This window comes from Ictidomys tridecemlineatus, unplaced genomic scaffold, assembly GCF_052094955.1.
Source record: "Ictidomys tridecemlineatus isolate mIctTri1 unplaced genomic scaffold, mIctTri1.hap1 Scaffold_155, whole genome shotgun sequence".
In the NCBI taxonomy this organism is placed as follows: Eukaryota; Metazoa; Chordata; class Mammalia; order Rodentia; family Sciuridae; genus Ictidomys; species Ictidomys tridecemlineatus.
In genome coordinates this window covers 318502-606859 of record NW_027521361.1, presented here as the reverse complement: position 1 = coordinate 606859, position 288358 = coordinate 318502, and the positions used below count along the sequence as shown (strand labels likewise).

Below are 288358 nucleotides of genomic sequence, written 5' to 3'. Positions count from 1 at the left end.
AGCTTCCCTGTCCCCAGCCTCTCTGTCCATCCCTGGCCCATCTGTGGCATTTTTCATCCCTTGGCATCGTATGGTCCATGCATGTATTCACTTGTTCGTTTTTCTGTCTCCCAGATCAGAAACTACATTCCCCAAGGGCAGGGATTTTGTTTCATTTTCTGCCATATTCTTGCATGTTACACAGTGTCCAGAGCCAGTAGGTGCTCAATAATTGTTGAACAAATGCTGGAAAGACACCAGATGTGCTTTGAGCGCATGCTGGGCCTGACAGGGGCAGAGATGACTTAGTGAAGGTTCCTGTAGTCCTGCTGTGGGATGACAGGGAGGTGAGCAAGCTGGGACAAGGAGGTGAAGGCAGGACTCATTGTAGCTGGCCTTAGGGAAGGCAACCTGAGAAATTCTAGACTGACTTTGAAGGGACATGAGACAGATTTGCTCAAGGGGCAGTGACGGAGGCACCTGGCTGGCTGCAGCAGCTGGTTCCTGCAAGAAACAGGAAAAGGTGAGGACTGAGACTGGAAGACCTTGACCCTGGAGCTCAGCAGGCCCCTGGAGCCAGCCATATCTGGTGATCAACCGGTCCTACCTCCTCCTGGCCTTCCTCTTTCATTCACACCAGTTGCTTCATCTCCTGGACCTTCATTTGCACAACTATAAAATGGAGATCCTATAGTTCCTTGCCTTAGAGTTGCCAAGAGGATTCGGGAAAGAGTCCCTCCAGTTCCTGGCATGTAACAGTGCTCAATCCACGAGAGCCTTGCTGTTCTTACACTGTTTTCTGTGAGCTGTACAGAGCCCTTGGAGGTTCTGGAGCAGGGGAATGGCCTAAAGAAAGGGAGGCCCCTGAGTAGATCTCAGGAGAGCATAGTTGAGCCTCCTGTGCTTCTAACCGCCCAGCTGCAGGTTAGCCCAAGCCAAACACAAAAAGAAGGATCCAGCCTAAAGGTAAAAATCATAAGTATCACCTTGCCCTGCTCACCCCTTCCGACTCTCCTACAGCAGGTCCCAGGCCCACGCCCTGAGGAAGCCATTGCATAATCCATAAACATGCAGGAGTAAGATAACATCACAGAGCAGAGACTATCAGTTCAAACTCCAGGAGCAGCAGCAGATAAAGAGCACAAGCATGCATATAACTGCAGCCATCAAGGGCTCCCAGTGCCAAGAACTCCTGAAGGCTGAGCAGTGGTTTACCCTGAGATTCACCCTGGTAGCCTAAAGCTGAGCTATGGCTAATCAGTCACTCTCAGGAGAAATGAGACTCAGAGCAGAAGGGACACTTATCACTTCCTGTCAGCAGCTATAAAAGTCAGTGGGTCCTATGCCATTCTTTTCTCTCTACCAAATAACCATCATGTTCTACAGAGCAGCTGAGTTCTAGAATGAAAAGGAATCCTCCAACTGCCTTGGACTAGTGATGAACTCATAGCATGAACAAGAAAGAAAACATTGTTTTAAGCTTTAGATATCAGGGCTGTTTGTTACTGCAGCATAACCTGGCCTATCCTAACTGAATATAAATATACTCTTCTGCAACTTGCTTTCTCTTGACATCATTTCTGTAACATGTATCCATAATGATACATGAAAATTGAGTTTATTTATTTCTACTTCTATATAATATTTTATCATATAACTAGGTCACACTTTTTTAAAAATCATTTTTCTGATGAGGTCTATTTAAGTCATTTACAATTTTTTGCTTAGTTTTCTTTTTTTTTAAAGAGAGAGAATTTTTTTAATATTTATTTTTTAGTTTTCGGCGGACACAACATCTTTGTTTGTATATGGTGCTGAGGATCAAACCCAGGCCGCACGCATACCAGGCAAGCGCACTACCGCTTGATCCACATTCCCAGCCCTGTTCTTAGTTTTCTATAGCTCTGTAGCCAAGTTCTTTTGTAAAAGGAAGATAGTAAATGTTGTTGGCTTTAACAAGCTGTACAATCCCTGGCACAACTACTTAAATCTGCTATTGTAGCATAAAAGCCACCATAGACAGTAAATGAACAAATGTGCATGACTGTTCTGATAAAATTTTATTTACAAAGACAAGTGGTGGGCCAGATTTGCCCAGAGGTGATTGTTTGCTGAGCCTCACTTTAGAGGATGAGCCTTTATTTCATGAAAGTATTTACAATAGGTTATTGTACTTAGTAAATATCGATTTTCTGTTTTGTCTTTAAAATTATTTTTATAAACTACCACCCTTCAGTTTATTTGATCTATTTCTCTTACCAGATTAAGCTTCTTCAAATATAATTTGTTTGTTTTGTTTTTGGTGCTGGGGATCGAACCCAAGGCCTTGTGCATGCAAGGCTAGCACTCTACCAACGGAGCTAGCCAGCCCCAAGCTTCTTCAAATATAATTTGCATCACATCATTCTTCTAGCTCAAAACATTGGTGGCTCTTTATAGTCTGTAGAACTATTCCTAACCTTCATTTGGTCTTTAAGACCCTCCATGATCTGGCCACGCACTTTGTATCCTCTGCTTCTCTCCAACATGTAATAGAGCACAGCCATGGCCCATGTCTGCTCTCTTCCTCCAGCCCTCCTGAGGACTTCAAGATTTTATACTGAAGAATGTCCTTAAGTAACATCCTGTGATTCTACACCACCAGGAGACCAGTCAGCATTTCGGGAGTCTCTCCATGGTTGGGGGCTCAGTCAGTATTTCAGGAGTTCCTACAGGGTTGGGGGCTCAGTCAGGGTTCCCGGAGCACATATGTGGGAGAGAGCTCAATCAGCCTCCCATAATTCCACACAGAAGGGGTTTCTGCTAACATTCCAAGTCCACACAGATGAGGAAGCTCTGCAGATGTTCCATCATGATAAGGAAAGCGGTTCTGTGGACGTTCCATGATTTCCTACCCAGGCAGGCGGTCTGCAAACAGAACAAAACTCAAGGCACAAGAAGGGGCTCTGCAAACATCCCATGATTAACTATTCTTCAAAATTCTATATACAAGAAGAAGAAGTTGTTTTACGACCCCCAAATTCTATCCTCAGGAAGTACTCAGGAATGTTTCGTGATTTCATAATGAGGAGGCTTTATTGTATTTCATAGTTCTACAGACAGAGACCGGCTGTGGAGACCTTTTGTCAAAGCAGATTCCACACCGCGATCCTAAGACAGGAGAGAACTCCTCACAATGAACAACTCTGCCAAGAGGAAGGTGTTCATTTGCTCGACTCTTTTAGATCTGGGATCCCATGGTATGAACCTGGGGGACTCTGTGTGCGTTCAGGATGCGAGAGATAGGAGGCCATTCTCTAAATATGCCCCTCACCAGAGGAGGAGGCTAGCCAACAGGCCACGGCTGTACTCACAATCTGAAAGTCTGCAAATATCCTGTGGTTTTATCCGTACGTAGAAGGGGGTTCAGACCCCATTCCAAGATCTTACACAGATGAAGGGGTCCAGCAAGATTCCTTGATTCTCCCAAGGGGAGAAAGAATCTCTGCAATATCCACTTACTCTGTATAAAGGGTTTTGGAAGCAGCCCATGATTTTAAACCCAGGAAGGTGCTTGGGGAATCCTTGGCGTTTCTGTGGCTGTCAGGATCTTGGTCAGTCTGGTCTGATGAACGTTGGTGGCTGGACCGTTTCACCATCAGACTCCATAAGTCAGAGCCTGACTGTGTGAACATTTCAAGGACACATAAAGATATGGGAGACCTGGAGACCAAGACTGACTCAAAAAAAAAAAAAAACCAAAACACTGTAAAATTGAAACTAACCAATGTTTAATTAAAATGTCTACAAAATGTAGTATCAATCAACTGCCTCTGGATTCAGATGATTGTATCTAATTGCACCTATTGACAACGTGAAGAGGCAATTTTCTTAGGCTTAATAGGATGTGGTAGGGACTTAAAAGTAATGCGAGGGGCCCAGGAAGATCCTGAAATGGCCCTAGAGGAGGAAGCTGCAGGCAAGTTTCCATGGGAAGTTCCCATTTTGAAGCCACCCATGGCCCCTTCTCCAACCCAGTCCCTGAGAGCTGACAACCCAAAGCCATGCCCAGTTCATTCACCACCGAGTGACTCTCGGGAGATGGACCGAGCTCCAGATAGCACCCAGCTTCGAGGAAAGGCCATCCCTGTGGCCACAGTGGAAGCCGATTGGCCAAGGACAGTATGCTGTGGCAGGTGTCTGAAGGAATCAGATATTGTCACGGTCTCAGGAAGGAGCAACAGCTGTTTCAGCTTCTCTTTCCCTTTCCCCACAAGTGTCCCACGAGTCCCAGGGGAGGGCTCTGAGCCAGCCAGAGCATTGAAATGGGGCCAGAGCGGGGAGTTATAGCCCAACTAAGCCCCAGGGTCACAAGCGGGAATGAAGGCTGTTGATCAAAGGCAGGGAAAGAGAATCGAGTCCAGGGTCTTAACATCCCAGAGCCCAGCCACCATCCATCAAACCCACATGACAGCGAATACAATTCTGGCCTTAGCTCGAGGTCTGTAGAGAAGAAAGCTTTTCCTCTACCCATCTGAGGCTCCTCACTGGACGCTTTAAACTAGACCAGTCAAGATGAACTAACAAGAAGCAGGAACACAAGCTCATTAACGTGTACGCAGGAGCTCCCAGTGCTGTTGACCTCAGGGGTGAGTGGAACTTGGGCTTCAGTGACAACATGTGCTAAACATAGAACAAAGGGCTTGGGGGCTACTGGGGGGGTGAGGGGAGGCAATTTACAGGAAAGTGACTAAATTTCCTCTATCCATGTAAATTTCCTCTACAAAAGGAAAATGTGGTTCCTATTTTTAAGCTTTTCTGATGGTTCTCAGTGACCTTTAACTCAGAATATCCATATGCCAAAGAAGCACATTTCAAGTGGCATATTCTGGTACCCCCCAGGCCCGAGGATGGGAAGAGGCGATCGCTGTTGCTTCTCAAGTTTTTAAACCATGCTCCCTTTTATGGAATATAAGAGCATCTTACAGATTCCTCTGGCATCATTAATGCAATTTTATTGTCTAGCCAGGGTTATGCTAAATTGCCCAGGAGGGTCTTGAACTTACCTCCTGCCTGGGCCTCCCAAGTAGCTGGGATTATAGGCACACACACCACCAAGCCCACCACATTATACTTTTAAAAATTTTGTCTTCAAAAGCTCTGAGATGATTTAAGGAAGGCAAATCCAGAATATCTTTAAATTAACTGAGACAGAAAGAAATGTGTTTGTTTTTGTTTGTTCGTGGTGCTGGAGCTAAGCAAGTGCTATACCCCTGAGCTGTACCCCACTCCAAGAAAGGAATTTCTTAAACCAGGCACAAAGAACATAAACTATGAGGGGAAGAATAGTACACTTGTCTACATCAGAGTTCAATATTCCAGCCAGGTGAGGTGGCACAAGTCTGTAACAGCTACTCAGGAGGCTGAGGCAGGAGAATCGCAAGTTCAAGGCCAGCCTGGGTAATTTAGGGAGACTCTGTCCCAAAATAAAAAATATAAAAAGAGCTGGGATGTAGTTCGGTGGTAAAGCACTCATAGATTCAATCTCCAGTACCTACCCCTTCCAAAAAGAGAGAGAGAGAGAGAGAGAGAGAGATGAAGAGAAAGCATCAGTCCAATCACAAATAATAAAGGATTTCAAAAGGCATTTTGTTGAGACTAGGAAACCCAAAGGGCTCATCATCGTATAAAAAGTTGCTACCACTCAGAAGTATTCAGAGAAATGTGCTTAAAAACATAATGAGATACCAGCTCACATCTAGAAATTGACAGAAACTCTGCTTCTAGAAATGTGCTCCAAAGACACTCTGGCCAAGTGAGCAGAGAAGAGCCATAGAGGGCTGCCCCCCCCTCCTCACCCCACCCCAACCCCACCCCCCCCCTTCCCCGCACAGGGTTGAGCTCGGCAGTAAAAACTGCAGGCAGCTGAAATCCCATCCCTGGGGAATGGTGAATGAAATATGGGTTGGTCACTTGGTGGCACACCACACAGCAGTTACAATGAATGAATTAGAACTTCCTGTGTGTCGGTAATTGATATTTATAATGTTATGAGAAAAGAGGGGGCTCAAAACGAGACATGAGATGCACAGCGGGGTGACATTGGCTGGCCTGGCACACACCAACAATGGAACCATCAATATTAGAGGAAAAAATGAAAGAAGGCCCAGCCCTAGCCTTGCCTGGCTTGCCTGCCTGCACCTCTTCCACACCTTGTTCACACAGCGATGCTGTGCACAAAGGAAAGCAGGGCCCGGGTTGGGAGGCAGTTCAGGGGTAGAGCTCATGCTTACCATGCCAGGGCTGCCGCAACCCCAGCAGGACACCAGAAACTAAAGTAAAAAGTATCAAAAAATTAGAACCTTCCTGCCCTGCTGGGGGGAAATGTTACAACATCATGGAGCTACTTTGGAAAATAAACTAGTGCTTGTCAAACTGTTAAAATCAGCTACCCTGACTGCCATTCTGCTCCTAGGTGTAGACCCAAGAGAAATGGAAACTCACGTCCACAGAAAAACCATACACGAGAGTTGAGAGTAGCACTGGATATCACAGCCAAAAAGTGGAAGCAAGTCAAATATCTATTGACTTCAGGCACCGTGGCCGAGGCCTGTGATCCCAGCGACTCAGGAGGCTGAGGCAGGAGGATTGAAAGTTCAAAGCCAGCCTCAGCAAAAAGCAAGGTGCTAAGCAACTCAGTGAGACCCTGTCTCTAAATAAAATACAAAATAGGGCTGGGGGTGTGGCTCAGTGGTCGGGGTGCCCCTGAGTTCAATCCCTAGTACCAAAAAACAAAACAAAAACATAAAACCAAATATCCATTGACTGATGAACAGATAAATGTGTTATGTCAGTGTAAAGGAATAATATTCAGCCAAAAAGAAAAAGAAAGAAAGAAAAAAAAAAGAAGAAAAAGAAAGAAAGAAAGAAAAGAAAGAAAGAAAGAAAGAAAGAAAGAAAGAAAGAAAGAAAGAAAGAAAGAAAGAAAGAAAGAAAGAAAGAAAAGAAAGAAAGAAAGAAAGAAAGAAAGAAAGAAAGAACTGACACATGCTACTATGGGAATGATCTTGGAAGCTTTATGCTGGGTGAAAGAAGACACAGATTGTGTGAGTCCATTTAAGGCAATGTACAGAATCTGCAAATCTACAGATAGTAGTCGTCTAGGGATGGGGGATGCAGGGAGGTGGGGGGGGCTGCTAACGGATGTGGGGTTTCTTGGGAGGGGGTGATGCAAATGTTCTAAACTTGATTGTTCTAAACTTGATGGTGGTTGCACAACTCTGTGAATTCACTAAAAAGCATTGAATCCTATGTTTATTTATTTTTTAATTGTATATTTTAAATGGATTCATTGTATGCTATGGGTAATGTTTCTCAATAACATTTATATGTGTGTGTGTGTGTGTGTGTGTGTGTGTGTGTGTGTGTGTGTAGATAGAGAAAGAGAGAGAGAGATTGTGTGTGTTAAATCCAGTTTAAATAAATCAACTTATTTTTTAGTTGTTGATGGATCTTTATTTTATTTGCTTATTTATGTGTGGTGCTATGAACCGAACCCAGTGCCTCACACGTATAAGGCAAGTGCTCTATTGCTGAGCTTCAACTCCTGCCCCATCCCACACTTATTTTATTGAACTGATTCCCATCTCTACAAGTCTCTCATGACACACACACACACACACACACACACACACACACACACAGCTAACCACTATTGTTCATTTCTCTTTTTTTAATTTCTTTTTAGTTGTTGGTGGACACAATATCTTTATTTCATTTTTTTAATGTGGTGCTAAGTTTCGAACCCAATGCTCACATGTGCTAAGTGAGCACTCTACCACTGAGCCACAGCCCCACCCCACTATTGTTCATTTCTTGTGGATTTTTCCAGAGTTTTCATGCATATAAAAGTAAATATAAGAGCTGGGGCTGGGGCTCAGCAGTAGAGCTCTCACCTAGCACGTGTGAGGCCCTGGGCTCCATCCTCAGCACCACATAAAAATAAATAAATAAAATAAAGGTATTGTGTCCAACTACAACTAAAAAATGAATATTTTTTAAAAAAGTAAATATAAATATAGATTCTCCTCTCTCACCCTGGTACACAAGAAGCATCATCTTGCTTTGCCCTTCCTATAATGTGCCAGTGCATTTACACTTTCCTGATTCCTCTTATAGCCATGTAGCATTCAATTTTATGGATAAACTGTAATTTGTTTAACTAGTCTTGGGATAGACATTTGGGTTGTTCCTAACTCTGTTCTGGTGCTGGGGATAGAACTGGTGGCCTAGTGCTCTACAGCAGAGCTATACCCCCAGCCTCTACTCCACCCCCAGCTTCTAACCCACCCCCAGCCTCTAACCCACCCCAAGCCTCTACCCCACCTCTTTTTACCTTAACAATGTTACAAAGCATAGCTGTTCTATGCTTTGTAGCATATCCTGCAGGATAAATGACCAGAAATGGACTTTCTGAATCAACAGGTGCATCTCTGTAGTGGTGATTGACACTGCCAGATGGTGCCACACTGGCCCTACCATGCACGTCCCCAGCAGCAAAGTGTGTGGTGCCTGATTTCACCAGCCTCGCTGAGGGAGGCAGCGTCTCTGTAGTTTAGTTTGCATTTCGTTTTCTGTGAGCATTCTTTCGACATGTTCAGGAGCCATGTGTATTTTTCTGGTCATTCTCTCTGTTGTTTCCCCACTGGATGCACACTTTTCTTTCTATTTCTGAAAAGAAGATGCTCTCTACTAGGAGAACTCAGCCTTTTGTAGTGAGCGGATGGTGCTTCTCCGTCCCTGTACTTGGGTTTCTTGGCCTGCCTAGCTCCTCTTTCCTGTTCCCTGTGTGGCTCAAGCGGTAGTGAGCTCACCTGGCATGCGTGCGGCCTGGGTTCAATCCTCAGCACCACATACAAACAACGATGTTGTGTCCACCGAGAACTAAGAAATAAATATTTTTTAAAAAAAGAATTCCCTTCCTCAGGACTGGCACAGTCCTCTCCTCTGGAGTGTGACTGAGGCTGCTGGGATGGGTGAGTGGACCAGATGCCAGGGTGAAGGTGTGGAGGGACTGCAGGGGCCTCCCATCTGAGCAGGGCTGAGAGCTGGAGCCACCAGGAAGCCACCTGGATACCTGTCGGAAATAATAATAAGTAATAACGACCCACTAAGTTGCTGAGGCTGGCTAAAAACTTGCCTCTTGCCTCAGCCTCCCAAGTAGCTGGGATCACAGGTGTGCACCACCCCACACACTTTAAATGCATGCCCTCAGTCCCCATGGTGATAGGAGATAGGTATCTACTATCTTCCTTTGCAGGATATTGATTGAGCAGATTAGCAATAATGGATCTCTTCCTTCATTTACTCATGCAGCCGTTCCCTCACACGGTGAACAGTGAATGATGACTGAATGCCAGTGGTGCTAAGCGCCAGGTGCATTATATATTGAAACAAAAATAGGCCTGCCTTCATGAAGGTTGCAGTCAAGTGTTAGAGATCCTGACGGATAAGTGGTCATTAATTAGGCAAAGAGAGGGAGGGAAAAGCATTCCCGGTAGAGGGAACATCATATGCGAAGGCCCAGTGAGAGGAGGGGGCGTGGGAGTGGGAGCAACGGGAGCAGACTGATTGATGGATTGCCAGGAGGCAGAGAGCCCAACAGTTCAGACTTGCCAAGTCTCTGACTGTGTTGGTCAGCTTTCTGTCACTGCAACAAATAACTGGGATGACTGGCTTATAAAGGGAAAAGGTTTGTTTTGGTCACAGTTTTGGAGGTTCAGTTCATGATCAGTGGGCTCAGCTGTTAAGGTGGCGCATCATGATGGAGGCCGATGCTGGAGCAGAACCCTCATCTCAGGGCTAGGAAGTGAAAAACAGGAGAAGAGGGCAGAGCTGGGCCCGCAGTCCCCTTCAAGGGCATGCCCAGGGACCAGAGGCCTCCCGCGAGGCTCGAGCTCACAAAGTTTCAGTCACCCACACCTTCACCACGCCAGGGACCAAAACTTTAACACCTAGGCCTTGGGGAGACGTTCCAGTCTGAAGGACAGCGCTGACACTTCCAGCCATCCTGCAAGACAGCTGCTGCAGAGGAGCAAACCCAAACACAGAGGGGTAAATAACCTCCCCAAAGACACACAGCACTACCATCAGTGACGTGACAATGGAGCTGGGGTAGGACCCAGACCTCTCTGGAGTCCTAAGCAGCTCTCGTCCTTAAGTGAAAGTGAGAAACTAATGTGACTCCTTTTTTGAAAATAAATAACAGCAGCTTGTACCCCAAGGCCTGTCCTAAGGAAGGAGGGGCGTGATCCTTGTCCTTGGAAAAATCCATAGAGCTTTTCTAGGCAGATAGCCACCCTGCTGAGTTGTTTGCAGGAGAGATCTGCAGTGCCAGATGTCCCTGACTCAGGTTAGGTGAGGACCCATAGCAACCTCTTAGCAACCACCAAACATCATGAGACAGGGAAATATCTGGGATGCCAGATGACCCCCCAGTAGTTTATGGTGGTTGATAACATGTTGGGAAACCATGTAGTTTAGCACGTACTCCCTTCGTGGCCTAAACCCACCAGTTCAAAGGAATCCCCTTCTTGTACTAACCAATCACCTCACCCAACTTGTTCCCGCCAGTGAATGTGCTAATCAATGTTAAGAGTTGTTTGATTTTCCCGCAGTTTGGAATGATTTGCTGTATGTTGTTGTTATGCATAGAGTATCCCCCCAAAACCTATAAAATCTCACTGAACAAAGGACTGGGACTCACTCCCTAGGAGAATTGGAAGGAGCTGGGAAACCGTGTCTCTTAAGAATCATATTTGCTTGCAAGAAACACCTTGGGGTAACTGTTTGAGAAATGTGAGCATTTTGCCATAAAATACCAAGAGATAATACAGAAAAAAACACAGATGTCAATTAGATGAATGGAAGGAAGAAACAATAAGAAAAATGTCTCTTAGCTGCAGCCCAATAATGCTTCACAGATATCACTGCAGTAAAATATAAATGAACCCATCAGGAGCTATGGACTTGTGGTACAATATCAACACCCAGCTGCCCCGGAATCTTGTTAAAAATTAAGACACCTGCAGGAAAAGGGTCTAGAGCATAATTCGGCCTCGTAGGAGCCCAGGGAGGCAGTACATAATGTGCCCAAGTCATTTTAATGTCCTTACTTTCTCTTTGCTGCTTCCAGATGCTAATGTCCTCAGGTAGCCCTGTCTCCATAGATACCCAATCCCTGATTATGGATTAACATGACCTTTTGTTCAGCTACAAACAGCTGGTCCAGGGCCCAGCTCAATCTTTATACATTATCTGTCTAACTATTTATTAACGTATCATCTAGCTATCCATTCATCCATCCAGTCTGTCCTTCTACCCATCATCTATTTTTCTTTTTCTATTTAGGGTGTCCCCCTACACCTGTCTGTCTGTCTGTCTATCTATCTATCTATCTATCCATTCATCCATCCATCTGGTCTATCCATCTGTCCATGATCCATGTACTGGACTGTCTGTCTACCTATATCTGTCTGCCCAGGATCCAGTCATCTATCGGAATTGCAAGCATCCTGGCACAAATATCTCTCTGTGCAGGGCCTTCCCTACTATTATGCCACTCACTCTGGGGGAAAAGGTTCCTATCTTCTCCCATAACCAACCTAGGAAGAGACAAATGACTGACAAGCACATTGAGGGAGTTTGGCCCCTCCACCCCACGATCCTCTCAGCTTTACATAATGGTTCTTAACTGATGGAGGTGCTTTGGGGTGGGCCATGGAGCCTTTCCTACCTTTCTCCCAAACGAAACCCTATAGATGAGCACTGGGTCTTTCTGCATATGCCTAAGCTCGCACCCTTGTATTGTGAAATCTCAGGGAAGACGCCCAAATCCCTGGGCTCCAGGCTTGACTATGAATATCATTAAAAAATTAAGTCACTTTTATCTTCCTTCATTATTAGTTTTCTCATCTGCAGAATGGGGCTCACAATCACTGCTCTAAGTCACAGGGTTCTATGCTAAACTGCTCTTGGGATGGGCCCTTGCATCCTGGGAGGTGAGACACAGAGCCCTCCCGGGAAAGCCTTCATAGGGAGCCTCAGCCCCCAGCCAGGAAGAAGCCTGGCTTCCTGTGACTGACTCCCCTGTGTCTGTCTCCCAGTCACTCCTACACAGGCATGTCCTTTATCACCTGCACACTGCAGGCCCAGACTCTGCACTCACCCACTTGTTGCCTCCCTGATGCCCAGCACTAGTGCCCAGTTTTGCTCCACGGGCCCCTCTCGCACCCTAAGTGGTACTTGCTGGGGGCTGTTTCTCTGAGTGCCCGTGACTTGCTGGGCTAGGATTCACTGTTGCCCACACAGTGGGTGAGGATCAATGGCAGTAATAATTGTGATACTGTTCATTTTACTCACTAGAAAGATTTCTCTCTTCCTGCTGATCATGCATGGGAGAATAACGGAGCAGCCTGAAGCTGTTTATTGCCGATACTGATTTGGTGATGAACATGCAGCTGTATCCCTGACCTTCCTCTGGCAATGAGGGTACCACACAGAGTGAGCTCAGATGCAAAAGCCAGGCCGCTGGCACTGATAAAAAAGAAAACAAGTTTGGTTTTGGTCTGGATTGTTCCTTAGGATTTAAAAATATTCCCTGTGCTTACTGTGGCCAGCACCAGGATAAAGAATATCTGCTGGTGAGAAACTAATGCATTAAGTAACCACAGGTTAGGAAATCGGTTCCAGTGGTAAAGTTGAATACCAACTTGGTACAGCTGTTACTACATGGTTTTGTTCTTAGATTTTTGAGGATCTTTTCTTTTAAAGATAATCCAGAAATAATGAATATAGAGCTTTGATACACTTTAAGAATATTCTCCTGATTATATGGCAACATTATTTAATGCTAATTACACATGATTTATTTGTAAATTTACTTACTGGAGGATTTGTAGTTGAGGATTATGTTGGTTTTTAGTATAATCAGGATTTACCAGACCACAGTTTGTCTCAGGTTATTAAACACCTGAATGTTCCTGTCTCTCCTCCCTCCTTCCTGCCCTTCTTTCTCCTCCCCTGCTCCTTCCTGGAACTAATTCATTTGGTCATTAATTGAAATTGAGCTCTGTTAAGTACCCACCATGTCCTTGCGTGTCTGCTTTGGATCTAGGGTGTCCCCCCAGAGCTCATGCGCCGAGACCATGATCCCCAATGCAGCAAGGTTCAGAAGTGGGGCTTTTAGAAAAGACCAGGCCTCAGCCCTCACTGAGCATTAACCCACTTGCTGGACGAATCTGTGGAGAGCTGAAAGGACAAGCCGGCGGGCCTGCTGGAGGAAGTGGGGCCTGGGGCGTGGCTTTTACTCTGTCCCGGCCTCTCCTCTCTCTGCCTCACAACTGCCATGAGCCGTCAGCTTTCCTCCACATGTGCTTCCTTCCACCATGGTGTTTCTGCAATGAAGTTGGCCAGCCAGAGTGAGACCTCTGACACCATGAGCCAGACAAACCTTCCCTCCTCTCGTGCCTTGTCAGGTATTTTAGTCACAGTTGTGAAACTGACTGACTCAGTGACCACAGGATATGCTTATGCAGAGCACAAACCCAGCCCTGGGTGTGGGGAGAAAGCCTCTTGAGGAAGGGAATTAGAATCAACCAGAGAAAGTGACAGTGGGAAGGAGATGGTCACACCCTCCTCAGGTCTCCACCTAGTTAGCCTCAGTACAAATCTCAGACCTAAACACTGTGCGCTTCAGGCCATGGTCATCGCTATTCACTTTTGCTCAGCTGTTCCACTTTTGGTCCATGGGAGCCCCTGAGGGATGGCTCCTGTGTCCTTGGCCAGGACCTGGGGGTCTTGGTGATCCTCCTCGCTTTCTGGTGTTTCAAGACGTTGCAGGCTCACCTGGTATATTTTCTGCTACAAACATGGAATCTGTTTTTCTCCAAAGAGCCCTGGTTTTTAGTAGGCAATTGCTGGAGGTCACACTCCGGGCACTAGGGGAGCTCTGTGCTCTGGGGTTTGCCAGTGTCTAAAAACGTGCAGACATTTTCTGCAGATGGAGTTAGGGAATCATTCAAAGGTACAACACATCATGAGTTCACATTAGTATTTCTAGTTAAAATTGGTTTGCTTTCTGTTTATTTTATTAATTTTACATCTTTACTTCTTTTTTCCCTTACTGAAAAAATCCTAGTCTCAGTGACGTGAACAAAGGAATGCTTTGCTTTGTCCCACAGCAGGAACCACAGCACCATCGCCACCCCAGGCCACCAACAAGATGACAGAAAAGAGTTCAGCGTTTCCCACTCTTCGTCTTGTCCTCGGGAACTACTGTGATCTAGGGGGGCTGGCAGAGAGCCTCTGGGATCATCTGTCAGTTGGGTCCACACGTGAATTCATTTGTTGCTTTTCACAGTTAATTTGTAAGTATTTTACAACTTTCAAAATCTTAATTGTATTTTTATGTTTTTCTAAATGATCATCCTGGTTTCAAAGTCATCTCCACAAACCTGGGTGTCTTTGAAGCCTTGTTTTATCCTCCCTCCTATGCACAGAGTCCCTTCCTCTCTCCTGCAAGCAGCTGTTCTTGCTATTGTGATTTGTCGACGTGTTGCTGGAACAAGCCACCAGCGTGAGTTCGTGTTCCCAACCTTAGACACCAGCTTAGTGCCCATGGCCTCCTTCCTCGCCTTCCTGGCTAGACGCCATGTCCAGGAGGCACATCTGTAGCAGTGTTCGTAGTGATTCACGGGGATGTCTGGGGTGGGGTGACAGTGCAGCGGGCTTTACCTTCTGGGGATACGGGCTGTGCCTGAGGTGAGTGCGGGAGGAGGGGGCAGTAAGGAGTGGGAGTGGAGCGTGACCTTCTAGAGCTGATGGGTAGGGAAGAAGGGGGCACAATGTCCCGACCTTGGGAAACCATTTATTTTTTTCCACTTTGCCTCCTGGGTCCCTGTGGACTTGGCGCCCTAGCACCACATCCAGGGGAGTGGCACAGCCAAGGGCACTCTGGGCTTGCTGTCCCCTGGCTGCTTGTCGGCTGCCAGACTCTTCCCTGCCACAGTTCTTGTTCCCAAGAAGATATTTTTGGTTCACGGATGGAAATATTACATTTCAAATAGCATTTGAGTTGACTTCAATATATTCTTGGTGCTTTGATCTACATTTTGATTTTCTTTATTGTCTGGCCAATTTTTATAGGAAATAGGGAAATTTTAACTTTTTCATCAACTTTAAGTGCATCAAAACTTAAAAACCCCAGAACTTCCTTGGAAAACTTTCTCTTTCTTCCTCTGTCCATTCTCCACTTCTGTTGCCCCCCCTTCTCCCTCCTTCTGTCTCTCTTCCCCACTCCCTCTCTTTTTCTTCCTCTCATCACTCAGCAACACACAAGAGCTGAGGAGGTTGTGTTCAGAATGTGATTGTTGGTGATGTGCAGAGTCCAATGAGTCCTGGATCCCCCCCCCTCCTGTCTTTGCTCTGTGGTCTCATGGCAAAGTGGAAAGAGGAGAGTGGCAGCAGGACCAGGGCGCCAACGTTAGGGATCCCCTTTGTCAAGCAAAGTCACTCACTCCAGCCTCCTGGGCAAGAGTCCCCACAGCTCTACTGCATTTTGCTATTGATTCCAAGTGGGAGGCAAACCAGGCATGCTGCAGTGTGCCCAGAGCCTCAAGCAATGCTGATAAAGAACACAGCATCAATTTAAAAAATCATTTCTTTGGATATGTAAGTTCCAGTTTTTTAATCGTCCCTTTTTTTTTTTTTGCCATCTAATCCCTATGGCTGCTTGGTGTGTGGGTAAGAGATTCCACCATGATTTCTGAAACTCCCTAAGTCTCAACCACACTCAGGATGGCAGGCAATGTGCTTGCTTCCTGTGACCGGGGGCAGGACGGGATCTGGGCCCTGAGAGCAGAAGGGAGGGGGCGAAGAGCCAGGGCAGTCGGGCCATGGAAAAACAGATGCTGCAAACAGAACCACCCTTGAAGGTGAAATTGCCGCTTCCCACCACTCCAGGGACACGGCACTGAGAAGTGGACAGCCTGACCCTGTGACTCTTTAGTCCCTACGGAAATCAGCACCAGGATGCAAACAAAAGCTTAAATTAGGATTTGGGGGAGCAGGGAAATTTTTCTCTCTATCTTTTGCTCAGTCCTGATGATCAGAAGGAAGAGGAAACCTAGGTCAGTGTCTTATCTCCGAAGGCCCCACTTTTTTCTCTTGAAAGTTTCTCAGTGATAAACTACTAGGCTTTCTTTTACCATTTCATTTGTGAGAAGCTCTTTCATGTAGCTTTTTACCATTTTCAATGTGTTTTAGAAGATGAATTATATGCATTTTACTGACCATAGTTTAATAAGAACAGCATTTCTCTAAATGACTTTGAGAGACTCCCCTTTTGCATTTCCTTGTTGGTGATCTCTCCTGTTCCATTAGAGAAATTCAGTTGCCTCTGGCAGTTTTAGGATTGTCACACCTACACGCAAAGACAGAATATCTATCTATCATCTCTCTATATACCTATCGTCTACGTATCATCTATCTATAGAACCATCATCCATATATCTACATCTATGGTGTTAAGCTTTTGGCATGCAGAATGAAATTTTAGTCTGAAAACTGACTTGTTTGATCCATAGTGGAGAAAGAGTTTCAAAACTGAGAATATATGAAGAGAGAAAAAGAGGATAACTCAGAATCACAAAGCTCTGTTTGACAGCCAGACTGTTGAGTTACTGTAAGCCAAAGCTATAGAGTGGGGGGAAGCCCAGGTCTGGCCCGTCTCAGCCACTGGCAGAACATGCTCCTGTGGAGGTGATGCCTAACTAGACACTTTAAGTTCTGAGGAACCTCTCCCAGGTACAAAGCAGGATTAACTTTTACACCTACATATTCACCTTGATATTGAAATAGTAAATTATGGCCTGGAAATACAAACTCTCATCCAGATCCTCTGGGGTAACATAATATGCACAGTCCATGCTTCTAAGCTAAAGGAGAGGGGTAGGTCAGAGACTGGCTTCCTCCATCGGGAGGGTGGGGTGACCACCAGTGAGGGGAAGAGTCCCAGGTTGAACTGAAAATGATTTCTAGATATGACAGTGCTTTGTCCCTCAACTTTGTGGCTTCTTTTTGCATCTCTTATATTGACTATCACTTAGTTGCTCAAATAACATGTGCAACTCTTATTCTAGGCTCTGGACCTGGCAATTTCCTTCTAGGGGGTATTTCCCAGTACTCAATGCAGACGTTGTCCACATGCTTTGCTCTTATTTAGAGGTAAACTGCAGTATTGCTGCTGTGCAGAGGGGCCTCCAGTAGGGTGGGTGTCTGGCCATCAGTAAGAGGGAGAATGTAAAATGCAGTGCCTTTCACACGGGTCACAAAGGATCAGTGTCTACCAGCTCCTTCTCTGAGTGAATAGGGCTCTCTCCTGGCATTCCTATTGGCTAGAGTGCAGGAAGCAGGGGGCGAGACACAGCAGCGTTTTACCTAGAAGTGCTCAGCCGTGCAGGGTAGGGCTTTATGGGCAGACTGACTCTTACACAGTCTTGGGATTCGGAGAGCAGCAGAGGCTGCCTTTGACATGCAGGGATCCACTTCAGCTGGGGAACCAGGTGCAAGGAGGCCATAGGAGCATAGTTCTCACAGGGCTTAAAGGGGCCTCATGCAAGTTTGGTCATCAGGGAAGAATGGAAAAGTGGTTATGGTCTTTGTGGGAAGGCTGGGGCTTGACTCCCAGTGTTGCTCCAAGACTCCCCTCCTCTCTGACTGAGTTCAGGAGCAGGCCAGCCATTTAGGCCTCCATGTTCTGTGTTCTGAACTCTTTCTCATGTTATAGGTTTTTGAAATACGTTTTTCTGACGACACTTTGATAAATGCATCCAATAAACGTCCCCATACCAGGACTTTCATCTTTCCCAATCATGTCAGCTGAGGTTGCTGACTCAGTAGACACGCTGTCTGCTCCCTGATCTGTGGCAAGCAGCAGCTTTAGTAAATGTTTATTACTGTACAATAATTCTTATGCCAGTTTTCCCCTTGTGCTCAATCATGAAGTTATTTTCCTATATTTTAGATATTCTCTCCCTTCTTAACTTCTTGCCAAACCCCACTCCTGGTTCTAATTTCTATACTGGTCATGATAGCATGATTTCTGGGACTGCTGGCCCCCAAGCTCAGTGGCTTAGAAGAGTGAAAGACTGGCCGGGTGCAGTGATGCACGCCTGTAATCCCTGTGGCTTGGGAGGCTGAGGTAAAAGTTCAAAGCCAGCCTCATCAATGGTGAGGCACTAAGCAACTCAGTGAGACCTTGTCTCTAAATAAAATACAAAATAGGGCTGGGGATGTGGCTCAGTGGTCAAGTGTCCCTGAGCTCAATCCCTGATTACAAAAAAAAAAAAAGTGAAAGCCTATTTCTTGTTCTTGCATATTCCTGTGCAGACGTCCCATCAGACAGTCTTCCTGGGCAGTTCTCCTCAAAATGGTGACTGGTGGGTCTAGGTGCCTTCACTCCTGTGAGGTCCCAGGAGGCCTCTGGAGACTGAATTGGATCTAGTAATCAAAGAGAGAGTGCTTTATGGTCTGATGAATTTTTTCTTCTCTGTTTCTTCCAGGAGGGTGACATTTGCTCCAATAGTAAATGCTCAATAGTTGTTGGATGATACTTTTTTGAAATGCATGATATCAGGATCATGATATGCATGATACAGGAGCTAATTATCAATTTTAATTAAAAAGGGGAAGAATGAGGCCAAATGGATGGACCTTGGGAGCCATGGGGAGTATGTGTGGGGGAGATGAGAGTGACAAAAAAATTCAAAGGTTTGGGAACATAAATTGGACTCAAAGTCAAAGACAAATGTAACTCACCAATACTTTCCCCAGAAGGGTAGTATTGACTGCAGAGATTTAGGGAAACAAAGGCAGAAGTCAAGGTAGGAAAGAATGGAAGGTCAAATTCTTTATGAATTTCCTGTTAGTGTTAAATTTCTACTAATTCTAAATCTGATAAAAATCCATAGGTTTGCATGTACGGCACAGCCACGGGCAAGCTTAGTGTGCAACATGAATGGAGTGTGATCAACAGGTACTTCACTGACAGCTCTTCTTTGATAGTAGACTCGGTGGTAATGGAATATCTGTTTCATGAAACACTGTTGGGTCATTGTAATGACTGTCACATAACCTGCATGGTAAGGATTCCCAGTTTCCCCACCATGTTGATCGTATTTACAGAGTGGATACAACTTCTGGCCCATCTGCTGGAAAATCACATAAAGAGGCTATTTTCACTCCCTTAGCTACAGGCTCATATTTAACTTCCTGGGAGTTTTCCCCATAGAAGTAGAGAACCTAAATAAGTGTGGTGTGGGGCTCATTCCTTGAGTGACTCATTTCTGTGTGGAAGATGTTTCCCACTGTTAGGATTGTTGTTGTTGTTACACAACTCAATCTGCTTCCACCTTTCCAATACCAGGCAGGACCCAGGCCTGCACATCCGGACTGTCTAGGTGCTAGTGCAGGGCTGGTTTGTGGAGTTCAGTGAATCATCGTGTGCACACACACAAAATATGGAGCTACACTGTTACAGGCCTTCCTGGGTCCCAAACACCTCTCCTCCCTCAGCAGTGGAGGAAACGACAGTGGAATCGGTTCCATGAGACTTGTGCTGCTTATATGTCTGGGGAATTGGCAGCATGGACGTGTTCTGGATATTTTAAACAGGCTTCATGTTGTGGTTTCCAATGCCCATAGAAGGGTTACTCTAATAAAATGTTGGATCACACTGCAACATTTAAAAATGTTTTGGAAAGTAAAAACAAATAAATCTATGTAGCCCAGACTCTATTACACAACTGCTCACCAAACTAAAACTCCCAACTTCTGTGAGAACATGGACTTACTGTTTCTGTAAACAGATGCACATTCTGACAAATTCATTCTTCTCAATAACCCTGGTGCAATTTCTTTATAGCAATCATATAATTCCAAAGTGAAATCCCAGTCAAGGGTTATATCCATAGCTGAATTTCACCCTTTGTAACAGTAAACGCTTCCTCCTCTCACCTGTCCATTCAGATATCCCCCATCTTCACCAGTGAAAAAGAAAATTGCCACCTCTTTACACATATTAATAGTGTAAATGTAACCAGTAAGAAAACATACAGCAAAATCCAACAATGGAACACTTTTCCTTCCAGTTTGCCCTTTGGTATTTCACAGTTGGGAATTCCTCATACATACAGCTACAAACATCACTTTGAAAGTTATTTCTCTTCTTTTAACTTTTAAAAACTGTCTTCCCAACTTAAAAAAAAAGCCTCTATAGAGCCCAGCATGGTCAGCACTTTTCAGCTCTCTGCGTAGAGAAGGGCTCTGGAGGCACACACTGGGATGGTGGGGGACATGGAGGGTACATGAGTGAAGCTGCGTTCTTGTGGAGATGGTGCACTGATGGGCCACGCGACAGCAGCAAAACCAGCCCCTCAGACCTTTGCTGTGGGACAGCTGACCAATGGCTCAGCTGCTGCCCTTGTCCCTCACCCTATGCACCGAAGCCATGTCTTCCATGGACTGCCCCGACATTGGCTGAGCAGATGTGGGCAGGAAGGGCAGGCCCCTTTGGGCAAAGGGTGGGATTCTTCTGGAGGAGGACCTGGGCTTGAGGACTCCTCAGCCCAGCACAGTTGCCCTTGGAGCTGCACTGCAGTCTAAGACCCAGGATCCAGTGTTTCTTTCCCTCTCCCCCACAGACGTGCCCACCTCCTCTGCACCCCCTTCTGCACCCTCCATACAAGCACCCCCAGTCTCATCTTGGTGTCTGATTCTCAGTTTACTGGAACCAAGGCAGGAGGCAATGTGACCAGGAGGACCCCTGGCTCCTTGTGCCCTTCAGGTTCCAGGAGGAAAGAGAAGGTACAGCAAGTCAGAACTTGAAGAGGATTTGATGATGTGGCTGCTTCAGCTGGGTGAGCAGTCTTCAGGAACCAGCAGAGAGGTCGAACCCTCTGGGGCCAGTGGGAGGCCTGAAGGGGATATGGCCCTTGAGGGTGAGAGCCCTGGAAGAAGGCCTGCCCAAGAGGGGGGTGAAGTGACTCAGCCGCTGTCAGGAGCAAGGGGGTGGGAGGAAGGTGCCCCACACGTGATCTCTCCTGTCTTCCTTCCCCTGGCAGCGACGTCCACTGGTCAAACCCAGAAGCTGGCATGCAGGGGAGCCCAGTGGAGCCCTTCAGGGCGTCCATCCTTCCAGAAAAGGATGGAGGATAGATCTGGGCTGGGGATTAAAAAGAGAATATCTGACGTGTCCCCCTTGATTCAGTCACCATTTCAGAGGAAAAGAGGGACACAAGTAAGCTACAAGGTTCGCTCATGTTTTGGTCAGCTTTTTCCCTGCTGTGACTTACAAACCCAATCAGAACAACTTTAGAGGAGGAGAAGTTGATTTGGGGGCTCACAGTTTCAGAGGACTCAGTCCATCGACAGCAGGCTCCATTCCTGGAGGTGAAGCCAAACATCATAGGACAAGAGTGTGGCGGAGAGAGGAAGCTCAGGTGATGACCAGAAAGCCCAGACACAGAGATCTTTACTAGCCAGATACAAATATGTACCCCAAAGCCACGTCTCAATACCCCACCTTCTTCAGCCTCATGCCACCTGCCTCCTGCAGTTATCATTCAGTTAATCCCACCAGGGGATAATTCACTGATTGGGTTAAGGCTCTCACCACCCAATCATTTCTCCTCTGAACCCTCTTGCGTTATCTCACACGTGAGATTTTGGGGGACACCTCACATCCCGACCACAACAGCTTATCTGAAGAGCCAGAGTTTGCCTAAAGACATTGCTTAAATTATTGCATCCAAGTAAATTTACCAGATTAGACTAAAGTTTTGAATCTCCTTTCCCACCCACCTCTGCAATATTCTTGGAGGAGATTAAATCCTTTAAAAATTCAGTCTTTATTCAACAAATATTTTTTGAGGCAATTTTGTATGCTAGACTCTTCCAGTGCTGGACTACAGACTGAGGTGACCAGGAAGGACCGGGTGGTGTAGGAGCCGATGGTCAACAGCTGAATATGCCACGTGGCAGCAGGTCACACAGGGCCAGGGGGCGACAGGCTTTGAGAAATACCTTGAGGCCAGGGGTGGGAGTGGTGGCTGTTCTCATTTCTGAGAAGGTTGTTACAGAATCTCTGCAGGGACACAGTGCTGAAGTCCTCAGGGGTCTTCACTGCACAGGGCTCAGTGAGGCAGGATCAATGCTTAATTTTTAAAATTTTATTGCCAGATTTGGCAAATTCAAAATGGGTCACTTAAGTGATAATTATCTTAAGGCTAAAGCATGCCTAATGGAGCATTTGCTAAAATTTGTGAGTCTTTTACTAATTTGGATAGTGAATAACTGAGACAACCTCTTCTTGAGTGTGAAGGGTCTGCTGGATGTTTTTCCCTGGACAAGTCACAACACCACAAACCAAGACGCTGGGTAACCTCAGAGTGAAGGAAGTACATTGTCTTCTCTGAACTAATCATAAAATTGTAATAAATTGCAATTTCATACCCTGCTTTTTTAGGTCTCAAAAAATGTGATCTTAAACATGTGAAAAAAAAACCACAAAAAAATTAACAACTTTTGAATAGTATAAGGGCTAGAGGGAAATACAATAAAATAATTATAATAATTATCGAGCTGAGGAATGGGCTCAGTGGTGGAGAATTTGCCTGGCATGCATGAGGCCCTCAGTCTATCCCCAGAATTGAAAAATGAATGGATGAATGAACGAACAAATAAATATTATTTGGTGATAGGAGTATGTTTTTCCTCCTCACTCCCTGTTCTGTTTCCTGGGTGTGTGCAGTTAGCATACACTGCTGGGATAATAGCGTGTACTCTGCTACAGATACTAAAGTGTATGTGAGCCCCTTGCGAAATCTAGGCTCCATATAGCACCGGATCTTCCCACTCTCCGTTTTTATTTCCTGGCCCTGTTACTGCATCATCTCTGCAAGGTAGAAATTCCTGGCTCAAATCTAATAGCTGTAAAATTGCCACAGTGGGTAGATGTATTTTTCGGTTGAATGAAGAAAAAATTCCACCTGAAGGCAGGGAAGCGTCCTGCAGCCTCACTGCGGAGCCTGTAATCTCCCTCCTGCCCACGCGGCTGCTCAGCCCTGTCATCTGCGGCCACCTTTGCCTGCCTGCCGCATCGCATCCATGCTCGGCCCCCACAATGCCTACTCCCCTCCTGGCTGATCCTCGGCGACCATTGTTTCCCCCAGGGCTCCAACTCAGGAGTGCACACAGGAGCTCCCTGGGAAACAGAGAAGGGGAGACCCGGGCTTTACCCCCGCAGGCTTGCACAGAGCAGGCCCCTCCACCCCGGTCTTTGAGGGAGAGGTGCCTGGAGCCGGCTGGAGGTTGAGGAAGAGGCTGGTCTTCGGCTTCCTAATGGTGGCTTGGCTGCGGTTGACAGAGCCGCGTGTCTGTGAAAGACAGGGATGAAGGCTGCGGCAATCCTGTGGGATGAGAGGAGGGCCCCCAGGGAGCCAGCTCGCTGCCAGGAACACAGCCACGCGAGCTCACTGGAGACCTGCTTTACCCTTAGATGTGCGTTCTGGTGACAGTGGGGCTTGGTGGATGTCTGTGTGAATGTGGTGAGGTAATTTCTACTATGGGGGTCCCATGGTACTCTTTCTCTTCTTAGGCACACCTAGGGGAAGGGGGGTCTGTGAAGGGTATCTGGAGGGCTGACAGCCCCAGTGCCAGGAACGACCTGAGTCCTGACAGCCAACTCCCCACCCTGCTGCCCCCCCAGAATGTCTCGTTTTTGTCCCCTAGAGTCAGGAATTTTGTTATCCACACCGAAAGGCTTTGGCGTTTGAAAACTGCCAGCCTCCGCTTGTGCTTGGGAGAGTGGAGACCTACCTCCTAAGTGAATATTGATAGTGGTTCCAGTGTCAGTGACAGAGAATCCTTGAGAATCGGAACGGACCATGGCCCTTCTTCCCCCAAGGCAGGGAAGGCATTCGGCAAAACTCTGTCAGGGCCAGGCCCGGAACTCATGCCTGGGGACCACAATGACCCACAGTCTTTAAGCCCAGTAATTCCCAGAAAGCCCCATCTGCCGAGCCCCACAGTGTCCAGAGCCAGCCCTGACTGGAAGACGCTCTCCTCCCGTCCTTACCCAGCAAGCTGTCTTTGCGGAACTCTCGGGCTCTGACATTGGTTCACTTGCTCTTTTACTGCAAGATCAGTTGAGCCTTCCAGAGGAGAGCTGTTGTGGCCCCATCCGCCCAGGTGGCTGCCATCCATTTCACTTTGTCCCGGAAAACCCTGTGCTGGAGTTCCGCAGTGACTGTCCTTCCCCCAGCTCTGTTCTTGGGATGAAACAAAGCTGACCTCCGTCAGCACCAAGGATTGGCCCCGCAGGTTGTAGCCAGTATCCCTTGGTTCTGGAGGTTTTTAGGGGAAAATGGATGTTTTCCAGTTTAAGCCAATAAATGTTAGTTTAATATTAGGAGAGAGAAAGTTGATTTTCTTAGTGGAGGTGAAGCTGAGGAGATGCAAGGCCTGGAGCTCGCACTGGTTTTGTCATCAGGGTGGTGACACGGGTGGAAGAGGGCTGAGGATAAAACCAGAACCCAGGGGAGAGCAAAATGGGAATGCTGAGTGGGGCTTCCAGAGCCAAGGTGACGTCATTTCACATGCTCAGACTTGACCTGGCTGGAGACTTGGAGTCCCCTGTGATCTGAGTCAAACCTTTCTGTTTAAAACCTGCTGGGCTGGGCTCTTAAAGTGTGGACCTTGGGTCAGCAGTATCAGTGTCACTGAACCTTGTTGGAGCAAACTTCTTTGTCTTTATTTTTTGGGTGCTGATTGAACTCTGAGTTGCTGAGGTGGGCCTCAAAATTTTCATCCTCCTACCTCAGCCTCCTGAATCATTGGGATTCAAGGTTTGTACCAGTGCACCCAGCTGCGGCCTAACTTCTGAAGAATCCCACTGCAGCATAGCCAGAACTCAGGAGCAAGACCTAGCTGTCAGTGTCTAACAAGCCTTCCGTTGAACATTTGGTATATTCTGAAGCTTGAAAACACCACATTCTTTCTCTCTCTTACTTCCTTCTTTCCTTTCTTTCTTTTGCACATCAATTTATTTGATTTGCAGAATACTTGCTAGCTATCTGGCCCTTGCATCAGGGTGGATCTTTCCACCGACCCACCCACAACAGCATACTGAGGTTTGTTTGGACAGTGTGGTGCTCGTGACACACCTGATGAAGTCGGTGTGAGGTGCTGTCCTCCTCTTCCTGCTGAAATCAGCCCAGCCCTGCCCCACAGCTCCCAGAAAGGATGCTCGGCCAGGATGAGTGCCAGGACCACCAGCCCAACACTGGGTGGGGGCTTTGTCCTCAGGACTTCCCTTGACCTTGACACAAAGCCCAGTCCTCTCAATGTGGCCACTCAGTCTCAGACTCTCCCAGAACAACTCCCATGGGGAAGGGAGCTCAGGCCCTCGACAACCAGAGTTCGGTCTGTCACTTCACCCCAAGACTTCACACCCCCAGGAAGCAGGGCGAGCTGCAGAAAGTCACCAAGGAAAACTAAGGGTTGTTTTTTGGCTGAGATGTGTGATGCCAAAAAGGAGGCGGCATGAGGAACCATCACACAGAACCGCGCAGACAATGCGACCCGATTGTATTCACTCCAATATTTTTCTTTTCTACACTAAATTTGAATGATTTTGCAGTAAATACAAGCAACTTAGATGAAAGGAAACATCTTTTGTTTTGACATATCAAAAACAATAAGTACAGCATGTGTTCACACATATCAAACTCCTCAAAAGAAAATGCAGAGAGGAGATGCCGAAGGCAGATTGTGTATCCAGGTTTCCTCTCAGAGCATGGGAGTCCAGATATTGTCCCCATGTCCCCAGAACAGTGCCCTCTGGGTGGGAGACAAAGGGTGGCCTTGAAGCCTCTCTCCTCCTCTGCTTAGCTGACGCGGGTCAGCCCACTGAGAGGCCAGATTCCTGCTCCCCTGGGCACACTCCCCTCCCACCTGGCTCTGGGCATCAGTCGGGATGACCGCAGGGGCTCATCGGCCCTTAGGTGACGGCTCTTCTAATGGCTCCAGCTCATGTCTCTCCTTCTGCTTTCAGAACGTATATGGAACATATCCTCCCAAAGCCCAGGCTTCAGGGAGGCTGCCGTGGAGGAAAGTGGGGCCCAAAGAGACAAATGTGGACAAACTCAGGACATTTACACTGTTCGCTCCTTAAAGGTAAACAGAAGGTTTCCTGGGGCTGGGGGTGTAGCTCAGTGGTGGAACGCTTGCCTAGCACAGGGGGGGCACTGGATTTGATTGTCAGCACCACATAAACAGATGAAAATACAGTTCCACCAACAACTGGAAAATATATATATATATATATATATATATATATATATATATATATATATATATAAAGAATTTCTACTTAAAACAGCTACATAATGGTCCCCACGTGGAGGCACTTCTGGAAAGAGAGGACACTGCCTTCCCCTCTGACCACCCCCACCCCTCGCCACAGGGCTGATATGGACCCTGTTGATGGGACCCAAGCCCCTCCCCATGCACACTGCGTTCCCTTCTCTGCTGGGCCCATCAGGGTGTGGGACTCACCTGTACAGACCGGAACCTGAGTGGGCAGCTCCTTCTGACCCAGCTGCCACCACGGGGATCCCCCTGCAGCTGAGGTGCCAGAGCTGGAAAGGGGCCCAAGGAGGCCTTGCTCCTGTACAGCTGTCAGAGCCAGGGATGGGGTTAATCACGCTCCACGGACTGCCCGGGAGGAGCCAGCGTCTGAAGGAAGCTCTCTGTCATGGCTCCTCTGGAAGAACCTTCCGATGCTCTGGGCTCAGACAGCCACGGGCTCCCTCGTCAGCCAGGGCTTTCCAAGTCTCCCATGGATTCTCCCCTGTTATCCCTAAAGAATTATACGGTGTTTCCTTCTCTGTGTACCCTACCTGGAAGTCAATGTCCAAATATTCTGATAAAAATGGATATTTATCATAGGCAATTAAAATCTAGATCCTTAGAAACTTTAATTTTGGCATTCATACTCTTTAAAAAACTTGAATTTAGATTTATCTTAACTGATATATAAAAATGTAAAAATTAGACCTATTTATGAGATACCACGTGATATTCTAATACATTCATATATTATGTAATGTTTGCTCCTCATTTATTATTTCTTCATGGGAAAACATCCAAACTCTTTTCTTCTGGCTTTTTGAAACAGTCCGTCATTGCTGTCTGCTCCAGTTTGCTGTGCACTCCTGTCCCAGAGCTTCTCCCTCCTCTAACTGTGCCTAGCACCCAGGGCCAGCCTTCCCCACCTCCCCTGCCTCCAGTGTCCCCCACCTCCCCTTCCTCCAGTCTCCCCCACTCCCCTGCCTCCAGTGTCCCCCACCTCCCCTGCCTCCAGCCTTCCCCACCTCCTCTGCCTCCAGCCTCCCCCACTCCCCTGCCTCCAGTCTCCCACACTCCCCTGCCTCCAGCCTCCCCCACTCCCCTGCCTCCAGCCTCCCCTACTCCCCTGCCTCCAGTGTCCCCCACCTCCCCTGCCTCCAATCTCCTCCGCTCCCCTGCCTCCAGCCTCCCCTACTCCCCTGCCTCCAGTGTCCCCCACCTCCCCTGCCTCCAATCTCCCCCACTCCCCTGTCTCAATGTATGTAGGGATTTATTATGTAATAGCAGAAGTAAAACAGAGGACAAGAGCGGCAACGTGGTTGGGGAGTGGCAATGTGCTGATAGAAATGCCCTGTGCTCTGAGTAGTACACTTATCAGTGAAAACGAGGCTAAGAGCCCGGCCCAGTGGCACACACCTGTAATATGAGCAGTTCAGGAACCTGAGGCAGGAGGATCACAAGTTCAAAGCCAGACTCAGCAAGTAAGTGAGGCCCTGAGAAACTTAGCCAGGCCCTGTCTCTAAATACAAAAATAAAAAGCACTGGGGATGTGGCTCAGTGGTTAAGCACCACCAGGTTCAATCCCTGGTACAAAACACAAATAAAGAAACAGACTGTGGTGGTACAAATATGTGCTATACACCTTGTGGTAACTACTGCACTAACCCAACCACGGAGAATCAATGAAGCTCTGAAATATGCCTAATCCAAAAGGAGGCAAACAGAGAGAAGAAATGAGACAAAGAACAAATGGGAAAAAAATATTTTAAAAAGTAAAACAATGTGTTTAAATTTAACAATAGAAACCATTTCATTAACTGTAAATGTCCTAATGACCTCACTACAAGGCAGAGATAAGCAAGCCCCAACTACAATCTACTTATTATAAAGCCACATTAAATATAAAAATAAAAATCGACTAAAAGTAAAAAGATGAAAAATATTCAATGGTGGAAATTATGAAATCAAAAGAAAGGTGCAGTGGCCATATTAATATCCGATGGAATAGATTTCAGATCAAAGAATGTGACGAGGGGAAGTGAGCCATGCCTTATTGATAAAGGGGGTCAAGAGGACTTTCCAAGCCTTTCTGCACCAAATAGCGTAATTTCAGGGCTGGGGTTGTGGCTCAGTGGTAGAAGGCTGACCTAGCCTGTGGGAGGCACTGGGTTAATTCTTAGCATCACATACAAATAAATGAATAAACAACTGAAAAAATATTAAAAAACATAATTTCAATATATATGAAACACAAACTAGAACAATTCAAGAATTAAAAGCCTTATCCACAACAAGAGGTTTTAAACATTCATCTTTAAATAAGACAAAGGAGACAGAGTGCTATGGCCTGGACCTGCAGTGGCCCCCAGAAGGCACATGTTAGAGGCAAGGTGGAGGCCTTGGGCCACGAGTCTGGTGGAGGAGGTCAGGTCACTGGAGACTGTGAAGGGACTCTGGGATCCCAGCCCTCTTCTCTCCTTGCTTCCTAACTGCTGTGTGCTCGGCAGCTCCTTCTCCCCATTCTTCCCATGTGATGCTCTCCTGTGCCACAGGCCAAAGCCAGGGGCCAAGGGAGTATGGACAGAAACCTCTGAAACCCTGAGTCATGTTGAATCTTTTTTCCTTACAGGTCTCCGATCAGGAGCAGAAAGCTAACAGACGTAGTCACTAAAGCCGGGAGGTATGGAAGACGTTGACCATGCTAGCACTGAAAATACGCAGCATAGATGTTACCTTCAAGTCATGCAGAATGTTGACCAAGATAGATCTTATTGATCTGTATTGAAGGATTCAATAATCCTTAATCTGTATTGAAGGATTCAAGCCATGGAAATGAGATCCATGACCACAAAGAATGAAATTATAAATTAATAAGGAATAAATTTTGGGGCAATTCATTAGTATTTTAAAGCAAACAACACACTCCTAAATAACAAGTGGTATAAGAAGAAATCAAAAGGTGTACTGGCAAAAGTGAATTAAACTATTGTGTTTTCATAATCTATCAAAGTTTGGGGGCTACTGTGGAAAAGGTGCTTAGAAAACGTTGGTGATAACCATCTATGTTAACTAGACTTTAATTCAGTTACTTTAGCAACTGGGATAAAAGTAGAAAAGGAAATACAGACTGGAAATCAACAAGACAATCCATGAAATCAAGAGCTCATTCTTTGGGAAGAGGTGTGAGATTGATAAATCTCTAGTTAGACTGAATAGAAAAAAAAGGATGGAGAAAATGCAGATTGCCAAAGTCAGGAATGAAACAGTCATGTGGACGATCTGTGGTCATTAGAAAGGAGAGCCAGGGCACATGATGGACAGCTGTATGGATGAATCCATTAAACATCGCTTCAAAAGAACAGGCCATCTGAACAGCTCTAGATCTGTTCAGGTAATCACACCTGCTGTTTAGGAAACCTTCTCACAGTGGAAATCCCACTGGATGGCTTCAAACTTTTGCAAACATTTAAGGAAGATGTAAGATCCACTTCCCAGGTTCCGGAATTAGATAAAGACACTGTTGAAATAAGAAGACTCCTGCTCAGCATCCCTCATACACAGAGCAAGGCCTGGTCCCTGAGCTTTGGCAGAGAAAGCCCACAGTGTACAGCAGGCCAGTGAGTCGTGAGCAAGTGCATCTCAGACCAGGAAGGCAAAGCTAATTCAGCATTCAAAAACCAACTGATGCGACTGGACGACTGATGGAAAGGAGGATTACAGTGAACTGGAAAAGAAAGGAATGTCTTTTGAGGCTCACAAATGGAGAAATCTGTGCAAAAGGAGAGTGTACAGCCTGTGCTCGCACCTGCCTGAAGCTCTGGAAGCTAGACACAAGCTTGCAATGACAGAGAGCAGAGGGAGGTCACCTCGGCAGCTGGGGTGGGCCAGGGGAAGGGGAGCAGGGCTGGGGAGGGCAGCGGTGTTCCTGTGTGGCTTGTGGACACAGAGTCACGGGAGCAGCGGTACAGCAACATTTGCGGAGCTGCACAAAACAATTATGTCACTTATATCTCAACAAAACTGTTTAAATATTTTTGAATGTATACATTAAATGATCATTGTAAGGAGCTTAAGATTGTTTTTTCTTATATTGGCACCACCAGGCGCTCCTAAATCCAAGAGCCCCTTTCCAATATTCTCTGTCTTCTTCTCCATCTCCTTTTATGACACCACCACCTACCTGCCTGGTCACTTAGGAAGTGCCAAGTCTTTCTCCACAGCTTCCTCACCCTTATCTACTGCTGTTGATTCATGAATGTCCTGGGTGGATTACATCTACCCAGTTTCCGCTCTCCCTGACTTGACTGAGTGCCTCGCCATTCCTTCTGGAGACCTTCCCTGTGCTCTTATTCTTCACATTGCAAAAAGAGTCACGTCTCTGCAAAGCCGAGCTTCTCGAACATCTCCAAGGCTTCTGAAACACCTGCAAGGTGAAATGCAAGCTCCGCGGTGTGACTTGTAAAGCCGTTCCCAACACGGCCCCAGCCCAGCTCGCTGGTTTCATCTCCTTTTGTTCCTTAGGCATTACTGACCCACACCAGGTCTGTAGATCATTTCAGCCTGAAGTTACCCACCACCGTCATTGTGTCTCACCCACAGCAAACTGCAAAGGCTCAAGGAAAGGTCTTCCTCGGTGGAGGGATGTTCTGGCCATTGTCTGTGTAGGGCACATAGGCAGTACCCACCCTGGTTCATTCAGAAGACTGGCCCTGGGAAAAGACCACCTCTGTGCATTGGGCAGGGTCATAGCAGAACTGGTAATATTAATAAAACCCGTTGATTCAAAAGACATGCACAAATAATATCTAGAATCCAGGAAAATATGGATAAACACAAGAGTTGCATGAATAAAATATCTATAAAAGGGCTTATTATGTTATTCTAATATGGACACCCACATATTTTTTTCATAAGAAAGAAAAAAAAGAGTCTTAGTTATTGTGAATTCTTTTGCCTCAGATAAAAATAAGAAGCTACATAAATATTTAACCAGGATTCCTAATGATATGGCTAATGTTCTTCAGCATGAGCCTCTTGGCAGTATATTTTGTGTACTTACTTGCAACTTTGATTCTTGTCCCCATTAGTATTTCCGTTCTTTCAGAGTAACTGGAAGAGAACAGAGTCCTCTTTATGGACCTGCTGCCGACTCGAGCTGTATCTTACAAGGGCTTCGTCTGAGCACAGGGGCAGGGTGGCGTAATGGTCTGCCCCTCTGGGGAAGGCAGAGAAGCCCCCCTTGCCCTCTCCTTCCAGCACTTTGATCTCCATGTTTGGGTAAAATCACACCAGTTCAACTTGGATCCAGGACAGTGACCGTTTCACAGTAGGACTCCTAGCCAGGCTTAAAATCCGTGTATTTGTCCAACAAACGTGTATTGTGCAGCTGAACTGTGGGCAGCACTGAGGTCCAGCACTCAGCCATGCCAGGGCGTAAGGGGGAAAAGGTGAAGGACAGGGAGGAGACAGAGACAGGAGGGCCGTGGCCTTGGCTGCTTGTGGGAAGTGGCAGGTGGCGGGCTCCCAGGTGGGTGATGGCACAGCCAAGGCTTGGCCTGGAGGCAAGGGCGGAACTGCCCATATTAAACTGGAGATCAGAAGACCAGAATTAGCATCCCTTCAGTTCACATGTCACCCCAAACATGCAATGACCAAGAAGTGTCAAACACACAACTCCTCCTCTGATGTCTGGAGGTCTTAACACACCATATGGCACCATCTTGCAAAACCCCAACTCGGGTGGCTGCCCATTTGGTTGAATTGCTGCAGAAATCCCCACTTCCTCTTCCCCTCCCAGGTCCCCTGTCTCCCACAGCCCGAGCCTGTCTTCTGCAGTTCCGTGCAACTTGACTCAACACCACTAGAGGGCAGGCTTCTGTTAACCATCCAGACCTGGGGTGTTACCACTCACTAACACCAGCAAGGTCACCGCAGGTGACTCCAGGGCAGTGTGAACCCACATCCCTACCCCTCCTCCATGCCGTTTAATCCTCTTGAACCACCCCTTATCTTGGAAAAAGACCTTCCATTTCCTGTGGGCTACTAGCACCCACACTCTTCTTCCTCTAGAGACCTAAGTAGTCCAACCACCACATTTAATTTAACCTCTTAAGGTTATTTCCTTTAACCTTTTTTTTTTAAAGAGAGGGAGAGATAGAGAGAATTTTAATATTTATTTTTTAGTATTTGGTGGACACAACATCTTTGTCTGTATGTGGTGCTGAGGATCGAACTCGGGCCGCACGCATGCCAGGCGAGCGCGCTACCACTTGAGCCACATCCCCAGCCCTATTTCCTTTAACCTTAAAAGAAGATTTCTCTCCAAATTCTTCATTACCTTTTCTCTTTCCACATATTTCATTGGTGCATTCCAGTTATACATAATGATGGGATTTGATGTTACATAGTCACCCATGCACACAATATGACAGTACAATCTGGCCAATATCTCTCCCCTGCGCCTCCGACTTCTACCCCTGGTTCCTTTCCTCTATTGATCTCCTTTGAAAATCTTCATTATTTAAAACACTCCATTTTTATGATCATGACCCTCATTCATTCCCTTTAAGGTGTCTGCATTCCAAAATCTTTCTGTTTGAAGGTTTTTTCCACTGCCTGATGATACTCTAGTCACCATCATAAAATATTTTGTGAGTTATGAAATATCTGACATATAAAAATGTATAAAAGTAACACCTTCCACTGCTTTCCACTGTCCATCTATCCTTAGAAGACTTTTCCAATACAAAACACAAATTCTGTTATGCAAATTTAAATGTATCTGGGATTATAAGAGAAGGGCAATGCCCTTATGAAATGGGAACAAGCTGAAGAGAAACCCCCAGGGGGCAGAAGAGGCACCAGGAACTCTGTATCTGGCTGTGATGTAGTCGATCATATCAGACCAAATCTCTGACCAAGAATATTCACAAACTCTCAAGAAAGGATAAAAGAAACTGCCAGCCATTGAAGATGTTGGAGATGAGTTGCGGCAGCAAGGTCTCAGGGTCAATGCTAGAGAGGAGGTTGCTGAGGCAGGGCTGACTTCTAGGGGGTCTGGCTTACACCTCTGGCGAGGGGCCCTGAAGTCAGGGTGCTAGAGACACCCTAGACTCCATCACACCAGGAGGCGAAGACCCAGCAGGAAGAACAAATCATCCCCCCAGAGGTAGAAATCAAGCTCGAGACTCTAAGTGCATTATTGGATCAAGTAGACCTGCTATTAATGCCTGCTGGAAGGAAGTCCTCTCAGACCATCTGGAATTTTCCATCAAAGTCTGGCATGCAGGGATACTAACTAGGACATGAGGGAGAGGGGGAAAGAGAGAGAGGGAGAGAGAGAGAGACAGACAGACAGAAGGGCAGGCCGTGGAGACAGCCCCCACAGTGGTCCATTTGTGAAGTGGTCCAGAATGTGAAGTTGCTGGTTACTGTATTGAACAAAAAAGATGCAAAGTACAGAATTTCACCAGCATTCTGATCTGAAAAACAAAACCAGATTTAGAATTTATCTCTAAAATTACTGAAATTGATTATTTGTCTTAAATATTAAGATATTTAGTTTTATCATATGCCAGAATCAGAATTCCAGAATTTCTTTCTAAAACAGAGACCGTGTGCTATCACTCCCTAATTTTAACCTTTCAGAGACTGTCCAAGTCCCAACTCCTCTTCAGAGCATCTCGAGTCTTTCTCCCCTCTCCCCTCCAGTATCCAAGAAGTCTCTAGGGGAGGCCGGGGGGCTCGGGTGGAAACTCAAGGGCAGTTGTGGAGACTGCCTCCCCTTTACTCCCTACTCGGCCTCAGACACTCTCCTGTGCTGTCTTGGCTGGGAGATGCTCTCTGCCCCTGAGAATCTTCTCCCTGAGGTGAACTCACACATGGTTCACAATGCAGCTAAAGGTGTCCCCTGAGCCTCCCTTCCTGCTTCCCTTCCTGAGATGTGTCTGTCACTCAGCGCCCACACGGCTCCCAGGGGCTCAGGGGCTGCACTCCCAAAGGGAAAGGCCCAGAGGCAGTGTGAGATCCCAGTTGGAGGGGGATGGCCTGCTACAGTCCCTCAAATGCTACAACTGGTTGGTGTGTTATTTTAACTCTTCTGGAAAGAAGGCCACTGCTGGTCATCTGTGGACAAGTCCCTCCCCCCATTACCTTGTTGAGGTAGAGTTGACAGTTAACGAGTCCCATGGCTTCAGGTGGACAGTTGCCGACAGGACGATGCACGTGCACACTGGGCACTGCCCACCCCACTCCTGGCAGGCTGTGGCTCCTGGTAAACGGCTCTCATCCTCTCACCGCTTTGCAGAGGACTCACTTGTTCTACCAAATCCCGGCTTGAGCCCCTTCGCTTAAAGTGCCTTCTCTCCCCACTAGACTGTGGCCACTTCTGGCCTAGCAAGGTCCGGTTCAAGCCAGTCAACCAATCAATCATCAATCAGTTCCTATGCAAACGCACAGCACTCCAGTTTCACCCCCTCAGTGCAGCTGGCTCAGGTGAAGATGACCCTCCTTGATCTCATCGACATCTAAGGCCACCACTGCAGGAGTTCGTGTGTGTCATCTTATATTTTTAGTGCAAAAATTGTCAAACAACTTTTATTCACGGCTAGTTGATGGTTAGCAGGAATAGGAGGACTTCACAGAAGAACAGGTCGAGAGCCAACTTTATGTGAGAAAACACAGTGACATACCACTGTACCCGAATGATTCATGGGTCACTTATCATCAGTACTAACATGAGAGTGACTGACGTCTTCAGGTACAATTCAGAAGCCCATAAGTGTTGGTTATCATAGAACTGCAGGCATAAACACTCCTAAGGTGCACATCCCCTTCTCCTCATTTTAGGTTGATCAAGTGCTATTTATGGCTTGAAAGTAAAAAGAACAAAAAAAAAAAGCAGCAATCAGAATCTTAACTCCAGGCTGGTGTCACATGACTGGAGTCCTCCTGCCTAGTGTCACATGACTGGAGTCCTCCTGCCCACAGGTGAGCATGCTTGCAAGGAGCGTCAAGGTACTAGACCACCTTTCACTGTCACCAGACTCCTGTATTGAATGCCCACAGGGCCTCAGGAAGCCCCACAACTGTGAGAACTTACACTCAGGTACGTTGACTTTAAAAATCCTGTACGGTCCACTTACCAGGTCATGCACTAACTTCTCTTCAGTCCTGCGTAAAAACGGAACTGCATGGAATTACTTATTTCCATGGTTAATCCAGATAATATTTGCACAGTTTTGAAAAATCCAAGGCCCATCACAGAAGCCACAGATGTGAATCACTATTCTAAGTTCATGTGGGTTAATCTTGTTTTCCTAATTAGATGGAAAATAGCTCAAGGAGAGCTACTCTACCACCTGTTTTATTTCTTAGTTATTTTACATGTAGGATTAGTGCAGTTCCCTCAAAAGGGCAGGTACTGGCATGTTCTGCTCGTGATGTCACCTCAGTTATGTGGACAGTTCTTGAGTCTTGCATATGTGTTACACACACCTGCAGGCCGATTCCAAGAAGGATCAAGGTTGAATTGCAGCTTGTGACTCATTCCTTAGGTGACCTGCCTGAGCCACTTGAACTTCAGGGCCTTGGTTTATTAATCTGTAAAATGGTCCAAGTGCTGTCAGAGCTAGCTAGTGTCTGGGGTGTAGAAGGCTGCTGTGGTCCTTGGAACCACACGCAGCTTAACCTTGGTGCCTTCAAGGTGAGTGGGAAGGAAGGAGGGGGTGAGGAAAGAGGATCTGGAAGAGATGCCTCTGCCTGGGGTGTCTGCTGACACCATCCTGAAGCCCAGCCAGGGGCTCAGGATCTTTTCTTTCTTCTAAAAGGCCTTTTCTTCTCTGCCAAGGAAACCGTTCTCTGTTGGAATCAAGCCGTGTCTGGTTTGCTGATTTCTGATAGAGCCACGTCTGGCAGGCCAAGTCTTCGTTTGGGTACCACACCCTACAGGGGGCTCCATCCTCAAGGCATGCTTCTAGAACAGCGTGGTTTTAATCCAAGAGGAAAAGCTTGATGGCGGCCTCTTGGCCTTGTGGGCAGCCTCTGGAGCTCTGGGTGTTCATGTGTGCAAGCAAACACGGAAATTTTAAAGAGACAATCTGCAACTTTCACCAGATACCATCATCCTAAAAAGTGTAAAGAACTCAGTATGGAATGGGAACATTTCAGAAAACGTGCCGGGACTGGTGTGGGGGACATTCCATGTGGGGCAAAAAATGTCCCCAATGATCCATCATCAATGTTCCTACCTGTGAATGCTGGAGCAGCCCTAGGAAAAAGTTAGACTCAGGTGGGACCTTTTCCAGCCGACATGGGTAACAAGGCCTCTGCACAGATTCCAGCTGAGAACCTTGTGAACCAAGCGGGGCCTGAGGGCCGACGCAGCTTCCTCAAGGAAGCCCAGGGTTCTGTTCCCTGAAAACAGATCGTCTGTTAAGACACATCTGCCCCGACTCCAGCGGGCCCTGCTCCCCGCTCCTGTGGGGGCCAGCTGATTCTTCCAGTTGTGCCTCTGACCCCGGGGAGTGTTCCTGGGAGCCTTGGCCAGGTGGAGGGGACCCAGAAGGGCTCGATCCCCGGTGGACCCAGAGTGATGCTGAAGTGAGAGCAAGTGGCCCAGCCTGGAGGTAGGAAGGCTGAGATGCCACGGGGTCAGCGCCAGCTGTTGACCACGAGATCCACACACGAAATCTTGGGTGGACGATGACAGTTGTAGATTCCTCTGATGAGGCTAGGAGCAGCCCCTGGGAGCTGGACCAGAAAATTGTTTTGTAATCAAACAGAAAAAGGCCGGGCCACCTTGAAAGGCCCAGGCTGAGATTTGAACTGTGATCTGAGTGAGCCCGAGTGGCGGCTCCGGAGACAGACTTCCTGGGTTTCAATCCTGGCTCCTGTTGAGACGTGGGAAAGATGTTTCTCTGCACACTGTTCTCCAACAGGTTGTGATAATTCCATGAGTTTATTTTGTAGAGCACTTAGCACAGCACATAGTAAGTGCTCAACACACACACACACACACACTCTGTTTACTACTGCCACAATTACAACAGACACATCTTTTTCTTTAGTTAGTAGCTGTATTTCTAAAGGAATCACTAATGCAAATATAAAAGTGTCACATGCCAAGGCAGCCACTAAGGGGCCCATGCAGATACTGCTGAAGGCTGAGCGCCCTGAGCACTCTCGGGAAGGAGTGTCCTTGTCAGCCTTCATGAGATGATGCCAGCCAATCTCATTTCCCTTCTCCTCTGGGAGGGTTAGAGCTCGGTCCCTGTGTAGATGGGCAACAAGGCACAGGCCCTGATCAGTGCAGGCGGAAAGCTAGCTCTGCTTGACCCCTCGTAACCTAACAGGATACTTTTCTGCATTATCTGCATCCACCTTGTTTGGCTTTTTGAGGTCACCTACAATTCCGTGATCAAACTTATTTGGGGTCATAGAACCCTAGGGCACACTTTTCCTGGAGCCTCCTCGTCATGCTCCACCTCTCTGCTGTGGGGGACCCTGGGCACAGCCCCCTCAGAGCTGCCTCTCATCACTGTGCACACAAGCCTCTCCTCGTGGGTCCGGATCAGCTGCTAGGGAATGACTATCACTGATTTCAGTCCTCTCAGCTCTCCTTTCTAATGTGCAAAGCCTTCTGGGAACTCAACAGTGGGCAGACAGCCACCACTGAGGCCTGGGGACAGTGGACTAAGGAAGCTTGGCCCCTGAGCACCAGCAAGGGCACAGCAGGCCTCAGGGCCTCCTTCCTCTTCCCCTGCTCATGCTCTGCCACGTCAGGACCCGAGGCTGCGCTCTACTGTGGAAGGACCCCCAGTGTGTAGTGGGGAAGACAGTGGGCCTCTCCCTCCACACGTGCCTCAGGACGGAAAGGAGGGAGTGGGAGGGAAATGCCTGGAGTGCTTGCCAGGAGATGAAGGCTCCATATCTTCTCATCCTGGGCCCACTGAGTGAGAACGGTGGGAGACGCCAGCACTCCAGATGCTTCACTTTGCATTTTTAATGTTGTCCAGGAAGCAGCAAGAGAGCAAGAAGGGACGTTTGTTTCATTTGTTTCTTACCCACTCAAGTCAGTGAGGAGAACCTCTCTCTGCCCACGTCTCGCTGGGGCCGTGTTCAGTGTCATGACCGCTGGGCAGGGCAGGCAGTCTCTCAGAGTGCTCACAAGTCAGCTCCCTCCCATCTCTGCCTCCCCAGCCCCTGGAAACCACACCCCTCTGAGTTTCCTGTTAGGTTCATCCCATGAGCGGATCATCTAAGGTTGGTCCTTCTGCATCTGGCTCTGTTGACAGCATGACCTTCTCCAGGTTCATCGTGTGGGTGTAAATGGGAGCGTTTTCTTTCTCTTTTCCTTTAAAGGCTGAATCACACTCCATCACTTGCAGGCACCCCATTCTACTTGCCCTCATCGGCTGGTGGCACTTGCTTTGTTCGTTGTCTTGGTTGCTGTGAATGGTGTGGCAATGAACATGGGCAGGCAGGAAACTCCTCAAGACCCTGATTTTAAAAGTGGTAAGAGTGGACTTTATGTTGACTTTCTCATCCCAATAATGATCATGAATGGAGAGAGGGAGGGGAAGAGACTTTGGGAGGTGATGTATAAGCATGGATTGTTGTTTTGGGTTTATGGATGTGTATTCATCTCCAAATTCATCAAGCTGTATATTTTCAATTATGTATGACTTTTTGTATAACCTCAACTAACAAAAGAAAAAAGAAAACTAACACACTTGAATGAGCAGATGTGGAACAGAAAGCCAAACACAGCCCTGACTTTTATTGGTGAATATTACAGGTGTCCATAAAAATTCTGGCTTTGATTTTTCTGGGCATTACAATAGAATTGGGTTTCCCAGCTCTGTTTCCAATCAGTCAAGCCGATGTTGATTCTTTTTTTTTTAATTACTCAGTTGATGAATCTATTCATATATTTATTTGTTCATCCAATAGTTGGATGATGAGTTAGGCATTTTAAAGTTAGTATTTTAAGGACAAGCGATGCATCCGATGTTGGTTCTTTTGGCCAGTAACAGCCGAGTGGAAGTGACGTGTCACTCACTCCCAATGCAAACTCTAGCTGTCAGTGCTTAGATTTCCATGTTCCTCTGTTCGATTGTGTGACACACACAGGTGGAAATGCAGCCTTCGGTGAGCATGGCCCTCACTGGACACGTAACAGGAGTAATAAAGCAACGCACAATCTGTCAAGCTACAGAGATTTGTAGGTTAGCCTTTCACAATAGGCCTAGCCTGCCCTGACCAAGTGAAGCCATTATGATGTAGAGAAAGCATATTATGCCAGACATTGAGAGATTTGTGTCACAGACTAATCATGATAGTAATCAAGAGAAAATAATTTCCCATTTGAAAAGCCCCCTCCTCAGGCTAGAGTGATCCATGTTGAAATATATTAGAATCGGAGACATAAGTACAAACTCCTGCTTAGCTTACTGTAGAATGACTGTTACATGTAGAAACATTTATCTGCATAGGTATGAAAATGCCCACAAGTATCTCCTTGCTCTGTAAACCGAAGAGCCTAAGAACCACTGTCTCCCCACCCAGCAGCAGTAAGTACCCCTGGTGCCCAGCTCTCAAGGCCCAACACCTCTGCAATAACAGAAACCAGGATCCTGGGAGAAATGGCTGAGTTTAGGTTGGGGCAGAAAGTATCCAAGAGAATACTGAAGCATCTTGCAGTTCCAGAAAGTAAGGAAATGGACAAAAAAAAAAAAAAAAAAAAACCAAAACAGTAGCAATAACTCCACAAGGCTTGGGGGTAGGTCACAGGGACACAGGAACCAATCAACTGAAAGACATCTCAACAGATGGCCAACTGTGAACAAGCAATGCATAAAGTAATATGTGAATATAACTCAAAATTTAAAATAAGTATGCATGAGCCCATGCTTAAATAAATACACAAATAAATAAGTATGGAAAAAGAGACAAATCTACCTTGCAGAAGAATTCTAAATGATTCCCACGGATACTTCACCCTCAAGGAAAAGGGGTGGAATTCCCACACCGAAGGTGCCAACAGCACATACTGACTTCCTTCTGAAGAGTGTAAATATGAAAAAGCGGAGAAAACCAGTAACTTTACAATGGAGAAAATGGATAGGCACTATCTCAAGTCAGGTGGTCAAGGTCAGCATCATCCATGGTGAACTGATGATAGAAGCACCCTTGGTGTGACAGTAAAAGAAGGGCACTTTACCTCTGTGCCTCCTCCAAACACATTGCTTTGGTCAAATCATGAGGAAAATGTCAGACAAATCCCAAGAGAGGGACATTCTACAAAATACATAATCAGTATACCTCTCGACCCTCCCAACGGCATCAACAATCAAGGAAAGTGTGAGAAGCTGTCACAGCCAAGAGGACTCCTAGGAGATATGACCACTAAATGGCATGTGTCCCCCTGGATGGGAGTCTAGAACAGAAAAAGGACAGGGGGCATCTAAGGAAATCTAAATGAAGTGTGAACTTAAGCAGAACCCCCAGTTCTAGTGGGGGTTCCTTACCAATGTGAGATATGAATAGGTACCTGCTGAGGAGTGTATTAGAACCCCCCAATGCTACCTGTTCAGTATTTTTGCAAATCTAAAGGTGTTCTAAAATAAAAAGTTCATATTAAAAATACTGCCTACAATGCCAGAAAAGCATGAACTACGTAGGCAGGCAGGTACTCACATCTCCCAGGTATTCAGGCTCTCTGAAAACACTGCATTGACAACCAAAAACCTCACTGATAGGAAGTAGAGACTTAAATAGACTGAGTTTTGCCATGTTTGTGGTTTGTAAAACTCAATGGCTTAGATGACAATTCTCAAACTGTTCTATGGATTCATTACAAACTCAATTGATATTCCAGCAGAAGTCTTGCAGAAATGGGCAAGCTCTTTTTAAATTCATATGGAAATTCAAATGACCTAGAATATTTAACATATCTTCAAAATAGAACAGTTGTAAAACCAAGACTACCTTATTTTTAGATTTATTATAAAGCTATTGTACTCTAGAATTATTTTAAAGACAGAGAAATAGAAAAAAAATCACTAAAAATGAGTTAAAAATAGAGACACTCCTATATGGTGAATTGATTTTTGACAAAGGTGAAAAGAAATTTTTACATGTATTGTATTCTCAACAATCAGCCTAAAACAAGTGGATAAACAAATGCAAAAATCAAATTGCGTGCCTCACATCATATATAACAGTAATTAAAAGAGTGTCATGTTCCTGAATAAAACCTAAATCTATAAAACAATAGAAGTAACAGCAAAGAGAGAAAGAGGAGGAGAAGAGATGCCAAAGCAATCAAGCTGGGGACCACTTTCAGAGCAGCAGCCAGAGGATCTTGTAAATGCCATGCTTGTGCATGCTCCAGAGACCACTGAAGGATTGCTAAAAGCAAATGTGTTTGTCCTTGCGTGTCAAGTGCAATTAAAGTCAGAGAAAATTTATTTGCTGAGTTGTACAAGCAGAAAGCACACAGCAAGGACCATCTGGCCTTCAAGGGACCCAGGGCTGCACTGGGCAATCTCTTGCTCTATATCTCAGGGAATATCCTTGCTCCTCCTCAACCACTGAGCAAATGGCAAATCAAAACCTGTCAGCCACAGGTGTTGACAGCGTAGGGAAGCTGGCATGTGGAAACCGAGAGAGCTGCAGCTTGTCTTCATTCATTTTACGTCCTACCGCTCCATGTAGGTGTCATGCTCAATATTTCATAGAGTGTGCAGGTGTGAGACAGACCCAACTGCTCACCAATCAGTTCTGCCACTAACCTGTTCCTTGACCTTGGTAATCTAGTTAATGCTTTGGTGACTGTTGCTGAATGTGGGAGTGATAATGACTTCTGCCTAGAATTTTTTTTTAAAGAGAGAGTGAGAGAGGAGAGAGAGAGATAGAGAGAATTTTTAATATTTATTTTTTAGTTCTCGGCGGACACAACATCTTTGTTGGTATGTGGTGCTGAGGATCGAACCCGGGCCGCACGCACGCCAGGTGAGCGCACTACCGTTTGAGCCACATCCCCAGCCCTCTGCCTAGAATTTGAATCATTGTTGTAACTAATAAAACAAGATTTACAGCAACCAGTATAGCAATGTTTGCTTAAAAGACCCTCAATAATTGGAACATTTTTTTGGTATTATCCAAGACATTTCTGAAATCCAGAGGATCATTAGGGACTATTTCAAAAATTTATATTGCAATAAATTGGAAAATCTACATGATATTGACAAATATCTAGACACATATTACCTTCTAAATTTGAACCAAACAAATATAGAAAATCTAAACAGACAAATATCAAACAATGAGACTGAAGCAGTAATAAAAAGGCTTCCAACAAAGAAAAGCTCAGGACCAGATGGATTCTCAGCAGAGTTGTAACAGACCTTTAAAGAAGACCTAATGCCAATCCTCCCCAAATTATTTCATGAACTAGAAAGGGAGGGAACACTCACAAACTCATAATATGGATCTCTATCACCTTGATACAAAACCATATAAAGACACACCAAGGAATGAACACTACAGACAGATATCTCAGATGAACATAGTTATGAAAAAAACTTAATAAAATATTAGCAAACCATATTTTAGAACACATTAAGAAGATTGTATGCCATAATCAAGTTGGATTCACACTCAGGATGTGAGATTGGTTCGATATACATAAATCAATGAATGTAAATCATCACAAAATCAAATGAAGGACAAAACTCACATGATCATCTCAATTGATGCAGAAAAAGTGTTTGACAAAATTTATCACCCGTTTATGTTAAAAACATTGAAGGAACTATGAATTGAGGAAATTAATTTAACATCAGAAAGGCTACCTGTGACAAAGCCAAAGCAGCATCATTTTGAATTGGGAAAAAACAAACAAACAAACAAACAAACATTCCCCCTAAAATCAAGAAAAAGACAAGTATGTCCATTCTCACTGCTTCTATTCAATATAGTTCTTGAAACTTCAACCAGAGCAATAAGGCAAGAGAATGAAATTAAAGGGATCCATGCAGGAAAAGAAGAAGTCCAACTACCTCTGTTTGTGGAGACGTTATTCTATACCAGAGGACCCAAATACTCCACCAGAAGACTTTGAAAGCTGATAGACAAATCCCAAGCAAAGTAACAGGATACAGGATAAACATACAAAAATCAATAGCTTTCTTATAATCGGGTAATGAATCTGCTGAGAAAGAAATCAATAAAACTGCTGCATTCATGATAGCTTCAAGTAAGGTCTGAATAGATTTAATTAAAAAGGTGAAAGACCTCTAAAATGAAAATTATAAAACACTGAAGAAAGAAATTGAAGAATAACTTTGAAGATAAAAAGATGTACCATGTTCATGGATAATTAGAACAAATATTGTCAAAATGGCCATAAAACCCACGTGATCTACAGTTTCAATGCAAACCCCATCAAAATACCAAAGACATTTTCCACATAACTAGGAAAAAAGTTATGAAATTTATGTGGAAGAATAAAAGACTGAGAATAGCCAAAGCAATCCTGATCAGCAAGAGTGAGACTGGAGACATCACACTATCTGATTTCAAGTTAACTGCAGAGCTATAGTAATAAAAACAGCATGTTATTGGCATCAAAATAGATATGAAGACCAACAGAATAGACAAGAAGACACAGAGACAAATTCACATAAATACAGTCATATGATTCTTCACAAAGTTTTCAAGGGCACACAATGGAGAAAAGGTAGCCTTTTAGACAAATGATGTGTGGGAAACTGGATTTGCATATATAGAAAACTGGAACTAGATCCCTGTCTTTCATTCTGCACAAAAATCAACTCAAAGTGGATCAAAGATCTAGGAATTATACCAGAAACACTGAAAATGCTTTGGTGTAGGCCTCATCTTCCTTAATAAGACTCCAAAAGTTTAAAAAATAAAACCAAGTATCAATAAGTGGGATGGCATTAAATTAAAAGGCTTCTACACAGAAAGGGAAACAATAAAAAGTGCAAGATGAGAAAGCCTATAGAATTAAAGAAAATGTTTGCCTGCTACTCTTCCAACAGGGGATTAAAAACCAGATTACATAAAGAATTCAAAAGTATAACACCAAAAAATTATCAACCCACTCACTACAGGCAAAAAATCTAAAGAGATATTTCTAAAAAAAAAGAAATACAAAATTCTAACAAATATATGAAGAATGTTCAACATTTTTAGCAATTAGAAAGATGCTAATAAAAATTACACTAAGAGTTCATCTCATCCCATAGGATGACAAAGCATCAATACAAGAAACAATAATTGCTGACAAGGATGACGAGAGAGAACTGTACACGCATATTTTGTTTGTGGGACTGAAAATTAGTATAATCATTTTGGAAATAAGTATGGATATTCCTCAAAAAACTAGGAATAGAACCCCATATGACCCAATTATCCCATTCATTGTATTTATCCAAAAGAACTAAAAAGCAGCATAGTATCGTGATACATGCATATCAATGTTTATAGCAGCACAATTCAAATAGCCAAGTTGTGGAACCAGCCTAGGTGCCCATTGAATAGATAAATGAATAAAGAAAATGTGGCACATTTACCCAACAGAGTTCTACTCAATAATAAAAAAGAATGAAACCATATCCTTTGCTGTTAAGTGGATGGGATCAGAGAATATCATGGTAAGTGAAATAAGACAGACTCAGAAAATCGAGAGTTGACTGCTCTTTCTTATGCAGAAGTTAGAAACAGAAAAGTAATTTTAAAAAAATGGGATCTTGTGAAAATAGAAGGGAAATCAGTAGTGCAGAAGTGGGGGACCAAATGTGTGAGGAGAGAAGGGAGATGGGTAGACCCAGGGAATTAAGTTGACCAAAATATACTCTGTGCATGTATGGATTGCCGTAATGAATTCCTATTTTATACATAATTCCAACTTCATATAAAACTATATGCACCAATTCAAAACATAAGCAGAAGGAAGAGTAGAGGAAGAGAACCTGGGAAGGAAGAGGGGAGGAAAAGAGGAAGTACTGAGGATTGAAATGGGACACACTGCATTTATGAATAATTCAGAATAACCCAGCTATTATGCATAATTATATTACACTGATAAACATTCAAAAATGAGTGGCCCTAGGTCCATTTGTCTGTTGATGTGTATCTAGGCTGAATTCATATTTTGGCTATTGTGAATTGTGCTGCAATAAATATGTGCACACAGGTTTGCATTTGGTACGTTGATTTCATTTTGTTTTGATATATACCTAGAAGAGTGAGATCTGGATCATCTGGTAGACTGGAACCTTCGACTGTTCTCCGTAATTACCACACTAATTTATGTTGCCACCAACAGTGACTGAAACTTGCCTTGTCTTCACATCCTGGCCAGCATTTGTTAATATTTTTCTTTTGGTGATAGCCATTCTAACTGGGATAGGATGATATATCAGTGTAGTTTTGATTTGCATTTCCCTGACGGGTATATTCCATATATTTCTTGGTCATTTATATTTCTCATTTTGAGAATTACATATTTAGGTCATTTGCCCAGTTTTAGTTGGATTGATTTGTTGTTGTTGTTGTTGTTGTTGTTAGGTTTTTTGAGTTTCTCATATATTCTGGATATTAACTCTCTGTCAGTGATTGAAACTTGACTCCTATTTCTCACCGTGTAATAAAATAAATCCAAAAGGTGTAAAAAAAATTATTGTAAGACCTGAAATCCTGAAACAAGTAGAAAACAACATGGGGGAACCCTTCAAGAGATGGAGGCAGGCAGTGATTTTCTGGATAGGACCCCAAATCATGGGGAACAAAAGCAAAAATTGACAAATGGGATCACATCAAACCCAAACCGTTCTGCACAGTAAAAGCAACAACAGAGTGACCATCGCAGCTGCAGAGTGGGACAAAGTACTGGCCAACCATGCTTCTGTCATCGACTTTTGAAAATTTGGTTGTGATGTACCTTGGGATGGATTTCTTTTAGTGCACCTGATTTAGGATCCTTCAGGCTTCCTGGATCTGGCTGCCCATTTCCCCCCAAGATCTAATAAGCCTTCTGCCACTCTGGTTTGAACAAGCTTTGGGGTCCTCTCTCTCATCCCTCTCAGACTCCCACAATGTGTGGATTGCTGTGCTTGGTGGTGTACCTTAGACCCCCTCGACTTTCTTCACTCCTTTGCAATTTTTGGTTGCTGTTATGCTTCTCTGATTATAATAATTTCCAGTGGCCTATCTTCCAGCTTACTGATTCTTAACTCTGTTTTCTCTAGTCTCTTTCAAACCCTTTTATTGATTTTGCAATTCAGTGATTGTATTTCTTTGATGCTAAGATTTCTATTTTTAAGATTTTCTGATGGTGAATTCTCACTTTGTTACATTTCTATCCTGGGGCCATTTCCACTTTTACAATGGCTAGCTGTCAGTAACTCACATCTATATTTCATTGTGGTCAATTTTAGAGTTTTATCTTGTTCCTTCATTTAAATTGTTTCCCCATCTCTTCATTTTCTTTGATCCTAGAGTATCTATCTATATACTAAGGAAAAAGTCGTATCCCCCTCTTCATGCATTTCACCCATTCAGGAGAAAACCTTAATTATTCTGGATGGAGCTTCTGAAACTTTCATGCTAGTCCAGACCACCATCTTGGTTCTCAGTGGCTCCCAAGAGCCTAGAGTATGCCAGGACCAGTCAGCACTTCCAGACAGGAGGCAGGAGCCAATTCCTTGGAGAGCCTGGATAAATCAGAGCACTGGATGCATGATCTCACTCTTTCCCATGGCAGCCAGAAAGTGGTAGCAGAAGATTTTGACTTCTGGCCTTCAGCTGAGCCTGCAGAGGACTGGGTGTGTTGGTTCAAACAGTGTGTCCAAATTCCCATCAGTGTCAGTGTGGGTGGCTTCACACTTGCCAGGGACAGATGCCTCTCAGTTACTTTCTACCTTTCTTACAAAGGGGATCCATCTGGGTATTGCTGCTTAATTACTGCATGCATGGGGGGCAGGCAGGTCTGCGGCTTCCTGTTCTGCCCTCTTGATGACATCTTTCCTAGATTTTTGTAAAGTTAAAAAAAGTACAAAATCTGATTATTTAAGCAACCGTGTATCTGGTTTTGTTACCTGATTTATTCATTTCCCCATCTCTTCCAATCACTGCCTGCCCCACAGCTCCCCAGTCTGTTCACATTCAGCTTTGAGGTCACGATGCATTTCTCCCTTTTCTTACATTCCTTCATTAGGTCACATCAAACTGTGGTCACTGAGAGATGACTGTTTTAAATATTTCAAGTTGTCATCTAACTATCAGTGATTCTAAGGATCATATTGAAGAGACCTTATCCTCTGAATCAAAAACTAGAGTACATAATAATCATTGGCATGGGAGGGGAAAACTCAGAACTGTATGCACAGTTAACATCTGCTGGACATTCTAGAAGACAGCTTCACATCCATATCAAAGCTCTCTATCAAAACATGTGGTTGCTTCACTTAGCATTATCTTCTCCCATTCCATCCATTTACCTGCAAATGCCATGATTTTATTCTCTTTTGTTGCTGAGTAATATTCCATTGTGTGTATATGCCACATTTTTTTATCCTTTCATCCACTGAAGGGCATCTAGGTTGACGCCACAGTTTAGCTATTGTGAATTGTGCTGTATAAACATTGATGTGGCTGTGTCCCTGTAGTATGCTGTTTTTAAGACTTTGGGGTATAAACCAAGGAGAGGGATAGCTGGGTCAAATGGTAGTTTCTTTCCCAGATTTCCAAGGAATCTCCATACTGCTTTCCATACTGGCTGCACCAATTTGAAGTTCCACCAGCAGTGTATGAGTGTGCCTTTTCACCCACATCCTCACCAATATTTATTGGAGAAGATAATGCTAAGTGAAGTCAGCCAATCCCCCCAAAAACAAATGCCGAATATTTTCTCTGATATAATGAGGCTGACTCATAGTGGGGTAGGGAGGGGGAGCATGGGAGGAATAGATGAATTATAGATAGGGCAGAGGGGTGGGAGGGAAAGGGAGGGGGCAGGTGATTAGCAAGGATGGTGGAATGTGATGGACATCATTATCCAAAGTACATGTATGAAGACTTGAATTGGTGTCAACATACTTTATATACAACCAGAGATATGAAAAATTGTTCTGTATACATGTAATAAGAATTGTAATGCATCCCACTGTCATTTACTTAAAAAAAAACAAAAAAACAAATAAGTGGTGAGGATGCCCACAGAAACCCAGGGTGGAAGAGCACATACCCTTGCATGTTCATTGCACCTGAGACTGTGTGAGGGGCTCTCTTTCATTTCTCATCTGGTCCCACAACTGGAGAATGGCCACGCAGGCTCCACGCTGCGGGGACCCCACCTTGACCAGCGTAGTTAGGATGAGTCAGAGCCAGAGCGCAGGAGGGGAGAGGGGACAGTCTACAAAGAAACCTGGACCTTACTCCATGTTGGGTTTCTGTTTGAAACGGGATTATCTTTGAGCTGGACAGTGGGAAGATGCTTGTTAAAGAGACAGGTCCTGTGTCAGGCTACATCACAGTCGCAGGAGTGTGAGCTAGCCCCTGTGGTGTGGACAGGAGGGGATGGGTCAAGATGTGTCCTGCTGAAAGCTTCAGGACATCATAGCTGAGTGGACAGAGGCGCCAGGCCTGAAAGACTTGCTGGAGTGGGTGAGCAGGAATGAGAGAGGGCTTGTGGATGAGTCAGCTGGAGGCCGTGGGCTCGGACCTGAGGTCCAGCCAAGTTAGTGGACGAGCGTCCAAGCCATAGGCTTTGCTAGCTCAGGGTTGGAGCCTCCTGTGGACCCCTGGCAAGACTTAGAGGCCTGATCCCCCACCGCACTTGGGCCTGGAGCATGTTACCCCTTCTGCTGGACCCTGTTCTGGTCCCAGACGCAGCACACCCTGGGCCGCGGTCTGCGCCTAAGGTGCCTGGCATCTGCTCTGCCTGGCCCTAGCTGGTGCCTGGCATCCTCAATACCTCGTTCCCTCTTCCCTGGAAATTGCACTTGAGCAGTCTCTCAGCCTTACAGCTGGTACCTTGGCTTGGACAGCTACATGGCACAGATGTCATGAAAGGTTTGGAGCAACTCAGAGGCTGCCACACACGGTGGCTCATAAGGAGAAGCCACCTGGAAGGGTGCGTGTGGAGCAGCCAGGGGCACCTTGACTCTCAGGGAAATAGGAGGACTTTCCTTTTCTCTCCCTTCCTCCCTCCCTTTCTTATTCCCATGGTCCTGGGGTTGGAGCCTCACACATGCCAGGCAAGCCTTCTGCCCCTGAGCCACATGCCCTCCTTTGAAGTTTTATTTTATTTTGAGACAGGGTCTTGCTAAGTTCCAGAGGCTGACCTTGAACTTGTGATCCTCCTGCCTAAGCCTCATGAGTTATTGGGATTACAATGTATCACTGTGCCCAGCCTCTATTTTTATTTTGACCTCACCAATGTCAAGTGCCAGGCAAAGCTGAACAGGTCAGGGAGACTTTCCACAAGGCTGGGACACGAGAGGAGACAGGCCAGAGCAGGGTCTGAGCTCAGCTCTGCAGAAGCTATAGCAGGAGTTCCTACAGAGCGGGGAGGGCCGGGGATGGCAGAGACCCTTGCTTGCTGAGTGGCTTCACCAGAGGACAGGCACACTTCAGAATCCTCAGCAGGAGGTAGCTTCCCATGGAGCAGGGGCCCCAGAGCCAGGCAGCCTCCCACACAGGCAGGGTCGGAGGCTGAGCTGTCTTCCTTGAAGATCACAGGCAAAGAGCCGGCTCCAGCCCTGGAAGGGAAGTTTCTGGGTTATTCAATTGGCAAGAGGCTTTTGAAGGGGTTTACAACTGAACAGGGCAGAGAAAGAACCCACAGTCACAACCTCCCTAGGGAAGGTGCTCCTGGAGGGGAGGGAGGCTGGAGACACTGTTAGCCCTCGGTCAGGCCGTGGGAACCCCATGGTCAACCTCTCCTGTAGGAGTGACGCTGACACGGGGCAGGAGAACCAAGGGGACAGGACCAAGAAGACACAGCATGGTTGGCTTTGGATCCCAGGACAAGCTCTGGAGCAAACATCTTCGCTCCTGGTGCCCAGATTCCATTTTGGTAAAATGTGAAAATAGTGATGAATTGGGCTGCTTGTTTTACTCTGGAAAGTATATTCTAACTGACTCTGCATGTGGGTATAAACTATACTTTATCATTTTAACTTCTACCCCCATTGAGCTGAGAGTGGTCCCACATGGGGAGGTTTGGCTGGGGATGGTACGTAGCAGTTTGTCAGAATCCAGGTTTCTCTGAGGCCTGTGGTCTGATCCTCAGAGAAGTCAAGGGTGCCTGGCTCCATCTGAGTCCCATCCGGCCGTGAGTGACCTGACCCAGCGGAGCTCTGAGGGCACTGGGGGGAAGCTCTTACAGGGGACACAGAGGCCACCACCTCATCTGCATCCACATGTGTGAGAGGGCTGGGGAAGATGGGGGACAAGGGGCATGAGGCTGGCTAAGAGCAGCTCTTGGCCTGGGGACACAGCTCAGAGGAAGAGTATGTGACGTGCATGTGCAAGGCCCGGATTTAATCCCCATTAAGGCTAACAAGTTAATTAATTAGTAAGACGCGCCTCTTGCCTGCTGGAGGTGTGAGGCCGACCCACTTCCCAGGCGTCACCAGCCACATTCCTGGGAATGAGGAGATCCAGGAGGAGGCGGTGTTCCAGGAAAGGTGTCTCCCTTGGCAACTGTGCCCCATGGTACCTCGGTCACCTCTGGTGCAGTTCTGTGAACCTGACCACCATGCGTGAGGCACCTGCCACTCTTCTTTGGGGTTTGAGAGTCGTGGTGAACACTTAGGACAGGTTGTCACATCTGTGGACAGTCACCTCACAGAGAGAATTTGTCAGAATTCTGTCATGTGAGTCCAAAAGGCTCACGTGGGCAGAGCATTCAAGTGTGAAGCCTTCCAGACACACAGGCTTGAAAACTAAAGTAAGTGAGTCCCTCTTCCTGAAGACACCCCCCACACACACACACCGTCTGTCCTCACCTCTGATTCCCTCTGGGTCTCCTGAGTCCCTCTGGACCAGCTCTGCTCTTCCTGTGAGGACAAGGACCCCTGCAGAGACCAGAGGCCAGCCATAGTGCTCCTGCTGTTGTGCGAAGGGTGTCTGATGAGGTGCTCCAGGTGTCTATGAGGTGCTCCAGGTGTCTGATGAGGTGCTTCAGGTGTCTGATGAGGTGCTCCAAGTGTCTGATGAGATGCTCCAGGTGTCTGATGAGGTGCTCCAGGTGTCTGATGAGGTGCTCCAAGTGTCTATGAGGTGCTCCAGGTGTCTGATGAGGTGCTCCAGATGTCTGATGAGGTGCTCCAGGTGTCTGATTATGGGCTCCAGGTGTCTGATGAGATGCTCCAGGTGTCTGATGAGGTGCTCTAGGTGTCTGATGAGGGGCTCCAGGTGTCTGATGAGGTGCTCCAGGTGTCTGATGAAGTTCTCCAGGTGTCTGATGAGGTGCTCCAGGTGTCTGATGAGGGGCTCCAGGTGTCTGATGAGGGGCTCCAGATGTAGTGTCTGATGAGGTGCTCCAGGTGTCTGATGAGGTGCTCCAGGTGTCTGATGAGGGGCTCCAGGTGTCTGATGAGGGGCTCCAGGTGTAGTGTCTGATGAGGTGCTCCAGATGTCTGATGAGGTGCTCCAGGTGTCTGATGAGGAGCTCCAAGTGTCTGATGAGGAGCTCCAGGTGTCTGATGAGGAGCTCCAAGTGTCTGATGAGGGGCTCCAGGTGTCTGATGAGGTGCACCAGATGTCTGATGAGGTTCTCCAGGTATCTGATGAGGTGCTCCAGGTGTCTGATGAGGTGCTCCAGGTGTCTGATGAGGTGCTCCAGGTGTCCGATGAGGGGCTCCAGGTGTCTGATTAGGTGCTCCAGATGTAGTGTCTGATGAGGTGCTCCAGGTTTCTGATGAGGTGCTCCAGGTGTCTGATGAGGAGCTCCAAGTGTCTGATGAGGTGCTCCAGGTGTCTGATGAGGGGCTCCAGGTGTCTGATGAGGGGCTCCAGGTATCTGATGAGGTGCTCCATTCAAAGTCTGACCCACTGCAGACCTTAAAGTGCTCTCTGGGGCGACCCAACCCTATTGTCAAGCCAGACACACGCCCCGCTGGGTGGCTGGTCCACTTACAGGGCTACCGGCTACCCACAGAGCTGGGTGTGTCTGGGTATTTCTGGAAGAGATCAGTGTCTGAACCTGCAGACTAAAGGGCCACCGTCACCCTCGGTGCGGGCATTCTGCAGTTCACTGAGGAGCCAACAGAGAGAAGGTGGAGAGAGGGAGGAGGCCTCAGACCTTCCTGAGCCGGTTCCTCCTGGATGAGGGCCTTTGGACTCTGAGGCCAGCACAGCAATGCCCTCCATGCCTCCTCCCCGGAGAGGGCCCCCTTGTATTCCTGCTCTCAGGCCTCAGACTTAGACGGAATCACTCACCGGCTGTCCTGGGACTTCTCAGCCCCAACCGCAGGTGATCATTCCCTGAGAAGTCTCTTACATACATCCACGTGTCCCTACTTCTCTGTTTCCCCAGAGCCCTGGCTGATACCCCCACCTGCCCCCCAGCTTTACGCACAAGGACTCAAACCCCTTCCCTCTCTTCCTAGACAAGGAAAGGAGCGGAGCGCTGGTTCCCAATTAGAGGAATCAGTTAAAATGAAAGTATCTCTGAGGAGGACAAAACATTCTTTATTCATGATTCACATTAAATATGCATTAAGTGCCTATCATAAATTACATTAATATATATTAATCTCATTTAGAACTTGCATAGGGTTGGGAAATAGACACGGGAAGACTGGAGAAGACATTCAATTCCTATTACTGCCAAAGCAAAGAGAGATATAATGCATCCTCGACTAATGTCAGGAGGCCAAAGACCTGGAACACTGTACATGATATGAAAAAGCCCCGGGCGGAAGTCCTCGTTCTCACACACACATAGCAGGGCCAATTTAGTCCATCCATGTGCATAAACTACCTGTTACATGCCACCCTCATATAAATGCAGCAGTATCTGAGTTGCTGAAGGAAAAGAAAAACAGACATTCTAAAATGTTCAGGAAGAAATGAAGCACCCTACAGACATCAGGCAGCCTCAGCTCTGGCTCGGCCTGAGGAGGGGGAGCAGGAAGGTGTGGCCCATTGTGCATTGGGACCAATGCCCAGTGGAAGGTGCCCTTTCCTCTGGGAGGTCCTCCAACGTCAGAGCCTGCAGGAAGGCAGTGTGTGGCTTGACTCCTGCTGCTGAAGGCCTTCTCTTGTTTTTGGCACCGGGGATTGAAGCCGGGGGCTTTACCACCAAGCCACACAAACACAGAAGCAAAACGAAGACAGGAAGCAGGAGACCTCTGCTCCCACACGGGGTCCCACTTCCAGACCCGTCTCTCTGTCCAGCTCCCATCTCCTCTTCTGACCGAGCCGGTTCTCCAGTTCCTCTCAATTGACAGTTGACCTATATCCTTTTCCGAGGCATCTTCCCGGATCTTGTCAGCAGAATGGCCCACTCTCTGAATTCCCAGGAGGCATGTTGAAGATGCGCTTCTATGACATTCCATGGATCACAGAGGACTTGCCTGAACTCCCAAGACCTTCACAGGCTGCCGACTCAAGGCACAGGTGAGACACACAGTAGGAGCTGACCCTTCCATGTTTGGCCTCATCCCCTGCCCCTGGAGCCTCTTCCTGACCACTGTCCTGCTCCTGGAAGCTGTGCTCAGGGAGTGGCTTCGTCCTCTGGGGAGGAGCAGGGTGACGGCGCTGAACATGGCCTGTGCCTTTGGAGGCCTTGGTGTCAGGGCAGAAGTCTGCAATGCCAGCAGGTCCCTTCAGTCTGACACACTCACCAGACACCCCCTGAAGGAGCCTGGGGAAATACATAGAGAAGCACCCGGCCAGGGACCCGATGGCCCGTGGTTAACTGTGCCGTCACTTCTCACAGGTAACTGCCTTCAGGGAAGGAAGGAGGGAGGGAGCATTGTGACAGCAAATGATGAGTCCGAGCGGCAGAGCAGGCGGCTAAAAGTGGTTCATCCACTCGGCCTCCCACAGGCCCAAAGGAGTCCAGGGCTGAGGTCAGGGGTCAGCAGAAACCACTGACCAGTGGGGCCCAATCCCTGAGTAGCTCATAGGTGACCAATGGCGGGGTCAGGTGGGGCCTGTGTTCAGGTCCAGGGAGGGAACAGGGTCAATGTGAGCATCAAAGGGGAGCCCCCAGGGATAGGAGCCCCACTATTGGATCTGCCAGATATGGCTGCTGCAGGCTGAGCCTCCTGTCTGCGGCTCCTTGTGCAGGAGCTTTGCTGGCGCTCAATATTCTTCTTCTCCTTTTAAAACGAAGCTCCTAGGTTTCAATTATGCAAGATGCCTGTGTTCAGGAGATCAAAGCACACCCTGGTGACAATACTTGACAACACTGCGTTGTGTTCCTGAAATTTGCCACAAAGATAGACCTTAAATGAAATCTCTCTCTCTCTCTCTCTCTCTCTCTCTCTCTCTCTCTCTCTCTCTCTCTCTCTCACACACACACACACACACACACACACACACACACACACACAGTGTAACTCTGCAGAGGTGATGCCTGTGTGATGGAACTCTACTGCTGTCACCCTTCCAGGCCCCACCTGACCCCACTGAGCAGCCTCCCTGGGTAACCGCTGCTACTTTGCCAATTCCCCAGGGAAGTTTCCAGAAAGCAATGTCATGGTACAGTTTCCAGGGGACACGGATATCAAGTGTACACCAGACATAGGTGAGTTTTGTGTGTCAGTCAGCTCTCAAGAACCTGATGGAAACTCAGGCTAGCTTTCCAATGCCGCCAGAAAAGGTATCCATGGAAAAACCCACAACTGATCTTTGTCTCATTGACTCACATACATTATTTGTTTGTTTGTTTTTGTTTTTTTAATGGGTAAAGTACTAAAGCAGGGACAAAGTATTTTCTTCTGAGGTTAGGACTAGAGATCTGCCTGGCCCTCACCCGCCCACACTTTGCCTTTACTCCTGAGCCCCAGAGGCACCAGGGGGCAGGGTGGACAGAGCCATGGGTCACTGTGGAATGGTGGGTAAGGGGGACACCCAGCGACCACAGTCATCACTGATGCTCTCACAGCCTCCTCCAAGCTGGCAGGTGGCTTCCTACCATAGGGAAAGAGGACAATGATGGAATCCAGCACACTCGTCCTTTGTCACAGAAGGAGGAGTGTGGTGTGGGGTAAACCAGCTTTGAAGAGTCAGAGGAGCGGGCACAGGATTTTATCAAGTCCACATGCACAAAGGCACATGACCATCTTCTCAGGTGTCCCTCTAGCTAAGGCAAAACAACCACGGATAGTGCAGCGCGGCCTGTTTGACAAATCTATGATTCATTAGCCACTGGCTCGGGGACCCATTCTTCCCCTCACCTGTGACGGTCAGAAAGGACAGTAAGATTCATTATCAGAAGTGCTCCTGGGCTGTCGCCATGTGACTGCACGCCTCAGCAGTGGCTCCTTCTCCACCTGAGGACCCTCCAGCCCTGGGGCTGCTCACGGGGCCTTGTGTGGTGTCACCCTTGCATTTTTCTGGCTTACAAACTCCAGCTGATCTGCCGTGAAACCGTCATGGGGAAAGAAATGAGGCTTCCCGGTGCGAGCCAGGGTGGCAGAGCATCACTCCACTCTGTGACTGCGGGGGAAATGCGCCATGCCCGCGGATCCAGGCCCCACTGAGCAGCCTCCCTGGGTAACCGCCGCTACTTTAGTCAATTCTCCAGGGAAGTTTCCAGAAAGCAATGTCATGGTACAGTTTCCAATTTCGACTAAACCTCTCAGAGATTGAATATTGCTATTCTTAATGTGAGGAAAGATCTGATTTATAAAATTTTCTTAAGCTTGGAGCACTTTAGTTTCTCTGCAAAAAAAGTAAAATTAGTCTGTTATCTCATTCTGTCCTCAGAATAACTGGGTACCGTGTCAAGTGCAGACTGTCTCCACTCGGTGGGGGGAAAGCCAGCAGACGGTGAAGTTTGCCTGGCCAGAGGGCTCAGGACCACACCTGACCCCTGACTCCCAAACCCAGTGTTTTTTCCATTCACCATCATCAACAATCTGCTTGGCTCAAGATCATTTCAATCCAAGATGGCAGAAGGGGCCACCAGACCACAGGATTAATTCCTCCCCACCTTCTCCTACCACTCTTGGTGGGAGGCTGCTCACAGACAGAGCTGCCACCAGCCCTGTCCCCTCCACGTACCAAGTGAGTTCCCACTCCTATCCCTTGCTTATGCTGTTGTCACCACTGGGGACATTATCTCTTTCCTGTACCCTTGAAAGTCCCACCCACATTTCAAAGCCAATTCCAGCCTCAGCTCCTCTGAAGATCTCCCTGGGCTTCCAGGGCCTCTAGGGCTGGAGGGATGGGCACTCTTGAGAGCTCCTGAGGCTGCCTGACACCAGCTCCGCTCTCGGGTTACTTCCTGTCTTTGCAAGGATCTGGTGTCTGTGCCCATGTTGTAAAAGTCCTGGTCTCTTAAAACGCTGTGATTCCATACGGGCAGGACCCACAACATCTTCCATAACCCACAGATAGGAACCATGGGAAATAAAATAAGTGCTTACCTGTGGGGCCCAACAGTGAGTCCCCTAGCAGCCTGCACTGGGGCAGGTGAACTGAGCCTCGAGGGAAGCCTGGGCTGGAAGGTGCACCCCCGAGCTGGGGTCCTTTCAGCCTGCACAAGGAGGACGTGACCCCTTCATGACCCCTTGCTGGTGAGAAGCCAGCAGCCAGAGGCTACCACTCCTCACACACTCAACCTTCCCAGATGCTGCCGGGGACACTTCATAGGATGATTTTGATGGTTCCAATAACACCATGAAGCAGATAATTACAAATACATCTTGACAAAAACAAAATGGAGCACAGAGAGCCCAGAAAATGGATGAACTCTGAGAACTGGCCATGTCCAGTGATGGAAGACGTGAAGGTTAGAATCCAGGATTGGACTGGAAATGAGAAGCACACCCCTCACACACACACGACAGAATACATCCTAAAGGACCAGCTCCTCACACGGACCTCCTCGTCACATGGACCTCCTCGAGCGTTCAGCAACTGCAAGAATGCTGGGAAACAGCCTGTACCTGTGCACTGGGCCCTGTCCTGCTGCAGGGGACAGAGGCTGTGGGGGCCTAGTGCTGAGTCTTGCCTCTCTGTTGGGTCTGACTCCTTTCAATATTTGGCCTGGTGGGAAACATGACTTTCTGGAAGTGGGTCAACAGAACCAGATGCCCACCTTAAAATGCATCTGGACTCATCCAATGTCATAAGTCACTATGTAAAATGCTTATCTACAAGATGAGGCAGCTGAGACTCAGAGAGGTAAAGCCATTTACCCAACATCACTCAGTAGCCATCCAGGCCCTGCAGTGGACTCCTCCTACCCCGGCAGACATGGATCATAAATGCATTGGGACCAGCCTCTCAACCCCATGACCAGGTGCAGGACACCTGGTGTTACCAAGAGCACCCATACCTGAGTCACAAGGCTCCATGACAGAGACTCATGGAAAGGTGTGCTGGGTGCCTCCTGAGACCTGGCTCTCCAAAGCTACAGCGGAGAAAGGTGGTCACGGCCAGCACTTGTCTTGAAGCCCTCCCTCACTCCATGGTGACCCATCCTTGCCAAGTGACCTCAAGCCAGGCTTTCTGTGTGGAGATTTCTTTAACCATTGCTCAAGCTACAATGTGAGTTGAACGATTCCTGGGACACTTCCCCTCCTGGCCATTCTTCCTGTGGCTAAGCAGAAGTCAGATCCTGGGTTTTATTTACTGGAGGGAGGGGACAATGATAGGTGGGATTTGTTTGAGTCAACTTTTCGTCACTGTAACCAAAAGTCCTGACAAGAAAAATGTAGAAGAGGAAAAGTTTGTTTGGGTCACAGTTTCAGAGTCCAGGCCAAGGTCATCCTGCTCCACGGCTCTGGGCCCAAGGTGGGTACAGCATCATGGGAAGGGCTGGTGGAGGAAGGCAGCTCAGCACGTGTGGCCAGGAAGCACAGAGAGCGCTAAAGGTATCCCCCAGGGACCCACCTCCTCCAGTCACACCCCACCTGCCTACAGATATCACTCAGTGAGTCCCTTCAAGTGGATTAATCTACCTGATAGGTTACACCTCTCATAATCTAATCATCTCACCTCTGAACACTCTTGCATTGTCTTCCACATGAGTTTTGGGGGGACACCTCATATCCAAACTGTAGCTGAAGTCTTGGTGGATTTTTGCTATGTACCTGCAGGCCTTTGTGGAATGGTGGGTGCAGCAGAGTCGGACCACCAGGCCAGTTCTCCTCTCAGTCCCCACACTCCACTCCCACTACTGCTCTGGAACATTGGTGCATACTGTGCCTAGCATTGGTATTTTGGAAGAGCCTTCACAATAGATCCAATGAGTACTTAGAAATGCATGAGTTTTTGAGATAGATCTTTGCTGTGGAAAATAATAGGCCCTTTCCAAGAAACCTGGGGACAGGCCCTATTTACACATGGTGATTGCTGGGAGCACCTCTTGTACATGGAGAAGGAGGGAATATTTCCTCATTACTCTGCTCTGCATGTGTGAGCTTGGCCCAGCTTTGTCGTGCCTGACCCTGGACAGGCAAGTGCCTTTTCAAACGACCGAGGAAGGGAAGCTGTGAAGGGGCCTGTGGGGCACCGTACTCGAGCTCAGTCAGCGCCTTGTGACCACCCACCTCAGCACCTTCTAGAGTCCCATCTGCTACCTCTGTCACTCCCCTCCAGTGAGAGCTAGGGCAGAGGACTCGCTGAGGACAGAGCCACTATGGTAGAACACTCACAGATCACAGCTCTGTGTCCCCCAGGACAGACAGTTCTTGAAGTGAGAGGGCAGACATGGGATCCCTCCCCAGGGGACACAGTGCCTGTCATGCTGTCATACCACTAAGTGTGTGTTGAGTGAGTCCACAGACGAGGGGCTGGGACTGTGACGTGGAAGTTCTGTAGGCAGAAGAGAACCCGAGGCCTGGGTTCCACTGTATCTGTCCCCTAGGCCACAAATTATTAAAATTTTATTTTTTAATGATTTAGTGGATATTCTTTTTAAACTACAAGAGAAACACATGCCACTTGTTGCAGCAAGATGAATCCACAGGTCACCCCAGGAATCGCAAAGGAAGAGAACTGCTTCTCCAGCCCCTCTGCTACTCAATGCCTGCCTGGGAATCAGCGCTAAAGCTCCAGAATACAGCCTTCTGTGTGGTTTTTATGCTCAAAAAGGGGCACACAGCCACACAAACCGAGGCACATCGGACACTCACACACACACTCAAAATACAGACTTTCAACTCACGTTCAACCAATGCCACCAACACAGTCCTCATAGCTGCGTGCCGTCCTGGTCCTGTAGGTGGACACACTAAGACGCGCTTGTTTTTCACGTATTCACAGTTGATGTGCCAGCTTCTCTGTCTTATTACCACCACACACAACGCTTCAGTAACATCCTTATCCACATAGTCTTACCCTTGATGGTGCGACTTCTGCAGGATGACTCCCCCAGGGTGCTCTTCTGTGCCCATATGCACGTGTCTTTCTCTTTAGTGGGTTCTGTCAAGTCATTTTCCAGATCCACTGAGCGATCGGTATCAGCAATGGAAGCAGAATGTCTCCTCCGCCCCTGACTGCACTAGATATTATCAACTCTTCAAGTTCACTGTTGAGATTCTCTAGGTTTCATTGTGTCTTTTAGAAATAACCCTTTTTGTTATGTGCAGAAAAAGGTCTCTGTCGCTGTGCGGGTGAAATCGGTCTTCCGAGGAGACAAGCCGTGGACACTCGGGGTTGAGCACCAGCTCTTCCTGCGTGGCAGCTTGGGGTCAGAACAGCAGAGTCCTCGCTCGCCCCCCCGCCCCCCGCTGAGCTGGACCAGGCCTTGCCTGGAGGGGGAAGGCAGGCCCGGCCCCCTACACTGACTGACCCCTTCTGTACTACTTCCTGGGTGGACTGACTCAGAGGCCCGTCGGTGTGTGTCACTGTGACAAAGGACCAGAGATGAGGAGGCTTAAACAACAGACACGGGTCTCTCACGGTCCTGGGAGCCTGCAGCCCAGGTGTCTGCTGGACTCAAGTGTCTTCTGCTCTTTCTTTGAACAGTGTTCTGTAATTTTCCTTGTAAAGGTCTTTCACCTCCTTGGTTAGAGTTATTCCTAACTATTTTCTTTTCCTTTGAGGTTATTATGAATAGGATTGATTTATTTCTGATGCATTAACTCTTGATGTATAGAAAACCTACTGCCTTTTGTGTGTTGATTTTATATTCTGCCATTTTGCTAAATTAATCAGATATAGAAGTCTCACAAAACCCAATTCAAATTGTACTACAAAGCCAGGATATCAAAACAGCATCCAACATAAACCAGTTGTACAGAATAGAAGACACAGAGACAAACCCACCCAGATACAATGATCTGATTCATGACCAAAGGGCCCAAAACATACATCAGAGAAGACAGCCTCTTTAGAAAACTTCGGGGAAGCCTTGAGTAGATAGTCAAACTAAATCCATATCTCTTGCCCTGTACAAAAGTCAACTCCAAATGGATCAAAGTCCTGGGTATAAAACCAGAAGCTTTGCAACTGCTAGAAGAAACCATAGGGTCAACACTCCAACATACAGGCACAAAGACTTTCTGAATAGTTCATCTATAGCTAAGGAAATAATTTCAAGGATTGATACATGGGATGACATCAGACTGAAAAGCCTCTGCACAGCAAAAAAAAAAAAAAAAAATAGAGTGTGAAGAGAGAACCTCCAGAATGGGAGAAAATCTTTTCTAGTTTTCTTGCAGCAGAGGATTAGTACCCAGAATATATAAAGAACTAAAATATCAACATCAAAGAAGCAAGTACCCATTCAATAAATGGGCAAATGAACTAAACAGACACTTCTTAAAAGAAGAAATACAAATGGCCCACAATTATATAAAATAATGTTCAACACCTTTAGCTATTAGGAGAATGCATATCAAAACCATTCTGAGATTCCTTCTCACTCACAATGACAATCACCAAGAGATCAATTAACAATAAACACTAGTAAGTAGGTGGGGGGGGGAAATCAACATTTTACACTGTTGGTAGAAATGTACATTTCTACAGCTGCCATAGAAATCAGTATAGAGGTCCTTCAAAATACTAAAAACATAACTACCATATTATCCAGCTATTCCACTTCTCTGTACTTAACCAAAATAATTAAAGACAGCATGCTTTACAGATGCATGTAAACCCTTGTTTATTACAGCACAATTCACAATAGCCAAGTTATCAAATCAGAGGAATGGATTTAAAAAAATGTGGCGTACATATACACATACATTCAGCTATGAAGAAGAACAAAATTAAGTTACTTGCAGGGAAATGGATGAAACTGAAGAACACCATGCTGAGTGAAATAATAAGCCAGGCTTGGAACCAAGTGTCATATGTTTTGTCTCATATGTGGAAACTAGAGGGTGATAAAGAAAACAAGGGGGTCTTATGAAAGTAGGAAGAACATTGGGTAGAGTAAGAGGATCAGAGATTCAGAGATCCCTCTGTCTCGGGGTTTTTTTAAAAACATGTCTCAACTTTAAATACGGTTAGGAGCTAAGGGAGACGGGCACCTTTAAGGGCACACTCCCACACTCACAAGGGAGAAAGCACTGCCCCTTTTATAAGACTGTTAACACTTTTAAGGTTGTTCTTTCTTTTTGTGTCAGCTAAAAAACTTACGGGAACCAACCACGGTCACCAAGTCGCTCCAAACTCTTCTTTTAGGCGACCCAGAGTGAACTCGGCTCCTTATAATACTGAACTGAGTGTGCCCAGAAGCATGTGTGTGAACCCAGGGTGTTAAACTGACCATGCACGGGTGTGCGCCCGCCCCACCTGAGCGTTCCTCTAGGGCTATGCACGAGTTCCCCAAAACAATCCCTGAGCTTCCTTTGTTTGGAGAGGGGCTGGGTTTGAAAATAACCCACCATTCCCCTTACCTGCTGCAGGTAATAACCTTTCTCTGCCCTTTAGCTCTTGGTTGTGCTTTTTTGGCTGTGTGAGTATAATGGGGCTCAGGATAGCCCCAGTTTGTGTCCCTATCCCCACCCCCTAGGAAGAGTAACAAGGAAAGAGGAGTCAATTCAAATATTCACTCTAGAGCACTTAACTGGGTATAGCCCTTTAAAAATTCCAGCATCCAGTTACAGTGTCATCACCCTGGAGATTCCATCTCAGCTCAGGAATTCAGGAGGGGATAGGAACATTCAGACCACAGCCCTCAGGGTGTCTCAGTAAGTGCTCAGTGTACACTAAGCTGCTTAAGAACAAGTAACATAAATTTCAGCAGTGAGCACCTTGGCAATATAATGTAATATCGTGCACGTGACAATGCCCACGTGGCACGGTAACCCCATGGCAGGATGATGCTGATCACATCATCTCTCTCCCATGAGTACCTAGTAAATAAATACCCAATTAAAAATTCAAGGAGTAGACAAGAAAGGGGGTGGGACCACATGTACAACGGAAAACCGGTACGTGATGCCCACATACAAGGGGAGTAAACCAAAAAAAAAGTGTATAATGGGCTCAGGATAGCCTCGACTTGTGTCCCCATCCCCACCCGCTAGGAGGAGTGACAAGGAAAGAGGAGTCAATACCAATATTTGCCCTAGAGAATTTAACTGGGTACACCCCTTTAAAAGTTCCAGAGGAAAATTAACAGAAGAAGACATGGACTCCCCAGACACGCCACTTGACAGAACTCTATTTTTTTCATCGTGGTAAAAGCCACTTGACATTAAGTTGACCATCATGATGCTCGAAGCATACGGCTGAGAGTGTTGAGTGTATTCAGTGCCATGCACCAAATCCCTGTCTTTTCTGTCTTGCAAATCTGAAACTCTGTGCCCAAGAAGTCTGGTTTCCAGCCACGCTGGCCCTTCTTTGTCTCCTTTCTGCTTTCCATTTATATGACTCTGATAGATTCTTCACGGGAGTAGACCATGCAGTACTCGTTCTGTGTGGCTGGCTCGGTCCTCTTAGCGTAATCCCCTCACAAGGAATCTAAGTTGCAACCAGTGACAAGATTTCTTTCTTTTTGAAGTCTGCACAATATTCCATTATAAGTGTATTCCAAATTTTCTTTATTCATTCTTCTGACCACAAGCATTTTGGTGGCTTCTACCTGGATTATATAAAAATTCTATTTTCAGCTTTTTGAGGAACGTCTATATCGTTTTCTTTAGTGGTGGCTTCATGCTACACTCCCACCAACAAGGCACAGGTGTTCCAATTTCTCAGTACCCTCACCAATGCTAACTACTTTCCTTTGTTTTGCTAGTGTCCATTCTAATGTGTGTGCAGTGGTGTTGTGGGTTTGTTTCACATCCTTCTTGTGAATGGGGATGTTGAACATTTTTTTCATATGCTTATTGACCATTGTGTATATTTCTTTGGAAAAACATATGTTCGAGTTCTTGGCCTATTTTTTATTCAGGTTATTTGCAGTTTGGGGGTTGTTGAGTTGTAAAAGCCCGCTCATATGCCTTGGATATTAGCCCTTATGGATTTATAATTTGCACATGCGTCTCCCCCATGCCTGTTCACTCTCGTGGTGATGTGCAGATTTTCATAGATGACACGGTCCCTCTCGTCTGTGTGATTTCCCTGCCAGTGCATTCAGTGTCACGTCCAGGAAACCTTTGCCAAGCCCAATGTTACCCTATCATTTTCTTCTAGGGCATTTATTGTTTTAGGACTTATGCTTAGGACTTTAGTCTACTTTGAGTTAATTTTTATGTGTGGCATATACAAAGCTACATTGTTGTGTGTTTAAATACCCATTTTCCCAATGCCATTTGTTGAAGAGACTGTCCTATTCCCAGGGGTGGCCTTTGCATCCTTGCTGATGGCTATCTGGCTGGACATGCAGGGGTTTATTTCTGGGCTTTTCCATTAGTCGATGCATCTGTCTTTAAACTACACCATCTTGTTTACCTCTGCTTTGCAGTAAGTTTTGAAGTAATGAATTGTGAAGCCTTCGATTTTGTTCTACTTTTTCAAGATTTTCATGGCTATTTGAGGTCCCTTGAAATTCCATGTGAATTTTTTTCTAGAACGAGAAAAAATATTGGGAAATTAATAGGGACTATATTAAATCCATAGATTGTTTTGAGTGTTATGGGTTTTGTAATAGTATTTAGTCTTCAAATCTATAAGCATGAAACATCTTACTATTTATTTGTATCTTTTAAATTTTCTTTTAACAAGGTTTTGTAGCTTTTATTGTTCAAGTCTTGGTTAAGTTTATTCCTAAATTCTGTTTGATATCACATTAAATGGGATTGTTCTCTTACAAAGTTACTTTTTATATTGGTCATTGTTATATTATTAAAAGGCAAGTGATTTTTGTATCATGAAACTTTGCTAAAATCATCATTTAGTTTTAAGTTTGTGTGTGTGTGTGTGCGTGTGTGTGTGCATGCATGTGTGTACTAGTGCTCTTTAGGGATACATGCGTGTCCACAGAGGCAAGGTACACAGCTGGCTAAATTAAAGGCTTGATTCATAGGAATGTGGCTCCAAGAAGCCAATGAACTGCATCTTGAGGACTCCCTGCCTGGGGACTGTGAAGGAAGCAGAAGGTCTACATTGGCACTAGTTTTCCATTAGTCAAGAAATCTCCCCTGGTGTTAGACTCCTCTCCACTTTTGAAACGTGTGTGCTGCACAGAAATCGCCAGGGAAGCCAGAGTAGGGGAGGAATGCACAGAATGGCAGGTTATAAAAGAGGTCTGAGCCAAGGCAATGTGGCAGCAGGACAGGTAAGGAAAAAATATCTGAGCGCCGCGGGAAAGCAGTGTGATTTTCTCATCTTCTCTGGCTTTGAATAAATTCATAGAAACTAGGTTTTTAAAGGAGTAATTATCAGAATCTGAATTCTTCCTTAGTTTTTCCTCTCTGATCAAATCAAGGATTAGTAAGTGTAATATTTTTTAAATTAAAAATTTGTGGTCTGAATCTGTGCTTAGATGTTTTCTCTCTTCCTTATTTTCTTTTATTTATGTATCCTTGTAGAGAAATAATATTTATTAAATAAAAGCATTATTATTTTTGAAGACCTTAGGTGATTACTTCCTTTATACTTTTCTAAATTGCCAGTCTGTTTTATAGTCACCATGTGTCATTTTTATAAATGTGATAAAGTTGTCATTCAAATAACTGGCTCCATAGTCTCTGATGTCACTATAAATTAGAATTTGCTAAATTCTTGTCCAACAAGTACATTCACCCAGATCAAGAGAAACTCATTTCATATCTACAATAGGCAGCGTTGCAAGCAGTTTACAAAAAATCTAGCAGCGTGCCCAGAATCAAGGCCATGTTTGCATTCAGTCTCCTGGAAACATTGAAAATTGGAAATTCCTATAAAATGAATCAAGTGAATGTCATTCACTTACAGATGAGCAAACTTACGTGTTGGGGTGGTTCTCTACCTCCTTGCTGTTGCATGGCTCATTAGTGACATAACTAGAGCAACGATTAACTCATCCCATTTCTGGATTAATCTCAGCAGAAGGCAGAATTTTACCTAAAACATGGGTGAAGTACTTCAAGCACTCCCCACCACGTAGGACAAAGAAAACCGTGATGCAATGACAGAAGGATGGATTCCCGAGCAAGGATGACACCTTGCTGCTGAGTACACAGGTGATGATACCAGGGGGAGGAAGAAAAGCAATGCTGTGCCATGGGAGACCCCAGACCCACTCTGAGCACAGCAGGAGCATGTGGACAGGAATCAATAAGGAACCCAGCACTGCAAACAGTCCTCGGAGATGTCCTCGGAGCATGCCATCCCACAGCAGTGACCCCTTCTTCCCAAGGGTGCGAGACGCATTCTCCAGGATGGATCTCATGCCAGGCCACTAAATAAGTCTGAGCAGCTTTGAAAACATTGAAATCATCTCAGGTGTCTTCCCCAGCCACAGCAGGAGGAGGCTGAAACCAGCCACCTGAGGAAATGGGAAATGCACACCTTGGAGGGAGCTAAACCACATGTTCTTAGACAGCCAGGAGATCAGGAGGAGGGAGCTAAACCCCATGTTCTCAGACAGCCAGGAGATCAGGAGGAGGGAGCTAAACCCCATGTTCTTAGACAGCCAGGAGGTCAGGAGGAGGGAGCTAAACCCCATGTTCTTAGACAGCCAGGAGATCAGGAGGAGGGAGCTAAACCCCATGTTCTTAGACAGCCAGGAGATCAGGAGGAGGACCAGGAACACCCAAGACGGATGACATGAAAATACAAAATACAGAAACGTGCAGATATGGCACAAGCAGTGCTGAGAGGCAGGTTTTAGCAGAGGGCCTTTGTTTTAGAAAGAAGACAGACCACAGGTAAGCAACCCAAGCTCAAGGTACAACCCAAGAAGAAACTGAGCCCAAAGTCAGCCTTTGTGACTTTAGGATGACCGTCAGCCCGTGGGTGCCCCCGGGTTTCCCGGCTTCTTGGCCTTGCTCCCTCCTCCTGAGGGACGGCCTCTTCTCTGCACTACACAACCCTACCACTGACCAATGCTCTGACCTCTCTCTCATCTCATGTTTCTGTCTCGTTCAGGACTCTGTTGGTATCCTTGTCACCCACAGAAGTATGGTGCTCCCTCCTAGGAGGGAGTGGGTTGCACAGGGTCAGAGGTGACAGGTGCTGGTCACCTGACACATGGGCCTGCTCTGCTCGACAGTCTCCACCTCTCACCTCCTGCCTTTGCTGTTGTGAAAACAAAGTCAGAATGAGCAACCGTGTTCAGCTTCCAATTTAATAAAATATTTAGTATATGGTTTGTTTTTATTTTTAATTTCTGTCTTTTAAAGGGTATGTTTAATAAATGGTGATTTACAAACATACTCTAAAAGAGGATAATTGATTTTATCATGTTTATTTAAAAAGCAGCACATTCGAATGCAAATTAAAATGCCTTACAGCTACAGACCTCACAAAGGAAGAACAGTTCCAAGAATTAAAATATTAATTTCTTATTTTATGAGCATTGTCTGAGGCTGCTCCCAACCCTCGCTGGCCACCAAGACAGAGAAGGCTTTCTCCCCTAAGAGCCTCCTTCAAAGTCACGGAAAGCCTTCCCCTCAGAACGTGTCAAGGAGGCAGGCCCTTCCCCTCGTCGCCCAGGCTGGCCTTTTTGCTTGGTCCAGTCCACTGGTTCTCATTTCAGCAGAAACAGACAAAATGCTTTCTTACATCAAAATGCTTCACAGTCAGGCTTGGGGGGGACAGGGAGGGTAGTGCCAGCCACTGTCCGTAGCGGGGCCGGCTGCACCCCAGGCCTCCCAGGCAATAAGAAACAGGGGCTGCTCCCCTCCCAGCACTCACATTCTAGTGCGGAAACAGACGCAAAAGCGTGTTACAGTGTCAGGAGAGAGTGTTGCTAAGACAGAGGGGGAAAGGCGACGGAGAGTGCAGGAAATGGTGGGCATGAGCGGGGAGCTCTGGTTTTTGGTGTTTCGAGAAAGGCTCACCTTGGATGAAGTGGACAGATCAAGGTTGGAGGAGTGCTGAGAACACAGATTCACACCAGGGGAGTGCCCCACGGAGAATGGTGGGTCTTACCATAGCATTCACTTTACAAAATAGATCCGAGGCTCCCCAAGTGTCCAGGGCAGGAAGGGGCAGAAAGGGGCTTCCTGGCAGCAGAGCTCCTGTGGCTGCTCCACCTCCTGCGATTCACCACAGTTAACAATGCTCTCATCAGCAACTCCGTAAGACAACAGCCAGCTCCTATTTGGTGTAGGACAAAAAACATTTGAAAAAAAAGATGGTAGAACTCCTGCATCTTAACCTTGGGATCAGATATGTTTTTGGACATTTTAGAATTTCATTGGATTTCTTGAGGTTCAGAAAATGAGACTCCAAAATATGCTGCTTTAGACTTCAGACTGAGAGCCCTGGGGAGCAGCAAATGGCTGCAAAAGAACTCTGAAGTTCTTTTTTTGACCTAAAAATTGGATCCACCAAAAAGGAACACAATTTCCTTTAAATTTTCTTACTGAAACATCCTTAACCAAGGAATATTAAGCTCAAATCACAAAAAAAAGAGAGAGAGAGAGAGGCTGAAAATCAAACACCTTACCCAGAGCCCACAAGAACTCTCCCAGGTCATTGTTCCCTGGGCACACATCCATTTCCCTAAAACCCACTCGCTACCCTCTGAAATCACCTGCAGCAACCTCCAGTTTCATCCTATGAAGAATGTTGGCAGAGTCCTGGGATGGAGGGAACTGATTTGAGGATCCCCATAAACCAGGTCTAGCTACTCTTCCCAAAAAGCAAATGGAAAAATGTGATGATGCAAAGCAGGAAAGGAGTTTTATCCAGTACCGCCAGGCTCGGGGACAAGGAGATGCACATGTCAGCCCACCTTCACTTCTGCTTAAATAGGGCAGGAACAAAAGCAAGGGCTAGAAGTACACAGGGCTCCACCTGTGGTCTGCTTGACCATTACCAGCAGCTACAAAGTTGCTTTGCTGGGGAAGGGTGGCTATTAATCTGGTCCCAGGAGGTACATCCACCAGACCTATTGCTCCTGGAATCCAAGGAGACCAGTGGAAGGCTAGTCAGAAGGCAAGACGGGTTAGGCTTCAGTTCTAGGGCAGTGCCTGGGGACTTCTAGGCATGGTTTCAGAGGTCTGCAACAGGCTGATGTCAAAGTTGACAGCTGACAGTCTATTGGTGAGAAGGTCGCCGCAAACCTCAGAAATGCCTTTGTTACTCCTATCTGTGTGCATCCACCTGGAGGGAGATGAGAGAGTTAGGTGAACTTAGGGCTAGTCAAACTTGTACCTCCAGATTTAAACTGATGCTCCCTAAATGATCAAGGACTCTATGTGCAGAGTGGAGCAGAAATTTTTCCCAAAGTCTAAGGTGGCAAAGGAGACAGGTAAGAAATGAAGGCAGAGATGCCAAGCTTTTCATCCTGCTTTCAGCCACCTGTCAATCTCTGCAGCATGCTCAGAGCCAGAGGTTTTTAGCAAAAGCAGCCTCTAAGTCCCAATTGCAAGAGAACATTTAAGCTTCAACAATCTGGCTCCTCTTTGCGCTTCCTATTTGTGTGGCTCCTGTGCATATACATGTCAATAAATTTATACGCCTTTTGTGCTGTTAATCTGTCTATTGTGGGTTCTTTCTAGCAGTCCCAGAAGCAAACCTTCAGAGGGAAAGTTTGAACTTCCCTGCAGATTGCTCCAAGGTTTCAACAGGCAAGTCAAGGACTCATCTATAGTCTCTTGCAGAAGCAACTAAGAAGTGAAAAACAAAATTAAAAAACCTACGAGATTTGTGTGCACCCCCACAAATCATCCATCACAGAAGGGTTCAAGTCTCAGAGCACCTAACACTCTCACAGGAAGCTGCTGGTCTGGGGAGCTCCCTGGGAAAGAGCTTCCCATTGTCCCCCATCCCAGTCTCACATCTCCTGGTGCACATTTCCTCCTGCAGTGCACAGGAAGACCTCTTAAGGAGTGGAGAAAATGCCCAGGTAAAGGTAGTTGTCACCTTAAAATGTAGGCATAAAAGTTGAAAATATTAATTTGAAGATAACATATTATCAATCTTCAAAAAATTCTTAGTTTGGGCTGGGGATGTGGCTCAAGCAGTAGCACGCTCACCTGCTATGTGCGGGGCGCTGGGTTCGATCTTTAGCACCACATACAAATAAAAATAAAGATCTTGTGTCCACCGAAAACTAAAAAATAGATATTAAAAAAATTCTCTCTCTCTCCTCTCTCTTTAAAAAAATTCTTAATTTTAAATAATTTCAAATGTATATATTTTGAAACTCATCTCCAATGTTTCATGTTATGTTTCTACTATATGTGCTGGTCAGCTGTGGGAGTCAGCTTTTGTGTTGATGTGACCACAGACGTGATAAGGACAATTTAGAGGAATGAAAGTTTATTTGGGCTCATGGGTTGGAGGTCCAGTCGATGGTCAGTCAACTCCATAGCACTGGGTCCAAGAGCGGCAGAACACCGTGATGGAAGGCATGGTGGAGGATAGCTGCTCGGGACATGAAGGGGTGGAGGACCCTCGCATCATGGACAAATGTAAACCACAAGGGCGCACCCCACACCCTGCCTCCCTACAGTCACCACAGGGTTAATCCACATCCATGGATTAATCCACTAATTAGGTCACACCTCTCGTAATCTAATCATTCCCCTCTGAAAATTCTTACGTGGTCTCACACATGAGCTTTTAGGGGACATTTCGTATCCAGAATATAACATCAGCTTTGTGTCATGGTGACAAAAAACCTGAGAAAATCAGCTCAGGGGAGGGAAGACTCAGTCTGACTCCCGGGTCAGAGGCCTCCGTCAGGGCTGACCGGCTCCCTCGCTGTGGGCCTGTGGTGAGGGTCATGGCAGAGGGGTGGGGCCGAGCAGAGCTTCTCACCACCTACCTCAGGGCTCTGGAAGCAGAGGGTGAGGGAGAGGGGAGACAGAGGGAGAAACGGGCTTCCAGGACACGCCCCCAGTGGCCTGCTTCCTCCAACTGGCCCGGCCTCCTTCAGTTCCCACCCCTCCCAGTGGCTCCCCAAGGGGAACAAGAGCCCCTGGCCTTTGCGGAGGCCAGCCATGACCCTGCAGCTTCCATGCTGACCCACGTGGTGGGGAGCTGGTGTACCGGTGGGAAAATCGGTCCCTCTTAGTTCATTAATGAATCACAAGAGATTATCCATCAGCGCCCGGGTAGGGCATCACTCCAGCCCTGCCCCAAGATGTACGGTGTCACCTGTGAGTTCATTCATCACCCCTGGAACAGGCAAGAGAGATGAGAGAACCGGAACCAGCTCCCCCTGCTACGAAGCCTCAGACTCCGTGTGGGTTCCAGCAGCCTCGCTTGAGGGCTCCCGAAGCTAACCAGGGGATTGCACTGTGCCTCGGGGTGCACCCTCCCAAAGCCTCCAGAGCAATGCTAGGGCCATGGCCACAGGGACAGGGAACGCTTGGCAGCAAGAGAAGACTCTTCTCTGTATCTATTTTAATAAGAAAATCCCGCATAAAATTTAATTTAAAATTTCTAGGACTAATTAAGAAAAAGTTTAGGAAAATTTGCAACAGCTGGCGACTTGCATTTTCTCTGACAATCCTCTCTTAGGCTGCTGTCTATGGTGACTATGTGCGATTTTAAGTTGTGCTAAATTTAGTCAGTTGAATCGTTACAATTTATGTCCCTGAAAATAAACCACAATAATTATGTCAACAAAAATGCCATTTTTCCTCTATTGCACTGTCCTGTGAGACATGATAATTTCCAGTTAGAACGAGGCTTTGTGGGTGCTGTTACACTCCCACTGTTCAACACCAAAGGCATCTGCCAAGTTCCATCTGGGGCCCTGAGTAGGTGGACTTTCTGGTTCAGAGAGCACTGTGGTTGACTCAGGCTTCAGAAGAGATTTCGTCTCCAGGGTTTGAATCTCCTGTGCTGTACATAAGAGCCAACATCCTAGACCTTCTCAGACATCAGAGTCACTGTCTTAAACACAAGCCCTCATGCTACTGGATGAGTGTCCCCAAAGGATGATAGGTCAAAGGCTTGGTCCCAGGGTATTCTGTGGCTGGATGGTGGAGCACCGTGCACGTGGAGCTTACAGGGAGCTCCTTGGTCTCTAAGGGTGTGGCCTCGGAGAGGAGTGTGGGACCCTGGTCTCTTCCTTCCCCTCTGCTTCCTGGCTGGCAAAGTGAGCTGTCACCCCCCAGCGCGCGCGTGCGCGCGCGCGCGCGCACACACACACACACACACACACACACACACACACACTCCCACCATGATGTGTGGCCTCGCCAAAGGATCAAAGCCTAGGACCACCTGATCTTGGATTGGAACCAAAATAAACCTTTTCTCCTTGTTATTTAATTACACCATTTATTTTGTTATAGTAACAGGAAACTGACTAGCACACAGCAGTAGCTCTAAAAGGTGAAGATCATGCTGAATAAATGAATGAAAGCAAGGCACACAGCCTGGAACTTGGTGGTGCCAGCTCATATGCTTTGTGTAAATGCCTGCCTCCCCTTCATTGCCATATGAAGTGCTTTTCTATTACGAAGGCAATTCCATTTTAGAGGAAGAAAGCTCTGGCTAGACAGCCAGCTCAGCCAAGCTTTTGTGCTCCCCTTCCTTTCTGGGTGTCCATTATTCCCAGCCTGGAGCTGCCCCACCTTCGAGGATCAAGGGAGGAATCAGCTGAATCTGGAGGCTGTGCCAATCTCTTAGCAGCCACACCCTCGGGAGCACCCTAGAAACAAGCCAGACCCAGGAGTAGATGTGGGCTCCTGGGGGAGGTGACCTGGGTGAGTAAGGGCTGGAAGAGGAAGCTGGCCACGCCTGAGAAGAGGCCTCTGAGAGGTAATCGGCTCCTCTTAATGTGCAGGTGTGTATGGGGGGCAGGGAGAGACAGAGAGAGAGAGAGAGGTATAAAGGAGTGTACTTTCCACTCTACCTGAAAATAGAGCTTTGGATAGGAGAACTTCAGTAACAGAAGCCATAGAACTTTCCACCCGGCAGCTGAACGCTCTGCAGGGAGCCTCCCTACCTACCGCAGGGCAGGTGGCTCCCAGTCAGCGCATCAGGCCCTGCTGACCCGGAGGTGCTCGCTTACTGAGTGGACCTCCACTCGCCCTTGACCAGCCGCACCTCTCCACCTGGGCACCTGAGTGAAGTCCTTTGTCCAATGAGCTGAAAGTCACATCGGGGTTTTCCAGGGTCCTCTTCTTCACTTGGCTTAAATCTTTCCTCTTAAGAAAAGAGCCCGGAAAGAAATGAAAAATGCCCAGTGTCCCTGCCTTGAACAAGCCTGCCCTCGAAGGAAACACTGTGGGTTAGGCAAACTGGGCCAAGGAATTAAGAAAATCGATTCTTTTCTAAGTTTTGCAGGAATATTATTAGTCATAAGACCGCTTCTTGGGAGTGCTGGGGTTAGTGTCTTTGCTCAGAGGATTTGGGTTGAAGTTGACCGGTCCACTTGCAGGAGCAGCTTTGGGGATGGATGGGCAGCCCCTTTCCTTGCTCTTGGGTTTGATCAACTAAGGTGACTCACCTGCCATCAGGGAGCTCTCCCTGGAGGATGACAGATCACAAATCAGAAAACACAGGCAGCTGGTTTGGGGAGTGGGCTTCCTCCACCAGGCCCTTCTGACATGATGTCCTGCCCCACCTCAGGCCCAGAGCAGTACAATCAGCCCACCTTGGGATGAACCTGCACCATGAGTTCCACACAAACTTTTCCTCCTCTAAGTTGTTCTTGTCTCGTATTTTGGTCACAGCAATGAAAAGCTGACTAATGCACTTCCCTAGTTTTCAATTTCTATAATGGTTTCCTCTCTTCTCCAGGCCTGGTCCTGCAACATTCCAGAGAACCCAGGCTGGTGATGACAGGTGAGGCCGGGCTGGGGACAGCGGCTCCCTGAAGTTCACGTGTGCATAGCCCTGCAGAGTGTCTGGCGCACCCCAAGTAGAAGAACCCCTTCCCCACATGTGTGCTGCAGCTGGTGCCCAGGGATCCCCAGCTTTTCCCTGAGGATGGCAAATGTCCTGGGGTTTGGTGGCTTTGTCCTGGTGCAATGGCAAGCTGTCAGGTCACTCAAGGTAGTTTCCCCTAGTGTAGAGTTTTGGTCAGGAAAGCACGTTTGTGAGAAAGTGCCTTGCTGGTCTGTGTGCATCTCCAGAGATGTCACTAGCTCCTGGTTGATGTGGGATCTTTCTCAGGGCCCAGTGGCCACCGCATCAGCCACGGCAGGCTCCCCTCCTTGCCGCGGCTCCTGCTCCCTCCATCAGAGCAGCTGCGGTGTCCTGGGTCTTCTCAGAAATGGTTGTTTCTGAGTCTCCCACGTCACCTGGACCCCTGTGAGCAGGACTGTGCCCTCACTTACATTTCTGTCCCTAACTTCCAGCAGAGCATCTGGTAAATCTTTGGTCCCCATCTAGTCTCATGGGTACCAAAGAAATAGTTTTCTATTTCAAACAGATTGACTTGAATAATGGCTATTAAAAGAATATTTTTAAAGCACTCAAAAGTATATGCAAAAATTGCACTAGAAATAAATTATATAAAGTACTAATAAATAAGCTAAAAATACCAAATGCCCTGATGATGTGCAATTTACCCACTTGTAAGAAGATCTCATGTGTTTTTGAATTAGTCTTCCTTTGATATCTCATAAAGGTAGCAATTTTAGGTGTGAAATTCCGGATTATTAGAAAGCTCACAGACAGACACTAAGTCACTTTAAAATTTCCCAAACAGGCTCTGGAATACGTGAAACCTACAGGAAATGACGATATCAGGAAAAGCATGATGCCCAGCAGCCTGGGCAGGGCAGGCGTGATGCTCACCTGAGGCAGGTGCGATGCTCTCTCCCAAGGCAGCCTGTTTGGGGAGGGTAAGCTCAGGGAGGAGGGTCACCAAGAAATAGCCCCATAGGTGATACGTGTGTGCCACCTGAACAATGCAGTGTCCCCTCCTGTGACAGAGAGGGGACAGGGACAGGGGCAGGAGTGGTGCTCACCTGAGGCAGGTGTGGTGCTCTCTCCTGAGGCAGGTGTGATGCTCTCTTTTGATGCAGGTGTGGTGCTCACCTCATTAACTGCACTTGCTGTTGTCTGAATAAGATGCACAGGAAGAGACTCTGCAGACTTCAGACCAAGGGTTTGCTAAATATTCATGACGTCCTAGAGACCCATCACTCAACAGGCATTAAGTGTCTCATGTGGATAAAACATTGGGGGGGTGAGATGTCCCTGGTGCTGGGCATGGGTCACCATGGTTAGCGTGTAATGACCATACATAACTTCAGTCAGAGCATAACTAAACGCCAGCTTCTGTCTGCTGTAATGAAAGGCCTTGGAGAGGTGGAAGAGGGAGTGGAGAAGGGAGAGCTTCATGGAGAGGTGGCGCTGGAGTGGAGTCCTGAGCCGAGCAGCCCTGGAAGAGGAAGAGAGAGGGGTGCCTGGGAGCCCCGGGGAAGCAGCCGGGTGAAGCCGAGGGTGGGCCGTGAATCAGACTGACCAGGGTGCTGGGCTGGAGGACCTGAGAGTCAAGAAGGCTCCATCCTGCAGATCCAGGAAGCAAGGCCCCACTGCAGGGTTTAGGGGAGAAGGTGCTAAGGGAAGAGCTGCCGGAGAGGTCTAAGGTGGAAGCAGAAGACGTGGATGCCAGAACGTCAGTCCCGGTTACACCTGTGTCTGGACGGGTCTCTGTGGCTCAAGGCTCAACCTCACTGGTTCAGGCAGTTTCCTCCATTCTTCTGTGGATATCACCTCTAAGGGGTCCACTCAGACCACCTGTTCAGAAGGGAAGAGTTGCCAGTCCTTCCAGGAGTGCTGGGAATCCTGCACACTGCTGGTCATAACAGTAGCACTTCCCACTGACTAAGCCTGTTTGGGGAGGGTAAGCTCAGGGAGGAGGGTCACCAGGAAATATCTCGGCAGATGATAAGTTTATGCTACCTGAACAACACTGTGTCCCTTCCTGTGATAGTCTCCTTGGAAACGTGGTTCTTATTCCAACCCATTGTTCTGTAAAGACACCTTCCCAGGGGCCTGGGACATCCCCAGGTTTCTGAGCACATTTCTAAATGTCAATGCCCAGAGAGACAGCACCCACTGACCTGGCACCGAACATCACCTAGGGACCTCATGACCCTCCTAGCAGATGAGAGGATTCTACTGCCTTTAGTGTCTCATGTGGATAAAACACTGGGGCTGGGGGGGGGGTGAGATGTCCCTGGTGCTGGGCATGGGTCACCATGGTTAGCGTATAATGACAATACATAACTTCAGTCAGAGCATAACTAAACGCCAGCTTCTGTCTGCTGTAATGAAAGGCCTTGGCCCTCCTAGCAGATGAGAGGATTCTACTGCCTTTAGGACCAGAGCAGGGTTAGCGGCACCAATGGCTGCAGGTCTCATCCCCAGGGGAGGCAGGAGAGTTGGTCTCACAGGGGCTCCTAGAGTCTCAGAGGACAGGGCTTTTACAGGTCCCCTGGGGATTCAGGGACATCTTTTTCCCCAGGTGTGTGGACGATTTTGGTGACAGCTGGCTTCTCCTGGAGGAAGGTCTTGGCCCTGTCCCTGCCTCTGGCCCCTCTGAAGACAAGGCCCCAACAAGGCCTCCTCCCAGGGGCGAAGGCACGGAGTGTGAGGTGCAGGACTTCCCCCCACCGTGGTGTAGCCGTGACACCAGAGAGGAGAAGGCAGGTCCAGGACCCTCCCAGGTGGGCAGCGGGAGCTGCTGGGCTTGTGCGGAGGCCATCGCCAGCTCATCTCCAGGGTCCTGTGATGCACTGCGGGTGCTGAGCCGACACAGCTGTGGTGGTTCTGGGTTCTCGCCTGCCGGCTTTCCTCCAGATCGGGGTGCTCCTCAGTGGTCACAGACAGGACAGCAGAACTGCAAGGAGGAGGCCACCATGCAACACACCTGGCCCCCCCTCGGCTGCAGGTGGAGGCCTGACTCGGCCTCCCTCCCCGGCTGGCAGCTCTGGACACAGGCGGCTCGGGAAACCCACACTGGCCCTACAATGGGCAGATTTGTGTTCCCCAGGCAAATACCAGGTGCTAATCAGTAGATTTTTGTAAAGTACAAAAAACTTGAGAGAAATGTGCGCAAACACTGTGGACATCGCCTAAGACACAGCACCATGGGGACACAGCTCATGGCCACGCTGACCACTGAGCCCGTGCCTCACCTGGTCCAGGGCCCCTCTCCTCCAATCTCTTGAGAAACCCCTGAAAGAGAGTCAGGGAAGTGATTGGTCAACGTCGAGATTTAGAGGACTCCCTGTCAAACCAAGGAGCACAGATGAATTTTTTTCTTCCCTTTTTTCAATTGATTCTTTTTAGTTACACATAATGTTGGGATTCACTCTGACATAATTATAAAAGCATGGAACACGATTTACTCTACTTCAGTCCCCAGTACTTCCCCTTCCCCTCTCCTCCTCCTCCCCCTGTTCTCTTAACACATCTGAATTTTAGTGAAACTGAGTCAACCAATCGGTTTACTTTCTTGCCGTAACCGGAGCAGCTGCTGAGCACGGGGTACCCACCTGCCATCATCAGGTACCGAGGTCCAGCTCTGCTGAAACTCAGCACCTGTCCTCAGAGACTGACAGTGACCTTGAGACTGTGGGCACAGGGTCTTCCCCCTGCACAGGTGCTCCCTAGGGTTGAGCTGATACTGAAAGCTGGGACCCAGGACCAGGATTCATTGCTGGGATGGGAAGGAGGAAAGATGTGTATATGGTTGAGTCTTGCATCTCTGAATCAGGGGGCAGGTGGCTGGTGCTGTTCTAGGCTGTAAGGAAATTGCCTTCCTTCCCCGTCTCATGTAACTGGCAGTAGAAGAGTTGGGGCCCAGTGGGGCTTGGAGGAACTTTTAAGTCATGATGTGAAGGCAAGATCCTCTGTCTGCACTTCTGCCTGGCCCTGAAGAAGGCCTCCATAGCTGCCTGCCCCACCAGAGTCCACTGTCAAGGCCCCAGGTAACCCCAGAATCCTGGTGTGCTCCTCTGGTTAGCAAAAAAAAAGTGAGATTGAGTCCAGTTTCTACGCAGCATCCCTAGCAAATAGTTAATTGTTCCAGAAATGGAGGCTTAGACCTCCTCATAACAGAGCTTTCAGGCCTGGGAGGAACCGTCCGTGGAAACTGCGCACATGTCTGACTGGTCTCCGTGCCACTGCAACTCACAAAGGGAACAAAAGCTGAGGCTCGGGGACTCCAGCTCAGCTCTCAACCATCAGTGTGGTCACAGAACCTGCCACCTCACCATTGGGAAGATAAAAACGCCCTCCTACAGGTCACCCAAGAACAAGAAAACTCCAGCAATGAAGAGAAGAATGGCAACACTCATCAGGCACCTAATATGTGCTGGTGGCCAAATCCAGGCTGTCGATGTAATCTTCAGAACAACAATTTTATAATAGGAAACACAAGGCTCAGGGAGGTTCATTAGCCACGCTGGGCTCTACAACTACTCAAGGCTTCAAGTCTCATCCTGTCTTTTCTAAAATCCTTAAGTTCCCCACAGCACCACAGAATCAACACGTTGAGTGGAGCTTCCGGGGTGGGAGAGGTGGGTAGTGTCCAGTTGCTTTGGAGAAGCCATTTCCGTTATTCATCCTTGCTGGGCTGGGCCAGAGCTCAGCCTCTGGGACGGAAGCAGGCCCCAGCCTTCCTGGAACTGGAAAAGTCACCCTAAAAATAAGATAGAGTCAGTCCTAAGACTTGACTCTTAGAAATGTAGCAGAAACAGAAGGGCACGCCATCTCACACGCACCCCTCGGACGCCTCACTTGATTCCAAGACTGGAATAATTTTTTTAGATTATTTCATTTATATGTAATGTAGACCTGAGCCTTTGCTGACAAAATACAGTTCCAGTGTGGAGTGGATTGAAAAGTGGCTGCAGTCATTCACTTCCTGCACCCGTATCCTGTGCACTATGATTCCGTATTATTTCATCTGAATGTGCATTGATTTTTTTCCCCTTCCCTGAGTCCCAGATGGCCTTGTGACTTAGTTTGCCTAGGACAGGGGAGGACAGTGAACTGGTGCTGAGCCTCCTGTCGGGGAGCCTCCGATACTTGTGCTCTCTTTCTTGGTCCCTCAATGGCCCTTAACTCTTCCCTACAAGTGCCATCTCCTAGCAAGCAAAGTTGGCCAGAGCCATGCAGCGAAGGCCAGGTGAGACCAGAAGAGCTGCCCTGCTAAGCTTAACCCGCACTCAGCCTACTGGAAAGGAAGCTAAAGAGACAGCTGGGTTTGAGGTAGGTTTGGAGGTGGACTTCCAGGCAGCAAGAGCTGACTGAGACACAATTCAAGCTAATTGCTGAGTCATCTTCTGTCCCCCCAACAACCCCCACCAGAGCCGAGCGTACTGCTTTGGGATATTTAGACAAGGGTAAGAGAAGGTGAGGAGCAAGACTGAGTCCTCCCCGAAGTAGCATAAAATCTAGTTAATGATTCAAAAAAGGCACACACCCGATAAATAATGAATCAAGAGGACGGTAGATAATTATGTGATAAACTGCATGTCCTGGAGAGCCCAGAGAAGGCAGAGGTAAGTAAATAGAATAAATCAGCTTATTTTTTTTTACCTAGAAGTTTTTCAATTTCTGCTAACATCGATCATGCCAGCAGCTTGTTTTTCCTTTGGGGAAAACCTGGTCAGTAATTACATGATGAGTAATGACTGGCTCCATGGTATCCAGCAGCCTGTGATATCCACCCAGCTTCATTTGCCTAGATCTGGCAAGAACAGATATGCTCTAAGTACCTAGTTAATCAATATTAATGTCGGGGAATTTTAATCCCTTATTTATTTCACACCATCTGCATAAGACCTTCTCAGGTAAAACTAATAAAAGCTTCATAGGATTTGCAGTTCGAGAAAATCCACACACAGAAATGCTCTGAAAACAGAATAGAGACTAACCACAGGAGGAACATAAACTCCCTTTTGTAGAAAAATCTCAAAAGAATTTCCATAAAAAGTGATGAAGGCAGCCAGAGCTCAGGATGCCATCGGGCTCAGGGTGCATCCCTGAGAGTAATGCCTGCTCTGAGAGAGGCCCCCTCCCCCCCCCAAGCAGTGTGTTGCAAAGACGCGCTGCTGCCCCACCCCCAGCAGATGCACCATTCCAGGGGCCGTGAATAGAAAGATCATCCAAGTCAACAAACCAGTAACTGTTAGACCACCTGCCCGTCTCAGGGGGATTTTACTCCAGAATAAACTCACAAAGAAAGCAGGAGGCCCAGGCCCAGAGGTTGTGTGTGTTCTGGGCTCTGATGTGGCCACCGTCCCCGGCAGCCCTGGGACAATACCCCCTGCTTCTACGAGTTTCTGGAAGTGCAGCGTATTCAGAGGGAGGATCTCAGATGCACAACCAGCTGGAACATTATTTTAACAACTGTTTTGGTTAAAATGCACCTCTTAACCATCACTGACACCTATTTATTCTATGGCAAAGATAGTTTTCTAAATAATGGGGGAAAGATATATTATTAATAAGTAGCCTTAAAAATGGCTAGCCATTGTCAAAGAAAAATAAATATCTCATTTCACAAATAAAAATTAAGTATTAAATGATCAAATATCAAACTGTAAAGAAATGTAACCATACAGTACAAACACAGATGATCTGTTCATAAGCTTGGTCATATAACTGAGCGGCCTGTCTTTACTCCCAAAGAAGAGCGGCTTTTCTGAAATGCGTCGGATTAGTGGCTGATTTGCTCACTGTGGAAATCTCTGTTGGGTGAGTTTTTTCGTATGGCAAGCAGCGAATGAACACTAGGAGAAAAGAGGTTATATTTCATGTCAAAATAGAGTTACAAGTGATTGATAGATATCTCCCAATAATCCATTATCTTAGATATCAGCCGACTCTTTTGGGTTTTATTTCAAGAAATAAAAGCCCAACATGAATATTCTTTTCAGAAAGGATACAGTCTGCAAAATTGAACTTAAAATGTCTACAATTCCCCACTAGGAGCTTTTTAAAAGAACACTCCCAAGTATTGTTGCTGACAAGTTGTGGTTTAGAGATCCTCTAATTTGGATTGCCCTTTCTTTCTGTCATCTGACAACAGATAGCAACAAGAAAAAAGTTAAGTTTCCCAAGACAATGTCGCTGCTCACAGATCACTCCTTACTGATGTGATTCCTGGCTTGGTTTTGGTGCTGCTGGTGATCACGGTTCTGCTCCTAGAGATGTGTCTAGAGGTATTTCTGTCATAAAAGTCAGAACACCAATAATGGTGTATTTATCCTCCCATTTATGGCGCTCATTGCTGCTGAAAAAATAAATACTCTAGAGAGGGGTGTGTGCCATTCTACTGATATTCAGAACACCTTTAAGAGTGTTTGTTTAAAAATACAGACATCTGCTATCTCCTTGCTGCCCAATGGCATAAACTCTAAGTTGATGGCAGCTTTCTGGGGTTATTTACACATCTGTGCAACACCTGGCAAGAGGAGGTCAAAGTTTGGGATAGACAGAAAAGGGGGAAAGAACTAAACAGATTTTGTGGGTGTTTCAAAACTGGAACCAGCTAATGGGATCTAATCTAGAAGGAGGAGTCATTTCCCCAGTGGGTGTAGCCCCTTAGAGACCTACTCTGGGGGGTTTGGATCACAGAATGGTATACTGTAGCAAGAGATGGTTAGGAAGATGGAGATGGATGTGGTTGCTTTTACACGAAATTCCAGAAAGATCAGATAAGGTCAAGTCAGCTACCACAGTAGTGGTAGTGAGGGGAACAGGTGGGAGGGATTTGGAGGGCGTGAAAGAACCTTTCCTAGCTCTCCTCTTTCTGCCAGTGTGGACAGATATCAGGATAAGATGGAGCCACCGGGCTAAGCAATTCCACTTTAGGGTTAAGAAGAAGTTTTCTACTGTTCTAGACAGTTCAGTGAAGTCTGAGGCTGCTCTAAACCGTATCTCTTTTGCAAATAGTGTGCAGGTGTGGAGGTGCTTTTCTGGAGTCAGAAACCTGTCCTCTGTAAGGACTCTGGGCGGGGGGGCGGGGGGAGTCTGCAGTTCCCCCCCTTTTCATGCAGGGCACGTTTGAAATGGAAGGAATGTAGTATTTTTTCTTCAGAAGCAAAAGGGGCAAAATCAGTATTGAAGTCTTTGCACCAAAGGCTGATGTTGTGGGGTACCTAGCGGGTTACTCCAAGGCCCCAAGGTATCTTTTTTGTCAATGAACCCAGTAAATGTCGTTTAATAAACAAACTGAACATAGGGCCCTGAGGTGACAGCCCCTCATTAAATCCTTGGCATACAACTGTCTGAGCCGTGTTTACCCAGAGAGTGAATCAGCACAGCGACCTAACACCTGTTTTTCTAATCTCTGAACTCAGGTTGGAGCAAGGACTCTTTCACTCCCCCACCCTACCCAAGGGCCCCACTTCGCAGCCTCTTGGCGAACCCACCCACCAGCCCCCCACACATGTGCGCCTTGCCAGCCTGGGACGTGAACCATGAACAGGGACTTCAGGTGCCTCCCACGTGCTCTGTGAGTTTGCGGTTGCCTCCAGCATGGGAAATTTTAAATAAGTTTCTTGATACTAAGAGGCTAATCCTACTAACCTCTTTTCCAATAGAAGAGGAAAGCAAAGAGATGGGCACAGCGAGCCACCCACACCAAGGGATTCTACAGAATCTAGGCCATCGCCTCCTTTGTATTAAAACTTAGCCCTGTGGTCCAGAGGCGGTCTACACTGCCCCTGATCCTGATCTATACAGACATCTCCCCCAACCAAGAAGGGCAAACAAACAAAAGGCATGACATTGTTTCCCGAGAGCCCCTTCCACCTTTGGGGCTCCCTGAAATGCTGCCTTCATGGAACCTGCTAGCAGCTGTGGCCCAGACACCTGGACATGCATAAGCCCAGGGCTCTGGTGGGGTGAACTCTGCAGCTCGCTGTGGCGGATTCGGAATCATGCCCGTGCCTGAGAAGTCTCGCACACTGCATGCCTCAGAAAGAAAAAGAGGGCCACCTGACCTTTTCAACGGCAGGCCAACTCCAGACTAGAGATGCTGTACCTTGTATTATAAAAGAACAGGTCAGTGCCAAGAGGAATCCCAAAACAAACTGCCAAACTGGATTTTAGCGCTGTGGCACAGACCTGGGTGCATTGCAGTTCCGATCCTGCTCCAGTATAGACCTCCGTCCTGTCTTCGTGTAATTCCTCTCTGTTCCCAGCTATCTGAACATTTTAATCAAAATAAGAGTGATTTCAGACGCTTTTCTTTTTAAAACTGCCAGAAAGACACAGTTACATCTTCTCACATCACGTGTGCACAAATGCACAAAAAACGCAGACATGGATTTTACTCAATGATCAAGGTCAGAATGAGGGATATATTTATAATCAAGATGAAAAATCCAAAGGCGTCCACTTAAACATCTCGGTATGTTATATCCAAATGTTCACTCTTTACCACGGAAAAAGGAAATTTTATCTAGAAAACGTTAAGGTCTTAAGAAATAAATACTCCCATTTTTCTTCCATGTATACAAGGTGGGTTTTTGGGTTTGCTTTGGTTTGGTTTGTTTTTGTGGTACTGGGGATGGGACTCAACAAGTTAATGTTAATCTCATCCTTGACCCATTTTATTACCATATTTAGATGTTGACAACTCTGTGAAGTTGTGATATTGAAGCAGAAAGAAGGGATAAGCCCACCAGAAAAGAAAGGAGAAGCAGAAACAAAATAAAGGGGAGGGGTCATTCTTAATGCCTTAAAATTACAGGAAATATTACTTCTTTCATCAGGAAGTTTTGAAAAGTATATTTTCTGCCAAATAAAGAAATAAACCACACAACACACACACACACACACACACACACACACACACACACAGAAAATAAAGCAACTTGAAAGATAAGAGTGGTGAATACAAGAAGGGATTCTGCAGTTTCTCTAAATATTCTGGGTAATATTTATCCATCCAGATTTTCAAACCATATTCTAAAACATAACCTTTAATTGGTTACTGACAAAAGAGTGCTTTAAAACAGTTATTAGAAGTTGCAGTAGCTGCAAAGGAAAGTCTGAATCTGTTTATTCTGAAGAGGGAGTCAGGTGGGATGCCTTCTGTTCCCAGAGAGGGCCATTTGCACACTTTTTTCCCCTTCCAGAAATCAACTAAGAATGCTGTGTGCACATAAGTCAGAAATGGTGGACACAGGAACAAAACAGAGATATCAAACCTGGTGATGAACATGGACTAACAACTTCAGGTTGAAAGATACTTTGATTCCTAAATTGTTTCTGGATTTCAGAGGAAACTACCATCTTGGTAAAACTGCCTATGGGGGGACCCTGCTAACAGCCAAGAGGGACGGGGTAATGTCATTGGCCTGGGAAAGGCTGAGATCGCTGAGAGCGGGCTGGATTCAGAGGGCAGGTGCCTATGTAACTTCAGGTCTCTAACACGAACTCTTCACAACCTTTGAGACCCTTTGGACTAGGTTTCTAGAGAGTTTCCACCTCTGAGTCCCCTTCTAGGGACCCAGGTGGCAGTGCACCCCCAAATTATGTCACAAACACCTAGCCCTGCACTCTTGAGGCAGAGTGAGTAAGGGATTCTGGTGAGGTGAATCCTTTTAATCCATAAACAGATTCTTTACTTCCAGACCTGGCTGATCCTCAGGGTTACCTAGGACAGAGGTGGGAAAGGAAGGCAGATTTTAAATATGGGCTGTCTGGGCCTATCTGATTTAGGAATCAGAAATTCCTATTGAACTCCCAAATTGGCATTCTGTAAGATGAGAGGCAAGGTGAATCTGATCACCAGGCAGCCACGAAAGTGGGTGGGAGCCGGAGTAAGGGTACACTGATCCAGAGGCATGGGTGCATCTCCTGAAGCTCAGTAAGAGGGAAGGGATCTGCAGCAGTTTAGCCAGACTACCACACTGCAGGACCGAGGTCTTTGAATCTCCTGGCCAAGAGCCAAAAGTAGCTGCTGCCTGCAATTGCTCTTGTGGTGTTGCCCCAGCACCCTGGGCCAGAGATCAAGTGCCTTAAGTCTAGGTAGCACATCCCTAGGTCCATCTTTATCTCTCGGCCAAGGATACCCGTTATCTGTCCTTGAAATGCTGGGTGCTTAGCGTGGTGTATTTGAAACTTGAGCATGCACAGAAATCTCCAATAGTATTGGTTAAAATACAGATTTCTGGGTCCCATTACAGAGTTCAAGATCAGTAGAACTAGAGTGGGACCCAGTGATCAACTTTTCAGGAGCTGCTGCTGCACACTTAGAGAATCATTGCTTTAGTCTGCTTTTTCTCAGTCTTATTTTATTATTTATTTGTTCTTTTTAGATATACATACCAGTCGAGTGTATTTTGACACATTATATATGCATAGAGTATAACTTATTCTAATTAGGATCCCATTCTTGTACATGATCTCAGTCTTTCTTTGATAAGGAGGGAAAAGATATTGTAGTATCTAGGGCATATGACATGGGATGATATGCCTGACAGGATGAGGCCCAGGAGAGAAAATATCCTCTAGAAAAGTGATGGGATCTCTGAAGGTGGCTCCTTCCTGTTTTCTAAGGAAAGAGCATGGCCTCAAGATCAGGGAGGGGAGGCCGTGACTCCAGCCAGACCACACTTCTATGGGGATTTTGACCTCAGAAAAACGGAGAAGTGCTTGCCACCATTAGAATGTTCCAGGGTTTGGGGTTTTCAGCTCTTGCATGGAAGAAGTCCAGAGAATTCAGGACAAAACTAGGCACTGGTTCTTCTGTGGGTCCCAATTTGTTTTCCTAATTTTAAAAGAACATGTATGGATAAAGGGTCCAAGGTATGTGTGGTATTGGTGCAGGGGAAGAGTCCATAGAGAAAGAGGCCCTGACATTGGGCCGGGGAGGTCTAGGCCTGCTCCCTCCTCTTCAGATAACATCTCAACATTTGTTGGCAATTAGGAATTTCTGACATGTTTTTATGTGCTCCTTCCTCCATAAGAAGACATTTTAAATTATATTTTATAACTATTGGTATAAAGATGGATGCAATTCAGGCTGGATTTATTATTATATACTTATTATTATGTTTATTTTTATTCTGATTATAAAAGAAATTAAAGTTAAAACATTCCCATAACCCATAAAATTACATGGGATCAGGAAATGTGGCTAATGTGCAAAACGGGTAAGTCAGCGTTGCTCCTGAAAGGGTGAGGAAGCTGGTCATGCCTCTTTCCAGCTGTGACTTTTTTAAGCCTCTCTAGGAAATCTAGAGAGGGGTTTGGAATGAGGATATTTATCTCTGAGTCAAGTTCCATATCTGGTATGAAACTGGTTGGCTCCTTAGTACATCTACTAAAAAGTTTGTCCACCCAAAAAACTGGGTAGAAAAATCCAGACAATTAGGTTACCAGCATCATCTTATCTTAACAGCCGGCCTGTGTAACTCATTTTCTTTACCTGAAAATCCAAATTATTCCATGAAATCCAATTGATGAAAACCAAGCAAATGCATATTTAGACTATTCTTCTCTGCTGCTATACAATAACTTAAGTTCCTAATATCTTTCTAGAATTTCTTTAAAGCAAACACTATGATTAATATTTTATACCCTCTTCTGCACCTATTTTTTTTTATTTTATACTTCTCATGACAGTATGCAGGGATCTTCTTTATCCTTTCTTTCCTAAACATCCATGTAGCATTCTGTTTTAAGGATATAGTGGTACAATTTACAACTGAAGGCATCAGGTTTGTTTTCTGCTATTGTTATCACAAGCAATGATGCAATGAATAACACTGTATACATGCCATTCACCTGTGTACAAATGAATGTACCCACAGAAGAGTTCTCAAAAGTGGAGTTGCTGGGTCAAAGTTTACATGGATTTGTACTTCTGATATACATTGCTAAATTGTCCTTCATGAGAATTGTGCCAATTGACATTATCACCAACAATGTGGAAGGACGACTGTTTGCTCTAGTACTGAAGCATCTTATCACACCCCACCCCCTACATTGATGGGTAAAAGTCATCATTTTAATTTGTTTTTCTTTTATTAGGGAGATTCAGCCTAAAAGCCATTTGAATTTCTCACTTGTGAACTGTCAATGCCAAAACATTTGAAGGTGGAGCTTTCTCTGGCTCTTAATTGGTTAAAGCCCCTTGAATAGGAAGAAGAGGTAGAACCAGGTTTTTAAAAAGAGATGAGGGTTTCTTGAAGCCCTGGGAGCAGAGCTCACTAATCAACCTGACAAGTGGAGATAATCAGTTCAGAAGTCATCTACCAACACTTTTTTCATATAAAATATTTAGCACTCTCTAATGCAAAACACAGAATAAAAATATGCAAATATAGTTCCAGCATGTCTTCATCCTACAGACTTCCTGACTAATTATAATAAATTATATTATGCATACATATTTTAAAATTGTGGTTAATTTCTGGATTCTGATTGCTTTGAAATTCAGTCACCCCAAATTGACATTTGATCAACCTTTTTTCTGTATTTTACCTACAAACACACAGGGATTTTACCACAACAAAAGCTCAAGTAGTGACATATGCTGGCCACTTTTCATGATTTGAACAAATAACTTGGAGAAAACAAGGGGATAGATTCAGCTTAGCATCAGTTTCACAAGAGAGAAAGCCATAATGTTTTGGTTAAGGATCTAAATAAAAATGATGCATAGGAGAAAACTGAGGAAAGCAAGTGTACTGCAAATGTGCAGCCTATGTTTATTTAGATCTGCTCTGATATTTATTTTCACTCTCGAAACCCAATAACCTGTTTTCAATGATAAATGTCATACCATAAGCCATCATGTATTCTCTCTGAATAATCAAAAGTCACAAAATGAAACCTTGATGACAATGTGATTTACTCCAAATCACTTATAATTTTATATTAACTCTTCTTAATTTTTAAATATCTAATTTATTTAAGAGCCTGGCTGCATTGAAATTATAACACATTTCGATATCAGATAGCATCCCCTCTCTTTCTCTTTCTCCTGATTCCCGCCCTCCTCCCATCAGAAAGACATGATAATGAGAAACGATTCCAGAGGAGGAGCTGGTTTAGAAACAAATGGATTCCACGGCAACTTCTGACTCCACATGACTCCTAATAACCAGCATTTCAGTTGAAAATTGTTTGTCTGATATTCTGTCCAACGCTGGTACTTTATGTGGGGTTTTCCCTAGTTTCCATCTCCAAAATGAAGTCTTAACCTCCAGTTTCATGAATAAGCAGCAGCAGCAGAGATATGTCACCACCTGTAAGCATGATGTAGCTAGTGATTTGTCAAGTATTTCTGGTTCCAATTTTCAGACTAGCTGATTGAGATGAACACTGAATGAGAAATGTCCAGAGCTGGTACCACACACTACAGCGTGACTCCTTCTCCACGCTGCACCAAGGGCGACGTGCAGGACAGGGTCAGACGCCACACAGTTCGCCACGCGCAGCGGCGAACTCCTCCCAAGCACGGGCGCGGGGCAGTGGCGCCGGTGGGACAGCCCGAGTCCAGCTCGGCCAGGATACAAAAGGGTCCGGGTCCCGCGCCCGGGCCGCAGCGGCTAGCCACCTGGCAGAGACCGCGCCCCGCACCGCTGTCCCGCGGCCCCGCACGCCCGCCGCCGCCCGCCCCGCCCCTGGGGTGTGTCCGCGGGAGGGTGCGGGGTCCTTGGAGCCCCTGTGAGGGCCGCGGCTCGCGTCCAGCTAGGCGCCCCCAACCCTCCTGGCCCGCGGTGCGGGGCGCGCCAGAGCGGAGGTGGCGCAGAGGGGAGGCGAGTCTCCGCCAGCCCCGCCACAGCCGCGCGCTGCCCACCAAGGGAGGGCCTCGCTCCCGCTGCCACCGCCGCCCCTCGGTACTTGAGGCCCCACCGCCGCCGCCGCCGCCGCCTCAGGCACTGGCTGCGCGACACACCGCCGCAAGCAGCACTCTCGGATCCGGCTGCAGCCGCCTCCTCTGCCGGCCTGGGGTGCGCTCCCAGCTGCAGAGCCTCCTGTTGGCTCCCGGCGACAGCCAGCTCCGGCTGCCCCAGCAGCCCAGGCCTTGCAGCTCCTCAACCCCACCTGCCAGCGGCCGCCACCGCCGCCATTGGGGCAGTGACTGTCTCTGGCAGCCGGGACCCGCCCCCTCCGCCACGCCGCCGAAGCTCCGCCCCTAGGCCCCGCCCCGCCCTTTCTTCGCCCGCCCAGGCCCCGCCCGCCCTCGAGGCCCCGCCTCCGCCGTCGGACTGGCCTCACCCGCCCGACAGGCCACACCCCTGGCATCGGCCCTTCCTAACTCGCCGGCGAGCGCCCCGCCCCCGTGGCCCTGCTAGCTTCGCTCGCCAGGGCAGGTCCCTTTGGGCTGCACAGGCCCCGCCCCTGAGGCCTTTCCCGGCTTCCCTGGTGGCCCGTGCCGTCGCATGCTGGGCGGGGACGCCTTTTGGGGCGGGCTTCGGTGCTCCGCCTTTCCACCGCAACCTGAACTTTCCTAGTCGCCGCCTACCTCGGCTGCGAGCCTTCCTTTGTCCTGCGGGCCACGTCCCTCCATTGCTGCGCGCCTCCGAGGCCACTGAGCTCGCAGCCCCACACGGGCCTGGTCGCCTTTCCGTCCACTGAATTGCGGAGATGCTTTCCCAGCCCAGAACTCCACGAGGGATGGGCGGGGGAACGCTGCCTGTCCGCAGCCGCCCGCCGGTTCCGGACGCTCCGCTGCAGCGCCGCCCACCACCTCGCTGCATGCAGGTTGAGCTCGCTGTTGGCTCACCCTGCGCCCTCCAGAGGTCTAGATTCCGGGTTTCTGTTGGGAAAAGAGGTGTGTGTCAACCAACGGAGCAGGAAACGTGGTGCATTTATTATTTTTATTGTTTTTGCTAAAATAAAAAGTTCTCCTATTTTCCAGTATGTTTCCCAAAATACCAAGCCAGTCTCCCTGGTTTTAGGAATTTCAAAATATAACAAGCATTCATAAGTAGAATGTGCTTACTCTCCCATATTGCTTATTCATGGCATGCGGCTTGATTTTTAGCTTTAACTTATGTACCCTTAATTTGGTGGTTCTTTTTCCAGAACACAACCAAAATGACAGTCAAGTTTAATTTTTCCATAATTAGATGAAAGTTGATTTTATGAAACTATAAATTATGATTTAAACAGCTTATTGTTTTAATAGTTTTACTGGCACATTATTGTTGTACATAATGGGGGATTTGTTGTAACATATTCCTACATGAACACAATGTATCAATTTGGCCAGGAGCATTAACCAGTATTTGTCCTTTTTATCGCTTGTTCCCTCCCCCCCTTCCCTCCCCTCAACAGATATCTTCTCTCGATTTATAGATTTACATGAGATTCCCCCCACACACACACCTTTATTTTCCTTTTTCCTCTCTAGCTTTCACATATCTGAAAAAACATACCACCTTTGAACTTATGAGTTTGGCTAATTTCACTTAACCTAAGTTCTCAAGTTCTATTCATTTTCTTATACATGCCATGATTTCATTTTTCTTCCTGGCTGAATAAAACTCCTTTGTGTATACATACCACATTTTCTTTATCCATTCATTCACTGATGGACGCTTTGGCTGGTTCCATAGTTTGGCAATTGTAAATTTAGCAGTTATAAAATGGGTATGCATCTGTAGCTGTAGTATGACTAATTTTTAAGGATACATACTATGCAGTGGTTTAGCTGGGTCATATGGTGGTTCCATGCCAAATCTTTTGAGGAACCTCCATACTAATTTTCCATACTAGTTGTACTAATTTACAATCCCATCAACAGTATAAAAGTGTTCCTTTTTCTCCACATCTTGTCCACCATTTATTATTGTTTTTACTCTTAATGGCTGATGTTCTAACTGGAGTAAAGGGAAATTTCAGTGTAGTTTTGCTTGCTTAAGCAGTTTTTAAAAATATATTATTTGTTCTAATTAGTTATACATGATAGCAGGATGCATTTTGGCACCTCATACGTAAATGGAGCAGTTTTAATCATGACTTAGTTTGCCATGCAACACTGATTGACTCCAGTTTCACAGTTGTCACTTTATATGTTTACTGAAATTTTTAAATGAGAAACATATATATCACATTTCATTTCCATTAAGCCACTTGCTAGTGTGATAATTAAAATAGTTTCTACCTGAAGGGGAAATTCCAGAAACTTGGTTTGGTGGGCCATTCTAATAACTATCCCCCAGAATGGAATACAGTTTATAGTAACATCAGCTACATCTAAGCTGTTAATAATCTTCAGCCCATCTAGAATTTTAATTTTTTACTTTAAATAAGTTTTATTTCAGGGTTGGGATAGTGGCTGAGTGGTAGAGCACTCACTTCCCATGTGTAAAGCCCTGGGTTCAATCCTCAGCACCACATAAAAATAAATAAATAAATAAAGGTATCCTGTCCATCTACAGCTAAAAAATGTATATATCAAAAAATAGGGGCTGGGATTGCGGCTCAGTGGTAGAGTGCTGCCTAGCACAGGCGGGACCTGGGTTCAATCCTCAGCATCACATAAAAATAAAGGCATTGTGTTGTGTCCATCTACACCTAAAAAGTAATTTAAAAAAAAATAAAGTTTATTTCACATACAAATAGTTTATTTCATTTTTTATTGCTTTTTGCTTTCCTCAATAGAAAAGCTTTAATAATAACAATTTTATAATACTTCTTTTTGTTAATTACCTGCATGCTAAAAATAGATGAGCAGAGTTCTTACTCCTGCTACTATTCACATTGTTTAATCAGTTTCTTAGCCATTATTTTCTCCAATAGTAGGTACTGGCATTTTCTGAAAAATGCCTTTTTTTTTCATATGGCTTTTCTTATTTTTCTTTATAAGATTTGCTGAAATTATCTTCACAACTGCATAAATTTGAAGTTACTGACACCTTCAATTACTGCTTCTCTATATAATCTTAAATCAAAAATTTTTGCTGTTTGTAGGAAGGTATCTACTACGTTCAAAGCAATCTTTGCTTAATATATTCTCCATTCTGGTTTCTTTATACTAAAAAGAAAAAAAATGTTCAGATTAAATCTTTCCCTAGAAATTGTCTTTTTAAAATCCACTTAGAGCTACACACGTCAACATATATTTTTAAAAGAGGCAGCTCAACATATATTTTAAATTTGTTTGCTTTGATGATCTTAAGCAAATTTGTAGACTGTACAGATTGACATCTCAATTTTAGCACATTTGTGTACAAAATATAGTTTGTTGTTGTTGCGGTACTAGGGATGGAAGCTTTGGCCTCCTGTGTGCTAGCATTCATCCTACCACTAAGCCACATCCCCAGCCCCAAATACAGATTTTTCCAATTAGAAGCAGCAGTTCCATCAAAAGATTCTCCCCACAAGTTCAAGTATACCAAAGTACAATTATACATTTCAAAATTAGTTTTTTTTAATAAAGTTTATGCCCTTTTCATAGAGTACATTGATTTTCTTTTTTTTTTTTGGCAGAGATAAATTTCAATTTATTTGTAGGCTCAGTTTTCAGTCATTATAAGACTTTAAAGCTGCTGAAGGTGAATAATCTGACTTTAGAGTGCCAATGATTTTGAATGAAATGCATGAAAATGTAGAGGCTTTGTGTCAGTCCTCCAGTTTAACTAGTAGGTCCATAGGTTTACTCACAACAGAGTGCTTTCAGGAGCCTTCCCAGCAGGCTTTCCGACTGGGCCACAGGGTACAAAAGCATTCAGCATACTTGCTTCCCGTTCCGCTGTAGGCAAAACCATCTCTATTTCACATGTTCCAGACAAACCTCACAAGATTTTCCACATGTACCAGTGGGTCTCAGAAGTAGCAGCCCAGTGGGGCTCATGTGTGTGGAGAGTGGCAGCAGCAATCCACAGCACGCTAGACGCTAGGCTGACACACAAAGTCACACAGCGTGTGACTGTGACACACAGCGTCAGTGGCCTTCCAAGCTTCTCTGATTAGGACCAAGCCCAGGACTGCTTGGAGGTGCAAATGTACCACCTCCCATATCAAGCCATATGTACTTACTTATTTTCAGATAGCACCCTGCGCAGTATTCTAGTTACTTTGAATCTGGAAAGGTTCAGGAAAAAAGTTCTCACTGGCCATCTTTTATATTTCCCCACAAATTTAAATTCTGTCTTCTCACACACTATTAAACATGCCAGATGCTGGAACTAAGACAAGAAAGGTCTATCAAACTCATCCCAGATGATTTTAATGCTGATATTAATAAGAGTCTTATCTACACAAACACATGCATTCTGTTAGTTATGTTGATGGGTCTTGAGGGAGACCTAGACCATGCAAAAGATTTGATTGGCATGATAAGTGTATTGATAGGGATAGCCAATTGTGTTGCTCTATTAAGTACTCTTTTTAAATAACCCTTATTTAAATTTCACATTAAAAAAAAATTAGGTGCCAGCTTTATTCAGTGCTGTTCTTGAAAGCATGTCTTAAAATAGTCTTTACCTATAAAATGTGAAAGAAAAAAGCCTCTCCTTCAAAAAATTAAAAGTACCTCCAAATATGATTCATTTTGCAGAATTACCAGATAAGCAAGATGAAGAGTTGCTAACGATGATTATCAAATAGCTGATTAAAACACTTTACCTGTGTACCTTAGACACCTAAGCTAGTGCAAAAACTCAGTCAAACCTCAAAATTACATCTATAGTACACATGATAACATGAATTCACATTCTTGTCCATTCCTTGTATACAGCAAGGAATTTTAAAAAGGAAATTAGAATCCTCTAATGTATGTCTATTCACTGGATTCTCAGAACTGATTTTCCCACCTCTTCTACTACAGGTTTCTGTGTAGCTTAAATGACCTCTTAATGCCAGCCGTCTCCCTCAGCCTACATCAGATGCCTCATACTGATAAATGTCACTCATGAGTATTCTCTGAACTATATTTGAAGTATCTGAGACTAGCAGAAACAGACTTAGTAACAAGTTGCTTTCCTGACTCCCGTGTCATGTGGTCATATAAAATAATAACAATAATTGCATATAATTATACTACTTTGAACCTAATGGTAAATGTCATTTGTTAAGGTGACATTTATAATTTATTATGTCCACTATGCATTCTCTGATGAGATTTCTGTGAATCAGATAAATTACTCACTTGTTGTGCACAATTTATTATTAACTTGACAAGTTCCCAAGAAAATAAAAAGGATTATTTCTTGTCCTCAGTCTCTGCTCTTCTAAAACCATACCTCCTTCTTTCCTTTTCCCAAGTCTCCATAACTTGCTCAACAGGCATGCCTTAGCACTGTTGACCTCGGGAAGGTCGATCAGATTCATTTGGAAATTATTAAAATGTTCTAGAAAACGCAAAAATAAACTGGAAGGCAGAGTCTGTGGGGTGAGACATTTTCCTAAGATCACAGAGGCTCCTGGGAGACCATGTTTTCCATCCCACAAGGTGGCAGGGTACTGTCACATTTCCCTGTGGCGATGGATCAGATGGGGCCTAGGACCCAGAATCACCAAGAGTCGCATGCAGGGTCCTCAGTTTCTCTGAATGTTTCCTTTCACCTTGTCTGAGTTAGGCTGGACGTTACATGTCCCCCTGGTGTAACGTGTTCATTTTTTACTCGTCAATTTCTTCTAGGTTCCCATATTTCTTAGCACTGTCAGTTGGCCTAATTCATAATCCTTCCTTTGGGGAGTTAAAATGTCTTTTTCTTTTTATTTAATTTTTACTAAGCCCTTTCTGAAAAGAAAGAAGGAAAGAAAGAAAGAAAGAAAGAAAGAAAGAAAGAAAGAAAGAAAGAAAGAAAGAAAGAAAGAAAGAAAGAAAAAAGCAATCCTTTTGTGTAAGAGAACACATGAAGTGATAGTAATAAAAAAGGAGCTATGTTGTACGTCCTTCAGGAAGGAGTATGTCTTTGAATTTACTTTAAGGTGGAGTCATATTTGAATGTTAGGAGCGTCATGGTTTGAGAACAGTGTAGGGTCACCACAGATAACTGCACAGGCTGGATATTGCACAACTTCAGGTGACATTATTCAAATGACTGTGATGCACTTCTCAGGGACTAGAGGGCATCAAGTTGGGAACATAGTTAGAGGTTATGTTTAGTATGGGTAACAAAGCCCCCAAACAATGATTTGATCATTAGGGGGTGTTTTTGGGCAACAAGAAGTTAGGGAGGCCTAGTTTATATGGTGTACTAAGCCATCAGAAACCACCCTGATGTCTCTCTTCTGCCATTCTATGTAGCTCAGCATAGTGGAGCAGAAATAGGCAAGCGGAGAGCCAGATGAAGCCAAATTGTCCATCCTGAAGTGCATCCTGGGGAAGGAGTGCCAGACAGCCAGGCAGGGCTCTGATAGTGAGATAGGCGGTAGGCTAGGTAGCAAGGTTCCTTTTGGACTTTCAGATACTGGGGGAAAATTCTACCTGAGAAAATCAATGATCTCAAAGAGTAAATGAATATTACTTCTTTTTGGCCTATGCAAGAATGTTTGCATTTAATTTGAGATTCGTCAAGTAATTCTGCTTTGCTCATTGAAAAATTCTAAACTTTAGGGATTGGGGTTGCAGCTCAGTGGTAGAGCACTTGCCTAGCACATGTGAAGCACTTGGTTTTATCCTCTGCACCTCATTAAAATATGTGTGTGTGTGTGTGTGTGTGTGTGTGTGTGTGTGTGTGTCTGTGTGTGTGTGTATACACACACATATATATGCATATACATATATACACAAATAAAATAAAGTGAAAAAAATCTAAACTTTAAGGATGAAATTTTGTGCTAAAATGAACCTATTTCTGTCACAATGATTTTGTTTCTCAAGCTAGAGCCTAGATTTCCACATGTGGGCTCCATTTCTCACATTGGTCTAGGTTAATTTTACCCCAATAGATTTTCTCACTCCTCTAAGCCAAGGAGAAAAAATATTCTCAAGAAAAAGGAGAAATCACATAACAATAAATCAATAAATAAATCTTAATGATAAGAGCAAAATCTAGTAGAAAAACAGATGGTAACTAGATGACTGATGAATTTTTTTAAATGTATTTTAATGAAAATGTGTGTGTGTGAATCTAAACTAAATTTTAGTGTCACATGAAAATTAGGATAGCTCACTGATTGAAAATGGAAACCATTTGTCTTAAATGAATACTGACAGTTGTCGGAAGTGACAGCTGAGTTGGAAGCACCACCTCCTACTTAAGTTGGGGCACATTTAGGAATATATGCCCTTATCAGACTGGGGATAGCAAGAGCCATAACAATCCCTCTAGGGGAAGTAGTATTTATTGCATATTTCAATTTCCCCTACTAATAATAGAAGGGATTAAATAAATGAAATCCAGAACTACTGCTATTTATGTAAATATACTTTAAGGAATCGGTAAAACAAGTCAGTCGTTATTCAGATATTACAAATAAGAAAATAAAAATGACTCAACATACTTACAGACCAGTGTCACAGCTGCAGTGGTGGAAGATAAGACAATGCTCTAGGAACCAGTAACAGAAATTTGATGTTCTGTGTGTGGACCTCATTTTATTTAATACTAACTATTAAATTAAATAGTAATTGTTTCTTTCATCATCACTGTGGGTGATCATCATTTAGCGTAGAGGATACAGATTTATAATTGCTTGAGTCCAGACCTGGTGAACATAAAATGATGCATTTCTCAGAGGGGGAATCCTTCCTCATGAGAGCTTTTAAACCTCCAACCTGAAGATTCTGTACACTTGACTAAGGAAGGCCAAGACATTCCACTGACGATGGAACCCTCTGGAATAAATAAGAACCAGGCCCACAGAGTCGGCAGCAGAAGAGCTGCGGGGCCCCTGCAGCAGCCCCGCTCTGGTTTGCACTCTACTGAGGCAGGAGGCTTTTGTGTCTCAAGCTGGAGCCTAGATTTCCACTTGTGGGCTCCATTTCTCATATTGGTCTAGGTGAATTTTACCCCAATATATTTTCTCACTCCTCTAAGCCAAGGAGAAAAAAATATTCTCAAAAAAAAAGAAGAAATCAATGAGAGTACAATGGAGGAAATATTACCTGCAGAATTGGCTGCCTGTCCCTGAGAAATTGAAGATGTGTTGAAGCCTGCGAGCTCTTACACTGATAAAACGATACTGTAAATTTCAATTCACTTAAAGATAAAAATACACTGAGTATAATTTTTGAATAGGAGAAATTACAAATTTTCAAAGTATAAAAATGATCTTTTCTATTTATATTATTCTCTAATGCATTTTTCTGAAAATGATGAACATAATATTACCTACTTTTGACTCACTGAATAGAAAAAGATCATTAAAATGTTGGTACAGAATCTCTTCATATACAGCAGTTTACTAAAGAAGGCTATGGTAAAGTGGAGCTTTTGAAAGAGGACTCATTTTTTGTACCAGCTTTTGGTGGAGGATTAGATTTTTGTACTGTGTAGCTGCACTGAATCCCTTAACCTGAAGCCTAGTGGCTGAAAACAACTCTTACCTATACTTCTCACAATGCTGTGTCCAACTGGTTGCTCTGATGCCTATTGGGCTCCCTCATGCAGCTGTCCTGGGTGGGGGGAGGTCACTGCATGAGTAGTTTAGCAGCTGAGAGACCCTAAAATTTGGTACTGGGTCTTCTTCTTTTTCTGGGGGTCCAGAGTTCCTCAAGAGCTGGGGGCAGTGAGGAAGGAGGTTGTGAAAAGCTCTGAAAGCTGGTGAGGTCTAGATTCTGAAACTGCCCTACATAGCTTCCTGTCACATCTTATAAAAGCCAAGGCAATTGACCAGGACAGCTCAGCATCAGAGGTGGGGGCAAATCCCACTGCTATTGGCATAAGGTTCACAAAATTACAGCTATGTTTTTTAAAGACCACAAATGGAAACCTTTGAAAACTTGATATTTCATATTAATTCTCCACCAGAGAAAAACCAAAAGCACACATATACCAGTTCTCTGTCCATTTTAAAGAAAGCTGATCTTCTGTGTTACCTTAGAATCAGGATGGTCTGATTCAAACAGCTTCCATTTTTATGGATTTAATTCTACATATTGTTTAACATAAATAAACAGGAAAACCACAAGATAAAAACAATTGTCCATCTGTACCTTTTTCAGTGTTAGATTCTGTATTTATTAAAAATTGCATTTTTATTCAATATAACATGATTTTTACAGAAGTTAAGGCTGAGAAACTTGATATATAGTAGTTCAACTTTTGGAAAATATTTTGTTTGACCTCAAATGGAACATTACTCATATGAAAGAATACATAACAAGATGATAGTACTTTTCAAGTTTTATAAAAAGCTTTTTATTTTAATCAATTTGTCATTCTGTCTCTGATTACATTCTTTTAATCTAAGGAGGTTAAAAGCAAATAGTTTTTAATCTTCTGCAATCATGGGTAGAAGGAGCTTCCCTCAAAGAAGAAAGCAGATATTATTTTTGCTTAATTTATGTGCTTTAAAAATATGTTGAAGCATATGAGCATTTTGCAAAGATAATTTAATAATTACTGTAACTTAATAATTGGCATCAGTTAAATCTTCTCAAGATACATTTCTTATTTGATAGAATTTTTGAAGTGAACTGATTTTATAATCCCTGTTGTTAGTTTAATTGGGCTAACTTTAAAGTGAAATCAATGAAGAACATTTTATTACTTTTATTTTTATGTGCATTCATTATTTGCTTCTGGAAGAATTTAGAAATTCCAATTACATAAGTGCCTAGCACTTCAGTCTGCAATTTGTGATGGATGAGAAAAAAACAGGACTTTTGGATATGTACACAAGTTACATAAAAAAAAACCTGGCACAGTTCCTGAAGTTCAGGAGAATCAAGGTGCTGCCATTGGATGCCACACGGGAACCTGTAGAGAGAAATAGCATAATCAAAGTATGCTCAGATGGGAGCAGGGACCGTCATGGTAAAGTTCATGGTAGGGGGTTATATCAGGAACTCATTTATCACACACGAAAGAAAATGAAATAAAGTTCCAGTTGAAGCAAGGTTATAGAACTAAACCCAACTTGGGGGTGACTGTCTGGGAAAATCTTTGTTCAACTGTATTTTGCCCTGCTGTTGCTGGCCTTTGAAGATGGAGAGGACCATAAGTAGGGATTGGAGAATGGCTGCAAGGAGCCAAGAGTGACTGCTGCCCAAATACCCAGGAGGACACGGGAACCTTAGTCTGCAACTGAAGGAACTATATTTCGCCAGTCCCAAGAATGGGCCTGGAAGAGGACCTGATGTTCCTGAGGGAAACAGGCCAGTGGGACCTCAGTTGTTCCTGCTGTAACTCCTTGAGCTGGGAACCCAGTTGAGTCCAGCTAGACGTCTGGTGCACAGAAACTGGGAGGTAAGGAGTGAGTCCTTTTTTAGTTTCTAAGTTTGTGATAATAGGTATGGTACCGGCCATGCTACCATAACAAAACCTCAAATATGTGCAAAGTGTTTTGGAATCTGGTGGTAAACTAAGCCTGCTGGAATTTTGAGGAGAATAATAATAATTTTAAAAGCCTTGATTGCTTTAAAGACTGCTATAACTATGGACCCTAAAAGGACTGCAAGGGAGTGCTCAGAAAAAAGAAAGCCTCATGTTATTGGAACAGCACGAAGGGAGACCCTTGTTCCACCATGCCCAGAAGCTTAGGAAAATGGTTCCCTGCAGTCCTTTAGGAGGTAGGATCTGTCACTGGTGACTTTACAAGTTGGGTTGAGGAGATGTCTAAGCAAAGTATTGAAGTGAAAACTGTTTTCTTCTTTATATTTATAGTAAAATTTTGGGGTGGGGAGAGAGAGGGAGAAATTGAGGAAAGAGCTGTCAATGTGGGAAATCCTCATCCTCTACAGATGTCAAAAGGTGCGAAAAATAAGAGATAGCTGCTCTGGAGGTTAGCACAAAGAGCTGAAGGGGTGGAGCAGTACAGGCCTTTACTGCAATCTCAGGAAGATGGAAAGGTCCCAGCACTCAACACCAGGGGTTCAAGTTATGCCTGTAGGTCTCCTCAGTCCTTTCAGAGAGCCACCAGGGAGCTTCTTGGAATGATACTTCAGCCACCCCAGAAGAAGCTGCAAATGGAAAACGAATGACCTCAGCAAGATGTGAGCACATGTTCTGTCTCATGAAGCATCCACAGGGGCCCACAAGGGACTGGGCTGTCTCATCAGCAGGAGAGCGGCCCATGGGAACGGACAGGGACAGACCTCAGGACAGGAAAGATGCTCAGAACTATCCAGATCTCTGGCAGGAGGGGGCTGGGCAAGCCACGCAGCTACTAACACAAGCTCCCTTCCATGCAGAAGCAAGAAGACACAGTGAAGCTCCCAGAGGGCAGAGATAATCCAGGTGGGATCTTCCTGGGCCCGGGGACTTAACGTAGAGGAATTCCCCCATTGGATTCAATTTTCCCCACATTTAATGAAGAATGCCAGTAACTGTCAGTTTTCAATCCCCATGTAACAAATTAGCACAAAGGTAGTGACTTAAAACAGCACAATTTTTTTGGAACCTATTGAGAGCCACAGCCAAAGTCAGAATGATGCCTAGCATATTGCCAGAGGGAATGGTTGAAAGGTGCTGTCAGCGAACCATTGAGATGATGATTTGAGTTAAGCTGTATATAATAGTTGTGGTGCTGGATTGATTGAGTTGTATATGAACCCTATGGGGGGGGGGGCGGAATAGGCTGGCTCCGGAAATCTGCCTCAGGCACCCAACACTTTGTAGTCATGTTGCAAGGCCCTTCTTTTGGAATTCTTTTCAGAGTTTATTGGAAATTTTTGAATGGTGACACGTCTTGTTCTCTAAAGATTAATTAATTAATTTTCAGCAGTAACTAAATTTCCAAAAAGCAAAGTATGGTATATAAATTTGGGCTCAAAATTAGACAAAGGTTATGAAAGGACTAGAAATCAAGTAGACATAATTTCCCATATGGCTTTTAACTGACTGTAAAGAACACTCAAGAAGAACATTTAGAATAGTTGAAATCAGTTGTAACTTCCCATATTAACTTTGCTTTTATAATTAGTTTGACATTATCTTAAAATCTAAGTACTTTCATATCATATCAAACATTTTAGCAGATAACACTAACAATCAGTTACTCTTAGTTTCTTTACCTACATTCATTGTATTCATATAACAATAATAATAATAATAATAATAATAATAATAATAATAATAATAATAATAATGTGTTAGGCACGATTCTGCTGCAAAGGTGTTTCTATCAAAATTTGTGTGAAATTACAAAAGGAAAGTAAGCTTTTACCTTGTAGGTTGAGTTCTGTTGCCTACTATAATAAGTAATTGCCTTTTATAATAAGGTGATTCTGTGCAGAGTTCTGTATTTGCTGTGATTCTAAATTTTTATTTACATTGTCAGAGAAGCTGACAGGTAAGAGGTAAGTTTCATGAGTTACACTTAGACCTAAAGACCTTGAACTTTACTGAAATTGTTTAGTAGCAATGAATCACAGCCCTTCATCACCTGAGTCCTTTTCATATAACCAGGACATGACTACAGCAGCAGCTGACTGTGTAGATTTTCATATAGGCTACAACTAAGAGCAATTATTAATCTCCTTACTATGAACAGCAACTCTAGAGTTAAAATGTTGACTTTCAAGAGAATGTACATGAGGCCAGAGACCTACCAGGTGACCCGATGATAGTGTACCACTCCAAACCAAATATTTCACAGTAGGAAAACTGTGGCTGATACCTAGAGTAGAGTTGGAAGGCATCAAATCCAGCATGGTTTTTTCTTCTATTGATAAACTTACAGATTTCTTCTGTAAGAAAAATTCTGAAGAAAGGAATTACCTTATTTTCATAGTCAATGTGTAACTGAGTATGTTTTTCTGCCTCTTCTGTTAGTTTTGGAATGCCCTTCAACCCTGACTTCTGTTTATCCTTCTCTTTACAATGAATGCTATCAGAGCAGTCAGTTACTTTTATGTTCATGGTGCATGGCACAGAGAAGGTCATGAAGAAATCTTTTTGTTGGAACAAAGAAAAGAAATAAATTATCTTACTGGATTTTGCAAGCTTAAAATTAATTTTGTAGTCAAACTTTCTGTATTAAGATTTTATTTATTGTTATAATGTTGGTGAATAAAAAAAAGCATTTCCTCCCACTGAACATTAATTCCCTTAACTATAATACTGGGGTATAATTTGACCAATCTAAAAACACTGTTGTAAAGATTAAATGAGATAATACAAATAAAGTTGATAATATAATAAGTAGGTATTATATAGTGTTCTGACTGTAAATAGCTTTATACCATTTAACTTTTATTATTTCAAAGGGATGTTATCAATCTATTAAAGAATCTAATGGAATCCCCTCATCATCCCCTCATCATTCCATAGCTTTAGCAAGCTCTTCAAACTATCTAAGCACAATTCACAATAGCTAAATTGTGGAGCCGACCCAGATGACCTTCAGTAGTTGAATGTGTAGGGAAATTTTGGTATATATGCACAATGGAATATGACTCAGCAATAAAAGGGAATAAAATCATGGCAAATAAACGGAGTTGGAGAATATAATGTTAAGTGAAGTAAGCCAATCCCTAAAAACCAAAGGCCAAGTATTTTCTTTGATATAGGATACTGACTCATAGTGGTGATGGGTGGGGAGCATGGGAGGAATGGAGAAACTTTAGATAGGAAAGGGGAAGAAGAGGACGGAAGTGGGTATGGGGGTAGGAAAGACTCTGGAATGAGTTAGACATCATTACCCTAAGTTCATTTGTGAAGACACGAATGGTGTGAAAATAATTTGTGTACAATCAGAGACTTGAAAAATTGTGCTCTATATGTGTAATATAAAATGAATTGCATTCTGCCATCATATATAACAAATTAGAAAAAAATAAATTAAAAGAAAAGCTACCTGTGTGCTCCATATCAAAAGTCACTCACTGACACTAGTCACATTTCCCCCCACTTACATATCATGATCCATTAGTGAAATGAAGTCTACTTATTTCATAGGGACTGATTTTATTTGGCGGGGGGAATGACTTGCCAAGGATTGAATTCAGAGGCACTTGAACACTGAGCCACATCCTCAGCCCATTTTTGTATTTTATTTAGAGACAGGGTCTCGCTGAGTTGCTTAGCACCTTGCTATTGCTGAGGCTGTGTTTGAACTCAAGATTCTCCTGTCTCAGCCTCTGGAGCTGCTGGGATTACAGGTCTGTGCCAAGGTGCCTGTACAATAATACATTTCAGAAGACAAAATATCAACTTTGAACGTTTTGACAGATCTAATGTCTTATAAGGAACTGACAAGATTCTTAGAACACATCCTATTTTCAATAGAGTATAATTGTTAAGATTTTTTTAAAAAAAAATCCTTATAATTGTATTTTTAAAAAATCCATGGGTAACTGGATGTGGTGGCATATGCCTGTAATCCCAGCTAATGGGGAGGATGAAGCAGGAGAATTGCAAGTTTGATGCCAACCTGGGCAAATTAGCAAGACCCTGTCTCTAAAAAACCGGCCAGGGATATAGCTCAGTGGTACAGAGCTTGCCTAGAATGTGCATGGCCCTACCTGGGTTTCAGCTCTAGAAATGAAAAAAGAGTCAAAATTCTATTTATCTGATTAAATAATGTATAGTAAAGTAATATACACTACAGGCCTGTCAGCATAGTTGTGAAATTAGAAATTTACTATTGATCAAAGTGTTCTCTCTAGGAGTAAAACTGAAATATCCAATTGCATTTCTTTTGTCCTTTAGTCTGTAGCTCATTTGCTGAGCTAGAATTAACGTTTTTGTTATATGTGCCATAAGTAAAGAAATTAATAGTGAGTTAATCTAATTTCTTAATGTGCTAGAGCACCTTAACAAAAAACATGATTCCTAATCTATGAATCATGTTCTTATATAACTATTTTCTAGTTTACATCTTGTACTAAAAGTTCAGCAGGGTCTATTAGCCACTTTAATGAAACCAGAGAGGGGAGAACATTTTCCATTAAGGGCGTTGGTCATAGAGAAACTATCTGATTACATGTAAACTTGTGGATATCAGATTAACACCATCTCTTTGTTTTCCATTACTCTGTTCCAATCTCTGACTCAAGGTGTTGTTGTTTTTATTGTTGTTGTAAAAAAAATTAAAAAGTAAATCTTACTTCAATCACTTGAGTCTTTCATGACATGGTACTATCATTCCTTAGAAAACAATGTTTATACATGTGTACACCTGGTTAAAATTTTTATTCTAGGATAAAAGTAATCATGGTTATTATAACTTCAGAGAAATAAGTAGGAAAAAAACACTAAGCAATTCTAAGACAACAGACAAAATGGACACAAACTGATTAAAAAAAAAGTAAAGATTTTGGAGGAGATCGAGCAAGGTGAAGCCATTCAATAGCTTCTGAAGACAGTCATATGACAGTCTTCTGTAGGGTATATATATATCCTTATAAATAAGGGTCCAGAATTTAATAACAGCATACCTGTGTAATGTAAGGTAACACATACTTTCTTTCTTTCCTTTTTTTTTCCTTTGGTACTGGGGATTAAAACCACAGGCGCTTTATCTACCACTGAGCTCATCGTTAGCCCCTTTAATTTTTTTGAGACAGCATCTCACTACATTTCTTAGGGTCTCACTAAGTTGTTGAGGATGATCTAGAACTTGTGATCCTCCTGCCTCAATCTTCTGAAGTTTCTGGAATTTCAGGCATGTGCCACAGTACCCAGCCAACATACTTTATACTTAAGGGATTTACCTAGAACAAGAATTGGATTTACATTTATAGAAAGCTTCTTCACTTGTATAGTGCTGCAGTCCGGCTGCAGCAATAAAGATGAGTCATTTAAACAAGGCTATTAGAAAATTACAGAACAGAAATAATTTCTTTATCATTGCCTTCCAATATTTTTAACTGGAAAGCAGAGTCCCAAAAACTTACAAAGGGAAGAACGTTTATAATGTGAACTCAGATTTTCCAACATGGGGCCATGTATGAATTCACTTTTTCATCTAAATAAACACAAGGCTAATATGTCCATTTTAAAAAAAATTTAAGGATAACAACATGTTTTACAATGAACAAGTAACAAAGGACATTATTAATGGTAATTGAACTAACAGATGGGATGTACATGATTTCCTTGTAAGACCTAAAAACTCAGCTAACTTCACAAGCACCTTACATTGATCACCTTTTGGAAGTACCAGCATGTACACCCACAGAAAAGTCATAAAGATGGTTGCTTGCTTTGGATGTCTTATATCTGAATCCTCTAAGTTAAAGCTACATAAACCTAGCAGGGGTCTCTCTCAAACTCCAGTAATAATGTAAAACACCCAAAAAACAAAAAACAAAAAAACCCCAGAATTTGTGGCAGTGGTGGAGAAAGATATGACTTTCTTCAGAGACACATGAAGAACAAGGAAGGCGAGGCTTAGAGCAACTGCAGATGGGGGAAGCCTAGCAGGCTGCATTGTGGCTTATTTCCTGAGACGCTTCCATGAACTCCCTATTTTTTTCATTTCTCATAATGATAATGATGCTAACTTAAAATATCTCATGATTTACACTAAAGAACAAGGTTATTTTAGAAGGTGATGAGAATTTGTTAAAACCTGAATCAGGAAACAGGTTTTATTGCAAATGGTGAAAATTCAACTACCTTAAATAAAAATAAAGAACTTAGATCAATGTTTATATATAAATAACAATTTTCTTTTCATAGACCAATGCAATTTAATAGTCTTTCTAACAGGGTATAAGAGAGTAATGCACAAAATAATAACAGTACTGAACAGGTTCAGTACTAGGAAGAGGGACAGAGTAAAACACCCTAAAAAGAAATTTGGAGTAGTCCTGGGCAGAGAAGGGAAAAATAAAATAGAAATAGGCTCTTTTTGATTTTGTCTTGTGTCAAAAGAAAAAATAATGAAATCTCTCAGGTTTTTATTTCACTCCACAATTTCAGTTCCAGTTAAAATGATACAGAAGTACTTTGTTATAGGGTTGAAAGCTTTTCATTTGACTATAAATGAGAATTATAAACATGAGAATTATAAACATCAAATCCAGAATACCAAATATCTCAGGCATACTGTATGTATAGGGTTTCAACTATATTGGGTAATGTTGTCTCTCTTAAATTGGGTTCTGGACCCACAGAAGTTTATACTATTTTTGATAATTTTTCATATTCTGATATTTTATAGAATATTTTTCAATAGAAGCAATATAAAATTTTATATTTCCTCACATGATATTATTATAACTGTAATATAGTCCTCTTTATCTAATTATCCTAGAGATTTTTGGCAAACATTTTGTAGAAGGAAATAATTATATCTATAAAACTATAAACATCCATTACTAGTTAGAAAAATCAGAAGAATAAATGTCTACCAACTCTTCTAAATCCAATAGCTGTCTAACTGAATTGATTTTATTAGGGGCTCTTAATCCACCAGAGTACTATGTTTGGAAAACCAATAAATAGTTTTGAAGTGAAAAGAAATAATTATATTCTATTTACAAGCATAACACATGGTTGCCCTAACAACCTCATAAGGATAATAAATCTTAAGGTTTGAACTTCAGCATGATAATATTGAATTCATATGCTTATAGTCACACTGAACTTGAGTTAAGAAAAAGAAACAGAGCACATAACCTTTTATATCAAAAAGCAGGTGTCTGCGCCTACTAGAAGAGAAAGTAGGCCCCAAACTCCATTAGTCAGCGTAGGAACCAATTCCTCAACAAGACTCCTAAACTGCAAGAAGTAAAATCAAGAATCAATAAATGGGATAGAATCAAACTGAAAATCTTCTCCACAGCAAAGGAAACAATCAAGAACATGAAGAGAGAGCCTGTAGAATCAGAGAAAATCTTTGCCACATGCCTCAGATAGAGCATTAATCTCCAGGATATATAAAGAACTCAAAAAACTTGCAACAACAACAACAACAGCAACAAAAACCCCACAGACAACCCAATCAATAAATGGGCAAGGGCACTGCATAGGCACTTCACAGAAGAAGAAATACTATTGGCCAACAAATATATGGAAAATGTTCAACACCTCTAGCAGTTAGAGAAATGTAAATTAAAACTGCACTGAGAGTTCATCTCACTCCAGGCAGAATGGCAGTTATCAAGAATACATGTAACCATAAGTGTTGGTGAGGATGTGGGTAAAAAAGCACACTCATACATTTTTGGTGGGACTACAAATTGGTGCAACCACTCTGAAAAGCAGTATGAAGATTCCTCAGAAAACTTGGAATGAAATCACTATTTGACCCAGTTATCCCACTCCTTGGTTTATATCCAAAGGATTTAAAATCAGCATACTAAAGTGACACAGCCACATCAATGTTTATAGCAGCTCAATTCACAATAGCTAATCTATGGAACCAACCTAGGTGCCCTTCAACACATGAATGGATAAAGAAAATGTAGTATATATACACAATGAAATAATATTTAGCCATAAAGAAGAATGAAATCATGGCATTTGCAGTTAAATGAATGGAACTGGAGACTATCATGCTAAGTGAAATAAGCCAATCCCCCCAAAAGCAAAGGCTGATTGTTCTCTCTGGTATAAGGATGCTAATTCATGTTAGGAGCAGGGCAGGGAAGAATGGAAGTTCACTGGATTAGACAAAGCAGAATGAAGGGAATAGGGGGAATTGGGAATAGGAAAGACAGTAGAATGAATCCAACATAACTTTCCTATGTTCATATGAGAATACACGACTAGTATAATTCCATATCATGTACAACCACAAGAATTGGAAGTTATACTCCATGCTTGTATAGTACATCAAAATACATTCTACTGTCATGTATAACTAAAAAGACCAAAAAATTAAAAAAAAATAATCTGAAGTTTATATTCACATCCATGACAAAGGGAAACAGAAGACATTTTCCAGTTTCAGCCTGCATTTCTCTGGAGTGCACTGTTTATGAAAATTTTAAAAAAATGAGCACAAAAAAGAATAAAGAGCAGGTATCAGATTTTTAAAAAAGGACAGTGATTTTAGGTACATCAATAAAGTGTTCAGGAGCTTCTAAAAACAACCTGAGATAATATTATATTTCATGGACTCCTAGCAAAGTATCTATTCCAAAGATATCCTCATTTTTCAGATAAGATCAATGAAGCACAGATACAATGATTTCCCCCAAATGACCCTGCTCATTAGTAGTAGAGGGAAGACTGAAACAAATATTTCCACTTTAGGCTAAGAGTAGCTAAAAGCCAGACCCTGTTCTTGCAAAGAATGCTTTAAAAATTCTTCCACAATTTTGTGGAAAATGATCAATTACATTGGGACATTTTGTTGAAAAATAAGAGAGCAGATACCTTTTGGTTTGGCGGGTACTGGGAATTGAACTCAGGGGCACTCAATCACTGAGCCACATCCCCAGCCATATTTTGTATTTTATTTAGAGTCAGGGTCTCACTGAGTTTCTTAGCACTTCACTTTTGCTGAGGTTGGCTTTGAAATCACAATCTTTCTGCCTCAGCCTCTTGAGCCACTGGGATTACAGGAGTGCACCACCACACTCAATGAGGGCAGATACTTCTTATAGGTGGAGGTAGAAATTATCTTGTCCTTGGAATTAGTTTAAGAGAAATGTACAGCATTGCTGATAAATTAAGTTTTAAAAGTGTCCCTATATTTTGATGTATAAGTTAAGATTTTGAAAACATAGTAGGTACACTAGAAATTTGTGTATTCTCTTTCTATCCATAAGCAGTTATTGGCTTAAGAGGAAAAGGGAACAGTTCTGGTTCTAAAACTTAACCATAACACTGAGGCCACTGGTTCTAAAATTTAGCCATAACACTGAGGCCACTGCTTATGTGTAAGCCACTTATATTGGAGAAAACCAGTCACATTGTTGCCTGAATACACTGTCTGAGCAAGGTTTCTCCAGCCAAGAAACATGCTTCTCTTTGCATTTAGGAGGAGAGAGAGAGAGAGAGAGAGAGAGAGAGAGAGAGAGAGAGAGAGAGAGAGAGGGAGGGGGAGGGGAGGGAGAAAAAGGGAGGGAGGGAGGGAGGGCGAGGAAATAAGGGAAGGGAGGAGGTAACTAGAAAAAAATGGCTGAGCTGAAGACAGATTTTGTACACATTAATAATAAATACTTTACTGGTTAAAAATAGTGGTAGTAAAAAAGGACACGTAGAAGTGTAAATCTACCAAAGTTAGATCACATTAGTGAGGCTGAAAAAATGATTTAAAGAGGTATAAAATGGAAAAATATTTAAAATTAGTTTGTCTTTCAAACTAAAAAAGGAACTTGTACATAAAAAGTACACATACTCATTTAACCACTAAACCTCAATAGAAAACATGACCAACAGATTAGTCCACTTGGAAGACAGGACCTCAGACAATGAAGACAAAATATATAATCTCAAAAAGAATGTATATCACACAGTGAAGATGGTAAGAAGCCATGAGCAGAACATTCAAGAAATATGGGATAACATAAAAAGACCAAATTTAAGAGTTATTGTGATAAAGGCATAGAGAGTTCCAAACCAAAGGGATGAACAATCTATTCAATGAAATAATAGCAGAAAATTTTCCAAACACGAAGAATGAATTGCAAAACCAAATAGTATAAGAGACTTATAGGACACCAGATGTACAAAATCACAACAGATCCACACCAAGGCACATTATAATGAAAATGTCTAGCATACAGAATAAGGAGAGAATTTTAAAAGCCACAAGAGAAAAAAATCAGATTACATATAGAGGGAAATAGTTTGGATTAGAAGGGCAAGGAGGCACTAGCAGGAAGATGTATTGGTCAAGGGTTTGTTATGGTGTTAGGTATGCAGTAAACAGGATGTGGACCTCCTTGGGAATGGAGAAGATGGAAAACAGAATGGATGAAGGACTAAGACTAGTGTAAAAATGGCTCTAAAGCTTCTACTCCACGAAATACAAAGACTCATGGTGTCATTAACAGAAACTGGTTAGTCAAGAAAGGGGATCATTTGGTAGGTGGGCAGAGTAACCAGCACAATCATGGGCATTGGTGGAAATCGATGGGCAATGGTGCACCTATAGGGAACTGGTCTTACAAGTACACCAAGATCAGATCCCAAAATGACAGAATTGGAATCCTGATGTGAGGAACACAGAGGGAGTCATTAAGAAAATATCAGATACTTCAGAATATCAAAAACTGGGGTGTGGACAGAGAAATTGGACACACCAACACAGAACAGTACCATGAAGGAAAATGGAAGTAGAGTCTGAAGAAAAAGAATTTTAAAAGGAAGGTGGTTTGGTACAAATGTCACAGAAATGTCAAGAATGACAAATATGATGGGCTTTATCTAGAGGTCACCATTGATCTTTGTAAGAGAAGTTGCAACAGAATGACAGGGACTCAAGTGCAAGAGTCTAAATCTGAAGAGGAGGAGTAAGAAGCAAAGGTGGTGGAGCCATCTAGTTTATTTTTGACTTAATGGAAGGAAAAGAATTGAATGGTAGCAGTTGTAAGAAATACTTACAGGGGGGTTATGCGGTGCTAAGCACTGTTTTAAGCATAGGCTATGTAGGTCATTTGCTCTGTTCAGGAACCCTATGAAGCAGATATCAACTCATTTTATAGATGGGAAAACCAAGGCACAGGGAAATGAAACAACTTGTTCTAGGTCATGCATTTAGTAAATAAGAGCCACAGAGCGCCCTCTTTAAGCAAAGAAGTAAAAGTCAACCAAATTAACACAAATTTTATACTTGATAAGGCTTAGGAATGTCTGAAGGTAGAAGGAAAAAAAAAGAGAAAGAGAGATTTCAAATTCCTATGAAGTGAAGATTACTGGGGCCAGATACAGGAATGGGCTCAAGATGACAGGGAGCAGGTGTTCTTCAAGGAATGGAGTGCTCTAAGATTAAAGGGGTATGGGAGCTCATGCTGGCATGTGCTATATGGCACCCATCATTGTTCTCCTTGTGTCTCAGGGCAGGGAGCAGTCACTTGCCTGTAAGGCTTCATGGAGGTTGCCATTGTAGTCTATGATTTCAGTGGCTCCTTGATCTCCTTTTTGCCCAGGTGGACCCTATAACAAAAATGAATTGAGGAAACACCATGGGAGTTAGGCTGGTGTATAACAGGAGTATAGAAAACACAGAAGCAAGGCTGGGGTTGTGGCTCAGTGGTAGAATGCTTGCCTAGCACATATGAGGGCCTGGGTTCGATCCTCAGCACCACATAAATATAAATAAAATAAAGGTATTTCATCCAACTAAAACTAAAAAATAAATATTAAAAATAAAAACACAGAAGCAATATCTTGTGACTCTCTCTGACCATTGCTTCCTTGCCAGGACCCAAGTACAAACCACTTCTAACTTCTTGTCTGTGGTAGGTAAAAGATTTTTGAAAGACCTATGATTTAAACTCTGAAATCATTTTCTGAACATTATAAAATACAGGCTAATCTGATGTGATTTACAAAATTTTATTAGCTTTATTCACATTTATTTAAAAAACTCCTATCTGCTTTCCACTCATCTATACCTGATAGATTATACCTTCTCATTCCTTAAGAAGATAGAATAATGTTCTATAGGAAATGCTTGGCTTTCCTAGTGGGAATAGAATCCCATCAAAACGAAGCCAAATAAGGAACAAAAAGAGATTTCTACTTGACTCATTATATCTGCTACATAATTTCCATTAGTCATGTCCTAATTCCCTGCCTGTTTTAAAAAATACTCTAAACAAATGGGCTATTGCTCTCTTTATGATCAGGTTAATTGAAACATGGGAAATTCTATTAGCTGTATAGCTGTGGGCTTGCTATTACTCCTTTGGCAGAGGGAAAGTGTTTTCCACCTTCTCAATAAAGCTTATTGCAACATGCTAGAATGCCCACACTCACTGCTTGTGCTAGAATGTCCACACTCATTGCTCCTGGAAACAAAAGTCAAAAATAAAGATAAGGGGGCATGGAAGGCAGCAGGAATATTTAGAGTGGCCCTTCTCCAATGCTATTATTGGGCATTATTAGTCCAGATGGCACTCATAAGGTCACATACACACATACTACATCAAGTCTGAGTTTGTAGGGGACAAAAAAGTTGATATGAGAGGGTTCACTTACCCTTGGTCCCAGAGCTCCAGAGTCTCCTTTGTCACCACGGTCACCCCTTCCCAATTAAAAAAGAAAAAAGTTAATTAGTAGTAGGACCAATGGTCTAGAAATTTCTCAAGTCTAAGGATGTATTTATACCATAGTGCATCCCTTTAAATATAAACTTCTGATGTGGAAAACAATAATAATCACCACCAATGCACCAGTGCAAATGCTTTTTTTTTTTTTTTTTTTTAAGATGCACCTTGCAGGGCTGGGGTTGTAGCTCAGTGGCAAACTAATCTTCAGCACCACATAAAAATAAATAAATAAAGATATTGTGTGCATCTACAATTTAAAATATTTTAAAAATGAAAACATGCACCTTACAGGTAATCACAACTTCCCTTTCAGATAATTATTGTCTTGGAACAGTAGTATAGTTTATATAGTAACTCTGCTAGATGGAATCTACATAAACAAAGCAAGTGGTTTCTAAAGCACCCAAAGTCATACTAACTGAGTTATATTCTTTTTAGTTAGAGGGATTTGGGGCAAAGGGGGAAAAAGTCAAACAGTTATGTTGCCTGTTTTCAGAGAAGAAACATATAGATAATTGGGACAGAGAGGAACAGAGAGCTCATTATAGGGAGAATTATCAAGGTAGGGTCACAGACTACACCTCCTTTTGATGGTGGAGATCTAAGGCAAAGTTCATCTGTAGGTATAGGCATTTTAACCCTTGGTGCTGAAGTGGACAGCAGCCAGTGGGAACAGGTTGGCAGGGATGAAGGTCAGGGGCAGGGCAGTGCTTTCTCCCCGTCCCCCTTCAATCCAATATAAAAATCTCTGAAATTTTATTTATGATGTCAGAACTCCACTTGGGAAGACACTATGAATAGTCTAAGCCCTCAAAATTAGTCCAAACTGTAACTTTGGGAAAAACATTTCAAACTGTATGGATTTGAAGGTTCTTGAAAACAGCTTAAATTTAGAGACCTTTTCCTACATGGAATTCAAAACATTTTTGTCTTTCTACCTATCTCTATGAAATGGGTAAGAAAGGTAAGAAAGGAAAAGGATTATAAATTTACCCATCCACATAATGCTAATAACATCATTCATAATAATGTAATTTGCGTGAATGGAGAATTAATAATCTTTAATCCCTGCTTTCTTCATTTTGTACCCATTTTTCCATGTTATCAGCCAGTGGTACTTTAATTAACTGTTAATGATTCTGCCAACAGCACATATATTCTTGCAGACAAGATAAAGAACATGACAAAGAAAAGCAATTTAATTGGTGGGCAAATTTTAATGCAATGAAGGAAGTCACCTTATTTAAAGGCAAATTATAACTTGAATATTTATCATAAATATAGGCAGGAAGTGAAAAGTAAGATTATACGATTAAGTACTTTTCCCCCCAAAGAAGTGCTAAAAATAAAAGAAAATATAACTTATCAAAGAAAGACCTACAGCACAAGAACATACAAAAACAAAAAGATAAAATAATTTTTTGATATTATCATAGGGACAAAATTATTGCAATCTCTGTGTGTGAAATATTTTAATCTAAAACATGATTCTCCATGGAAAAGGCAAAAAGGACAGATCATGAGGCCTCAAGTTACATTAAAATGTTACCCAGTTACTGACCTTGGACCCCTTTGGGCCTCTAGTTCCTGATTCACCTTGTTTCCCCTATGACAGGAAAAGATGAAGATGAAAAGAGAAAATGACAGAGGAGATAAGAACAGGAAAAGGAAATTAGCAGTGACTCAGAATAATGAGGAAACAGGGAAACACTTTATTTTAACAGCCTCAATATGTATATGGCTGGTGAATACAATACTAAGCACACATATTATCACCGTATCATTAGTTCGCTCCCTGGTTTTTCCATCAGCCTTCATTCCATTATTACTCTGAAAACAGCCCTCCCCCATCAGTGGATGGGAAGAGTACTGTAAGTAATTCTCATTAGTCTCAACAATGCTCGTTTGCATAAATTTCCTTTTCATCAGAGAGTAAATCGTTTCCCATAGCTCTCAGATAGGTTATTAAAATAAAGTGTGGCCACATTAGTTTGCAGGAAGTTTAGATGAATCAAGATTGAACAGGTAAACAAATCCTTAGCTCTAATATTTTCAAGGTTTTACACTCCATCAAGTTACCATGGAAATGAGCACAGCACTTACCAACAGAGATTTTTCTCAGTAGGTTTTAATACACATCAAGGGATAACAGGTTAATATGACAGTATTCTCTCTTTACACTTGAATGTGTCATTAAATTTGTTCACTGAACTGAACAGAGTAAACAGGAAAAGTTGAATTATAAAATCCCTTTTGAAAACAAGCAATCAGTATACATTTCAATAAGTTATTTCTAATTTTAGCTGTTTTAATACCTGTTGAGGAATTTTCTACAAAATGTTCTACAGGCAAGTGGCAGGCATTCCTAAATCAAAGAGTATTCTCTTTCAATGTAAGCATAACTGACCTTTGGTCCAGGGGCTCCAGGATCCCCTCGCTCACCTCTTCCAGGAGGCCCTGCCTCCCCACGTTCACCCTGTAACAAATTAGAAGACAGGTAAATGACACGCCCAGATGGGTCAGTGTGGATACTAAATAAATTGAATAAAATAAAAATGAGCAGAGAGTCACCATTTACTTAACTATGTACTCAGCACTGTTCTCATCTCCTAACTGAATTATCTCATTTAATAATAAAAAACAATCTGTGCTGGTTAATTTAAGTGTCTGGATTAAGGAATACCTAGAGATCTGGTAAAGCATTATTTCTGGGTGAGTCTGAGAAGGTTTCCAGAGGAGATTGGCATATAAGTCAGTGGACATAGGGGGAAAGATCTACCTTCCATGTGGATGGCCATCATCAACTTGGCTGGGGGCTAGGCAAAACAAAAAGGCAAAATCTCCCGCTACCAATCCTAGACCAAGGACATCCTTCTTTTCTTGCCCTTGGACATCAGAACTCCAGAGTTCAGCCTTCAGACTCCAGGGTATGTACCAGTATTCTCTGTGTTCTCAGGCCTGGAGCCTTAAAGAATCAAACAGTCAGCTGCCCTGGTTCTGGACTTGGACTGGGTCACAAGAATTGGCCTTTCTGGACTCCCTCCTGCCTGCTGATGGCCTATTGTGGGACTTCTTATCCTCCTTATTACAGTAGTCCATTCCCCTAATAAATTCCTATCCCTCCATCTATCTTGGTTCTGTCTCTCAGGAGAACTCCAAACTAACATACAATTATGCAGCATTTCCATTACATAATCAAATGGCTAGGCAAATGCCTGTCAGATGACTATGTTGTTAAATAGAAAGCCCTTTAAAGGGAATTGATAAAAGCTATCATCTATCTCAAGACAGGAATTGACATTAATTCTCATTCTGCAGTCACTTTTTAAGTATTATTGTCAAGAAGCATGACATAGTGGTTATTTCTCAGGCTTTGTAACATGCAAGATTTTAATTCTCTGTCATTTGCCAACTTGGTGTTCTGGGACAAGGTTGTTAAATTCTTCAGGCCTCAGTTACCATGATCTCAAAATTTCAGAATGGTGTAAGACAGAAGAATTTTAGCTTTTTCAAATATTAGTAGCTCTGTGAAGTCTAAAGATGCTTATTGTCCTCTAGGAGCCAGTGACCTAATTAGACAAGATCCACAAGAACAAACCCATTAATAATTAAGGAGTAATACAAGGCTCTATGTGACAGAAGAGGAAACATCACTGAACCTTAGTTGACTGGCTCTCTGGAGGTAAGACTCAAATCACATCCTAAAGGGTCAATAGGGCTTACTCTATAACCACTGATGAGGTCAGGAACTGCACAAAATACTTTACATGCATTAACCTGTTTAATTCTCAAGACAAACAAGACAGATAGATATTCACATTCTACAAAGAAACAAAAAATGAGAGCTGTTGCCCAAAGTAATAAAGCTGTTAAAGAAGAAGAGCTGAAATTTAAAACTGATTACGCTCAATCTTCAATTTTTGCATAATTGTATACCAATTTTTGTATATTCTCTAATCATTTTCATAAGATAAATTACTAGTTGGGGAAATCCTGGGTTAAAAATATGAATGTTTTTAAGTCTTGCCAAAGATGGTGCCATTTTATGTTTGCTAGAGACTGTTTTGTTTCCTACAAGATGGGTAGAATTTCAATAATCAGACTTGGAATTCAGAGAGTGGATGGTGTGTTATGGAAGAGTTGCCTTCCTCACTGAAGAAACTGATTCATTTTGGAAAGGATAAGAAAGAAGGATTGGATTCAGGATGAGTAACACAGGGCTTCAAATTCAGAAATCCTTTTCTGCATCATGCCCACTTTGGGAAGCCTTTGTGGTTTTGCAGGTGATGTGGGGCAGGAATGCAAGACTCAGTAGGTGTCTGAGCAGCAACAGAGGAGGGTGTGAAGATGGGAGGCTGAGAAAAAGGCCGGGGGCTTGCCTGGACACAGAAGATACCAAAGATGGTCCAGAAGCCAAGGGACTTCCTTCTGTTTTTCTCTTTTTGATCCCTCTGTAATAGAGTGAGACTGAAGGACTTCTCTTAGCATATGGAATTTTTATTTTTTTAAATGACAGTATTTGATATTTCTCAATATTTTACTTTAAAAATTACAGAATAACCCTTTAAAAATTAACTATAAGATTATCTTATGGAAAAATAAAAACCTAAAAAAAATCAATGCATTTGCAGTTTCCTATGGTAGCGAAGCCTACATATCTTTACATGGAATCACTTTTTTTTTCTTTTTTTTCTTTTTTAAATCATAATGCCCCTAACTAGTTTCCCATCATTGCCTGAAATACTATTTGTTTGTTTATTTCTTTTTCTCCTTCTGCCCCCTTCCTCACCCACAGTGGATGCAAGCTTTAGGAGGGGAGAGAATGTTTTTGTTGCATTGACTCCTCTTTCTCAATACCAAAAAAACAAACAAACAAAAAATTCTGGAAAAACTTCACTGACTTAATAAATACACGATCTTACTCAGAGTATTCTAAAATAGTCACTATGATTTCTCTTTGCTGGTGTTTGGAGTAAAAAATGCGATCTTATTTTATTTTTTAAGTCTGAATCCAGACTGGCTGTAAGAGTAGAAAAGAGTACTGTTGGATTGAGATTTTAACATAATCATGACTCTTACCCTTGATATTGAGCTCAAGACAGGTATTTCAGTTGTCAATTAACTTCAAAATATTTCTAATGAAAGAAATTTCCTATCCACAGCTCTGCTTGTGAACCCAAACAAGGACAGCACATTCTTTTACTTGGGGTTCAGAGTAGTATCTGTCATGAAGTATATGGTCTATAGAATCATGCTAGGTTCTTAATGTCTGGATCTTTTTTTTAAAATTTGAAACTGTAGAGTAATTTATGATCAGTTAAGTAAAGAAGAGATACTTAGAGATCGACTCCACTCTCTACTGCCTGGGTTTCTTTAATTTTCTCATGTATATAAACAAAGTGCACCAGCACTTACAGATGCAGTCCATTCTGGTTTTCTCCTACAGTGACCAGCCCTCCTCTGTGTGTGTCCTGCTCATCTTCAAGGCTGCTTCCTTTCCTCCCCTAACACACACCAGTTCTTAGATCAAAAGGGAATGCTTATTATTCTCTTGCTTTCTCTCTTTTTCTTCAGAAAGGCTTTTCTTGTGTGAATCTGTTCAGGCTAAAACAGGCATTCCTCATACTTCACTAATAAGCCTTACAGCTCATTATGTGGCAAAAAAAAAATTTCTTAAGAAAATAACAATTTTGCATAATTCCACTGAGTTTCAGACCCCCTTTGGCCACATATAGTTTCCATGTATGAGGATTAGAGTTATTTTTACTTGACCAGCGGAAATGAGGACTAGTCCTGTCAGAACAGACCATGAACATATTTCTTTAACTCTTGGAAATCATCCCTGTCTTACTTCTGGGGAACACAATATTCATTGAGGCAAAGACTATATAAAAGTGGTATAAAAATAAAAGAATGTAGTTTGATGTCATTTCCCACCTCCCTTTTGATTCATGGGTCTGTCATGAGTCCAGTTCTATCATCAGAGCTGAACTTTTTTTCATGTCTTACTGGGTAGATAAAGAGAATCCTGGGTCTGATTGTCTCTGCAGCACCATATAAACCTTTTGATTTTTAGAGTCCTGTCTATGGATGCCATGTCAAGGAGCATGAGATGGTTTTCATTACAGAATATTTCTGCAGTTATCATTCAGGGTGGAGCCTTTTGGAAAAAAAGCACTTAGAAATCTATATGACATCTGTACTTGCCTCTGAAATCTAGGGAGTGATGGGAATAGTAATAATGTTTGATTTACAAGTGTATCCTAAAGTGGGTGATAAGCAGCAGGAGTTAATGAGTTATCTCCCTCCTCTTCACAGTTCCTCTACTGTTCCATAAGGCCAGAAGGTTAATAGCATCATAACAATTTAGGAGGGATCTGGAGGACAAGTTAACAATACATTCCATAAGTCTGTTGTCTTGCTTAAGGGTTACTAGAATTAACTTTCCTTTGCTCTATTTAGTAATGGTGATCTCTCTAGAAGTGCCATTAATGGCACATTAGACTGCTTTATTTCTTAAGACAGAAATATCTGGTCACCTCTTTCAACAAGTATGACAAAAATTTAAAAAAAAAAGCAGCAGAAGAAAAGACTCCACTTACTTTTGTTCCTGGTAATCCTGGTAAGCCTGGTTCCCCCTGAGGACCAATGAAACCTGGTTCTCCCTTTGAAAAGATGGGCATACAAGATCATTGTTAATTTGACAGTAAATAAAGCTAAATTCATTTCCTCCCTTTGGTATCCTTGAAAGTATACCACAGTTTTGCTGAGATAAAGTTATTGTCTATAAAATTAATCAGAACTGGTTTTAATCTAATGAAAACTCTTTGAGAAATACTTTGGAAAATTAGATCAATTGTTTCACCTTTTATTTTCCCTCATCTGTTTTCCAATGTTTTTTTTTTTTTTAAATCACTTACCAAATTAAGACCTGTTGTGATTCGGTGGATGTGGTAGGTGTCCTCTAAGATGGGCTTCAGTGATCCCACTCCTGTGTATCTGCCCTTGTGTAATTCCCTCCCCTTGAGTATGACCAGATTTACTGACTCACAGCTATGAACATGAAGAAGTGATGGGATAGTATAAGCTGTAAAAAGACAGAGGTGGCTTCCACTTGGGGAACCTCTCTTGTTTTTTCTCACTTGGATCTCTTGCTTTGGGGAAGGAAGCTACCTTATTGTGAGCAGCCCTTTAGAGAGGCCCACACTATAGAATGACACCAGCCAACAACCACACATGCGAATTTGGTCGAGGATGCCCCAGCCTTGTAGAATATTCTGTAAGACACAGTCTTGCTGACTACTTCACTGCAACTTCACAGTGAGCCAAAGGCATCTAGCCATTCTGTGCTTGAATTATAGTCCCTCAGAAACTGTGAGATAATTAATATACATTGTTTTAAAGTACTAAATTTTAGGGTAAGAAGGTAGGCAGCAATAGATAACTGTCATGATATATATAGCTAGGGAAGAGACTCAGGAATGGAGAGCATGAAAGATAAAAATCTTCCTTGTCATAGCTACAGAATCATTATTTCCATCATCTGTAGAAACTCCAGTTGTGGTGTAATTGGACCTACATTTAGTCCTGGTCCCCAACTCTTGGCACAGATCTCTTAAATATTCTGTGAATATTTAAGAATATTCTGTGGATATTCTTAATGATAGAGGCAAGGGACATTTGTTACACTTAACAGTCTCTTCCAACTATACCTGATTTTATGCAAATGAGATGACTCTTGTTGGGCCTTTAATTAGCTTCAAGATGGAGATTTGACTGCCAGAGGAACCAACCCTGTGATTAGAGGGTTGGAACTTACTGCTGTACCTCCTGATCTCCATCAGGGGCAGATGTCTGGAGATTGAGTTTAATCACCAAAGGCCAGTGACTTCATAGATCATGCCCATTTAATGGAAGCTCATTAAAACCCCCAAACAGCAGGGACCTAAGAGCTTACAAGCTGGTGAACACATTTAATGCCAGGAGGGTAGACCATTCCAACTCCACAGGGAAGAGGCTTTTTGAGCTCAGGACTCTTCTAGACCTTGCTTCTGTACTATTCACCTGGCTATTCCTTTTACCCTTTATAATAAACTGAAATAGTAAGTATAGCATTTTCCCCAGTTCTGTGAGTCATTCTAGCAAATTAGCAAAACTGAATGGGGTATTGTGAGAACCTGTAAGTTTGCAGTAAGTCAGATGTAAGTGCCAGTAACCTGGGGATTTCATACCTGTTACTGGCAAAGGGAAATGAGGTCACTCTTGTGGGACTGAGTCCTTAGATGTGTGGGGTCTGGTACTAATTAGAGTATTGTCAAAATAGGATCAAATTGTTCATGTCAGAAAGCTGGAAAACTGGTGTTGGAAAAGACACCACATATTTGGTGTCAAAAATGAGAAGAAGAACAATAACAAAAACCTGAACCAGTATTCACATTGTCTTGAATAAATATTAAGTTTTATTTTCTTTTTAACTATGAAAGCTCAAGGTCCAACTACCTAAAACCTATACCAAAAATTTCAAGCAAACCTATAATGGCTTTGTTCCCATATTTACTCCCTGCCCCTTGGATTAGTTCTGGAATAGTTGTTCATGTTGTTTGATACACTTGATGTTTTCCTAATGCAGCAATATTTCAACCTTGATCTTATGATACTTGGAGCTAAGCATAAAAGTACTGAGAGGATGTTCTAGAAGACATGTTAAAATGTTATGTAATATATTTCAAACAAGTAAATTTTAAAATCTACTGTGCAAAATGTGGGGTACTGGGTGGGGAACAAAGGCTATCATGCCACAAAATGCATGCTGATACACAGCTCAAACAGATTTATTCTGACCTAGGTGCTCCTAGTACTAATCTAAGAAAATTAGGTGGAACACTAATGTTTTAGGTTTATTGCCTACAAACCTTTTACAACTACTCTACGTATCCCATTGTCTTCCATCTAATGGAATGGAGAACTAGAACAAATCATTTTGGGTGGATCTCTTCATAGTTCAAAATAAAAATATAAACTCTATTCAGAAAAAAATAAATGATTACTATTATACTTCTATTAAGAGAGTTTAACTTATTTCACAAACAAAAAACAATACATGCATTTAAAAGTAAAATATTTCTAATAAAATGATATGTACAAATAAATATTCCCTCGTTTTCTAAAAAAAAATGCTCACTGAAGTCCACAATAAATTCATTAATAAAGACTTACTGTCATGAACATGTGATACAATCTAATAGGTTGAAAATTATACACTCTAATAGGTTGAAAATTTCAGATTAGAAGGGAACCTTACATATCTTCAAGGAGAAATAAAATGATCTGTTTAGCATATCAAATAGTTGTAGCCCCCTTAACACATACTAATAGAAAAGAAGAAGAAAAGTAAATGCTGTGGAAACATATTTCTCATTTAGGTTAGTGTTTAGTTTATAAAAAGATGAAGCATGCAGTTACATAATTCACAAATAAGTAAGGCTTTGTGACCTCAGTGTTCTGAGACAAGTGTTTTTTCATCATTTTTGGAAACAGAACATATATTAAATTTTTCTTAGAATATAAAAAATTCCTATAAATAGAATGTTCAGGAGTAAATTTTTATTTCAAGATATAAAATTAGATGCATTTGATAGTACTGACGATTTTATCACTATTAATATTTGCTAATTTTATAGGCTTTGATTATGACCATTTTTATCTGATTATTCCATATTGATATATTCTGAGATTCATATTCTTATATTACTTTATTCAAGGAGTCAAATAGCATACTTTTAGGATCTCAGTTTTAAGTTCAGTTATTTCCGGAGCTTTAAGTCACTTTAAGGACATACCCTCCATTTTCTCTGTGTCTTGGGGGGACAGGAAGGAGCTAATTATTGGTATCTTTTTCTCTCTCAGGCTTCAAAAACAGTTATTAATGTAAACATGGCATGAGTATGTCTACTTGTGATCTTGAGACATTTGGACTATTTCTTACCTCCCTAAACTTATAGCAGAGGTTCTCAAAGTATGCTCTGGACCTTTTCAGGGAATCCTAAAGGTCAAACTATTTTCATAATAGTACAAAGACATTATTTGCTTTTCTATTTTCATTCCCTTATGAATGCAAATTATGAAAATTTCATGATATGGTTTTATATTTTATACTGCACTTAATGTTTAAGAAACTGTCACTATGGAGTTTGGGAGTAGCAAAGAATATCAACAGTAATCTAATAGGCTATTGAAATAACCTTCTTGTGTCCAATTACATATCACTATGAGGCTGTTTTTTCTTCATATACATCAGCCAGAACAGCTAACTGAACAGACTGACTGTAGAAGCAGATGTGAGATTCCATTAAGCCAGACAGTCCCCCTCAAAAAAAAGCATACCAACATTATTCTCCTTAAGAAACATTTTTCAGTCTCATTTTGAAAAATTCTGCTATATTTAATAAAATATTATTTAATATAATAAAATTTTCTAACAGAAATTCAATAAATAAAACCTACCTAAACAAAAGCTCTTTAGCAGAGTACAGGGGTTCTCAGACTGAGTGTTTGAGAACTGTAGGTGCAGAAGTGGAGCGTAGAGATGAAGTCTGACGTTTGCAAACTGGAGTCTTTGAAGCCAAGAAATGGAAGATTCTGGCTTCACCAAAGGGTGCTTAGTCAAGACTTAATGTAGGATAATGTGAGCACAACACAGCATCCTCCCCAGAATAAAGTGCACATCATATACCTATTATTTTTTTTCTTTATGGGCTCAAATATGTTAGTTATCATTAATATTAGCTAATATTCCAACATTTATGTATCCTAACTGGTACATCACCTAAAAGTAATCTCTTAACACCTTCAACCATACTAGGAACATGCTCAATACCTCTTCAATTTCTTTCAAGAAGTAATCCTAAATTTTCTCATGTGAACATACCATTTTATGAGACAGAACCCACCTGCCAAGGCATTTAAGATTGCAAAACCAAAAGAAGTTTAAAACATATCAGAACCATGTAAGGTAGAAGAGACAGGATTACTAAGAGTGAGTTGTCTTTCTTTTAATACAGGAGGATAAGAATCATACCCATTGAATTTCCCTAAATAAATGTAATCCTTTCAAACAAATCTTGTTCCTTTGTGGAGGAGTGATGTATAGTGTAAATGTTCTAGAATTTTCTAAACTCTCTAGAGAAGGACAATGACAATCTAAAATTATGTAAATACTCTCTTGTGATATAAAAATTAAGCAAATGACTCTTCTGCTCTAGTCACAATTCCTAATTTGCAGGATAGACAAAGGAGAAGGTCAGGGGAAAAAATAAGAAGCTGAAATGATTCAAAGTCATAGCACTTTGGAATAATCATATTTAGAGAAAAATCAGACTATACCAGAACAATATTACATACATGTCTGCAGAGCAACAAACAAGAAAAATAACAATTTATACTGGAATATATGATTCTAAAAGCTGTTTTGCATATTTAATCTCATTGAATGAACACAAAATAGAAGAATGCTAAATTGAAACTTATTCACGTGTATTCATCTGAGTAGACAAAGTGGGGAGAATACAACAGAGGAAATTCGAACTATAATGGAATTAAACTCTGACATTACTTTTAATGAAGAAAAATATAAATTAGAGGGTTTTTCAAACTAGGCAATTGCTGAATTAGAAAATCCAATTTCTAATTTCACTTAATCATTTTAGGAATAACATAGGACCTTAAAGTGAAGATCCTCTGAAGAGGACAGGGGCTGGCAATCTTAATTAGGGAAGTATAGACTTAAACAGCAAACAGTAAGCACAACAGCTCGACCATTAAAATAAAACAACTGAACATGATATTTTCTGAAATTATTAATTTTTTAAGTTAATGATCTCTTAGTGCTTTTTCTTTTTAAAAAGAAAATAACAAAAATGTTCAAGATAAATGGGGGAAAGGCAGAGGTTTTAAACATCTGGCCTGTTATGCATACCAGGGTTACAATAAACAGCATCAGAATAAGCAGGGTACCAATTTTTTCAGAGCCTCTTTAATCTATTTCCCTCTAGCTTCACACAGAGAGGTATATGTGTTTATAAATAGAAATATGATTACAGACATCATATTTGTTGCACTTTTTTCCATCTTTCTATAAACTCATCCTCTCACATTAGGCAGCATTGGAGGTTTTTACTTTTGCTACTAGTGAGATTAACAAGAGGACGAGGTCTATTCTTACACTGGTGATGCTGACTGCGTGTGGAGGGGAATGGAAGAGTGAAGGAAACCGAATTCAAAGTCTTTGCTTGCAAACTTCACATCCAACTAAAAGGGGAGAGAACAGAAAAAAGAGGGGAGAAGGAAGAGGAGAAGGAGCAGTGGAGGAATGTAGGGAAGGGAGGTGAAAGAGGAGAAGAGGGGGGAGAAGAAGTGGAAAGGAACTTCTCCATCTTAAGGATTTCTGTTCCTCTCTCCATTACCATAACCATGGAATCCAGATTTAATCTGCTTCCTTTTTATGTTGCTGTTTTATGGTCCAGGAAAAGTCCAGTTGAATTTATTCTTGGATCAAACAAAAATATAAACAATATATTATCTAACTCTAAGTAAGCAGAGAACTGATTTAACCAAACTGGGAATAAAAGATATACATTATTTATCAGAACCATTAACACAACTAAAATTTTAATTCCTAAGCCACAATGAACAGATGATACTCTGTTCTGCTACTTCAGCCACATGTTAACAGATAACTAAGTGACTCTCAGAGAATCAGAAATCTCAGTTCTGCTGGTTTTAGTGCAATTGGACTAATATGGCAGGAAATTCCAAATAAAAGAAAATTTGGTCTAACTTTCTGTCTTGTTCTGGATATTGCACCTAATTTCTTCTCGAGTTATTTCATGAGTTTTTATCTATCAATCACTTAAAAAAATAGGTCTCAGTACCAAGATTAGCATACTTCCTTGGGCTGAGCAGGTAGAAAAGATGAATAATGAGGTAGCTATGATTTTGGCATCTAAACTGGTGTTAAGGTAGAGCAGAGGAAATGCTCTTAACTTAGGCTGATGCACAACAGAGGCCTGATAGTCAACTGTTGGGAGTAGCAGCAAGAAATAAGATGATTTGACACAGGGTGTTAATTTGAATCAAGTCTAATTTTAATAGCCAAGATGTGTAAAAATACCAAACCAAGTCTAAAACACAACACAAAACAAAACAACAACCTAAAACATTAGTGAAATTAGAGATGCCTCTTCATGTGACCAATCATGGAAGGCCTATTGGTTTCACACTGGTCTTATCAACTACAGCTAACCAACTGGGCAGCCACTACTTTCACCTTGTAGTATTAAACTCAGTGAATGTAAGTCACAGTAACTAATATGTACCGTATTTTAAAAATTCTATGTCCATACCAAAAAATAGTTTCATTGTGAGTTAGGGTATTTCATTAGGGTATATCTCTATTTCTGTCTCCCTTTTCTTTTATTAGTTGATAATATGTACACATAGAAAGCTACAAGAAGAATTTACCATATCCATCAAAAAATATTATTTTTTAACCTGTCTGAAAAATTCTGTAATATACCAGCTTAAATCAAGTCAGATTTTCCATGATATTTATTATTCCCAAGCAGATCCAACTTTATTTTCATTGCCCAAAAAATAGTCCAACGGGGCTTGACATATATGTACTGAGTTACCTGGGTGCTAAAAGCATCACCAATAATTTTGATTAATGTGTCTTGACATTGAATGCATTAACCAAACAATAGTCTTCTTGCTTAAAGGCTAATTAGAATTCAAGTCAGCATGATACCTGCTTGTGAGGATTATAGCAATAACATTTGTTGTAATAAGAACCTCTAGGCATCCAGTTGGAGCAATGATTGATTTATAAAATTATTGAGAAAAAAAATGAGGAAGTAGAATCTGTCCTTAAAATACTTATTTCCCTTAAGGATCAAATTTGAGTATAAATTAAAATATCCTGGTGGCTTTGTCAGAAATGAACTATAATAGCATATTTATTTAAAACCCAGAAAATATAACTTTTTGTTTCTTAAAACAGGATTACATCATGAAAGCACATTCAGTGTGTTTAGTGAAGGTTTCATTATGCTGCTAAAAATCTTTGATTTCTGGTTGTATGAGTTTCCTAATTGGACTCTAAATTACTCAACTTCTCAGATGAACTTTGTGCAAGCAGAAAGTAATTGTAAGTAGCAATAACTCAATGTTATTATTTTAACTAGTATTCTTTTTCTTTTTTTTCTCTTCTAGGAATTCACTCCATATCCTATAGAACTTTCAAAATTTTCCTCTGCTATTTTTTAATGTTTTAAAGGAAGGATCCTTGCCTTCAGTGGATTTAGAAAATACATTTCTGTTTAGATTACTGAGCACTATACTTAAGAATGCCAAAGTGAATGTTTCTGCCACCTGTCAAAGTTAGATTTCATATGCTTTCATGTCAAAGTTGATTTCATATGACATGGTATAAAGAGTTAGTGACTGTCTCAGACCCCCCCCCCCGCCCCCAGTCCTCAAGGTCTTGATCTAAATGTCAAATTGTCACTGATGTGGAAGCCAGAGTAAAACCATCAAGCTTAGAGGGCTGATACACTGTAAAAATTTCATTGCCACTAAATGATTTGTTTTTCTGATTTGATGTCATTTTAAAAAATGTATTATATCTCCCTTGCCATATATATGTATATGTATATGTATATATATATATAATTTTCCCCCATAATTGACTTCCTGGGTGAGATAAACTGGTAGTATATGCTGAAAGGAAAAAAGTAAGCATCAAAAATCAGTATTTGTGAACAATACCTTGGGTTGAGCATCACTGAAGTATTTTCATCATTACAGTATGTGTCAAGTTTTATATTTGCTCTACCTGTGAACAGTGTCAGGGGGGAACTTTGATAGTGTCATGTCTTATCCCTTGAGTCCTGTGCCCTTTTGTTCCTTATTTCTAGAATACACTTCACTAATAAGAAAGGGTAGTGGTATGACATCATGTGTTAGTAGAAATTGTGTGCCTTACTGCTCTGAAGGTCATGTTAACCTATCACTGCAAAGGAGTTTTCAGTTTACATCTATTAGCATAGAATATAAATGGCTGTGTATTCTATAGGTTAATATTATTCACATGACAAAATATCATATAGAACAGATAGATACACAGTCATTGTTCCCCATTTCCCCAAGAAAAATAACAATAGCCAACATTTATATTGCATTCACTATGTGCTTGGTGATACTTTCAGAGCTGTACATATATTAATTCATTTAATTCTCACAGTTTTCTGTATTGTCATCAATGATGATTTGCATCTTAAAAGGAAATGTAAAGCTTAGAGAGATTACAGAACTTTCCCCAGATCATACACTGGTAAGGGGGAGAACCAGGATCTGCACACTGGTTGTTTGTTCTGAAGTTGCTGGTCTATGCTACTTAATTACTGGAGAAATGTAACCATATGAAGGGGTGAGCCATGTATTTACATGAAAAAAAATATGTGTAGGGAATGAAACAAAAACTTTGGTATTTAGAATCTTATCCTTTGATATTTGAAAAGCTAGTGACTAAATTTTACCCTTTAAAATATTTGAAGACTTTTTCATACAACTAATTTTCTGAGCTCAAGTCTTATTCCAGAAGATAGATGTGTGCATGGTACATTGTACTTAATTTAATTTTCCCAGCTGAACATCTTGACACTATATGAACCATGAATGCATGAAATAGGAATTCCAAATGTCTTCCACATGGTAAGAAGACTTTCAAATACTTGTACAGGAAGCTTAAGAGAAGTTGGAAATTAAGTTACGCCTGCTCTTAGTGACTTTTACACTGTATGCCTATGATGTTAGCACTTTCCTCTGAGTGGGACCTTGAGGTGCTAGATGGATGAGTCTGCTGTCTGTATTTAGGTACTTTGCTCATTTCCTGAGAGCTGTGGAAGGCATGTGGATGCTCATTAAGTTTCCAAACATTCCCCGAGAGCAACAGGTGGTGAATCAAAGCTTCTCTGGTATGTCATGGCTGGTTTCCTCAATGTCTTAGAAATAACGGATGGCATTTACATGCCCTCTGTAGTACAAGCAGATAAGAAGGAGATGAATAGCAACAGGAAGTATTTCCAAAGCATAAATAAACACACAAGTCTAGCAAGATTATGACTAATGTTCCTGCTACCACACATTCTATATTCATACATAATGGTTTCATCTTTGAAATCCTATTACTCTTTTAAACTATGAAATCATGGTTAACTGTTCTAATTAGGGGTAAGGTAAATTAAAGGAATAAAGAACAGCCCAAGTTAATGAAACTGTATCATAAGATTATACTTTTTTAATTCAACATTTATTAATATCTAGTAAATACTAATGACCTTAATGTGTTCTTAAAGTGTCTACTTTTCAAAATTACTTATTTACACTTGGCACTTACTACATTTTAAGGCAAGTATACCTCTCATTTGAATTAGAGGGAGAAGACAAAATTATTAAAACAGAAACAGAACCTGGGATTTAAATCAAACACGGAATAGTCACCCAAATGGTACTTGATAAATACATTTAAAAAAATCTCTAGTGAATAATAAAAATAGTTTTTGTTGAGTAATAGCTTCTTACTATAGTTACTAGCAAGGGATAGAAAAACAAAGAAAATATCAGAATTAGTATGGCTAGCAATTTCCTGTGACCTTGTAAATGCAATTTACTGGAGGTAGCAAATCACCAACTACCATCCCAATCTGAAAAAGTTCAAAACATTCATACTAGTCTTCAAATGACTAGGGAAATGCCAAAGGTCCATTGGAATATGGTTCATGATAGAAATATAACATTAAAATAGTTATATCAAATAGTAGTAATAAAGATCATATACATACATACATATGTGTGTATAAATGTATATGATGTATATACACATTTATATATAATATATTAACATGGGTAATTGTATACAATAAATATGTATATATATTTTACTTTGGAGGGAAAAAAAAGAATCCTTTATTCTCATGTTCTTTCTTTTACCCAGAATGTGTTGCAAGCTCAGAAGAAGGGACAACTGGATTTCAATGCACCAAGACTCCTGTCAGACGAGCCATGCTAGCAGCACAGCCCTGCTAACCCAGAGCACTTGCTGAAGGGGCTCTGCCTGCCCCTTCCAAATGCTCCTCCTTTTAATGCCTTTATAATGATTTATAATGCTACCAGGTTCTTTTTAATTAATATCAACTATCAGTTTCTTAAATCTATCCAAAAATTTATGATCTTATAATCATTTATAAAAATCTGTCATTTTTAATGAATGGAAGGCTGTAAAGAACTACCATAAATTAACTCTGCAATATGAAATTGCATATTAATTTATGAACTTATTTTTGCTAAATACAAAATGATAAGGAAGTGAATTTAACTTTTTGGGTAAACTGTTGTCAGAGGATTTTTCACTGAAGAAATCAAAGACTTCTTTAATATACCTTTACATATATTAAAAGGACATCTGAACTTTCTGGATACTAATCTGGACACATCAAAAAAGAAACCAAAACCAAAATTTGAGTGCCAACTAGAAGAGACACTAGACTCATAAAATATTACATATTATGCCACATGATCTCTTGGAGTTCAAAAATTCCATCTAATCTAAAATAATATATTTTTTTTATTTTATAAACTCTAAGCAGAATGTTCATAATATAGTATACAGAACCCTCACACTGAAAGTAGAAATAATAATTTTGGTTTGGACTAATGCATGCTAAACCTTTGGAACAGAACCATGTAAGGAAAAACATGCTGGCATCATGCTCTTCTATCAAATAGTTCTAAAATAGATTTTTTTTAAATAAGCTGATTTTAAAGGAGTCACTACAACTAAGGGATCAGAGCTTTACATCTTGTCAATTGCTACATGAAAACTTTTAAACAATTTGATTTGTACTTTGCACAGAGAATTATTGACAGGAAGTAGGAGTCCAAACATTTTAGAGGGATTATTATAGTGGGTGAATCATAAAAACAGCTGCCTAAATGTTTGATTTATAGGGATGTTAAGACTTCAATTCTGGTCAAAATCTGATAGGATCTTAAGAATGAACTTAAAATGTGAAGGTAAAGAGGCATTCTAGACTTTACAGAATTTATGTTTTGAAGTAAAGTGGCATTTACAATTATGTAAGGGGAATGATAGGTTAAATAGTGAAAAACATAGTTCAGAGAGCAATGGCAAACTTTAAATCCCCGTGCTCAATTCTTAATTTAAAAAACTTAATTGGTTGAGATGGTTGTGGAGTAAAGAACAGCATTATACTTTTTAGTGTTCATTTTCCCCCTATTTGGGGGACTCTGATAATTACAGTTCTATAAAATCAAGACTATCAGTGCAGTATTTACCTTTATCCCTGGAAGTCCAGGAAGCCCAGGAAGCCCTGGTTCAGCCTACACAGGAAAATCATACAGCATTATAGAATGATATTTGCTCAGTCACAGTATATGGAGAAAAACATGGCAAACGTTCCCAGCTGCATACTTTTGGCATATATAAATATGTATTTAAAAAAAACCTGTTTAGGTTCAAGAAGTCTAATGAGATGGTGTAGTTCAGTCAACTCTTGATTCAAGGATTGGGTGATCCTTTTGCAGATTTTTCAGGATTTTCCCCTCTTCATGTAGTTTACTGCTATTTAGCATTTCTATCAGAAGGTAAGAATGAGGAGTAAAAGGAAGAGGAACAGCTATATGTTTCACTCTTTGGTAAACGGTTTGCTGGAGCTGTTTGCAGAAATGGCGATTATGCATGCACTTAAATAATGCCTCCTATTCCAGCACTCTCACCTCAGATAATCAAGAGTTGGCTGTATGAACAGATGGTCACATCACAGTAATATACATTAAAAGTATTGCTCACTTAAAAGTATTGTAATATTTCCTTTCCATTCCTGAACGATGAGAGGATAAATAAATGGTTGAGATTGTACTTAACTCTGGTCTGTAGTTCTGACAATTGTTGAGTTGGGGAAACCGTGCTTAGCAGCTTAGGGCTAATGGTACCATGCAGCTGTTCCTGAATACAGGTCTGAGATTAAGTGGTACATATTGCGTGAGCATACTGGAGTCAGGCTAAACCTTCTCATTTTCACAGAATTGTCTACATTATTGTAAGCACAAAGTATAGTGGCAAGAGATTACATTGCTTAGAAAATCTCCTGAATTCCAATAAAGAAGCATAAAGGAACGACAGGAACAAATAAAAAGTCTGCCCTGAGTTGGGAATGATAACTATGATTTGTGGAAATAACATCTGAAGATAAAAGAATCCATTACATAACAGCCAGTCAGTGGGACAAAAATCATTCAAAATTACAGAGGAACATTAATAAAGTGGGAGAATTAGTATCTCATTCCTTTAAGAATACTCATTTCAAGATAACTCTAACAAGCACAACCAGATTTTCCATTTTGAATATTAATACATTCAAGTTATGAAGAGCCATAATTTTCTCTAGCCTTATTATGAAAGGATTTCAGATACTGTTTATTAAACTGTGGGATTTAGACCAAAAAAAAAAGACAATGATTTTCTTTATGGTTTGGGTTTAAGGTTTTTCAGGAATGCAAAAGAAAAACTATTCAGTCCAAAACTACATAAATAAAAGTTTGCATTATGAATAAGACTAAAATGAGATTAAGCCAGAAAAGAGAAAATGATTATTAGGAACTTGTTATTCCAAAGACTACTTGTCTGATAGATTAAACTTGACAGAGTTACATTATACATTTGATTTTCTTTTCTCTTTCCCTTCCACCATTACATTTAAGAGGCTCCGCTAGGAAAAGCTTGTATACACATTCTGCTGAAGACTCTTTTACTTTAAAAAAACAAAGCATAAGATAGTTGATAATATTTAATTGCAGTAGAATGTATAACCAGTAAAACTATGCATTGTTTTAGAAAAATCTCCCCAAAATTCATTTTGGATACATTGTACCTGAAACAGTGGTGGTAATATATATAGGTAATAACACAATTTTTTAATAAGAATTATACTCCATTAAAAGTATAGTAAATGAACATATATAATAAACGAACACATACTCTTATTTTCTAATAATAAGAAAGATGTATAAAACATCATGAAATATATCTCTTAATGTAGATTAAATACATTGAGACTTGAGCATTCAGCCTTTCTCTACATCATATTAAATGTATATATGTATGTGTGGTAGGTAGAAAATATCCTTTTTAGTAAAATATATTTTTGAATCTCATACTCCACAGTCTTGAATTTTTATAAACTGACCTTTCCAAATTTATATTTACTTTGTGTAACTAGCTCACATATGAAAGAATATATTTAACATTATCCTTTGTGGACTATCTCTTGACATTTTTAGGAATACATTTCTTCCTGTATAATTCTCCATCTTTAAACTATGAAAGCTCATCTTCCAACTAAGGGATAGCAAACTTCTCCATCTTGTCTATGCCTTGGCTCAGAGGCTTCTTTCTCTGAGTTCTTAGACATGTAGCTGGTGGGTCAGAATTAAGAATTAATTTGTTATTTCATTCTCAAAATACTTGTTCAAAAGATTAGTCTTTACACATAAATCTTGTCCTTTTGATTCTATTCTTGTTTTCCCTTTTACTCTCCATTGAGAGACCCTCACAATGGGGGGACTCTGTTTCCCTACTCTTCCCTGAAACAGGGCCCTAGGCTTCTAGGTAGAATTCTGGGGTGAGATCCCTTCTGATGGGAAATCAAGTGACTTGATTTTACAATAAAAACATATGCTTTAAAAAGCTGTAGAGACATTAGGTAGGAAAGAGCTCTGTGATGAAATGCAATGCCTATTTTACAAATCTACACACTCACTCTACAAGCCTATGCACACTCCAACTCACATGCCAATCACACATTCCACTGTTGAAGCTATCAAAGAAAAAAAAATCCAATGAAATAATTCCTCCATTATGAATATGGATCTAGATGTCACACAGTAGGCTTCCTGCTGGGCTTATGCTGTGTCATGACAATTTTAACTTTTCTGGGAATGCCTTATAATTTAGGGGCATTAGTGCCATTGAACTCACAGTTTTGCAATGTGAGAAAAATGCCATGGAAGATCTCTAGAACTGACTCTGTACTCATTTTAACCTGAGCACCAAGCATGTAAATATTTACTTTTAAATCAACCTTGGGATAAGCATTGCCAATTGCCGATATCAGATACAGAAGTCATATTGGGAAAGTGAGATTGTATCAAAGGGTAGAATTTGGTCATTTCAGGACACATATTATCTAAGAAGGGTTGTAAGATTTTAAATGAATCTACCCTTTTCCAATGTAACCCCAAACTGATTTTTTAATAAAATGCAAAGGAAATCCAATGTTTCTATGTGTAAACCTAAAAGCTTCCAGAATCAGTCTAAATTTGATTTCTAATTAATCATGATAAGGCAATGTTTTATGAAGAAATTGAAGATCAATTTGGTTCTTACACTCTGAAAAAAAGTGAACCCTATACAATATTATAGCAGAGTTTCTTTTGGCTTGTATTTTAGAGACACAAGAATCTTGCAGACATTTCTTTGAGCAAATCACAGATTTGTAGAACAACTGAAACATAGACTTTAATTTGTAAAGACTAAGGGACCTAAAATTAGATCATCTGAGAAGATTAATTGCCTTTTCAAAACAAAGCAGACTGTATCACTAACTCCAAATTTTTAAAATAAAGATCAGAAGAATAGGAATTAAACAGTAAAATTTGCAGAGTTCCTTTGGGCTCTTTGGAAAAGCCTCAACTTTACCTGGAACTGGGCCTGATGAATCATTACTCTAAGATTCTTAGTTTCAAAAGAAAAATATGTCTTTAAATTAGAGAAATGTTAAAAGAATACGAGAGATCTTTTCATAAATTACTTCCATCCTAAGTTCTTTTTAAAAATAAAGCTCTCTCAATGACTTTAAGAATGTTTGAGACATAGCAAAACCATGATTTGCCATGCCTTAAAGTTCCAAACTACTATAATGGAATTTATTCTTTCTTTCCCTTTCTACTAATTAGGTAAATTATATATTTTTGTTTCTTTTTTTTTTTTGCTACCACATCAGCTACTGATGGACAAAGGCAGAGAAATGATCTTAAGAGATTTTGCTTAATGTGGAATTCACATTTTCTTGTTAGCTACATCCATTTGTTATCTGAAATCCAAGTACACTGGGCACTGATATCCAGATGCTCAGACGATAAACTGCTAACACTTGTTTCCTGCCTCAGACTCAAAGGAGAATATGAATCTAAACATAGTCACTGTGTCTTCTTTAATGTGTTGCTCAAGTGAAACACAAATGATAATCCAAGCTATAGTTAGTTACATTTATGTGGCTAGTATCTCTAATTAAATTTTAGTTTTTAAAAAATTTAGTTTGCTAACACAATAAGAAAGACATAGGTAGAGTTGCATAAAAAATGTCAGAAGAAAAGTACTGGCAATGAACAGAAAAGGAGTATCAATTTTAAAGATCTGTCCAGCACTCTCTGTTAAGTCAGTTTAGTAAACACTCATTTCTTCTCATGAAAGAAAGACACATGCAGATTACCTTTAAACATGCAAGATAAGTTGTGGAGTCCAACCCAACAGATCTTTGTTAGTTTCAGACAGCTGAGTATATGTAGATTTTAGTTCATAAAACATCCTTTTACAAGGACAGATTTGTTTTCACGTTTTGCAATGATTAGCATCAAGACTGTTTAAAATGCAAAATGAGGCTTAGCATGTAGCTCAGTGGTAGAGCACTTGCTTAGCATGCAAAAGGCTCACTCTGGGGTCAATTCTCAGCAACACACACAAAAAAATAGAAAAATAAAATAAAACGCACACCAACCAATAACACTCTGTATGCAAAGCATGAACACTACATCATTTTGCAATAATCATTTTCATGTTATGTAATTAATCATAATTATACAAAGAACACACTGGAGATAGAGATATTACCTTTTGCCCTGGACGACCAGATTCTCTAGGTTCTCCCTGGACAAAGGAAACCAAAGGTGAAAAGAGAGTCTTACAAGAATATTCTAAAAACTTTAGACCTCTGGGCACTTTCACAGAGATGGCCCAAGCTCCTTCTTGATCACAAGTCTTGATCACAAGTATACTGATTTAATGTAAATCCACATTTCATAAAACCATTCAGAAAGGGAAGAGAAGTCAAGCCCACTTATTTAAACTTCACTGTATTTTTCACAAATATCTCTGTTGTGTTTGGAAGCTGATTATCGAGGTAAACAGGAACAGAACAATAACCGTCAATGTTGGTAAAAGGGGAGAGAAAGTAGAGGCTTAGAAAATCAAAACTGTGATCCCTGTGGCACAAACACTTGCATGCCTATAGTTACCTTAATTCCTACAGCAGATGATCCAGGGTCACCCTAAAATGAAACCCATGAGAGGTTATACCACAAGTTATGGAAAGAGGAAACACTGCACACACCCAGAGAGCTGTTATTGACATGGACACTCAAAGGGATTCCATGACTGACAGACCTAACATGCTTAATGAGACTTTGTCCTAGGACATCAGCAATTAAGATGGCAATGATGTCTAAGATAAACAATGCACTTTCTACAAACACGGCTTGACCTTGAATGCAAACTCTATCAGGATTATATTCCTTGAAGCAAGTACAATGATAGAAATGTGAACCTCTTCCTCCCTTGATACAGTGCTAAAAAAACCCATTCTGGAGCAATAAAATTACAATTTAGGGATCTGGAATGTTCTGTTTTCTCTATTTCTCTAGTTTATTAATGTCAGTGGCCATCATTTACAGGGAGCTCTCTGGCCCTTTAGTTTTTGGAAAGTCAAGGTTCAGCAGATGAAGTCAAAGGGTTAATGATGTCGAGCTGGAAAAGCCTTGCAGCAGATCAGCAGATCCTTTTGTTTTCCTCATGAAGCTCTGTCACAGTCGCAACCCAGCATGCTTTTCTCAGCTTTCCACTTATTTCACTGTAACTCGGTAACTGGGAAGTTACAGGATGATGGATGACTTGTGGGTGATGGGGACACAAGTAAAGCTCTGAGACAAAGTCTCGAGAAAGAATCCGGTGTTTTAAAAGGCACCATGTTCAATCCAGACTTCATACAGGGGCCCTACATTTGCTTCTAAAGCTGCTGCATTATAAATAAGCAGAGGGGCTCATGCAGAGAAGAGTATGGAGGATAACTGGGGATGAGGTCAGCCAAGGGCCTACATGTTCAAACTCCTTTTAACCCTCTGTTCCATGAACATGCTAGGAGGACAAAGATAAGGAGAAAACTTAGTTGTCTGAGATTGTCAAGAAAAGAGAGAGCCACAGGAGGAAGCACATCTCAGGATGTCCACAGCTGACTTGTCTATATAAATGCTCGTGCAGCTCTAGGGGTCTGTTTGCTTGTTCTAGATTCCAGAAGCTGCTCATCAATCTCTTTTAGAGATGGAGATAGGCCTCAGGCCTCTGGGCATGGGGCAATTGTCCCCCTCCCTCATTTCCTCGTCCTTCTTTCTATGTGGCACCGTCTCTTTCTTCAGATCTGGGCTTAAATGGCTTTGCCTCAAAGAACCCTTCACTGACCAGCCTAGGCGGACGCCCCTCACACACACATTTGACTGTGTAGGGTCACTCTCTGTTCACGTCAGCCCAGCTTACTTTGTAGCTGCCTGCTTATGGGTTTTGTGTATTCAGTGTCTACCCTTCCTTTAGACAGCCAGCTGCATATGAGCAGATTCTGTGCTTTTATTCAGTACCTGGCCATAGGATGTGCTCAATACATATTTGGGGGAAATGATGAACAAATCTTAAAAAGATTTTTTTTTTAAACAGATCAGAAGTCAAGGATCAAAATGAAGAAAAAAAACATCTAGGAAGGAAAAAAGGAAAACTTAGGAAGGAGAATAAAACAGTAAATTAGCTTGTTGAGGAAAGAATATATATGAGTTTCTTGGACATCTGTAATTGCTATTACCTAAGGAAAAAATTAAAATGTGGCTAAACAAAGAAGGCAAAGATATCTAGAGATTGTGAGCATTTTTTCATGTACTTGTTGATTGATTGTATATCCTCCTCTGAAAAGTGTCTGTTCAGGTCCTTGGCCCATTTGTTGATTGGGTTATTTGTTATCTTATTGTCTAATTTTTTGAGTTCTTTGTATACTCTGGATATTAGGGCTCTATCTGAAGTGTGAGGAGTAAAAATTTGTTCCCAGGATGTAGGCTTCCTATTTACCTCTCTTATTGTTTCTCTTGCTGAGAAAAAACTTTTTAGTTTAAGTAAGTCCCATTTGTTGATTCTTGTTATTAACTCTTGTGCTATGGGTGTCCTATTAAGGAATTTGGAGCCCAACGCCACAATATGTAGATCGGAGCCAACTTTTTCTTCTATCAGACACAGAGTCTCTGATTTGATATCAAGCTCCTTGATCCATTTTGAGTTAACTTTTGTGCATGGCGAGAGAAAGAGATTCAGTTTCATTTTGTTGCATATGGATTTCCAGTTTTCCCAACACCATTTGTTGAAGATGCTATCCTTCCTCCATTGCATGCTTTTAGCCCCTTTATCAAATATAAGATAGTTAGTTGTAACTTTGTGGATTAGTCTCTGTGTCCTCTATTCTATACCATTGGTCCACCCGCCTGTTTTTGTACCAGTACCATGCTGTTTTTGTCACTATTGCTCTGTAATATAGTTTGAAATCTGAAATCGCTATACCGCCTGATTCACACTTTCTGCTTAGAATTGCTTTTGCTATTCTGGGTCTTTTATTTTTCCATATGAATTTCATGATTCCTTTATCTATTTCTACAAGAAATGCCGTTAGGATTTTGATTGGCATTGCATTAAACCTATAGAGAACTTTTGGTAATATCGTCATTTTGATAATGTTAGTTCTGACTATCCATGAACAGGGTATACTTTTCCATCTTCTAAGATCTTCTTCTACTTCTCTCTTTAGGGTTGTTTGAGTTAAAAAAAAAAAAAAGAAGAAGAAGGCGAAGACTCTGAATCCTGTCTTTCTGTACAATGATACTCCTTTTCTTCCCAAGCATTAACATCCAATTGAGTTCCAAAGGGGAAGTGAAATAAATGTGGCTAATAAAACAAAACTTATTTCTATTTCTACAGAACAGAGTCTGAAAGCCATCAACACTAACAAAGTAGGTTTGCAACATTTTGTGTAATAAGACCTTTGAATGCATAAAAGCAATTTTGGCTTCACAAAGTTCCTTCTCTCATCTTGTTTTTGCCTTAAAAAACTATAGGCAAATATTATTGGCATGGGCAAATATTATTATTTCCGTTTGGTAGGTGAGAATGCTGAAGCAAGTAGACGGGAAGTGAATTTGGGGCTTCCTCAATTCTACTGCCATGTTCTTTTTGTTAGAATAAGAAAGGAATTATTGGCTCATTTCATTTCGACAACAGGTCATAGAGTAAATTTGTAAATAATAGGAAGTTGCTTGTTTTAATTGTAGTTTTTTTTTTTTACCAGTGTTTTAATGAAAAGTGGTTAGATAATCCACTATATGACAAAAAAGACTAGATTTAGTTCTCAAAGTAAGTGGCTGGAGAGAAAAGGGCAACTTTCTGAAGGGCTGGTTTCCTTGGGAGATCTGAGAAGTTTCATTTGATGGACAACTAAAAGTGATATTTTTTTTTCTCTTTTTAAAGATTTAGAACTGTGAAATCTCCTGGAATTTTTATAACTTTTAAATGGCAAGGCAACTGCTGGAAGACATTCGTAAGTTCAACATTTTAAAGGATAATGCTGCAAGTCATGGAAATAATATGTGTTTATAATCCTCCTCTCCCAAAGTGAAAATAAATATGGGATTAAAGTAGGAAAAAACCCTCCAACTATGTCTTTTTTTTGTGGGGGTGGGGTACCTGGGATTGAACTCAGGGGCACTTGACCACTGAAACACATCCTAAGTCCTATTTTGTATTTTATGTAGAGACAGGAGGGTCTCACTGAGTTGCTTAGTGCCTCCCTTTTGCTGAGGCTGGCTTTGAACTTGCAATCCTCCTGTCACAGCCTCCCAAGCCCCTGGGATTACAGGTGTGTGCCTCTGCCCCCAACTATGTCTTAAGTATACTCCTAGCTTCATAAGTTGACTGATTCACAGAGAAAAATTTCTATAGGATAAGTCACAGATGGGGAAATATTGGGAAGATATCAGATATAAATATGCTTTGTTTGTGATTATTTCAAATATGCTGGGTAACTAATTGTAATAGATGTGCTAATAAAGCATATGTAGAGATACAAAATGAATGTGATGATTTATTGATATCATTCATTCACTTATTCCATAGAAACTTAATTGAGCACCAAATATGGATCAGGGATGTTCTGGAATCAGGGATTTAGGGAGCCGAGGAGACAAAACAGAACAATGTGATTACAATCCCTGACCTTGTTATACTGTATATATGATTAAAAAATTATTTATTGAAAAACATTTTCTTATTCTATTTTAAAATCCAGGACAGGAGGGGCTGGAGTTGTAGCTCAGGGGTTGAGGACTTGTCTTGCGAATGTGAGGCACTGGGTTTTATCCTAGCACCACATAAAAACAAATAAAGGCATTGAGTCCATATACAACTAAAAAAAAAAAAGAAAGAAAGAAAAAGAAAAAAATCCAGGACAGGAAAAAACTGCCTTGTTAGGGAGATTCCATTTCACTGTGTACATACAGAAAATGTGATAAGCAAATGCACAATACACGAACAATTTTATTCATTCAATGAGAATATGAAACAGTTCAAGAGTAAAAAAAATACTTAGATTCTTCATTTACTAAAGGGATAAATTCAATATTTATTACCTTCTAACTATATGCTAGGACCTTGTACTGATGATGGGAATAAAACAGTCTAGCTGTTTTTGTTTTGTTTTTTCTTTTTACATGAGCTGTATGTCCAATAAAAAATTGGAAATTTTAGTAAACCACAAAAAGGATTGTGAAATGAATTCCAAGGAGCTCTGCTGGAGCAAAGAGTAGATGACCTAACCAATCCAGAGGAGGATGAAAGGTTGCCCCAGTGAAATGATTTCTAAATTCAGTTTTCACTGGATTGAAGAATGACTAAGATTAGAAAATGAAAAAATGGAGTTGAGGATTTGGGGGGAGGAGGTCAGAGAGCAAATGTTGGCAACAGTGGCAAAGAATAACATGAGCTAAATTAGAAAAAAACAAAACAAAACAAAACAAAACCAGAACTGATTGTTGTGGGAATATCCACAGAGATAGAACTTCAGGTGGGATTTCAGGAAGAGACAATAATTTGGTTGGTAGCTCCAAAATGACGTTGCTTCTACAAAGGCTCAGAGGATGCAAATCAAAGATGGGAAGTGAATGTAAAATAAGAATACAATGTGTTCATAGTAGGAACTGGAGAATGAAAAAACAGATAGTCAGTGCCAAGAAAATGTATGTGGAGATCTTTACCAGCAAATAAAAGGGTGAAGAATTTTGTGACATGGTCAAACTGTTCACTGGGCTGCACAGACATCTACTTTCAAGTGGATGAAAATAGATAAGAAATCCATTTGTACATTTGGTTGTGGGATTAACACTCAAAAGAGTTGAACACCACCACAGTAAACCTTCCCATAGTAACTCCACACATGATTAAAACCAGTCTTTGTCAAGTTGCTCCTAAACCTGGAGTATACCCTAGTTGCTGGCCACAGAGAAAACCCAGCCCAGTGGCTTTTATATTATAGTTCCACAACATTTCCAGATGACCAGTCTGGAAAGGCTTAGATTGCTTTACCATACAAAGGCACTGAGTTGGATCAAAAATAAAAAAATATCCTATTAAAGTGAATCAGTTAATGACGTAATTTACTACATCAATAGCAGAAAAGGAGTATTTTTAAAATTTTACATCTCAAACTTGGTAAATGATGAATGAGTTTTACATAGTGAACACAGAGGGCACAAGCAGAGTGTTTCCAACATGCTGGAAACAAATTATATGACAGAAGCAGGAAATGTTTAAAAAACACATCAAAAATTGTATTCCAATTACAGCATTCTTGGGATGAATGCTACAGGTCAGATTACATCTTATACGTGTTACAGATTCCTATTTACAATCCTGTTTAGACCCATTGAAAGTTTATAGAAATGATTTCCATTCTAACTGAGGCATTTCTTGTACTTAATTTCAGCTGACTAGTAAAACTTTTTTTTATATTAAAAAAAGAAAAATGACCAATCTTGTTGATTTCTAGTTCCATGTGGTAAGAAAAGCTAATATTTATTGAAAGTTTATGATGTGTGAGTCAGTATGGTAAATGATTTGCATTAATATATAAAGTAAGAACAGTATTCCTTTGAGATAACTTGGTCTTTTCAAATAAAAAAAGTTGCCACCCTATTGTAAAATTAAATTTCAAAAAGTGTGATTAAAGAAACAAATATTGACCTATGTTCCAAAAATGCAGCTTTAAAAATACATCTTCTAAAGCATAAAATCCTCTGTATAAATCCATATAGGCAGAGTTCAGACTTGGTATACACTTTTTCACTTGAAGAAATTACTCTGTGTAGAATATTTCCTTTCTTTCAGGCAGAGGTTGGCAACAGTGGCCAAATCCAGTTGGCCACCTGTAAGGCCCTTGAGCCAAGAACAGTTTTCACATTTTTAAATGGGTGAAAAAAACCAATATTTCATGACACATGAAAATTATATAATAATAAAAGTTCTGTGTCCAGGAATAAAGTTTTATTGGAACACAGCCACACTCATTGTTGACATGTTGTCCGTGGCTGTGTTCACGCTACAGCAGAGCTGAAGAGCTTATGACAGAGACCATATGGCCCACAAAGACTTAAAATATTTATTTTCTGGCCCTTTACTGAAGAAGTTGGCTGACCTCTGCTTTTAAGAAGAAGCAAGAAAATTAAACATAACATCACCTAATTTTATACATTTAGGGTTTCAAATTTTGATTTTGAGAGTAGTCGGCTTCTAACCTTGGTCTCAAATGCATCAAAAAGTTTCATGTCATCTGATGGCATCATGGTATTTAAAATTTGGCAGATCAATAGAATGGGTAGGGTGAATTTGTACTGCAGGGAACATCTGGAAATGTGTGGACATGTGTCTTTGTTGCAACTCAGGGGTGCCACTGGCATCTAGCAGGTAGAAGCCAAGAGTGACTGAACATCAGCCAACTCCTACAATAGAGAATTACCTGGCTCAGAATGTCAATAGTGTGCAGGGGCCAAGAGACCCTAACCTGTAGTTTCTTGTAGGAAACTAAAAGTCCTCTCTAACCTCTAGACTGTTCCTCAAATACAAACACAATTGTGGTGACATAGATTCAATCCCACTCCATGCCATATTTACATTAATATTTATGAAAAGAAAGATAATTGTTTTTTTGTTTTATGAATATGTTTTTATGACTAACCATTACCCATCTGTACTATAATAACTTCTAAAGTTGAATGTTTCATTCTCAACTATAAGTCTAAGTAAATAATGCTTTTAATCACTCAATTTATTTAGCCTGATTTATGCTAAAAATCTACCTGATTCTATTTTAGATTTGGCTTCTTGAAAGATTTTCTTGATTTTAACATGGTCAAGGTGAAGTGAAATATCAATGTCAGAATTTTCTGATGTCAGATGTCAAAGGATGAATCCAAGCAAATGCTACAATGATGGAGTGGAGGGGAAAAAAAGGGAGGCAAGAAAACAGGCCACGGACCACTGCACTATGCCTGCAGATCATGGTTTAAAAGGCAAGTGGAGGAGAGAGACAACAGAGAGATAAAATACACAGATTTAGTGGGTTTCACGTTGAGGCAAATTTTCAAGATTGATTTAAAGGATCTAATCAGGGGATATTCATTTATAATCAAACTTTAAAATTTCATACCAATAACCTGACATGTTCTCTCCTTAAATTGGGACAAACTAAGTCACCTTAGGAACTCTATGTTATATCCCTGTGTATAAAGGGAGCATTCAGGACAAGTGTTTTTCTTCCTTGAAGGCCACATTATTGGAACTTAGCTATGCATTTTCTAGCATTCGGGATACATTGTTTTGCTTTCAGAATATTTAAATTTGTGGAAAGGATTCAAATTAATCACTTTTTACAAATCACATATTTAAATGTCTTTTAATCAAATATTTAAATGTCTTCTAATCTTGGAGAACTATCTCTGATCTTAAAAAAACCTCCCATTTTCATACACACAAAATAACAATTTTGCTCCTACGAATGCCCTTTCATATCTCATAAAACTGTACCTTTTTCCTGTGTCACCTTTGGGGCCACTTTCTCCGGTATCTCCCTGAGGAGGGAAAAAAAGTGAGACATGTAAGACATATTGGTGCCACAAAACAAAGAGCAGTTCTCATTCAAACACACCATAGAAAGAAATCTGTTGAAATGTTCTACAGAGGTAATGTACTTATACCTGACCAGCTGCCTGATTTCAATACAATTAATTTTATTACAATGAAATGGCTGAACAATTTTAAACTCAAGATTAACAAGGAAGCACTAATTTATCTGTCTGCCTTTTAATAGCATATTTGGACATTTAAGCCTCTTCCGTCTGCTTCTTTTCTCCTGTGCTAAAAGCTCCTCTTTAATGAAGGTTTTTTCCCTGACAGTTCTCTTAGTAAGTCATGCTACCCATGTCCTGCCACCTCAGTATTCTTCTCTGTGCCACACTTGCCCGCTGGACTCTCGTCATCTTTTTTCCTTTTGTTAGTATAAATTCTACCCTCTCTTCAAACCCATTTTAGCTCTCCAGGGCCTCAAAATGCATGACGGGGCTTTCAAAGCTTGTGGACTGAGCATTTATTTATTTGGCACTACATCATACTCTAGATATTTTGTACAAACACAAAAGAGTTGCACTTGTGAAATGAAAGTTTACATATTCTATTAGAAAACTATTTTTATAAATCACAATAAAATGAGTTTGAGGAATTTATGCTTTGATATTTTTAAGTCTTCTGATGCTTATTTCGTGGTATCTCCTTTCCATCCACAATGCAATGCCACTGGGGGAAAAATTCATTTACGCTGTATGCTTTGCCTCCTTAAATTCTGAATTCTTGAATCTAAGCTTTACAGCATAGCATGTACAAGGTGAAATGTCATTAATTTGGAGCCAGTAATTTGGCATTACTGGGCAGATGAAATTCTCTTTGCATCCAGAGTCTCTTGTGTAATGTGAGTATAAGAACACTTTGTGCAACTTTAATAAATAAGTGATATCCTGTGTATAGAGCAACTAGGGCATATCTGGCATATCCTGGGCCATTAGTGGGAGCTGCTATGATAATAATGCACAATTGCTCATGTGTTCCACGGGGTAGAATCCCCTCCTCTCCAGCTTTGTAAGAGGTTCACCTTTTCATCATTTAAAGAGTTCCTCAAAATAAGAGGATGGTTTCTCAGGACAGAGGAAGTAGAAGAGGGAGATTCCATTTTTCCCTTCATATTTTCTTTTATTGTTTCAAATAAGCATGAAATTTATGGTGACAGATACTCTACAGTGGACTGTGCGAGCTGGTGACACCATCTGATGAGACTCCAGAAGGATGCTGCCATTATTCCCTCTCCCTCCTGAATTTCAACACAGAACAATCACCTGAGGACTAATCAATTTCAAGTTAATTACCATGGACTATTTGATTCCAAATAAATGTAATCTATTACTAGGAGACTTTGACAGGCAGTTTATTTGTATACTTTTAAAAAAATTGTAGAAAATCCTTTTATTAAAAAAAACAAACCTCACTAGGTTTGAGTGGTTGTTAAGATAAGGGTGTGACTGAGCTGTCCCTTCATGAAATTGCTTTTACATACCTCTATTTTGTTGTTCTTCCATTTTAATATGTTTTCCCTTTTTTCTTTACAATGCTTAAACATACAGTTGCATTAAAAATGTGTGTGTGTGTGTGTGTGTGTGTGTATTTTTTAACTTTAGATGAATTTATTTTGAGCTTAGGGGTTACAATACTAACTTATCAGAAATATCCTAACACTTAGGAAGAGTATAATGTAAAGTGTTGGTTTTTTCCCACTCAGCACATTCTCAAGCACTAATAAATAGCATGACAACCAGGAAAATAAGCACCACCATATTCACTGAGAGTCGAAGTCATCAGGGTGGGCCCAAAGGTAGTAAGGAAAGGAGGCTAACAGAAATTGAACATGCAGCATCCTGCTTCTCCTTTTGTTTCTCTTTCTGGTTTTATAAGAATTGTTTGTGGGACAACATTCAGATAATTGTTGCAGGTAAACCATCTGTATCCCTTTAACCTCATGACCCAAGAAGCCGTAGAGAGAGATGTAGATGCTTAGAAGAGTACTGGCCTGGCATTAGCAAGTGAGCATAAGAGTGATTTTGTAGGCCTAGGGAGTTCTGAAAGCCATTTAAAGTCTGTCATAGGAGTTTCAATTTGTTTCCCTTTTCTCCATTTCTTTAAATATTTTACTCAAATTTTTGCTGTACACAAGAATAACACTATTTTCTTCTTTCCCTAATTAACAGTTTAAAAACAGACAAATGAATATAGTTATTAACTGTCCCCCACCCCCGACTATCGTATCTGTCTGTATGTCCATCCATCTATCATCCCTCCATCCATTCATCCAGTTCATCTGGGTACTTCTTGGAAGGAAAAAAGATAAACACAGGTAGAATCATACCTTTTCTCCTTGTTCTCCAGGCTCTCCCTGAGCAAAAGAACAAAGATTGAGTAATGTTAAGTGCCAAAACACCTAATTAAGTAACATTGAACAAACCAGATATTGAACACATTAGGTGAATTATGTATGGTACTTTTTTTTGTTATATATAGTTTCTATAGGAAAAAAAAGGTATGATGAGTTTCCTGCAGAACTGGGTATGTATATCAATACCATATGTACTCTTAATTATTGGCTTTTACAGGAATAAAGACATGTGCAGTGTTTCAAGATGATCCAGGCACAGGCTGGGCCACTGAGGAGCAGAAGAGGGTTCAGTATCTGGAGAGACTTCTTAATCTGCTGTTTTTTATTCTGTCCAAACTCTGGCATGTCCTTCCACAAAACCCTTCACACAAAGCATCTCCAGGTGTGAGGATTATTTCCTGGGACTGGAGTTCCAGTGTGGTCTTTTCCTAATAGGATCATAAACCTGAGATGCTGAACTCAGACCCCTTCACAATGTCACATACTCCCTCTAACTGTTGATAACTAGCGTGTTCCAGGTGAGGTATATTTTAGGAGGTACGAATTCTTTCAAGGAAGACATACGAAAGGGGCAGAATTTCAGTGAGTTTTGAAGAGACATCTTAACTGAAATGATGACCCCAAAGACACGAAAACTACAATGCTCTGAAAAGAATTTCATTTTCACTTTACCCAGGAAAGGACAGGAGATGGGGTGGGAAAGTTCTAAAGTCCATCACACACATTATAATAATATTTCCAGGTGAAAAGATTGAGGGTTGTCATGAGATGAGACTGCTTTTTAAAAAATGGTATAAGGCAATTATTGTGAGTTTTTTTTTAAATGAAAATATAACCTACTCTAGAAGTCAGTTTGAAGGCAAGACCCTTTTCATTCTCCGGAACTCAACCTGACCCTTTGGCTCTCTGAATCTCTGGCCACCTTTACTTCTAAACATCCGTCCTGATGTCGGGTCGCTAGGCAACACAAGAATAGCACAGTGAATATGCATTAAGCATTAACTCCCATCATTTGGCTTTTTAACATGGAGCAAGAGAGGGAAAAAGACAGGAAAACGACTATAGTCCCAGAGGGCACATTTTCTTTCCTCCCCTGCAGGACAAAGGACAGGTCTATACATTTTAGATCTGTCTGAGGCGCCTGTCAATAGCAATGTGATCTGTAAAATCAGCTAACAGGCATCTTTGGGTAGGGATACGCACCAGCACAGCTGATGGGATTAGGCATTAGTTTTGTACTTCAATGGATGTTCACTCATCAAAGGATTTGGGATTTGTCTACCTGTTTGGTTTAAACTAAATTGTCACCAATCTTTTTATATTTAACAGATTCATTTGTTCTTTAAGAAACAAAGAAAACATGTGATCCAAAAAAAAAGATCTTCATTACATTTTTTCCCTATTTAGTAATTCAGAGCCACATTCATTTTTAAATTTTAAACATGCCACATCTTAATTCTGCTCTTCATCTGATTAACTGGTTGTGTTAGGAGAGGCTTAAGGTGGCCAGATATTGAGGAAAAGCCACAGAGGCATGTGAACATTATCTTTAGGAAGGTTTGTAAATATGTATATGTTAGGCAGTATGTAGGGGACTCATGTTTTTATATGCTTATAAAATGGTAAAATGACAACAGTCTTATTGAAATGGGGTTTTTCTTATGTTAATTATCCCAGAATTAAGATTTTAGACAATCATATCCTATTTGTTTTTCTGCCTTTTTAACTTAACAGTAATAAAAATCACAAATATAATTTATTTATTAGTCACAAAGTTCTATACTGTAGCATATTATACTATTGACAAAAAAATTCCACCCGAGTGCCATCAAAAGGATATAAAAAAAAATTGTGATAGCTACAATCTGATGGAAATCCATGAGTTGAATGATTCTTTTTGGCTTTATTTGTACTAACCTTTGGCCCTGGGATTCCATTCTGTCCTACTGTTCCAGGCAACCGAGGCTCACCCTCAAAATGAAAAACAGATATCATCACTAAGTAAAACAGACAAAATCAGCACATGAGGTAGTTAGAGGAGATAACCATTCAATAATGCTGTAGAAAAAGAGAAAAATGACTATTACTGTAATCACAAGTTAGCTTGTACAATCCAAAATTTTATGTGATAGAGAGCAAGGTATATAACAGGATTAATTAATTTATTATTTTTATCAGTAAGAAAGATGAAGGGACTGACCCATGGAGTTAATATCTAGCATGGTACTAGGTACAGCCTATATATCATATAAGTACTGGTTGAATGAATAAAAGATCCTTGAAAATATAAGACACTTAAGATGGAGAATTTTTAAGAGATTAACTCAGAAAAATAAAGATTAAATCATAATATTTTCATATTAGATTTAATCAAATGAACATTTGTAAATCTAAATCTTGAAGAAGACACATCTTTGAATACCCACTTAATGTATTTAGACACATTTGATACAAAAGTTAAAAGTAAAAAATGGCTTTGATTTATTTTTCCAATATCATTGTAAAAATAATTCGAATAACATATTTGGACTTAAGGGCTCTCATTCTCATACTGAAAGGGAGACTTCTGGCGGGGGGTGGAGTGGGAGGGAGATGATGGCTATTAATCTAGAAAAATTATCCATCTAAGAAAGGTGATGATGTCTACTAGTCTTTCTGGATTTTCAACCAGCAATGATTTTCCAAAGAAGAGAAAAAGAGAGTCCCATAAAGTACCCAGAATCAAAAGAAACCCACCGACCTTGTGCATTTCTGCTGCTAGTTGGTTCCAACTTAGATCCATGAGAATCTCATTTTAAAACACCTGCAAAGCCCTTTCCTGTGTGCTCCAACTAGTGGACAACTTCCTTCCACTGAGGGTGATAAAGTTGTTTTTTAGTTGAATTTTTTTTGACAGATTGATTTTTAGAGCAGTTTTAGGTTTAAGTTACAGAGTTAAGTGATTTTAAAGAACACTTTATAAATCATCTAAAGGGCAGGAATTGGGTGATTTTTATGTTTGTGTTCTCAGCCTCAGCCTCAAAAATATGTACATTAATAATAAAGTAACATTTTTTTTAATGTGACAAGATCTTTACATTCATTAATTCAATTAGTTCTCAGAAGCTTCTATGTAGTACTATTGCTGTCTATTTTATACGTGAAGAAACTAAGGAATTAAAAAGTAATTTGTCCAGATTTACATAAATATAATCAGGATTTGAACTCATGATCTGGCTTAAAAGGTGGGGCTTTTAACACTGATGAATGAAAGTATCTAGAAACTGAGAGAGAGAGGATAATGAATATTTCTATCTTCATTGTATTTGGTTTATATATCCCATTTACAAATGACTTTCTAGAATGTACAGAAACCTAAATTAAATATAATTTACCTAAAGATAATTCAGGCATTCCTACCAGATTAATCTAAGCCATGTGAAGCTTGTGGTCTCTTTCAGGAAGAGTGAAAAATATCTTATTATTGTGCTGGATTATTATAAATGCTGAGGTCTTAACCTTCTGGAAGAAATTCGACTTCCTCTCTAAAATCACACTGTGATGGCAACTCTTGCACTTTCCTTGGTAAAAGGACAAAATTGTTGACCTAGAATAATGATGGCCATTATGGGAAAATTTTGATATGCCATTTGTATGCAACAAAAGGATAAGAACTTGGAAACAGAATACACTCTGAAAGAGGACTATCATTTACTGTGGAACTAGAAAAAGAGCTATTGAGTCTGCTTTCTTCAAAGAATTCACAACAGGATGCACTAATATCATAACTCATGTTTTAATGCAAATAAGAGATGCTGCCAGAGAACAATGAAAACTTTGTTTAGACTTTCAAAGAATAACCATGGTAGCCAGAGTTACTTTTAAAAAAGGATTAAGCCCCTTGGAACCAGACAAAATTCATGCTGAGATTTCAAGCAAGGAAGAGAAATGTTGCTTATAATATTCATATATTAAGGAGAATGTTATCTGCCTAACATTCTCCTTAATATATGAACATCAAGGGACTAAAATTTGATCCCCTTTTCTCTTTGATTTTACATATTTCTAAAATAACCTTTAACCTAAGATGAAATAAAAAATTGCACCAATAATCTCATCACCTTTATGACTATTTTCATTTTGTCCTGTTTCTGTAGTCTTTTTTTTAACTTACATATTTCCAACCAATTGAAAGTATATTACATAGTTTAATGTTATGATTTTTGTTCATCACACATGTGTTTTCACATGATATTCATTATTGTCTTGTGAATAGGTTGATTATCCTCTATCAAAGCCAAGTGTGATCATTTGTTTCATCAGTCTCACATTGTTGAATACTCAGGTTGAATATTCTATCCAAATTTTTATTGTCAAACTAAAGTAAATACCTTTGTAAACATGCTCATATTTTTCTGTCAAATTTTTAATTATGATAAATGCCCTGGATTTATGTTTTAGTCACTGGAAACATTATGGCCCTAACTGCATGTTTCTAAATTGCCTTCTAAGAGCATTCTGAGTTTTATTTGCTTTGATAGGCATCCATTCTGTATTAGTTTTTCATAACTTCATTAACATTGGATATCACAATTTTAATTCTCTTTGTGGCTGCTTAATAAGCCTAAATAAGAGAACACTGCTGTTCAATTTGACATTTCTTTTTCACTTTCAAGTTAAATATTTTCTCCTGAGTTTATACTATAAATAGATTCATAGGACTTTAAATCTGGACACTGAAGAATACTGTTACTTGAATGAATCAAAGGGAGATGATAAGAAGAAAAAGTGACCCATAGCATTTTACCTTTAATAAAGAGCATCAATAAAAATACATCCCAAGTCATATGAGGGGGCCTTAGAGCATTCTATGTCTCCTAGGAAGTGTGAAAGAAATGTTCAAGCTGAAGTCCTGTTCAACTCTGAGGACCAAAGCTAAGCTATGCGATCCTGAAAGGCATGAATTCATTTATCTAAGAGCTAGAGAAAATCCACTGTATGTTCTACTGCGGTCTCAGAGTTTCATGGACTATAAAAGATGAGACATGACAGGTGCCTATACTCAAAGCTTATTTTTGAGTGAGAAAAAAAGATATATACATAATAACTGAAGGAGACATCTAATTGAGTTTGTGGTTATTTGTTCTTGTTTTGTTTTGTTTTTCTTTTCTTGAGCAAAGTTTTCTTTCAGCTCATGAAGAGGCATAATAAATAGAAATCAAAGCATAGTCTTAATGAGGAATGAACTATGTCCTGTAGTGTATTAATTTGTTCCAATATATGAAGACAAAATTATCATGAGTCCCCTTCAAATAAAGTTCTAATGATATTATACTATTATATAATAGTAAAACATGTAGATATAACAGAAACATACACATATCAGAAAGATACAAAAACAGGAACTAGGCTTTGTGTGTGTGTATGTGTGTGTGTGTGTGTGTGTGTGTAGCAGTGTGTGTGTGTACAGCTAGTCTCATGTTTGTTGGACAACCTATCCATCTACTTCTGAATGCCTTCCACATTTATAAACACTGAGGACATTTAATCGATGGTAACAAAGCAGGTAACATCTTAACGACAGGTAGATTGATGGGGTTTTCTCTAGCATAGTTTAAATTTTAAGGCCACTCCCAGTACATTACTCCAAAATGACCTTTTCCAAATTTAAGCTGAAAGTAAGTTGGAGTGACTTTTAAGAAAGATAGTTGGCTGTTTTTATTTTATATACATTTATGTACACCAAATACTCTTTGGAACTCTAACAAAACATAAAACATCGCTTAAGGCTTTTGCAATTATTTCAGGTACTACTACTCAAGGTCCACTTGAAAAGAGCACTTAATGACAGAAAGAAATGTGGTTTTCTCACACAGACTGAGTGCTAAAGGGAAACAAGTCATTCAGCAGTAATATCACTCACCATCACTTCAATCACAATAGCTTTCCATTCTGTCATTGGAAATTTAAAATGAATTGAGCTTTACATTTTTAGCATAATGTAATTTAAAAATAGAATGATTTCTATTCAGCAGTGCATTTTCAGAAAAAATCATCCAAACAGAAGATGAAAATAACTTCATGTTATTCATGCCAAGCACAGGCTTGGCACTAGATGAAAAGGGTGACATAGAACACAATGCGGCATCAGAGGTTAGGATGCTCTGCCCCTGGAGCTGGTGATCGTGGGGTGACTATGTAGAATGAAATAAAGACTAAAAATATCCAGTGTTGGTCACTGATACCTCCCTGAAACTCTGGGTGCACTGGGCCTTTCTTCCTGACAGTGACTCAGCACACAGAAGGGTCTCCCTGGCTTCACCAGTGAGCAAGACCAGCCTACAGCCATTTTTCTTCTGCAGCAGCCATCGGTGAGGAGGAGACATGCTTTATAGGTTTCAGAGCCTCAGAGCCTTTGGCAACAATTAGATAAATATCAACCAATACAGGATTGTTCTTTGAATGCAATGAGGCACCAACCAGCAACATCCAGAAATATTTTTCAGGGCACAGTCAGAAAAATGGTGTCTAGCTCTCCATTCATATTTATCCACATTCTCTCTCTCCTTATAACTATACACACACTATATATATTTTATTTGAGTTTAGTTTTCCATTCTAGTTCTTTAATGGCAGATGGGTGCAAACATGAACTTAGGTGAAGATAGGAGGTATAAAGTGGTCAAAATACTTAACCTCAAACTCTACCTAAATGTAGAAGACAAATAAAATATAAAATAAGAATCCTATGCCCAAATTCTAAGTGTTATTACTGCCCTAGATCCTCTGTGATTTTGTACCCCTGCACACTTCTGTAAACTCCCAAGGATACATGCACCTCAGCTTAAGAACTTTGACAGAAGGGAGATTCAGTTTACACTAATGACCCTGTGTAGCAGCTCCACTACCCTTTATTAAGTCTGTGTGGGCTGGCCAAGTGCACTATTCATCGTGTTTTGTGTGTGTGTGTGTGTGTGTGTGTGTGTGTGTGTGTGTGTATGTGTGTGAGTGTGCATGCGCACATGCATGCATAAGTAATCATTGAAATTTTATTTGTGCACTGTTCATCCTTGATTATACTTCTTCTCTACACTTTCACACTAATTTCTTCACAAATGAGTTAAGTACATTCGAGGATGTGAGCGCAATGTAGGCTGGTTGAGACACTAAGATGGCCAGGCTGCCCTACTGGGAGACTGGAAAATAAATCTCATGGCCAGAGATGGCTTTTGGTCTCAGCTCCAGCAAAGCTGTCTTTGGTGGGCAGAGAGGGGACCCAGGAAAAGGTAGGAGAGATGTTAACCAGCAGTTGTCCCCTCCAAGTCCAGGTCAACCTGTGATGTGAGGACTGAAGACAGAAGGTAAGAGTGACAAAGGGGAGAAGCAGGGGTGGAGTTGTGTGTGAAGGACAGCCAGGAATGAGAACTTCTGTAGCTTCCAAGAAAGACCCTAAGCCCTGCAGACTCTGCGAGGGGAAGAGTGGTTACCTTAGAGGATTAAAGACTCCAACACCTAAGCATATACCTACTCAAAATAGTGATACCCTATCTCAAAGTAGAAAAACAAAACAAAACAAAAAGCAGGGCACGGGGACACATGCCTGAAATACCAGCAGCTTGGAAGGTTGAGGCAGGAGGATCGCAAGTTCAAAGCCAGCCCCAGTAAAAGCAAGGCACTAGGCAACTCACTGAGTCCCTGTCTCTAAATAAAATACAAAATAGGGCTGGGGATGTGGTTCAGTGGTCGAGTGCCCCTGAGTTCAATTCCCGGTACCTAAAACAAATACACAAACAAAAAGGGCTAGAAATATAGCTCAGTGGTGGATTGTCCCCAGGCTAAGTCCCCAGTATATCCCCCTCAAAAGACTCCATTCATTTGGCCTAACAACATTTATATAGACGTGGTTTTATCCCTCATTCCCTCTGCTTCTTCCCTGAGATGAAGGTCAAGAAGTAGCTGACGCTTTATCATGTCACCTAAAGTCCCCAAGCATTACCACTTACCTCATGAACTCACTCTAACATCTGCTTTTCCCTAAGACAAAACACTTAGATTACAATGAAATAGTTTCGTAGAAGGGGATCAGGTTCAATGACTTTTAATAGACAAACACATTCAGACAGGGCAAGTAAGTCTCCCAGGAACAAAAGCAGCAAAGAGATAGGGATGACATTAGAACCCAGGTTATCTCATTCTTCTGAGCAGCTTCTGTCTAAAAAAAAACTCATTCAATTTTATCATGTTTCCTTTCTGCTTAATTTTTAGCATGAAATAGCAAAGTAGCTCTAGGAAGCATCCCAAAATTTCTGCTTCCAGTGGTGCAGGGCCAATGGTTTGTACTTCTATGGGCTCCATGTGTCTTCTGTAAAGTATGCAGGGCTCTGATTCAATGTTAGCCCTAATGGAGTAAGATGTATAATAACAGTTAACATTATTTGTTGTTGTTGGATTAAAGATGTTACCTGGTTACCTAAGCCCTGCAGACTCTGCGAAGGGAAGAGTGGTTCCTTATTCCTCAGAAATCTGAATAAATTTGGCTTCAGACCCACTTTCACAGGCCTCAGATGCCCGAGACCTGCTTTCCCATTACCACGGCTCAAGTTCTTGTCTTCATGAACTGAGTCAACTCTGGTTTGCCCCAGATGGATTCAGGTGGGTCAGTCAGTTCTTTACCCATTGCCTCAAAGGGCTCATCCTGCCCCAGCTTCTTGTGAATTCAAGACTGACTATGTGGCGCTCTTGGGATGACATCACATCACCGAGCACACAGTTTGTCTTCATGTCCCTAACTTCTCCTTTCTCCCCCATCCTCCCTCTCAGACCATACTGGCAATTCAACTTCTCTCTGTGAGGAGCAGCCAGCAGTTTTTAGCTCCAACTTGCCCGCCCCATGCCCGATTCTCTGTTTTTCCTTTCCTGGAGGTGAAGGAGGCTTTGTAACATGGTGAAAGAAAAGACAGACAGAGTTGGTTATTCATCAGAGAACTGCCATTCCTGTAGGGAAGTTTGGTCTTGTTTATATAATCAGCAAACTCCCTTCCCCAAATTAGAATCTCTGTCCACATTGGTAATACGATCTTAATGAGTAGAAAAGTAGACCGACAGATCAACCAGAAACTTAATGCAAACATGCTATATCAGGTAATTTGCTGAAATGGGTCTTAAATTGATCAAAGTAATATCTAAATAAAATTTAGTAACCAAATCTTCATTATGCTCTTTAAAAAAAATCCATGTTTAAGAATTACAAATGTCTAAAAATGTAAAATAAGAAAACATTGTTGTATCAATTATAAGCTATATATTAAAGCTATTTAGTAAAGAAGTATAAGCTATGTAATAAAGAGGTCTTCTGGCTAATATTTAATTTTAATTTTCTATATTGCTAATATAGACAGATAAGTCGAAGAATGGAAATGAAATTCAGGGAGATAGCTAAGAATTTAGGGGTCTCAGAATATAGACCAATTGAGTTTATCTGGATGAAATTTACATAAATAACAGGAACTATTTGTTTTGAGCACACTTGTAACGTTTGATGGCCAGGTAGTGGTACACATGGATCCCACTGATGAACTCCCTACCTGGCCCCTCATCCCTGCCATGAATAGTTTGAATGATATATGTTTTTTTCTTTTACAAAGAGAATGTGCTTAATTTATAATGGAAGTTTTAACCGGCTTTGTTCAACTGGAAAAATTCTAAAGGTCAATGGAGAGTAGAATGAGATAATACTTTACTAATACTCACTTGGGTACCCAGGAGATTTGTGTCGTGGAGGTATTAAGGCCTCTAATGCAGAGAGGAAAGTTTTCATCTTTTAATAGAAAATTATATTTATTATATTTACAATTATACTTACTTCCATTATTTTTTCTGATTAAACTCTGAGGTAAATATTATAATCTCTATTTGACAAATGAGGAAACTAAGGTTTAGAGAAGGCAATTTGTCCAAGGTCATACAAATACCTAGGAGCAATGCTAATCAGGCATTGGGTTTGCAGTGCTCAGATTTTCACATTCACATTAAACCTAGTAACCAGACTTTCATCATGCTTTGTTAAAAACTACCAATATTTAAGAATCACAAATGTCTAAAACTATAAAATAACATAATATATCAATTATGTAACGTAATAGTTGTGTCAATAATGTAAAATAAAAATATTATAGTTGTACCAATCAATGTGATTTTACAAATCTACATTCTTAACTACTATTATGCATTACAAGCAGAATTTCTGGCTTTGAAGGCTATTCAGTCATAACACCTGGGTGACTCTGGGGAGAAAATTTGTGCTTTTGTAGCTCTATTTTCTCATTAATAAAATGGAAATAATCACAGCATTTACTCCATAGGATTGCTATGAACTGTGTGAGTTAGTGTGCACAGAATCCTTAGAATAGAATCTGGCAGCTAGTAAGTGCTGAGTGAATTTTAGTAATTATTTTATTTTTTGGTACAAGGGATTGAACCCCGGGGGTGCTTAACCACTAAGCCACATACCTCCCCTTGCCACCCCTGCAATCCTTTTTATTTTTTATTTAGGTCTCCCTAAGTTGCTGAGGCTGGCTTTGAACTTGTCATCCTTCTGCTTCTAGGCTCCTGATCCTCTGGGATTATAGGTGTGTAACTGTGTCCTGCTAGTAATTATTTTATACAACTTCTGTTCTCTGCACTAGGCAAGGAACAGAAAATAATCCTGAAAAAAAATTTAATTTCTTATAAATTAACCTCAACAATGCTGTGTTGTTTTATTTGTTTTCTTTGGGGCACTGGGGATTGAACCCAGAGTAGTTTTACCACTGGACTACATGCTAGTCCTTTTTATTTTTTATTTAGAGACAGGATTTTGCTAATTTGCCAAGCTGGTCTCAAACTTATGAACATCCTACATCAGCCTCCTAAATTGCTGGGGTTACAGGTGAGAACCACCATGTTTAGCATCCATGCTGTTTTACAGTTAGATAATGGTTGGCCCCTTGGCACTGTGACCAGAGGTCAAATAAATGAAACCTGGTAGATGTTACTATGTTATGATTATAACAATAAACTATCTCAATGCAGTTTTATTTTTAATAAAATTTCAAATTCTAAATTGATATTAGAAATTAGATCTAATGATACAAAAACTGGTTTTGTGGCTTATATTATTTAACAGTTTAGTGGTATAAAATTTGGAGTATTGGTTATCCATGATAAATTTTAAAACCCCATAGTGATTAGTACTATGGTGTTTTTGAACAGAATTCTAAGACCAAGGTTCTCTGTAATTTGTGTGTATTACAACATAGTCATGGTTATTCTTTCCCTTGACAACATTTGTCAGATTTTAATTCTCACTTTAAGTCATCTATTCCAGGAAGCTCTCTTTGTCTTTCAGAGGCCAGACTGCCCTATGCTCCTCTTGCATACTACTTAACAGCATTGCAACTTAACATACTTTCAGCATATTGTTTAATAAATGTTCTTATTCCCCTTAGCCTGGAAATTCCATGACAGTGGACACAGCTTTAACTTTGGTACTCAGTTGGTGCCTGGCACTTTGTAAAGTTTGAATAAATCACTGTTGAATGAATGACTGAAGCATCAATATGTGAACCAATGGACATATGTAAGGGAATCTAGGGGCACAAGCTTTTCCAAATTACAGATGTAATTTACTAAGAACTAATAAGTGAATATTTCTGTATGCTCTTCTATTAAAATATAGTGGCTTTTAAATTAAAATGGCAAATAAATAAACTTCATGATGTGATTCATTCAAATACTTCCACTTGGTGGCTTCTTTGTCCTGCAATGGCTTGTGAAAAGCTTCACTTCTTACACTCTTTTTTCCCAACCCCAATTCCTTTGATTTTTATTCTCCTCTCTCCCAATATTTTCATTTACTAGAATGATAACTAGTTCTGAGTTTCATTGAAATATGCTGAAGTGAACCAAGGGGGAAGTGGTTTGAAGAATATATGACCATAATCCATTTATTTCCAGCAAGCATTAAAAAGCTTCTTTCAATTAACTTTTTATTCCCTTCTAAAGGAACTTAAAATTTATTACTTAAAGAACAGAACTATCTTTTATTCCATTGAAACAAGTGAAATGGAGTGCAAAGTCACTTCGAGAGCAGGGCGAGCCTTAGAATACCTGGTCCACACTCAGGGTTAAAGTGATTTGACTTTATAAAATGCTCTGTAAAAGGAAAATGATGGTGTTCTTTAAGAAAAAAGGAGGCGTCCTATGACTATAGCTACTAGCAGAAGAGCAGTCCCATATTCTCAGAATTCTAATCTAAATAATTGCTGATTTTAGACAGCAGGAAATTTAATAAATATAATCTAATTCCCACCTCTAACCCATAGAAGAACTGAATTATTGTAAGATTCTTTCCCTGAACCATTAACTAATCTGTAATCAGAAATCAGTCACTTATTTTGCTCTTAATATCTTAAGATTTAGCATCAGAAAGTCATAAATATACGGGGTAATATGTGTAAATTGTGCTACAGGAAAATTTTAGGTGAACTAGCCAGAAGACAAACAGACCACAACACATTGAAATCCTTCAGGAATTTAATTCAGACTCTTAAAATGATGAAGTCAAGGTAGCAAAGGAAAAAAACCATATGTTTAGTGGTTATAGCAAATGAACCAGGAATAAAAGATATCGGGTTCACTGTTTATCTCACTGTGCAGCTTGAATCAATGGTTTGACCTTTGGAAGTCTTAGAGGCTCAATTTATCGGCTCTCTAAATATACTTACAATAAAAGTGCCATTAGAAGTATGCTGTGAAGATTAATGTCAGGGAAGAACTGTGATACTCATGTGTAAGAGATGGAAGGAATTCCAAATACCACAACTATAAGCTAATTAAAATTTAATGCTCCTTAAAAATCACATAGCTAGCTAGGATAGAGTCATAGGTGACACACTAATATCAATTTTTAATTTAAATGAATTTTGAAGTTTTAAAGACAATAATAAATTCTGAAACAGGATTATGAAATACTTATCATTTTGCTTTGGAAAAAAAATATCCCTTATGACCCAGGCCTCAAAAAATTCTAGTGTGCTTAGGCAAAAAATATATATATATTTAATCCTGAAGATCTTTGATGTTATCTTCATTATTTTTTCTCTTTAAAAGGAGATGAGGATATGAACTCAGAGGAGCATGGGCTCGACTTTTTATGGGCTGTTTATCTGTCTCTACCTCTTTTCTTGCATGGCACGTGCACCAAGGCTGGCCACTGATTGCTATTGAAATAAATTGTCATTATGATGATTAAGATGAAAAAATGATTAAGATGAGAAAAGAGTCGAAAAATTAAAGGTTGTAAATAACACCCATTCAGAGATTAGATTTTTTATAAAGAATTGATATATAAATATACCAAAAAAAATTGTAGAAAATTCTTTAAATTCCACCAAAGGATTCTTCAGTTTGAAAGTGGTTCTATCACAGGACCGCCTCTTCTGACCAGCACGGGAGCCTAGGCCCAGCCCAGATCCGTCCACAACCACTTGTGCAGGACCCAGGTCCAGGATAGATCTGAGTTCACTACACTCCCTACCTGGGAGCCTAAGCCTAACCCACTTCCATCTTGGGACTCTGCAGTCACTACCATAGCCTTCCCTATGCAGTAGCCACTATCTTTTGACAACAAACAGGGCCTAGAAGCACCTGAATCTTAGAGCAGGCATCCCAAAGAGAGTATGAGGCTCATCCTTTCAGCCCCATCTCTGTAAGCCATTGTTTCCATCTTGGGGCACTTTAACCATTATCTAGAGTTACCTTGGCTATTGCAGCCACCACCTTTAGTTGCAGTAGCATACATTGAGGAACACCAGCAGAGTCTGGAAACCTAACATTAAGGTGAGGTACTGACAATCTGCACAAGTATTACAAGAATATAGGGAAGAAACTGTATTATCTCAGATCCATGCCGCAAGAAAGGAAGACACATGGACAACATGAAAAAAAAAGAGAGGAAAGTGCTCCCAAACAAACCAGGATACAATAATAACTGAACCTACAGACAGTGAAGTTGATGAAATGTCAGAGAAGGAGTTCAGATGGTTCATAATTAAAATGATCTGTGAATTAAAGAATGACCTAAATGAGCAAATACAAGCAAAAATGATCACTCCAACAAAGAGATAAGAGAGCAAATACAGGTAGCAAAAGATTACTTCAAGAGGGAGCTAGAGACTCTGAAAAAAATAGTCAAAAATCCTTGATATGAAGGATACAATAAATCAAAGAAAAAAACTCAATAGAAAGCATAATCAACAGACCAGATCACTTGGAAGACGGAATGTCAGATAATGAAGACAAAGTATACAATCTGGAAAATAAAGTTGATCACACGTGAACATAGTAAGAAACCATGAACAGAACATACAAGAATTATGGGAAAGCATCAAAAGACCAAATCTAAGAGTTACTGGGATAGAGGAAGGCACAGAGTTTCAAACCAAAGGAATGCACAATCTCTTCAATGAGATAATATCAGAAAATTTCCCAAGCATGAAGAATGAATTGGAAAACCAAAAACAGGACACCAAATGTACAAAATTACCACAGATCTACACCAAGGCACATTATAATGAAAATGCCTAGCATACAGAATAAGGATAGAATCTTAAAGAAGCAAGAAAGAGGAATCAGAACATATATGGGGGAGGCCAATTTGTATTTCAGCAGATTTTTCAACCCAGACCCTCAAAGCCAAGAGATCATGCAACAACATATACCAAGCTCTGAAAGAAAATGGATGCCAACCAAGATTCTTATATCTAGAAAAACTAAGCTTTAGATTTGATGATGAAATAAAAACTTTCCATGATAAAGAAAAGTTAAAAGAATTTACAACTAGGAAGCCTGCACCATACAACATCCTCAGCAAAATATTCCACAGAGAGGAAATGAAAAATAATAATGAAAATCAGCAGAAGGAGGTATTAAACTAAGGAAAATCTCATCAGAGGAGAAACCAACACACATTAAATACCAAAAATAAACAAAAATAGCTGGGAATACAAATCATGTCTCATTAACAACCTTGAATGTTAATGACCTAAACTCACCAATCAATAGACATGGACAAGCAGAATGGATCCCCCACCCCCCCCCAAAAAAAAAGACCCAACAATATGCTGCCTCCAAGAGACTTATCTCATAGGAAAAGACATCCAAAGAATGAAGGTGAAGGGTTGGGAAAAATCAAACCACTCACATAGACGGTAGAAGCAAGCAAGGATTTCCATCTTCACATCAAATAAAGTAGACTTCAAGCTAAAGTCAATAAAAAAGGAGAAAGAAGGACACTACATACTGCTCAAGGGAAACATACATCAATAAGACTTAACAATTATAAATATATACTCCCCAAACAATGGAGCATCTATGTTCATCAAATAAACTCTTCTCAAGTTTAAGAGTCAAATAGACTAGAACCCAATAATTTTGGGTGACTTTAACACACCTCTTTTATCACTATATAGATCTTCCAAACAAAAGCTGAACAAAGAAACTATAGAACTCAATAATACAATCAATAACTTAGACTTAACTGACATATATAGAATATTTCAACCTCCAATGAGAGAATACATTTTCTTCTCAGCAGCACATGGATCCTTCTCTAAAATAAACCATATACTATGCCACAAAGAAACTTTTAGCAAATATAAAAAATTCTATCAGATCATAATGAAATGAAATTAAAAATCAATGATAAAATAAGAAATAAAATACACTCCAACACCTGGAGACTAAATAATATGCTACTGAATGGACAATGGGTTACAGAAGACATCAAGGGGGAGATTAAAAAATTTTTAGAGGTGACTCAGAACACAGATACAACATATCGAAATCTCTCGGGCAGTATTAAAGCAGTTCAAAGAGGAAAGTTTATTGCATGGAGTTAATTCCTTAAAAGAAGAAAAAGTCAACAAATAAATGACTTACATCTCAAAGCCCTAAAAAAAGAAGAACAAATCAACACAAAAAGAAGACAAGAAATAATTAAAATCAGAGCTGAAATCAATGAAATTGAAACAAAAGAAACAATTGAAAAAACTGACAGAACAAAAAGTTGGTTCTTTGAAAAAATAAATAAAATTGATAGCCTCTTAGCCATGCTAATGAAGAGAAGAAGAGAGGAAATTCAAATTACTAACATATGTGATGAAAAAGGAAATATCACGACAGACACTACAGAAATACAGAAGATAATTAGAAATTATTTTGAAAACTTGTACTCCAATAAAGTAGAAAATATTGAAGGCATCAACAAATTTCTAGAGTAAAATAATTTGAATCAGGATGATATACATAATTTAAACAAGTGACGAAATAGAAGATACCATCAGAAGTCTACCAACCAAGAAAAGCCCAGTACCAGATGGATACACAGCCGAGTCCTACAAGACTTTTAAAGAAGAACTAATACCAATACTCTTCAATTTATTTCAGGAAATAAAAAAAGAGGCAGCACTTCCATACTCATTCTATGAGGCCAATATCACCCTGATTCCAAAACCAGGCAAAGACACATCAAAAAACCCGAAAACTTAAGACCAGTACCTCTAATGAACATAAATGCAAAAATTCTCAATAAAATTCTGGCAAATTGAATATAAAAACATATCAAAAAGATTGTGCACCATGATCAAGTGGGATTCATCCTAGGGATGCAAGGTTGGTTCAACACATGAAAATCAATAGATGTAATTCATCACATTAATAGACTTAAAGATAAGAATCATATAATCATCTCAACAGACATAGAAAAAAGCATCTGACAAAATGTAGCACCCCTTCATGTTCAAAAAACTAGAAAAATTAGGGATAATAGGAACATATATCAACATCATAAAGGCTACCTATGCTAATTCCCAGGCCAATTTCATTCTAAATGGAGAAAAATTGAAGGTAAAAACTGGAACAAGATAAGGATGCCCTCTTTCACCACTTCTATGTAGCATAGTTCTTGAAACACTGACCAGAGCAATTAGACAGATGAAAGAAATTAAAGGGATACACAGAGGCAAAAAACCCCCCTCAATTTGGCACTATTTGCTGATGATATGATTCTATACCTAGAAGACCCTAAAAGTTCTACCAGAAAATTTCTAGAACTAGTAAATAAATTCAGCAAAGTAGCAGGATATAAGATCAACATCCATAAATCAAAGGCATTTTTGTCTATCAGTGACAAATCCTCAGAAAGGGATAAAAGAAAAACTATCCCATTTACAATAGCCAAAAAAAAAAAATACTGGGGAATCAACTTAAAATAGGTGATGGATCTATATAATGAAAATTACAGAGCCCTAAAGAAAGAAATAAAAGAAGTCCTTAGAAGGGAAAGAAGATCTATCCCTAGCTCTTGAATAGGCAAAATTAATATTATCAAAATGACCATACTTCCAAAAGTACTATATAGATTTAATGCAATTTTGATCAAAATCCCAATGACATTCCTCATAGAAATAGAAAAATCAGTCATGAAATTCATCTGGAAAAATAAGAGACCCAGAATAGCTAAAGCAATCCCCAGCAAGAAGGGTGAAGCAGGGGGCATCACTATACCAGACCTTAAACTATACTACAGAGGAATAGTAACAAAAAAGCATGGTATTGGCACCAAAACAGACTGGTAGAGCAATGGTACAGAATAGAGGACACAAAGACTAACCCACATAATTACAATGATCTTATATTAGATAAAGTCACCAAAAAACATGCATTGGAGAAAAGAGCCTCTTCAACAAATGGTGCTGGGAAAACTGGAAATCGATACGCAACAAAATAAAATTAAACCCCTATTTCTCACCATGCACAAAACTCAACTCAAAATGGATCAAGGACCTAGGAATGCAACCAGAGACCTTGTGTCTAACAGAAGAAAAAGTAGGCCCTAATCTCCATCACGTGGGATTAGGCCTCAACTTCCTTAATAAGACTCCTTTGATGCAAGAATTAAAATCAAGGATTAATAAATGGGATGGACTCCAACTAAAAAGTTTCTTCTCAGCAAAAGAAACAATCTCTGAAGTGAAAAGAGAGCCTACATCCTGGGAGCAAATTTTTACCACTCACACATCAGATAGAGCACTAATCTCTAGGGTATATAAAGAACTCAAAAAGCTAAACACCAAAAAAAAAAAAAAAACAAATAACCCAATCAATAAATGGGTGAAGGACATGAACAGACATTTCTCACAAGATGATATACAACCAATCGATATAAAATTATATTAAAAACTGTTCATCATCACTAGCAATTAGAGAAATGCAAATCAAAACCACTATAAGATTTCATTTCACTTCAGTCAGAATGGTAGCTATTAAAGACAAACAACAATAAATGTTGGCAAGAATGTGGGCACAAAGGCACACTCATACATTGATGGGGGGACTGCAAATTGGTCTAGCCAATATGGAAAGCAGTATGGAGATTCCTTGGAAAACAGGGAATAGAACCACCATTTGACCCAGCTATCCCCCTCCTTGGTATATACCCAAAGGAATTAAAAACAGCATACTACAGGGACACAGTCACATCAATGTTTACAGCAGCACAATTCACACTAGCTAAACTGTGGAACCAACCTAGATGCCCTTCAGTAGATGAATGGATTTAAAAAATGTGGCATATATACACAATGGAATATTGCTTGCAGTAAAAGAGAATAAAATCATGGTATTTGCAGGTAAATGAATGGAGTTGGAGAAGATAATGCTAAATGAAGTTAGCTAATCCCCCCTAAAACAAATGCTGAATGTTTTCTCTGATATAAGGAGGCTGATTCATAGTGGGGTAGGGAGGTGGATCATGGGAGGAATAGACAAACTTTAGATAGGGCAGAGGGGTGGGAGGGTAAAGGAGAGGGCATGGGGTTAGAAATGTTGGTGGAATGTGATAGATATTATTGTCCAAAGTACATGATGAAGACACAACATGGTATGAATATACTTTATAGAGATATGAAAAATTGTGCTCTATATGTATAATAAGAACTGTAATGCATTCTATTGTCATTTAAAATAAAAAATTAATTAAAAAATGGTTTATCATAACATCATTTTAAACAGTCCATGCTTCTCCGTGTTATCTGAAGGATTTAAAATATTTTGACAGAAAAATGAGAAATTATACCCCAAATGATTCAAATGTATGAATTGCCAAGATCATTGTAATGTCATGTGTAGCTAATAAAAAATAATATTCTGACATACGCATACACATAAACACATCTTGCCACGTGTACATTTGTGTATGTGAACATAAATAAAATGTTGATATACCTTTAACTGTGAGAATTATAAAAAATAATAAAATGGGCTGGGAATGTAGCTTTACCTTTGTCCCCTCTGCCCCACCCCCTCCTCATTGTACTGGGGACTGAACCCAGGGGCACTGTGCCACTGAACTACATCCCTACCCACTTTCTAAAATTTTATTTTGAGACAGGGTCTCATTAAGTTGCCCAGCCTGGCCTCAAATTTGTGATCCTCCTGCCTCAGCCTCCTGAGTAGCTATGTTATAGACAGGGCCACCATACCTGGCTGCAGAGATTTTTAAAGCATGATGGTTCTACTATCAATGCTTTTCAAAATTTACTGAGCATCTCTTATATAAGGTTCACTTTAGACACTTAGTCTAGCAAACCAAGGTCCATCTCTACATTTTATACTGGAGACTAAAACAGGTCTGTATCTTGCCTAGGCAAGGACTTTTTTAAACACAAGCATCCTGTCTTTGACTGGGAGGCCATGTTCTTTCCTCTACACCTCACCAGCCTCCTGCTTTTCACCGAAGAATGCTTAGTAACTAGTGTAGGTTGGGATGCTAGAAGGAACTAGATTAGAATTTAGTGCTGGGTTACTGCAAGTCTTTTTTTCCCTAGCACAATCTAAAGAATTAGAAAACCATTACAAAGAACTAACATTCTGATTAGCAAGTAAGGTGACTAATAGAGGAAAATAAGTGTAAAAAAAATCACCATCAAATTAGTGACCAAGGCTAATTACCAATTTTGTCAATCTGAATGACGGATAAAAAAATGCCTTGTAGAAAACAAAATATTATATTAGAATAATTTACTTTTCCTTTGTTTTTCAAACACAAGAGAAAACATTTTTTTTTTAATTTCCTGGTTGTTGTTTGCCATATTTCATGGCTTAGAAATGATAACCCTCTCTTAAGGATTGTTTGAAAATGATTTTCTGGGCATCAAAATTATTTCTTCAGAAAAAGTGAATCTATAATGTGGAAGAAAATGTTCTCTCAAGACAGTTTAAGGACATGGAGTGCTTTTTAAAAATTATTATGTCATTATAAGCTCTCTCTTTTAGAAAAGCACTTTTAGAAGTTCAAGATTCCTTCTGTGAGTCCAAGCTATAGAATTATTATAGAACTGCCAACCTTGTCTTCACTGTCTAAATGACCAGCCATCTCAGTGAAGGAGACTCATGTTTGCACCTTCTTTTCCTAAAGACAACATAACAGCTATTCCATTGTTAAATAATAAGTAGGATGAACAGAAGTTCCATATACAGAGTTTTCTGTCTAGATTGATGAAGCAGAAAAAAACAAACTCAAACTACATTTTGCTGAGACCTTCATAAAAGTGTGAAAACATTTGGTTTCTCTAGGTTTTAGAGAAAACACATTGCGAATGCCACAAGGATGTATAACAAAACATAAAACTGCAAATATTAACTTTCTCGTTCCTTGAAATATAATTTAAACTTGGTGACTAGGACAAGAAAATGTCACATTCCTTTCTCTTGCTAAGGAAATTGCATATTTCCTTGCAAAAATAAAGAATATGCCGCCTTCAAAAGAGTCCATGTGACAGCTTTAAAGTTGTTTTGTTTCAGGTTAAAGGTTTCTATAAATTTTCATGATTGTTGGAAAAGAAAAAGAAACAAAGAAGACAAAGCAAAACATTAACCTTAGGCACACAAATTTTGGGTTTCACCAATGTTAAAAAACATTTCGAGTTATATAATTTTTCAAATTGATCCTAAAAAGGACAAACTTACAAATTGTGTTTGTTTCCCTCCATGACCTGCAATGCTCCACCCAGAAAGTTAATCTTCTGTCCTTACCAGAATTTGTAAAGCAAAGGGATGTGCATTTTATGAAGTAGAAAATGGAGCTGCGGCATAGTTAGCTAGCCGTGAATGAGTGCTGCATGCTTGGTTTATTGCCTAAGGGTGTCATAAGCCTTGGTCAAGAACATTAATTTCACTCGAGAGGCGAGTAATTCCGAAGGAGAGTCTTTACTAAACACAGATTCATCAAATTTCCAGAATTTCACTAAAATAAAATGAAGGGAAATTTTACTAGTAATAGCAAACAGTAATGTAAGGGCTTCATGTCTATTCCTTACATTGACCTTATTGGGAAGGAACTGCTACTGTCTCTCTCTTCCAGAAGAGAAACTGAGGCCAGAAACTTTAAGGACTTAGTCAAATTCACATCACCTCTAAGTAGCACAATCATGCTTTTAGCCACTTTGCAGGTTCTGATAGAGAAGCCAAGATGGAGAAAAGATGGAAAGGATTATGAGGCATCTTAGTCTCTCTGCAAAGGCTGGCCTCCTTATACTTTCAGAGTTTGGTCCAGGGCACATGGATTTAAAATATTCTGGAAATACAAGCAGATGAGTCACAGGATTTCTAAAGCCCAGTCTCAGATCTCTGAGGGGGACAGGAAAGTCCCTAACTCTGCATCCTGCCTTCTGGTAGACGAGCCCAGCCATGGGCTTTGTCAGCTCTCACAGTGGCTTTCCTGGTCTCTGTAGAGGTTCCAGATTGCAGAGCCAGTCAGGACTGCTGGGGAGCACAGAATATCAGACTTATCCATGGGATAACGCTAGATGCTCTGTCCACCAGTAAATATGTGGAAGGAATAAATACACTGAGGCATGGAAATATGGGTATGTGGAGTTGTGAAGTTCTGGTTTTACTTTATTATTCTCCCTCACTATTAACAGTACCACAAAAGTGTTAATATGAGAATGGCAAGTGTATTTAACCCTAATTCTGTTCAACAATTAAAAAAGCTTGCTTCTGGATTCAGAAGGTTTTATAGGTTCCCTCTGTAAAAATAACTTTTGTTAACCCAGAAACAGTACCTAGTTTAACCATGACTAGAATAAACTAGAGCATATTTTGTTCTTCAAGAAAAATGTTAAATTTGGCATTTCCCTAAGCCATTTATATTTATGAAAAAGATATAGCTGTATCATACATATAACTGATCAAACTGGCATTCAAAATACTTACAATGGAAATTTTTCAGTTTATAACTAGTGCATTTTTTAAAATGACACAGATTTGATCATTTGTACCATACTTTCCCATACTTCAGAAGTATATGTAGTCCTTTTATAAGCCCAAAAACTTATTGTTAACTCATTCACTAGAATAATTTTGTGATTTGAATGCTCTCAAACTTATAAAAGAAATTATATATTCAAGGGAACTCACCTTTTGTCCATTCATTCCTGGGATTCCAGGTGCGCCAATGGAACCCTAAGAAGATTCATGATTAAATTAAGTTTTATAATCACACAATATTTCAATTCTAAATTTATATTGTGTTAGTTATGTCAGTCATAACTTTACCTTGGTAAAACAGCACAGAACTTATGTGCAAAAAATTATAAGATTATGTTTTTTTCAGATTGTATTTACTGTCTGAAAATATATAACATAGGTAGTCTTCAAGCTTTCTCAAAAACTCAAGTTAAAATTTAAACTTGTTTCCAAATATCCACTTAACCCTAATATGATTTTAAAGAATTTCATGTCATAAATCGAGATCCATATCCATCAGAAAGTTATATGGCTTTAAATTTTGTTGTTAAGAAATAAATAGCCTTTGTTCCATCTGGAAAAAGCATTACACTAGCAGTAATTCTTGAATTTCAAGAGTGTAAATAACACAAAAATATATTAAAATAACAACTGTTTGTTCTACTCCTAAATAAAGGACCCATGTTGTAAACTCAAGATTTTTGTATTTGGAGTATTTTCCCGTTGAACTCAGGTAGTATGTTTATGCCACCCAAATTTTGAGTGGACTCAAAAAATATCATAAATGTTATACATTGATCAGGAAAAAAAATAACTTCTGCACAAAACATTTTAAGATGTGTGTGCATGCAAGTGCACACATTCATACTTGGGTGAGTATGGATGGTTGGGCATAGATGGGGTGCACTGAGAGTAGGAAAGCTAATTTGACTCAAGAAAATCTAAGTCATTTAAGTGGACACAGAAGCATTAGCAAACAGTGATGTCATTTCCCTCCCTTACACCTCCCTTTTAGGCTCTGGAGAAATCATTTTAAAATACAATGTGCTTATTCTTTGTCTAGAACTAGAAAACAGATTTTCTTCTTTGTAGATGTATATTAAATTTCTTTAATAATAATGGGAATTTTTTTTAATAGTAATGACCCACCAAAACCTGTTCTAAAAATCAGCCTACCCTTTCCTCCTCAGAAAAGTAATTATATGCAAAACAAATTAAGATGGTAAATTCCTTGGTTCATTCAATGATTATATGGGGTGGGTCATTAAAGTACTTCCAGAAGGCTGAAGCAGTAATTTTATCCTGGTTGAATGTGGATTAGGGTAGCTTTACAATTTCACACCATGCTTAATAGAGACATTATTGAGAGAGATAAAGTGTTCCTATACTCAAGTTGTCTCACCACTCATTGGCTTTTACTTGGTTTGTAGGATTATGTTTCAACAGATGCCACATGCACAGTGCTTGAGGGATAAAAAGTCTCTATCTTTGATGGATTCCAAAGATAAAGAATAATCACTTTTCCACCTGTTATAATAAAATGGTTTTCTTTAGTTTTCTGCAGGTTAACTATCCCTTTTTCCCCCTCTGCAGGAGGGGAGGTTAGTGGGGAATGGGAGACTTCCTTCTATTTTGTTTGCAAAGAGCCTTCTTCCTGCTAGTGACATATTTACCTCTGTGGTACTGGTGTAATTTTAGAAACCCTAGATTCTCCCCCAGGAGAATGTAATGGTCAATTTGGATGACTGTGGATGACACTGAAATGACAATCAGGAAGTCACTTTTTCAGTTACCCTGGCAAAGGAGGATACTTAGTGTACCCCTGAAATGCAGCAACAAACACATTTTTCGTCCTGGGCAGTTCTGTGGCTCTTTGGCTATTACATATTAGAGCAAGACCATGCATTCAATTTGCAATGTCATTCGATCTTTTGCATTTTAAATTTTGTCACATTGTTTAAACAGTATTTGAATTAAAAATTTAATAACTGACACTTTCAGCAGACAGCTTAACAACAGTCTGCTGTGGATTTTCAGAATTTTCTACAATGGAGTTGATTAGAAATCTAATGCTACTCTGTATGAATTATTTTTAGAAAACAGAATGTACAAATCGTCTATCCAACAGGTCAGCAACTCATGCCCCACTGATAGTAGGCAAGTGCTGCAATCGTCTCATTCCAAAAATAGCACACAGATATACATGAGATGTCAAGTCCAGATGTTTTTGGCCACCAGGGAGCATAGTGTAAGTTGTATAAGGAAATCAACAACTGAGGAAATACAATTTTCTGGAAAATATCAACACCTTTTCTTTTATTAACATTTTTTTCCAGAATAAATCATTCCTAGATCTCTATTTCATAATTTATTTTCATTAATATATAATAATTGTATTTTCATGGACTATGATATGGTAATTTGATAAGTGAAGGTAATGTATAGTGATGAAATTGGGGCAATTAGCACTTGCATCACCTTCAACATTTACCATTTCTTGGTGATGTTACCATCAAACTCCTCTCTTCTAGTTCTTTATAAAATATCATAAATTGTTGGAAAATTATATAAGCCAAATTATACTGTTACATTGTGTGCATGTACAAATATGTAACAACAAATCCCAACATTATGTACAACTATAATGGAACAATTAAAAACTGAAAAAAAATGATAATAAATTGTTGTGAACTATAGTCACTGTACTGTGCTACAGGATACAAGAACTTGTCCATCCTAACTGTATTTTGCTACCCATCATCCATCTTCCCTTTCCTTATTACCACATTTTCTCATGCATCATTTACACAATGACTTAATCACAGGAACAACATTTCCTGAAACAATTCTACTTTTCAAGAATCTTTAACTCTTTTTACTTATAAAGCTTTTTTTCCCCATGCACTTAAAAATCTGTGATATCCATTCCAAAGCTAATTTGAACCTAGATTTCCCAGCTTTATTCCAACTACATGCTTTCTTCAGCTTTGTAGATATCATCCAGCCAGGTAGATTCTCACTAACTCGGCAGCATGTTAAAATAAACAAAGAAAAACTGACATGATGCTGACAAAGCTTAAATGTCAGGGCCCTAGAGCATGGCCCTAGGAATGCTGAGAGGCGTAGGCAGTTTGTGTTCTCTGTGGAAGGGGACCTAAGAAGCACTTCTCTGTAGGCATTTCTGGTAAAGAGATTTCCAAAAAAGGAAATTAAAGCACTGATACAAATACTACGTTTGCATTCCATACTCACATTTTCTTATACTTTCTCTTAAGGAAGACCCCCCCCACCATATTGTATGAGCTGTGACCCCCCAAAATCCCAAATCTGCCCTGATACACAGAAAAAGGTTTATAAAAGTACTGTTTTGGTTTATACTCCCCGCTGCTTAAGTTTCCAATCTAGAGGGAAACTCCCCATTTTTAAAAATCACTACTGGGGCTAGGTAATAAAAAGTGATTTTTAAGTAAATATCTTTAAATTACTGATTTCATTATGTATTTTCCAATACCAAAACAGAAAATAAAATAAAACCTTCAGAACTTTTAAGCTCTTTGACATTTTCTCCAATAAGTTATAACTTTCAGATGGATAGGACATCTGAATTCTGAGAAGAGTATATTATTACTGCTCCCCACAATAGCAGTCCTAAGTGAATTTTTCTTGTTTAGGCTAGTGAATATAAAAAGCAAACATTTCTCACATGACTGATATATTTGCCTTTAACAAAATGATCCCAGCTAAAAATTATTAGGAAACACATCAGCAGCCCCACTGGACTCTGAAGCAATGTAATTAGGTAGTCCAACACTACATTTTATCAAAAACTCTGACAACCTAATAACCAGATTGTCATCAGAAAGACATTGAAAAATGGTACTGTGTTTATTCCAGCATTAAAATACCATCACTTTTTTTTTTTTCCTGTGGAAAAGAATTTTAAATCTATCAGGGATGTATCCTGGTGGTCTGGATGGTGTTTGAGTGCATACCATGAAACTGAAGAGAAGTCATTTTGATTTAAAGTTTAAGAAAGAATTCTGCTTGATTTTAATCACTAAACCCCTGTTGTGTTAAAAGGGGATGCTAATAATAATGCACACTGATATTTGTTGAACATCTAGAGTATACTTGGCACCAAATTCAATCTTCTGTGTTATGGATTCTCAACAACCGTCAGAAAGGGGTGCTATTGGTATCCTCATTTCCAGAGATGAGAAGATAGCTTATCCAGGGAATCCACCTGTGTATCTAACAGACAGTTCTCAGCCACTGCAATGTATTGCTGAAAGATGGGGGTTTCAGTTGGTTTGGATGGGATAGGGTACGTAATGTTCTTTGCAAGAGAACCATTACTTATTTAACCTTAAATGACAGTAAATCCAGTGTGGACTGACCTGTAAGTCGAATTCTATGCTTACTATCACATGGAAAGAAAAAAATGTTATTGGTATAGATTATTCATACAGTTGTACAATTAAATAGAAAAAGAAACATTAAAATATAGCTTTAGTTTAAAATTACTCTAGCTTCCATTTAATTAGTCAATTATAAAAAAGTATCCACTAACCTGTGCAAGAATAAACCTCAGGGTGTACATTTCTAAGTTGACCTTTAGAATGCTAATATTTAAAAATCTTACAGTTTTATCTATTAGGATATAAATGAGTTATCCAATGTAAATCACTGTCAAATTTGCACATGCAAATTGGGTGGCTGAACTAGTCAGTAATAATTACGTGACATAAAACTTTGGGGAGATTTTTTTTCCTGAAACATATGGAAATATCCCAGACAACTTAAATGCCCAGTCAACCAATCCTTCCTTATATCTGAAAGACATTTTAAATTCCCCAAGCACTTTCTCATTCTATGATTCCATTTGATACCCATAAATACACATTGTTGGGAGTTTTTATATTTTTTTAGTTTTATATGGACATAATACCTTTATTTAATTTACTTATTTTTATGTGGTGCTGAGGATAGAACCCAGTGCCTCATATGTTCAAGGCAAGCACTTTGCCACTGAGCCATATGTGTGTTAATTAACACACACACCAAAAAAAAAATCATTCCAAATGTCACAAACATAATTTTGAAAAAAAGATGACACATATAGAGGAGCCCAAACTGTGTGGCTATATTTAATTCAAAAACATATTCTTTTTTTTTGAAATTTTATGAACTATATTGATTGATTGATTGATTGATTTTTTTTGAGGTTGGCTTTTTAAATTGGTTTTATTTTATAAATAGATGACAGTGGATACATCACAATTCTTATTACACATATAAAACAATTTTTATACCTCCGTTTGTATATAAAGTACGTTCACATCAATTCATGTCTTCAAACATGTACTTTGGATAATGATGTCTGTTGCATTCCACCATCTTTGCTAATCCCCTGCCCCCTCCCTTTTCCTCCCACTCCCTTCCCTATCTATAATTCATCTAATCCTCCCAGGCTCCCCCTCCCTACCCCACTATGAGTCAGCCTCCTTACATCAGAGAAAACATTCGGCATTTATTTTTTTGGGATTGGCTAACTTCACTTAGCATCATCTTCTTCAATGCCATCTATTTACCTGCAAATGCCATGATTTTATTCTCTTTTATTACTGAGTAAAATTCCATTGTGTATATATGCCACATTTTTTTTATCCATTCATATACTGAAGGGTATCTATGTTGGTTCCACAGTTTAGCTCTCGTGAATTGTGCTGCTGTAAACATTGATATGGCTGTGTCCCTGTAGTATACTACTTTTAAGTCCTTTGGGTATAGTCCAAGGAGAGGGATAATTGGGTCAAATGGTGGTTCCATTCCCAGATTTCCAAGGAATCTCCACACTGCTTTCCACATTGGCTGCACCAATTTTCAGTCCCACCAGCAATGTATGAGTGTGCCTTCTCTGGGCTCAGATCTAGGTTTCCGTAACATGGTTAAAATATACCAAGAAGGGTGGAATATGGGTAATTATGGGATCTGCTATGGTGCCTCCCTCCAGAAAATAGGAAAAAAAAAAACTGAAATCAACCACAGGCCAGACACACTTGGTCCTTCTGTGATAAAACCAAGCTGAAAAAAAAAAGGCTATAGAGATCCAGCACTGTAGTTTCTGCATAAAAACAGCTACTGATGGTACCTGGACCCCACAATACCATTTCTGCCATCAAGGTCAAGTCCACACTGAGAACTATGAAAGAATTAAAGGATCAGTAGAAGCTCCACCATCTGATACATTACTAGACTTTAATAAACGGGCTAATTTAGATAACAAAATTGGTTTGTTGTTAATTGTATTAACTGGATATTCTGATTTGCATTACATTAGTAAGTTTTTTTCAAAAGAAATTTGGAAATGGAAGTCTTTCTGATTTATATTGAAAACATGGTGAGATGTGATATTGTAAGACAGTATTATTATTATTTTTAGTGGTCAAAAAATATGATATGGCACAAAAATATAAGCCTCATAGGTTATGTACGTGTCTTAGCATTTTATAAGTCTGTTCTTCCCAGTTTTGACATTCTGGAAACATATTTGAATAAAGTGTGCACGCTTTTGTATTTAAATCAGTTATTTTTAAAAAAATGTTTCTAAAAGAACAAGACAAAAGATAATGTAAAGGATATTCATATATAAGAAAAATTCAAAACCATGGAAAACAAATCTGCAATCTGGAGTCGGTGTAGTGGCAGCTTGAGCCAGTGTATGGTAGTAGCTGGAAGATAGCAGGAGAAGGTCACATACTGTATCCTTGGGCATGATTACTTTGTGAAAATTCATCAAGATAAATACTTTGGATTTGCAAGTATACATACCTTGTAAGTACATTATAGTTCTACAGTTGACAGAAAACAATTATTCTCTCCTATCAATGGTTTGTCAGCTAGATCAGGAACAAAATACACACTTGAGGCAGGAGGGTAGACAGCCTGAAAATACTTCAAAGTTTTACTATGCAAACTATTGAGCTGCTGAGAGTCTTATTAGGATCTCTTAGCATTCCTTTCCCTTACAGCATCAAACAATTTATATAGCAATTCACTATATTAACTCCTGTAATGAAAGTGTGAGGCTTGTGGTCAATCATAATTGTGCTCTACAAATTCCAGAACATGTTTGCTGGGAGGTAGGGCTATGATGTCTCAGTAAGCAATGTGGAGAACTTTCAGAGTAACAGCTCATTAACAATTCCACTTAAGATGTCCACACTTTTTTTTTTTAAGAAACAGCAGAGTGATAAGGTTCATTTTGCTGTCCTAAAAGTCAGAAGACATTATGTTAAATAGATTTACAGTTTTTCCTTCTGAACCATCAATACATTAAATAGTAGGTTAAACCTATATTTGATTTCAATTTCCACAAATGAGAAATGTGAAGGCAATTGAAGTCCTACTTCATTTTCTCTTATCCGGTCAGTTTCCATGTTTTGGAAGCACCAGCCTGAATTGTGTTTTGCATGTATGCCAAGACTAAATACTGATATTATAACTGTATGTTGTGGTTTGGATCTTAAATGTTCCAAATGCCATGGGTTGAAGGCTGGCCACTAACTAATGGCACTCTTGGGAGGCTGAAAAATCATTAGGAAGTGGAGCCTAGGAGAGGGAAGTCAGTTCATCGGGGGCATGTCCTTGAAGGGGCTACTGGGAACCCAGCCTCCCACCCCTCCCCACATTCTCTGGCCACCATGAGGTGAGCAGCCTACTCCACCATGCTCTCCCCACCATGAGAAACCACTTCACTACAACAGGCCCAAAGGTAACCACAGACTGAAATTTCTGAAATCATAAGCAAAAATCAACATTTCCTCCTTTTATATAGATTATCTCAGGTAATTTTGTCACACTGATAAAAAGTTGCCTGACACATTACTACGTACAACTCATACTATTTCAAGAAGTTGATTTGATCACAAAAATACCAAACAATGTATTAGTTGATTAAACTGCCCAGATTTTATTTATTAGACCTAGGAACTTTGGTGCAGAGAACTTATCAATGACACTAACAGCTATTGCCCAGCACCAAGCAATGGGAATTGCTTATTGAATGATTTGCTACCTGAATCAACCTTAATGTGCAGAGGGGGATACTTAATGATAGTTACATTTTAGCCTTGGTTCCTTCAAATCACCAATCTATTAATTTTACAAAATAGGTGACTTTCGAGAAAGTTTATCCCCACCATTTTCTCTGCTTAAAAAAACAAAAACAAGGAATTCAAATTTTTGAATTACTTTGCCTCACTCGTGATAAATGAGAAAAGTAAATATTCTTAAGTTAAACCAATATTTTTAGCTTAACAAATCACCTACTGGTGACCCAGTAGCTTAACTTATCTGAAAGAAATTAATTGTTCTTTGTAACAAAAAGAATTTGGCTCCCATATTAAATAGAATCTCAACAAGTAGTGACCAGGAATGGTTATAATAGTAACATTATTTATTTTTTTACTTTTAATTTTCTATCTCTTCTTTATCAACCATCAGGAAGCTACAGCAAATAAATAAACAAATGCATACTGTGGAAATGCCAATGTCTGTCTCTAGAAAGAGGGGTAAAAAATCACTTTTGTAAAAATAACCTTTCTGGGAAAAGATGTGACAACAGATCTTAAGGAATAGATGTTCCTTATGGTACTTGCAGGAAGCACCCAACCAAAAAATACATTGTGAGACTTGGCGGCGGGGGGATATCATCTAGTATTACAGGGCTGAGGGGAACCCAGGACGCCACCTGCCTCTCTTGTGCCAACTGCCAACAGGTTTCATTTAATTCTACCATCAAAGGGCTGCTCTTATATTCCCTGGGTTCTTTCTCCTGGCTGTGCCTGACAAAAAACCCACTCAAAGACCATAAAACTCTAACAAATAGTTCAAACAGTTTAATGCAAGCAAGCCCCCAAATCCTGCCACATCCGGCCAACCTAAAATTGCAGTCACTTTTCTTTTGCCTCTCTTAATTACTACTCACAGAGAAAAATATCTTTGTTTTGACGATTTTTCTGATTCTTTAGAAAAATGGTTCAGGAATAGATTCAGGTGATATTTTGGTACATGAAATAAATATTCTATTTATCCTATTACATCTCTCTTCTGTAACAACAGTTGTTCCTATTCACTGTGGTTACTGTAGATGCCATGTCTACTTTCCATAGTCTATGCTCACGTAAACATTTAATGAAGAATCACCTTGTAGCTACTTGCCTCATGGTTACGCCCAACAGGAAACTATGAAGGAGGAATCATTTTTTCCTGAAATGTAACCATTAAGGAAAGAGAAAAGATGTGCTGGGGCTATAGCTCAGTTTGCCTAGAATGTGTAAAGCACAGGGTTCGAGCCTCAGCACTACATAAAAGTAAACATATAAAATAAAGGCATTCTGTCCATCTAGAACTACGAAAAAAAAATTTTTTTTTAAAAGGAAAGAGAAAAGCCTGGTGTGTCAGGAGCACAAGTGAATCACAGTCCCAATGGGGAAGGAGGTGACCACCAATGGCTAAGATTTCAGGGGTGCTCTCCCAATGCTGTTCAATTGAAGCTCTACTTCTAAGACAAAGCAGTGTTTCACAATTAAATACAAAGCTTGAAATGCCTACATGCCCAGATAAAATAATACAGTTGCTCCAGAACTTTATGCACATGACCCTTTTGAGATTTTTATAATATCTCTGAAACAGTTCTAAAATTAATATTTTTCTTTAAATCAACTCAATTTTGCCCATCTAAATTAATTCTTTGAAGGAGACAACTTTATATGACCACTATAAATTTCCAATGTCACTTGTAGATATATGCATGTAGCCTATATCATTTTGTAGAAGCATACAAAAATTAATGTGATCAACTAAAACCACTTTCATTCATTTCATCCCATGTGCCACATGGACTACTGTAAGAACATGTTGGTTTGAATTCATACTAAAGAGTAAATGAGTGACATCTTACATGTATTGAAACCTCAATGAGACCCCATAAATTTGTGTCAATTAATTGTACATGTACAAATGAATTCTTGATACCCCTCCCTCCATCCCCCCTTAACAAGGTTAAAGGATGAGAGGCACCAAAGAGGTAGGGAGGACAATGAGAAGCGCAAGGAGCATGTGTTAAGGTGAGTGCTGGGGGCCAAGTATGCTGGGGAGGGCTGGATGCTACAAGCCAGAGACAAGGTTTCAAAAGAGCAGGCTATGGTCCACTTCATAATTATTTATATCTGGGCTTTCCCTAAGACTGTGTCATAGAGGAAGTCCTCTGAACTGCTTGATTTGAAGGTCTTTAATCTACTTCTCTGCACATGTCTGAGCTCACAAATTACCCATCACAAAGAAATGGCATGCTGCTAATAGGTCTCTCCTTTGTGGCTGACAGTGCAGAACAAATGCCAGCATCTGTGCTGAGACCAAATTCCTGGAATACTAACTGTGGTTCCCAATGGGAGATGACACATTACCTCGAGGTCACCCCAAAACTCTTGGAATGAGCTCCTGAATTCCATTGCTTCTTGCCCCACTCACCACAGAGAGTCCTGGCTCTTTATGGACATCCTTCTTTCCAGTCAGAATCTCAATTCTCTGATTGACTTTCTATTGCTCTCAACACCTAGCTCTCAACAAAACTGATGCCTAGTTTATAGAAAAAAAATGAGTAAATAAGAAGGAATCAACATAGTGAATGAATGAATAAATGAAAGGATAAATCAGCTTTGCAGAAAGAAGCACTTGCATGAAAAATGCATGCCTCCAAATTATCCCAACCACATTCAAAGTCATCAAGAACACCGCATGAAGCCATTGGGTCTACCATATCCCTATTCTTTTTCAAAGAAATTACAGATTGTGCTCCGTTTGTCCTGTGTGGACAAAGATCTACTGTACTCTCTCTCTCAAAGTGGCTCCTTCTTAACAAGCTGTGCAATCTTGGTCAACTTACCTAAGCTCTCTGAACCTCCATTACTTTATCTATTAAATACTAAAAATAGGATCTACCCTATGAGTTATGATTAAGATTAAAGGAGGCGAGCTCAAGAAAAGTAATTCAAAAGCCAAAGATGCTGGCTACGTTTTTGAAGCAGATCATAATATTACCTTGGTAAATATCAAGAGGAAAATGACCCATATTGTTACATTGTAACAGCCACAACTTTCATTTTGCTGTCTTTATACATCCCTTTGGCCAACATCAAGTTTTTCTGCTTTTACAGACAGAATGGAGCAGGTCAGCAAGTCTGAGTGGCATGAACACATCCAAGTATGTTTGTAAATGTACCTTGACAAATGTATCCTGGTCTGGCCATCAGACCACAATCCATTACCATTTTAAAGACCCCGACATTTTTCACTTCTTTCTCTCTCTGTGCCTCCTATATTTCTAATACCCACAGAATATTGCTCATTGCTAAATCAGAAGGATGAACACCTGCAGCCACAGGAGGGGAAATTTGGTACCTGATTCCTGCAATATTTTTCAGACAGAAAATGCTACCCCCATGCGTCTACCTGGGAGATGGTAAACTACTCTGACATCTCAGCTGTTGCCCCTCCAAGCAGATTCACGTAGCTCTTGGATAACACCCCCTCCAGGCAGGCATCTACTCTGTTTACAGTTATTTATCATGACTGGCTATCCACAGACAGAGCCTTGGTGTTAAACGGAATGGCCCCATAGACCCCTAGTCCAATACAGCTGGAAGATATGCACATTAAATAAGACATGGACAGAAAAATTGCAGTGTCTTCCTTGAGATGCAGAGGCTGAAGCCGACCTGCTAAAGAGCTCTCCAGAGCTCCAGTATGGAAAGGCTCCCAATAAGGGGAGCAGGATCCAAAATCTAAGATGCTTCAGGGTCAAAAAGTTCTCCAGAATAGCTCCTATGGGTGTCCATGAGCCAGTATGTCAGTAATGAAAAAGATTGACTATTTTGCAGGGGGAATATTCTTGAACCACAAGGACTAGTATGCATTCTAAGTGCCAGGGCAAGTTTCTGACCCTCTGGGCTACCACACATCTATTGTGATTCCACACACATCTCACTGGAAAAATCTGTCAAAAACCACAAAAATGGAGAAAATGTGCTTCTCCTTCTGGATCATCTGAATGTAGAATCATGGGGAAGTGGAGACATAATGTTCTCAAGAGGTGGTATCTGGGCCTTGGAGTCCCCTAAAATGAACATCCTGGTTAAAACAAAAGAAACTTGCATTTCCTCAAAAGGCAGTTAGCCAAAGTCACACAATTGGAAGTGAATCTGAGAACCCTAGAAAGAGGACCACATTTACCCACTGACAGAGAAGTATTGGAAAATCAATCCAAGGCTCTAAGGGAAACAAGAAAACATAACTAGAAATTTCTAGCATGGCATGCAATCTTCATTGTCATGATCCTTCAATTCTCAGTTTAAGTATAAACATACTCCCCCCTGAAGTAGAAAAAGGATTAAGTAAGCAGGACATTTTAGCAGTTCTGTGTAGCATATGTTCATAAGCATTCCATTTGTAGCATCTGTGGATTCATTCTGGAGTAGGGTAAGCTGGAGCAAAGCAACTTGGCATGCTTGCATTTGTTTTATCAGGAGAAGCAAGCACAGACTGCAGGGGCCACCCTGACCTGAGCCTGCAAAAAAGCTTCCCAGAACCCCTAGGGAGGCTGCAATTGTTTTCCTTACAGGGATGCTCAAGCTGAGCCATCTTTCTTGAAAAACTGTAAATGAGCTTCATTCAAATTATCCTCACGAAAATGGTGGCCAAACAGACAAGAGTGATTATTATTGTACACATTTAATTTCTGACCAACCTCTATAATCACCCTGCTGTTCTGGAAGTCGGTCTGGCAGTGTCTATCTACACTGCTACACACACCTCAAGGTCAGCATTTCATGCCACCTCAACCTAAGGATCACTTTAAGTACATATGTGCTTCTCCAATCTGTACATCTACTTCTGTACGCTACAGTCACTACAGGCCTCAGTGATGACAATTCTTCATGTTCACAATATAACATCAAATGGAGAAAGCAGTATGTACCATTCCTTTGGGGGGCGGAGGGCCTACATTAGCTACAGGGAAAACTAAGTAGAAAAAAAAATACCCCCAAATGCCACAGTTAATCATCTCTGGGCAACAGGATGAGGAGCAATTTATATTTTCTTCTCTTTTGATAATTTAGTTTCCAAATATTCTAAAATGCAAATGCATTGTAGTAGGAATAAAGTAATTACAAAGAGATTTAAAGATACAGAATGGCATTTACAAAAAGGTTTTCCATTTGCAAAACAAAGATGCATTTCCATTAAAACAAAATAATTGACCTGCACTGTTGACAAAGAACTACATCATACCTCACATTCAGCTTTGCTATTATTACTATCACTACATCTTAAGCACATGCTGCAGGCAATGCCCTGCAGTAGGCATCAGTACTCAACTAAGTAACCCAGGCTGCAACTTGACATTATTGTTTACTTTCCTACTCAACTCCCTTATGAAGTAAGTGACAATAGCATCTCATTTGTATAGCTGGGTGATAACTAAAATTTCCATTTTATTGATGTGGAAATTGAGGGTAAAACATAAGTAGTTTGTTCAGCCCATGGATAGGAAGTGTTAGAATTGGGATAAGGCACCAGCTAGTTTGTCTGCAGAGTCTATATTCTTTAATCTAGATGTGTTTTTAAAAAATATTTCAGTTGTTATCCTAATGTCTATAGTTAAGAGAAGTAGCTGGGTTCTATCTTCAAGGCCTGAGATGGGGACCAAGAATTTGTATTTTGAGGACTTCTGTTCTTCCCTTACCTTAATTATCATCAACACCAGAGTGATTACCATCACCACCACTATCATCACATCATAATAATCACCATCACCATTAGCATAACACATGACTATCTTTCTCAGTGTTCTCAGTAGCAGAATAGAAATCCTTATGTTGAAGCAGCAGTTTTTTGACCTCATAGGTGAGGTCATAGTGGTGGATGATTCGGGTAATGATTTGTATGGCCGTTTTTTAAGTTTGACAGGTGCTTGGGTAGGAAATGTGTCCCATAGAAGAGGACCAAGTTTCATATCAGCTAGCTGCTGCTTTATCTGGTACAAAAGCTACAAAGAATTTTGTCACTGTATTTAACTCTGTTCTTAACCCTGACCTTTAAGGACACTCCCCACCCCCACCCCAGTTCCCTGAAATGACATATAGGGGAATACAAAACTTTAGTAAAAGCAAAACTTTGATGTCTTTGTTCTGTTTGATTTCCATCCCTATCCTCCATGCTTGTGGCATTTCTTGTTTATCAGGCAGGAGAAAAGCAGTAAAATTTGGCCTGAGGTTTTCTCATGCCTAGGTGTGAAATTATTTCAAAAATATAATAATAATACTTTGCATTTCTATGGTGATTTTATTTGAAGATCTCAAAGTGTTCCTTGGTGTTAATAGAGCTTTGCAGCACCCTCTGAAGTAGGTAAGTATTATTAGAGAATATTTCCTCCAAGAACATTTTCACTTCATATCCCATGTGTGACTTGAGAATGCTTTTGTATTATTTGGGAATCTCAACTATTTAAAGTGCCATGCATACTGGGCATTTCTTTTCTTTATATTCAATGTTCATTAATTTCCAGCACATGAGGGGAAATGAAGTAGTTTCTCATAAGTGGGTGTGACATTATGTAGAGGAAATTAAAAGTAGTCTGTGATTGCCTTTTATTTGAATGTTTTAAGAATATTTAATAGTGTTCATCAACTATAGAACTTTCTGTTTTACAGTTAGTTTTTCTTTTTCAAGGTAGCACAATTTATAGCAGTGAACATATTGAATACCTAAAAGGAACTTGGCCTGGGATTGTGATGTCTGCTGGGAGCTCAGGACATGTCAAACCAATTAAAAATTTAAAAATTGAGTTTGCATTCTGATTTAATTTTGAAAAGGACATTTTGAGTGTTGCAGGCATGAATTTTAATCATTCATATGTGCATACTTGATTATATATTTTTTCCCCTCTGAATGTTGCAAAGTTCCATCTTGTTTGAGGTTTCTACTCAGTTAGGGTTATTAATACAAAAGTGCTGCAAGTTTGCTTTAGCACTGAACATTCAGGAAATGACCCTCTGATCTTGAGGCCACACTGTCACCCTGCAAGCCCCTTATTCATGCAGTGCTGCATAGCTTTGTTGTATCTATACAAAGGAGGTTGGAATCTTTATACTGTGGCTTCAAGGCCCCAGTATTAATTTTCCCAGCATCTTGTCACTGTCACAATCCAGAATCCTGTCATTGCCTGAGAGCTCTACTAGGAAACAGGTGCCAGCCTCAGTACTACAAAATCTCCAGCTTTTCCCTCCATATCAGGAAAACCCATTGCACACTCTACTGCAACTGTCTATCTAAACAAGAACAGAGGAAACAGAACAGCTTAAGCAAAGCAAACCAACCTGAACTTTGTTCCTGTCCTTTCTGCTAGTATCCAGCACATTCTTTTCACTGAATTTAAGGTCTGGGAGCAAAAATCCTTAATGAGAATGGGATTTTGGGGGAGTTGGAGATTACTTTTTAGAACCTCTGTTTTTGGACATGCTCCTAAGACAAAACAAGGCAAGTCTGTTGAAGTTCTCTAAAAGAGAAAGGGAAAACTATACACAAGAGGACTAACATAAAGTATGGATTGGAATTTTGAAATTATGCTGCCCCTAATTCAACACTGAGACAAGGTGAAGCTTCACCATTCAAGGGTGCTTTATGACTATCCTGATGAGTGTCAGATGATCACATGATTAATCCTTTTCTGGCATCTCACTTGTCTTTCTTTTTGGGAAAAATTCACTTAAGATCTATCATCCTAAGATTTGGGGGAATGTTGGCAGAATTATGAATTGCTGCACCATTTTCTCCTGAGACTTTGCTCAAAGAAGGCCACATAAATTTACTGCTAATTATCTGAAGATAGATTTATCACTGAAGATGCTTTTGGCTGCAAATAATCAAAAAGTCAACTCAAAATGGTTTGAAAAACAAGGGAATTAAAAGAAAAAAGCTTCCCACCCTCTCCATATCTACCTGCTGAGCACCTTGGATGTCATGATTGGTGGGAAGCCACTACAAAATCCTGGCTCTGAATGTCTGGAATCCAACTGAAATCCACTTTTCCCTGGTGTCAAGCAACTGGGGACCCACCAGGGTGCTTTTGATGGTTGTCATTGTGCAGCAGGGAGAGGATTTTGAGCACTAAGCTGGTGACAGATTGCTAAGCACTGTCAATTATTTTGTGAATTGCTCTTCCAATTTATATTTGAAAATCCACAAAATAAAACCCATTGGAATAAGAAAAATTAATTATCTTAAGGAAAAAGAACTTCTGGGTTATGTGCAGCTAGAGGTTGGTTCAGTGGCTCACCATTGTCATGAAGGTCCCCATGGCTTGCTGTTTTTCTTCTGCCATCTTCAGTGTGTTGGCTTGGTTCTTAGGCTGGCTGCCTTCACTGTTCTAAGATGGCTGCTTCAGCTAAGGAAGCCACAAGCAGACATAGCAATGTCCACTGGCAAAAGAGACTGTTCTCATGTATTCTTGTTTAAAAGCAAGGAACCTTTCCTATAAACCCCTAGCAGAATCCCCTCCAGATTTTATTTGGCCCATCACAGCTACATATTCCTACCCAAATTGGACAATGGCATGCAATTTGGGATTATCTCAAAAGGCTTCCATGGTGCGTCCCAACTTGATCATGGCACACGTAGAAAATAAAATTTGGTTGGTAAATTAAGTAAAGAGAAGAGGCTGCCCATGCCTGGAGGTGGCTGTGTGTGTGTGTGTGTGTGTGTGTGTGTGTGTGTGTGTGTGTGTTGAGTATGGGGATAGATCTCTACCTGGCCCTGCCAAGCTGCACCAGGAACTGCAGAGACAGATATACAAGCACTGCCACACTTTCTATTTTAAATAGTAAGGATTTACCCTGATGTAGGATAATCTCACCTTCCTTGGGCACAAAGGTTTGTGGAGGGAGGACACTCCAATAAAATGGGGGCTTGTATTAGGATTCTTCAGAAAAACAGAATCAATATGTTACTTATTTATTTTTTTAATGTGGAGCTGGCTCACTTAATTATGGAGGATGAGATGTCCCATGATCTGTCATCTGCCAGCTGTAGACCCAAGAAAGCTGGTGATATAATTCAGTCCAAGCCTAAAGGCCTGAGAAGCAGGGAATCCAGAAGTATAGATCCCAGTCTGAGGTCAGGAGAGGATGAAATGTTTTTCAGCTCAAACACTGAGGCAGTAAAAGGAGAAAATTTCTCTTTCTTCCTGTTTTGTTATATTCAGGACCTCTATGGATTGATTGATGCATAGTGCATTGGGGAGATGGATTTATTTTGCCCAGGCTACAAATTCACATGTTCATCTCATTCAGAAACATCTTCCAAATAATGTTTAATCTGGATACCCATGACCTGGTCAAACTTGACACAAAATTTCCCATCCCAGACCTTTACCTACTAGGCAGAAGAGGAGAATTGCTGTTAGGCCCTTGCAAGTGTCTGCCATGTGTCTGTTTCTTGTTTTTGCACATGTACCTAATCCCTCTCTTTGAATCATTGGTTCCTTACTAAGAGAGGACTAACTCTTGCACATTTTTAAGTGAATAACTATGTGAGTAGACTGAGTGAATGAATGTGTACTCACTTGACTCATCATTCAAGACCATTGACCTCCTGTAATGTGCCAGGAATGTGCTGCATGGGGTATGAAGGAAATGGGCCCTGCTGATGATTTTATACCCCAGGGAGGGACACAAGTCATAATTAGTAGACTAAAAAAATGCACAGTGGAAGGTGATGTTAAGCACTATTTAGCAAACATGGGGAGGTAAAATAAGGTAGGCCTTATTTGGAGTGCTCAGAGATGGCTTCTCTGTGTTAATGACATTGGAGTGGAGAACTGAAAAATAGGACAGGAGGAGGGAATCAACTTGTAATCAGTGAAAGAGGGTTCATCATTTTGTATGAACCCTTGCAAATGTATCTTAGGATTAACAAAAACAACAACAGAAAACACAAAAGATGTGGCTTTTGCTGTGAGGCCACTAGATAGCTTACTGATTTGAAGGTGAGTTGGACAGCAAGCTTCCTGAGACAGGGGACAGGAAGTGATTGATGCTCAAAAAGTAACAGGAGTAAGACAGGTCAGTGGATAAACATGTGCTACATACTATCTCTTAGTGTCTTTATCCTAACGAACAGTCAACAGTTTCATCCCTTCTCTCTCCAGACTGGCTCCTCTGCTTGTCTATGCACATCTGGTCCAGCATGGTTACCCCTGCAGCTTTCATTGCCCCATTCAAGAGGCCAGTAGAACTAAGTGGAATTCCTGCACTCCAATTCCTCTTTCTTGGGGGAAAGAACCCCAATGGCTTGAAGTAGGTCAAGTGCCCACCCTTGATAGAGTTAGCTGTGGCCCAGGGCCCAGGGTCCACCTGGCTGGTTGCCTACTTAATTCTACTTAAACATACTTGGCAGGCTTAAAAGAGATTCTCTTGGAAGGTGGAATACAGAGCAGGCAGATGGATTATCACCTGTGTTAAGTGGTGCTTTTCAGGCTCTCCATCTTTAATAACAAAATAGATAAAAGTTTATATGAAACACAACCAACCAGATACCTTGACTAAGCAGTAGGAAAAAATACCAATACTATCTATTTAAACAAAAATTTTGATGTATTTGGAGGCTGTTGGGACCAGAAGTGGTAGAATGTGTGCCAGAGAGTCATTACTAAAATTGATAGATTAGGAAAAAATAATGTAAGCACATTATTATAAGTAGAGAGATAAACACCAGAAGTGTCAAAATTCAAAGTTGCCAATTCTAAGAAAAAGGTCTGAACAGAGGGAGGGAGGTACAAAAAGGGGATAAATGTTGCATTATTTCAAAATATTATTTTACTTAATGTAGATACATTGTTTTTATCAAAATAAAAATGAATTTTAAAGGATAATTCATAGTGTTTAAAAGTACAGTCTTGTATTTCTTATATACTGGAGTTGATTCAAAATTTTTCAATTCACGAAAATTTGCTTTTTTGAAAACAGACTGATCTAATTCTTCCAACTATGCCCACAAAATGTCCAATTCTTAAAAGTGTCCAATAAACACATCCTTTGTCCCTAATACCTATATATATCTCCTTAAAATATCTGTAGAATTGAATTAAGGATGGCAAAAAAGAAGATAAAGAGAGAACCTCCATTGTAAAATCAAGGTTGCAGCAGGAAGGAGATGGTACCTTCATCCAGTGTAACTTAAGGTCACCCAGAGGAGACCATAATTACAGGGTTAAGGGAAACCATTAAAAATTGGTCTAGTACCCTGAAATTAGCAAAAATTGTAACTGTGAACTGTAAATGTGCAAAGGGGGGGAAGCAAATACCAGATAGCAGAAAGGGCTGCACCTGCAAAAGAGGGGCCCTGGGCAGGTACTGTGGCCTTCCTTTAGAGAAGCATAGCCATTGCCAACCCATAGTCAGGAAATAATTCCAATTTTGCATTCCCACATCGTCATCCAGTATTTCCTACTGGAACTGTAATGAAAAACTAGTGATCAATGGAGCCCAGGAGATGCTAGAACAGAGCTTAGCCTCCTAGGACACACAGCTCTATATAGAGAAAAGCACAGGGAACAAAGAATATCAAACACAAGCACTATGCAGAGTTGTTGTTAATTTACCTCTTTCTTGTACTCAGTCTCATAAAATAAGCTCCCCAGTTTTTCATCTGTTTAGAAAATAAGTATGAAATAGTCAATCATACCTGATATCATGTAACACTTGATAATTTGATAAGCACTTGTATATATATTATATTTATGTGATCCTCAAAACAGTCCTATGAAGTACACAGGGCAGGCATTATCCTGATTTTACAGATGAGGAATCTGAGACCTTAAGGAAAGAGGAACCTTGCCCAGAGTCGCAAAGCCAGAGAGTGGCAGAACCAAAACCAGAAGGTATGCTTCCTAATACTCCAGTTCTTTCCACCATTGAATGCTGTCTTGCTACTTATTCACAGTAGAAGAATAAAATTGACGTCCCTGTGAAAAAAAATCATTAACCAGCTTTTTTTCCAGGCTTTGCACAGAACCCAGAAGTAGTCAACAAACAAGACAAAAAGGAAAATAGAGAACAGTTGCCCATTCCATTCTCAAAAAATCACAAATAATGTCAGGGACAGAAGAATGGAGTTTTTAGTAAATCACATTTTATATATCGTCAAAAAGAAGGTGTTTCTAGATCCGTCTCCATCAATCTTCATGGTACCCAGGCCCAGGGAAGGCCTGGTCCATCCCACTGCCAGTAGACACTCACCAGAGCTCAGGCTCCTGCACAGGACCACATCTTCGGACCAGAAGACCCACTCCAAAGCTCAGGCACACCCCAGACCCAGGCCCAGGGAAGGCCTGGGCCCATCCCACCACCAGCAGACAGCTGCAGGTACTCAGGCTCCAGCACAGGATTGCTTCTGCACACCTGCATGGGACCCAGCCCCAGGGTAGGTCCTCATCCGCCACCCCCTCCCCACACCTGGGAGCCCAAGCCTAACCCACTTCCAACTTGGGACACTGCAGCTAACACCATAGCCCTCCCCACACAGTTGCCTTTAACATTTGACAACAGACAGGGCCTAGCAGCAGCTGCATCTCAGAGCAGGCATCCCAAAGACAGTGTAAGGCCCATCCTTTCAGCCCCATCTCTGACTTTGCACCCATCTTGGGGCACCTCCACTGCTATCTCAAGTTATAGTCCACTGTTGCCGCCACCACCTTTAGTTGAAGTAGCATTCATCTAGGGACACCTGCAGTGTCTGGAAGCCCAACATAAAGGTGAGGTACAGATAATCTGCATGGATACTACAAGATTACAGTGTAGAAACTGTAATATCTCAGATCCATACAGCAAAAAGGAAGACACAAATACAACATGAAAAAACAAGGCAGGAAAGTGCCCCAAACAAACCAGGGTACTACAATAAAAGAACCCATGGACAGCAAAACTGATGAAATGTCAGAAGGAGTTCAGAATGTTCACAATTAAAATGATTGTGAATTAAAGAATGACCTAAATGAACAAATACAAGCAAAAATTGATCATTCCAACAAAGAGATAGGAGAGCAAGAAAGAGATAGAAACTCTGAAAAAAATCAGAAATCCTTGAAATGGATTTTCAAAACAAATAAAAAACTCAGTAGAAAGCATCACCAACAAACTAGATCACTTGGAAGACAGAACATCAGATAATGAAGACAAAGTATATAATCTGGAAAATAAAGTTGACCACATAGTGAAGATAGTAAGAAACCATGAACAAAACATACAAGAATTATGGAATAGCATCAAAAGACCAAATCTGAGGGCTGGGGATGTGGCTCAAGCGGTACCGTGCTTGCCTGGCATGCGCAGGGCACTGGGTTCGATCCTCAGTACCACATAAAAATAAAAAATAAAGATGTTGTGTCCACCAAAAACTAAAAAATAAGTATTAAAAAATTCTCTCTCTCTCTCTCAAAAAAAAGAAAAGAAAAACCAAATCTAAGAGTTATTGGGATAGGAGAAAGCACAGAGTTTCAAACCAAAGGAATGCACAATCTCTTCACTGAGATAATATCAGAAAATTTCCCAAGCATGAAGAATGAATTGGAAAATCAAATTCAAAAGGCTTACAGGATGCCAAATGTACAAAATTACAACAGATCTACACCAAGGCACATTATAATGAAAATGCCTAGGATACAGAATAAGGATAGAATATTAAAGGCCACAAGAGAGAGAAATCAGACAACATAGAGGGAGAGATCAATTCGTATCTCAGCAGATTTTTCAAACCAGACCCTCAAAGCCAGGAGATCATTAAACAACATATACCAAGTTATGAAAGATAATGAATGCCAACCAAGAATCTTATATCTAGCAAAATTAAGCTTTAGATTTGATGGTGAAATAAAAATCTTTCATGATAAGCAAAAGTTAAAAGAATTTACAACTAGAAAGCCTGCATACAGAACATCCTTGGCAAAATAGTTCATGAAGAGGAAATGAAAACAATGATATAAATGAGCAGAGGGAGGTATTACACTTAAGGAAAAACTAATCAAAGGAGAAACCAAGTCAAGTCAAATAAATAAAAATGGCTGGGAATACAAATCATGTCTCAATAATAACCCTGAATGTTAATAGCCTAAACTCATAAATCAAAAGACATAGGCTAGCAGATTGGATCAAAAAAAAAAAAAAAAGAAAAGAAAAGACCCAACAATATACTGCCTCCAAGAGATTCATCTCATAGAAAAAGACATCCACAGACTGAAGGTAAAAGGTTGGGAAAAATCATACACTCACATGGACTAAGAAAGCAAGAAGGGTTTTCCACCAAATATCAAACAAAGTAGACTTCAAGCTAAAGTTAATCAAAAGGAATATAAAAGGACACTACATACTGCTCAAGGGAATCATACACCAAAAAGACATAACAATTATAAATATATATACTCCAAACAATGCAGCATCAGTGTTCATCAAACAACTCTTCTCAAGTTCAAGAATCAAATAGACTACAACACAATAATTCTAGTTGACTTTAACACATGTATTTCACCATTGGATAGATCTTCTAAACAAAAGCTGAACAAAGAAACTATAGAACTCCATAATACATATAATCAATAACTGATATATACATATAGAATATTTCATCCTTCAATGAGCAAATACACATTCTTCTCAGAAGTACATGGATCATTCTCTAAAATAGACCTTATACTACAAAGCAACTCTTACCAAATACAAAAAAGTAGAGATACTACCCTGCATAATGGAATGAAACTAGAAAACAATGATAAAATAAATGAAACTACTCCAACACCTGGAGACTAAACAATATGCTACTTAATGAACAATGGGTTGCAAAAGACATCAAGGAGGAAATTAAAAAGTTCTCAGAGGTAAATGAGAACACTGATACAACATATCAAAACCTCTGGGACACTATGAAGGCAATACTAAGAGGAAAGTTCATTGCATGGAGTTCATTCCTTAAAAGAAGAAAAAGTCAATAATTGACCTAACATTACATCTCAAAGCCCTAGAAAAAGAAGAACAAATCAACACCAAAAGCACTAGAAGGGCTGGGGTTGTGGCTCAGTGGTAGAGCGCTCACCTGGCATGCACAGGGCACTGGGTTCGATCCTCAGCACCACATAAATATAAAATAAAAAATATTGTGTCCACCTAAAACCAAAAAATAAATATTTTTTAAAAAGCAGTAGAAGACAGGAAATAATTAAAACCAGAGCTGAAATCAATGAAATTGAAACAAAAGAAACAATTAAAAAGTTGTTTCTTTGAAAAAATAAATAAAATTGGCAAACCCTTAGCCATGCTAATGAAGAGAAGGACAGATAAAACTCAAATTACTAACATACATGATGAAAAAGGAAATACCACAACAGACACTATAGAAATACAGAAGATAATCAGAAATTATTTTGAAAAAATGTACTCCAATAAAAAAGAAAATATGAAAGGCATCAAAAACTTTCTAAAGTCATATGATTTGCCCAAATTGAATCAGGATGATATATGCAATTTAGACAGATCAATTTCAAGCAATGAAATAGAAGACACCATCAGAAGCCTACCAATCAAGAAAAGCCCAGGACCAGACAGATACACAGTTGAGTTCAACCTTTAATGAGGAACTAATACCAATACTCCTCAAATTATTTTGTGAAATAGAAAAAGAGGGAGCACTTCTAGACTCATTCTATGATGCCTATATCCCAAAACCAGGCAAAGACACATCAAAGAAAGAAAACTTCAGACCAATATTTCTACTGAACATAGATGCAAAAATTCTCAATAAAATTCTGGCAAATCAAATACAAAAGCATATCAAAAAGATAATGCACCACAATCAAGTGGGGTTCATCCCAGGGATGCAAGGTTGATTCAACATAAGGAAATCAATAAATTTAATTCATCACATCAATAGACTTAAAGATAAGAATCATTATCATCTCAATAGATGCAGAAAAAGCACCTCTTCATGTTCAAAACACTAGAAAAAGTAGGGATAATAGGAACATATCTCAACATTGTAAAAGCTATATATGCCAAAACTGACCAACATCATTCTAAATGGAGAAAAATTGAAAGCATTCCCTCTAAAAACTGGAACAAGACAGGGATGCCCTCTTTCACCACTTCTATTTAACATGGCTCTTGAAACACTCACCAGAGCAATTAGACAGACAAAAGAAATTAAATGGATACAGATAGGAAAAGAAGAACTCAAATTAGCATATTTGCTGGTGATATGATTCTATATCTAAAAGACCCAAAAATTCCACTAGAAAACTTCTATAACTAATCAATGCATTCAGCAAAGTAGCAGGATAGAAAATCAACACCCATAAATTATATTTCTATATATCAGTAAAAAAATCCTCTGAAAGGGATATGAGGAAAACTACCCCACTTAGAGTAGCCTCAAAAAAATAAAATACTTGGGAATCAACTTAACGAAAGAGGTAAAAGACTTCTACAACAAAACTATAGAAAAGTAAAGAAAGAAATTAAAGAAGACCTTAGAAGTTGGAAAGATCTACTTTGTTCTTGGATAGGTAGAATTAATATTATCAAAATAACCATACTACCAAATGTACTATACAGATTTAATACAATTCCAATCAAAATCCTAATGACATTCATCATAGAAAAAGAAATCATGAAATTCACCTGGAAAAATAAGAGACCCAGTATAGCTAAAGCAATCCTTAGCAAGAGTGAAGCAAGTGGCATCACTATACCAGACCTTAAACTATACTTCAGAGAAATAGTAATAAAAACAGCATGGTATTGGCACCAAAATAGACTGGTAGACCAATGGTACAGAATAGAGGACATAGAGACAAACCCACATAACTATAGTTGTCTTGTATTAGACAAAGTCACCAAAAACATACATTGGAGAAAAGATAGCCTCTTTAACCAATGGTGCTGGGAAAACTAGAAATCCATTTGCAACAAAATGAAATTCAACCCCTATCTCTCACCATGAATAAAACTCAATTCAAAGTGATCAAGGACCTAGGAATTAAACCAGAAACCCTGCGTCTAATAGAAGAAAAAGTAGGCCCAAATTTTCCAACATGTCATATTAGGCCTCAACCTCCGTAGTAAGACTTCTATATCACAAGAATTAAAATCAAGAATCAATAAATGGGATGGATTCAAACTAAAAAGATTCTCAGCAAAGGAAATAATCAGTGAGGTGAATAGAGAGCCTACATTTTGGGAGCAAATTTTTACCACTTGCACATCAGATAGAGTACTAATCTCTAGGATATATAAAGAACTCAAAAAACTTTACACACACTCACACACACAAAACCAAATAACCCAATCAATAAATGGGCCAAGGAACTGAACAGACACCTCTCAGAAGATGTTATAAAATCAATCAACAGATATATGAATAATGTTCAACATCTCTAGCAATTATAGAAATGCAAATCAAAACTACTCTAAGGTTTCATCTCACTCCAATAAGAATGGCAGCTATTAAGAACACAAACAACAATAAGTGTGCGCGAGGATGTGGGAGAAATGGCACACTCATACATTGCTGGTGGGACTTAAAATTGGTGCAGCCAATATGGAAAGCAGTATGGAGAATCCTCAGAAAACTGGGAATGGAACCACCATTTGACCCAGCTATCGCACTCCTTGGTCTATACCAAAAGGACTTAAAAACAGCATAACTATAGGGACACAACCACATTAATGTTTATAGAGGCACAATTCACAATAGCTAAACTGTGGAACCAACCTAGATGCCCTTCATTTGATGAATGGTTAAAAAAAAACACTGTGGTATATATATACAATGGAATACTATTCAGCATTAAAAGAGAATAAAATCATGGCATTTGCAGGTAAATGTATGGAGCTGGAGAATATAATGCTAAGTGAAGTTAGCCAATTTCACAAAACCAAATGCCGAATGTTTTCTCTTATATAAGGATGCTGATTCATAATAGGGTTGGTGGGGAGGAGCATAGATGGATTAGATGAACTCTAGATAGAGCAACCGGGAAAGAGTGGAAGGAATGTGACTCTACTTGGAGTACAATCAGAGATATGAAAATTTATGCTCTCTGGGTGTAATATGAATTGTAATGCATTCTGCTGTTTTACATAACAAATTAGAATAAAAAAAAGATAAAATGAAGACAATAGAATGAATCTAATATGATTTCCCTATGTACACATATGAAATTACCTAAGTGAACCCCACAATTATGCCCACTTACAAGAATGGGGTTCTGATTAAAATAAGATACATCTTATGCTTGTATAATACTATCAAAATGGATTCTACTATCATGTATAACTAAGAAGAATCGATAAAATAAATAATTTTAAATTATTTTTTAAAAAAAGAAGGTGATCACAATTAAAAATAAATAAACGAGTGGAAGAAAATTAGTAGAATAGAAGAAGGGGAACAGGTCAGGGACGTGGGGGAAGGTAGTAGGAGCACCAGGACTGAAATGGAGTAAATTAAATTCCATGCAAAGAAGATTATGTCAAAATGAACACAACTATACATGCAACTATAATGCACTAATAAAAGCATAAAAAGAAAGTGTTCAGTGGAGGAAAAAACATTCAAAAGAAATAAAAATTTGGGGGAAATTAGGACACTATTTAAAGAATATAATTGTTTGGGGGATGCTGGAGCAAATATAAGAAAATCACAGCCCCTTCATAATCCCCATGCCACAAAAAGACCAAGTTCACCAAAATTGACAGGTATATCTTCTCTGTTTTGCTTCTCTCTTTCAGCCACACTCCTGTATAGTTACATATTCTTTGAGAATTTGAGAAGCAGTCAAGGGTGATTTCTATGTCCCAAATACAGGAGTAGTAGGGAGTACAGCAAAACAGCTCATTTTTAAAAGTCTAATTGAGAACTCTCCATTCTTAGTAATCTATTGCAAAAAATTCAGCTACTTACAACAGAAGAAAGTAACCTCCAAATATATCCATTTATTCTAAATCTAGTTCACTAGTGTATAAACTACTCTCTCAGCTATGGTTCTGTGGTTGCAAGCAACAGGAATGGATTTGCTAATTTTAAAAAGGACTGTTAAAGGGCAAATCCATGGCAGACTAGAAAATAAGTTTGGAAACTATTAACAACCAATATAGACATAAAGGCCAGGAAACAGGGATCTCATAGCGGATATTATCAGATCAGAGTATCCATCTGGGACAAAGAAGAAACCTTTAGCTAAAGATTCAAGTTCAAAGAAGGAACATCCACTTAACCAAGCTTGAGGTCATACACCAACCTTTAGGCTAAGTTTAAGCTTCTGATTACAGTTCCACTAAACTAACCATCTCTAAAAGAAATAAAAGTGCTATAAAGGGAAAACAAATATAGGGTAGGCCTTTCCTCAAAATTTTCTTAAGAATCTAACTAGCAGCAGATCATGGATTTCTTAAGACTATAATTTCCTAAAATTACATTAATAGTTGACCTCACACAACCAAAGAAGGTGTTTTCTTTGATGCCTACAAAATTTCAAACTGAGAACTCTTCATCTCTACAAGTCTTACTTCCCATATTACCTGAAAGTTCCTTTCCATTTGATTCCTAAAGATAAAGTAGAATTTGCTCTTGTTTGGTAATAAAAAACTCATTTTGGAAACATTATCCTGAAGCTTCTACAAATAATAAAATTCTCAAAATATCTATTGAATAAATTCATAAGGATGCTTCTGGGTCTGCTACTGCTAATAATGATGATGATGATGATGATAGTAATATTAACAAGAGCAGCATCAGCTAACATCTACTAACCACATATCATGTTATAAGCCCTTGACACATAATAACTCATTTAATTAACACAATCATGTAGCAGACAACATTATTATCTCCATTTCACAGATTAGGAAACTGATATACAAAGAGAGAGAATAATTTGTCCGTGGTCTATTATCCAACTGGAGACTAAACTCATGGCTGATTTAAGAGTACCAAGGTAACAAAGGATTTTCATTGAAGTAGGGAAAACAGATGTGTCAATGTGAAAACACTCTCCAAGAGGAATTTGAGTACCATAGCTATTCATAAAGACCACAAAGTTTTCAAGATGTCTACATCACCATTAACTCCAATATGTCATGAGCACTTATTTCTAGGAGTTACCAAGTACTGCTTTATTCCAAGAAGTGGTGCAATTTTCCAGAGATACATAATCTAAATGGTTAGAAATAAGTATCTACCTCTTAAGATAGTATTTTCTACATTAATAGCCAGTTACTAATTATAGAAAAATTCAAAACGAACCAACTATTATGCACCAGATTTTGGCCCTCCCAAAGTAAACTCTTAAACTGAGAGTTTGTGTGACTCACAGTTTGATTATTCAAAAGGGGGTTTCTCCAATATCTCTATAAAATTCTTCTTTACTCTCAAACAGAAGTAGATTTGTCATAAAGTTAGGAAAAACTTAAAATATAAGGTAAATCAAAATGGCTTTTTTCATTTTTAACTAAAGTGGTCATGGTCATGATTGCTGTAATAAAAATGACAGAAAAAAAAACTAAAATTGTCAAAAACATAATTGATGATGAAAACAAATGTAAAATTATGGCATATTTCACCCTGGCCACCAAAGACTCTTGATGAAACGGCAGCCCTATAATTCCCCACAATGAATTCTCTAAATTAAAATACTTCATGCAGAACAGAAATTAAACAATGAATCAAAGAACAATGCTGTACCGAGGTGTGCTTATAAATACACCTAGCAAAGAGGAAACAATTACATTTTCCATGTAAAAACTAACTCAATGGTAATGTTTCACAGAAGGCTGAATAGGTATTTTTCCCATTGCTCAAACTTGGAAGTTCATTTCCTGTAATTCACTTAAGATCCAGAGTGACTGGGTAGAATGCAATTAGCTACACCAACCTGGCTGGCTTTCTCTTTTCTACAATACTAGCTCCACCAGGAAACTGCACAACTGACTTTCATGATAAATTTCATCCAACCCAATTGAAATGCCACTCTGCATTTTATTTTAAATGCTTTATCTGGCCAGCTGGTTTTATTTAACTATTGACCAGAAATGGAACAAGTGCATTCTTTTTCCATCTAGCATTAATCTTAGTAAACTTAGCTCCATCGGAACGTCTTAACTGCTGAGAAGAAAGCCAAAGTCAGCAAGCATATCACTGCATTTGGCTACCCTCAGCACATCATTTCATTTCCTCCCGTTTGTTCTCTGCTAACTATTGCTCAGCACTTTTGCCTATTAGGGAGGACAAGCAGGTGGTTAAGGAAGTTGTCCTGTCAGCTATATCTTTAATCCAAGTGTTTAAATCTCTGAATAAAAGAAAAATCAATGTTGTAAAGGCAATGTTTGTCAAGGCCATATAATAAATACTCTTACCTTTACAGACCGTTCTGGATAGATTTCCCTTCTTTGCTGAGTTTCAAAGCTACAAAAAGACAGAAACAAAAAACTGAGGAGTTCACAAGTAAAACACAAAATGTTTTCTTTCCATGTTTCTAAATAGAATTTCCATGTTTCATGGTATGTAGTATCAAATAACCATCAAATAAACCATTGATAAAATCATTAATCAAATAAACCATATTGCCTCATATCCCCTGCCCAAGAGACCAATAAGAGACAGTCTGCTATGGCTTGGATTTGGTATGAGAATCCTCTAAGGCTTCATGTATTGAAGTTTAATTCCCCACTCTGAGGTGTTAAGAGGGTGGAAACTTAAACTGTTTATAGTATTTAGAGGTGGGAGCTTTGGAAAGTCATTAGGGTAAGACAAGGTTATTAGGGCAGAAACTCCATGACTGAATCTGATAGTTTTATAAGAAGAGGAAGAGAGACCAGAGAGACATACATAGACACTTGCACTGCTTGTCTCTTGCCATATGATGCTGTACACAACTTCCAAACTCTGCCAGCAAAAAGGCCCATCGCCAGATGTGGCCCTTTGACCTTGTGCTTAAATATCAAAGGGAGATAAGTAGAGTAGAAGAAAGGGTCCAGGGGAGGGAGGAGAGGAAATACTAGGGAAAGATATTGGCCAAATTATATCATGTGCATGCATGAATACGTAACAACAAATCCCACCATTATGTACGACTATAATGTACCAATACAAAATATGGGAGAAAAATAAACATTTTTATATAACTTGTCTGGTCTGTGATATTATGTTATTAGTAATAGAAAATAGGCTGGTACACAGTTATTCATGGCTTGGATATGGTATGAGTATCTTCTAAGGCTTCATGTATTGAAGTTTAATTCTCACTCTGAGGTGTTAAGAGGGTACACACTTCTATCCAGAACAGAGTCACACAAACCTAGACAAATCTACAGTCACATCTTTTAGGACATGAACACCTCAACAGGGGAATGGTTTACAAAGTGTAGACATGAAAATCAAACTAGACATTAGTATGGTACATGTAATCTGACCAAGCATTTATTTTCTTATTCATTTTGCATCTGCCTCACATGTTCCATTTCCACTTCCCTGAAAAAATTTTATTTGGGGGAGCCTATTCAGTTTATATGAGGTGCCTGATCCTTCAGTCTAGACTTCACCACTGGTCTCTCTGCTTGCAGGCACAACATACTTTCACGAGGTAGGGTGCAGTCTTCTCTCAAAAGAAACTTGCAAAGCAGAAAGCTACTTCACATTTCCAATCAAATCTCTCCTTGTTAATTTCAGCTCCCTGACCAAAATATGCTATATGAACTGACCACTCACATATCAACATGAACTGTGAAATGATACTGTTAAGCAATAGTAATAACTTAAGCTTTGAAGAAGCAGATTCTATAGGGACTCAACATTACTCATATGGTAGTTCTATGAGCAGAATTGGAACATGCCCTTTACCTCATTCTGAGCTAGATTCTAACATCTCCTAAAGGATTAGTAGTTGAGAATGACCAAATACTCCTTTCTATTCCCAAGGTTCTTCCCCCTCAACACATACCTTCGATATCCTGAATGACTGCTTTAGCTCTTATGGGGCTATTTCCCTCCATATTCCTCTATCCTAACAAAGAACTCATTATCCCTGATTCATGACCACCAAAGAACGGGTAAGACTTATGGGCTATGATATAAATCTTAGAATACTAATGCAGAACAAAAGGCCTCTCCATGGAAAAGCATCAAAAATTTCTCCACCCTTAGTACATGGGATGCAATAATTTGTGAAAGAATAGATAAAATAGCAAGATATTATAATTTGTGAAATCAGAAATGGTTTTTGTCTGAAACATGGAGATTAGGCTGAATCCCTTTCCACTTCAAACACATAGATATGCTAAACAAAATTTAGTGATGAATAAATAAACAGAGAGGATGGAAGACAGGGTTTCTCTTTAAAAACATACCAAGGGCTGGGGCTGGGGCCCAGTGGCAGAGCACTTGCCTAGCATGTGTGAGGCACTGGGTTCCTTACTTAGCACTGCATACAAAAATAAATAAACAAATGTTGTCCATCTACAACTACAAAATTTTTTTTTAAAAAAGCAGAGTAAGATCTCCATGAGATAAATACAAGCATGTCACACTTCAGATACATCAGAATAAAGCCAAGAAATACCAAAGATAAAAGATAGAAGAGCCAGACAGGGGAAAAAAAAAAACGATTTCTTGCAAAAGATCATGGCATTCATAAAAGTAAGAGCTGGGCAGCAAAGGAATAGCATGTTCAAAGTGCTAAGGGAAAAAAAGCTCAACCAATATTCTATACCCATGGTAAACTTACCATTCCAAAAGGGCACAGGCATAAGGATATTATGTGGAGGGGGGAGTGTTACCATTCACATAGTTTACTTTGCTAAAAGAAATACTAAAAGACATAAATGAATAAGGAACTGATCCCACACAGAAGGAGTGGGGAATAGAAGCCATTGAAAAACTGAGAAACTGGCAAACATGGTGGTAAATCTAGTGAATTTAATAATAAATAATGATTATTGCTGAATAATTATTAATCCCTGGTTGTAAATAAGGGGGAAGTCAATGATAATAACAACTAATATTTAGGGTTTGCAAATAAAGTGAAACTGTGTGGTTTGCCACAATCATATGGAACAAAGAAAGGGGGAATAAATAGGAGGAAGAGAGATATGATTAAGTTGCTAAAGATACTGGCTACTCTGCTAATTCACTTATTAAAGATAACCAGCATTTCTTTCTCTGTGAAGCCAAAAACCCTAGCACAAATGCTCACAGAGATTCATACAAGAATGTTCACAGAAGTCTTGCTGGAATGGCAAACAGTGCTGAAAACAACTCAACATCTGTCAACAGTACAACAAACACATTTTTAAAGATTCATACAATGGAATATTATACAAATTTGAAAAATCAGTGAAACCATTACCTGCATCAATGGTGTAAGAGAAAAAAATTATAGAGGGCCATACATAATGTTATTCCATGTATACAACGTTCAAAAAAAAGCAAAAACAAATACCATATAGTTTAGAATTCAACATGAATGGCAAGAAAAAAAAGCAAAGAAATTATTTACACAGAATTCAGGCAATCTTGAAAGGAGATGTAATAGGTGAGAAGCACTGGGGGCATTTTGGAATATGATGACGCTTTATTTTCTTGGCTTAGAAAAAGGTATTGGGATGATCAGTTTATCATTTTCTTTAAAGCATGTATGTACATTTTCAAAAATTATTTTGTACAAATATGTAACAACAAATCCCACCCTTATACAAATATGATGCACCAATAAAAATGTGGAGAAAAAGATTGAAGGAATAGAAAAAAATTATTTTGTATGTATTCTCTATTTTAATTTAAAAACACATAAGAGTTATCACCAAGAGTAGAAAAAAAAGAATAGAAATTTCCAAATCAATGATGGAAATAAAATGAAATAAAGTGAATTCTCCAGAGAATACTAGAATGGAAGGGGGAAAGAAGCAAAGAAAAACAAGGTGAGTATAAAGTAAAAAAAAAAAAAAAGTATTTCAAATAAGTTTAAATACATCAGTAAACAGAACAAACAGATTAAATATCTGTAAAAATTAAAAATATGCCAGCTCAGGTTTTTTAAAAAATATCTTTCTATGTGATGTTTTAAGAAATACATCTAAACATGAAGAAGGCTTTAAAAGAAAAGTATGAAAAACCATACACCATGCAAATTGGAATCATGAGAGTCCTAATGGAAATAAACTTATATTAGGTAAAATTGAAGTTAGCTATTGCTACATAACTAACTGCTCAAAAATTAGTAACTTAAATAAATAATTTATTATCTCTCAAGGCTTCTATGGATCAAGAATCTGAAAGACCATTTTTCTTCATGCTACAATGCCCATGGCCTTAGCTGGAAGACTTAAAAGTTAGGGACTAGAATCATCTGAAGGCTAATTCCTTCCCATATCTGCCAGCTATTGTTGAGGGTTAGCCAAGACCATAGCTGGACTACCAGCTAGAATACCCACACATAGCCTCCCCATATGTCTTGGGTATCTTCAAAACATGGCACTAAATTCCAAAGACAAGAGTTCCAAGAAAGACAGGAAGATGCTGTATTGTTTAAGCCTCAGGCTTAAAAATCACATAACACTATTTACACTGCACTCACTGGTCAGCAAGCATAGCCACAAACCCCTCCCCTAGCTCAAATGAAGAGAAGAAAGATACACACATCTCCAAGTGGAAGCACAGCCAATCACACTGTAAGAAGAGCACATGGGACTAGGTAAATGTGACGGTGTCATCATGTTTGGAAACCACAATTCGCCTCAACTTTCTTTACAAGCATCTGTGAAACATAAGCAAAAACATGACTATTAGGCTATGAGGGTGGTCTCAAAAAATACAAAAACTTTTCTTATCAGACTGCACTAAAGATGGAAAGCAATTACAAAATGAGATTTTAAAAATACGTTTAAAAATTAGTTAGTTTCCCTTTCTTAACTGGGGCTGAAAAAGTCCCAAATCCATTGACTAAATCCCACTTCATTAGGGTCCATATCTGGAGTCCTAGAAAATCACTAGTCTGGTTGGGGATAAACTGAATTTGAAGTGTACTTGATACATCTAAAAGACAACATCCAGGTAAGCAATTAAATATTCTGGTCTGTAGTTTAGAGACGGGACCAGAGAGTGAGGAGCTCTCTAAAAGCAGGAAGTAATGACAGTTGTAAATATGGGTATAGGTGTCCAGGGAGATGGTATCCAGCAGAAAGAGAAAGGAACCTACAGCTGATTCTTGAGAAAAAGAGAAAAAGGTAACTAATCCTGAAGGTTCCCAAGAAGGTTGGAAAAGTCAGCTAGGGAGACTGGTCTTAAATAAAGCTTTGGTCTAACGTTAAGCATTTAATGCCTTCTAATAAACATTCATGCTGTCACCTTAAAGTATTACTTTCTCAGGTGTTTGTTTTCTCTCCTCAAATAGAATCTAAGCTCTTTAAAACCTGTGGGCTTTATTATTCAAACCAACCTACCTTATTTACACACTTCAAGCCCCTGATTCTATGCCACCACCCATAGTCATTCAATAAATACTTTTGTTCTTTTTTATTGCATTCTTGATATACATGAAGCAATTATTATGGTTGTTGGGGTTTGGCAGTACTAGAACTTGAACTCAGGGGCTTGAGCATAAGAGCCTTCTACAACTGAGTTATATCCACATCCCCCATTCAATAAATACTTGTTGAATAAACAAGTCCATGTGGATTTTACAGTCTTTGTGTGCATCTCTGGTGCCTGAAAATGTGTGTGTAGGTGTGTATGCATGGTGAGCGCACATATGTTTGCTCTAATTATTCGAAGTGGGAGCAAATCCCAAAAGTTTTTGTTCCTGTGCCAAAGTACATGCTCCAGCCAAAAATCAGGAAAGCTGCTCAAGCCTCCCTCTCTTTACCATGTTTTTCTTGACTCCAAAATTCAAGAATCCAAACTACAGGCCACCAAAAAAAAAAAATTACCTATAGCTCCAATGTTAACACCACTTCTTACACTCCTCATGCCCAACTCCCCCACATTTTGTTCTAGGGCAGACAATCTCTATGTCCTTCATATGACCTTCTGCAAAACATAAATTAGATTTAAATGAATCCAAATAGGTTTGGGCTTCTGCTGCTCCTAAAAGAAATCAACATGGAAGCAGAGCAGAACAGGCCAATAACACACTGATTTATCCTGGTTTTCAGATCTTACAAATCCCAAACCCTTTGATCCATGGTCCAGCACCCAGCTCCCTTAAAAACTGATATGAATTTAAAGAAACATCTTTCCCAAATATAGAAACCTGCTTTGATTGTGACTCATCTTCTCCCATTTGAAAACTATTACTGGAAACCATCCAACCGCACCTTGCCTAAGGGAAGATTGCCTGGAACTGAGGGATTTGCCTCCATTGTTAAGTTCTGCAGACCTCACCTGACTTAAATGTCACGTTGAAGGATTGGTTATTGACCTTTAAGTCTTTAACAATTATCTACATACCTAGGAAAGAGTCTGTGCATTCAGGTACAAGAATGAAGACACTGAATAAAGTCAGCCCTGATTTTCATTTTTATGCGACATTCAGTGAGCTGTTACTGCAGACAAATTATTGCAACATTCTTTCAAATGATAGCCAATTTCCAACTACGAGAAGATTCTTAAACCTCTTTCTAAAACCTTTTTCTACATATCAGTGAGAACCAGGCAGTTGGAAAACATAGCCCTGGTTAAACTACCTGATGATAAATGACTATTTTAAGCACATGGGATTATTTGAGAATCTGCATAGTGACTTCACAAGATATAGCAGGAAAGACTCAAAAACCTGACACTTCTTGGATATATTCTTAGAAGTTTTATATCCATTTATACATATTTCTTATTGAATTCTTTGAAAATTTAGATACATTTAGAGTTCAGAGGGGGTAACCGGAATAATTTTTAATTTTGTGATAAGCCTGGAAAATGAGCCAATATTGTCAAAATAAGTATATATAAGGTTTTCCACTAGACCATAAGTTCAAGAATAATAGGGACCATGTCTCACTTGTTCTATGCTTAATCTACATCCTCTAGGACAGTGACTAGCATGTAAGATACACTCAATAAAATTTGCTTTATAAATGTGGAGAAAAAAGAATTTAGTTTTCATTATTATTAAATGTGCACAATGATTAGGAATTCTAAAGCTAGTTTTGTGCTTTGTTCTTGTTTTTCTTTTTTTTTTCCCATCTCTTATTTTGGACTTGAGACTTCCATAAAATTAAAAGACCTATCTCCACAGAAGCCTGCCTTTCAGTAGCCTCACACATGCATGCACATGTACGCACAAACACCCCACATCCTGTCACACCTGTTCAATACTGTCATATTTGCCAAGTATTGGAAAAGTAAATTTACCAGGTAGCCCAAGATCTAGAAAATCATTAAGTGACATCTGTGGAACAGAATACCAATCAGCCAATAATTAGCATCTGAAAATTCATAGAATTACAGACAAATCAAATTCCATGAAATCTCGAGGAGCATGACCTGAGTTGGTTTGGTGCCCTGACAATGGTGGTGGTGGGTGGGGGGGGGGGTCAATGAATCATCTGACCACCAGACAGGACTAGAAAGTACTAGACTAACCCCAGGGGGGAGACGCTATGACAATGTGACATTTGCACAGGGATGCCCTAACATGGCCCCAGTATGTTTTCTCAGAATGGGATGACATTTTAAGTTAAACAGCTCTGTTCCCAATAGCACAGGCCCTCCCCAAGCTCTACTAGCCTGAATTTAAGAAAAGGAGGTTCATTTTAGGGAGAAACTAAGATTATGCAGATACAGTGTTAAAATAATCCATTTCTAAAAGAGGCCAAACCAGTTATTCAGTGTTTAACTTCATTCTTTACCTCTCCATCATTACATAGACGGCAGATAGCTTTAGTCTGAAAATCTACTCATTCAAGCAAACTCCTAATCCTGGAGCATCCTCAATGGGTACTTTTCAATGCATGCTGAAACCAGTTCAAAAGTTGTGCTACTGAGAGGCATGGAGAGTGACTGTCAGTGCCCTGTGGCCTCACCAAACCCCTGCTGCCTGGAACTGCTGTCCACATGCTAGTTAGTCCAAGGACACACGGCCACCGCTGTTACCACTGCCTCCAGCCTATCTAAGGTCACCTTTCTTGCATGACTGCCTCCTCTTTCTAAAGGAAGGAAACAGAGAGGTTGGAGAATGAATGCCAACTCCCATTTCGTTTCTGCAGTTGCCATTTCTACCACCCACAACTTGAGGAAAGCACCCTAAAGAAGGAGTCCAAGATGAGTGGTCAAACCTCCTACCAGACTGGGGGTAAATGCCCTGCCTCTACCACGTGGCCTGTGTGTGCCAGCTGGATGTGCATCCCCCCACCCTAAGCCGAGGGTGACTGTTCAGCCTGGCCCCCACTCCACTGCAGGTCAGGCAACAGTCTGTGCCCCTACTGGCTCCTGGCCCAGTGCTCAAATGGCCCAGCTACGTCACTGTGGAGAGGGAGTCTAGTTGTGCCCTCCTCTGAACTCTCCATCTGGAAGATTCTCTGGCCTCCTTCCCTCTCATTTTTAATCTGACAGACACTGCTGGACAGGGAAACTCAGAGAAGCCCAAAGTTCATCTTCTCTTCCCCGCTTCTCGGCTGGTATAATCACAGGGGCAGAACAAGGTTGGCATGGACCAGGATGCCAGAAATTAAATGAGGGTCCCTGACCACTGGACCACATTAGTCCTGCCTTCCAAAGTCTTAATTAGTCCTCCTCCGCCTGGCATACCCACTTGTCTCTGGAACCCACAGAGGTGACAGGGTAAGATGCTGTGCTCACAGCAAGGATTCAACAAAATATTGGTTGAGGATGGCGGTCACAATGCCTGCTGGCACATGGCTTTGCAAAAACAGTTTCGAGGTCTGGGCACCAGCAGCAAGATTTCTGCTTCCCTTTCTAATGCAGAGTTCTACTAGCATTATTCTGAGTGATATTCAGCCACAGAGCTCAATTTGGAAGCAAAATGATCTTAACAAACAATGGCAGACTTGAAAGACAGGCTGCTGAGCCTAGGGACCAAAACAAAGGATGCAAAGCAAAAGAAAGGAAGGGTTTATGGCAAAAGAAAGACAGGAAATGAACGCGGCATAGAGAAATGAGAAGGGTATAGCACTAGATAACTCAATTCTACAACTCTGAACTGAGCTGGGAGCATAACAGATTCAGGGGTGGGAACAATGAGGGGGAAATCAAGGAAAAGGAACAGGGCAGCATCTGTTTAGAATTTTGTTGCTGAAAGACACACGGCTAGCATGGAATAGATTCGACAGTAACATTTGAGAAGTTCCAGAAAACAATGAGTCTTAATTCTGTCCTGTTTTGCACCTCTTGAATAATAGTGACACACCAAAATTTGCTATTTTTCTAAGAGGACATTGACAGATACAATGGAAACTCTGAATACATTTTTCCCCTCTGCATTCATTATCACTGGCCCTTTTTCACAGGCCTATTGCAGACTAAATTGGATTTTGGATCACTGGTACTGAGGCGCTGCAATTAATTAACAATAGAAACATAATATTTATATCCAGGCCTAACAACATCTGACATTTAAACTATTCTGCCAGTCGGGCAAATTCCATTCGACAAATTTTCATTTTAATGAACATGACAGGCCACAGTTTACATGATAGGCCAAGAAGCAGAACAGAGTTGATCTCCTGGCATGTGCTTTCAAGGACTGGCCATGCTGCAGGAGAAATAGGCTGGGAGACTGTCAGAATATCAGAGAGACCTGATCCCTAGTTCTACCCAAACAGACCAAGGGCATACCAGCCCATGTCCCTTTCCAAAGATCCTAGGATGAAACTGTTCTTGTTATGCAAGCTCACAATTAAACACTTACTGTCCCTTATGATCCACTGGATAATTTTTCTATCTTTGGGCTGCTGACATTTTTGGGGGGTACTAAAATCCCTTAGTCCTTCCTAATTAAAAAGTGATAAATGTTTTGCAAGGCATCCAATAATGTGCAAAGTACACAAGAGTTGGAACTGATGCAGCTTTTTCCGTTGGCACAGGACTGGCCTTCCTTATTTTGCCAGATGGTGTATCTCAGTAAGTCCCCATTCCCTGACTCAAGTGAGGGGCATTGTCAATCCAATGCTAAAGCTGAGACTGTCTTTAAATGCTATCTTATTTTGCATTATACTAACACCATGGGCATAACATTTATTCTTGCTGAAACTTTCACAGCTAAAGAAGTTTCATTCTTCTATGACTCATTATTCAAGCTAACCGAAGATGATACAGATGATGAGAAAATTCCACACCCATAAGAACCATGTGCATTTGCTAGTGACCAATGTTAGGAAGCAGATCTCCCAACCTGACTCCTCCTCAGGGGCTACTGGTCTAAAGGACACTAGGTGAAATAGTGTGGATATTTCCAAACCCATCTCTACTACCCTAGAAACACAGAAGTGAAGGATCGAAATGAAGACAAAAAAGCAAACCATACATTACAAGGCAGATACAAGCTTAACAGATGCAGGAAACAAAGTGAAACCCTAACAATGAATTGTTGAGAAGACCCCTTCTTATTGTAAGAGCCATACAAGTCTAGTTCACATGCCTAAAACATGCCTTATCTCCCAGTTTTTATGTCAATTCAAAAGGACTGAAATAAAGTTCCATTTTAAAAGTAATATTCTTAGAGTATGGATTTGGCTTCAGGGTTACAATCTCAACAAATGAAACAGCTACCTTCAAGAGATTTGTCTTTAAATTGCGTCTCTACATCCTAAATGGTAACTATGTTATTTCAGATATGGCCACAATACCAGAACATTAAGCACCAATAGGATGAGCTGGGATTGTGGCTCAGTGGTAGAGTGCTTGCCTAGCATGCATGAGGCACTGGGTATAATTCTTAGCACTGTATATAAATAAACAAAAGATCCATCAACAAACAAAAAAAAAACAATTTTTTTCAAGTACTGGCATGATGATAGCATTTCTGCTATTGATCTCAATTTAGAATCAGTAAGACTTCACTTATGTGAAATCACATGTGGACAGACACACACCAATTATAATAACCATCACAGTTCATGGCTTTACATGCATCCACTCATGTATAACACCATAAGTTACATTAAGAAGTCTGTTATAAACTAAAGAAAGGGTGATTACAGTTAACTAACCTTCCTAAAAGGTGAAGTCCAAGGTTGTAGGCATGTAAGTGGCAGAGCTGAGGTACAAATCCAACACTATCTCCCTCCAGAGTCTGTGCTCTACACAACACAGTGGCATATGATGGCATCCACCACAGAGAAGGCAAGAAGGAATCGATTCCTTTTGGCAATAGTCAAAATATCTTTTAAATATCAGGTATAAAACATTTTCAGACCACCAGATGCTTATTTAGTTTTTGAAAAATCAATTTTATGGAGATGCTATGAGTAGTTACATGTTTGTGAGTGGCTGTTATATTCTTGAAAAAGTAGAAGCCTGTAGATCTAAAAATGTCTTTCTGAAAACCAGGGGGGAAAATAAAATCCTAACCAGAGTGAATGAAAAATGTTTGACAGTACACAAATAAATAGAATCTGTAACTTCAACATGCCTTTGTTGCGGCACAAATGGTCATATCAAATTCTAAACACAAAAGATTTAACATGCTTATTGTTGTAAACAAAGGCATTTGGTTAAATGAAAGTCCCATCAAAGCTTAATAAGTGAATTCAAGTGAACACAAAGTAAAGGGTTATATACTTTCTGTGGTTTCAGTAATAGCTAATCTAATAATGGTAAATGGAAAGTTATTGTTGATTCCTTTGCCTCTGTTTCATAAATTAGATAAAGCAACCTGGCAGTTACAGTACTTTAGAGTTTTATTCGACTAAGTGATTTTAAAGCTATCTCAAAATATAACCAAGTCATGACTTGAATGACTGCTGAATTGTACCTTGCTTTCTGTCACCACATTAGAACTTTCACCAGTGTTAAGTAAAAAGCTTCCGTTGAACTAAAACAATTCTATAAAGCACATTTCTATCTTCAGAACCAAACCATTTAGAAGGCAAAGTGTCATTGATACAGTATTATCTGATATTCCATTTCACCAGGGCTGAGCTTGTAAAATTTCAACTATAAGAGCAGTCAAGTGTTATTTATTTCTTCTGATCCTAAACTCGGGAACAGTAGACTTTCTCTGCCTAATGATTTTTTCATAGCACATTTCCAATTTTCTACTACAGTTTATTGATCTGGAATACTAAAATGGTTTTCCTCCCTGGCTAAAGAACACAAAGCCTATGCCCAGGGTCCCATGGGATGAAGCTCCAAAGACAATCGTGGTGGCATCTCATCAGGCAGCTGAGGGGCAGTAATATGAACCAAGGAACCAAGGCATTGTCCTTACTGAAATGAGGTGCTGATTCAATCTTGGGTCTTTTCATAACAGGAAACACATGCTGAGCCTCTGCAATTGGAGATGAGGTTCAACACCTTCAGCTAAGAGCCAAGAGTTGCCCTTCACAAAGGCAGTCTATTTTCCTGCATTTTCCCCTCGTGCCCTGATATGGTTACTTTCAATTACCCTGATAGCCCAGGAAGTAAAATATCCTTCTCTCCATATTTCATTCACATAATAAGAATCTGCAAGCTGTTCTGTATGACAGATGAGGACTGTGTGCTGAAGCTACTTGTTCCGCCTGTCAGCCTCCAAGAACCAACTGCGATGAGATACAATTGTGATGACATTACTAGAGGAGAAGTGGGTCAAATACATGGTCACTTTAAAACAGAATGTCAACTATTCTTTCTACTTCAGTAATTTGATGCAGTGGTATTCAAAACACACATACATATACAATACACACAGAGAAAGAGAAAAAGAAAGAAGAGTTCCCTATCATTATCTTAGTGTCCACACACACACAACACAAATGCAAACATTGCTAAGATGATTGTTCCGCATGCTCTTAAGTGACTTTTTCAGCCTCCAGCCAATTAGCCAAGAAACGTTTATTAAGCATCTAGTAGGAGCCAGACACTGAAGTAGGTACGGTTGGTAGAACACTGAAAGCAGACACAGCCCCTTGCCCTCGTAGCATTCACAGTCAAGAGTAAAGGACAAACATTAACATGCAATTGAGATTAAAGTAATAAAGGTTGCAAAAAAATTAAATACAAGGTACTAAGGGAGCTTGCAATAAAAAAAGTAATCCAGTCTTATGGGTTAGAAAAGGTTTCCCTGTGGAAGAGCTGGTCAAGTCCAGGTTTCAAGTGTAATTGGAGATAGCAATGGAGGATGAGGGGAAGAGGGCCAAGCACAGGGCTTTTCTCTTTAAAATGTCTCTTTTCAAAGAAACCATTCTGATAAAAGCAGCAAGATGCAGTAGAAAGCCTAATGGACTAAAGAAAGCCATAGAATCTACCACTGGGAGTAATTATCTATTCTCTATTTTAACCCCTCATTTAAAAATTTAATTAATTTTTAAAAATTTTAAACATTAGTGTAACTCTGTCCTATCTTGCCACTTAAGGGCAAAAGTTAATCATAATCACAATTTCTTGCTGATCTACATATTAAGGTAGATCTTATTTTTAAAAATCTAATTTATCTTGACTGTACTGACTAAAACCCATGGGTTATTTTTAAAAATATGTTTTGACAGCAGTGAAACTTGTAGCACATACAATACTGATAGCATGAATTTGCTCAGGGTACAAGTACATGGAAATTAACAGAAGCAGTTGGTAAATTTAATTTAGAAAAAAAGTAAAAAGATTGCTTATCCTGATTTGAATATATATTTACTGAAACATCACACTGTACCTGATAATTGTGTACAAGTATGTGCCTGCTTAAAGAATTAATAAATTAATAAAAAGACCACCAATTAATGCCACAATGGGAAGAAATGAAGAAGAAAAGTAGTCCCTTCTCCCACATTTGGTCATAAAAATCCTATTTTTTTCTGCATAAAATTGTTTGGATTATTATTCATCTCTCACAGTACACAATTTTTTTCCATGGGATCAAAAAATTGGAAAAGAGAGGGAAAGCCAGACGTATTTATAAATATGTTTGCCCTTTCTACTAAACCCCAGAGTATGCCATTTGGATTATTTTCTTTCCCAACTCAAAGTCCATCTCCAGAATCCAAAAATAATAAAAATTGCATTGGCATAACTGATGGTTGAATTTGGTCCTAAAAACTCAATGACTGTGTACGGCAACTAATATAGAGAGTTGTTTTTTCTTAATGTGTTTAGCTGTTAACATCAGCAATGACTTAGGTGACTACTTTAAAATGAAAACAATTCATAGCTATAGTAAAGAAACAGACTGTATGAACCATGAGAATTAAGTTTACTTCTATAGTGTGAAGGGTAGCAGAATATGCCATCCCCAAATATGCCTATTTGGCATAAAACAAAGCACTTTAAAAAATAGCAAGCACAAGAAGAATGGTCTGACCCTCCCCCTTTTCCTCTTGAAAGCAAGAGCTAAAACTCTCAATGGAAAAACTGTCCTCCCTATAGGAAAAGGAAACTAACATTCTTGTAAGGACCAGAAATTGAACCAATAGAATACTGAATGAACAAACCTTGTTACGCTAACCTTTATCTTCCTAGTCACTTCTTCACCCAATTAACTTCCTTAACCCAAGCCCCTGTGCATTGTCACATTTTCACAATCTACTGCTCTCTCTCTCTCTCTCTCTCTCTCTCTCTCTCTCTCTCTCTCTCTCTAATTCAGCATATAAGTACTCAACCCTAATTTCATCTGTGGGCACCTGTTTCCTTAGAGGGCTCCTATGCCACAAAAATTTATATTAATTAAATGCAAGTGCTTTTTTCCCTATGAATCTATCATATGTCAATTTAATTCTCAAAACTAGTCAAATCCGTAAAAAGGTAAAGGTAGAATTTTGTTTCCCCTACATCTGTAGTTAGATCTTAAGTAGGGTTCAATCTGGAAGGCATATTTGAGGAGGAGTGTTGGCCAAATTAGAAATCACCTATTGGAGGGCAACTAAGAATGGGGCAGTTCCCAAACTTCACAGAAAGAACCTAGGGATATTCTGCCTGGAGAAAAATAATGGAAGACAGGAAATGTGCCTTTATGTATTCCATGGGTTATTCATTGCTAAAACCATCATTGAGCACTTCCTTTAGACAAAGCAATGGAGATATGAGACTTCCTTACCACATGGAAGACAAAAGACACTGTATCTGTGGCATTCCACAGAATATGGCATAGCAGAGAAAAGCAGAGATTCTGGAATCAGCTTGCAGCAGGTTGAATGGCAGACCCTCTCAAAATATGTCTGCCTCAGCCCCAAATTTCTTAATAAGACACCTATAGTACAGAATTAAAACCAAGAATCAACAAATGAAATGAATTCAAACCAAAAAGTTTTTTCTCAGCAAGAGAAATAATATGCAAGGTGAATAGGGAGCCTCTATCCTGGGAACAAATTTTTACCCCTCAAACATCAGATAGAGCTCTAATCTCTAGAGTATACAAAGAACTCAAAAAGTTAAACAACAAAAAAAGCAAATAACCCAATCAACAAATGGGCCAAGGACTTGAACAGAAACTTCTCAGAAGAGGATATACAATCAATCAACAAATACATGAAAAAATGCTCACCATCTCTAGCAATCAGAGAAATTCAAATTAAAACCACTCTAAGATACCATCTCACTGCAATAAGAATGGCAGCCATATGAAGTCAAACAACAATAAGTGCTGGCCAGGATGCGGGAAAAAGGTACACTCATACATTGCTGGTGGGACTGCAAATTGGTGCAGCCAATTTGGAAAGCAGTATGGAGATTCCTTGGAAAGTTGGGAATGGAACCACCATTTGACCCAGCTATTCCCCTTCTCGGACTATACCCAAAAGATCTAAAAAGAACATACTACAGGGACACAGCCACATCAATGTTTATAGAAGCACAATTCACAATAGCTAGAATGTGGAACCAACCTAGATGCCCTTCAATAGATGAATGGATTTTTAAAATGTGGCATTTATACACAATGGAATATTACTCAGCACTAAAAAATAATAAAATCATGGCGTTTGAAGGCAAATGGATGGCATTAGAGCAGATTATGCTAAGTGAAGTTAGCCAATCCCTAAAAAACAAATGCTGAATGTCTTTTCTGATATAAGGGGGGTGACTCAAAATGGGATAGGGAGGAAGAGCATGAGAAGAAGACTACCACTAAATAGGGAAAAGAGGTGGGAGGGAAAAAGAGGGAGAAGGGGAGTTGCACAGAAGATGGAAGAAGAACCTCATCATTATACAGAATACATGTATGATGTTGTGATGAGAAAAAGAAAAAAAAAATTGTATCACATTAGACTGGAGAGAGAGAAAGGATGGGAGAGGAGGGGAGGAGCAGGGGAGATAGGAGGGGCAGCAGAATAGAATAGACAATATGATTGATGTATGTACATTCCATGTATGTATTATATATCAAAATACATTCTACCGTCATGTATGACTAAAAAAATAAATAAAAATTAAAAAAAATATGTCTGCCTCAAATCCCTGGAGCCTGCAAATGCTACTTTAATAAGAAAAGGCATCTTTGCAGATGTAATTAAGACTCTTGAGATCAAACTGAATTATCTGGGTGGGTTCCAAATACAATGACCAATGTCCTTATGAGACAAAGCAGATGGAGATTTGAGAAAGATTGAAGAGAAAGCCAAGAGAAATAAATAGGCAGTTATAAGCCAAAGAATGCCACTAGGCACTGGAAGAGGCAAGGAAAATTTCTCACCTGAGGCCTTATGAGTAATCATGACCCTGCCAAGACCTTATTTTTAACTTCTGGCCTCAAAAATTGTGAGAATATTAATTTATGTTGTTTTAAGGCCCAAAGTTTGTGCTAACTGGTTACAGCAGCCATAGGAAACTAATAGACAGACCATGCCCCTTTCTAACTGTGTTACCTAGTGCTTTTAATTCTAACCCTTTGAGAATAAGGCCATCCTTAGGAAATTGGAAACAATAAGAGTGCCTATCTCACAGGTCAGAGATTAAGGTGACAGTATGTAATATACAGCATTGGACCTGGGACAAAGTTCTCAGTACACATTATTGTTGCTAGCAATGAGTTCAGAGTGACAGGAAAACAGCTGTAGACTTTATAAGGATACATAACAGGTGTAAAGATTAATTTATAAAATAGAAATGTCCCTACTATTAAACATATGCCAATAGAGACAAAATAAATAATGTTTCCAGAAACCCTGGAGAAGGAATGTTTATATTATGTGGGAAGCCGGACTAAACATCTTCTACACTTCCTTCTGGATCAACCCCACAATCATTTCTCCTTGGTTCATAAAGTCAAGATCCATAGATCAAGTAATTCAGTAGTAAAACATGGGGAATGTAAATAAGGTTTTTTCTGTCACCTTGTAGAGCCCCTCCTCTCTCTAGGCCATGTTATCTTCAGATATAAAGTAAGAAACATGCTTTAATCATCTCTCAGGTATTTATGCCTTGAGAATGCAATGATACAATGACAATGACTTAGATTGCACACTTAAATGTTCTGATCCTCAGACTAAAGCAATTAGACTAGAATCTGGCTTCCCAAGAACCAGTTGGCCAACCAGGATCAGACTATCACAAAGTTTTTAATAAGTTCCTTGGAAAATGAGAAAAACATAAAACATATGTAAGTTTTTCCAATGTCTTTGCTTGGGAGAATTAAAAGTTAGCAATTATATATCAGTTCCCACCCTATTTTATCTTCCAATTAAAAAATAATATAATCCAGGTGCAATGGTGCACACCTATAATCCTAGAAGCTCAGAAAGCTGAGGCAAGAGGATCGCAAGTTCAAAGCTAGCCTTAGCAACAGCCAGGCACTAAGCAAGTGAGTGAGACCCTCTCTAAATAAAATACAAGAAAATAAAACTGGGGATGTAGCTCAGTGGTTGAGTGCCCCTGAGTTCAATCACAATACCCCAACCCCAAAAAACAACGTGTAGGGGCTAGGGATGTAGCTCAGTTGCAGAGCACTTACCTAGCTTATGTGAGGTCCTCAGTTCAATAACCAGTACCACAAAAACAAAACACAAAAAAAACAGATGAAAATAAAAAAATAAGATTTATAGTTTCTGAAATTCTAAAGTTTGGGAACTTCTACAACACAAAGTAGCCCATTGAAGTTCTATTCCAGTGCTAATATGCTATGGTTTTTAAAGAAATTTAAAAACTATGGAGTTTAGCCATCAAGGGAGTATTCAAGATTAAGAAGTCATCCTTTCAAAATTCAAAAAATACTTACAATTATGCAGAACTAAAATAAACCAAAGTAAACCTGGAGAGATATCAGTGAGAAAATTAGATTACATTAATGTCAATATCCTGATTAGGGATGTTAAACTAGATGTAAAACTAGTTTTGAAAAACGTTATCATTGGAGGAAACCAAGTAAAATGCACACAAGAATCTCTCTAAACTACTGTACAGCTGCATGTGAATCTAAAACCATGTGAATAGACATCTCAGTGAAAATATGCTCACTGAACTCTGAATGTCCTGGTTTCCATTTATTAATTTAGTCAAATTCAAATGAATGTAAGCAACCATCTTTTATATACAGCATAATAACAGAGATTATTATGAAGCACTAGTTTGGCAAATTTCCTAAGCATCTTCTTATGTGCCAGGCACTTTGCTAGGCCCTGGAGTCCATTGGCTAACCCAATCCTTTCCCTCACAGAGGTTACACTCTATTCAGAGAGAAAGGCAGCAAATAAACAATCAAATAACTTCACTTTGTAACAAGTATTATGAAAAGAAGAAGGAGGTGAGGTAGAAAACAGAGAGGGGTTGCTTAGGATGATCAGGGAAGGCTCACTGAAGAGTTGGCCACCAAGCCTTTTATAAAGGGCACATATTGGACACGTAATTGTAGCTCCAGGAAACTAATGGATCACAGAAATGGAAAATTAAGTTACCATTTAGGCCCTTACCTCTTATATTCCTGTATTCTTAACCTGCTATAAATTCCAAATACTGGAAGAACATGGTTTAGTATGTTCTTAGAGTGAGCCACCACTCCTCCACACCAATTAAAAAAAGAGAAGACAAGACTGCCTTTAACAAAGGCAATATAAGATTTTCCAGATGTCAAATTAATCATACAATGAACTCGGCACTCTGTTAAGATTAAATTCCTTAAAACATATAAATTCCTTAAAGAATATAACTTTCTATAAGAATGCACTATCCCTGAAATGAGAATGAAGAACTTGGTTCTTTATCCAAATTAGAACATGAAAATATTTCATGATCAAAGCTAGGGGAGAGGCCTGGGGTGGTAGCTCGGTGGTAGAGCACTTACCTAGCATGTATGAGGCACTGGGTTCGATTTTCAGCACCACATATAAATAAATAAAGTTCATTGACAACTAAAAAAATATTCAAAAAAAGGTGGGGGAGAAGGACAAAACATGACCTTCAAAAGCATAAGCCTACTTTGAAATTCTCTCTTCTTGGAAAATTCAGAATATTTTAGATACTGTCAACTACACATTGGAAGGCAAAGTTAAAATGTGCAGTAGGCCAGGCAGTAAGTTAGGAAATTAAGACACAGCTGCCTACTCCTATTAGTGACATACTGCAGGGCCAGAATATTATGGTTTGTTTGGGCCTGGTTTGGCTAAAAGAAACAGGTCTCAAATAAAGCTAGAGAAGAGAATAAATAAATAAAAGTATGGAATATTCACATAATGGAACATTATACATCAGTCAAACCAAATAAAGTAAGGTGCAGAGCAATGTATATTGTACACTACTTTTTATATAAGAAAGAAAAATAATGTATATGTATTTTTTTCCTGTGTGCACTAAAAAACACAGAAGAGAGGTAAAAGGAATTAGCGATAGTAGCTACTCTAGGGGAGATGAGGACAGAGATGAGAGAATGGGAAGAAGAAGAGGAGAAAAAGTTCACTTTATACCTTTTTGGGTTTTTTTAATTGGTTGTTCAAAAAATCACAAAGCTCTTGACATATCATATTTCATACATTAGATTCAAGTGGGTTATGAACTCCCATTTTTACCCCAAATACAGATTGCAGAATCACATCGGTTACACATCCATTACATTTTTACATAATGCTATATTAGTAACTGTTGTATTCTGCTACCTTTCCTATCCTCTACTATCTCCCCTTCCCTCCCCTCCCATCTTCTCTCTCTACCCCATCTACTGTAATTCATTTCTCTCCTTGTTTTTTTTCCCATTCCCCTCACAACCTCTTATATGTAATTTTGTATAACAATGAGGGTCTCCTTCATTTCCATGCAATTTCCCTTTTCTCTCCTTTACCTCCCACCTCATGTCTCTGTTTAATGTTAATCTTTTCCTCCTGCTCTTCCTCCCTGCTCTGTTCTTAGTTGCTCTCATTATATCAAAGAAAACATTTAGCATTTGTTTTTTTAGGGATTGGCTAGCTTCACTTAGCATAATCTGCTCTAATGCCATCCATTTCCCTGCAAACTCCATGATTTTGTCATTTTTTAGTGCTGCGTAATACTCCATTGTGTATAAATGCCACATTTTTTTATCCATTCATCTATTGAAGGGCATCTGGGTTGGTTCCACAGTCTAGCTATTGTGAATTGTGCTGCTATGAACATCAATGTGGCAGTATCCCTGTAGTGCGCTCTTTTAAGGTCTTTAGGGAATAGTCCCAGAAGGGCAATAGCTGGGTCAAATGGTGGTTCCATTCCCAGCTTTCCTAGGAATCTCCATACTGCTTTCCAAATTGGCCACACCAATTTGCAGTCCCACCAGCAATGTACAAGAGCACCCTTTTCCCCACATCCTCGCCAGCACTTGTTGTTGTTTGACTTCATAATGGCTGCCAATCTTACTGGAGTGAGATGGTATCTTAGGGTGGTTTTGATTTGCATTACTCTGACTGTTAGAGATGGTGAGCATTTTTTCATGTACCTGTTGATTGTTTGTATGTCCTCCTCTGAGAAGTGTCTGTTCAGGTCCTGGGCCCATTTGTTGATTGGGTTATTTGTTATCTTATTGTTTCATTTTTTGAGTTATTTGTATACTCTGGATATTAGGGCACTTTATACCTTTTTGTGTTGTTGGGAAATTTGAACCAGATGAACAGGGTGCCTGTATGTGCTTGCAGGCATGCACGCACGTGCGCACGAGCACGCGCGCGCGTGCGCACGCACGCACACACACACACACACACACACACACACACACACACACACTTAATTCTGTTAAAAACAAAGAGCTAAAAAGGCTATAAGAACTCTCTCATTGCTGGTAGTAGTAGAAAGTAACACGTTTGAGGATGGGGTTGCGCCTCATTTGAGGCTGGGGTTGCGGCTCATTTGAGGCTGGGGTTGTGCCTGGCATGTGTGAGGCACTGGGTTCAATTCTCAGCAGCACATAAAAATAAATAAAAATAAAGCTCTATCAACAACTAAAAAAAATTATTTTAAAAAGAAAGAAAGTAGCACATTTGAAGAGGGCTATTTGGTGAAATTCTCCAAGGCCCTCAAGAACAGCCATTCCTAGACCCAGTGATTCCACTTTTAAAAGAAATTCATCTAAGGAAATAAGATATTCGTACACACACACACACTTATACACAATCATAAGAAGATGGTTCACTGCAGAATTGTTATATTTAAAATTCTGGAAAAATCTACATGTAAAATCATAGGAAATGATTGAAGGAAATTATGAAACATCCAAATCTGAGCAATATGCACCTATTAAAAACTGTGCTGTAAAATACATACTGTAGAAAAGTATTCAGTGATACAGAAATGTATTTAGACTCTGTTTTAAAAAAAAATTCATTAATTTTTCAGCCAGGCAAGGCGGTGCACACCTGTAATCCCAGCATTTCGGAAGACTGAGGCAGGAGGATCACAAGTTCAAAGCCAGCCTCAGCAACTTAGTAAGGACTAAACAACTTAGTGAAACCCTGCCTCTAAATAAAATATAAAAATGGTCTAGGGGGCTGGGGCTGTAGCTCAGCAGCAGAGCATTTGCCTAGCATGCATGATCCTCAGCACTACATAAGAATAAACAGATGAAATAAAGGCATTCTGTCCATTTACAACTACAAAAAAAATTTTTTTAAAGGGCTTGGGATGTGCTTCAGTGGTTAAGCGTCCCTGGATTCAATCCCCAATACCAGAAAAAAAAAAAAGAATTCTTTTCAGTAAACCTTTTAAGCATCTATCAGGTTCTAGGCACAAATCTGGATGCTGGTTAACAAGGTCAGTTACAGGCTGGGGTTTATAACAGTGGTAGAGAATTTGCCCAGCTTGTGCAAAGACCTAGGTTCCATCTCCAGCACCACAAAAATAAAGGCCAGTACACCAAAGGATAGAACAGGCAGTACAAAAAAGGATAATCCCACTTTTCTGTGCATTTATAACTAGATTATATGCATAGATATAGAAATGAGAGCAATAATTACCTGTGAGATTACAAATTAAATATATTTTTGATAAGGAACATATATTTATTTATGTTGTCTTAAATCACAATAAAAGAAACAGGAACAACTTTAATGGATCAGGCTAACAACTCCCAGGATCAAGAATATATCTCACTAATCTCTCTTGTCTATCATTCCTTCTTGGAAGGATAATGCTTGCTTCAGCCACAGCCATTCCATGACCATGAGGGAAAAGCCCAGAGCACTGCAGAAATGCTTTCCACATCTCTGACCTGCTGAATAGCCACCTGTTTCTGATTTTTTGTTGTTGTTGTTGTTGTTATTATACAGAAGGAAAAGAAAAAAATCCTCTTTTTTTTAAGCCATCCTAAATCAGATTTTCTGCTACTTGCAGCTAAAGACATTCTGGCATACTTAATAATACATAACATGTATTATGGAAACATATTAAGTAATAGTATTTACCAATATAATAAATAAAACATGGCAACATACTAACATACTAAATAATACATGGCAGGTCAAGGCTGGCACAAGCAATTCAACTCATTTGTTTTGATCAACCAGCAGAACCTGAAGACAGAGAGTTAACTGTCCCACAAGTTTCCAGCTTTATAGTCTCTTCTCTGAAGCTCCAGGGAAGCAGAGCCCAGTGGAAGCAGTTAGTGAGGATTCCATGTCTACAGGGGATCCCTGCCTGCAGCAAAGGAAAACCAGGCAGATGCTACCATAGCAGACAGTGTGGCCCAGCACTGCCACTTATGAGAATGTATCCTAAAAAAAAAGAATCATGGATGTGATTACACACATATACAAATATTCGCTATTAATATATGTCAGGAAAAAATGATGGGGAAAACTAAATGTTAAATCAATTGGGAAATGTTACAACAGAACATCCATGTTCTAACAGGGATAAACCATGGAAACAGTGATGACCTGAGAAAATGCATATGAGTGACAACAGGTAACAAAACTATTTATAAAGCATGATCCCAGTTTAGAAAACTAAGAAAACAAATACATACATGTAATTTTTAAAAAGGCTAGAAAGGACCTATCCTGAGACATAAACAGTGCTATCAACTAAGAGTGTAATGGCAAAGAGATTAATTCTATATCTTTTAAATCTAAAATTTCTTATGCAGCTACCAAGATGTTTTGTTTGTTTGGTGGTGCTGGGGATAGAACCCAGGGCCTCATGAATGCAAGGCAAGCATTCTATACTGAGCCACATTCCAGCCCTATTTTTTTTAATAGCACCTTCTCATAGATTATTCTGAGCTCTCTGATCAAGATGTTGGACTCATTTGACACCAGATATTTGTTTAATATCTTCCTGTAGATTCAATGGAGTTAATGAGAAACAATTTATTTGTGTGTTTTCAAAATAGACTGATGCTAAAAGCTGCAAACTAGTCTACAGAAAATGATTTTAAAAGTTTCATGTTTCTAAGTGAATTTGCATTATGTAAATGCAGTATGTTTTCTTTAATTCCATAAATATAGTTTTGATATTGCCAATTTGAGAAAAATATTGATGTTTCCTTAAATAAATCTATTCTATATTGAAATTCATCAACTTACTTGGAATTGAATGATCTCAAAAACAATAAAAACAAATGTTAATTTGCTGCCATTGATAAAAAAGCAAGTCCATTTATATTGTCTTTGTCCATTAGACTTCATTATACAGAGGAAGCAACTACTAAGCAGATATACCATCTAAAGAAATCAGCTGACAGAGTACAAACTCCCTGAATGGATGGCTTGGATTCATGTCTTTGCCCTACCGCTTACCAGCCGGGTGCCCTTGAAAATTTACTTAACTTCTTGGAGCTTCAGTTTTCTCCACTACAAAACAGGGATAATAACAGTCTCTACTTCAGAGAGTTGCTATGTGAATAAAATGAGAGAATTCATGCAAAGCCCTTGGTTTCATGCTTGGCCCATACTAATCCAATAAAATGTAAGGTATCTCCTAACTTGCTTTCAACTCCTGATCATGAACCTGAAAAAGCAGATTTTAAGGAAGCCTCAAAATCCTGGTTTGAGAAAAAATGTTGGATATTTAACTTTTAAGTACAGATTTAACATCATTTACTTAGCATTTCCTATAATAAATGAGATGTTTAAGGAAGTGTTGGGTCTTTTGAACTATCAGAAATATTCAGCATATGTATTTGAGAAGGTTACTATACTATACACCTCATATTATCTAGTTCTTTCATAAAAAAGCACTATTATATTCAAGGTATTGTGAGCGATTATAAAAATGATAGATAGGGGCTGGGATTGTAGCTCAGTGTTGGAGCACTTGCCTCGCATGTGTGAAGCACTGGGTTCACTCCTCAGCACCACATAAACATAAACAAACAAAACAAAGGTATTTTTTTTAAATGATAGATTTGGGCTGGGATTGTGGCTTAGCGGTAGAGTGCTTACTTAACACAGGCGGGACCCGGGTTCGATACTCAGCACCACATAAAAATGAAGGCATTGTATGTGTCCATCTAAACCTAAAAAATAAATATTAAAAAAAAATTTTTTAAATAATAGATTATTGCTAACATGTATTTACTGCCTATGTATACCAGTTTTCATGTATTATCTCATTTATTCCTCCAACTAACCAATGAGGTAGGTTTTTTTGCCATCCCTAGTTTCCAAATGAGGAAACTGAGGACAAAGAGACAGAAAAGTACTAAGTCAAGATATTATATATATTATATATATATAAATATAGAAAATAACTGTTATAGTTTATACATTAGTTATCCCCCAAATGCTCATGTGTGAGAGAATGCAAGAAAGCTTAGAAGTGTAATGATTGGGTTATTAGAGCCTTAACCCAATCAGTATATTAACAGCCCCCCCATAGGATTAACTGAGTGATAACTAAAGGCAAGTAGGGTGTGGCTAGAATATGCGGGTTATTGGGGGCATGCCTTTGGGGTATACATTTTCATCTGGTGAGTGAAGTATCTGTGTGTCATGTCCTACCCTCCCTCCCCCCGACACTTTCTGATCATGTCCTGGGCCACTTTCTTCCACCACACTCTTCCACCATGATGTTCTGCCCACCTAAGTCCTGAGGAATGGAGCTGACTTTCTGAATGGACTGAATAGACTGAGACCTCCGAAACCATGAGCACCAAAATAAACCTTTCCTCCTCTAATTGTTCTTGTCAAGTCTTTTAGTCACAGCAGTGAAAAAGCAGACTAAACCAATAACACACTATACAATATTATGATATAATACCAGAAATAACAATATCACAGCATCATCATTTAATTCCTGTGATATGACAGATGCAATATCAGATACTCTCTAAACATCCTCTCTTATGTTTAAAACAACCCTGCACTATTCCTACTTAATGGATGAGGAAGCCAAGGACTTAAGTGAATTACCTATGATAACACAGGGTCCCAGAGTCAGCTATTGCAGAATTACCCTCTGCAGAAACCAAGGGAAGTGCTCATCAGAGCCCAGATCTTCACTCTTATCACATGATATTGGAGAAGAACAGGAATTCAGAATGATCAGACCCAAGCCCTGGCTTCATATGTAGAAAGGGAGGACCAGCAAGAGGAAGAGATTTGTGCAAGGCATTGGGAGAGCCAGAAATAAACTCTAGGTCTCCTGATTGTCAGAAGTATGCTTTTTTGGCAACACAGTGAGTCTTTCTCATGTTGAGCCGGTTACTTCATGTCCTGTGAAAACAGAAACAGAGCCCATCCACATCAGAATGATGGCAGCAGCCTGTCCTCTCTCCCTGCACTCCCTCCTGACCCTGGAGACTCTAGCATGTGCTTCCTGGAACATTCAGAGCTGCAGCACCATGAACTGAGAAGAGCTGAGAAGCCTGGGGAGAGAGCCCCCAAGGACGACAGGAAGCACCCATGTGCTTTCATGATCTTCCAGTGGTCCATTTCCATTGTGACTCTCCTGAAATAGAATTCAAGATCAAGGGACAAGGAGGGCTTGCTTGGATACATGTGTGTCTCTTTTGTTGAGATAAGACACAACAAAACCCAAGTCTTTGAAAACATGATCTGAATCAGCAAATCACCTGATTTTTTTTTATTTAATGCATATTTTTCTTAGTTTATATATTGGATAAAAATAAACTGTCTCATACAGATTTTTTTTAATACAGTTTTGGGGAAACTGAATTTAAAATGTACCTAACATTATGTAATCCTTGAAATACAACAGTTATTTACTCTGCTTTGATTTCTAAGCTTTCTCTTTGATGACAAATATTAATATTTATCATTTTTCTGATGTTGGACTAATGAGAATCTTAAGTGTTTATGAGAAGGCATTTAAATATTACAGTACTGTGGATGTATTTGTTTTCTGATTTATATTCCAGTCTTTTACATCAACCAGCATTTATTTATTTTTTATTTTTTGCTGAATTCTGGGTTGTTGTTCATCAACATTTTTAATATATTTTACATACTCAAAACTGACATTCTCTATGTTTATTTGATGACCAAAGTGAATATGAGACTTCCCCACGTAACATTGTACAGATAAAAGGCTAGTTTTGATTTTCAAAGTGAAAACTAGCATATACATATAAGAATTACCTGCAATAAGAGATAGGCAGATTTAACAACACCAATTTCAGATAATATTTGTTGAGGGCTCACTATGTGCTAGGCACTATGTAGGGCATTATTTATATCAATGATTTACTTATCTTTACAATAACTCTAAGAGCTTGGTAGTATTGTCATCTCCATTTTCCAGAAAGTGAGGTACACAGAAGTTGAACACTTCACTCAAGATAACACAGTAAATGAAAAGCAAAGCCAGCAGTCAGACCTCAGAGCCAGATAATAAGCTCCCCGTTGTGCCTTCCCCTTAAGAGTCTCTCCTTGACTCTCCAGCATTTGAAAATTCCTATTATTTGCACAGTACAAATAGCCAATCTGCATAGAGTATCAGCCTTCAGGATAAAACCAGGAGATCAACTTTCAGATCTTGATGACAACAATGAGATAAAATTTGTTCTATCAGAGGCCATGCATTTTTCTATGTACAGACACAGAGCCATGAAAAAGACCAGCAATGTCCCTGTCCTCCTGGAGCTAACTTTCTATAGAGGGAAGACAGACAATATTAATACAATAAATGAGGTAATAAACCCAATATGAGGAGGAAATGAGAGGCTAAGCAAGCTCAGAGAAATCTTAAGAAAGGTTGAAGTCTAGGACTTGTGTAGATTCACTTGCCTCTACACTCCACATGTCTAACATATAAAATGTCATAATTCTAACATGTAAAACTGTATATTACCTCTTCTTTCCACTAATCAATAGATCCCAAACTGTTCTTCCTCAGTCCTTTTCATTCTGTCCATCTACACCCTCCAGCAAGGGCTTTGCTCTTGATTATCATTGCCACAAGGCTGAAAAATCAGATAAGGAAGGATATGCACCTGACATCACATCCATAGCAGATATAACAAACACTGAACAGAAGCCAGATAAAGAAAATAAGAAGGAACTGTTAGACACATGGAACCTGGTGTCTGATGAGCAGGTTAATAGGCCTCTGAAGCAGCCTATAAAAATACTACCTTAGAGAGGAATCATCCAAGACTGTAACTGATGTTCTGGCAATATGGAATGACAAAGAAGTCTAAGAGCAGATTCTCAGTAAAGAAGTAAGCCAGGAAAGAAGTTCTGGACATCAAAGAACAAGCCTTCAACCACAGTACCAAAATTCAGGAATAGGACCATTACCTCGATAATTAAACCCCAACTCCATACCTTCACTCCAAGGCCCTAAGTAACTTGGGCATTGCCTATATGGCCAATCTCATTGGTGCCAGTCCCCACTTTAATCCCTACAGTCCAGCCACAGAGATCTTCTTTCATCCCTTTGAGTAGGCAAGCTCCTTCCTATGTACCAGCTCTTCACATGGCTGGCTCCCTCTCATCCATTACTCAGGCCTATGCTTAAATATCAGCACCCTCTCTTATCCTTTTATTAGGTCTCTGCTCAAATCACTGGCCATTTTGTCTAAATAGGTTACCCACCTCTTTCACTATCACACTACTTCACAGTCATCCTTCTTGAACTTGGCATTCTATAAAAACAAGTGTCTGCTTGCATGTTTCCCATCTCTTCCATTATACCCCATAAGGGCAGGCACTGTGCCTGACTTGTTTATTGATAAATACCCACACTTAGCTTAGTGTCTGACCTACAGGAGACCTCAGTACATGCTTGCTGAGAAAATAAATGATAAATAACAGAATGACTCTCCAAAGATGCTGAGGGCCATTACCAAGTAGGAATGACGCATCAAAATTTATCTGTGGCCACTGGCTACTGAAGCTTCCTGACCTTGTTTCTACCCACTAAGCCAGCAGGGATTTCAAACTGCAGTACTCACCTGTTGTTTTTATACCCTGAGTATCATTTCCCCTCTTCTGAAATTATCAATACCTCCATTTGAATAGGGTATCACTATGGTTTGGGTATGAGGTGTTCCTCAAAAGCTCATGTGTGAGATAATGCAAGAATTCCGATGAAATGTTCAATTATGAGAACTATAATCTGATTGGTGGATTAATACACTTGAATGGATTCACTGGGTGGTAACTACAGGCAAGTAGGGTGTGGCTGGAGGAAGTAGGTCACTGGGAGCATGCCTTTGGGGTTTATATTTTGTCCCTGCCACCTCCCATAAACACATCTCCCTCCCTGTGCTCGGGTGCGCTCGCGCGCTCTCTCTCTCTCTCTCTCTCTCTCTCTCTCTCTCTCTCTCTCCCTCTCTCTCTCCTAGTGGTTGTATCCTGGGCTGCTATTCTCTGCCTCATCTTTGTCCCAGAGCAATGGAGTCAGCTGACCATGGATTGAACCCCTGAAACTAGGAGCCAAATACTTTTGCTCCTCCAAGTTGTCCTTGAAAGGTAGATTGCTCACAGCAATACAAAGCTAACTAAAACAGGCATCTATCTGTATATCCATGCCAGATATGCAATTCCATATACATCAAAGTACATATGAACGGTACCTTTGTTGCTGAGCAATGAGGCATCCCTGCCTATTTCCTTAAGATGAACCTCTCCTCTCCAGGGGTGGGCATATTCCCCAAGACTGGCCAGTCACAGAATCCCCTCCCACTGGGTGCAGAAATAATTCCAAGAGGTTGGCATATGACATGAGGAAGTCCTTTAACCCTTTTTAAATATTGGGATATTATGGGTGTATTTCAGCCCATAAAATTGAGTCTGTCTAAATTTGGTGAGAGAAGAACCCTGGTGACTTAAAATAATATATTACATCTGCTATATCTCATATTAAGAATAAAATGAGGGGCTGGGGTTGTGCCTGAGTGGTAGTGCACTTGCCTAGCATGCATGAGGCACTGGGTGCGATTCTAAGCACCACATACAAATAAAGAAAATAAAGGTCCATCAACAACTAAAAAATATTTTTAAAAAAGATTAGAATGAGGCTCCTTTGCCTCCTAGAAGAAATTTATTTACCCCAATTATAGTGCCCAATTCTTTACATAAATTTGATCTGTATGGATATCTTTCTAACCAGTTATTTGTGGCCATGGCTAAAAGGTGAAATCACCCAGAATGGGTCCCATTTAGATCAAATTGGGCGCTTGGGGAGTTGGTGCAGGCCTTAATACCTCAATTTCAACTACACTGGAGTGTGATCACCTATTTCTCTAAAATATCCACCTATGATTTTTGAATAACTTATAGTCTGTACCTCAAGGGAGTTCCAAATTGGTATACAAAAGTCAGTAAAAATAAGACCTACCGCTTTCATATGATATAGTGACAGAGACTTAATTTTAATTACACAGATGATTGTAAAAACACAAACTTTCCCTCCTCTTCCACCAGCCAGCTTTTTGTTGCTATGTTCCTCTTCCATACCCTCTGCATTTCTCCTCTCTCTGGTCCCTGTTTTCTCCTGGATTACTGCCTTTTCTTTCACCAGGCTCATTCCTGGGAGAGGTTAACAGGAGTTATCAGTGCTTCAGGGTTAAAAACAACCTTATTCTAGCAAGTTCCCACCCCTCCCTCCATCTGTCCTCAGGCTCTGACTCCATACATAAACTGCCTGGCACTGGTTGAACATCCCCTGGCTCATGCAAGCAGATAAGTGTCCTTTAGGTAATACAGTGTAAAGAAAGTAGCAGAGGGCTTTGTTTTTGTTTTTAAAACTGAACATACCAGAAGACTTCAAGACTTTTAGAAAATGAAAATTTTGTTGTTCCCACACACCACAAACTCCACTGATTAAGTAACTATAGACTGTAGTCTCCCTTCAACTGAAATATGCATGCATTAAGCCTCATGAGGGAGTACTGATACTTCAACATTATCTATGATGGTTTTTAACTCCAGTAACTGTAAGTGTGAGAAACTGGAAAATATACTGAATTTTAATAGAATTCTAATTGTTAATAGAAAGAGGAAAATCCATAACAAGGATGCTAATAAACACATAAAAGACTGAGTCTTTAATTTCCAGAAAACTGTCAATGAACCTTTTGTGAACTTGAACACCTCGTCAATTTTCTCTTCCACCCATACTTATTCATTACAAGAAAACACTGGCATACCTACAAAATGTCCCTAATATATGTAATTTTTAACTGTATTAAACCCTTTAGCAACAACATTCTTTTCCCCTCTCTCTTTTGCTCTCTGTGGAGTCAACAACTAGAAAAATAAATCTACCACATTGTGAAATAACCTTGTGGTAAGTAGAGAGGCTTAGAAAATGAGATTATGGTGTGGGGTAATATAAATTCAGGCTAAGAAAGCTCCTGGACCTTTGACATTAGGTTTTACATACAAATATAAGTGCACTCATTTTCTGTGAAGGAAAAAAATCTTAAAAAAAAAAGAGGAACTAAAGGGGATCAGAATCTGCCACTCCCAAAATATGCCACTTTAGCATCAGGGTTGTTCTGAGCCAGATACAGGGAAAAATAAATAAATAAAACAACTCTGCCCTCCCCCATCTAGCTAAAAACAGGGCATAAATTTCCCTCAGCAAAGGAGACATATTTGTAGAGGTGGTCCTGGCTCCCTCCCAGAGACCAGAAAGGAGTCTTATCTACATAGAGAACCTTACTAGAAACAACCTTTTGTTCCTAGCCATCTTCTCCCAGCTATGCCACACCACTTTTTTCTTTGTCTAGTTTCTCTCCACTGAGCACAGAAGCTCCAAGGTCTGCCCATGGGTTTGGAGTCTTCTTTCCTATGAAGGCCTCCATGTAAATACATAACAGTTTCTCCTCTTAATCTGGCTTTTGTCAGATTCATCTCCAGGGCCCGGGAGCAGAACCTAGGAGGATAAAGAAAAGATATTTTTCCTCCCCTACAGTCTCCAATATATTATGAATAATCCAGAAAATTAAAGGTGTTTAATCAAATTATCCTAATTATTCTGCCCTGAAATGGAGAGTGGGATAACTATTTTTTAAAAAGAAAGAAACCAAACTTTATAACAGGCAGCTTAAGTAGTTCATTTCAAACTATTGCCTTAGAATGTAAGAATAGTATTAGTAAAAGTGGGTTGCATTTTACCGGAACAATCCTTTAAACCTTTTCCATAATACTGTCATGGGCCATGAAAGTTTCTTTTGAACACAGCTTTAATGGGTTTATCCTTTCCCCTCCAGCTATGAAGAATGAAACAAACTAAATACAAGAAAGAGAGAAACAAACTGAAAGTTGATATAAGGAAAATCCTGATACAGGTAAGCAAAGCCAGAGATACAAGAGCTTCCCCACCCTCAAACATAACTCAGGGCACAACCTGTTGTTAGTTCATCAAATTGCACAAGAGCTCTGTGAGGGGCCATTTCACCTCTTTCACTCCCAAAGCCTTCAAATTGCCACTTTCTAGATATTTCATTTCCTTCTGAGGCCTTTACCTATTTATACCTGATTCATTTCACAATATTCCTTTGTTAGCATTGGTGACTCTCAGTTCTAAATGTACTTTGAAATCACCTGAGAGACTTAAAAAGGAAAATGCCAGCATCTACCTCCCCTCACCCCGTCTAATTTGATCTATTTGGATAAGACTAGCCCCAGGTGATCTAATTGTAGCCAGCACTGGTTGGTAAGTAATCCAAACAGATTAATATTACATAAAAAATGAATTTCCATAAGAAGGGACGATAACTTAAACTCCTACCTTAATAATCAGATATAACATGTTACTTTAAGGATCATAGATTCTTCCTTGAATTTAGAGAGACTCAACTGCATGGTATGATACATCTATTTTCCCATAACAGGGCTCATTACATTATACCCCAAAATATTTAAAGCAAAGGAATTTGAAAAAGTTACAGAAGCAAGAAGGTTCTTCCTCCCTCCCTTTCCTGGAAGCAGGTCATAAAACCCTGGAAGGATTTTCTGACCTTCCCATGAAACACGGCATAAGACCTCTCATACGAAGTGTCCTCCCTATACCTAGAGAAAAAAAACATCTTGATCTCTGGAGACAAGGGTGATAGCAAAGAATCTAAACAAAGAGCCCATGTTATATTTCCTCCAGTTTATTAACATTAGATCAGACTTTAAAAATCTAATCAGACTTCTTCATAATTATCTCATTTTTATCAAAGTGAGCATGAAAAATACACAGGTTTACCAATTTATTCAGGTCTTCATTTCCTCATGAAGACTCCCATGTTTCACAAAAATTTTATGAAATAAATTCATATTATTTTCTCGTACTAATCTGTCTTTTGTCATAAGTCTAGGATTGAAAGGGTAAAGTTTCTAAGCTGCAAAGCCTGAGTTAAAATGTAGAGGACCAGGCATTGTAAACCTGCTTCTAAACTGCAAAGCCTGGGTTAAATTCCTGAGGCAGTTAAGACAATGCCCTACTGGCCATTTGGTTGTAACTTAGGACTCTGTGTAGCCCGGCACGTAGGCATTCAAGGCCCAAACCAATCAGTTTAAATGTAACCCCCTCGTTAGGAATGACCTATCACTCCAGCCAGCCCTGTTCCCGCCAATGAATGTACTAATCAAGTCTAAGAATTGTTGTTTGATTTTCCCACGGTGTATGGTGATTTGTTAAAGGAGACTACGATGTATGCAAAGCCCCTGCCCTCTCCAAAAAGTGTACTTAAGCATTTTTCAACCCCTGCTCTGGGCTCTGGGCTGCTTTCCCTTCCTGAGTGAGCCTGGAGCCTCAGCGCGCTGAATCAGGATCCTCAATAAAAATCCCCTTATGCTTATTGCATAAAGCCAGTCTCTTGTGGTCTCTTCTTCCGACGTTTCGCTAGTCCCTTACAGGATGAGTGAGAAAAAAATAGTTCTCCTCCCTTGTATCCGTAATACCAAAGCATTTACAAAGGAAGAAGAAAAAAGTTCCAGAAATGATATATGGGAGGTAAACAAAAATAGTAGAATTAAAAGTATTAATATATTACACTCAACAGTCAAAATATGATAAAGAAATATAAAGCATATGCATAAAGTTGTGATTTTATTAACAATAATAACAGTAAAATCAAAAGCTACCATTTATTGAATGCCAGCTACTGTGTTAAGTACTTTCCAATGAGGGTTACCTCATTGAAAACTTAAAATACTCCTCAGCAGTTAGAATTATTACTTCCATTTCATACATGAGAAAATTGAGGCAAGATTAGGACACTTTCCCTAGAGTCACACAGATAATAACTCATAAGGCCAAGAGTCCATTCTCTTAACCACTATTATCTCTCACCTAGGCAACTCAAGCATCTCCTAAATACTTGCTACTCAAAATAAAGTACATGAACTAGCAGCATAATCCTATTAGAAATAGAAATACTCTTTGTTCCATTTCATATCTATTGAATTAGAATCTACATTTTAAAAGCAGCAAGAGATTCATATGCACATTAATGTTCAAGTACTGTCCTACCTGGTATTTCCACATCAACCATTAACTTTCACAAATTTACTATCCATACCTCATCTACCTTCAAAAAAAAAATTCAAACATTTCATTTCCCCACTTAAGACTGATAAATGATTTCCTAAATGTCCTTGGAACAAAATCCAAAATTTTTTAAGATGTAAATAACTAGCTTGGGCATGGTGGCACGTGCTTATAATTCCAGTAACTCTGGAGGCTGAGTAAGGAGGACCACAGTTTAAGACCAATCTGGGCAAGGTAGGGAGATCCTGTCTTAAAATAAAAAATAAAATAAATAGTGCTGGGGATATAGCTCAATGGCAGAGTGCCCTCGGATTGTATTCCCAGTACCTCCCTTCCCACACACACACACACAAAATACAAGTAACCAACTGTGCATATTATCACCCATGCTTGCCTCTGCAGCCTCATCTCACCACTTCCTCCAGCCATTGATTTTTATACGGCAAGCACCCAAACCTCTTTCTGCTCATCAAATCCCAACATCTCCTTTCTTTCCTTACTTCTTCCACAGCTAGAACATACCAGCACTCACCACCATTATCACTTCCCTGTTAGCTACATTCATTGATCTATCACCAGCACATATGGTGGTATCTGGCAGAGCCAGAAGCAAGAAGAATGTGCTGGATACAAGCACATTTAGGATGCCGAGGGCCTCTGCTGTTTCCTTTGCCCATGTGCTCTTTGTTTCTGCCATGATCCTCATTGTTGTTCCTCCTCTGTCCCTTGTCCTTTCCATCACCTTTTGCTGTGATTTGGATCTGGCATGTCCCCCAAAAGCTCGTGGGTTGAAAGCTCCACTGCAACAATTCCAAGAAGTGGTACTTGAGGAAGTAATTGGATCACAAGGGCACTGACCTCATGAGTGGATTAACCCATTGATAGCTGAATGGACTACTGGAAGGTAATGGAAACTATAGGCAGGTGGGGCATAGTTGGAGGAAGAAGGTTACTGGGAATGTACCATCAGGGACTATATCTTGTCGCTGGCCCCTTGTTTTCTCTCTCTCTCTCTCTCTCTCTCTCTCTCTCTCTCTCTCTCTCTCTCTCTCTCCAATTCCTGATTATCATGAGCTAAGCACTTTCCTCTGCCACACCCTTCCACCATGACATTCTGCCTTACCTCAGGCCCAAAGCAACAGAATCAGCCAACCATTCACTGGGATCTCTGAAACCAGGAACCAAAATAAATCTTTCATTCTTTAATTTGTTTATGTCAGGTATTTTGGTCACAGCAATGACTCTAACACACCCCTTTACAGAAACTCACCTCCTATCTACAACCTCATAGCTACTGAAGTTGTCAGCTTCAGAAAGAAGCACAAACGCGTCCATACGAGTATATCCCCTAAATTATTCACCAGCAGGGTGACAACTGTTTCCCTTCATCCTGAGGATCCTGGAATGGGCCCAAGTCCTTCCTAGAGGTAGAGAGAATATCTCACTGACAGAAGTAGGCTTCTTTTCAACCCAAGATTCAATATCTTTCAACATCAGGGACCTCTCAACAGACAGAATCTAGCCGAAAACTTCACAATCACCCTGCCCACAAAGGAAAACATCACTATGCTAACAAGATGGGTTAGCAAGAGTTGTGACAAACTTCATATATTAAATGTGATGACTAAACTTGCTACTAAGAAAACAAATGGCAAATTATTCTATAAAATAGATATCTGGCTTAAGTTTTAATCTTGAGTAAATACAAATTTTCATATACAAAATGACATTAATAATGAAAAACAAGAGCTATTATTTATCTATTTACTGAAATCTATTGCAAGTCCAACAACATGCTCAAAGTTCAAATGCTTTCTTCTTTACCATCATTCCATGAGGCGTGAATGGTTATTATCCCCATTCCACAGAGAGGAAACCAAGCCTAAAATAAGTCTAAGAGAAAGCTAAGATCTAAAATCACAAGCCTCCACATGACCAACCCCTAGTGCTTTTCTGTTATGTTTTGCTATTTAGAGAGCTTTTTCATCTAAGAAGTCAGAGACATGGACATGTCCAGAGAGACAGACCCTTGGAGGAGGACCTCAAAGGCTGAGATTTTCTTCAGCAATGTAGACGTTGAAATAAAAGTAACCTCCTACATCTTATATTTCAAAGCTGCATTTCTACATTAAAAGAGAAAACTGAAATTCAAGGAAAAGATGTGGGAAGAGAGTTCAAGGGTGCTTATGAATGCAATTCCACAAATACATTTTAAGTATCTTCTAGTGGTCAGGCAGTGGGCTGGAAGCTGAGTTATCATTGTCACTTAGTAGAATGCTGGGTGACACAGCTTGATGGGGGAGAATTCTTGCATAGTGAATCTTTCAGGAATGTTCAGTCAACAATTTACACAACTGTTATGTTATTATCTAATTATGTAGAAATTATCATTCATAAAGGAAAAGTGAGAGTTACTAGCTTATTATCTGTGAATACATAATTGAAGGGCATATGTATCTTTTAAAATCAAAGTTTTGTATGATTCAAATACCTCTTGTACATTTCTGATACCTTATATCAAAGGGTTAGATTTTAATATCTGTGAATGCAAATACAGTATCAGATTGTGTTATCAAGTATCTGAAAGAACAAAATGGAAAAATATGGACAGCCAAAACAGAAATGGAACATATTGAAGCTGCATGTACATACAATTAAAGATAAGGATATAAAAACATGTCCTAAAGCAGTCCACAAAATATTTACAGAATGAGGCTCAGACAAGGATATCAAGTAGAAGACAGTATGACCCTGGAAAGGTCACACACCATTCTGTGAAGCCTCCAGAAACCTGCCTCCTTTGAAACAGGATGCTTTTGACACAAGAGCATGAGAGAAAGACTGTATATCACTCCCCTAATTTATAAAATGAAAGAGATAGATGATTTATAAGTTCCTTTCAGCTCTAACCCAGTAAATAGTTTTCACCTCTGTGGCCCTTACACCTCAAGAGACATGAGTATATAAAGATGCTCAAAAGACATTTGTTGAGTTAATGAATTATTACAACCTTACCAATACTAAGAAAAGGGACTTTACAAAATTGGCCCAGTCTGTGGCATAGAAAGAGCAAATTAGTGGGAAAACAATTATCTAAACAACTGCACATGTGATGCTCCTGTTTGCTGACTGCTGGCAAGAGGAAAATAACCCTGGGCTTGGAAATAAGATGCGTGGTCTAGTCTCTGAAACAAACCAACTGTGTGACCTTGGGCAAACTGCATTACCACCTGGGCCAGTTTCCCCATCTCTAAAATAAAGGTATTATGAGGCTATATATAGCTAACTTTCGTGGAACCTTTACTATATGCCAGGAACTGTTCCAAGATCTTTGCCTTAGACTTAAATGATCTCAAAGGTTTTAAAAGCACTAATGTTTACTGTCTAACTACAGAAGTAAAAAGGTTGGGCTCGCTCTCAGCTCTGAAAGGTGGGATCTTTTTCTAAGCAGAGATTGTGAAGCACAAGTGGCTACAATTCCAGTACTTCTATTCACTGGCTGGGTTAACATTCTGAATGAGTTGCTTAACCTTCCTGACTTTATTTTCTAATGTGTAAAATAGTTCGTTCTTTCTTTCATATAGCTTTTTAAAGGACTGTTATAATAAATGTAATATATACTTAGTAAAATACATATTACTTTTTATTATTAGCTGTGTAACCATGGGCAAACCATCTTCTGCATTTTCTCATATACAAATGGGAGATGCAGTGTTACTAAAAAGAGATCATGTGAACACGCTCTGTAAATTATTGTTCGCTGTTTTTGAAAAAAAATGCAGATTCTCTAATACATGGAACACATTATACAATCCTATATCTCATACGCATAAAAGTATAGATAACCAACAGTAAGAAAAACAAAGAACAAAAATCTTTACTAAACATTTCTCTCTAGTCCCAGCTCAAGCCGACTGGACTCAGACCTAGGGAACCAAGAATGCAGGAACACTTGGGAGTTGTAGTTCTGAACGACAGGGCTGCTACACCGAGCGGCTGAAAAAGACTCCAACTCCCAGGAGACACCTCGCCAAGCCAAAAGGCACGTAGGGAGGTGAAGTACCAGATAGTTTGGACACAAAAGGCAGGACTCCAATTCCCAGAAGCCTTCGCTGCACACACTTCAGGTCATAACATGAAGCGGAAGAGGAACTTTTAGGCACACCTGGCTTAACCACAGGTGAGAGTTCCCACCGTTCTCTGTAATCTAGTCCCGGCCCAGCTGGGGTCAGAGCCTTTATTAAAAAAAAAAAAAAAAAAAAACGGGTGAGGGACGATGTATTTTCCACTGGCCCGCAGCACATTTCTGAGAAATCCAGAATAATAATACCAGTTAGCTTGCAAATGGCAAACTTTCACCAACAAGACCTCAACTTAAATTTCGGCTTCAGACAGCATCCTTGGGCCACTTGAGCACTAAGCCCGCCCCCCCCCCAGATTAGCACTGTGAGAGGTAGGTCCAAGGTGACACAGCAGAGGCAGAATCTGAACATACCAGAGGAAGCTGCAAATACAGCTCAAGTTCCACTAAGTTGCGGGAGTCCCTTCCACAGCCCCCCACATATGGATATACCTTTGAAATTCCCATATATTAATCTAAAAATCAAAACCGCAAACATAAAATATAAGTACTGATGAGTTCTCACACAACTAAGAAGATACTTTTTTTTTTTTTGGGGGGGGGGAGTCTTTTAAATATCAAATGTGCATTTTTCTCCCCCAAATACTGCCTTCTACATGCCCTGCTTTGCTCCTGTCTGGGCACCTCTTCAGACCTTCTTTGGGGACCCTAGAGTTTAACACAGAACTGTAGGGGCAGGGATTCCTGCTACTTATCTATGACACCTTCAAACACTGGATCCAACAGAGAGGCCAGAACCGACTACAGCACAAGTGGCAAAGTATGTCGGCTGCAGCGACCCCATACCTTAGTTTCCCCATTTATAAAAGGCAGAGGGTGCTGAAGAACTGAGGGGCCTGAGTCCCAAACCCGAGATGTCTCAGCGGGTGTGAGGGTCCTTCGGACAGAGCCTACCGCTAGCGCTAGCCCAGTCCCCGCCCCACTGGGCCTCGGGGGGTCGTGACTCGACGCACGTGGAAATCCAGAACCGCATCCCAGGTACACTGTTCCACTCAGGCTCGCCCCACACCCCTACCTTCCAAGGTCTTGGCAGCTGGGAATGAAAGAGGGAAGTGAGCGCGGGGCTGGAGCGCTGCCCGAATGTGTGCCCACTGGGATGGCCTCCAGCGGGACTTGGGGGTCTGAGTGCCAAAACTCTCTGACAGGGACACAGCCGGGCCGGGACTGCAATTCCCAAACGGCCTCACGGTAGGGGCGGGACCCAAGATGGCCGCTCATCTGGAGACAGGTACAGCGACCAATAGGCGCACAGCACGCGCCTACACTGGGCCAATCGGAAGCCATGAGGTAGGAACCCTAATTATTCTTTCACGAAAGAGCCATTGAGTGAGAATCTCAGAACGGGATTTTTTGTCACAAATCGTACAATCCTTGGCCTTTTCCAAATGAAATAATAAACATGACTCTTTTCCTGTGAAATGAAAGCCCGCGCTGTACTTTTGCTTTTCTCTTTCCTCCTAAAACGCGTTTTCTTGCTCCCTCACAACTCCCTTCTGACTGGATCGCCTTTCACTGCCTTTCCCCACTCCCCACTCTGCATCCTTTCTTTTCTTTCCTTTCTTTGCTTTTCTTCCCGGTGTTGGGAATTGATCCCAGAGGGGCACACCCCTAGCCCTTCATATTTTTGAGACAGGGTCTCCCTGAGTTGCCCAGGCTGGCCTGGAACTTGCGATCCTCCTACCTCAGCTTCCGGAATTGCTTTTATCCTTCCTGATTCCTGAAGCCTTCCTCTCTTTTATTTCTATCAAAATACAAGCCCAGAGTTCCTTACGCTGATCCAGTTTAGGACTACACTTTTCCCTCCCTGACATCCCATCAAATTTGCACCACAGTCTCCCTACTTCTCTTCCTTCCCCCCTTTTTCGTGTGATTTTTTTTCTCCTTAGCACTTGTCACTACCAAGCACATTGAAGTTTGTTTACTTATATCTTTTATTGCCTTACTTGTCCCCCAAAATGCAAGATCTATGTAGATGTGGATTTTGTTTCTGTAAGGTATTTCCAGTACCTAAAAAAAGTGCCTGACACACAGTAAATATGTTTTGAATAATTGAAATCTAGAGGTGACCTTTCTCCTCTGATGCAGATCAATTAAATTCATCTCTGACCACCATGGATCCCTAGTACTTGCTCTGTTTTTTAATTTAAAAAAAATTTTTTTTCAGTATATTCTGTACCTGATGTCATGTGGATGTGGGAGAAATCACTGATTCAATACCAATTCCTAACCTCAACATTTTCTGGGTCTGGTGGTGTATTAGAAGTAAACTTAATTTTGCAGTAAATGCAATTGCAAATTGCAGAGCAGGTAAATAACTGTCACAGCAGGGACTGGAATCTGGCCTTCAGACTCTTTCCCACTACTAGCCATCACTTCTTAAAGACACCCCTTTCTTTTCTCCCCTCCCCTCTTGCCAATCCTATTTATAAGGAAGAAGAGACATTTGCCAGTCATCTTTTCCATTTTAAAAGGGGAAAACAAAGCGCAATTATACTGGACAAACACTGACATGTGTCCCTAATTTCCCTAGTACAATATCCATTTTATTCTTTTTTTTTTCTCTTACTTTTTTTCTTTGACCTGATTCATTACATTCAGATGATTACACCAAGTCTTAGATCTCTCTTCCTTTCTGATATTTGAACCCCACAGAGAGTAGCAAGGTGTCCTACAAAGCATCATGGTGTGAAATACTGATGTCCTTGGAAGCTTGACTCTCAGAGAATGTCACACTGGATTATAGTCAGATTGTGCATATAACACACAGACACTCTGGGCACATAAAATATTAGAGAATTGTGAATAATAAGGTGAAACTGAAAACAATTATGGTTAAAACAGCAGGAATGTGATCAATATATATATGCAGACTAATTTTGTGCCTAGAGATTAAAACATCCACCCCCTTCAGGCTTCCTAGCTTAATCTTCTGTCAATTTGGGGTTCTTTCCTCAATACAGCAATTCTTTCTTGCTTTTACAAGCACAGACTTAGCTCAGCAGTCCCAGCTTTTCTCAAGCTTATCGGCATGTGAGATTCCAACACTTGTGTCAGCAGCCAGACTAAACATGGAAGAAAATCGCTGAACCATTTGAAACTGGAAAGCTCAACAACTAGACTCTCCTCCTGAGGAAATTTACCAGCTTATATCATAATATCTTCTACTTCATGGTTAAAAGGCAAATATCATCACAGTACTCAGAAACAATGCTATCCAAAGATTGTTACAACATTGTCAGACCCTATAATGAGCACATAGGTATTACTTGGCTGTGGATGTTGCTAACTGCTGAGCTGAATGTCAACTGTTGCCAAAGGCCAATGTCTCGGCTTGGCACCAGAATCACGAGGCACTCACAGCTTTGTAGGTTCAAACAGCAATTCTTTATTCCAGCTCTCACACCACCTCCACACAGGTCCAGGGGCAAACGCGTTCTCCTGTCTCCCGCACAAACCACCTACTCCACGAGGCTATCTCCAAATCCCATTTTAATCTCACGAGAACTCAACGGGAACAAGCAGCAGGAACACCCTAATCCCAGCAATAATCTTCAACTTCCAACTTCCCTAAAACCCATTATCTTAAACTGGCAACGCCTTAAACTCAAGGAGCCGGTTACTTCCTCAAACCTGATCAGCTCTAAACCTGGATCTGCCTTGGTCCTTGAGCAAGGTCACCTCATTAAAGCATGCATGCAGTGTTCCATCAAATGTCCTCTAAGCAGCATGGGGTACGCTTGGCAAGGAAATTTCGATGCGTCATTCCTACTTGGTAATGGCCCTCAGCAGGCCTTAACAATCAAAGAGTTCAACCCTCTGCATAATTCATCTTAGCCATATGTTACAGGTCATAAAGTAGACTTTCAGTCAAGAATCTTGGGGGGATTTATTTGGGAAAACATGATATCTAATATGAAAATGCTATATTGGAAAAAGGAAAAGCAATACATTGTTTTTACAACACAAAGTGTAGAAAGGTTGGGAAACTCAGCTGTTTCCACATTGCTCCAGTCGCCAACCCAGATTTCTTAGCACATAATCGTTTAGTTGTTTGGACATGGAATATTCTAGATGCTAGTAAGAGCAAGAGCCATCTTATGATATGCTAAAATTCTCAGCATTTCTGCCTACTACTTTTTTTATTCTCTCGTCTTATTTTCCCTTTGTTGCTCCATGTTAAATGTATTCCTTGGGTAGATTTGTTCATCAGATATTTAGAGATCAGTCTATTCCCTACAGTTAGTGAACATATGCATGCTGTCTCCTTTTAACCATGCCTCATAAATAATCACACTTAATCCTTCTCACTGCCATCTTTTGCAATCATCTTCCAGTTACCTAGAACATAAGGTGCATAAAACTAAACTCAGTGTCCAAGCTGTGATCTCACTAGGGTGGCTCGCAGATAAGCCATGATTTTTCATCTTTCTCTTTCATAAAATTATTTCTCTAAACACACTGCCCTGGTTTCATGGCGGCTTTAAAGACATTTCATCATTCTGAAAGATAAAACACAGTAAAAGCCTTTCCTCAAAATACAAAAAAAAAAAATCTAGTTCTTTAGTAGAGGACATAGGACAGAATGACATGCATTTTTAATTCAGTAATTAAAGGTTCCTTTGTGCCAGACACTGTGCTACAGTTTGAGATTCACCAACAAATGAGGTATACATCTGGAATTGTACTATAGTGAATGCAGCACTGTTCTAAGTTGTGAACAGATGAACAAATAATTGTGATGCTGTCTAGGAGTCCATGTCGGAATGAATCAATTTTGCTACCAGTGGTGGAGGGGAAAGGGTATTCCAGCTACAGGTAATAGGCAAGCTGCAGAGCTCAATATAGATTCATCCGTCTGCAACAAAGAGGGCAAGTGGAGTTGGAGCGAAAGAGACCAGAAGAGTCCCAAGGGTCAGTTCATGAGTCTTTTCTTAGTATATTCCTTAGTTTGCTATACAATAATTTGGGAGTCTGATAACCATAATATAAATCACTTCATTTGAAGACAAAAAAGGTAAAAAGTCATTCAAGAAGTATTTATTGAACATAACATTGTTGACTACCTCTTTTTTTTAAAGATGACTTTTTTTATATAACTTTATTTATTTTTATGTGGTGCTGAGGATCAAACCCAGTGCCTCTCACATGCTAAGTGGACACTCTACCACTGAGTCACAACTCCAACCCCTACTGATTACCTGTTGAATCACCTACAGCTTTTAGACAGTGGTACCCGCCACCAAGCTGGCTTTAATTATTGTGTGTTGCTTTTTCTTTTCTTTTTTTTTTTTTTTTTTTGGTACTGAGAATTGAACTCAGAGGTGCTTAACCACTGAGTCACATCCCCAGCCCTTTTTTATATTTTATTTAGAGACAGGGTCTCACTGAGTTGTAAGTGCCTCTCTTAAGTTGCTGAGACTGGCTTTGAACTCACAATCCTCCTATCTCAGCCTCTGGAGTCACTGGAATTACAGACATGTGCCACCACACCTGATGCTTTATTAAAATTTTTAAATTTACTTTTTAAATTTAAAAAGTGACTCACACATGCAAGACCAGCACTCTGCCACTGAGCTACAACCCCAGCCCCTGTGCGTTGCTTTTTTGGTATTAACAACTCTAACTCTACTAGAGACCAAAGTGAACCCTGATTTCTGTATGTCTCTAATAAGGTGTTTTATCTAGTGTTTTGAAATTTTCCTGTGTAGTATTAATGTTACCTCATTGTCCATTTGGGCTCATGTTGTTTACAAGTGAAAATAAGAAAGAAAACACTTGAACTGTTTCTAAAGGACAAAAAAAAAAGGAGTTGAAATTTGGAATGGCACTTCTCACGTAGTCAACCACCTCAATGGACTAAAGCACTGTTTGTCTTTCTGTAGACATGGGTTTATATTCTCATTTCATGCTTAATGTCTTATTCTTTCAACATGGACATTTTGAGGCTAAAAAATTACTTGGTTAAAAATAAAACATGTAATGTTAGCCAAAAAAAAAGTATTTATTGAGCACCTACTATATGCCAAGCATTGTTCTGGGTGCTAGGTGCTAGGTATATGGTAATAAATGAGTTGTAAAAAATTCTCAGCCTTCATGGGATTTATTATAGAGAAAAGAAACACTAATATATACATTTATAAATATATGATAAATATTGACGTATAAATGCCAGAGAAAGGAAGCAGAGTGAGGGACTAGAAAGTGATAGGTGGTCTTCTTTTACAGAGGGTGGTCAGGGAAGCCCTCCATTTAAACAAAGACCTCTTTGAAAGGGTAAAATGAACTGAGGGACCCAGCCAGGAGGAAACTGATGTAAAAATGTTCCCGACACAGGGAATGGGAAGTACAAAATCCTTAAGTAAAAAAGAAGCTTGGCTTGATGGGAAAACAGGAAAGAGGCCCTGTGACCAGAGAAGAGCCAGTGAAAGGGAAGAAAATGGAAGGTGAGGTCCAAGGTACACAGAGGCTTCGTAGGCCCTGGTAGGATCTTTCAGGAAAATGTTAAATTACCCCATAAATGTAGTTGGCAAACAGTATGTAAACATGGATTACATGATTGCCTATCTAAAACTTTTGGGATAGATATGTTTTGGAAATTAGTTATTTTGTATTTTTAGAAAGGTACATGCCTATTCTACCTAGTCCATAACATCCCTCGTGCAGTCCTGGAACAGCACCCTGTCAACAAACATATTTCTGTGTCTGCCACAAAGTCTATGGGATAAACAAGTCATTGAAGCATGCCATAAATGAAAATCAGTTTGCGTTAGAATCTACTTTTGATCTTTGTGTAAGTAGCCTCCTTAGTTTTCAGAGATTTTTTTTTTTATGGATTTCGGAACTGTAGCTAAGGGACTGTGGACCTGTGCTTGCACTTGTATGGAAAACTTTCCAGAAAATCCCAAGTGATTGTGAACAGTGTTTCGAGGAGTGAGATGGTGGCGGTGACAGGAGTGTCTTTTCTTCTACTTTAAAATACCTTCCAAAGCTCTGAACATTTTTAGCTAAGAATTACTTATGTTATTACAATAATACAAACTTAAAAAAAAATTTAAGGTGGATATCAACATTTTTATTAATGTAGTCTTTGGGTATGCAACAATATGGGTGGTATTAAGGAAAAATATGTTCAACAAAAGAAGCAATAGAAAAGATTTTGAATATGCATTACAAAATTGCTTCTAAATTTAAGTATTTTAGTCATGACATTCAACTTTTAACAGGTTCTCCATTTACTTTTCAGATTTTTTTTTTGTATTATAAATATGTCTGTGGACTGGAGGGAGTCATAGAATAAAATGAGTTTATAAGGGGTAGGAAATTCATTTCTAAATTCAAAATAAAATATATTTTTAAAATTTATGATAGATCATGCTTCCTAACGTTCCAAGAAGTTTCCTTCTTTTCCTGATAGAACATGGTCCATTCTCAGGAGTTGTGATGATTCTGTTTTGTTTTGTTTTTAAGGCAAATCTGTGGGGTTTTTTCTGTTTTGATAACAGGATGTCATGCTTGTGATAAATAATTGCCTGAAAGATATTTATAATGTACAAACCCCTAAAATATTTAGACATTTTAAAATTGCAATTTACAACCTCACTATTTCCTAGCACTCTCCCTCAACAAAAATTCAGAGAGATGTATTTAACAGACGCTGCATTTCATGGTGAATGTTATTGGCTGTGTGGCTGAAAACTGTAATTAGCCATGCTTCACTGATTCATACATGAATCGTTTGGAGGTTTATTATTCCACTGGAATGTTAATGAACATGAATACAAAATACTCTAAGAGATTTTCTTTTTATCTTGGTAAAGTACATATGGTAAGGGGAAAAAACATTTAAAATAATTAATGAAAAAAATACTATGTGGATATAAGTAGCCCCTTGACTTGTTTGAATAGTAAAGAAGACTGTATAATTTATTACAGCCTCTTCTCTCTGAAGCATATGGTAATTTTGCAAGCATTGACTGATACAGCTTCAGGACCCTTACCAAGTAAATATTAATAAAACTCAGGACTCCTAGCTCTTTTGACCTTTGCTCCAGTTTCCAGGTAAGATGCTTCCATATCTTCAAAAACAAAATGGTCATGAAACCAAAGCTCAGATGTCATTTATGAGTAGCATTCTCTTATGAACCCAGTTGAAAATAAAAGTAATTTAGGGAAAATGATATTTCAGCACTGCCTTCATCTAGAAGGGATTTTCTTCATGAGAAAATTAAACTAAACACAAACTGGAAGTATGACTTAACTGGGCCTGCTTCTGCATTTAGGGTCACCAAAGCATACTGTAAATGGAAATCAGATTGGTTTAGAATCCAAGAACAAACTCTACTTTTGACCTTTAAAAAGCTCATGATGTATATGCCCACAAAATAAACAAAATAATTTCAAAGTAAATTCGTTGAGTGCACCTGACCTTTGGAACAGAGCAGATGATGTTAATCAGATTTGTACAACGTTAATCTAGCTCAGCCTCCATCTCTCCATGTATTTTTTTTTTAAATATCATAAAGAAGAGTCTTACAACAGGAAATCTTTCAAATCAGAATAGGTTTAGAAATATTATAGAATGTATGACCTGGCTTCAAACAATGAAGTATATATATAGCTCAAACATGTAAGCCAGTGAGCATTATGACTATAAGCCAATATATTATATGTCTGAAGAAACAATGACTTCTAAAAAATATTAACCTTGCTGGTGATGCACACCTATAATCCCAGCTACTCAGAGAGTGAGGTGGGAGTATTATGAGTTTGAGGCCAAACTGGGTAATACATCAAGACCTCATCTCAAGGGGGAAAAAAAGAAGAATTAAAGGCAAATATTAACCCAAGCACATTGTAGGCAGCCTTCTCAATAAAATACCGTTGGAGTCCTCTACTATGTAATGTGTTGGTAAGGCAACTTTGAGTTGAAAATGGCCCTGCATATTATAAAAAGTTATTCCATCTGGCCATTGTTTCTATTTTCATCCAGTCTCATCATCTGCATTTTAGACTTTGAGTGTTTAAGCCATGTCCTTCCCAGAATAGCCCGTTAAGTATATTGGTAGACATATGCTCATCTTCCCAGGATCATCTCATGCTGAATAACCAATCCTGACCCCATTCCAACCCATAATCCTTCCCAATCCAAGTGTCTCTGCTTGGGGCTGACCACATTTGTTCCTGGCACGGGGAGGGATGGTCACAAAAAAACAACCTTCACCAAAGGACTCCTTGGCCATATTGATTGGTTCAGGGAGGGCACATAACCCAAGCTGAGCCAATCCTCCTCCAATGTTTTGTCTGAGAGATTTTTTAAAAATTAAAAAAAAAAAGACAGTGGCCCTTTGTCTGCAATTATGAGCTGTAAGGACAAGTGTGGGGCTGCTGGCTATCTTGCCCACCCAGGAATTAAGTCAAACAGGGCAGAGCTGAGAGATGAGATGAAGAGAGGAATACAGCCCAGCTGGCACTGCATCCCAGAATCCAATTGCGCCTGAAGCTACCCCTTTGATTTGCCAGTTATAGGAGTCTTTTCTTGTTTCAGTCGGTTTGAAATAGGTTTTTGTTGCTTGGAGCCAAAGGAATTCTGACTAATCCTCAAGTTCAACTCTCAAGCTGCCCAGAATAGAAAAGTGAAATGAAAGGGATAATCCTCTCCCATTGTATTGTCATTTGGGAATTCTCCAGACCTGGAACCACACCAGCCTCTCCTCCACTAGCCACAAAATAATACATGAGGCACACCGCAGTTGTCTAAGGAACTAGAGATGATAAGCCTGAGAAAGAGAAGACATGATGTGCACTGAGCTCAATTGTGTAGGGGGTCTGTCTGTTTTGTGGCAAACAGGTTGGATTCATTCTGTGGAGGTAAAACTTAGACGATGAACACTCACCCTTGAAGGAAATAGTCTATACAACATGAGGGATAACTTTTCTAACAATGGAAACCATCCTAGCCTCTAGGTAACTTTCTACCACTTTCTCTGCTGATTGAGAAGTTAGACAAAACAACTTCTAAGATGCCATTCAATTCTGATTCCTTGATTCAAGCCAAGTTTGGTCATATTGACTACATTTGCAATGTATCATAATGTCACCTCAACCTTTCAGCACATCATCAATCAATCATATAAAAGAAGACAGAGAGGAAGGGAAGTATTAGCAAAGGTTTCCTAAGTGGGATGATACTAGGAATAGTTTGTTGTTGTTGTTGTTTGGGTTTTTTTGGTACCGGGGACTGTACCCATGGGTGCTTAACCACTGAGTCACATCCGAACCCCTTTTTATTTTTTCATTTTTTAAAATATCTTTATTTTATTTATTCGTTTTTATGTGGTGCTGAGGATGGAACCCAGGGCCTCGATCGTGCTAGGTGAACGCTCTGCTGCTGAGCCACAACCCCAACCCCTCCCCCACTTTTATTTTTTATTTTGAGACAGGGTCTCACAAAGTTGCTTAGGACTTCGATAAGTTGCCAAGGCTGACCTTGAACTTGCAATCCTCCTGTCTCAGCCTCCCAGGCCTCTGGGATTACAAGCATGTGCCATCATGCCAGGCATTTGAACAGTTTTGATTACAAAAATGTCTTGGCTTATATCAAACATACCATATTGATTCATACTTCATTCAATTCTGATTTTTTAAAGAAGCATTTGTCTCTGTAATATTTTCTTTAAAAATATATGTACATATGCAGAATAACAACCTATTAAAGTATGCTATAAATAAGTAAAAACTCTCCCAAGTCTTACAGCAGGGTTTACCAGATATTGTCAGTCAATGAATGCGGGTCCCCAGCTATCACACTTTACTATTTAACCCAGAGTTAGGAGTGTTCTATAATACATGTTTTGGCTACACTTTCTACCACTATTTTATGTACTGCCAAAATATTTTGTGTCCTCAAAAATCACTTTTTGACCTACAATATTGAACAAAAGGTATGCAAATAAAATTCACATAGTAGATCTGTCATAATAACATGACAACCTCATGCTAGACATTGAAATGCAAGTTTTACAGAGGTTCAGGGTGCCTTCAAGAAATGTTTGAGAAGATAAAATTGGGCACTTAGGGACTGATAGATATCCCTTGGCATTATAAAGGGCAGCATAAACACCACTGCAGCCAAGGAAAATAAACAAAAATTGTATGAATGCTACTTAGAAGAAATTATTGTCAGAGATGTGATTACTGAAGGGGTTTTAAAGAGAGTGCAAGTGTGGTTGCCATGTGAAGTAGTAAGACACATCTCCATGGACAGTGTTAGGAAGACCTGGGGTGATGCTGATCATGACAACACTCCGATTTCCAGGAGCTGAACATCCCATCCACCTCCTGCCTTCTCTGGAAGCCAACTCTGTGAGTGCTGCAGACCAAGTTAGGGAAACGTTTCAAGACAGAGGAAACAGCATGCAAAAAGGAAAAGTGTCAAACAGGCAGTTTAGAAACTGTAAGTGGTTTAATGTTACTGGAGAGGAGAGAGATTAAAAATGAGAGTGAAACTATATGCAAAAGCCAGACTATGAAAGAGCTGATGAAACATTCTCCAGACCTAGGGCTTGATGTGATAAACAGTGGGGAGCAAATGATTGGTTTTAGCAGGAAAGCAATAGGATCAAGTTTAAATTTTAGAAAAAAAATTCCTGAAGCACCGTGGAGGCTTGATTGGAGTGGGATGTCGCTACAGAAAGGAGATCAGTGAGGAGGTCACTGTTAGCAATTAGACAAATTATTTTGCCTATCAAATTACTAAAAATAAAAATAACCCAGTGGTAAGAGATAAATCATAAATACCTAAAAGCTGTTTGTGATAACCAAATGTAGTCAGAAGTTTTAAAATGCTAATTGAAGAAGTTCATGACCTTTGGCTTATGAATTCTATTTCTAGGAATCTGTAGTAAGAAAATAGAGATGAAGACAAAAGCATGTGCTCACCAGTCTTCCTTCTTCCTGAAAAATTAAAAACCATTTTTATGTCCAATTCAAAGAGTAATGGTTAAACAAATGAAATATGTCACTGTCATTTAAAACATTTCCAAAACATTCAGTGACATGGAAAATTGCCCCAGGATTAGTGTTAAATGAAAAAGCAGAATACAACATTAAACATTCAGTATGATCCCAGTCTTCGGAAAGGTATATACATTCCCATAAAAACACATAAAAATGTAATGGCTGTTTATCTCCAGATGGTGAAATTGTGGGTGATTTTCATTTTCATCTTTTTGTGTTTTTTTTTATTCATTGTATAAATATGTACTAATTTTGCAGACAAGCATTCGGCTGAACCATTTTGAATTGCCTGCTATGGACTGAATTACATCTCCTGCACTCTCCACCCCTATGCATACATGAAAGTCTTAACTCCTCATATGATTAGATTTGGAGATGAACCTTTAAGAGATAATCACGTTTAAGTGAGGTCACCAGGATAGGACCCTCATGATGGGATTAGTATTTTTGTAAGAAGAAGAAGAAACAGGAGAGCGCCCCCTTTCTTTCTGTTTCTCTCTCTCTTTCCACATGAAGAAGAGGTCACATGAGCACACAGTGAGATGGTGGCTATTCACAAGCCAGGAAAAGTACTCTTCACCTCTTCATCAGAACCTAATCATGCTGGAACTCTGATCATTGTCTTCTAGCCTCCAGAATTAAGGGGAAATAAACCTCTGTTGTCTAAGCTAGCCCATCCCATGGTATTTATTGGACAATGGTCCAAAGCTAACTAATACACTACTGAAATTGATTGTAAAAATGGCAATTACATATGATCCAATATATAAGAGAAATAAAATAAAATGAGAGACATTCATCAAAAATTCTTTTGCAATTAATCCTAAGCAATAACAGTAAGATAATAAGAACAAAGATGCAAAGGATAGGGGCTAGGGTTGTAGCTCAGTAGTAGAGCACTTGCCTAGCATGTGGGAGGCACTGGGTTCCATCTTCAGCACCACATTTAAAAAAAATAAATAAATAAAATGAAACTGTTGTGTCTAACTGCTGAGAGCCATTAGCAAGTAGGTATGACAATTTCCTTGCCAGCATACCCCATGTTGCTTAGAGGAAGGACTCGTGGAAATGGACTTGCCTTGGACACTCGCAGTGACATTGCATGTATGTTTAAGAAAGGTGACCCTGCTCAAGGACCAGGGTGGATCCGGGTTTAGGGAGGATCCTACTGGATTAGGGCAGATCCAGGTTTAGGGTGTATCCTGCTGGTTTTAGGGAATATCCCGCTCCTTGGTTTTAGGGCGGTTCCAGGTTTAAAGTACACCCTGCTGGGAATAGGGCGTATCCTGCTGATTAGAGCCTGGTGGATGCGTGGATTTTGCCCAGAACGTGAATTTTCCCCAGAACGTGTTTGTAGAGGGCTGGTGTGAGTTCAGGAATAAAGAATTGCTGTTTGAATCTACAAAGCTGTGAGTGGCTAGTGATTTTGTGCCCAGCCAGACTGCGGCATCTAACTACAACTAAAAATAATTTTTTAAAGAAAGATGCAAAGGTTATTAAGATGGCAGATTATGTAGCTTGACAGTAGGTAGGATTGATATGGTAGTATTGGTGCTTAAGAGCAGGTATCTGTATCTAAAACAAATTCTTAAAATTTTTTTAAAATATATTTTAGTTGTTGATGTACCTTTATTATTTATTTATTTATATGTGGTGCTGAGGATCGAACTCAGTGCCTCACACATGCCAGTTGAAAGAAGAAAAAGAAGAGAGAGAAGGCATCTAGAAAATAAGTCCAAAACTTTCAAAGTCATAAATTGGGGAAGGGGACATATTCAGGACAAGGAATATTCACAAAAACCTGTTTGGTAGCTAGCCTCTAAGGTGACCTCTAATAATTCCCACCTCCTGGCATCATACCCTGGGCAACTTCCTTTTCTCATGTACAAGTGAATCAGTACATTGGTCCCTGACATTGTTCAATTTAGGATTTTATGATTTTTTAACTTTCCAACTTTACAATGATATAAAAATCATAAGTACTCAGTAGAAAATATACTTCAGATTTTGAATTTTGATCTTTTCTCAGGCTATTAACATGTAGTATCTCTAGGTTTGGCTGTGAGCCAAATTTCCCAGTTAGCCAGGTGATCATGGAGATAAACAACTGATGCTCTACAGTATACGGTGTTGCTTGTATTTCTGGGGTATAAATGACATTTAATTAAATTATAAGAAACATTCACTATAAAATAGACTTAGAGTTAAGTGATTCTTCCCAACTCTAGGTTAATGTTAGTGTTCTGAGTATTTTTAAGATAGACTAGTCTAACCTCTACTATTTGGTAGGGTTGGTATATTAAATGCATTTTCAAGTTAACAATGCTTTCAGCTTATAATGGGTTTCCTGGGACTTAGCCCCATGATTAGTCAAGGAACTTCTGTACCCTACCTTCCTACTGCAGAAGTGATAGTGCACTACTTCAGAGATGAGCATTCTCTGGGGAAAGCCAATGACCACTACTACATTGTAAGGACACTCAGCCCATGGACAGGCCCATGTGTTGAGGAACCAAGATGCCCAGCTATTATAGTTTGGATATGAGGTATCCCCCAAAAGTTCAGGTGTGAGACAATGCAGGAATGTTCAGAGGTGAACTGATTAAATTTTGAGAGCTGTAACCCAATCAGTCCATTTCATGGATTAATTAATTGGTGGTAATTGTAGGCAGGTAAGGCATGGCTAGAGGAAGAACGTCACTGGGGATGTAATCTTGGGTTTACATTATCCCTGGCTCTTTGCACTCAAGCTCCCTGCTTTCTGATACCAATGAATACAGCAGCTTTCCTTCACCACACCCTTCTGTCATGATGTTCTGCCTCACCTCAGGCCCAGAATTATGGAGTAAGCCGACTACGGACTGAACCTCTAAAACTGTGAGCCAAAATAAAGTCTTCCTCCTCTAAGTTGTTCTCACCATGTCTTTTGGTCACGGCAACATAAAGCTAACACATTATCCAAGAGCCAGCAAAGAAGAAAGGTCTGAACGCAACCTTATAAGAGAGACTAGAAACAGAGCCTCAGGACCCAGTCAAGCTTTCCGTGGATGGGACAACCCCAGCTGATACTGAATGTCACCTGATTCCCACACCATGAAGCTCAGTGGTATCCCAGTTCCTGTTCTACAACAACAGTGAGAGAAATGTTTGTTTTATGCTGCTAATTTGGGGAGTAACTGGATGCAATGTATAATTAATACAACCAGTTTTGATTACTTTGCTATTCTAAAGAATTGACTATTCCTTGAAAGCAGAAGTAATATCTTAATATGTAAGGCCTCTTGCTGTATTTGGCATATGATCTATATTCAATAAATATATATGGCAAGCTGAAAATGTAGCAAAGAGACTAGGAAACCTGGGAAAGTAGTTGATAATCCCTGGTGGGCACCCATTAAAAGATCTCAAGGTATAACTTGTTCAGGATAAAGTTTTGTTTGAAAAGTAATGTGGTGAATGATTTTTGTGTTTGCTCCTACTTTAGGGATGTATAGTGCTTGTAAGTGCACTTTAAGAATCTTTTGTGCTTTAGAAGCCCATAAATCCCCAAATACTCCAAATTGTAGAGTTCTAAAGCTGCAACTTATTTTCTTTTATAGAACAAACTTTGGAAAAGTGTGTACCTAAACATTTTTAACTACAGAAAGCTTTAGCAAGTGATTTTTCTCCAAATTCATTTCAGTCCCTTACATAATTTGTAGATAGCAATTTCCTACTAGCTTTCCTTTTATTCTCTGAACTCTCATTGACCTTGATTTAAAAACTAGAGTTGGTGAAATTCAAATTTTTATAGGACATTTTGCCAATTATATGCAGTACTCAATCCAAAAAAAAATGCTATCTTTTGAATTTCATCCATACCTGTTCTTTGTTGTTCTATCAACAACCAATTGAATCTCATTAATCCGTGGACACATTCTAGAACCCAGAAGAACAGAACATACAATAAAGAGGTTCGGGCTGGGGATGTGGCTCAAGCGGTAGTGCGCTCGCCTGGCATGCGTGCGGCCCTGGTTCGATCCTCAGCACCACATACCAACAAAGATGTTGTGTCCGCCGAGAATTAAAAAATAAATATTGAAAAGTTCTCTCTCTCTCTCTCTCTCTCTCTCTCTCTCTCTCTCTCTCTCTCTCTCCCTCTCTCACTCTCTCTTTAAAAAATATAAATAAATAAAATAAAGAGGTTCAGTTCATTTAAATCTGAATGTACTGGCAAAGATGCCTGGTCTCTAAGTAGTTCCTTGTCGAAATAAACACAGAGACACACACCCCAGGTTTTACAAAATCAACTCCTAACTCTTTTCATCACAATGAGCACATGAAAAATAGAGGGAATTTGCAAGTGTCTGGAAATAACACTGTATGCTGGCTGAGAGTGAAATCAGAAAAGTCTGTGGTACTCTTTAGAGTTCTTATTAAAAAGTAATAGAGGGAAATCTCACAGGCTAGCCAAATGTAAGCAAACTTCACATGAAATATTTACATCTAGGAATAGACTCACAAAAACCTGAGAAAGAAGAGGCAGGAAGCCTAAGGAGTTAATCCATTATTCCATCGCTCTTCCCAGGAAGGACTGGACTCTCTTTCTTACTTACCATAGAGTCTAATGTTCTCTGACATTCTCTCAGCCACCAAATTCTAACATATCTTGCTTCAGAGACTCCTAATTAATTAAGTACAGCAAATAACAGTTTCCCTACCAAAAGGTGTCTGGTTCTTCCTCTTTTTAAAAATATCTCTTTTGATAATTCACTTTGATACTCCTTGTACCTTTTCCACATAATTTGCAACTTTAAAATATTGGAAGACAGCCTTGCCATGCAGATTTCATTTAACTAAATCATAGTCAGATAACTTTTACCTCCTTTAAAAAAGAAATGTCAAGAACATGTTCAACCTTCTATTTTTCCCGTAGAAATACAATAAATAAAATATGAATCAATATAACAAATTTATTCATACTGAAAAGTGAATAATGGGGTATTTCCTGTCCTTATGTTATAGTCAATTAGAAGGACTTCCTATTATGTGACCTTTAGAAAAACATTGAACCTTTCTGTGCCTTAGTTTCCTATTCTATACTAGACTAAGAGTTCCTACCTTTAGGATTAACTGGAATTAATTTAGGATTAACTCACATTATGTTATATGACTCTCTCATGACAGATGGTATTATTTGTAATATTTTCTAGAAACCTCTGGACTTAGTATTTTCAAAAAGTTTTGTATTTCTTATTCAGTTGGTGCCTTATAATCTAAAACAAGCATAATAAAAGGGTTTTGTTGCATTGGTTTTAAATTTTGAATTAGAATTAGCTATTGAGTTGCAGTATCCTTAGATATAATGCTATGATAAGTAGTATGCAGGCACACACATGTGTAGATACGTGTGACTATGTGTGTATGTGTACCTATGTATTTATATATCTACATTTGCATATATGGAAAACTCTAATACAATATGTGTTAAAAGTTGGCAGAGGATGGGCATGGTGGCACATACCTGTAAGCTCAGTGACTTGGGAGGCAAGAGATTTCAAGTTTGAAGCCATCCTGGGCAATTTAATGAGACCCAGTCTCAAAAAATAAAAAGGGGTGGAGTACTTGCCTAGCATCCACAAGGCCCTGGGTTCAACCTCACAGTACCACAAAAAAATAAATAAATAAATAATAAACAAACAAAAAAACAAAAGGAGGAAAATTGGCAGAGATATCTATGTTGAGGCATTATTACTTGTATATGTGTGTTTTAGTGTTCTTTTGTGATGAAGACCTGGTAATTTATATATGCAACCTTCACTAGAAAAAAAAAAAACACGATACACCTCAGCACCTCTGAGCTGCTCCTTCTCCTGCCAAAGCAGTTATTACTCTCCCTCTTCTTTTCATGGGCTTCCTTCCCACTTCCTGGAAAGAAAGCTTGAGCTAAATTCATGGGAGGTAGAAGAGTGAATTCAGAGCTCAGGCTTTTGGATTTGCTTTCAAATCCAAAACCTATTACTTCCTATCTGTGAAACTATAGCTACCTTACCTCCTCCAAGTCCAATTTACCCTTCAACAAATAATGAGAGTCTTTGTTATAACAGGGATTAAATGAGATCTCATGTGTAAAACACAGTTTCTAGCACTAGTAGGCAGGCACTTCCAGTGTGGTTGATGGTTCTTGTATCAGACGGGTTCCAGCCGTTACAGTGAACTACGAATAGTCAGTATAACAAAAACTTCAACAGAGCACAATTTTATTTCTCCTCCCTCAGAACCAATATGATGGTTCTAAAGGGCTCAGGTTTCTTTTATCTTATTGCTTTGACATAATTAACTGAAAGCTTCCATCTTCAAATCCAAGATGGCTGCTTCAACTTCTGCCATCTTATCCACACACAGCAATGGGAAGACAGAAAGAGGGAAGGTAGTTATTTGTTTACTTTTCTGGAAACTTTTGCATAACAAAAAATGTAGTGACATAAAACAGCAATTAATCATTCCCAATGATTTCTGTGGGAATGGCATTTGGAAAAGGCACAACTAAGATGGCTTGTTTCTGCTTCACAATGTGAAGGGACCTCATTTGGGAAGACTTGAGGGTTGGGAGTTAATCCATGGTTAGCCTCTAGGAATCACTAGGCTTCCATGCCTGAAGATTGATGGCTTCAAATTGGCACTCAGCTGAGGCTGTTAGCCAGAACACCTGAGCCTCTCCATGTGGCGACTTGGGCTTTCTGTTGGATGGCTACAGTCTAAGAGAGAGTCACCCAAACAGAACCAAATGAAGGCTGCATTGCTGTTTAATGGCCTACCCTCAGAAGTCAAATAGCATCACTCTGCTGCTCACAAACTCTATTCAAGAGAAGATTGGTAAACCCTCTCTCAATGGATGGAGTGTCAAAGTCACAGTGTGAAAAATCATATGGGATGGAAGATTGTAGGTGTCATTTCTGGAAAATACAACCTGAGATCATTGGCCTGTGACCGTTATAGCAACTTTATGTTAGTAGTAATGCCCATTGTACTTTCAAAAAATATTTTACGGGTGTATACTATGCACCATTCCAATTTCTAGGGACAAAGTAGTGAACAAAACGAAGTCCCTGTCTTCATCATAATTGTATTCTCATGGGGAAGACAGAGTCTAAAACAAATATACTATACTACTGTGTAGTGACACATGCTGGGAAGAAATTAAAATATAAAGATATAAAAAAAATGCAGCATGCAGATGCTATTAACATAGTGTTCTTTTCTGAGGAGGCACATGGGAACAGATACCTCCGTGTTTAGATGATCCAGCTATGCAAGAGCTGAGAAAAGAGCATTCTAGGCAAAGGGAGTTACCCAAGTAAAGATCTGTAGTGGAATACGCTTGACTTACTCATAGTACAGCAATAAACACGTGTGGCTGGAGAATAAAGATCAGTCAGAGCCCACCAATAGAAATTGGAGGTCAAGAAAAAGAACCTGAATTTTTTTTGTTGTTGTTGTTGTTTTTTGTACCAGGGATTGAACTCAGGGGCACTCAATCACTGAGCCAGATTCCCAGCCCATGAACCTGAATTTGATTCAAGGTATTTTAAAACAGCATTATATATATATATATATATATATATATATATATATATATATATATGTCAATGATAGTATTTAAAAGCTCCTTTTGACTTGGTGTGAAGAACAAATATTACAAGAGGATAAGAATGAGAGCATAAGTTACTACAGGGATCCAGGAAAAGGTGACAATAGCCTAAGCAGAAGCGTGACCTTAGACATGAGGAGAAGTAGTCACATTTGTACTCTTTTTGGGAAGACCAACCAATCCTGATGTGGATTAGATGTGGGGTGTGAAAGAAAGAAGGTTACAGAGAATGACTTTTAGGCTGGAGGCTCTGTTTTGCACTACTCGGCACCACAAGGCACCACAAAGCTAGAGACCCTGAAGTGCAGTGATTCTTACTCTCCCCCAAGAAACTCAGGGTCAAAGCATAAAGTTTGAGACACACCCAGCAGTGACCTTGAACTCCTCCAGTCCTCACAGACCCAGGGTAGAACCAGGTAGTGCCACATACAGAAGTTGAACTAGCAGGGGGGCGATTAAGCTTCTCAGATGAAGAGAGAAGAAGGAAGCAGGGGTTGGGTCAGGAGCTTTTTGAAGGTTATTTGTGCAATCGCAGTGGCACAGAGGAATCAGGCACTCCCAGAGCAAAGCACAATGGAGCCCTGAGGCACTCAGGCTGGGTAATTCCCTCAGAATTGTGGTCTTTGCTTCATTTCTGCCAGGCACCCAGTGGACACTCCCTGAACACCAATGACCACAGAAATGATGTTGTTGACTGGGCAGTACTGCCGCTCATTTGACCAATTATTCATGATTGTTTAGCTGATTTCCCACTCTTATAATAGAGTTCAATTTTACTGCAAACACAATTAGGGCATGCCAACATAAATGCTTTACCACCACAGAAATAGATCTTACCTCCCACTGGATGCCTTTATGCACGAAATTTGTGGCTAACAGACCCACTAACAAAATCCCAGGCAGGGTTCTCCTGCCTGCAAATGAAGACGGTTGTAGGAAAAGTCAATGGATGGGAATTAGCCCTACCAGAGTAGGATGGGCCTACATTTTCATTCTTGGAAACCTTGGTCCATTTGCTTTTCTTCCTCATTCTACCATAAGCTCCCTGCATTTACATAATAAAGTATACATGTATGTAATTTCATAAAAAACCAATCTCAATTGATCCAACAGGCATTTTCTTACTCTTTCCCCCTTCCCTTTATATTTCATATTTAACTCAAGTTGGGGGATAAAGAAGGTTTGAAATTACATTTGTTTCCAAACCCATACAATTAATCCTTTCCCCTGGGAATGTCTATTTTTCCCTTTCTAGGTTTCCCCCTTAGTATTTATTTATTATTCAATGTAGTCATGGAATGTTTTTTTTTTCTTAATAACCAAGAAAACCCAGTTATTAGTTAATCACTCTATCATATTATTTGCAATTGGTTTTTGGACACTTACTATCTTATATCTCTCTATGAAGTTGTTTGTATAAATACATTATTTTCTTCCCTAGTAGATTATAATCAATGTATAAGCAGTCTTGTTCTTTCAAGTGTTTGAATTTTCTTTAGGTCCTAACTGAATCTTTCAGATTAAAATATCTCTCCAATTAAAAATATCTCTTATGGAACTTTTAGGACTTCAGACAGTGTTAAAAAAAATTGGCTTTGGTCTCTGTTTGAAATTTGCCATTTATCAATTTTTCAAAGGTATTTATGATATATTAGATTGTTAATTCCAATTTTTTATCTCCTGTGATAGATTTATATATGGAATTTTACACTTCTCTCTCTTTATAAGTGAATGTTATCCTTCTGTCTTGTTGATATCAGATTAGGTCTCTGACAAACTTGCTTTGGCCAATAAAATGTTAATGGAGGCCTTAAATGCACAGTTTGGTCTGCCTCTTATATTTCTGCTCTTCATCACAAGAACTAGGTTTCTTTCTTTTCCTTTTTTCTTTTTGTACTAGGGATTGAACCCAGGGGGTACTCTACTACTGAACTGCATTCCCATCCCTTTTTATCTTTATTTTGAGATAGGGTCTCACTAAATTGTCCAGGCTGGCCCTGAACTGCAATTCTCCTGCCTCAGTGTCCTGAAATTATAGGCAGGAACCACTGTGCCCAGCAGAAGTAGATTTCTTGAAATCATAGGCAAGCATGTTTTGAGGGGAAATTGGCAGGTTAAAAGGTAGAGTGTTAATATGACTGTATTTAATTATTAATTCAGCTTCAAATGTCTATCTGCAAATTCCAGGGTTCATTTGTATCCCAGCTGTGCACAAAGATTATTGCTATAGTTATCTCAGCATTTAGAAGCAAAAATATTGAAAACAACATAATGTATAATAGGGGATTAATTAAATAAATTTTCATGCAGATGGGATAGAATGAAGCTAGAAAAATATTGCATAATAAGGAACAATGCCCATTAGATGTAGCTTGAATGGGGGGGGAGTTATAAAATAGTCTTTGTATTTTGACCCGTTTCTTTATTAAAAAGAAAAAACATGCTTGATGATATGAAAAACTACATTAAGAACTATTTCTTTTATGAGATTGTCAAAGACTCAAAGGTCAATTATGTTGTGTATTGAGGAGTTGAGGGAGAAGAGATGCTTACTCATTGCTCATGAGAGCTGTAATATAACTTGTATGCATGATAATTTTGCAACATTTATTGAAATTCCATACATGCTTTTTTTACTAAGCAATCCTAAATTCAAATTCTAGAAATTTTAAATCTCAGATTCTAGACTTGTATCCCAAGATATATTTTATTTATTTATTTTAATTTTTTTTTTTTAGTTGTAGATGAACATACAGTATCTTTATTTATTTCTATGTGGTGCTGAGGATCGAACCCAGTGCCTCACACATGCAAAGCAGGTGCTTGACCACTGAGCTACAGCCTCAGCCCTCCAAGATACACTTTATTATGTGCAATATAACATCAAACAAAGTGTTTGTGCCTTTCCCCAAATTTGTATGTTGAAACCCTAGTCCCCAATACATCAGAATGTGACCTTATTTGGAAATAAGTTGTTATGGAGATGAATGAGATCATTCAGGTGTACCCTCATCAATATGACTGGTATTCTTGCAAAAAGGGGAAATTAGACATAGAGTCATTGAGAGGTGACATGAGGAGACAGTAAAAAGATGATTACCTAGGAGTCAATGAGAGAGGCCTGGAATAGATCCTTCCTCACAGTCTTCAGAAGGAATCAACTTTGTTGCTACCTTGCTTTTAACTTCCCCCATCAGAACTGAAAAAATAAATGTTTGCTGTTTAAACAATTTATGTGTGGTGCTTTGTTACAGAAAACTAATAAGATTACTCATCACAGAAGTAAGATTGGAAACAACCATCAGTATAGAACTAGTTAATTAAATTAAGGTATAATGAATTTACATAGTATATAAGAACAACATATATTTGTATTTTGAATACTGCAGATTGATATCTTCCCCCCCCCACTGGGGATTGAAACCAGTCTGCTCCACCACTGAACCACATCCCCAGCACCTACCCCTGCATTCCCATCTTTTTTTTTTCTTTTTTTAAGTCAGGGTCTCACTAAGTTGCCTGGGAGGGCCTCAGATTTCCATTCTCCTGCTGCAGTATTACAGCTGTGCACCATCACTCCAGGTTCTAATTTTGTTGTTGTTGTTGTTGGGAAAAAAGGAAATAGATACTTTATTGCTTTGCTAGCAAAGGAGAAACACAGGAGAATCCTGTCCCAGAAGCTGTGATTCTACCCATCAGCAGGAACAGGGAGCTTTTAAGGAGGTGGTTCAAAGGCTACATTCCATATGTTCTCTGTTGGAGTTGTAATTCACTTGTTAATTTGGGAGATAGTCATTTCTGAGATCTTCTGTTACCATCCCTGAAGTCTGGATTACTTTGTTCTTATGGTGGGTGTGTACTCAAGGACAGATAAATTTGCCTAAAATGGGGGGAAAAAGTAATCCTGTTTCCCCTGAGATTAGGGAGGAGAAGAGATGAGGAAGGAGCAGAGAGAAAGGAAGACAAAGAAACATATCTGTTCTAAAAATAGGTTGCAGTGGCAGAATGGCAAGGGCTATATTCAAAGCATAAAGTGGACCACGGTTACATTTCCTCACCGTTAATTTCTACAATCCATTTCCGTGGAAAAATCGGCAATGAATCTCCAAGCTGCTTCCTGTTGAAAGGGGTGAAGCCTTGTTCTCCATCAGGTGGGGCATGGACAGTTAATAGCATTCAGCATCAGAGCAATCCAGAGGTCCATGACAGGTGACTGGACATACATACGGCAGGGATCATGCTAAGACAACAATAAACAAGACAGCAAAGCATTACTTTTTTTGTAAACAATTAGCACAAAAGCAATTAATATTTTGGCCAGTCTCTGAAAACCATGAAGACAAGTCCTCATAATCATATCAGTGAAAAATAGATTGAGTTTATAAAGGTAGGAGATTAGGAAGATTTGTAGGTCCAGATATTTTTTAAAAGGAATCTTTTGATATTATAATAGAAACATATCCAACTTAGATAGTTAAACTTAAATGAATCTTAATCTTATTTGAATCTACTTAAAATACCTCTGTAAAAAACAGCTCTTTGGGGTCTCTTTGGAAAGGAACTGGACAGCTGAGGTTCTGAAGGAGGAAAATTTGTTCATTTTATAACCTTTTTGCCTTTTGAATTTTGAACCATGAGACTGCATTCCTCATTCAAAAATTAATTGGTGTGTATGTGTATACATATATTATAGAAATTAATTGAAATGGTATAAGCAAAATCTTAGGGCAGTGAAAGAAGTCATTTTTCATTCTTATCTCTTTTATGATTAAAGTATTACCCTTGCAACTGGAAAAATCACTGGATTTAAAAAAAATGTTTTAAAAATAGAAATATAGAGACAAAAAGGAAAGAATTGTTTCATTTTTTGCTTTGCTTTCTAACCTACATGGCAAGAAGGATGTTAATAGAAGGATGTAAGAGAGAATCTTCCATTCAAAGCAATATTAAATAATTTTCATGGTTATCTTAACTTTCATGTACTAAGTTAAGGAGAATTATTTTCTTTCAACAGATACAAATGCAACAACCTATTTCAATTCATTAGCTTGAAATATAAAATCAATTATTCATTGGAATGCCACTAAAATAAAGTCTGCCTGTGTCTACTCTGAGATTCAGTCCTCACAGAGCTAGTAATAGTTCATATTATGATTGTAAAGAAGCAGGTGCCTAACTTTTCTATGTAGAATATCATTAACAAACTGTATTATATCTGAAAGACTGCCTCTCAGAGGGAAGAAATAAAATTGAGGGCAGGTATTTGAGCCCTTTTCAGTTCATTAGTGAACTAGAAACTTCTCTGTATAATGGATAACACCATAGGGCCAACTGAGCTGGAGCCAGGAGTGATACCATTGTACATGAAGCAACACAGTTCCCATAGGCATGCTCTAAGATAAACCATGAAGAAAGAAAGCCCTGAATAATGTGAATTTTAATGTTGACTTTGAAAAGATTTCATTTTTTTCCATAGGATAATCTAGGTCAGCAATAGACCTTCACAGATTTGGTAGTATTAAAGGTCTATAGAAAGAAATTGCTTATTTAAAAAAAAAGGCTGCACAATTTGTATTCTCTTGATTTTACAAAGCAGACAACATATCATTCATAGCCTCATATTTATCTTTAATGTGTGGCTATTCAAGTACGAGGTAGTTCAAATGGGTTTTTCATTTGCTAGGTTAAAAATAAAATCTTGTCAAACTCAGCAGAGAATTTACAGAGCCGTAGATTGGTTTTGCATTACAGGTGGATTTAACATTCCAGTTCTTTGAGTTGGGATCCAAATGCTTCTCAGTGCTCATTCTTCTCTGCCTATAGCAGTTGGGATAACATTCTTGGCTCTGCTTTAGAAGAGCCAAATAATACCTGAGTATTTTATACTGGGATTCGCTGAGGAACACTGAGGCAAAATCATGTCTCTAAAATGCCCAGCATTATAAAAAGTACTGAAGTAACAGGACCATAAATACTCCTAGAAATTATTTTGGGTGATAAGAGAAAGATATCTCCAAAGCCCACTGCAAACTCCTGGTGATGATTTTAAATAAGTATATATATAACTTCTATGAGACGGCTCTGATGAGAGATGGGGTTCGTTTCCTGCCCTCCCCTTAATCTGGACTGACCACAGTGACTTGTTTGTAACCAAAAGAAGGCATTGGAGGTGATGCCTCATAATCCTGAAACTAGATCGGAAAAGGCCAGTCAGCTTCTGCTTTACACCCTTGGCATGCTCACATGTGAAAAATCTGATGTCTAAGACCACTCTGCTGGAGACACCATGTGTAGGCTCTTGGTGGACACCCTGGCTGAGCTCCCAGCCCAGAGCCAGACTGAACTGTGGTAATGTGAGTGAGCCATCTTGGATATCCTTCCTGCCCAGTCAAGCCTCCTGTTGACTTCAGCCTTGCCTGACCCACAACCACAACCAGTCAGAAACCCCCAGTGAGAGCTGCTCAACTAAGTCCCTCCTGAATCCTGACTCATTATAGAGTGAACAAAATAAATTGGTTAATTTAAGATACTCAGGCTTGGGGTAATATTTTACATTGCAATAATAATCAAAACATCTCTATATGCAAATCATGGTAATAGATAATGCTTCAGCCTTTTTGTGTCTGAAAATATAGGATTAGCTACCTTCCTCCAGGGAGACCCCTCTAACCTGGATATGTGTGTGTGTGTGTGGGGGGGTGAGCTCCCACCACACCCTCCATGCCTTAAAAAGTATTTGGTATTTTTCCAACCTGTTCTGATACTTCTGGTTTCTCAATATTCCACTGATACTCAAATCTAGACTGCAGACCAGACTAAAAAAGATGGGACTGAAATGCCAATAACTTCAAGGGGAAAAAAAATGTGGGTTTCATTTGCCAGCCAATACAATGGATTATTCCTGAAAGCTGAACAAATGCTACTTAAGCTAGAAGTCAGCCAGAGAAAGCCAGTGCTTGGGACCTGCTAAGAGTCTGAGAATATTGACTACATAGAAATACTTCACCTGAGCACAAACATATTCATGCCTTCTCTTGTTCCTAAATAAACATTGTTTATTTATATTATTCAAGGTCAGAATAAAGGTATTTTTGGTTTGTGTTTCCTTTGATATTGGTCCCTAAGCACAGCCATGGCTAACAACACAGGACATACCTGCAGACGGCAGAGTTTATGATAAAACTTAGTGAACGGTCTACAATTCATCCACATCAGTGACTATTGCAGGACATTTGAAGTTCCTATCCTGCCCCAAAGTGTGATGATTAGAGGAATTCAATGAGCTTCAGTTCTCACTTGATTTGCCAATGAAGCTAAGGACTTCCTGAAATGGGTGAGCATTTCCAAATGATAAATGACAAAGAACCTTAACCACATCCATTTAGATAACCTCCACATGGCGTCAGGATGAACTCAGGCAGAACAGCCTGCCTGGATGTCACAGCTCTGAGTCTACTTCTACTTCAGTCATGACACTCGTCTCATCAGAATGATAAATTCTCAGGCAGATAAGCAGGGGAACCATGCCTGCACTTTGGCTAAGGAGTGATTTTCAGAATCTTCCCTGAGTTGTAATATTCTATATGAATAATGCACTGCGTCAAAGATGTTCTGTTGCAAAGAAAATTCAAATTTCTTCCTTACAGACTTTTTAATGATTCTCAATCACCTAACCTCTTCCTATATCACTTTCTCTGTATATCAAGTGAAATTCAAGTAGCTGGTTATGAGTTCCATCAAAATAATTCAAAAGAAGAAGTTAGTCAAAATTATAAATTGGTTTTGATAATTGGAGACTTTCAAATAAAGGGTCCTACGTAATATCAGTTACATGCTCCATAACCTCTGAATGGTTAATATAAGATAGTCATTTACTGCAATTTCCTGCCTAGCACTTATTCTGGAAATAAAACTCTTATTTTCTTTTGGGCAGTTGACCCTTTTCATCCTCAGGCCTTTCTTGTGTGTGTGTGTGTGTGTGTGAGCATGTGTGGTATACCCAAGATTTAACCCAGGGGTACTTCACCACTGAGCTTCACTCCTAGTTTTTCTTGATTTTTACTTTGAGATAGAATCTTGGTAAGTTGCTTAGGATCTCACTAAATTTCTGAGCTGGCCTTGAACTTGCAATTCTATTTCAGTCTCTGAAAGTCACTGCCCCCACACCTGGCTCCTTGGACCCAACATTTTGTGTAGGGTAGATCTCACCCCCACCTCCCCATTTCATGTGTGAGCATATGATCCAGGTCTTACCAATTGGATCACTTAAGGAACAGGATTAGGGAACCATAAATGGTTGGTTTTGAATAAATGGTGTTTTAGTCAACGATTTTGTAGCTGTGCTAAAAGACCTGACCAGAACAACTGGAGGAGGAAAGGTTTATTTAGGGACTCACAGTTTCAGAGGTCTCAATCCATAGAAGGCTGGCCACATTCCTCGGAGCTCAAGGTGAGGCTGAACATCATGGCAGAGTGTGTGGCAGAGGGAAGCGGCTCATATGATGATCAGAAAGCAGAGAGAGACTCCATTCATCAGGTACAAATATAGACCCCAAAGCCACACCTGCAATGAACCACTTTCTCCAGCCACACTCACCTGCCTCCAGTTATCAGTTAATCCCATCAGAGATCAGTTCATTGATTAGGTTAAGGGTGTGGCCTAATCATTTCTCCTCCAGACCTTCTTGCATTGTCTCACATGTGAGCTTTGGGGGACACCTCACATCGAAACCATAAAAGATAGTTTATTCAAAGAGCTAAGAATAGGTGAACACAAAATGAATTCCATAGCATGTGAATTCAGAAGACAGAGTGGAAAGAGGTGAGAGATATAAACCCTTGGATGCTTTTGGAGGAATTTCCCTGGGAGACATCTGTGGGCTTCAAGTAGGAGAGATATGAGAGCATTTTTGCATTTTCTCAGGGTAACACGGCTTGCATTGTGAATAATGAGTTTGAAGATGGGCCCAAGATGGAATCAGAGATACCAGTTGAGGAAAGTGTTGTAGAAATCTCCACATGTAATAGTTGTTCCTGAATCAGTGTATGGAAATAGTATTGGTACATATTCAAAGGATTTAAAATCAGCATACTATAGTGATGCAAACACATCAATGTTTATAGCAGCTCAATTCATAATAGCTAAGCTATGAAATCAACCTAGGTGCCCTTCAACAGATGAATGGATAGACAATGTGGTATATATACACAATGGAGTATTATTCAGCCATAAAGAAAAATGACTTTATGATATTTGTCAGTAAATGGATGGAATTGGAGACTATCATGCTAAATTAAATAAGCCAACACCCCCGCCCCAAACCCAAGGTTGAAGGTTCTCTTTGATATGTGGAAGCTAACCCACAAAAAGTGGGGAAGTAAGGGAAAGAATAAAAGTTCACTAGATTAGACAAAGGGGAATGAAGAGAAAGGAGGAGGGATAGGAAAAGGAAAGATAGTGGAATGAATCTGACGTAATTTTCCTATATACATATAAGAAAACATCACAGTGAATCCCATCATGTCCATTCGTAAGAATAAGATCCTAACTAGAATAAGATATATTTCATGCTTATATAATTATATCAAGATGGATTCTAAATGTATAACTAAAAAGAACCAATAAATGAATTAAAAAAAAACAGTTCTAAAGGTAGAAGGTGATTGCTGGTTTACTCAGGAGATGAGCAAGAGGAGGGAAGGAGATATGGGCTACCTATTTGCAAATACCATGTTAGGTTGCAAACATCTTGGGGTAGGACCCATATCTGGCTCATGTCAGTATCTTACTTAAAGAGGCTTTGTTTGAATTTAACATTGTGTGGTGGTTAAGAGCCCGGATTCCAAAGCCAATCAGTCCTGACACTGACTAGCTCTGCCACTTTGGCATTTTACTAAATCCCCTTGTGCCTCAGTTTCTTAATTTTGGAAGATGAAGGATTATACCTCCCTTATACGGCTGTTGTGAATATTAAATGAGATTCTCCATAGGAATATGTTTTAGAACATAGCAAGTATTATGTCTTAGTTAATATTATTAATACAGTATATTCCCAATAAACATGATAATAACGAGTTGACACTGCCCCAAAAACGCATATTCCAGGGGAAAATAAAATGATGTCTTTTGACATAATTTATCTTTGTTATCTGCTCCACAGGCTGAAATGAAGAAAAGTTACAAGCTACTTTCTGTTAAAAAATATTACAACAATATTTTAACAAGACTGGGGAACAAAAAACCTGACAGAATAAAAAATAACTGTTAACAGGTCAGAGTCAAATTGGGAAAAGAAGTATGCTAGAAGGCAAAAACTGAAGCACATGCTATTTAATATCTTTATTAATGATCTGAAGCACCAAATGAATTGTACATTATTCTTACTTGCAAAAAATCATAAACAGTGAAAAATAGATCAAGAGGACCAAATAATCCAGAGACCTTGGAGAGGCACACCAGTTTAAGTGTGATGAGTTCAATTTACAAGAACATAAAACAATACACTTTGGGAAAAATACTAGAAGGCATAGACATAAACTGAGAATTCTTTTGAGGAACAAAAAGGCTAAAGAGGTTTTGGGGGTGATAGTCGACAACAAATTCACAAGAGCTTACAATGTGTTGTTAGTAATATTTTTTAAAAAAAGCAAGAGTGGTAAATATTTTAAAAGAGAAGCAATGTGAAAGTACCACTACTGCAAAAGCCAGTTAATACATGTAGTAATCTAAATTATTCCAAGTCACCACATGATTTCCTAATTTCTGCTTCAGGAAAATATCTAGCAATATATCTCTCACTATGAAAAAGGACACCTCCATATTTGTACTTCTGAAATAGCAAGGAACACAAGAAATGAGCCAGAGAGAATAGAAATCAAAAGGACTCTTTCCAAATAAAAATTGTCCTTTAAGGAATTGGAGTGAACAATAATACGGCACTGTTATCATAGACAGTAGTTATCTGTAAAGGAACATCAAATAAAAACACTGCATTGATTCATTAACTGATTTAGCAACAATTTATTGATAAATGATATTATATATGTTATATTTTATATATGTATTTATTGAGAATTTATATTATATGAATAATAATAAGGCATCCTTGTGCAATGTTTAGAGGTACAAAAATGAATAAGATATAATTCTCCTGGGAGACTGACCCTTCAGCTGATCCTTATGACCTAGTGTAGTAGCAAATCCAATGAAAGAGGATGAGAACTCTAATCCTAAGTAAGGAGGACTATGCAAAGCTAAGGTGAGAGGTGCTCCAAGCAGTTTGTGAACTAGAGCATGAGGTCTAGACTGAAAGAGGTGAGAGCTCTCTCTCTCTCTCTCTCTCTCTCTCTCTCTCTCTCTCTCTCTCTCACACACACACACACACACACACACACACACACACACACACTCACCAGGTCCTTGAGGAGTCACTGAAGAGTGTTAAGGCAGGGAGGATAAGAGTCAGTTTGGAGTATTATGAGAATCACTCTAGCAGCCAAGTGTGGAGGCTGAATTTGAGGTGTACAAATTTGGAAAAAATGGCACATAAGAAACAGGGTGCTACGCAAGGCGCGGTGGCGCATGCCTGTAATCCCAGCAATTTGGGAGGCTGAGGAATATCATGAGTTCAAAAACCAGGCTCAGCAATTTAGCGAGGACCTAAGCAACTTAATAAGACCCTGTTTCTAAATAAAAAATAAAAAAGGGTGGGGATATGGCTCAGTGGTTACGTGCCCCAGGACTCAATCCCTAGTATTAAAAAAAGAAACAGGGTACTGTAAGTGACATCAGATATATTTGCCTAGGCAAAAAAAAACAGAGAACCCTTCCTTTGGAAAGAGTACATGGATTCCACAGACTGCATCCTTGGTGGGAAGATATGGGCAGGAGACCTAAGCCAGGCTAATCTTAACCATGCTTCTTTTCTTCCTGGAATTTGAATCATGAGCCAAAGGACAAGCAGATTGTAAAATCATGGAGCCACTTTACCACTGTTTTCTGCCACCTCCATCCTTTAAACTCCCTTCTTGTCCTTCCTGAGGCCTCAGTTTCTTTCTTAGAGTCTAAGAACGCCCCTCCACTTTCTTTTGGCCTGATTTAGTCAAATTTCCATTCTGTTACTTGCAACTACAGAAAAACTAATAAAGGTCTGAGAAATAGGAGTTAAAATAAGCAGGGCAGGGGCCAGGGATGTAGTTCAGTGGTAGAATGCTTGCCTGGCATGCATGAGGCCCTGGGTTCAATTCCCCGCACTGCAACAGACAAAACAAAAACTCAAACAAAATAAAAAATATATGTACATACTAGATCTCAAAGTAAAAATAAGAAGGACATAATTTCCATGTATCACAGTAGTTTTTGATTAATAAGTATGGCTAGGGGTAATCAGATTCATATTTTTTCTAAAATAATATGTACAGAATTACAAATATTAGAAGTCCTAACATTGGCAAAAAAAAAAAATTAGCAAGCACTTATAACTACTTCAGATGAACCACTCAAAAAACTATTTGTGAAATTTCTGTTTTTAAGACACAAAGCAATTTAATTCCAAAAATATTGAGTTTCCCCAATTAGCATTGAAAGATTTAAAAACTCCACTCCAAAATCCCTTAAAAACGAATTGAAGAGGCACGTAAAATCAAGTCATGACATCAAGAGAACTATTGAACGGTAGGCTCCCCAAGCATTTTCCCCAAGGGAAAATGGGTAGAGTACTTAAAATGATTTTTTCCATTAGGTACAGCAATGAATCAATTTGAAATTATTGAGTGGCCAATGTTATAACACAGAGGAATAATGTTCTGGAAGTCTCACTTAAATTACTGACATCAGATATTTGAAAATGAATGACTATGAAATCTGCCCACAGGTAAGACACCATGTATGCAATTATTCTTTCAATTTCAACTAGGGAAACATGCTTTTAAAAGCTTAAAATGAAAGGGATTATTATTATTATTATTATTATTATTATTATTATTATTATTACAATGCCCATTATATGTATAATTGTACAATCATGGATATAGGGCTCTACTTTTTTTCCCAGTAATTGGGAATGGTAAAGTAAGGAATACCCTCACTCAGGAGTTCAGTACCAACTAGAGACATAAGATCTCTTTGGGTCTCCTGGATTCTCCATTTGTCTCAGGACAAGTCCACTCTTTTAATGGAGATTTCAAGGACATCACTCATCAATGTACAACATCATTCAGATTTGAATTTGAACAAAATATGCTCAATCCTCTTAACTCCTTTGCCCTTGGATCCCTTCTTGGTGAAAATTCCCCATTGTTACCAGTACTGTCTGTCCATCTGTCCAAACTTAGTTAGTACTTACAAGTCCCCTCAGTATTTATCTTCTCTACAAAGACCCTTCCTCTACAAAAATCACCCAGGATTTTTCCTCTTCCAAACTCCTCCTAAACTCACATATGTGCCAGTTATTGATCAAACATAATCTTGGGTTGTTACTTTTCTTGTTATATATTCAGCTACCATGTCGCTGGCTAGGGCCTTTATTCATCCATCAAATGTCCTCTCACTTCCTACCATATGCACACATGGTCTTATGTGCAGAGTCCAACAGTGAGCAAATCAGGGACATATAGTTTGGTCGGGAGGTGGATGTTTGTTATTCTGGTAAGCATTGTGTCAGGAGTGAAGTTATTTTGTCCACTAAGATATCTCTAGTTTCAATAATAGGAAATGTTTACCCCAAATTGGCAAAACTGGTATGGATATGGGCCATCTTTTATAGGAAGTTTGGCAGTAAGGTGGCTCTACTTGCTTGGAGGTATCTCCAAGCTGGCCTCTGCTTTCGGTGGGCTCCATCTTCAGGCTGGCTCCAGGGTACTACAGCTGCTCCTGATAGCTCATGTTGGTCAGCAAAAGCAGCAAAAAATGGACTGTTTCCTTCTAAATCATCTTAATAGCAAAAAAAAACTACCTCCAGAAGCACCTAGCACATATCCCTTATTTCAATGGCCCAAATTGAATATGTGCCATCTTGTAACCAATCATTAGCAAGAGAATTTACTTTAAGGTGGAAATAAAGTCATCTTCCTCTGAGCCACAGAGAGAGTGGAGGATACCTAAACAAAATTCAGTTTTTGTAACTAAGGAAAAAGGTATAAATAAGTGAAAAATAGGCAACCATCTGAGACTGGTGCAACTACCATTTGGAAGCTAGGGAGAGAAGAACCTGATTCCATGACAGTATAACAAAAGAATGGTTCAGAGACTGCAGGACAGCAGAGGAGTGGTCCCATTTGTGACTTTTTTTTTTTTGTGTGTGTGTGTAGGGTGTGGGATGGGGACTAGAGATTGAACCCAGGGGCATTTTACCACTGAGATATATCCCCAATCCTTTTTACTTTTTTATTGTGAGATTGCGTTTTGCTAAATTGCCGAGGATCTCATTAAGTTGCTGAGGCTGCCCTTGAACTTGCAATCCTCCTGTCCCTGCCTCCGAAATCTCTAGAATCACACACACATTCCAACACGCTGACCCCTTTCTGAGACATTTAGGAAGTGAGATGGCCAAGACTGGAGGATGAATTGAACGGCACAGAGAAAAGAATGGCAGCATCAGAGGTGACCACCATTTTCTGGCTAGCCTGGAATTAGATGAGAGTTGGGGCAGTAGCTCAGGCTAGGAAACTTTGGAAGGAGACAAAGTATAAAAGGAAACTTAAATGATAATTCCAGTTTTGTGCACGCATTTTAAAAAATTACTTTGAAATATCCAAGAAGTGGAATCAATGAGGCAGATGGGCATTTGGATCTGGAGCTAGAGAAGCAATCTGAGCTGAAAAATGTAACCTTGTGAAACATCTGGCCATTGCAGCCATGGGAATGGTTGAGATTTTTCCAGATAGAAAACTAAACGCTGGGGCTGGGGATGTGGCTCAAGCGGTAACGCGCTCGCCTAGCATGCGTGCGGCCCGGGTTCGATCCCCAGCAGCACCACATACCAACAATGATGTTGTGTCCGCCGAGAATTAAGAAAAAATAAATAAATGTTAAAATTCTCTCTCTCTCTCTCTGTGCCCCCCTCTCTCTCACTCTAAAAAAAAAAAAAAAAAAAAAAAAAAAAAAAGAAAACTAAACGCTGATAAGAGATGGCTTGGGACTGAGTCTTAATTAATGACAGAGAAAAGAAATTGGAGAGGAGGATGAAGAAAGACTTGGTAGGAGGGAGTAGGCTGTAGATTAACTGGGGCAGGAGCCTTTCCCCACTCCTCCTATCCTTCTGGTAATAACCAGCACGTGGGCTACTCGTTGTAAGCACTCACCATTTTTCTTGATTAGCTACAATGACTCTTTCCATTTAAACACCGTTCGTTAATGATCATCACAATTTGCACCTTTAAAAAAAAACCATTATTCTCAACTTATCTCTAACATACAATTTAGCACTTCATTTTCCCCTTGTATTTGCATCCATAGAGAATTATGCACCTCCTACATACTTCTGTTTAACCTGCCTGACACGAAACCCCCCATTGGCCATGACCAGCTCTTACAGTCTCTTTGTTCTCAAGGTCCTAGCATAACATTCTACCTACAGTAGTCTTTCAGCAGAAACTCTTGGGATTTAATTAAATTCATTCTGATACTTCCCATGCATTCATAATATCTTTAATTCTAGGGTACTGTATAGTCTTACTGGTCTTGTGTTAAGTTTAGAGGTAGGCCTACCTTATGTTGCTGTGACAAGAGCTGAGATGAGGGACCAACCAATCTATTTCTAATCCATACCCATCACATTCCCAAGGTCAAAATTATCAAAAAGCATTTTTTTTTTACTAATTATGCCTTTGCCATTTAATCTGCAGTGTCTCATTATTTTTCTAATAGAATGGTTAATAATTTACCAAGTACAAAAATGAAGACTGTGCCTTCGAAGAAACATGCCCCCCCTTTTTGTAACCAGATAATTGCTAATAACATTAGACTGCTGTCAATCAAGCCACCCTATTCTAATTTTATGTTCCTAAAAGGCATTAGGATTCATTTGTACTCTGTCCCTTTAATGGCCAACATTTCAAATTAATTTTAGAAACTCAGTAATGACTGTAATCTATCCCATTTCTAAGTATCTGCGTCTAAAACCAAACCTGTAGTCATCGGATGGACATCTGTACACCTTGGGATCTTCGGCAGCTGTTGTGGGAGACTTCGGAATCATTTTAAGTAAAGGGATAAATAAATGTCTATCCAAATGAGCAGCATAGAAATATCACTGCATGAATAGGAAAAATGAAATATTTTCAGGAAAGCAAAGACCTGGTAGGGTTGATAATGAAGAAGACAGGCCATAGTAAGTTGCCATGAAATCAGCCAAGACAGAAATTCTGGAAAAGTGCTTTCCAAGACTGCTGAAATTTTACAGCAACATCATTGACATTTTCTATAGGGAAAATCCTGGTCAGAATTTTTACCACTTGTGAGGACCCAAAACAAAAGAGTTGGATGTGCTCTGAAGCACTTTGTGCCAATCTGCAGTTTACCTACTTTATAGCCTAAAGTATTGAGCCTTTTAGGCATTGTTCCTTTGTGTCATTTAGGTTGTCAATCAATCAATAAGACCCTTATTGAGAGCCTTCTGCAAATCCATGTGAAGGGGAGGCGAGTGTGCAGTAGCAAGCTTTCTAATCTGGTACCTTGCATTAAATTCCAAAGTCACTTGTCTTTGTCTCTGTATTAAAAGAAATGATTTCATGTCCTGTCCCTCCTTTAAAAAGTGGCAGAGCTCAACCATGCAATATTCATTAGTTCTTTTGGGCAACTTCCATTTAGCTAATGGAAAATCAGGTACATTCATGTGCAATTATTAGATATTGAAAAATTAGAAAATGTCGAACTTTTCTTCTTATAACACACCCATTCTCCCAGGTTTTACTCAACAGGTGTAAAATAAACACATGCAGCCGCAATATGTCAATAAATGTCTGTTTAAGTGGCAAGTTTTCAGTTTGTTACATTTATGTGTAGTTTGACAGCCACAGGTTCAACTTCTTTATCATTACGGTTCTGCCCTGACTCTCTGAGCAAAGCTGTATGTATGCCTGCTACTCAAAAGTTTACCCAAAGTAGGTGAAAGCTTAGGAGGATGGGTAGAGGTGAGGGACTGTGCACTCCTACTCTATGATGTTTAATTTTAGGCATCAACTTGACTAGCTTAAGGGGTACCTAGATATCTGGGAAGCATTATTTCTGTGTATACCTATGAGGATCTTTCTGGAAGAGACTGACATTTGAAGTAGTGAACAGAGTAAGGAAGATCCACTCTTATCCAATGTGGACAAGCAGCATATAATCAGAACACAAAAGAAGAGGAAAGCCAAATTTGCGATTTCTCTCTCCTGTGTACAAGCTGGGACACCTCTTCTCTCCTGCCCTTGGACCTTAGAACTCAGGTTCTCCTTCTTTTTTTTTTTTGAGGTGGTGGTGGTGGTGGTTGTGATGGTACCCAGGGACTGAACTCAGGCGCACTCAACCACTGAGCCACATCCCCAGCCCTATTTTGTATTTTTTTTTTTATTCAGAGACAGGGTTGCAGTGAGTTGCTTAGTGCCTCCTTTTTGCTGAAGCTGCCTTTCAAATCATGATCCTCTTTCCTCAGCCTCCAGAGCTGCTGGGATTACAGCGTACACCACTGTACATGGCTAGAACTCAAGTTCTTGATCCTTTGGACTCTGGAACTAGTTTCAAGGGTCCCCCAGCTTCTCAGGCCTTCAGCCTCTGACATAGATAACACCATTGGGTCTGTTTCTGAGGCTTTTGAACTTGGACTGAGTCGGTCCACTATCATTCTTGCTTTTCTAGCTTCCATATGTCATAGAGTGGGACCTCTCAGTCTCCATTATCATGTGAGTCAATTCCCCTAATAAGTGCCTAGGTTAGTCAGTTTTTTTGTTACTATGACCGATATACAACTGATGAGAACAACTCAGAGGTGGAAAAGTTTCTTTTGTTTCATGGTTTCAGAGATGCAGTCCATGACCAGCCAACTCCATTACTCTGAACTCAGTGTGAGGCAGACCATAATGGAGGAAAGGCATGGCAGAGGGAAGCTGCTTTGCTCACAGAAATCAAGCATCACAGAGAAGATGCACCCTTCCAGGTACACTCTCAGTGACCCACTTCCTCCAGCCACCTGATCACAGTTGCCACCCAGTCAGTCATTTCCAATTAGGATGGACTGATTCGGTTACAGCTCTCATAATCTAATCATTTCATGGCTGAACATTCCTGCATGAACACAAAAGCTTTTGGGAGGACCCCCATTTCTAAACCATAACAGTCCCCGATTCTTCCCCGACCCTCCAATGATTCTATTTCTCTGAAGAGCCCTGACTAATACAAACACTTTCTTGACAAAGCCACTCAAAGACCAGTACCTGGGAGACAGGTCTGCACTGGTAGTTGACAGTGCTCACTGTGGAGTCACCATGTTACCATGTTATCTACAGCAATCTGTGTCATGTGTCTCAGTCTCAGCTTCTTCATCTGTTAGATGGAGATAATACTAGGACTAGAGCAAGCACTATGATGAGATTTTTTGAAAAAAGGTTAAAATTTAATAGAGTGAGGGGGAACATGGGAGGAATAGATGAACTTTAGATAGAGCAAAGGGGATCGAGGGGAAAGGAAGGGGTCTGAGGGTAGGAAAGATGGTAGAATGAGATGGACATCACTACCCTAAGTACATGCATACATGGATCAAGATATGAATGGTGTGACTCATGTCATGAATGGTGTACAATCAGAGACATGTAAAATTGTGTTCTACAAGTCTAAAATGAATTGAAATACATTATTAAATCAAAATTTTAATTATTTTAAAATTATTAAAAATTATTAAGAATTTTAATAGAAAAACACTCAAAAATTCAGATAAATCATATTTTCGGGCAATGTATTTTTTTTTATAAAATCAACATGATGATCTATGGAAACATTCTTTTTGGCCAATAAATTTTTTAAAACATTTTTTTAGTTGTACATGGACACAATGCCTGTATTTTATTTATTTGTTTTTATGTGGTGCTAAGGATCAAACCCAGTGCCCCATACTTGTGAGGCAAGTGCTCTGCCACAGAGCCACAATCCCAGCCCTCAATAAAGTTTTATTGGAACCAGGACCAGCATCACATAAGTGAGCGAGAGTCATGCAAATAGAGAGATGGATTTCGACTTTAAAACGTTGATTATTTTATTTAGCAAGAGCTTTTTGGCATTCAGTTTGAACTTTGAAAAGACTGCATGAAAATATTGTTTAGCTGAGTACCTGAGTTTGGAGCCATTCCTCTGCCTCACCCAAGTCCAGATTCCATGGGAGGTTTATCTGGGTCTCGGGTAGGGAGGCTCCCTAGTCTGCTGTGCACAGACCCTGTGCATGTTGACAGCTTCCCATCTTATATACTGGGAACCTCTCTCCTCTCCCTGGAAGTTTTCTCCCCCATTAGGGAAACTCATAAGTTCACGGTGTGAGACCCAAATAAACGGGTACTGGATTATTAACATGTAAAAGTGCAACAAGCCAAACCAAGCACAAATGTTGCCTCCGAATAAAATATTAAATAATTTTACACACACAGTGAAAAGCAAGCCATTCCAATGTCATTTAAGTCAGTTGGAAAATTAGTCTTAAACACAAGGGATTGGGCTGGGGATGGGGCTCAAGCGGTAGTGTGCTCGCCTGGCATATGCGGGGCGCTGGGTTCAATCCACAGCACCACATAAAAATATAAATAAATAAATAAATAAATAAAGATGTTGCGTCCACCAAAAACTAAAAAATAAATATTAAAAAATTCTCTCTCTCTTTAAAACACACACACACACACACACACACACACACACACACACACACGGGATACACTGTAATCCCAGTTGCATGGGAGGCCGAGGCAGGAGGATTGTGAATTCAAAGCCAGCCTTGGCAATTTAGAGAAGCCCTTAAGCAACTTAGCAAGACCCTGTCTCAAAACAAAAAGTAAGAAGGGCTGGAGATGTGGCTCAGTTGTTAAGCCTCTCTGGGTTCAATCCCTGGTACCAAAAATAATATAAAAACTAAATATAAAAAAAAAAACAAAAATAAATGGGACACATTAAGTGCTTTAGATTCAAATCTGAAATAGAAGAAATTGGCCAGGATTTTAAAAGATTGCATTAAACATGATCATAATGGAAAACTCATGTTTGTTACTTTGTTACTTAGCTCTTGTGCTTCCAAAAGGAGAATCTATTTTCAAAATCTCTTAAGAATATTTCTCAAAATATATTTAGAGATAGATTGTCTGGAATGACAAATTCTGATCAATTTAACTAATCAGAAATCTCTTTCAATAATCATTGTTGAAATCCTTACTAAATTCCTTTTTAACCAATAAAGGCCCAAATTCTCAGTTCTGAGAATATTACAACTAAATTGACATAGATATTAAAATAAACTGAAAATCAGAATCTAGAGCTTATATTGTCATATTCATATTCATATAGCTAATATTGTATTATAATTGAACAAAACAGACATTATTACATTATGTGTATATATGACTGTGTGATCAATGTGATTCTACAACATGCACAATCAGAAAAATGAGAAATTATGCCCCACCTATTATGATATATCAAAGCGCATAAATGCATTCTACTGTCATGTATAACTAATTAAAACAAACTTTAAAAATTATTTAAAAAACTTATTACTATTTCTATATAATTATATTATATACCATATTTAAGGTTTTAAAGGTGCTCCACATCTGGGATGGTAGGACAAGATGTTAAGGAGAATGAACTAAACTTTGCCTTCCCCTGAGAATCTGCCTACGGGATGACTGATTCACATAACTTTGAAAAGAAAGCAAAGATTTAGTTGCATCGGTACAGTTATGCGACCTGACCTAGGGTTTGAGGGGAAACATAGACCCACTCATATTGCTTATTCTTCCTATTGAGATATAAATGCCTGCTTAGGGCTGGGGATGTGGCTCAAGCGGTAGCACGCTTGCCTGGCATGCGTGCGGCCCGGGTTCGATCCTCAGCACCACATACCAACAAAGATGTTGTGTCTGCTAAAAACTAAAAAATAAATATTAAAAATTAAAAAAAAAATAAATGCCTGCTTAACCTAGTCAGGATCAGGCTTTTAAAAATGGTATGGGGTAAGGCGGTTGTTCAGCTAATAGGGGATGTATGTGTGTGTGTGTGTGTGTGTGCGTGCATGTATGTGTGTGTGTGTGTGTGTGTGAGAGAGAGAGAGAGAGAGAGAGAGAGAGAGACATATGAGAGAGAGAGACATATGAGAGAGAGAGAGAGAGAGAGAGAGAGAGAGAGAGAGAGAGATTGAGATTAATTTATTCTAAATAATTGGCTCATATGACAGCAGGGACTTATGGGATGATGTACAACTATTACCAAAGCTTCAACTCTGAGAAGCCATCAAAGGATGTTTAAGCAGAAGTATGGAATCATTAGCATTCTAGAAAGCTCACTCAGACAGCAGTGTGCAGAAAGACTGAAGGAGGCTAAAAGCAGAATGGCCATTAGATGGCTGTCACATTAGCTAGGTGAAAGAGAGATGAGGGCTCCAACAAGAGCACAGCAGTGCAGCTGGAGAAGAGGACTGGACCAGAGAGAGAGTCTTATGTATCCAAGGGGCTCAGAGCAGGAGTAAAGAATCACTCTCAGGCCAGAGTTAACTGATATTGGGGAAGATGATCACCAACATGGGGACTATCATATTTCTTTAACTTACTTGCTCACCATGTGCTGAAAATTGTACATAATCTTCAGAAATGGAATCTAGCAAGGGAAGGGGAAACAGGAAGGAAAATTAAGTGCGTTGTATAATTCCTTACTAGTTTACAAGTTTCTATCTGAACTTTGTTTGGCCCGTTTCTCTGTGGTCTTTTATGGAAAATTGTGGAAACTCTGGTGTAAAGGTCTACATGGTGTTGGTAATTCACACTTAGAATTTTTCAGTATCTCATTTGATTTTCATCTTTTGAGTAGAATTATGTTCATAATTATGTGCATAATTCTTCAATTCAAAGTTTAAGCATTTTATATCAACCTGAAACTATAGTGAGATGAGTATATTTTAAGATTCAAATTATAGTGGGAATTTTTGGAGTTAAAGAAATATAGCTTAATATGTTAAGATTCTATGTGTTGCATAATTTCTAAACTTGAAACGTAAAAACTATCTAGAAAAATAAAAATTTTATTTTGAGTATTTCCACCTTATTTGGTTATGGGCAAAGTATACGCAAATTTCAAATTTGCCTGTCAAGAAAATGTCTAAGAAAGGAGCACTTCATTGATTAATAAAAATGGACCAAGAAGATTATAGTCCTACTTTGGAAAACTACTATTCCTTAGCCCTTGGAATAGGACCTGCTACTTACCACTGGGTATGCAGTAAGTCCTTGAATATTTTCTCATTAGCTATACCTTGGTTTCCTCATCTGAAAAATGGTAATATTACCATGCACCTAACTTGGCTCAGAGGGATTATGACAGAATCAAACATTATAAGTGAATATGCTTTGACAAACTAAGGTGCTGTACAAATGTTAATGTGAATTGCTGATACTAATGAAGGCACTGGGTCATCCACATTTATCACAGAAGGAATATATTAAGACCATTTTATACCATTACTAAATCAGGAGAAAATATTTTGCTATTATGTTCTGAAAGTTGAAGGATTTTAGCTTCAGAATTGAACCTTACTAGACAAGTTGTCTCTAATCAATGAATGGATCAGTTTGTATTCTTCAGGTAGCATGTGTGATGGATAGTTTCCCAATTGAGTCCATCTTTAAGATAGGAAAGAGTTAATCCTGGAGATGGTCCACTAGACTTTGTAAATACTCACAGTAGATAGACAGTGTTAAGTACTTCAGCCATGTAGATAGTTGTAGATGAATCATAACTCTTGAGATTATATCATTCTCCTGCCAATATTTAAGCAAATGTGGTCTGCATGGCTCTATCCTTCCAACTATGGATTATTTGGAAACTCAATTTTCCTCATAAAGCTCAAGAAATGGGCAGTTCCTTCTTGTTAATAGTGATTGTTATGATTACTAGTGTTCTACATGCAAGACAGACCTATAAACAGTCATGGTGATTAATTAGGCTGTGATGTTCATGGCCAGACACCTGCTATTATGGAATAAGAAGTGTTTCTCAGATGACATGGGGTGGGGGTGGGACAACCATCAGGAACCCAGAATGTTTCTGGATTTAGTATTTTATTTTCTCCAAATGTCTGTTTTCTGACTTTCCAAATAATCTTTCGGTACACTCAATAGAATGGGGTTTCTTGGTCACAAACAAACATAATAAGTTGGTGTTGCAGTGGGAACTTAAAGTCTCATGGGCATACACTCTGGGCATTGCTGTAGCTGGTGATTCAGAGTAGGGCGCAGCCCTTTAGCCACACTTGCATTAAAACACTAAGTGCATCATGTGTTTCAGCCACACATGCCAGTTTTAGAGAATAGGAGAATAGGAATCTTTTAGTTATGAAACAGTTGGCACATTTTCTGGTGTGCATGAGGAGCTATTTTATAAATGTACAATTAGAGAAAAAATAAAAAAAATAATAAGAGTTAAATCTGGAGCACACAAGGGGGAGAAAAAGGCTGGAGAGAAAGGTCTTGGACCCTGTGGCTAAATTCTGGTGGTGCAGTTTTGCATCTGTCAATGTCTTTTATTTGTCTCAGTGTTAGAAATTTCTTCAGGCATACAGATAGCTCTGAAATTGCAAAATATGCATGGAAGCACACTCATGGAAAAGTTATTTTGTCTTCCCCTTGACCTGTGGGACACGGAGTACCAGAGGCTGCCATGAACTGTGCTGGGGCTCCTCATGCCAGAAACACGAAGAAACCTGAGTTGTCAGACAGAAATGTGACCCTGGAGAAGGAGAAGCATGAATTGAAAGCCAGCAATGAAAGAAAAGCCTAAGACTCTCAATGTTGAAGTCCAGTCATGGGCATCCAGCAATATTTGAATCACGGATTGCACACATGATGGGCGTCCCATAAGACTATAGTGGAGCTGGAGAATTCCCATTGCCCAGTGGCCTCGCTGATGTGGTCAGATCATGGTGTACATGGTACTCACGTGTTCTACTGAGGCTGGGGTAAGCAAACCTACTGCGCTGCTGGTCAGAGAGAAGTGTGGCACACATAATTATGGGCTGTTTGCAATTCTGTTAATAATAGGCACTGGAGGAACTTACTGCTGGTGAGGGCTCGTTCTGTTCTGAAAACATCAGCCCCAGAGCTTGAGGACTGAAAACTCAGCAGACTATGCCAGGCTTGATCACTTGAACCAGTCTCCTGTCAAACTGACTCCTCTTTCTTCTGAGCTCACCAACTTGAGTGTCAGGGTTTGAAACTTATCTACCACATATTGGCTGTGTATCCTTCGAAAAACTACTTAATCTCTGTGAGCCTGTTTCCTTTTCAGTAAGGCAGAGATGATAATGACTCAGTGTGCCATCCAGGACTGTTGTGGGGACCAGGTGAGAGAGCCCATGCAAGGTGGGGAGCACTGGATGCAGGTTGACGGCTGTTACTGTTTTGTTACTGTGTTTCCATCCATTCTTGGCTCCTTCCCTCCCCTCCACATGCACTTTTTTGCCACCTATCCTGCCCTCTTTTGCCTTGGGCTCCAGTCAAATGGTTACACATTATTTTGTGCACGTCTGGTGGAGAGGTACAGGGGTTAAATGCTGGGCACACTACCACCAAGGTACATCCCCAGCCTTTTAAATTTTTATCATTATTTTTTTGAGACAGGATCTCACTAAGCTGCCCAGGCTGGCCTCCAGGGTGGGATCCTCCTGTCCCAGCCTCTTGAGTAGCTGGGATTATAGGTGTGCACCACAGTACACTAGCTGGTCATACGTCATTTAACAACAGGGATAAATTCTGCCATGTTAGGCTATTTTGTCATTGAGTAAACATCATAGAGTGTATATACAAAAACCAAGATGATTTTGTTGCTAGGCAAATATAGTTTTATAGAATCACTGTTGTATCTGTGGTTTGTCCTTGACCAAATTTATTATGTGGTGCATGACTCAATTCCCATCTTCTGGTCATGTCATATGCACTTGAACATGATGTCATCCCCTCAAACCTATCATGTCTCAAATGGCATTCACCATGTCCCACCCCTACTGACTCTTTTCCTCAGATAACCCAATATTCATTATCAACCCTTAAGTCAGTTTGGTCCCTATCATTGTCCATTTTCTGATGCTATAACAGAATGCATGAGACTAAGTAATTTATAAAGAAATAAGTTTTATTTTGGCTCATGATTTTGGGAAAGTCTAACATTGGGTGGCTTCAGATTGGTGAAGGCCTTGTGCTCCTTCAGCACAGGGCAGAAAGGGGACATGTAAGCAGGAGTAAGCTAGGAGAAAGCTTGTGAGGTGGCCATGCTTTATACCACCTGCTCTCTTTGTGAGTCCAAACTCAGTGAGTTAGCTTCCCTCCCCTCAAGGGAATTAACCCTGCTCCTGAGAACTTCCCCGATTCAACCCTTCTTCAGGACCAAATCCCCTCTCAGAGGCCCCACTGCCCATCAGCACCCTTATGCTGGGAATTGAAGTTCACCATGAGTTTTGGAGGAGCAATCCATGTTCCAAAGATACCCATCCCCTGGATAAAAACTTTGAGTCAGCTTTGCTTTTCTTCACTTTGTTCACCCTGTTGCTTTTCTATTCCCTCCTAAATACGTTTTCAGCCCCCTTCACCACCATGCTCTCACCACTACCTGACCTCGATTTTGGCAAGAGCTTCTGAACCATGAGGTTGCTTCTCTGTTCACACAACACACTCCAAGGCTGTCATCTCCTGCTCAGCTGCTCCATGTGGCCCCTTGCCAGTCTTTCCAGGCTCTGCCTTGCCTGCCCACTCTCCTGTTCGGGGGCCAAGAGGGCTTCCAGCTTTCACTGCAGTCAGACTCCCCTCTGCCAGGGTGCTGGAGGGAAGTGTTTTTAACCTGGATCTGGAGGGTGCTTTCATGGTGTGTGTATTAGGGTGCTAGGTTGGTGCCTCGAACAACAGAAATGTATTTTCTCACAATTCTCAGCGTGAGAAGTCTAGAAATCCAAGTGTCATAGGGTTTGTTTCTTCAGGAGCCTCTTTCTTAGCTTGAGGTGGCTGCCTTCTCCCCACACCTTCCTGTGGCCTTCTCTCTGCAAGTATCTCTGTTCTAATCTTTTTATGTATGTGCATGTGGAACAGGAAATTGACCCCAGGGTGCTTGACCACTGAGCCACATCCAGCCCTTTTTATTTTCTATTTTGAGACAGGGGCTCACCCAGTTGCTTAGGGCCTTGCTAAGTTGTTGAGGCTGGCTTTGAATTCATGATCCTCCTGCCTCAGCCTCGGAGCTGCTGTGATGACAGGCACATGTCACCACAACTGGCCCAGTCTATAATTTATGATTTATTTTTGTTCCCTGATTACCAGATTTCTCTTTCCTACCTGAGTATAAGCTTAATCAGGGGAAAGGCTCTGTTTTTTCAAATGTATGGTGTCCGTTCATCATGAAAGCCGCAGATAGTACCCTCTTTGTGTCTTTGCCCTTGGTAACCACAGTCAGATGTACTATAGCATTTTTCTTTCAGAAGAGAGTGTTCTTTTCACACTATTAATGTTTAATTTACTTATTTTTTTATTCTTTTCTTTATGAAAATTGTGTGCTGCCAAGCTGCATCCCAGCCCCCTACACCATCATTGTACCTACTTTGTGAGATTTTCTTGGGCATGTTCAGAAATGCTACTGTGTGGGGCACAAGGGTCACAGAACTGTAAGACAATGGTAAGGGGAAAATCAGGGCCTCTTGGGCTTTCAGGGCCACAAGGACACTGAGGGTTCTGTTCAAATTCAAGGTCTGATGCTGCAGGTGTGCCTTGACAGGAAGCTCCCCGGCTGTGCACGAGGGTGCAAAGCTAAGAATGTGGAGGTCTGGGTTCAAGTTCTACTTTGCCAGTATGTGGCTGTGAGGCCTGGACCAAATCACTGAACTTCTCTGGTCTTCAAGATTCATATTTGAATAAGGAGTTTGCCTGTTTGATCTCTAAGTCCTTTTCCAGCTCTAGAAATTAATCTGTGATTTGGTTCATTCCATTTGGCAAAAACATTTGGAGAATCTTGAAGAAAAGAGGTAGGAGAATTCAGTCCATTATAGTTATTAATGTTACTGATATAGGGGCTGTGGCTTGATTTCCAGTGGATTAAAAAATAATCCTTTAATCTTCCTAGCATAGTGACTCACCACTTGGCAAGGCTCAGCGTAGATCATGGCTTTGAAAACGTGGCGCAGAGACACAGATCTCAAGTTGGGTCCCTGTTGTGTTTAGACTCCATCCACAGCCATGCTGTCTGGGATACATGTTGAAATAACTTTTCAGTCTCTTTTTTTTTTTTTTTTTTTTTTTTTTTTTTTTTTTTTTAAAGAGAGAGAGAGAGAGAGAGAGAGAGAGAGAGAGAGAGAGAATTTTTAATATTTATTTTTTAGTTCTCGGCGGACACAACATCTTTGTTGGTATGTGGTGCTGAGGATCGAACCCGGGCCGCACGCATGCCAGGCGAGCGCGCTACCGCTTGAGCCACATCCCCAGCCCTAACTTTTCAGTCTCAAAACAAGCCTCCCAATTACTTTAAAAATGCACTTTCCAGGAGTTATATCCAAATCCCAAATTCACCATGGTAGCTGGAAAAGAACAGGTGCAACTGAATGTGGATTTTTGAATTTAAACATCTCTAACTTGGGATTTGCTTGGTGTGATCCCTGAAAGACTCGATATTGTTACTGTATGTGGATGAAAAAGGTGGATAATGAAGAGAGATACAATCTCATTTGCTATGGGACTCTATTTGTGACAGCTCACTGGAGCCACTGCACAGAAGACCAGTGAAGAGGTTAACCATTTTGTTTTTCTTTTTTAATACTGATTATTCAGAGCAGCAGCAGGAGAATCGTAGAATGGCATCACAATACCAGGGATGTGACACATGCTTTCAGAGGCAAGCCTCCTGAGAATCAGCAGCCTAATTTCTGCTGAGGAGGAGCAGCAGAGGAGCATCTGCAGGACTGGCTGGGTTCCCTCGATGTGGACTGGGCCCACAGAAGCGCCTTGAAGAGACAATGCAACCCTGGGGCGAAGGTGCAGGCTTGTTCCAGTGTGCACTCCAGAGGGGCAGGCAGGCGTGGGGGAAGGGCAAGAAGGAAGCTGTCAGAGGTCTGGCTTCCAAAAGTTCAGTAAGTCTCAAAAAGTCACTCATCTCAGAAGTGAATATGGCCCCTCAGTTAAATCCAGCTATAAAGAAGTTGGTTGTTTTTAATGAGTGGGTTTCAGGAAGCACTTACAATGAACACAAGCACACAAACAAAAGAACCCCACAGCACAAGGTGTTTTTTTCCCTCCTGGCTGGGCTCCTCTGCCTGCAGCAATAGCTGAGCATGAGTCAATGTGAACATAGTAAAACTGTTGTTGTCCAACCTGTCTCAGGAAAGGCCACCTTCCCCATAACTGCCCTTGCTGAAGTTCCTAACTGATCTTGCTACTCAGAATGTTTCAGATGGTCACCTGCCCACCTTACACTCCTGACCCACTTCTCAGAGAGCCACCTGCATGGCTGCACTGCCTGCGTCTCACATTCTGAGCTGCCTGCATTTTCAGCGAGATACTCTTCCTGTTGAGCCTCTGCAGATTTCTGCATGTGGAGCAGCCTCCGGTGCCTAAGTTTCTCCTCCAGGGAGGACTCTTCCTCCATGCCCCCAGCCCATCTGAACACAGCTTTTTTTTCTTCCTTCAGTGTTCAGCTGTCTCTACTCCTTGTCTTCAGTCACGGAGCTCTTCTGTGTACCTGCTCCTCCTTCTCCCAGCCAAGGCCTTTTTTTCTCCTTTAAGCTCAGTGACTTCAATATTGCTCAAAACTTTTGCTACAAAAAATTATACCGATAGATGTGTACTTGGGGGTCATTGTTAGCAACCTCATTCTGGGAAACCAGCTCCTGCATGCATCTTTCCTATCTTTTTAGGTTGCCTTTGCTTCAGGTTGAGATGTAAAGAGGTGGGGGCTGAAATTAGCAGCAAACAGATGGCCCTGGGGACCCTGTGGGCTCACACGCTGGGGTAGGCAAATAGGAGGGAAGGAATTTCATGGAGTGATGACTAGGGAGAGGCTCTGGTCTGGCATTCAGACTACACAGGCTTGGCCCTGGACAGTCTCTGTGCCTCTGAACCTCAGTGTCCTCTCCTACAGTCACCCTGCCATTGTTCAGGGAGTAAACTGAGAGCTGCAGTGAATGTCCTGGCCACGGGTGTTTGGAACACTCCTCCATCCATTTGTTCAATCAGCCAAGATGAAGCACCAACCCTTGACCAGGCTCCTGGAAGCCTTCCTGCCTGTCTTCCGTTGTAAACTTGCTGAATACAAAGTCATTTTCACAAGGATGTTAGAGGGAACGAAACTGTGGCAGTTCTGCCAGGATGGAGCTCTACCCTGGGTCTAAGGCTACCTGCCTTGCCTAGGAGACACCAGCCTCCTGTCTGAACAAGCTCAGAGAGAGCAACTTCAGTGTGGTTCCCATGGGCTAAGGGGAGCCCCCACAATGCAAAAATCTCTATCACTGCCAATGCAGTGTGTTAGCTAAAGGGTCAGAAGAACATGGTTCCAGCCTGACCTGACGATTGCTCCCCATGTGGACCAAAATTTATCTATTGAGATCAACTTGTGCCTGACACTGTGTTGGGCACTGAGGATATTGTGATGAACAAAACATCGGGGTTTCTGTCCTCCCAGATCTCATGGTTAAAGGGCAAACCACTAAACTGCTATCAACCTTAGTCTTCTCTTTTGTAAAGTGGGAATGATAATAATGCCAGTCTCATGGGTTTGCTCACAGAAAGGATGAGGCAACAGTTAAGCTGCTGAGAACAGTGGATTGCATGACATGAGAGCTTTTGTGATTGGCCACAGCCCTGAGGACTGGTGTATGTTTGCTTTCCTGGCCCTGGAGATACAAATATCAGTATCCAGTAATCATAACTGTCTTTTAGACAAACTCCAATTTATCTGAATATTATTCAGTATGTTTAAATAAAAACAGAGAAAATGCCAACTCAAAATGGTTAATTGTACATGTACTTGATGAGGCCAAGAGATATCCAGATAGTTGATAAACCATTATTTTAGGGTATGTCTGTGAGGATATTGCTAGAAGAGATTAGCAGCTCACTCAGTAGATCTGCCTTCACCCACGTGGCTGGGCATCATATGATCCACAGAGGGCCCCTACCCCCACCCCCACAGAGCAGAGGAGGACAAATTCACTCTCGCTTCTTGAGCTGGGATGTCCATCTGCTCTTGTCTCAGACATCCTGGTCCTCAGGCCTTGGGTCCCAGCTCTGACTCACAGGCATTTGGGCTCTGGATCACACTGCTCACTTCTGGTTCTCTCGAGTGTGGCTGGAGCATGGTGGGACTTTTCAGCCTCTGTGTTTGTGCAGTCAGTTTCCATAGCAGCTTTTATTTATGTATGTGTTTTTGTTGTTGTTGAGGTGCTAGGGACTGAACCCAAGGCCTCCAGCATGCCAGGCAAGCACTCTACCCTGGAGCTACATCCCAGCCCTCTTCCATACATCTCTACATACATCCTAATGGTTCTGTTTCTCTGGAGAACACTGACAATATGGAAGGAAAAAAATGAATGACTGTGATATGCCCCTGCATTATTTGACTTGCTTAAATACTTATTTATTTATGTATTTTTTGTACCAGAGATTGAATCCAGGGGCACTTAACCACTGAGACATAGTCCCTGCCCCTTTTTAAATATTTTGTTAGAGACAGAGTCTTGCTGAGTTTCTTAAGGCCTTGCTAAGTTGCTGAGGTTGGCTTTGAACTTGAGATCCTCCTGCCTCAGCCTCCAGAGTCACTGAGATTACAGGAGTGCACATCCATGCCCTGTTAAACATTTATTTTTTAAGCAAAAAATAAATTTCAATAAAGTTTAAAAAATGTAAAGTAATTCAGGTGTCTGTGGCACACATCTGTAATCGCAGTGGCTCAAAAGGCTGAGACAGAAGGACTGCAAGTTCAGGGTCAGCCTCAGCAACCCAACAAGGCCATAAGCAACTTAGTGAGATCCTGTCTCAAAATAAAAAGTAAAAAAAGGAACCTGGCACAGTGATGCACACCTGTAATCTCAGCGGCTCAGAAGGCTGAGGCAGGAGGATCGAAAGTTCAAAGCCAGCCTCAGCAACAATGAGGCACTAAATAACCCAGTAAGACCCCGTCTCTAAATAAAATACAAAATAGGGCTGAGGTTATGGCTCAGTGGTAGAGTGCCCCTGAGTTCAATCCCCAGTAGCACCCATTCCCGCCAAAAAAAAAGAAATGTATAAAAAGGACTGGGATATAGCTATATAGTAAAGCTCCCCTGGTTTAAATTCCCAGTGACTCCTCCTCTACCCATGTAGAGTGATGTCATCATGGGACTTTATCCATCTTGATCTTCCAGGAATGTGAATAGCTCCCTAGCCCTGCTCATAACCCTTCAATAATGATTTCTCACTCACCCTCTCCTTCACCAGCCCCTTCCTTCACTGCACCATGATCCAGCTAGGTCATAGGTAGCACTTCCTGAATCCATGTGCTGGGCCAATGTTATGTTCCACAGTTTCCTTCTCCCAGGCAAAAGCTTCCAGAGTGAACAATAATCATTATCATTTCTGACAATCTGTGAAGATTAGCTCTAAGGGGAAAAATAGAAAAATTGCATGTGCAAGTTATATTATGTGTCTTAATTTTAAAGTCACGATGAACCGCTCGAGCACCATAGCACACTGCTGTTTACCAAAGGCCATTATTAGGAATGCCAGTTTGCATGGTGCGTATTTGTGTCTATAAGATCATAGTACATTCTGACCTGTCTGGTCTCTGAACTCCAGAGTGCTCTTTTGCCTCAATATCTTAATTTCTTCTGGTCTTCAGATCAAGCAAAACAATGACAGAGGGCTACTGGCTTCTTCTACCGGAGCCACAGGGTGTCCCAGAAGAGTTTTGCTTATGGATGGCCCTCTGTGAAGACTGTTCTCTCTGGCTTGCAGGGAAGACTGAGCGCTCAGTTTGGAAGAGGGCTCAGGTAGTGCATCAGGCTCCCTTGAAGGGCACTCTGGAAGACTTTCTGATCCCTCCAGGTAATCATAGTGGGAAGAGGATCACTGTTGGGTCAGGAGTCTGATGGCTACACAGGGGGGATTTGGCACTAGATCACCTGCTGATGAAGCACCCTTTTTATCCCAGATTGGCAAGCACCAGAAGGCACTTTGGATTACAATAAGAATTTCAAGCCCTTTTTGGGTGGTTCCTAGTAATTGTTAAGTTTTGGGGCAGGGGTGGATGCTATACCTGTTAAAGCTATTCTGTTCGTTTTGCCAACCCAGGAGTGGGGTTTCTCCTCACTCAGAGGTGGGGTTCCCATGCACAAGCTCTCCTAGACATCTATATTCTTCCCTCTTTCACCTTAGCCACCGATCAG

The 288358-nt window shown here is 40.3% G+C and overlaps 1 protein-coding gene across 1 annotated transcript; it reads right to left on the bottom strand.

Moving 5' to 3' along the window:
- Positions 1-98333: 98333 nt before the first annotated feature.
- Positions 98334-237391, bottom strand: LOC144372748 (uncharacterized). Its single transcript, XM_078036012.1, has 13 exons — positions 237123-237391; positions 197910-197958; positions 168565-168609; positions 147985-148038; positions 146041-146067; positions 143619-143662; positions 135300-135335; positions 118879-118941; positions 114684-114752; positions 113838-113882; positions 112206-112251; positions 111081-111158; positions 98334-98918 (listed from the first exon to the last, which is right to left on the bottom strand). Exons 1-13 carry the CDS (start codon positions 237389-237391, stop codon positions 98886-98888), a joined length of 858 nt encoding a protein of 285 aa, XP_077892138.1. The 3' UTR covers positions 98334-98885.
- Positions 237392-288358: the final 50967 nt, after the last annotated feature.

Excerpts from the sequence above, each read along its gene's own strand:
- LOC144372748 (XM_078036012.1), bottom strand. The coding sequence starts at position 237,391 with ATGGCTTCCGATTGGCCCAGTGTAGGCGCGTGCTGTGCGCCTATTGGT. Across the intron at positions 146,068-147,984 it reads ATGGAATCCCAGGGCCAAAG|GGAGAGCCTGGAGAACAAGG; the intron begins GTTAGTACAAAT and ends TCTTTTGCTCAG. Across the intron at positions 114,753-118,878 it reads CAGGATTACCAGGAACAAAA|GGTGAACGTGGGGAGGCAGG; the intron begins GTAAGTGGAGTC and ends AATTTGTTACAG.